Source organism: Ranitomeya variabilis, chromosome 6, assembly GCF_051348905.1.
Source record: "Ranitomeya variabilis isolate aRanVar5 chromosome 6, aRanVar5.hap1, whole genome shotgun sequence".
Classification (NCBI taxonomy): domain Eukaryota; kingdom Metazoa; phylum Chordata; class Amphibia; order Anura; family Dendrobatidae; genus Ranitomeya; species Ranitomeya variabilis.
In genome coordinates, this window is record NC_135237.1 from 559167647 (window position 1) to 559434873 (window position 267227).

Consider the following 267227-nt stretch of genomic DNA (forward strand, 5'->3'; position numbering starts at 1 on the left):
TGTATTTTTGATAACTAGCCAGGCAAAACTCAAAGCTGTGGGCTGCAACCCTCAGCTGTCAGCTTCAACAAGGCTTGTTATCAAGAATAGAGGGGTCCCCACATCTTATTTTTTAATTATTTCAAGTAAATAATTTAAAAAGGCGTGAGGTCTCTGCCCCCCCCCATTTTTGACAACCAGCCTCGCTAAAGCAGACAGCTGGGGGCTGGTATTCTCAGGCTGGCAAGGGGCCATGGATATTGCCCCCCCAGCCTAAAAATAGCAGCCCGCAGCCTCCCAGAAAAGGCACATCTATTAGATGCTCCAATTCTGGCACTTTGCCTGGCTCTTCCCACTTGCCCTGTAGTGGTGACAAGTGGGGTTGATATCACCTTTGTATTGTCAGGTGACATCAAGCCCATGGTTTAGTAATGGAGAGGCGTCTATAAGAAACCTATCCATTACTAATCCTATAGTTACATGGTAAATAAAGACACAGCCAGAATAAAGTCCTTTATTAGAAATGACTAAAAACAGTTTTACTTTTTTATTTAAAAATAACAAACACTCTCCTAAATAAAAAATAAACAGCAATATCCTTCACCACTCTGTCGTTCTGTCCCACGCCGTAATCCGTGTCTGGGGGATAAAGTGTTCTCAACCTGGACGGTGCCAAGATGCATTCCCAGCCGGACTGAACTGTGGTGGTCTTGGTGAGATCCCCTCTTTCACCGTGAGAGTGACACTGCGGTCACAGCAGTTCAGCCCGGCTGGGAATGCAGCCTCAGTTACCGGAGGGAATCCTCGATGACATCACCGCCAGTCACTGAGTCTGCGCTTGCAGCAGTTCAGTCACCAGTGGTTCTCAGCCTGGATGGTTGCATCTTGGCACTGTCCAGGTTGAAAACTGTTTATCCCCCAGACATAGATTTTTCACGTGGGACAGAACGACGGAGAAGTGAGGGATAGGGATATTGTTGTTTATTTTTATTTAGGTGACTATAACGGTGTTTGTTATTTTTACATAAAAAAAGTAAAACTGTGTTTTGTTTCATTTCTAATAAAGGACTTTATTCTGGCTGTGTCTTCATTACTAATCCTATAGTTATATGGTAAATAGATAGGTGTCTTATGGACACCTCTCCATTAAAAAGCCGTGGGCTTGATGTCACCTGACAATACAAAGATGACATCAACCCCACAAATATTAATCCCACTTGCCACCACTACAGGGCAAGTGGGAAGAGCTGGGCAAAGCTCCAGAATTGGCGCATCTAATAGATGTGCGTTTTCTGGGTAGCTGCGGGTGCTATTTTTAGGTTGGGGGGGGGCAATTTACATGGCCCCTTACCAGCCTGAGAGTACCAGCCCTCTGCTGTCAGATTTAGCAAGGCTGGTTGTCAAAAATGGGGAGGGACCTCTTTATTCTCTTGATAACTAGCCTTCTTGAAGCTGACAGCTGAGGGTTGCAAGTTTTACTGGGTTCGTTATCAAAAATACAGGGGAACTATTATTTATTTATTCACAGCGCAGGAGTCAGCTAATAAATATTTCCTGTTATTAACGGCAACAGGCGTCGGATGGGAGCTCTAGTCCCATCCGCTGACACCAGCGACCGGAGGTGAACTTTATACCTCAGCTGAATGCTCATGCTGTCTTTTGACATTGTGGGAACCGTGGCTCTCTGACTGGCGGGGATGATTTCACCGCCGATCAGAAGCGGTGTTGGCCGCACTGTCATGCATATGACAGCCTGACAAACAGTAACACAGACTTCCTGGTGTAGTCCGTGTTCGGTGTCCGTGTTCGAACAGCAGGTGTTTGGTATGGACTCCAAACTTTACTGTTCGAGTTCGCCCATCTCTACTTACAGTGTTATTTACACACTACTTGCAATCTCATTTTACTATCTTTGCTCTTCTCCCTTGTGACTTGACATATGTTTATTTGCACCTATAATGAGTCCCTTATTTACCTATACAGTGTGTATTTTAGCAATGATCCCGTATAGTAATTACTCCTGTGTGTATTTACATTCCCACCTGGGCTGACCCCTCCATGCATAATGTCCCTGGACTGTTACCATTCATACTTGATTGAGTCTTCACCTTCGACATTGTTTTAATTGTATTCTTTGCTATGCATATTGCTAATTAATACATTTAATAGTTTGTTTTAACTGGTGGATCTCCGATTTTGTTTTTTTTTGTTTTTTTAGACAATGTTCGCAGTTTTCCCCTAAGTAATTTGTACATATATTTTTTACCTTATGTTTGAATGATATTGATAGCATACCTCAAAATGACATCTGCTGGTAAAACTCTGCAAAAAAATGTTTTTCAAATGTGGAAAGTAAAAAAGAAATCGAGATTATGCAAGGACTTTAAAGAGTTAATGACATCTTGTCATGCACAAAGATTTTCGTATTTTCTTTTAGGGAACAGTAATGGGGGCAGTTTCAAGGCCAATGTATTGCCACAAAATAACAGCAAAAAATACTCATAAATTTGGATTTCTTTATTCATTTTGAAGCTCTGTTTCCCGATTAGTGAGCTCTAAGAAAAATAAAATTCTTCCTGTCTGTGGACACCACTGAAGAGAGCGTAATCAAAACTTAAACTTTGAATTTACATTAGATATGCTTTAGTTACATCAAGAGCTGCAATCACAGTTCTGCTGATTATCAATCGATTTATTTATTTTTTCCCCGTACATCGCAGTAATAACTTGGCTCAAATTGTTTAATTAAGGGTTCATTTTCGCTGGTCGACAACAAGCATTAACTGACCGCCTATATGCAAGCCGACCCTCAGTCGATTAATACCTTGTTTAGTCCGGACGATAATCGTGAATCGGGTGTTGCTAGAAAGTCATTCCCAATGCTCCAGTATAAACTCTTAAACTTAACCTCTGTTTTTAAACCCCACACGTTGCACCAGTAAATGCAGCTTTGAATGTGACTAGAGTATAACGGAGTAAAGCAAAAGTAAAAAAAAAAAAAAAGCAAATTTGCTAAGTGTTTTATGCAAAGTAGCTTTTCCTTTAAAGGGTGGAGTTTATCTCATGTTGAAGTGCAGCCCTCATCAGTATGGCAGTGGAGATGACTTCAGGTCACAGCCAGGCAGGAGTATGAGCTGATGTCACCGGAGCCACCTTACACCGTTGTACACGTTTGTGATCCCATACATCGCTCTTGGCTGTTATGTTGCTCTGTGACTCAGAGAACCGGTTTTACAGCTGCACAGCTGACAACATGTAGTAACTCCTAATTATTTTTTTTTCCTGGCTGTCACCGGCAATAAAATGGCTAACGGCACATGGTGATCCATTCTCATCTGCAGTTGGTGGTGGCACACGTGAGCAGAGAGTATATTCATATACCATTCAGCGTGACTGGCAACTGCCTGATTCACCTTCTCTGCGACGAGCCATCGCTGACTGATGGGCCACGAGCACAGCGCAGCCATAATGTGTATCTGAGCCGCTGTGAGTCATCTGATCCAGGAGTCTGACAGCCGCCGGGTATTATGTCCTAATGTGTAGGTGTATAACAATTACAAAGTGGAATAAAAGTTTCAGCATCTGCTAAATACTTTCTCATTTACCAGATAAATTATGATCTGAACTGAAATGATCGCTATCATTTGTGCGAATCAATAGTACAAGAGAATAGAAGACCCTTTTTAACATATCTTTAAACGGAAATATGCTTCTTCACCTACAGGTCCTTCTCAAAAAATTAGCATATAGTGTTAAATTTCATTATTTACCATAATGTAATGATTACAATTAAACTTTCATATATTATAGATTCATTATCCACCAACTGAAATTTGTCAGGTCTTTTATTGTTTTAATACTGATGATTTTGGCATACAACTCCTGATAACCCAAAAAACCTATCTCAAAAAATTAGCATATCAAGAAAAGGTTCTCTAAACGACCTATTACCCTAATCTTTTGAATCAACTAATTAACTCTAAACACATGCAAAAGATACCTGAGGCTTTTAAAAACTCCCTGCCTGGTTCATTACTCAAAACCCATCATGGGTAAGACTAGCGACCTGACAGATGTCAAGAAGGCCATCATTGACACCCTCAAGCAAGAGGGTAAGACCCAGAAAGAAATTTCTCAACAAATAGGCTGTTCCCAGAGTGCTGTATCAAGGCACCTCAATGGTAAGTCTGTTGGAAGGAAACAATGTGGCAGAAAACGCTGTACAACGAGAAGAGGTGACCGGACCCTGAGGAAGATTGTGGAGAAGGACCGATTCCAGACCTTGGGGAACCTGAGGAAGCAGTGGACTGAGTCTGGTGTGGAAACATCCAGAGCCACCGTGCACAGGCGTGTGCAGGAAATGGGCTACAGGTGCCGCATTCCCCAGGTAAAGCCACTTTTGAACCATAAACAGCGGCAGAAGCGCCTGACCTGGGCTACAGAGAAGCAGCACTGGACTGTTGCCAAGTGGTCCCAAGTACTTTTTTCTGATGAAAGCAAATTTTGCATGTCATTCGGAAATCAAGGTGCCAGAGTCTGGAGGAAGACTGGGGAGAAGGAAATGCCAAAATGCCTGAAGTCCAGTGTCAAGTACCCAGTCAGTGATGGTGTGGGGTGCCATGTCAGCTGCTGGTGTTGGTCCACTGTGTTTCATCAAGGGCAGGGTCAATGCAGCTAGCTATCAGGAGATTTTGGAGCACTTCATGCTTCCATCGGCTGAAATGCTTTATGGAGATGAAGATTTCATTTTTCAGCACGACCTGGCACCTGCTCACAGTGCCAAAACCACTGGTAAATGGTTTACTGACCATGGTATTACTGTGCTCAATTGGCCTGCCAACTCTCCTGACCTGAACCCCATAGAGAATCTGTGGGATATTGTGAAGAGAAAGTTGAGAGACGCAAGACCCAACACTCTGGATGAGCTTAAGGCCGCTATTGAAGCATCCTGGGCCTCCATAACATCTCAGCAGTGTCACAGGCTGATTGCCTCCATGCCACGCCGCATTGAAGCAGTCATTTCTGCCAAAGGATTCCCGACCAAGTATTGAGTGCATAACTGAACATTATTATTTGATGGTTTTTTTGTTTGGTATTAAAAAACACTTATTTGATTGGACGGGTGAAATATGCTAATTTATTGAGACAGGTTTTTTGGGTTATCAGGAGTTGTAGGCCAAAATCATCAGTATTAAAACAATAAAAGACCTGACAAATTTCAGTTGGTGGATAATGAATCTATAATATATGAAAGTTTAATTGTAATCATTACATTATGGTAAATAATGAAATTTAACACTATATGCTAATTTTTTGAGAAGGACCTGTATGAGCCACTTCTTCAACTTTTCCTGAATGCTGCATTTACCCAGAAATAAAGATAATATTCTTGCTGGTCTAAATAAGACAGGCTACCAAGATAATGAGGAATCAGATTACTGTTGTTTGTCAAAAACATTACAAAGGCAAAGAGGAAGGAAGAGAGAAATGATGTTGCTGTGTTTTTATCAATATCCAGTGCTGGATTCACAACTACACTGCTCAGTGCTGTTGTATAATACCTGCCATGATGTTGTTGCTTTTGACAATGTGCTAAATACATGCTGTAGATCAGGAATCTCTCATGTTTGTGTGTCCTCTGTATTTAAAACCTCTCTACACACTAGCTCAGAGACAACTGAAAATCAGAGATAGAACCTGCAGAGAGAAAAACTGGTGAAAATGTGGAATACAAGTCATATAATGTCTAAAAATAATGTTATTTAAAATTAGAAAAAAAAATATATTAGTTTTTAGATTACTGCAGGATCGGTCTACACATATGGAGACAGGTAGGTTTGTATATTATTTGTGTCATCATGGTCGTGCTGCTGCCCTGAACTATGTACTCTCTGAACTTTGCCTCCGAAGGGACACAGATGCTGGCGGATCCAGCCTGGATTTAGAACAGGACTTACAAGCTCTATAGCAAAGAGTGCTGCACTCCTTTCATAGAGGATTGGCCAACTTTGATAAACTGCAGAAGTGGCCGGTAGCCTAGATTAAATATTCCATTCAATAATGGTGAGAGTTTTTAAAAAGAAGAAAATTACAAAGTTGCTTGTTTTTAGACGCACTTTGCACATTAACCCATTAACGATAATGAGAAAACGATTAGAGGCAACCACTTTGAAAATGCAGCGGCATATATAATGGAGCTGGGTGTCACAGCACATCATCCACTCAAGCCGAGGACCATCATATTAACGAGGATTTTCAGCACAGTGGAAGAGCAGCAAATGTTGTGAAATATATATCGATCATGTACAGCGGACGGGTAAGTTATCTGGACTTTCTGTCTGAGGGTCCCTGGACACGTGGGGCCCTAAAGAGCCTCAATGAGATAAAGCACAGAGATAAATGCTGACCGAATACAAAATGTCTCATGACTTATTCCATACTTCTTCCTCTGTGTCCTTGAGATGTCGTTACCTGCTGTTGCGTTTCACAGATTTTGGAAGAATTCCGTCACCTTTCTTTTAATAAGAGCTTGTGGGACAGAACCAGAGTCTTTTATCGTGGCAGGATTTTCTCTAATGAAAGGTCCCTACTGGCCGCCTGCCTCCCGGGGCCCTTCGGGGACCTGCTCTCATTTTTTTTTTTTTTCTTTTTAGATACAGTAAAATGATGTTTTCTGGAACATTTTATAGAAACCTGATTTGATGAATCTGATTTCCGCTCCTTTGTCAGTTTTCTGGCTGCTAGTAATTGGGACATGGTCATATATAGGACATGAGACGGTCCCTATAGTCCACATTAGCCTCTCTAGCATCCATGGTGGAAGATGTCTGATGAAATGTTGGAACACGGCGGGAGCATTAGTCAAACCAAAAGGCATGACAAGATTTTCATAATGCCCTTCTGGAGTGTTAAAATCCATCTTCCACTCATCCCCATCCTTAATTCTAATCAGATTATAGGCTTCTTTAAGATCCAACTTGAAGAACCAATAATCTGATTGAACAAATCAGGAATGAGTGGGAGGAGATATGGGTCCCGGATAGTATTCTGATTTAACTCCCGAAAGTCTAAACAGTGTCGCTGTGACGAATGAGAACCCCGCCACTACAGGCGAAGATGAGGGTCTAATAATAATGTCTAATAATCTGGTATTGGGCAACTTGGCACCCGGAAGCAAGTTCACAGGACAATCATACACAGCATGGGGAGGCAGTTCTTCACACCCCTTTTCAGAGAACACTCCCTCAAAATCATAGAAAGGATGGAATGTATTTAGTGTAGACACTAGAGATACCTAGGGAAAAAAATCCTCCACTGAATTATCTCCCTGGCCCTCCAGTCTATGATCGGATTTTGCTTAGTCAACCAGGAAAGACCCAACACAATAGGAGTAGGGAGGCCTTCCAGAAGGTAACAAGAAAGGAGCTCCGTGTGATGAGCACCTACCCAAAGATTCACCTTATGTGCTATTTGCAAAAAGCTTCCCCGACCTAGAGGTGCAGAGTCTATCGCAAATATGGGAATGGACTTCACCAGCTTACTACAGGAGAGTCCATGGGTCTGAGTGAACCAAGCATCCACCATTTTGTCTCCTGCACCACTATCCAGTAGGACAGATATTGTCATAGTTTCCATACCTATAACCACTTCTGCTGGTAGGATAAACTGAGAAACACATCTGGATGAGATATATACGCCCAGGCTGCAATCCTCCTCACAACCTGGGGTCAGAAGTTTTACAACGGTTTCTGGTGTTTAGGTATAGACGGACAAACCCCCTTTTTGGTACAGTAAAGCACACCCTCCATTTTGCGGCGAACCACAAGAGATCCAAAATGACGGGAGCCCCCCTAACTGCATAGGTTCTTCAGAGCACACTGGGAGAGCTTCAGTCCTAGTAAGTACCACAGGGGTGGGGTCGCTACAGGTCTATCCCTGAGGCATCTATCAGTACATATGGCAAGAGCCATGGCGGCCTCCAATGACACTGGAGTTTCGTACTGCGCCAATACATCTTTTAACTGTTCAGACAGGCCATAATAAAACTGACTCTTGAGGGAAGGGTCATTCCACTGGGTGGCAGTGGCCCATCTACGGAAATCGGAACAATTCCTCTACCTATTGGTCTCCCTGCTGGATCTTACGTAGTTTAGGTTCCGCAAGAGATATCCGGTCCAGATCATTGTAAACGAGGCCAAGAGCCGTGAAAAATCCATCCACTGACTGGAGTGACAATGAGCCAGATGGGACTGAGAAGGCCCGGGATTGAGGGTCTCCTTGAAGGAGGGAGACAACAATCCCCACCCTCTGTACCTCACTCCCAGATCACCGACGATGAAACCTGAAATAGAGCTTGTGTGGCCATTGAAAATGTAACTGACTGTACATAAATAGGGAAAGGGGCCCTGCACTGTCCCTAGGGTTGGGACTGTAACTATCCCTGCTCCCAAAGGTACCTCTAAAGGTGAGGAGGTTTGTGCCACCAGCCTTACTGTTCTGTTATAATTTATGTTTTCCCCTTCCCATCCCCGGGAGGCCTGGGACAGATATGTTAGTGTATAAGCACATAAGACAAACAGAGATAACAAAAAGCAACTAACATACAAAGCACTCACCAAAGGTAGAGAGGAATATAAGAGAGTACAAATGAAACCAAGGAAGAGAAGGTCTGACCAGATTTTATAGGGAGAGGAAATGACCAGGTCAGGAACAGCTGTGAGATGGATCTGCAAGTTTCCAACCAGCATAGAAAGGGTCGTTAACCTTTTCTGCACTAAAGTAAACAAAATCCATCTAATATTAATTACAAACACCCAGGACAAATGGAAGATCTGCGATTCACAATACTTAGAGATTTTCTAACCCCAGATCTCCCAGGAGAATGTGACCCACATATGACAATATTCTTATCCAGGTACTTGCATACAAGTTTGGTTACAAAAGTATGCACATCCTTTTAAATTAAGGAGAAGATGCAATTTATAGATGACATTCTCTCTCTTACGTCCTTTTAAGTAGACCTTATTTAGAGGCCGATACCTTGATCTGCGCTGAAGTCTCCCTGTAATAAAAGGTGAACGGCTGGCTGTAAATCCCTCTCTACATCCAGGGTCTTGCATAATCGTGGATTAATGAGCAGCAGAATGTGGAAAATGTGCCCCTTGAAGCAGCGGCCGGTGTAACTGTTGCTATAGGAGCACGTTGTTAGCTTCTGATTAGGATTAAGGTCTCTGCAAATAGCAGAAGATAATCTTTTGTATTTTGGCTTTCACTATCCTGTTTAAGGAGGTAGAACAAAGGTCAATGCAGCCAAAGTTCCCTACCGCTGTGTTCTTGGGCTGCAAACTGGACATGTGGTCATGTGGGTTTATTGTCATTTTGGGTTCAGGGAACATCCATCCAATGTTCAGCCATAGAGCACGGAGTTTGAAGTAAACTGGAAATGTACCTTTTAGTTTGGGTCACTTGTCCCTGGTGTCATGTGGTTTAGTGCCCTGGTTTCTGGTGCTCAGTGGGTTTATGCCTCTGTTCCTGGTATCATGTGACTTTATTCCTCTGTCCTATGTATCTGATACAAATACATAGTTACATAGTTATTAAGGTTGAAGGAAGACTTTAAGTCCATCTAGTTCAACCCATAGCCTAACCTAACATGCCCTAACATGTTGATCCAGAGGAAGGCAAAAAAAACCCATGTGGCAAAGAGTAAGCTCCACATTGGGGAAAAAAATTCCTTCCCAACTCCACCTACGGCAGTCAGACTAGTTCCCTGGATCAACGCCCTATCAAGGAATCTAATATATATACCCTGTAATATTATACTTTTCCAGAAAGGTATCCAGTCCCCTCTTAAATTTAATTAATGACTCACTCATTACAACATCATACGGCAGAGAGTTCCATAGTCTCACTGCTCTTACAGTAAAGAATCCGCATCTGTTATTATGCTTAAACCTTTTTTCCTCCAGACGTAGAGGATGCCCCCTTGTCCCTGTCACCGGTCTATGATTAAAAAGATCAGCAGAAAGGTCTTTGTACTGTCCCCTCATATATTTATACATTAACATAAGATCACCCCTTAGTCTTCGTTTTTCCAAACTAAACAGCCCCATTGCAGACCCCCCAGTCCTCTAATAACCTTGGTCGCTCTTCTCTGCACCCGCTCCAGTTCAGCTATGTCTTTCTTATACACCGGAGACCAGAACTGTGCACAGTATTCTAAGTGTGGTCGCACTAGTGACTTGTATAGAGGTAAAATTATGTTCTCCTCATGAGCATCTATGCCTCTTTTAATGCATCCCATTATTTTATTTGCCTTTGTAGCAGCTGCCTGACACTGGCCACTGAATATGAGTTTGTCATCCACCCATACACCCAGGTCTTTTTCATTGACGGTTTTGCCCAGAGTTTTAGAATTAAGCACATAGTTATACATCTTATTACTTCTACCCAAGTGCATGACCTTACATTTATCCCCATTAAAGCTCATTTGCCATTTATCAGCCCAAGCTTCTAGTTTACATAAATCATCCTGTAATATAAAATTGTCCTCCTCTGTATTGATTACCCTGCAGAGTTTAGTGTCATCTGCAAATATTGAAATTCTACTCTGAATGCCCCCTACAAGGTCATTAATAAATATGTTAAAAAGAAGAGGGCCCAATACTGACCCCTGTTGTACCCCCACTGCAAACCGCGACCCAGTCCGAGTGTGCTCCATTAATAACCACCCTTTGTTTCCTATCCCTGAGCCAGCTCTCAATCCACTTACACATATTTTCCCCTATCCCCATTACTCTCATTTTATGTAACAACCTTTTGTGTGGCACCGTATCAAAAGCTTTTGAAAAGTCCATATACACTACATCCACTGGGTTCCCATGGTCCAGTCCGGAACTTACCTCTTCATAGAAGCTGATCAGATCAGTCTGACCGGTCCCTAGTAAACCCGTGCTGATACTGGGTCATGAGGTTATTCCTCTTCAGATACTCCAGTATAGCATCCCTTAGAATGCCCTCCAGGATTTTACCCACAGTAGAGGTTAAGCTTACTGGCCTATAATTTCCGAGTTCAGTTTTTGTCCCCTTTTTGAATATTGGCACCACATTTGCTATACGCCAGTCCTGTGGTACAGACCCTGTTATTATGGACTCTTTAAAGATTAAAAATAATGGTCTATCAATGACTGTACTTAATTCCTGCAGTACTCGGGGGTGTATCCCATCCGGGCCCGGAGATTTGTCAATTTTTGTGATTTTTAGACGCCGCCGTACTTCCTGCTGGGTTAAGCAGGTGACACTTAATGGGGAATTTTTGTTATCACTGATCATATTGTCTGCCATAGGATTTTCTTGTGTAAATACTGATGAAAAAAAGTCATTTAGCATATTGGCTTTTTCCTCATCCTCCATTTCACCCAGACTATTTTTAAGGGGGCCAACACTGTCATTTTTTAGTTTCTTACTATTTATGTAGTTAAAGAATATTTTGGGATTATTTTTACTCTCTCTGGCAATGGGTCTCTCTGTCTCAATTTTTGCTGCCTTGATTTGCTTTTTACAGAATTTATTTAATTTTCTGTATTTATTTAATGCCTCCTCACTACCTACTTCCTTTAATTCTCTAAATGCTTTCTTTTTGTCCCTTATTGCGCCCCTTACAGCTCTATTTAGCCATATAGGTTTCCTCCTATTTCTAGTATGTTTATTCCCATACGGTATATACTGTGCACAGGTCCTATCCAGGAGGCTAATAAACGTCTCCCATTTTCTTTGTGTATTTTTATGTCTCAGGATATCGTCCCTGTTAATTGCACCAATATCCTCTCTCATCCGTTGGAAATTTGCCCTCCTGAAGTTTAGTGTCCTTGTCACCCCTCTGCTACACATCTTATTAAAGGATACACGAAAACTTATTATTTTGTGATCACTATTCCCCAAGTGACCCCCAACCCTTATATTTGATATGCGGTCTGGCCTGTTTGTTAATATTAGGTCTAGCAGTGCCCCCCTTCTTCTTGGGTCCTGAACCAGTTGTGAAAGGTAATTGTCTCTCATAGTTGTCAAAAACCGATTACCTTTGCTGGAACTGCAGGTTTCCGTTCCCCAATCTATTTCAGGGTAGTTGAAGTCCCCCATAATAATGACTTCTCCTTGAGTCGCAGCTTCATCTATTTGCTTTACGAGGATATTCTCCATTGCTTCCATTATTTTTGGAGATTTATAACAAACCCCTATCAGTAATTTATTATTTTTTCCCCCTCCCCTTATCTCCACCCAAAGGGACTCTACATTTTCATTAAATTCACCTATATTATCACACCGGATGGGTTTTAAGGAAGATTTTACATACAGACACACCCCTCCCCCTCGCTTATCTGTACGGTCATTTCTGAAAAGGCTATAGCCCTGCAAGTTAACAGCCCAGTCATGACTCTCATCCAGCCATGTCTCAGATATCCCCACCACATCATAATTATGCTCCAACAACATTAATTCTAATTCGTCCATTTTGTTGGCGAGGCTTCTGGCATTAGTATACATGCACTTGATGTTCCTCTCTGTACCTCTATTCTTTCTTAAATTATTAACTGTTCTAACCCCACCCCCCATGCCACCGCCACCCCCAACTTCCTTATTTGTGCCCAGGTCTCTATCTGCCCTATCTTCCCCTCCTATAAATTGAATACCCTCCCCCCCAATCCCTAGTTTAAACACTCCTCCAACCTTCTAGCCATTTTCTCCCCCAGCACAGCTGCACCTTCCCCATTGAGGTGCAGCCCGTCCCTAGCGTAGAGCCGGTAGCCCACTGAGAAGTCGGCCCAGTTCTGCAGGAACCCAAACCCCTCCTTCCTACACCAATTCTTGAGCCACTTATTAACCTCCCTAATCTCCCGTTGCCTCTCTGGCGTGGCACGTGGTACAGGCAGTATTTCAGAAAATACCACGTTGGAGGTCCTTGCTTTCAGCTTGCAGCCTAATTCCCTAATACAGAAAAAGACCAGCACATCCAAACTAGTGTGAACAGGTGGCAACCAAAAAAGGCATATAACTTGAAACACGATAAAGGTTGCACCAACCTATATCCTATGTAGCCTGTAATTTGATGATATTGTCCTGGTGACCTGTGGTTTGGACCTTTTATCCCAACATTTTCCCATAACTCCCCCAATTGCAAACCTGACCTGAACATATCTATCATATCGGCACCTTGTTCCCCACATCGGGGCAACGATCGTCAGCTCTGAGACTCATCCGATACAATGCTTTTGGGTTCTATAGACTCTATGAATCAAGAATAATTATGACCTCCTCTGTCCTGTGTTAATCGAGATCTGCTGTGTTGAGTACAAAAGGTCCTCCCATTCCCCCCATGGATATATGTCCAACATCTCTCTCCCAGCTATTTTTGACTGCAGTCATAAGGTAACCCAGAATTCTTGGTAGCAGAGAATTATGCATCAAACAGCTAATAATTTACCCCTCACTACATAATCCAATATCCTGTTGACTGAGACGGAGAGATCAGAAACCGTTTCCTGAGCTCTTACTGCAAGCCTTAATTGTAGATATCTGAAAAACTCAGAGTTACTCAAGTTGAATTCTTGCTTTAGTTTGTTCGAAGGAGCAAAAGTTTCCATTCCCGAATACCTCCAAATGCCGCTTATTACCCTATAGTTTAGTGACCTGCTGCTCTGTAGCCTTGTGCCCCATTCCCTGGTATACTGTGGTTATGTGTCAACATAAAACTAGGAGGGATAGCTAATACTAGAGAAGAGAGAGATGATTCAAAAAGATCTAAGCAAACTGGAGCAGTTGGCAGCAACTAACAGAATGGTTTTTAACAGGGAGAAATGCAAAGTCCCACATCTGGGTAAGAAAAATTACAAAAAACATACAGAATGGGAGGAATAGGGCCAAGCAACAGCACATGTGAAAAAGACTTGGGTATACTAACAGATCACAGACTAAACATGAGTCAACAGTGTGATGCAGCAGCAAAAAGGCAAATACAATTCTGGGATGTATTAACAGAAGCATACAGTCTAGATCACGTGAAGTCATTATTGCCCTCTACACCTCCTTAGTCAGTCCTCATCTGAAATACTGTGTCCTATGAGGAACGGTTAAAGGATCTAGGAATGTTTAACTTGCAAAAGAGAAGGCTAAGAGGAGACTTAATAGCTGTCTACAAATATCTGAAGGGATGTCACATTGTAGAAGGATCATCTTTATTCTCATTTGCACATGGAAACACGAGAAGCAATGGAATGAAACTGAAAGGGAGAAGATACAGATTAGATATTTGAAAGTGAGAGTGATCAATGAGTGAAACAGGCTGCCATGAGAGATAGTGACTGGTGAGTTCTCCTTCGATGGAAGTCTTCAAACAGAGGCAGGACAGACATGTCTCTGAGAGGATTTAGTGACTCCAGCATTGAGCGGGGGGTTGGACACGATGATCCTGGTGGTCCCCTCCAGCTGTAACAATCTATGATTCTATGTGCCCCAACCCTTGTGGTCTAGAGCCCCTGCTCCTCATATTTTGATTTAGTGCTCTGTTCTCTGGTGTCCTGTGGCTTTGTGATACTCTCTATAAAAGTGTACTGTGTTTTTATTTTATTGTCCTAGGTGTCTTGCAGCTTTGTGCTCCTGTCCCTGGTGTACTGTGGTTCGGAATCTCTGTCCCTTGTTGTTCTGTGTTTGGATGCCATTGGCTGTGGTGTCCTGTGACTTTTCTTTCCTTGTCACTGGTGTTTTGTGGCTTTCTGCATGTGTCCCTGGTATGACAGAGGCTTCAGATCTACCATAGTATTTCAGACTCATTTGTGTATCAATTAAAATGCTGATTTCATTGTAACGGTGGAACAGAACGGCCATGTAAAGGTATTTCTGGACTTGTTTTTGAAAGCGCGACATACACATATACAGTACAGAGCAAACGTTTGGACACACCTTCTCATTTAACCCCTTCACCCCAAAGGGTGGTTTGCACGTTAATGACCAGGCCAATTTTTACAATTCTGACCACTGTCCCTTTATGAGGTTATAACTCTGGAACGCTTCAACGGATCTTGGCGATTCTGACATTGTTTTCTCGTGACATATTGTACTTCATGATAGTGGTAAAATTTCTTCGATATTACTTGCGTTTATTTGTGAAAAAAATGGATATTTGGTGAAAATTTTGAAAATTTCGCAATTTTCCAACTTTGAATCTTTATGCCCTTAAATCACAGAGAAATGTCACGCAAAATACTTATTAAGTAACATTTCCCACATGTCTACTTTACATCAGCACAATTTTGGAACCAAATTTTTTTTTTGTTAGGGAGTTATAAGGGTTAAAAGTTGACCAGAAATTTATCATTTTTACAACACCATTTTTTTTTAGGGACCACATCTCATTTGAAGTCATTTTGAGGGGTCTATATGACAGAAAATACCCAAGTGTGACACCATTCTAAAAACTGCACCCCTCAAGGTGCTCAAAACCACATTCAAGAAATTTATTAACCCTTCAGGTGTTTCACAGGAATTTTTGGAATGTTTAAATAAAAATGAACATTTAACTTTTTTTCACACAAAATTTATTTCAGCTCCAATTTGTTTTATTTTACCAAGGGTAACAGGAGAAAATGGACCCCAAAAGTTGTTGTACAATTTGTCCTGAGTACGCTGATACCCCATATGTGGGGGTAAACCACTGTTTGGGCGCATGGCAGAGCTCGGAAGGAAAGGAGCGCCATTTGACTTTTCAATGCAAAATTGACTGGAATTGACATGGGACGCCATGTTGCGTTTGGAGAGCCCCTGATGTGCCTAAACATTGAAACCCCCCACAAGTGACACCATTTTGGAAAGTAGACCCCCTAAGGAACTTATCTAGATGTGTGTTGAGCACTTTGACCCAACAAGTGCTTCACAGAAGTTTATAATGCAGAGCCGTAAAAATAAAAATTCTTATTTTTTTCACAAAAATGATCTTTTCGCCCCCATTTTTTTATTTTCCCAAGGGTTAGAAAAGAAATTAGACCACAAAAGTTGTTGTGCAATTTGTCCTGAGTACGAAGATACCCCATATGTGGGTGTAAACCATTGTTTGGGCGCATAGCAGAGCTCGGAAGGGAAGGAGCGCTATTTTACTTTTCAATGCAAAATTGACTGGAATTAAGATGGGACGCCATGTTGCATTTGGAGAGCCCCTGATGTGCCTAAACATTAAAACCCCCCACAAGTGACACCATTTTGGAAAGTAGACCCCCTAAGGAACTTATCTAGATGTGTTTTGAGAGCTTTGAACCCCCAAGTGTTTCACTACAGTTTATAACGCAGAGCCGTGAAAATAAAAATTCCTCTTTTTTTTCACAGAAATTATTTTTTAGCCCCCAGCTTTGTATTTTTACAAGGGTAACATAATAAATTGGACCCCAAAAGTTGTTGTCCAGTTTGTCCTGAGTACGCTGATACTCCATATGTGGGGGGGAACCACTGTTTGGGCGCACGGCAGAGCTCGGAAGGGAAGGAGCGCCGTTTGGAATGCAGACTTAGATGGATTGGTCTGCAGGCGTCACGTTGCATTTGCAGAGCCCCTGATGTACCTAAACAGTAGAAACCCCCCACAAGTGACCCCATATTGGAAATTAGACCCCCCAAGGAACTTATCTAGATGTGTTGTGAAAACTTTGAACCCCCAAGTGTTTCACTACAGTTTACAACGCAGAGCCGTGAAAATAAAAAATATTTTTTTTCCCACAAAACTTATTTTTTAGCCCCCAGTTTTGTATTTTCCCAAGGGTAACAGGAGAAATTGGACCCCAAAAGATGTTGTCCAATTTGTCCTGAGTACGCCAATACCCCATATGTTGGGGTAAACCCCTGTTTGGGTACACGGGAGAGCTCTGAAGGGAAGGAGCACTGTTTTACTTTTTCAACGCAGAATTGTCTGGAATTGAGATCGGATGCCATGTCCCGTTTGGAGAGCCCCTGATGTGCCTAAACAGTGGAAACCCCCCAATTATAACTGAAACCCTAATCCAAACACACCCCTTACCCTAATCCCAACGGTAACCCTAACCACACCCCTAACCATGACACACCCCTAACCCTAATCCCAACCCTATTCCCAACCATAAATGTAATCCAAACCCTAACCCTAACTTTAGCCCCAACCCTAACTGTAGCCTTAACCCTAGCCCTAACCCTAGCCCTAACCCTAGCCCTAACCCTAGCAATAACCCTAGCCCTAACCCTAGCCCTAACCCTAGCCCTAACCCTATCCCTAACCCTAGCAATAACCCTAGCCCTAACCCTAGCAATAACCCTAACCCTAGCCCTAACCCTAACCCTAGCCCTAACCCTAACCCTAATGGGAAAATGGAAATAAATACATTTTTTTAATTTTTTTATTTTTCCCTAACTAAGGGGGTGATGAAGGGGGGTTTGATTTACTTTTATAGCGGGTTATTTAGCGGATTTTTATGATTGGCAGCCGTCACACACTGAAAGACGCTTTTTATTGCAAAAAATATTTTTTGCGTTACCACATTTTGAGAGCTATAATTTTTCCATATTTAAGTCCACAGAGTCATGTGAGATCTTGTTTTTTGCGGGACGAGTGGACGTTTTTATTGGTAACATTTTCGGGCACATGACATTTTTTGATCGCTTTTTATTCCGATTTTTGTGAAGCAGAATGATCAAAAACCAGCTATTCATGAATTTCTTTTGGGGGAGGCGTTTATACCGTTCCGCGTTTGGTAAAATTTATAAAGCAGTTTTATTCTTCAGGTCAGTACGATTACAGCGATACCTCATTTATATCATTTTTTTATGTTTTGGCGCTTTTATACGATAAAAGCTATTTTATAGAAAAAATAATTATTTTGGTATCGCTTTATTCTCAGGACTATAACTTTTTATTTTTTTGCTGATGATGCTGTATGGCGGCTCTTTTTTTGCGGGACAAGATGACGTTTTCAGCAATACCATGGTTATTTATATTCGTCTTTTTGATCGCATGTTATTCCACTTTTTGTTCGGCGGTATGGTAATAAAGCGTTGTTTTTTGCCTCGTTTTTTTTTTTTTTCTCACGGTGTTTACTGAAGGGGTTAACTAGTGGGGCAGTTTTATAGGTTGGGTCGTTACGGACGCGGCGATACTAAATATGTGTACTTTTATTGGTTTTTTTTTTTTATTTAGATAAAGAAATGTATTTATGGGAATAATATTTTTTTTTTTTCTTTATTTAGGAATTTATTTTTTATTTATTTTTTTACACATGTGGAACATTTTTTTTTTTACTTTGTCCCTGCAGGACCCGGATGCCGCGGCCATCTTAGATCCGGGACCTGCGGCGAGGAGGGAGGTAGGAGACCCTCGGAGCAACGCGATCACATCGCGTTGCTCCGGGGGTCTCAGGGAAGCCCGCAGGGAGCCCCCTCCCTGCGCGATGCTTTCCTATACCGCCGGCACACCGCGATCATGTTTGATCGCGGTGTGCTGGGGGTTAATGTGCCGGGGGCGGTCCGTGACCGCTCCTGGCACATAGTGCCGGATGTCAGCTGCGATATGCAGCTGACACCGGCCGCGATCGGCCGCGCTCCCCCCGTGAGCGCGGCCGATCGCGTATGACGTACTATCCCGTCGGTGGTCATACGGGCCCACCCCACCTCGAGGGGATAGTACGTCAGATGTCAGAAAGGGGTTAAAGATTTTTCTGTATTTTCATTACTATGAAAATTGTACATTCACACTGAAGGCATCAAAACTATGAATTAACACATGTGGAATTATATACTTAACAAAAAAGTGTGAAACAACTGAAAATATGTCTTATATTCTAGGTTCTTCAAAGTGGCCACCTTTTGCTTTGATGACTGCTTTGCACACTCTTGGCATTCTCTTGATGAGCTTCAAGAGGTAGTCACCGGCAATGGTCTTCCAACAATCTTGAAGGAGTTCCCAGAGATGCTTAGCACTTGTTGGCCCTTTTGTCTTCACTCTGCGGTCCAGCTCACCCCAAACCATCTCGATTGGGTTCAGGTCTGGTGACTGTGGAGGCCAGGTCATCTGGCGTAGCACCCCATCACTCTCCTTCTTGGTCAAACAGCCCTTACACAGCCTGGAGGTGTGTTTGGGGTCATTGTCCTGTTGAAAAATAAATGATGGTCCAACTAAAAGCAAACGGGATGGAATAGCATGCCGCTGCAAGATGCTGTGGTAGCTATGCTGGTTCAGTATGCCTTCAATTTTGAATAAATCCCCAACAGTGTCACTAGCAAAGCACCCCCACACCATCACACCTCCTCCTCCATGCTTCACGGAGGGAACCAGGCATGTAGAGTCCATCCGTTCATCTTTTCTGCATCGCACAAAGACACGGTGGTTGGAACCAAAGATCTCAAATTTGGACTCATCAAACCAAAGCACAGATTTCCACTGGTCTGATGTCCAATCCTTGTGTTCTTTAGCCCAAACAAGTCTCTTCTGCTTGTTGCCTGTCCTTAGCAGTGGTTTCCTAGCAGCTATTTTACCATGAAGGCCTGCTGCGCAAAGTCTCCTCTTAACAGTTGTTGTAGAGATGTGTCTGCTGCTAGAACTGGTTGACCTGGTCTCTAATCTGAGCTGCTGTTAACCTGCGATTTCTGAGGCTGGTGACTCGGATAAACTTATCCTCAGAAGCAGAGGTGACTCTTGGTCTTCCTTTCCTGGGGCGGTCCTCATGTGAGCCAGTTTCTTTGTAGTGCTTGATGGTTTTTGCAACTGCACTTGGGGACACTTTCAAAGTTTTCCCAATTTTTCGGACTGACTGACCTTCATTTCTTAAAGTAATGATGGCCACTCATTTTTCTTTACTTAGAATTTGTATTATGGCAAGAAAAAAGCAGCTAACAGTCTATTCAGTAGGACTATCAGCTGTGTATCCACCAGACATCTGCACAACACAACTGATGGTCCTAACCCCTTTTATAAGGCAAGAAATCCCACTTATTAAACCTGACAGGGCACACCTGTGAAGTGAAAACCATTCCCGGTGACTACCTCTGGAAGCTCATCAAGAGAATGCCAAGAGTGTGCAAAGCAGTCATCAAAGCAAAAGGTGGCTACTCCAAAAGGATTGAATAACTGGACATCCCCATATCATATGTATAAAGTCTGCTTCCCCTGTATGGCATCTCAGACATTCTGAAGAGTTAGTCCAACCCATTTTAAATAGTCGTGACGGGGTTAAATATGATTGATGTATTATATATAGTTGGATCATTTTATTGTTGACCGAAGGGGACACCCTAGATGGGGATTCAAGAATTGTCTCCCAGTCCTCATCTTGAAGATCAGGAACTAGGAGTTTCCATTTTTCCTTAACCGGCAATGCCGCCGAATCCGCACTTACGGACAGCATATGAGTGTACAATGTGGATATAAGACCTCGGGGCCCCTGTGATTTAAGGATCCCTATTAATGGGAAGGATGATATTGCTAGCACGGTATTTACTCTGCGCATGTACGATTGTATTGCTGATCTGAGCTGCAGATAATGGAAGAATTGGGGCCTTGGGATATCATACTTAGTCTGTAACTGTTAATCGACCTGTAATTCTTGATCGATGGGTTTGCCGACCAGTGATCTAGCCAATCCTCTGTGACAAGACACATCAACATCTGGACCATTTGCTGCAATGTGTAAGTGTTGGAAATAGATACACAATTAATGCCGCCATTCACAGGCAGTAAGCCGCCTTGGAGACTAGTGGGCAGGTGAATCCTGGCAGCCTTACTCTGGTTTGGTATTTCCCCTTGCTCCAGCATTGGTAGTGCTACTCTGAATTGATACAGGTTTTATATTATAAAATTAATACACTTTATATGGTTGTTTAAAATATTCTTTGACCTTTTCTGTGTTTCTACACTCAGTGGGGTAATTTGTGCTATTTGAACTTTTTGATTTTTTTCTACTTTTGATGTGACACCAAGCTTGGGAATTCTTTGTCTAATTGTCTATACTCTGATTTATAACAGTTCTTTTCCCAATATGGACCTCAAGGCCAGAGAGAAAGCTTGGCTGGATAAAGCTACAGATTTGTTTAAACAGAGTACTACTACCAATTTGAATTCTGCCCATAGTGATAACAGAGAGATTATGTTAAAATATAAAAACCTCCTAAATAAAAAAACGAGAATCTGGTTGACTAAAGCATCTCTTGACAACTATATACAACAAAGTATTATACCATGGGGCTTGAGGATACAATTACACCCGACATTTTGGTTGGATGACTTGGATCTGACTACTAAATGGGTCGACGCTGCCTCCTCTTGCTCATTATCCTTCATGGAAATTATTAATGCTAAAAATACGGTACATCCATATTAGGGGAAATTGATATTGAACTTAATCAGATACAGAAGGATTTTGCCCTTAAACTAACCTCTGATGAACTGAAAAAAATTACCATGGAGTGAATTTGGAACTTGAGAAAAGGGAACCACAAATTAGCTCTACTAAGATGAAAAAATATCAATGGGACAAACAGGACTATGAGCAAAAGATTTATCGATGGCAAAACAGGTCTCAGGAAGGCGGCAAACCCAAAACTTACACCCGTAGTCCATCAGCCTCTTCTATTTCCTCCTTGTCCAGCAATGCTCCCTCCACCCATGAGCAAGAATATCATAATTTATTCAGGACTCGGTTTGGGGGTAAAAATGGACATCAAGGGAGACAAGGATGAAACCTTGAAAATAGGAGAAATGATCACCGAAAGGTAATAAACTTATCTTCCCATATACCGTCTGCTGATCATATATCTCTATTAGAAAAAGGCCTAACCTTCTCTCCTCCCCAACCACTAGATGTCTTCACGACAATAAAAGACATTCACCTGTTTGCAAGAAAACTCATTCTTAAGAGGTTCCATGAGAAGTCTGACATGGGGATTTCATCAAGTTCCACAGAGGAAACGGAGGCTCTTGCTATCCTTGAATCACTTGCTGAAGAAAGCAACCCCCCAGATATGGTGAGCACTTTTCCTACCTTTCTGTTTAATAAGTAAAAAAAAGTCCTAATATCAATACATGTCCTGCGGTTGAAGTATTTGTTAAGCTTGTCACCAAAGACATAGAAAATATTCATCATAAATATTTTCCTGGGCCCTTCTGACTTGAAAGACAGAAAAGCTATTCAACATTTACAAGGATGGAGAGATGTTACATTCAAAATGGCTGACAAAAGGGGTATTTGGTCATTTGGCCAAATGACCTATATGAAAAACAAGCTTTCAAGTTACTGTCAGATGGCAACTGCTACAAGAAATTAACTTATATCCCCCTTCAGGAATTTCAGAAAGAACTTGTCAGTATTTTCACGGAGGCCTATGAGGAGGGGATTATTCCAAAAAAAATGTTGGAAAGTGGAAACCTTGAAACCGAAATTACCAACATTTTATCTCCTCCCTAAATTACACAAAAACCCTATGTACCCACCTGGCCACCCAAATTGTGTCTGGTAATGAGGGACTTACAGAATGAATCTGTAAAATAATTGATTATTATTTCAAACCAATTGTTACTACTTTGCCATCTCATATTCTGGACACAACGGCGGCACTAAAAAGGTTAAACCAACGTCATCTTGATGATAATATGATTCTCGTTACAGCTGACGTTGAGGCACTTTATACATCTATCAGACATACTCAAGGCCTAGCAGCCGTTTCCTGGTTTCTACATAACAGCAATTTAGAGGACACTATGGCCACATTTCTTATGGCCCTCCAAGAATTTGTTCTAACCCATAACTGCTTCACTTTTAAAGATCAGGTGTTCCTTCAGTTACAGGGTACAGCTAACCTGTTTTTAGGTTTCTGGGAACGTGATGTCTTCCAATGTTCATCTAATCCAGGTATTGATAAAATCCAAAATTGGATAAGATATATAGATGACATCATATTTGTCTGGGAGGGTACTGTTGAAGAACTCAAAAACCTGATGTCCACATTAAATGATAATGATATGAATATCCATCTAACTTATTCCTATGGATGCAGGGTTACGTTCCTAGACATAGACATTTCAATCAATAATGATGGCTATATTTTAACAACTATTTTCAGGAAACCTACTGCTACTAATTCCATCTTGCATGTAAATTCGTCCCATTTGCCTTCTACAATCAGATCAATCGTGGTTGGACAATATCTTAGGGCTAAAAGGGTCTGCTCCACAGAACAAGCATATCAGGAACAAGCAACTGATCTTTATTCTAGATTCCGGGAAAGAGGGTATGGGCATAGGCAAATCAGATATGCTTACAGGAGGGTACAAAATATGACGAGAAATCAGCTGCTGTATCACAACAAAAAACAAAAAGAAAACGTCTGATATGTCCAAGGTAAGACTAATCACACCCTTTAATAGTCAATGGGGAGAACTAACTGAGATCATTCACAATCGGTGGAATGTCTTACTGGTCGATCCTATTCTGAAGAGAAGTTTAACTCCAAAACCACTCACAACAGCTAAGAGGTCCAAAAACCTATCTGATCTACTTGTCAGGAGCCATAATTCACCGGCTAAACCATCTCAAACTAATCTCCTTGGACCAATACAGGGCTTTTTCCTATGTAAAAGATGTAAAGCCTGTGCCAACACAGTCAAGGGCAAAGAATTTCAAAACTCAGAACAGACCCAAGTATTTGAAATCAAAAACTACCTCACGTGTACATCACAAGGGGTAATATATCTGGCACGCTGCCCTTACAACAAGATTTACATTGGCATGACAACCAGGGAACTCCGTATAAGAATACGGGAACATGTATGGGACATAGTAAAATCTGAAGAGGCTAAGGAAGGCGAACAACTTATAACTATCCCTCGGCACTTCAAAGCAGCTCACAATTCCGATGCAAGGGGTCTACAAATTATGGCTATAGACCAGGTAATTTCACCGTGTAAAAAACTGTACTTAAAAAATGATCTTTAATTACGTCTTAACGCATTAAAGTGACAATCAGAGACCACTACCACCATTTAAAAAGGATACCAGGAGGTGCCTGTACCTGACACTAAACGGAACTGTTCCTACCTATCAGCGGAATCAACATGCATCGTATCATGTAGCGCATCATGAAGGGTGATCATTCCTTATGTGTTGAACTCTAAACCCCGCTATTATGTTGGTCATGGCAATTTCTTCATCAGCTAAGTAGTCTCTATAAACTATTTATATTTTATTCACTCCTGATGAACCTTGGAAGGGGAAACGCGTTGAGTGTGTTTCAGAGCTCTTAGTTTTTATTACTTTTTGATCTGATGACATGTATTTGTATTTATTCGGTATTGAATATTTTTGAGCTTCTTGTCTATTGTTTGGGGATCGTGCAGTATTGAATACAGGTTCTGTGACATCTGTATATGACATTGGGTATCTGTTTAATTTCCTCTGAGATAGTATATATTCTTGCCCCATAAGAGGAAGTAGAACTGTATTGGGCATTTATTATGATGAGCTTATTTGTATGTTAATTTTAGATGGTGCAACATGAACTGTGCAGTTCAATATATCATTACTATCATTGCTAGACTATACCCCTCCATTGCCCATCACATGCTACCCTTCGTTTGGTATTAGGGTAAGGAGGGACAGCCGTCTGGAGTGGGGGCGCCAAGAATTCGTATATATATCACCTAGGGTGCCAACCTCCGCTGATAGGCAGGAGATAGATCAGGGGTAGGCCCTTTTATTTCATTTCTTGGCCCCTACCAATTCTATATTGACTTTTACAACCCCATCACTTTGGGTAGCTATAAACCTAACAATCTCTTTCACATTACGTGAAGTGTTACCCTAATTTGATTATATTTTGGCAGTAATAAAAAAGTAATACACTAATTCCCCACAACAATTGTCGTTTACTGTCCAAACAAACTGATATTTTACTGTGTCTCCTTCTCGTATCTATTTCCTCCCCATCCCTATAGGGTTGGATAGGGATAGGAGGGACAGCCGGCGGGGGCGCAACTGCGCAGGTATAGGGTGCCAACCTCCGCTGATAGGTTCCGTTTAGTGTCAGGTACAAGCACCTCCTGGTATCCTTTATAAATGGTGGTAGTGGTCTCTGATTATCACTTTACTGCGTTAAGACCTAATTAAAGATAATTTTTTAAGTACAGTTTTTTACACGGTGAAATTTTTGTTTATATTGTTCTGTACAGAGAAAATCCATTTTCTAGCTGTGATTTCTAACGACCAGGTAACCTTGGGAATGAGGGGTGGGAGCCTATTCCAAGCCCTGTCCCAGGTAGAGAGCCGATGGACCTTTAGGCTCAACACCTTCTTACCCGATGGACTAAATGAAAATCATGGATTGGGGTCTTTTCTCTATCTCTATACACTATGGGCGCTTTGATTTTAATTTGGGTCCTGTATGTGTTTTTATTTTATGTTTTTATTTCTGTGATTTTCATTTTCTTATCTTTTCACATTTGCGTACTTACTTACCTATTTTGATGGTCACCGTATGCATCAGTTGCTGGAGTTGGAGTTCGCCATTTCTCCTGAAAGTGAAAACTAAGAAAAATATGAATTCAAGATCTCTAAGTGTATGGACGTATTATTTTGATTTTTTCCAATTCTGGGCAAATTATGCTTACAGATAGAATTCTATATGTTGGTTCCTATATGATTTTCTCAGCACATTGGGGACGTCAGTGATTGAATAATTCCTAGGGAACCGCTTAAACGCTCTCTGTACAAGGCCTTCGGTCCATATGAATAATTCACCTTGGAAAAAATTATTTATCTTAATTTTTGTAATTTTTATGTATGTGTACCCCATGGATGTTAATGTACTTATATATATTTAGGCCAGAATATTTTGTTCAATAAGGATATTGGATCTGTATGACTAAGTGAAAGTAGGAGATCATCTGGAATTTATTTAATTCATTTTCACTGAATGACAGAACTGGCCTGTATCCAACAATATGAGGATGGATTTTTTATGTGATCCCTTTATACACAGTATTATAATTTTAATATATATATATATATATATATATATATATATATATATATATATATAGTGTGTGTGTATATATATATATATATATATATATATATATATATATATATATATAATATAATTGTCACCTCACTTTATTGTTTTCTTCAGTATATTTCCTCACACTCGTCGTCAGTTCACCTTATATATTTGTTTCCCCATTTATTCTAATGAGGTTTAAAATTTCACTACATTTCATTATTTATTCATTATTAATCTTTTTTAGTTATTTCAAGATTAATTATATGAACACTTTTAACCCCTTCATGACCTTGGGATTTTCCGTTTTTCCGTGTTCGTTTTTCACTCCCCTCCTTCCCAGTGCCATAACTTTTTTATTTTTCCGTCAATATAGCCATGTGAGGGCTTATTTTTTGCGGGACGAGTTGTACTTTTGAACGACATCATTGGTTTTACCATGTCGTGTACTAGAAAACGGGAAAAAAAATCCAAGTGCGGTGAAATTGCAAAAAAAGTGCAATCTCACACTTGTTTTTTGTTTGGCTTTTTTGCTAGGTTCACCAAATGCTAAAACTGACCTGCCATTATTATTTTCCAGGTCTTTACGAGTTCATAGACACCAAACATGTCTAGGTTATTTTTTATCTAAGTGGTGAAAAAAAATTCCAAACTTTGCTAAAAAAATAAATAAATAAAAAAGCGCCATTTTCCGATACTTGTAGCGTCTCCATTTTTCATGATCTGGGGTCGGTTGAGGGCTTATTTTTTGCGTGCTGAGCTGGCGTTTTTAATGATACCATTTCGGTGCAGATACGTTCTTTTGATCGCCCGTTATTGTATTTTAATGCAATGTCGCGGTGACCAAAAAAAGTAATTCTGGCGTTTTGAATTTTTTTCTCGCTACGCCGTTTAGCGATCAGGTTAATGCTTTTTTTTATTGATAGATCGGGTGATTCTGAATGCGGCGATACCAAATATGTGTAGGTTTGATTTTTTTTTTAATTGATTTATTTTGATTGGGGCGAAAGGGGAGTGATTCAAACTTTTATTTATTTTTTTTTTTTTCACATTTTTTTTAACTTTTTTTTTTTACTTTTGCCATGCTTCAATAGCCTCCATGGGAGGCTAGAAGCAGGCACAGCATGATCGCCTCTGCTACATAGCAGCGATCTGCTGTTCGCTGCTATGTAGCAGAAATGCAGGTGTGCTGTGAGTGCCGACCACAGGGTGGCGCTCACAGCTACCGTGCATCAGTAACCATAGAGGTCTCAAGGACCTCTATGGTTACTATGCAGAAGCATCGCCGACCTCCGATCATGTGACGGGGGTCGGCGATGCGCTCATTTCCGGCCGCCCGGCCGGAAGCGCCGATTAAATGCCGCTGTCTGCGTTTGACAGCGGCATTTAACTAGTTAATAGGTGCGGGTGGATCGCGATTCTGCCCGCGCCTATTGCGGGCACATGTCAGCTGTTCAAAACAGCTGACATGTCCCGGCTTTGATGCGGGCTCACTGCCGGAGCCCGCATCAAAGCGGGGCTTCTGACCTCGGACGTACTATCCCGTCCGAGGTCAGAAAGGAGTTAATTACACGTTTTTCCACGCTACATTTGGTCACTTTTACACATACATAATCACAAAATCCATGTTATCATTACTGTATATACATATAGTGCACACATTGATCATTATAGTCTCATTTAACCCCTTAGTGCCAGAGACAATTTGGTACTTAATGACGGGCCAATTTTTACAATTCTGACCACTGTCACTTTATGAGGTTATAACTCTGAAATGCTTTAACAGATCCTGCTGATTCAGAGTTTTTTCGTGACATATTGTACTTCATGTTAGTGGTAACATTTTTTCGATATTGCGATTATGAAAAAACGGAAATATGGCAAAAAAATTTAAAATTTTGCAATTTTCAAACTTTGAATTTTTATGCCCTTAAATCAGAGAGATATGTCACACAAAAAAGTTAATAAATAACATTTTCCACATGTCAACTTTACGTCAGCAAAATTTTGGAAACAATTTTTTTTTGTTAGGGAGTTATAAGGGTTAAAATTTGACCAGCGATTTCTCATTTTTACAACAAAATTTACAAAACCATTTTTTTAGGGACCACATCACATTTGAAGTCACTTTGAGGGGTTTTCATGACAGAAAATACCCAAAGGTGACACCATTCTAAAAACTACACCCCTCAGGGTATGTTCACACGTTGCGGATTTTGCTGCAGATCCGCAGCGTTTCCGCATCTGCGGTGTTGTGAATTCTGCTCTTGGGCTCTCTCCGGTGGTTGTTAGTGGTAGTGCAGTGGTCTCTGGATTATAAGCTGGGCAGGTGTTTCTGCTTATTGCAGCTCTATTAGGTATTTAGGTTTGTAGGATCCATCAATCCCTGCCAGTTGTCCATTGTATCTTGGAGGGATTGCATCTCTGTCTGGCTCCACTTGCCCTGCTGTCATTTCAGCTAAGATAAGTGCCCTGTTTTGGTTCTCTGTAGCACGCATGCAGTGTGCTTTTATGTGCAGTGCAATCTATTGTGTTTTTGTCCAGCTTGACTTGTTTGGATTTTTCTGTCATGCTGGTTTCTCTGGAGATGCAGATATACATCCTATGTCTTTAGTTAGATGTAGTGTATAGTATATTCTGCTGTGGATTTTTCTAGTGTTTTAATACTGACCGCTTAGAACTCTGTCCTATCCTTTCTATCTAGCTAGAAGGGCCTCTTTTGCTAAGCTCTGTCTTTTCTGCCTGTGTACGTATTTCCTCTCAAATTCACAGTCAATATTTGTGGGGGCTGCCTATCCTTTGGGGCTCTGCTCTGAGGCAAGATAGGATTTCCCATTTCCATCTTTAGGAGTATTTAGTCCTCCGGCTGTGTCAAGGTGTCTAGGCCTGGTTAGGTACATCCCACGGCTACTTCTAGTTGCTGTGTCAGAATTAGGATTGCTGTCAGTACAGGTTCCACCTACTCCATAGATAGTCTTATGTGGCTCCAGTGTCACCGGATCATAACAGTACAACTGGCCAACAATGAGTTAAATGCATCTCAGAAGAAGGGAAGAAAAGTCCTGAGCCATTTTTTTTTCTGTAGTCTGTTTTGTCTTTCCTTCCCTCTTTTCTTCTGGGTGACTGAGGAGCTGTGTGCTGGCATGGATGTTCGGGGATTAGCTTCTCGTGTAGACCAACTAGCTGCTAGGGTACAGGGTATTTCCGATTATATTATTCAGACTCCGGTTTTAGAGCCTAGGATTCCTACTCCTGAGTTATTTTTTGGGGACAGGTCTAAATTTTTGAGTTTTAAAAATAACTGTAAACTGTTTTTTGCTCTGAAACCTCAATCTGGTGATCCCATTCAGCAGGTTAAAATTGTCATCTCCCTGCTGCGTGGCGATCCTCAGGATTGGGCATTCTTCCTGGAATCTGGGAATCCTGCCTTGCTTAATGTAGAAGCCTTCTTTCAGGCTCTAGGGTTATTATATGATGAACCAAATTCTGTGGATCATGCTGAGAAGACCTTGTTGACCCTGTTTCAGGGTCAAGAAGCGGCAGAATTATATTGTCAGAAATTTAGAAAATGGTCTGTGCTGACCAAATGGAATGAGGATGCTTTGGCGGCCATTTTCAGAAAGGGTCTTTCTGAATCTGTTAAAGATGTTATGGTGGGGTTTCCCACGCCTATTGGTCTGAGCGATTCTATGTCTCTGGCCATTCAGATTGATCGGCGCCTGCATGAGCGCAGAGCTGTGCGTGCTGTGGCGTTGTCCTCAGAGCAGATACCTGAGCCTATGCAGTGCGATAGGATTCTGTCTGGAGCTGAACAACGGGGATTCATACGTCAGAATGGGTTGTGTTTTTACTGTGGTGATGCTTCTCATGTCATTTCGGTCTGCCCTAAGCGTACTAAGAGAATCGCTAGTTCAGTTACCATTGGTACCGTACAACCTAAATTTCTGTTATCTGTGACATTGATCTGCTCATTGTCATCATTTTCTGTCATGGCGTTTGTAGATTCTGGCGCCGCTTTGAATTTAATGGACTTTGAATTCGCTAGACGTTGTGGTTTCCCCTTGCAGTCTTTGGAGAACCCTATTCCTTTAAGGGGCATTGATGCTACACCTTTGGCTAAAAATAAACCCCAGTTTTGGACACAGGTGAACATGTGCATGGCGCCAGCCCATCGGGAGGATTGTCGCTTTTTGGTGTTGCATAATTTGCATGATGCTATTGTGCTGGGTTTTCCATGGTTGCAGGTACATAATCCGGTGTTGGATTGGAAATCTATGTCTGTGACTAGTTGGGGTTGTCAGGGAGTCCATGGTGACGTTCCTTTGATGTCAATCTCCTCTTCCTCCCCTTCTGAAATTCCAGAGTTCTTGTCTGATTTTCAGGATGTGTTTGATGAGCCCAAGTCCAGTTCCTTTCCACCGCATAGGGACTGTGATTGTGCTATTGACTTGATTCCAGGTTGTAAGTTTCCTAAGGGCCGACTTTTCAACCTGTCTGTGCCTGAACATACCGCCATGCGGAGTTATATTAAGGAGTCTTTGGAGAAAGGGCATATTCGGCCATCTTCTTCACCATTAGGAGCGGGGTTTTTTTTTGTTGCCAAGAAGGATGGCTCCTTGAGACCTTGTATTGATTATCGCCTCTTGAATAAGATCGCGGTCAAATTTCAATACCCTTTGCCGTTGCTTTCCGATTTGTTTGCTAGGATTAAGGGGGCTAGTTGGTTTACTAAGATTGACCTTCGAGCGGCATATAATCTTATTCGTATTAAGCAGGGTGACGAATGGAAAACTGCGTTTAATACGCCCGAGGGCCGTTTTGAATACCTTGTGATGCCCTTCGGGCTCTCTAATGCTCCATCTGTTTTTCAGTCCTTTATGCATGATATCTTCCGGAATTATCTTGATAAATTCATCCATAGAATGTAAGTCTGCAAGGACAGGGTCCTCTCCCCTCTGTACCAGTGTGTGTGTTTACTGTAAATGATATCTATAACTCTGTATGTAACCCCTTTCTCATGTACAGCACCATGGAATTAATGGTGCTATATAAATAAATAATAAAATAATAATAATAATAATTCATGATTGTATATTTGGATGACATTTTGATTTTTTTCCGATGATTGGGAGTCTCATGTGAAACAGGTCAGGATGGTTTTTCAGATCCTTCGTGACAATGCTTTATTTGTGAAGGGGTCAAAGTGTCTTTTTGGAGTGCAGAAGGTTTCTTTTTTGGGCTTTATTTTTTCTCCCTCATCTATAGAGATGGATCCGGTTAAGGTTCAGGCCATTCATGATTGGATTCAGCCCACATCTGTAAAGTCTTCAGAAATTTTTGGGCTTTGCTAACTTTTATCGCCGTTTCATTGCTAACTTCTCCAGTGTGGTTAAACCCCTGACCGATTTGACGAAAAAGGGCGCTGATGTGACGAATTGGTCCTCTGCGGCTGTCTCTGCCTTTCAGGAGCTTAAACGCCGATTTACTTCTGCCCCGGTGTTGCGTCAGCCAGATGTTTCTCTTCCATTTCAGGTTGAGGTTGACGCTTCTGAGATTGGGGCAGGGTCCGTTTTATCTCAGAGGAATTCTGATGGTTCCTTGATGAAACCATGTGCCTTCTTTTCCCGAAAGTTTTCGCCTGCTGAACGTAATTATGATGTCGGCAATTGGGAATTGTTGGCTATGAAGTGGGCTTTCGAGGAATGGCGACATTGGCTTGAGGGAGCCAAGCATCGTATTGTGGTCTTGACCGATCATAAAAATCTGATTTACCTCGAGTCTGCCAAGCGGCTGAATCCTAGACAGGCTCGATGGTCTTTTATTTTTCTCCCGTTTTGATTTCGTGGTCTCGTATCTTCCGGGTTCTAAGAACATTAAGGCTGATGCCCTCTCTAGGAGCTTTTTGCCTGATTCTCCGGAGGTCCTGGAACCAGTCGGCATTCTAAAGGAAGGGGTGGTCCTTTCTGCCATCTCCCCTGATCTGCGACGAGTTCTTCAGGAATTTCAGGCTGATAAACCTGACCGCTGTCCAGTGGGGAAACTGTTTGTTCCTGATAAATGGACTAGTAGAGTGATTTCGGAGGTTCATTGTTCGGTGTTGGCTGGTCATCCTGGTATTTTTGGTACCAGAGATTTGGTTGGTAGGTCTTTTTGGTGGCCTTCTTTGTCGCGGGATGTGCGTTCTTTTGTGTAGTCCTGTGGGACTTGTGCGCGGGCTAAGCCTTGTTGTTCCCGCGCTAATGGGTTGCTTTTGCCTTTGCCGGTCCCTGAGAGGCCTTGGACACATATTTCTATGGATTTTATTTCGGACCTTCCTGTTTCCCAGAGGATGTCAGTTATCTGGGTGGTTTGTGACCGGTTTTCTAAGATGGTTAATTTGGTGCCTTTGCCTAAGTTGCCTTCCTCTTCTGATTTGGTTCCATTGTTTTTTCAGCATGTGGTTCGTTTGCATGGTATTCTGGAGAATATTGTGTCCGACAAAGGTTCCCAGTTTGTTTCTAGGTTTTGGCGAGCCTTTTGTGCTAGGCTGGGCATTGATTTGTCTTTTTCTTCTGCATTTCATCCTCAGACAAATGGCCAAACCGAGTGAACCAATCAGACTTTGGAAACTTATTTGAGATGCTTTGTGTCTGCAGATCAGGATGATTGGGTGGCTTTTTTGCCATTGGCCGAGTTTGCCCTTAATAATCGGGCTAGTTCGGCTACCTTGGTTTCGCCTTTTTTTTGTAATTTTGGTTTTCATCCTCGTTTTTCTTCAGGGCAGGTTGAGCCTTCTGATTGTCCTGGTGTGGATTCTGTGGTTGACAGGTTGCAGCAGATTTGGGCTCATGTGGTGGACAATTTGGTGTTGTCTCAGGAGGAGGCGCAACGTTTTGCTAATCGTCGTCGGTGTGTTGGTTCCCGGCTTCGGGTCGGGGATTTGGTCTGGTTGTCTTCCCGTCATGTTCCTATGAAGGTTTCTTCCCCTAAGTTTAAGCCTCGGTTTATTGGTCCTTATAGGATTTCTGAGATTATCAATCCGGTGTCTTTTCGTTTGGCCCTTCCGGCATCTTTTGCTATCCATAATGTTTTCCATAGATCTTTATTGCGGAAATATGTGGTGCCTGTTCTTCCCTCTGTTGATCCTCCGGCTCCTGTGTTGGTTGATGGGGAGTTGGAGTATGTGGTTGAGAAGATTTTGGATTCTCGTTTTTCGAGACGGAAGCTTCAGTACCTTGTCAAATGGAAGGGTTATGGCCAGGAGGATAATTCTTGGGTTTTTGCCTCTGATGTCCATGCTGCTGATTTGGTTCGGGCCTTTCATCTGGCTCGTCCTGATCGGCCTGGGGGCTCTGGTGAGGGTTCGGTGACCCCTCTTCAAGGGGGGGGGGTACTGTTGTGAATTCTGCTCTTGGGCTCTCTCCGTTGGTTGTTAGTGGTAGTGCAGTGGTCTCTGGATTATAAGCTGGGCAGGTGTTTCTGCTTATTGCAGCTCTATTAGGTATTTAGGTTTGTAGGATCCATCAATCCCTGCCAGTTGTCCATTGTATCTTGGAGGGATTGCATCTCTGTCTGGCTCCACTTGCCCTGCTGTCATTTCAGCTAAGATAAGTGCCATGTTTTGGTTCTCTGTAGCACGCATGCAGTGTGCTTTTATGTGCAGTGCAATCTATTGTGTTTTTGTCCAGCTTGACTTGTTTGGATTTTTCTGTCATGCTGGTTTCTCTGGAGATGCAGATATACATCCTATGTCTTTAGTTAGATGTAGTGTATAGTATATTCTGCTGTGGATTTTTCTAGTGTTTTAATACTGACCGCTTAGAACTCTGTCCTATCCTTTCTATCTAGCTAGAAGGGCCTCTTTTGCTAAACTCTGTCTTTTCTGCCTGTGTACGCATTTCCTCTTAAATTCACAGTCAATATTTGTGGGGGCTGCCTATCCTTTGGGGCTCTGCTCTGAGGCAAGATAGGATTTCCCATTTCCATCTTTAGGGGTATTTAGTCCTCCGGCTGTGTCAAGGTGTCTAGGCCTGGTTAGGTACATCCCATGGCTACTTCTAGTTGCTGTGTCAGCATTAGGATTGCGGTCAGTACAGGTTCCACCTACTCCAGAGATAGTCTCATGCGGCTCCAGGGTCACCGGATCATAACACTGCGGGTCCGCAGCAGTTTCCCATGAGTTTACAGTTCAATGTAAACCTATGGGAAACCGAAAACACTGTGCACATGCTGCGGAAAAAAATGCGCGGGAACGCAGTGGTTTACAATCCGCAGCATGTCACTTCTTTGTGCAGAATCGCGGCGATTCTGCACACATAGGAATGCATTGATCCACTTACTTCCCGCATGGGGCTATGCCCACCATGCGGGAAGTAAGCGGATCATGTGCGGATGGTACCCGGGGTGGAGGAGAGGAGACTCTCCTCCAGGCCCTGGGAACCATATTTGTGTAAAAAAAAAAAGAATTAAAATAAAAAATAATGATATAATCATCTTCTGATGGCCCCTAAAGTCCTCCCGCCTCTCAGCGCTGCACGCGACCGTCCGGTCGCAGGGTTGCTATGCGAGCAGGACCTGCGATGACGTCGTGGTCACATGACCATGACGTCACGAAGGTCCTTCTCGCATAGCATCTTTGTAACCAGACCGCCGCGTGCAGCGCCGAGGAGATCGGGACGTCAGAGGGTGAGTATAACCATTTTTTTTGTTATTTTTAACATTAGAGCTTTTTACTATTGATGCTGCATATGCAGCATCAATAGTAAAACAAATGCAGGAGTAAACCCGCAGCGGAAACCGCAAGGCAAACCGCGATAAATCTGCAGGGATAACCGCAGCGGTTTTGCCCTGCAGATTTATCAAATCCGCTGCAGGAGAACCCGCAGAGGACCCTTCCTACATGTGCACATAGCCTCAAGGTGCTCAAAACCACATTCAAGAATTTTATTAACCCTTTACGTGCTTCATAGGAAATGTGGAAGGAAAAAATTAACATTTAACTTTTTTTTTACAAACATTTTAAATCAGAACCAATTTTTTTTATTTTCACAAGTGTAAAAAGAGAAAATGAACCACAAAATTAATTGTGCAATTTCTCCTGAATACACCGATACCCCATATGTGGGGGTAAATCACTGTTTGGGCGTACGGCAGGGCTTGGAAGGGAAGGAGCACCGTTTGACTTTTTTCAATGCAGAATTGGCTAGAATTGAGATCGGATGCCATGTTGTGTTTGGAGAGCCCCTAATGTGCCTAACCAGTGGAAACCCCCCACAAGTGACACCATTTTGGAAACTAGACCCCTTAAGGAACTTACCTAGATGTGTGGTGTGCACTTTGAACCCCCAAGTGCTTCACAGAAGTTTATAACGTAGAGCCTTGAAAATAAAAATTATTATTTTTTTCCTCAAAAATGATTTGTTAGCCCGCAATTTTTTTACTGTCACAAGGGTAACAGGAGAAATTTGACCCCAAAAGATGTCCAGGTTGTCCTGAGTACGCCAATACCCCAAATGTGGGTGAGGGATGACTGTTTTGGCACACAGCGGAGCTCGGAAGGGAAGTAGTGATGTGTTAAAATGCACCCCCAAGGAGGTTATCTGGATGTGTGGTGAGCACTATGAACCACAAAGTGCTTCACAGAAGTTTATAACATAGAGCTGTAAAAATAAAAAATCATTTTTTCCACAAAAATGATCTTTTCACCCCAAAATTTTTACTTTCACAAGGGTAATAGGAGAAATTGGACCATGAAGGTTGTTGTGCAATTTGTCCTGTGTACGTTGATACCCCATATGTGGGATAGACCACTGTTTGGGCGCATGGCAGAGCTTGGAAGGGAAGGAGCGCCGTTTTGGAATGCAAACTTTGACAGAATGGTCTGCGGGCATCATGTTGCGTTTGCAGAGCCCCTGATGTGCCTAAACAGTAGAAACCCCCCAAAAGTGACGCTATTTTGGAAACTAGACCCCCCCCAAGGAACTTATCTAGATGTGTGGTGAGCACTATGAACCCCCAAGTGCTTCACAGAATTTTATAATGTAGAGCCGTGAAAATAAAAAATCACATTTTTTCCACAAAAATGATCTTTTCACCCCCAAACTTTTACTTTCACAAGGGTAACAGGAGAAATTGGACCATGGAAGTTGATGTCCAATTTGTCCTGAGTACGCTGAAGCCCCATATGTGGGGGTAAACCACTGTTTGAGTGCACGGCAGAGCTCAGAAGGGAGGGGCAGCATTTGACTTTTTCAATGCAAAATTGGCTGGAATCAATGGTGGAGCCATGTCGCGTTTGGAGACCCCCTGATGTACCTAAACAGTGGAAACCCCCAATTCTAACTCCAACCCCAACACACCCCTAACCCTAATCCCAGCCCTAACCATAATCCTAATCACAACCCTAACCCCAACACACCCCTAACTCTAATCCCAACTCTAACAATAATCCTAATCACAACCCTAACCCCAACATACCCCTAACCCTAATCCCAACCCTAACCCTAATCACAACTCAAACCCCAACACACCCCTAATCCCAACCCTAACCATAACCTTACCCTAATCGCAACACACCCATAACCCTAATCCTAACCCTAATCCCAAACCTAACCCTAATCCCATCCCTAACCATAACCCTAATCCCAAACCTAACCCTAATCCCAAACCTAAGGCTTCTTTTACACTTACCATTTTTTTTGCGGCCCATTATTGTGGGCCTTTTTTGCTGGTTGTATTGCTGCAATTTTCACTGTCTGCCCCAATAACTGACCGCAAAAAAACTTGAGGATCGCCGTTTTTCAGGTTTGGAATACTGTGGCAAAAGTATTGAAAAAAAAAATGGCAGTCCGCAAAACCGGAAGTCACGTGCACAGCAAAAACCTTCCAATGTTTTTGCGCCCCATTGAATTACAATGGGGGCTGTGTCCGTTAGCCATAAAAAATATCGAGCAGGCTCGATATTTTTTCACAGCCGTAAATACGGCCCTCACGACCATACGGTGTACAGCGTTTTGTGGAATTATTGTGGCCCCTTTTTGCGGCCCAATAGAAATCTATTGGGACCGCAAAAACAGGACGCAAAACCACGGTAAGTGTAAATGAAGCCTTACCCTAACCCTAATTTTAGCCTCAACCCTAACCCTAATTTTAGCTCCAACCCTAGCCCTAACCCTAATTTTAGCCCCAACCCTAACCCTAATTTTAGCCCCAACCCTAACCGTAATGGGAAAATGAAAATAAATAAATTTTCTTCATTTTATTATTTTTCCCAACTAAGAGGGTGATAAAGGGAGGGGGGTTATTTACTATTTTTTTTATTTTATTTTTTTTACTTTGATCACTGTGATACGGTTTATCACAGTGACCAAAATTAACTAATAGGGAAAATCTTCCTATTGTTGCCGGGTGACGTCCGGCAGATCTCGGCGGGCGCACTACGCCGCCATTTTTTTCCCTGATAAAGATGGTGGCGCCCACCGGAGGAAGGAGGCCGAGGAGGACCGGGGGGAGATCAGAGACCCTATTTTTCTCTCCTCTGATGTGCGATCACATCAGAGGAGAGAGAAATTACATGGCACATTGGTATTTTTTTTATTTTTTGCGGCCGCCGCTACACTGTTAGTGGCGGCGATCGTAAAACCGGGTTGGTAAAAACCAACCAGAATTATGTTCTTTGAGGTCTCGTCTACCCCCATCAGCCGAGACCCCGAGATCTGCCAAGTACCGGCCGGCAGATCTCTGCCATTTTTTTCCAGGAAAAGATGGCAGCACCCATGGGGGGAGGAAGCGGGAGGACCCACGGACATCGGGAAACACCGGGAGGTACCGGGGTGATCGGGGACCCTATTTCTCTTTCCTCTGATGTGCGATCAGATCAGAGGAGAGAAAAATTAAATGGCAAATCGGCCTTTTTTTTCTTTTTTTGCGGCTGCCGGTCAACAGTTAATTACCGGCAATCTCAACCCGGGGGACGGTAAAAACCGAACTGAATCATGTTCTCTGGGGTCTCGGCTACCCTCAGCAGCTGAGACCCCGGAGAAAATCCGACTCTGGGGCGCTATACACTTTTTCCACAGGGCCCTTAATTAATGGCGCTGTGGTTTAAGTACGCTTAACTACCGCCGTTAAAAGGCGTATCGGCGGTTGTTAAAGGGTTAATAATTCTATACTTGTCCTCCTAGTTCACTTCCATTTACATTCCAGGCTCTATTTACATTGGTTCAGCATTCTAGATATTTACTTGCACATCCATTGGACAGATATTCCGGTTTCGGTCAGTGTGCATGCCCGGACTCCACAGCACATGGGTCTTACCGATGTGCTCATTTGGTATGCACCTAATCCCCGTTGCTTAGCAGCGGTGGATTGCTTGAGTTCCACGGGCGCAGGGGTAAGTATCCCCATGTGGTGCGGTGACGTTCGTGCATGTGCCGCCCATTGACCGATGTCACTGTGCGGTGGACTTCTATTGGTGCACCCTACTACAATTATATGAAAAAGTTTGGGCACCCCTATTAATCTTAAGCTTAATGTTTTATATAAAAAAAAATTTTTGCAACAGCTATTTCAGTTTCATATATCTAATAACTGTTGGACACAGTAATGTTTCTGCCTTGAAATGAGGTTTATTGTACTAACAGAAAATGTGCAATCTGCATTCAAACAAAATATGACAGGTGCATAAGTATGGGCACCCTTATCATTTTCTTGTTTTAAATACTCCTACCTACTTTTTACTGACTTACTAAAGCACTTTTTTGGGTTTTTGTAACCTCATTGAGCTATGAACTTCATAGCCAGGTGTATGCAATCATGAGAAAAGCTACTTAAAGTGGCCACTTGCAAGTTGTTCTCCTGTTTGAATCTCCTCTGAAGAGTGGCATCATGGGCTCCTCAAAACAACTGTCAAATGATCTGAAAACAAAGATTATTCAACATAGCTGTTCAGGGGAGGATACAAAAAGCTGTCTCAGAGATTTAACCTGTCAATTTCCACTGTGAGGAACATAGTAAGGAAATGGAAGAACACAGGTACAGTTCTTGTTAAGGCCAGAAGTGGCAGGCCAAGAAAAACATCAGAAAGGCAGAGAAGAAGAATGGTGAGATCAGTCAAGGACAATCCTCAGACCACCTCCAGAGAGCTGCAGCATCAACTTGCTGCAGATGGTGTCACTGTGCATCGGTCAACTATACAACGCACTGTTTTTTTTTGCTGCCATGCATAACGCCTTTTTGTATGACCAAACAACTCAATCTTGGTTTCATCAGTCCACAGGACCTTCTTCCAAAAAGAAATTGGCTTCTCCAAATGTGCTTTCGCATACATCAGCCGACTCTGTTTGTGGCGTGCTTGCAGAAACGGCTTCTTTCGCATCACTCTCCCATACAGCTTCTCCTTGTGCAAAGTGCGTTGTGTAGTTGACCGATGCACAGTGACACCATCTGCAGCAAGTTGATGCTGCAGCTCTCTGGAGGTGGTCTGAGGATTGTCCTTGACTGATCTCACCATTCTTCTTCTTTGCCTTTCTGATGTTTTTCTTGGCCTGCCACTTCTGGCCTTAACAAGAACTGTACCTGTGTTCTTCCATTTCCTTACTATGTTCCTCACAGTGGAAATTGACAGGTTAAATCTCTGAGACAGCTTTTTGTATCCTTCCTCTGAACAACTATGTTGAATAATCTTTGTTTTCAGATCATTTGACAGTTGTTTTGAGGAGCCCATGATGCCACTCTTCAGAGGAGATTCAAACAGGAGAACACCTTGCAAGTGGCCACTTTAAGTAGCTTTTCTCATGATTGCATACACCTAGCTATGAAGTTCAAAGCTCAATGAGGTTACAAAACCAAAAAAAGTGCTTTAGTAAGTCAGTAAAAAGTGGGTAGGAGTATTTAAAACAAGAAAATGATAAGGGTGCCCATACTTATGCACCTGTCAAATTTTGTTTGAATGCAGATTGCACATTTTCTGTTAGTACAATAAACCTCATTTCAAGGCAGAAACATTACTGTGTCCAACAGTTATTAGATATATGAAACTGAAATAGCTGTTGCAAAAAAAAAATTTTTTATAAAACATTAAGCTTAAGATTAATAGGGGTGCCCAAACTTTTTCATATAACTGTATATATGCTAGCACATGCAGAACCTTAGGCCACGCCTCCTGACGAAGACACGGCGAAACGCCCGTAGGGGCGGCAGGCTGGGACCTACTCCTCCATTAATATGTGAGTTACTGCTGGGCATTGGCACTTTTTGTTCAATGCATATTTTGCACATTATGCACTCTAGCACTTTGTCAAATAGCATCACTGCATGAAGCCTCCAACTCATTTGAGCATGATACCTATATATAGGGCCATTGGATGACCTATGCATATGTGATTGCTATACTTACTATAATAATAATAATTTTATTTATATAGCCCCAACATATTCCGCAGCGCTTTACAAATTATAGAGGAGACTGGTACAGACAATAGACATTACAGCATAACAGAAATCACAGTTCAAAATAGATACCAAGAGGAGTGAGGGCCCTGCTCGCAAGCTTACAATCTATGAGGAAAAGGGGGAGACACGAGAGGTGGATGGTGCTATTTATAAGTCCTAATATTGCTATATTATATATATTCCTTATGTCATGATAAACTGTATTATTAGCTTTTTAGGTGTATAATAGCTATTTGGATTTAATATTATACCCCAGCCTTACTCTGCTTTGGTATTTCCCTTTGCTCCTGCATTGGTAGTGCTACTGTGAATTGATACAGGTTTTATGTTCTAAAATTAATAAACTTTATATGGTTGTTTAAAATACTCTTTGACCTCTTCTGTGTTTTTACATTCTGTGGGGTAATTTGTGCTATTTGCTTTTTATCAAAGTCATGCTGAAGGATACCAATTTAAATGTACTTCTCTGTTACATTGCTGCTAATAACCATTGCCATGCTGGAATATACTAGACGGCGTTTACTTCTCTGTTACGTCGCTGCTATTAAACAGTGACCTGCTGGAAGATACTAGACTGCGTTTACTTCTCATCTACTCCTGTGATTACCTATAGCCCTGCTGGAAGATACCAGACTGTATTTCTGTGATTCACTGCTTGTCTGCCAGAAAATACCAATTTACAATACAGTGACTTTTCCCATGTGATTTATACACCTGGTAAGGGTACGTTCCCACGGTCATTAAACGCTACGGATTGGACGCTGCTTACATCGGCAGAGTCTAACCCACAGTGGCCAGATGTTACAACATAGTGGATGGGATTTAAATAAATCCCTTGCCCACTATGCGTGCTCCTACACCCGCGGCTTCCCTGCAGAAACGGACATGCGGCACGACTTTCCAAACCGCAGCATGTGTGTTTATCTTGCAGAGATGCAAGTCTTCGCAAGATAAATTTCACCCATACAATGTATTGGACGCGGTGATTACGGAAGGTTCCATGAACACATGCGGAATCACCTGAGTTCAAAAGCCGCCAGCGCTTTGTACGCAGTGGACATGTGCTGTGCCCAAAGCGCTGCCTAATACAGGACGTCTGCACATACCCTTAGGTTTCATCTATGCCAGTGATGGGCAACCTTTTGAACTTGATGTGTCAAAATTCGCCAAAACTGCAGATCTCGGGTGGTGTGTCACTTTGAGAAAAAAAACATAATTTGGCGATATTTATAGTTTAAATAACAAAAATATATAATTGTAATATATAACTGCATTTAATAAACCAGAAACTAATCATTTAACTTACCTGCTTAGTGACTTCTTTGTTCATCCGTCAGTTGGTTTCTTTTGTTGGTCTTGATATTATTTTGGGGTGCCGTGAACTAAGATAAATGAGGGGGAAGGGGAATTCTTTAACTAACCTGCCCATTAGTGACTTTTTTGTTGCTGAATTTCATTGGCTAAATCTTCAGTTGAAGGTTGGTATTTTGTACACTTCAAGCTCAAGCAAGCGCTACTAACTTCATCTGTCAATCTGTTTCTTTTGTTGGTTTTGATGTTATTTAACGCTGAGAATAAGGTCTCACAAAAGTAGGGGGAAAAATTGTGAGTAAAGCCATCGCTATATTTTTCAGGGTGCTAATAGTGTCTGGTAATCGCTTCCAGGCACTCCAAATTTCCTGTTTGTAGTGGCACTCCTCTTGATTCTCCAAGCGGCACCTTTCCAGATTCTCAAGCAACAATTTGACAAATCTGACTTTTTTCCCCACCATGTTTGGTGCCCCATCTGTCGTCACTGCAACAACTTTAGAGATATCAACACTTAGGTCACCTTACATATTTCGCTTCCTGATGTACTTGTTGGCACTGATACTGACTTTATTAACTCTTCTCTCACTGTGAGACCATCAGAATATCGACCAATAATGGCCAACTGAGCATGTGATGTGACATCAGTAAGATCCCTGGTGTCTAGTGGGTAATAATAATAAGATCCCTGGATGCTATTGGGTAGTAATATAAGAACTCTGGTGATCAGCTGGTAATAATAATCAGATCCCTGGTGGCTACTGGGCAATAATATCTGTTATAATTAGTAAGTAATAATATCCCTGGAATTATATAAGTATCCGTATAAGGCTGCCAATCATGGTGTGTAATAGAAACACTCCCACAGAAATAACACAGGTCCCACACACAAGGTGTGCAGGTATAAACATATAGTTACCTTTACCCATGTATATATAAGAGGACAATGGCGTATACTCCGGAAAATTGAAACTAAACAAAAAAAGGAGTTCTATACGAAAATAAAATTGATACTTTTATTAACATTACTTGTAAAAAGACATAATAGTCCAAAATTTATACACAGAATTTTATAATCAAAGAAGAAAAGGAGACCCTAGTACAAAAAACATCCGAGTTACAGGCAATAAAAGTGAAAGATACCATGGTAGTAAAGACATAAACAAGCACCCATACTGGCGAAAAAAGATATAGTCTAGGTAATCAATTTAGTTATACCCGTGTCCAAGTGGACATGTACGCCATGTATATAAAGAGCGCTAGTTAGGGTGCAGTTATAACACAAGTGCCTTGCAGAGTTCCTTACCCATGGTGAAAATAGTTGTTGCCTGGGACTCCGAGTACCCCCTAACGCGCGTTTCGCGTTGCTTTCTCAAAGAGGGAGCGCGAAACGCGCGTTAGGGGGTACTCGGAGTCCCAGGCAACAACTATTTTCACCATGGGTAAGGAACTCTGCAAGGCACTTGTGTTATAACTGCACCCTAACTAGCGCTCTTTATATACATGGCGTACATGTCCACTTGGACACGGGTATAACTAAATTGATTACCTAGACTATATCTTTTTTCGCCAGTATGGGTGCTTGTTTATGTCTTTACTACCATGGTATCTTTCACTTTTATTGCCTGTAACTCGGATGTTTTTTGTACTAGGGTCTCCTTTTCTTCTTTGATTGTAAAATTCTGTGTATAAATTTTGGACTATTATGTCTTTTTACAAGTAATGTTAATAAAAGTATCAATTTTATTTTCGTATAGAACTCCTTTTTTTGTTTAGTTTCAATCATGGTGTGTAGTTACATAAGGGTGACAGCCACAATACCAAAAAGTGAACAAGTCACCTTATAACGTTGCCAGTCTACAAAAATGCCTCCCATGGCAGTGTCAGCCAAGCACGAACCCAACAACAGTGCCGATGACTTTCCAATATATCGCCCCACAGTCATCCTTACAATGCCTCCCAGAAATATGTCAGCATAACTGGGACACCACAATGCCCCATAGTAGTCCCCCGTAATTCTTCCAGCCGGTCACAGCTCCCCCATCACATTGTCAGCCAGATCGCAGTCACCAGGCATATATGGCATATTCTATGGATTTGTCCTAAATAGTTAAGATGTGCATTCCCCTTTAAGGAAATGAGTTGTCTGAATTCCTGATTCCCTCCTACGGTATCAGAACAGACCTCGCTCCCTATATATAATGATCCCCCCCTTGCACGCCGCACATCTCTCCAGCCTTCATTAGTGACATCTTCCTACATAATTCTGCAGCGGTGACATCAGCAGGTGAACCGCTGCCGCCAATTGCTGACAACAAATCCCTAATGAGGCATAAACGACATCTTCATTTTCCTCATCCTGACCTTGTGATTTCTGTGCAGTTATTAAGCGGCTGAGCCGGAGACAGGAACGTCCTCTCTCTGAGCAGTCGGATAATTTATCAATACAAAGAATAAAGGGTTAACTCCTTGTCCTCCTCGTTTTGCGGTACAGCTGCAGTAATTATTATTTATTTATATAGCACCATTAATTCCATGGTGCTGTACATGAGAAGGGGTTACATACAGGGTTATAGATATCGTTTACAGGAAACAGGTTTACAGTGACAGACTGGTACAGAGGGGAGAGGACCCTGTCCTTGTGGACTTACATTCTATGGGATAGTGGGGAAGAGACAGAAGGTCGGGGTGAGGCGGCGGCTCTTGCGGTTGTGAGGCAGCGGCAGCTCTGGCGGTTGGTAAGGCGGCAGCTCTGGAGGTGGTGAGGCGGCGGCTCTGGCGGTGGTGAGGCGGCAGCAGCTCCGGCGGTTGGTAAGGCGGCAGCTCTGGCGGTGGTGAGGCGGCGGCATGGTTATTGTAGGCTGTAGGCTTTCCTGAAGAGATGGGTTTTCAGGTTCCGTCTGAAGGATCCGAGGGTGGTGGATAATCGGACGTGTTGAGGCATGGAATTCCAGAGGATGGGGGATATTCGGGAGAAATCTTGGAGACGGTTGTGTGAGGAACGAATAAGTGGGGAGGAGAGTAGAAGGTCTTGGGAGGATCGAAGATTACGTGACGACGGAAGATATTGGGAGATTAGTTCAGAGATATAGGGAGGGGATAGGTTGTGGATGGCTTTGTAGATCAGTGTTAGTAGTTTGAACTGGATTCGTTGGGGAATTGGGAGCCAGTGGAGGGATTTGCAGAGGGGAGAGGCAGGGGAGTAGCGAGGAGAGAGGTGGATTAGCCGAGCAGCAGAGTTGAGGACAGACTGGAGTGGTGCAAGAGAGTTAGCGGGGAGGCCACCGAGGAGGGTGTTGCATTAATCGAGGTGGGAGATGATAAGGGCATGCACAAGAGTTTTAGTAGATTGTGGGGTCAGGAAGGGATGGATTCTGGCAATATTTTTGAGTTGGAGGCGACAGGAGGTGGCAAGAGCTTGGACGTGCGGTTTGAAGGACAGGGCAGAGTCGAGAGTTACCCCGGATTTCAGGTGCGGGAGAGAGCGTGATGCCGTTTACTATAATAGATAGATCAGGTAGGGGGGATACGTGAGATGGGGGAAAGATGATGAGTTTGGTTTTGTCTACATTGAGTTTTAGGAAGCGAGAGGTGAAGGAGGATATGGCTGACAGACACTTCGGGATTCTGGACAGCAGGGAGGTGACGTCTGGGCCAGAGAGGTAGATCTTAGTGTCGTCCGCATACAGGTGGTACTGGAAGCCATAGGACTTTATGAGTTGTCCTAGGCCAAGGGTATAGATGGAAAAAAGTAGGGGCCCTAGGACAGAGCCTTGAGTGACTCCAACAGAGAGAGGGCGGGATGAGGAGGTAGTGTGGGAGTGGGAAACGCTAAATGTGCGGTTGGACAATAATCAAAATTACTCATCCCTCTCATTGCTGTTTGTAAAAAAACAATAAAACAAGAACAATATAAATCGCTCAGCCCATATCATGAGTGGCTTTTCCAAACTCACCAGAAAATGCCGCTTTTACTGACATCTGCAGCCTGGGAATGATTCGCCCCTTCACAGCTTTAGCATCTCTTAGTAGAGCCCCTCTAGCGGTTATAACCTGCTACATAAGTGATGCATAGCCCCCTCTAGCTGTTATAACCTGCTACAAACATTATGCATAGCCCCCTCTAGCTGTTATAAACTGCTACAAACGTGATGCATAGCCCCCTCTAGCTGTTATAACCTGCTACAAACGTGATGCAGATGTGTTTTACAGTACCAGTAAAGCCTATGAGATTTCAGAAACCTCGTGCACACACATTGTTTGTTTTTTTGTCATCAGTATTTTGTTCATGGCATGTTTTTTCGACATAGAGCATGTCACTTCTTTCAGCGTTTTTTTCACCCATTGACTTGAACAAATGGTGAAAAAAACAGATAAAAAACGCAGGTATCAGGTTTGGTTGAGTTTTTTTGTGCCAAAACCTGATTCTATGGAATAGGACCTTTTTTTCAACACTAAACTTTGTCAGCATGCATAAGAGAAAAATCTAGCATGTCAAAACCGCCGCAAAAAAGCCACGAAAAACGCAAAAAAACATGCTTTTTTTCTGCAGCTTATTTCCTGCCAAGTGATCAGGTTTTTCTGCAGAAAAAAAAAAAAATGATGAAGAAACGTGTAGTGTGAACTTACCCTAAGGCTTGTTTTACACTTACGGTTTTTTTTGCAGTCCGTTATTGCGGGTCTTTTTTGCGGGCCGTATCGCCGCAATTTTCAAGGTCTGCCGCAATATTGGACCGCAGAAAACTTGCGGATCGCTGTTTTTCAGGTTCCCAATCTTATAGCAAAAGTATTGGGAAAAAAAAAATGGCTGTCGGCAAAACCGGAAGTCACGGCGCACCGCAAAAACAACCTTCTGTTGTTTTTGCGGCCCAATTGATTTACAATGGGGGCCGTGTCCGTAAATCATGAAAAATATCGAGCAAGCTCGATATTTTTTCACAGCCGTAAATACGGCCATACGGCATACGGCGCTCCTATGATTTTTCGCAGCCCGTTTTTGCTGCCCCATATAAATCTTTTGGGGCTGCAAAACCACAGCAACTGTAAAAGCAGCCTAAGTGTCAGAGTGCCCCCATACTCAGTTCTTCTAGCTGGCAGAGGTGGATTCTCAGGATAGTAGGGGATCCGAACAGCTTTGGGAAGTTAGAGATATGGGTGCTAAGGATGACAACAGTCCGCTCACATACTGTATGTTTGGAGAATGTACACTCCCATGCTCCACTTTGTGGTCCGTGCAATCATGGTGCAACTCCCCACGATATTGCCAAATCACTAAAAATTCAAAAAGAGGAGAATGATTGGTGCCTTGGATTTTTAGATTTTTTAATTTTTAGTCCAGTGACATATCAGGAATGAGAAGTAATGCACTCACAAAGGCAGGGATCAGAAACCATCATGGAGCAGGATTAGGAACGTGGTACAATCACGGTAGTCAGGAGTGTAGGCAGGGAAACCATGAGTTGGTATGCAATACAGTGTATAATTCCTCCAAAAATTTAGGTCACGAAAAAAAAGGTTCACGTAGAGGGAAAGAGCTCAAACAGATTAAGAGAAAAACAACTTTTATCACTGAGGCCAGAGTGAAAAGCTTCAAGGTGTTGACAATCTGTTTAGTTGGGTGCTCTACGTATGCACAAACTGGCATCCATGCCTGCCCGCCGAGATGGTGTGGGTGGCAGAGACAGCGTTGGATTGTGGTAGGGAAAGTATGTGGCATGATCCTGTGTCACTCAGTAAGGCTACGTTCACATTTGCGGTCAGCGCCGCAGCGTCGGGCGCCGCAGCGGCGCCGCATGCGTCATGCGCCCCTATATTTAACATGGGGGCGCATGGACATGCGTTGTGCTGCGTTTTGCGCCGCATGGCCGCAAGCGTTGGACGCAAGAAACGCTTCAAGTTGCATTTTTTTTGCGTCCAACTTGCGGCCAAAAACGACGCATGCGGCGCAAAACGCAGCGTTTTAGCGTGCGTTTTGCCGCGTTTTCGTTTGCGTTGTGCGCTGCGGCGCCGACGCTGCGGCGCACAACGCAAATGTGAACGTAGCCTAACAGACATGCAGTGGGGCTGCGGTGCCAATAACACCCCACACGTGCCAAGGCGTATGGACAATCGGCAGGTATTGTGCATGATAACCCCCCACACGTGCCAAGGCGTATGGACAATCGGCAGGTATTGTGCATGTGTGCTATTATAGTGCAGGTGCGTGGGGTCATAATATCATCGGCACCAGGCACTTACGATGCGGAAGTGAGCAGCGCCAGATAACCCCATTAAAAAAACATCCAACGTGGCTTTGTGTTTTTCCTTAAATAACCACAACAGGAACTGGCTATGGATTGTACAGGACTAAAAATACATGGCCGCGTCACGCCTGTCCCACCGATTGCCGCTCAGCATTGTTTAAGTGAGTGAGCTGCAATACCAGACATAACCTGAGGACAGGTGTGGCGCTCCTTCTGGAAGAAATTGCCTCCCCAGTGGAGATGATAAATGAACGTGAATCATATCCTCGCTGTGAGAACTGCATCGCATGTCTCACCGGCCGTTTCCACCATTACATCTAATACAATGAAAATTCCAGCCCATACTCGCCGGTGTGCGACTCTGCAAAGGAAACTGTCTGACGGGGAGTTAATAGAAATATATCCTGCCCTTTTCATACGTGAGGGATAAAACAGCTAAAACGTCGCCTTGTGATATGGACGTGACAGCCAACAACAACACATAGGAGAGAATACCGGATCGATGAGCGGTGACTGCGCCCAGAAAGCGTGGAAAAGCCATTTACTATCCGTGGGGCTGCTGCACAAGATGCCCCAAAATAACACATCCTGACGGATCGGATGGCTGTTACTTAATATATCCGCTAATCGTCAACCAATCTACAGATTAATAACTCATTCTGCCAAGTCATTCTCATAAATATGGAGCAAAATGGGCCAAGAAAAATATTCCCTATGAACTGATGACTCCAAACCTTCTGCAGGGAGCCATGAATCCATCACCAGGTTACATCAGCCAAAAACGCCTCAAATAGTGTCCGGTGTCGAGTGTAATTCATGGCTGTGAGTGGAGAATAATGAGGATCGCTCATCGCAGATCGTACACGTACAGGGGGCGTTATTCCTCCGGGATGACATTGTAATATTGCCATTATACACCACTAATCAGGATGATGATGGAGAAGTAATGCTGCTGATATGAATGATGGAAGTTATCCTGCAAGAGGTACTTTGAATCTCAACTTTCAGGTCATAACATATCTAATAGTCTTCTGCTCTTTGTCTAATATTTCGTTTTCTCTCAACTAATGGCTCGAGATTAGCTGCCATAATGTTTCCCACACACAAAACACCCATCAATGAGAGATTCTTACTCTCCTGTCTCTATGTGCCATGTGTTCAAAAACATCCAATAACGCGCTCCTCTAGTCACTTGACCACTGCTGCCAATAACTGGTTGCAGCGGTGCTGGGACTTCCGAACAGGGCAGACACCTCTTCGCGAGCCACTGGAGACGTTCAGAGTGGCCTGCGATGAATCTTGGAGGGGAGCTGGAAGCTGAGTGTGCCTCTATTTTTAATCAATCCATGACCACAAAATTTATGTTATTGTTGGAACAAACCCCTTTAAAATGCCTTGGGTAATAAAATCACGGACTGGTATAAAGAGCCAGCCATAGGACAAGGAAGTAAGACTAGGCCCTGGAGCCGGGACAGGTAAGTAAAGCCTCAAGAAATTTCTTGAGTAAAGTTGGGACATTAATGTCCTTTCTAGGAATCCAACATCTCTATTCAGGAACGTATGTCTTCCAGTTAATCCAGTATAATAAATTCTCACGAACAGTCCAGAAATTAGCTAATTTCTTACTCCAAGTCAAGATCAGTAGCAGAAGCAGGAACAGACTTGTCAGGAGGAGAGAGTTTGTTGAGGATCAGATGATGTAACAAGGAGACATGAAGAGCATTGGGAGTATTTAACATTGGAGGTAATTACAGACGGAAAGTAACTGGATTGATTTGCTCAATAATCTAGAAAGGAACAATTAACTTAGGAGCCAGCTTTTTGCATAGAGATATATTTGATGGAAAGCCATACCTTGTCATCAGGAAAGATGTTGGGAACAGGTTGACAATGTCTATCAATAATCTACTTTGATTTAGATGTGGCTGCAGCCGAATTGCATTGCCCATCAGTCCAGATGTCAGGAACATCGTAGGAGATGCTGCTAACAGCAGGAAGGTGACTTTTTCATGCAATTGGCAGAGGAAGATACAAGGTTTGATGATGCAGCACGGTGCCTCAGTGGTTACCACTGTTGCTTTGCAGTGATGGGGTCTTGGGTTCTGTTCTTCCTATGTTTTTGTGTTGGTTTCTTCTGATTTCTGTCCAAAACACATATGGATAGGGAATATGGATAGGGAATTTAGATTGTCAGACCCAATGGTGATAGTGATGGTTAGTTCTGTACAGCGGTGCGGAATATACTGACGCTATATAAAGAAAACATAATTAATAAATAATAATATACTGTCACAAGTTGAGATTTCCCAGAAGACTCAGAAACTGAATTATTGCAGATGAATTCGGCCCAAGGAAGTAAATCTGGACAGTTATCCTGATGGGAATTAGAGAAAATATGTAGGTATTTCTCCATATACCAATTGTGGATCTAAGTTTACCCAGAGATTTTTAGACGCTTGAAAAACCCTCTTCAGAATATGGGAAAAAAAACCCTGCTGGTATACAGACTGGCACTGGCAGGAGCAGACAGTTACGGCAGATATACAGGTGGGCACAGGCAGGTATGGCTGGTATACAGGTGGGCACAGACAGGTATACTGGAAGGCTCAATCAAGAACAGGCAGGAATGGGGAAGAACAAGCAGAAACGGGCAGACACTAGAGAGAACTAGCAGGTACTGGAAGGAAATAACAAACTGGGGACCTAAGAACTAGCAAGAGTGCAGAGAAACTGACTAACCACATTGCTCAGGCACCTCCCATCATGTGGAGGTGCCTTAAATATTAAGTCACTGTTCCTTCAAGGAAAGGAGGGGATCGTGCAGTGAGGCGCGCGCGACATATGTGCTGCAAGACCAAGAAACCAGAAAATTTCTTTGAAGAATATTTGGACCAGCTCCGAAGCAGATGGAATCCAGGTAATGGGACAAAGCGAGACATCTTGGAGAAATGGTCCACCACAATTCATATTATAGAGACTCCTTCTGCTTCAACTAGATTTCTAACAAAGTCCATAGAAATCTCAGTCTACGTCTTTTGTGATATAGGAAGAGTCTGAAAAAGTCCGAAAGGTGCTTGACATTAGAATTCGAACTGTGCACACGGAGGTCAAGTTGCCACAAATTATTTGATGGCTAGTTTCCATTTAGGCCACCAGTGGAAACGGGAAAAGATTTCTGCAGTTCGTTTAACCAGAGAGTTAAGAACAGGCCAGGTCAAAATGCTCCAAGGAAGTGCTTTTGAGATGAGAGTATGTCCTTTAAAGGAAGAATTAGAATAAGAAAAAGAAGCAAGAATACATTCCAACTCTATTACATGTGAGAGTAAGTTTTTAGAGGCATCATTTAGATCAAAGATCCTGTAGTGGACATCAACCCTATATCTGTTTTCAGCTGGATGGTTGGTGAGGATGAAATTAAATTGTGAGAAGAATGACCATCAACCTTGACGGGAATTTAGACTACATGTTGACAGAAGATGCTCCAGATTGTTATGATCTGTATAGATGTCACCTGGAAACTAAGCTTCTTCTAGTAGATGATCTTCCAGACCTAATTTTAAGTTGTAGAAAATTTCTAGATTCAGAAGATGTTTGTGATTGATAGAACTGCTTGTGCCCCAATAGCAGAGGCATCCACTTAATGGAAGCACAGCTTGTCAACATCAGCAAAGTGTAGAACCTGAGCATTGGAAAAAACAAGATTTTAGTTGCTTTAATGTTTGACTAGTAAAATTCTAAGAATTAATACTCTTTCACGTAAGGGCCAGAAGAGGAGCTACTTCAGAGTAGTTTTTAATGAACTGGCTGTAATAATTTGCAAAGCCTAAGAATATTTGGAGGGCTTTAAAGACCAACGGGTTGAGATTAATCTAGAGTGGATGAAAGTTTCTTTGCATTCATATGCAGACCTCATGAAGAGACGATGTAACCAATAACCAGCAGTTCATGATTCTCAAAGAGACATTTTTCCAGCATCGCATAAAAATGATTTTATCATAGCCTTTCAGAACAGATCAGACATGAAGACGGTGTGAGTCCAAGTCTCTGGAGAAGATTAGTATGTCATCTGGATAGACTAAGGCTGGTTTCACATTTGCGGTTGTTGCCGCAGCGTTTGTACCGCATATAACCGCATGCGTTGTGTATTCCTATATTTAACATTATCGAAGCATGCGTTTTTGTTTGTTCGCGTTTTGCCGCGTTTGACGACGCATGCGTCGTCTCGTCGTTTGCGGCTTGGCGCGGAAATGCAACATGTAGTAATTTTTAGAGGTGTCTATTTGCCGCCTGGAAACGCATGCGGTCGATTGCGCAAGGTTTGCGACAAAAAAAAACGCATTGCTGTCTATATGAACGCATGCGTTTACAAGCACATGCGTTTGGTTGCGTTCTTGAACGCATGCGTTTCAATTGAGTAAAACATGTCTAGACACTGATAAGCCACCCCCCAGGTGATAAAGGGAGGGTGTGGACAGTTGCAGGTCACTTCTCAGCAGACAGCCAAGCAGAGCAGACGGACCACAGTGGACAGCCAAGCAGAGCAGACGGACCACAGTGGACAGCCAAGCAGAGCAGATGGACCACAGCACCTTGGAGCAAACAAGCCTCAGAACAATGTGAGTATATCCTAGCCAATGCCTTTATTTTCTATTTTCTGTCTCTACATGTCCTAATTTCTTGCATTTCTTTCTTTCCACATGCATCAGAATGTCTTCTTCTGGTGAGGAGTTTCGTCCACGACAGTCGGAAGTGGAGCATGTCAGTGAGGTGAGTACTTGCCTCGTCAGATTGGTAAGTATTCACTGTCACATCGACACATGTGACAATTTGATTTTTTCTTTTTTTTAGAGCTCTTCTACTGCGGCTGAAACAGGGCAGGAGCAGCGGAGTCAAGATCCGGTGGAAAGACGGCAGCGGGTACGTATACAAGGCTGACTGTCCTCAGTGTAATATTCTTGAATCTTCCTTTCTTTCCACTTTACTTTTTTCTTCTGGAATCCTTTTGTATGTTAACTTTACTATTCATGCCATTTCTCAGCATCTTTTTTCTTTCTTTTCCTTATGTTAATTGAGCAAACTGTAATGACTTTCTTTAATTTTTAGGTTTCACAATGGGAGGATGATCTTATCGAGAATTACCTCCTCATCTCCCTGGTCCAGGAGCGAGTCCCATTGTGGGACACCCGGGATCCACTGCACTCAAACAACGTCACGATCCGGCGCTTATGGAATGAGGTGGCCCAAGCGATGTGGGATGGCTGGGACAACGCCCCGACACGGGTCCGAAATGCATTTGGTAAGTATTGCACTGCAGTGTGAAGCAGCAGAGACCTTGGCCGTGCTCACTTGACTGTGTGTGATGAAAGAAACTCTCAGGAGTTTCTGTCATCACACACAGTTGTGTGAGCACGGCCAAAAGTCCTTTTTCTGACCACAATTTTTTTTAACAGTGTCCAAAGTCAAAACACATTGGCGTTCGATGAAGGACCGCTTCAACAAGGACCGGCGTCAAGAGAGCCGTGTTCCCAGTGGTTGAGGAGAAAGGATCTGAAAATACAAATACCATCGCATTCTGGCATTTTTAAGACCGGTCCTTGCCCAGAGAACGTAAGTATTTTCCCCTTGCATTTGGTTGTATTGTATTGCCATAATCTGTATTTTTATATTCCACAGGATTTTGCGTCTGGTTAATTTTTGGTATTAATTGTCTTTTTCCTTTTTTCACAGCACATACAGCACTACTGTTGGCCCAGGTTCTGGAGCGGTCCTTCATCCGACAGCCACAGACCCGTCCCAGCCATCGACCCGTCCCAGCCATCCAGCAGCGCTGCAGCAAGTGGGCCTGCCACTCTAACTGGAGACCAGGGAGCTGGTCCATCAGGTCTTCCCCTTTCGCAGTCCTCTTCCACTGCCCCTTTTTTTGGGGGCTCCTCCCGGCAGCGGCAGAGGGCTTCGGACAGGTCACTCATGCCCGAGTTTTTGCACTTGAGCTCGATTTTACACAAAGCAATCAAGGCTTTGGGTGACTGAATGGATGTTTCACATAACCTCTTGAATGCACGTATCCAGGAGGTCAGCAAAAGCCTTGATCAAGTGAAAGCCGACCTCCAGAGGCCAGCACATCATTTTTTTAACCAAATTGAGCAGGGCATGTCGGAACACCTTACTCCTGATCTCCAGCTGAGTGTCATGCAGGCCTGCAATGCTGCTTACGTGCAGGCTATGCAGCAGAGTTGGTATTTCCAGCAGACAGTGGCGGCATATCCACCTGTGCCGTCACTGTCACGATTGACCTCAATGCCGACCTCTGCTGCATCCCACTGCACGGCCACCTCAATTCCTTCCACAGCCGGACACCACTACAGCACCACCACCATGCCGAGTGCAGTTGGACATCCCACCGCCACCACCATGACATCCGCTGCTCCTGCTTGGACCTCCTCCACTGACACCACGATGCAGCAAGACCCTGGCATGGCCTTCCGTACCGCCACCACCACGATGCAGCAGGACCCTGGCATGGCCTTCCGTACCGCCACCACCACGATGCAGCAGGACCCTGGCATGGCCTTCCGTACCGCCACCACCACGATGCAGCAGGACCCTGGCATGGCCTTCCGTACCGCCACCACCACGATGCAGCAGGACTCTGGCATGGCCTTCCGTACCGCCACCACCACGATGCAGCAGGACCCTGGCATGGCCTTCCGCTCTACAAGCGCTATGGACTCTGGCATGGCCTTCCGCTCTACGAGCACTATGGACTCTGGCATGGCTGCACGCTCTACGAGCACTATGGACTCTGGCATGGCTGCACGCTCTACGAGCACTATGGACTCTGGTATGGCTGCACGCTCTACGAGCACTATGGACTGGCACAGTGCAGCCGGACCCTGACAGGTCACCCACCACCACGCCACGCCATATGAGCCCACCAAGACATCCCACAACCAGGCAAACCAAAAAACACACAAAAAAAAAAACCAGAGGACTCTTAGCATTCCTTCACCTTCACCTCCCAATGTGTCTGTAATGTCAGGTTTGTCTCACCCTTCCAGGGCGTCTCAAGCCTCTCATGTGTCAAGCCCCATCCCCGAACTTCCAGACCCTTCTAGTTTCATTGCCCCTTCTCCTGCCACCTCTGCGTCATCCACGGTTAGCCAGGCCTCAGTGCTTCACACCCCCCGTTTACATCACTCTACCCCAAGCCGGCGCAGTAAATAAATTTTTTGGTTGTTACAAAATAAAAAAAGTTTGATTTGCCACAACTATGTTTGGTTTATTGTGTCTTCCGCCGCCGGCAACACACACCGTGCGCCAAGAAACTTCGCCACACACTTACTTTTTGGGCCACATCATATCTCCAGTAGTTAAAAAAAAAATGCAGCTTTGTGTGTCTTTAGTATACAGATATGAGGTGGGCCAAAAAATATTACATGTATCTCCATAATCTCTTTTTGTCTGTGCCTAGTGTGGCAGTCTGAAGAGAAAGTGGTGGAAATACAATGCAGACCTCTACTGAACAGGTCAGGTGTCAAAAAACTCATTAGTTATGACACCTGACCTGTTGAGTAGAGAACTGCCTTGTATAACCACCATTTTCTCTTCTTTATACATAATCTATTACACACAAATTGAGGGGACAATGGTGGTCACACACTGCATATCTATGCTCACCTGCACAGGTGTCAGAAATAGTGAATTCATGAGGCTGTAATATGTGCATCATGAATTCATTATTTCTGACACCTGACTTGATGAGTATAGCTCTCTTTAGTGTGACAGTCATTGTCTCTTCAGTCTGTGTCCAATGGATACAGCAGAACAGAATCAGGACGCAATGACGTCAACAAACTTACCAATAAAGCAACATGGCTGCCATAACACTAGCAGTATGTGGCCAGTGTTGTATATCAGTATTTGTAAGCCAAAACAAGGAGTGGAACAATTAGAGGTAAATTATGATATTAACATAATAACTAACACCTCTGCCTTTATCACCCACTCCTGGTTTTGGATTACAAAAACTGATATTACATACAGATCAAATACTGTCAGTTTTAGGACAGCCTTGGTTTGGAGAGAAAAAAGATAGGAGACACGGTCAACACAACCAAAAGTAAACTTTATTAGTGAGAAATATTATTATCATTGTAGAAAATTACTGGTACAGATCGAATTACAACAGGACATTTACACAACATTGTCCTGCCATGACACACGTCCAATATCTGAATAAAAAAAGGCAGCAAATTGGTCCCGCATGTGACCAACTGCTGCAGTTGACCGCAGCGGGTGATGCTGGAAATCGGGCAGTGGGTGTGCAACTGGTTCATCCAGTTCAATGTTGGGTTGAATTATGCAGAACCACACAGGCTTTGACCACCTCGTTGACTGTTTCCACTTTTAGATTAATGGCTGATGCAAGAATGCTCCATTTAGCGACCAGAATGCCAAAGGTACACTCTACTGTTCTTCGGGCCCTGGTCAGTCTGTAGTTAAAGATCCTTCTAGTGTGGTTCAAGTCCCGACTGGAATAGGGCTTCAGTAGGTTTTCACACATCTGAAAGGTCTCATTCCCAACCATAACAAATGGCATCGGTGGACCTTGAGTGTTGGGGAGAGGTTGTGGCGGTGGAAAATTGAAATTGTTGCCATAAACACGGCGGCCCATATCCGAGTTCTTGAAAGTCTGTGAATCGTTGCCACGGCCAAAAGCTCCAATGTCCACGGCGATGAAGCGACAGTTCGCATCAGCTATTGCCATGAGCACAACAGAAAAATATTTTTTGTAATTGAAGTACTCCGATCCTGTTCTGGCTGGTTTGATAATGCGAATGTGCTTTCCATCCACCGCTCCTAAACAGTTGGGGAAATCACACACACTCCAGAATTTTTCCGCAATTTCAAGCCACATGTCGACGGTGGGTAGGGGTATAAACTCATCCCGGAGTACATTCCACAAAGCCCGGCAGGTGTCCGCAACTATTCCGGACAGGGTGGATATTCCAAGCTGGTATTGGAAGTGGAGGGATGATAAACTCTCTCCAGTTGCCAGAAATCTGTAATAAAAACAAACACAAAAAACATTACAATCTATTCTTTTTATGGTGTAGTTACGCTAAAGAAAGAAAGGAAAATACCCCAAAAATACATGTAAGAAAACACAAAATTTGGACTGTCGTTGGTTTATATTTGGAACGTACCTTAATGTAACCAGCAGACGTTCCTCCGGTGGAATCACTCTACGGAGCTGGGTGTCCTGTCTCCGTATGGCTCCTTGGACACGAGAAAGCAAATCCCGGAACGAGTCTTGCGACATCCTTGTGTATTCCTGGAATTTCTCCGGGTTGGCATTAAGCTCGGCATAGAGCGTGTGATAGGCTCCACGGCTCTCATGTAGTTCGATAATGGGGTGTCTCCAAAAACGCCTACGTTGTCTCCTTCTCCATCTTTCACGATTTCTGTCTTGCTCCCAAGCAAAAGCACAGGCAAGAAACAGCTTGATGCTTAAATCCAGGTTGAAATAAAAGCTCTCCATGCGAAGATCCATCATGACACAACATACAGGAGCAAAATCTGAAGATTCCAGCTGTTCAGGAGTCTATATATAGAGATCCCATAATACACGCCCTCTGTAGTCCCATTGGCGGTGTCTGGTTATCTTGATTTTTCTCTTGTGAAATTTCTCATCATGCGCACCAAAAACGCAAACGCAGGAAAAAACGCATATAAACGCGGCGTTTTTTTAACTGCATGCGACACCGTATGCGTCTAAAAATCTACGCGTTTGTACGCGTTTATATGCGTTTTTTCCACCACTTGCGGATGCGGTTTAAACGCTGCGGATTTAAACGCTAATGTGAAACTAGCCTAAGGCTATGTGCACACGTTCAGGATTTCTTGCAAAAAATTCCTGAGTAAAACCTGAAATTTTCTGCAAGAAATCTGCATGCGTTTTTTGCGCGTTTTTGGTGCGTTTAGATGCGTTTTTTTCCGGACATTTCCCAATGCATTTTATAGTGGGAAATCCGCAAAAAAACAGCAAAATTAATGAACATGCTGCGTTTTTTACCGAGATGCGTTTTTTTCAAAACATGCGGAATTCATTTTAAATGATGGGATGCATATTGTATGCTTTTTTTGCGGTTTTATAGCGTTTTTATCGCGAAAAAAACACGAAAAATCAGCAACGTGTGCACACAGCCTAAGAACTACTGGCACAGGAGAATAAAGAAATATGTCTTCACCAAAGTGCTGGAACACAATCGGTGCAGTATTGCAGAATCTGAAAGACATGACTAGATTTTCATAATGTCCATCACGAGTGTTGAATGTGGTCTTCCATTCGCCATCCTCTTTGATGCAGATTAAGATATATGTTCCATGCAGGTTTAGTTTGGTGAAGATGGCATCACTCTTAAACCAATCACACATTTCAGGGATGAAGGGTAACTGATAAGTCTTTCTGAGTGGTTATATTTCAACCCCAAGAGGGGGGGGTTGCGTGTGGATCGAGGAGGGACATCTAGATTAAGATGGGTAAGCCGCTATTGATGATATTAGTTAAATAGCGTAGTCATTATGGCACTTTATCCGCTTTATTTGCTGATGTAGTTCGCACTATTGCACTTTAATAATTGATCTTGTTATGCGGATTTAAGTCACTGCCATAGGTGCTATGTCTCTATGAACTCTATAGTATGAGCTGTATATTATGGACTGTATAGTGGCAGCCTCTGTGATGTGATAAGTTCTCTGCCCGCTCCGCCACCATTATTTGTTTCCTCCTCCACTTATCCTGTGTTACATGTAGTGTACTATATTACTGTTGTTTATTTACTCTGAGATATAATATTGGATTAATAAAAATTACATACATTTTTAAAGAAAAAATGTGTTATGGGATTTATGTACTCCGTTTTCTGGTTGTATGTATATTGGGGAGTACCCTAGAGTGTCCCAAAGGTGTGGACATAAAATTTGGGAGAGATCTTATAATTCCTTTCTCTTGGCCACAAGTTTATGATAATTTTTGTGAGTTTTGTGTTGAACTTAATTCCTGCAGTACTCGGGGGTGTATCCCATCCGGGCCCGGAGATTTGTCAATTTTTGTGATTTTTAGACGCCGCCGTACTTCCTGCTGGGTTAAGCAGGTAACATTAAATTGGGAATTATTATCACTAGTCATATTGGCTGCCATGGGATTTTCTTTTGTAAATACTGATGAAAAAAAGTCATTTAGCATATTGGCTTTTTCCTCATCCTCATTCACCATTTCACCCAGACTATTTTTAAGGGGGCCAACACTATCATTTTTTAGTTTCTTACTATTTATGTAGTTAAAGAATATTTTGGGGTTATTTTTGCTCTCTCTAGCAATGAGTCTCTCTGTCTCAATCTTTGCTGCCTTGATTTGCTTTTTACATAATTTATTTAATTTTCTGTATTTATTTAATGCCTCCTCACTCCCTACATCCTTTCATTCTCTAAATGCTTTCTTTTTGTCACTTATTGCGCCCCTTACAGCTTTATTTAGCCATATTGGTTTCCTCCTATTTCTAGTATGTTTATTCCCATACGGTATATACTGTGCACAGGTCCTATCCAGGATGCTAATAAATGTCTCCCATTTTCTTTGTGTACTTTTATGTCTCAGGATATCGTCCCAGTTAATTGCACCAAGATCCTCTCTCATCCGTTGGAAATTTGCCCTCCTGAAGTTTAGTGTCCTTGTCACCCCTCTACTACACATCTTATTAAAGGAGACATGAAAACGTATTATTTTGTGATCACTAGTGTTGAGCGATACCTTCCGATATCGGAAAGTATCGGTATCGGAAAGTATCGGCCGATACCGTCAAAGTATCGGATCTAATCCGATACCGATCCCCGATCCCAATGCAAGTCAATGGGACGAAAATATCGGAATTAAAATAAACCCTTTCTTTCCTTGTAGGTTAATTCTACATGAAGGAAAACAACTAAGAATAATGTAGGATGTATTGGGGGAGGTGGCGGAGACATTAAAGGCACAGAGGTTTAGCCCAAACAAATAGAATAGCATTTTTTTTTGTTTTTTTTTTATGACGTTCGGCGTTAGAAAGATTTTGACTGTTTTTTTTTTTTTTCAGATATTGATGTTTCACTACTTCCACGTCCTTCACCTTCTTTTTTACTTCTCCCACTTTCTTCTTCATTATCCTCATCATCAGCTTCTTTGACATCAACTATCTTCACCTTATTCATCTTCTTCTTCTTCTATCTTTTTTTTTTTTATTTTACATTGTTCATATTCTTTTTATTTAACTATTATCTTTTTCATATTCAACTTCTTCATCATATTCTTATTTGTGACAGGCATTCCCGTAGTTGTTATCTATAAAAGTTTGAAGATTACACCTTCCGTTCTGCCTGTCACAAAAGAGTTACATTTGTCCGCGTTCAGTTTGGCCTGCAGCATCAGGCTTTATCCAGGGGCACCACGAGGAGGAACGGACTCACCCCCATACACTGCTTAGTCTTCTTCTGCTTATAATTTAGATAATATCTTTTGCTCTGATATTTAGTCTTATGCTTAATGTTCTTCTGCTCTTTGTTCTGCAGCCTCTTGTTCTTCTGCTTCTCGGTCTCCCATGTCGTTGTCGTCTCCAGGGTCGTCGTCTCCAGGGTCGTTGTCTCTGGGGTCGTCGTCATCGGGGTGGTCTTCAGGGTCATCGTCTCCAGGGTCGTCGTCATCTCAGTGGTCGTCGTCTCTGGTGTCGTCGTCATCTTAGGGGTGGTCTTCCGGGTCGTCGTCTTTAGGGTCTTGAACTTGGAAATGTAGCAGAAGGTACAAGAAGGCTGAGAAAATGCCGAGAAACAGCTGATGGAACTGGAACTCGGATGGCTACCCGAAGGTCCAAGAGCCAATGGAACTACCGAGGACCAGCTGACGTTACTGGAACCCGGTTACTAAGCAGGAGGTACCCGTGCCTGAAAGCACTACCAAGGACCACCTGACGCTGGTGGAACTCGGATACCCAGAGGGAGGCACCTAAGCCAAAGGCTCTGCCTGGAACCAGCTGATGGTACTGGAACCCGGATGGGTAGCCGAAGGTCCAAGAGCCAATGGAACTACCGAGGACCAGCTGACGTTACTGGAACCCGGTTACTAAGCAGGAGGTACCCGTGCCTGAAAGCACTACCAAGGACCACCTGACGTTGGTGGAACTCGGATACCCAGAGGGAGGCACCTAAGCCAAAGGCTCTGCCCGGAACCAGCTGACGGTACTGGAACCAGGATGGGGAGCAGAAGGTACAAGAGCAAAAGACACTGCCGAGAACCAGCTGACGGTACTGGAACCCGGATGGGTAGCCGAAGGTCCAAGACCAAGAGCCAATGGAACTACCGAGGACCAGCTGACGTTACTGGAACCCGGTTACTAAGCAGGAGGTACCCGTGCTGAAAGCACTACCAAGGACCACCTGACGTTGGTGGAACTCGGATACCCAGAAGGAGGCACCTAAGCCAAAGGCTCTGCCCGGAACCAGCTGACGGTGCTGGAACCAGGATGGGGACCTATTCAAGCTTGTCTTCCTAGAGCCCCAACTAGCAGTGTTGGAGCAAAGGGTCAGCAGGAGGAGGAGAGGGAGCAGAGTGTAGGCCGAAGCCTGCACTGGCGGCAGCTTTGGGTCTGTTGTGCCTGCGTGGCAGTTGCAGGACACGTTGCCGGCTGCACAGCAGGGGAACAGCTGGCGGTGCTGAACCCCACTGACACATTGGCTGGTGTTTTTCTCTGTGCAGCTAGCAGTACCGGGCCCCAACTGGCGGTGTTGGAGCCCGGGCTCTGCGGGGGGAGCAGAGTGTAGGCCGAAGCCTAATTGAACCAATTTCAAAGGTAACCTTTAACCCCCCCTCAGGTGTTACAAAGTAGAAGAGCCACAGCTTATGCAGCAGTAGTGCTGCACAAGTCAAAGGTTGCTCTTTTAATTTTTCTCCTTGCACACGCTGAATGAAACACGTATAACATTTAGCCCTTTATACAGTCAAACTGTGTTGGAGGCGCGAGTTCCCTTCGTAATGAGACGCAGCACAGATGTCAAGAATCCCACCTTGGTGCTGGGTGCAGCCTCCTGAGCGTTGTTATTTGCTGTACAGGAGTCTGCGCTGTTGTGTTATCCCCTGGCCTAGCGCTGTTAGCGCTGCCCATCTTCTGACATCATTTAATGTCGGCCGGTGCGGTTCGCGATGACCATGAATCCCAGCCCCGCAGTGTCTTAACATTGTTAAAACACTGTGGGGCTGGGATTCATGGCCTGGCGCAGCACATATGTTCGCCTCTCACACTCGGGTCCTTACACCCGCTTCAGACTGTGCGGCGTCAGCTGATCCCTTATCGCATGCCACGGCCATGAAGCCGCACAGTCTGAAGAAGGCGGAAGGAGATGAGGGACAGGCGAACTGATGCACTGCTCATGCCCATCAATCACACCCTCGCAGTCCCAATAAATAAGACACCGAGGGGCGTTGTGTGGGGCAAGGCGGCCGCAGAGGCGCAGGCAGCCAAACAATGATGCCAGAAGACGGGCAGCGCTACCAAGGAGCTTGTTGCGTGTCAATACAAAGGAAAATCACACCTGAGGGACGTTTTAATGGTCGCAGAGGACTCATTTTAGACGTGTTCAGTTCAACCTGGGCAAGGAGAATAAGTTTCTGAGCCACCTTGCACACATGCAGCATTACTGTCGTACAAGGTGGCTGTAAAACGTAGAAAAGCCTGGGGGAGGGGGGACAGGTTTCCTTCAATTTAAGTTCTTGTGCCTGCGAGGCTGTTGCAGGACACGTTGCCGGCTACACAGCAGGGGAACAGCTGGCGGTGCTGAACCCCACTGACACATTGGCTGGTGTTTGGCTCTGTGCAGCCAGCACATCTGGGCCCCAACTGGCGGTGTTAGAGCCCAGGGTCAGCAGGAGGAGGAGAGGGATTAGAGTGTAGGCCGAAGCCTGCACTGGAGCAAGTTGAAAGGAAAACTTTAACCCCCCCCCCCAAGCGTTTGTAGCTGAAAGAGCCATCGTGTACAGCACTAATGCTGGAAAAGGTAAACTTAGCTCTTTTAATTATGGTCCTTGCACATGCTGAACCTAACACTTATGAAAGGTGTCCCCTCCTACCGTGATACCGTCCGGTTGGTGGAACTTTCCTTTGTGATGTGACGCAGCACAGCCGTCATTCTTACCCCCTTGGCGCCGTGCGCCGCCTCCTCAGCGTTGTTTGAATCAGTCCCGGAGCCTGCGCTGTTAGGTTAGCCCTTGGCCATGCACACATTTTGCGCTGCCCGTCTTCTGACATCATTTGGTGTCAGACTGGCTGCGCCTGTGCGGCTGCGCTGGCCGAGAGCCCGCCTCGCAGTGTCGTCTAATGTAATCCCACCGCGGGCCTGGGATCCGTGGCCATGCGCAGTGCATATCCTCACCTCTCACTCCCCTCCCTACGGCTTCTTCAGACTGTGCGGTGTCACGGCCGTGGCATGCTATTAGGGACCAGCTGACACCGCACAGTCTGAAAAAGCCGTAGGGAGATGAGTGAGAGATGGAGGTTCAGATATGCACTGCGCATGTCCATGGATCTCAGGCCCCCAGTGGGATTAAATCAGAAGACACTGCGAGGCGGGCTCTCGGCCAGCGCGGCCGCACAGGCACAGCCAGCCTGACACCAAATGATGTCAGAAGACGGGCAGCGCAAAATGTGTGCGTGGCCAAGGGCTAACCTAACAGCGCAGGCTCCGGGACTGATTCAAACAACGCTGAGGAGGCGGCGCACGGCGCCAAGGGGGTAAGAATGACGGCTGTGCTGCGTCACATCACAAAGGAAAGTTCCACCAACCGGACGGTATCACGGTAGGAGGGGACACTTTTCATAAGTGTTAGGTTCAGCATGTGCAAGGAGCACCACGAAAAGAGGCACTTTTTCCCTTTGCATCATTACTGCTGCACAAGGTGGCTCCTTCAGTAACAAACACCTTACAGGTTCCCTTAAATTTAACTTGTTGTGCCTGCGTGGCGGTCGCAGTACACGTTGCCGTATACACAGCAGGGGAACAGCTGGCGGTGCTGAACCCCACTAACACATTGGCGAGGTGTTTGGCTCTGTGCGGACAGCACTTCTGGACAACAACTAGCGGTGTTGGAGCCCAGGGACAGGTGGAGGAGGAGGAGGTGGAGGAGGTAGGAGGGATTGCCACACACACAGCAGGGGAACAGCTGACGTTACTGAACCCCAATAACAGAGGAGCGACTGTTGGGACTGTGCGGACAGCACTTCTGGACGGCAACTAGCGGTGTTGGAGCCCAGGGACAGGTGGAGGAGGAGGAGGTAGGAGGAGGTAGGAGGGATTGCCACACACACAGCAGGGGAACAGCTGACGTTACTGAACCCCAATAACAGAGGAGCGACTGTTGGGACTGTGCGGACAGCACTTCTGGACGGCAACTAGCGGTGTTGGAGCCCAGGGACAGGTGGAGGAGGAGGAGGTGGAGGAGGTAGGAGGGATTGCCACACACACAGCAGGGGAACAGCTGACGTTACTGAACCCCAATAACAGAGGAGGGACTGTTGGGACTGTGCGGACAGCACTTCTGGACGGCAACTAGCGGTGTTGGAGCCCAGGGACAGATGGAGGAGGAGGAGGTGGAGGAGGTAGGAGGGATTGCCACACACACAGCAGGGGAACAGCTGACGTTACTGAACCCCAATAACAGAGGAGCGACTGTTGGGACTGTGCGGACAGCACTTCTGGACGGCAACTAGCGGTGTTGGAGCCCAGGGACAGGTGGAGGAGGAGGAGGTGGAGGAGGTAGGAGGGATTGCCACACACACAGCAGGGGAACAGCTGACATTACTGAACCCCAATAACAGAGGAGCGACTGTTGGGACTGTGCGGACAGCACTTCTGGACGGCAACTAGCGGTGTTGGAGCCCAGGGACAGGTGGAGGAGGAGGAGGTGGAGGAGGTAGGAGGGATTGCCACACACACAGCAGGGGAACAGCTGACGTTACTGAACCCCAATAACAGAGGAGCGACTGTTGGGACTGTGCGGACAGCACTTCTGGACGGCAACTAGCGGTGTTGGAGCCCAGGGACAGGTGGAGGAGGAGGAGGTGGAGGAGGTAGGAGGGATTGCCACACACACAGCAGGGGAACAGCTGACGTTACTGAACCCCAATAACAGAGGAGCGACTGTTGGGACTGTGCGGACAGCACTTCTGGACGGCAACTAGCGGTGTTGGAGCCCAGGGACAGGTGGAAAAGCAGAGGAACACAATGTAGGCCGAAGCCTGATTGGAGAAAGTCGAAAGGGAACCTTTAACCCCCCCCCCCCAAGGCGTTTGTAGCTGAAAGAGCCAGCTTGTGCAGCACAAAAGATGCAAAAGGAAAAGGTGGCTCTTTTCATTATGCTCCTTGCAAACGCAGAACTAAACACTTATAAAATGTGTCCCCTGAAACCGTGAGACCGTCCCGGAGGTGGGACTTTCCTTCGTAATATGATGCAGCACAGCTGTCATTCTTACCCCCCGGCGCCGTGCCACGGCTCCTCAGCGTTGTTTGATTCCGTCCCGGAGCCTGCGCTGTTATGTTATCCCTTGGCCAGGCACACTTAGCGCTGCCCATCTTCTGACATCATTTGGTGTCAGGCTGGCTGCGCCTGTGCGGACGCGCTGGCCGAGAGCCCGCCTCGCAGTGTCGTCTAGTGTAATCCCACCGCGGGCCTGGGATCCATGGCCATGCGCAGTGCATATCCTTGCCTCTCACTCCCCTCCCTACGGCTTCTTAAGACTGTGCGGTGTCACGGCCGTGGCATGCTATTAGGGACCAGCTGACACCGCACAGTCTGAAGAAGCCGTAGGGAGATGAGTGAGAGGTGGAGGTTCAGATATGCACTGCGCATGTCCATGGATCTCAGGCCCCCAGTGGGATTAAATCAGAAGACACTGCGAGGCGGGCTCTCGGCCAGCGCGGCCGCACAGGCGCAGCCATCCTGACACCAAATTATGTCAGAAGACGGGCAGCGCTAAGTGTGCCTGGCCACGGGATAACATAACAGCGCAGGCTCCGGGACGGAATCAAACAACGCTGAGGAGCCGTGGCACGGCGCCGGGGGGGTAGGAATGACGGCTGTGCTGCGTCATATTACGAAGGAAAGTCCCACCTCCGGGACGGTTTTACGGTATCAGTGGACACATTTTATAAGTGTTAAGTTCTGCGTGTGCAAGGAGCTAAACAAAAATAGCTACCTTTTCCTTGTGCAGCATTACTGCTGCACAAGGTGGCTCTTTCAGTAACAAACGCCTTGGGGGGGGGGGACAGGTTCCCTTACATTTCAGTTGTTGTGTCAGCGTGGCGGTCGCAGGACACATTGCCGGCTACACAGCTGGGGATCAGCTGACGTTACTGAAACCCAATAACACTGGGTCGTATGTTTTGACTGTGCAGACGGCACTTCTGAGCCTCAACTGGCGGTGTTGGAGCCCAGGAATTAAAGTTCAGGTGGTAGAAAGATGAACACAACAGGAGACCTGGATACTGTAGACAGTCACCTAATTATTTAATCAGGAAGAGGAGTGGCAAATTCCTGCGAGATCCAGGCCTTGTTCATTTTCAGGAAAGTAAGCCGGTCAACGTTATCGGAGGATAGTCGCATGCGACGGTCAGTTAGTACACCACCTGCAGCACTAAAGACACGTTCCGATAATACACTGGCCGCAGGGCAAGACAGCACCTCTAATGCATACTGGCTTAGCTCTGGCCATGTATCCAGCTTTGAGACCCAAAACTTGAAAGGTGAAGAGCCGTCTGGGAGTACAGCAAGAGGGCAAGACATGTAGTCTGTCACCATCTGACGGAATCGTTGCCTCCTGCTGACTGGAGCCGTCTGTGATGGTGTAGACTTTTGTGGCGGGCACAGAAAACTGTGCCACAGTTGGGCCATACTGGTCTTGCCTTGGGCAGAGGCACTGCTTCTGCTCCCTCTTTGTGCAGAGCCTCCACCACTGCCTGGACGCACTGAGCTGCTTTGGAATGCACTAGCAGCACTTCTCTCAGTTGGAATGGAGAAGATGATGGAATTCACCAGTGTGTCTTGGTACTCCCGCATTTTTCGCTCCCGGTTCAACGGTGTGATGAGGCTTTCTACGTTGTCCCGGTAGCGAGGATCGAGGAGGGTGAACACCCAATAATCAGACATGTTGAGAATGTGGGCGATGCGGCGGTCGTTTCTCAGGCACTGCAGCATGTAATCCACCATGTGCTGCAGACTGCCAACTGCCCAAGAAACGCTGTCCCCTGCTGGAGGCGTGATCTCTGCCCGCTCGTCATCACCCCACCCTCGCTGTACACACTGAGTACTGGACAATTGTGTAACTCCCTCCTCTGGACGGATGTCTTCCTCCTCCTCATCCTCCTCACAAACTGTCCCCTGCCTACGCGTTTGTGAGGAACCACGTGGCGCTGACTGTCCAGAAGATGATGGAAATGGTGAATCCTCATCCTCCACCTCTTCCACAACATCATCCCTTAGCGCTTGCAGTGATTTTTCAAGCAGGCAGATAAGGGGGACAGTCATGCTGACTAGTGCATCATCTGCACTCGCCATCCGCGTGGAATAATCAAAGGGACGCAAAACCTGGCAGACGTCATTCATAGTGGCCCACTCTGTGGTTGTGAAGTCTGTACGGCGCTGAGTGCGACTTCTTTGCGCCTGAAGCAGCTGGTACTCCATTACAGCTTGCTGCTGCTCACACAACCGCTCCAACATATGTAACGTGGAATTCCACCTGGTAGGTAGGTCACATATGATGCGATGTTCCGGCAGGCGGTGTCGGCGCTGCAGAGCCGCAATGCGCGCTTTTACCATGCTGGAACGCCGCAAGTGAGCACACTCTAGGCGGACCTTGTGCAGCAGTGCATCAAGATCCGGATAGTCCCTCAAAAAACTCTGCACGACCAAATTGAGCACATGTGCCAGACATGGGATGTGAGTGAGGTTGCCGAGGCCCAGAGCTGCCACCAGATTTCGGCCATTATGACACACTACCATGCCTGGCTGGAGATTCGCTGGCACAAACCACACATCGCTCTCCTGCTTGATGGCATTCCAGAGCTCCTGCGCTGTGTGGCTTCGATTCCCCAAATAAATTAATTTCAAGACAGCCTGTTGACGTTTGGCCACGGCTGTGCTCATGTCAGTCGTAACAGGTAAACGTTCATCACGGGTCCATGTGGAGGTGGACTGTGACGGCTCCTGCAGCGATGATTCTGAGGAACTGGTGTAAGAGGAGGAGTCAATGCGTACAGAATGGATTCCTGCAATCCTTGGAGTGGGCAGGACACGTCCTGCGCCACTCGCACGATCTGTACCCGGCTCAACGAAATTAACCCAATGGGCAGTGAGGGAAAGGTATCGCCCCTGTCCATGTTGACTGGTCCACGCATCGGTGGTGAGGTGGACCTTGCTACTGACGGCGTTCAGTAGCGCGTGTTTTATGTGTCCCTCCACATGCTTGTGCAGGGCAGGGACGGCTTGCCTGCTGAAGTAAAAGCGGCTGGGCACATTGTACTGTGGGACTGCCAATGACATCAAGTCATGGAAGCTGTCAGTCTCCACCAGCCTGAATGACAGCATTTCCAGTGACAGAAGTTTGGCAATGCCTGCAGTCAGAGCCTGTGCTCGTGGGTGGTTTGACGAGAAAGGCCGCCTTTTCTCCCATGCCTGTACTACCGATGGCTGTAGACTGGGCTGGGAGTGTGTGGATGACTGGGAAAGTGGTGCTGCGGGTGGAATTACAGCGGGTCTCTGGACAACAGGGCCAGAGGTTCTTCCACGGCGATCCTGGGAGGAAGCCGAACCAGCTGCGTGTGAGCTGGAGGAAGAGGCAACACGAGCTGAAGAGGTGGTAGCTGCCGCTGTTGGTTGGCCTAGCTCTTCAGTGTGTTTTTCTAATTCCGCCGGGTGCCTGGTGCGCACATGTTTCCACATGTTGGAGGTATTGAGGTTGCTGACATTTTTCCCTCTTTTGACTTTGTGATGACACACCTTGCATTTGACATAGCAAATGTCATCTGCAACTGTGTCAAAAAAGGACCAGGCACTGCAAGTCTTGGGAGCGCCCTTTTTGGCTTTTGGAAGAGACATGCTCCTAACGGGTGCCAAAGCGGAGGCTGCAGGATCCGCAGTCTTCCCCCTCCCTCTCCCTCTTTGGGCCGTACGGGGAATCTCTTCCTCAGAGCTGCACCCACCACCTTCCTGTCCCTCACGCCAAGATGGGTCAAGGACCTCATCATCTACACTACCCTCTGCCCCCAACTGCTCCTCCTGGGTAGTCTCAGCAGCAGAGCACGCACCAGTAAGTGGCACCTGAGTGTCATCATCAGCTGATGCGGCCTGCGATGTGGTGACCGGAGCCACTGGCCCACCCGCCTCTTCAGAGGAAGAGAGAAAAAGCTGTTGGGCATCACTGCACCCTGCCTCTTCTTCCATTTCTCCAATGCTGCTTGGCTGGCCCCGTTTCCAAGCCAAGAGATTCAGAGAACAGAAGTAGAGACGGCTCCTGTCCTGGGCTCTCTGTCTGCCTGGGCAATTTGGCAGGTGGTGAAGAGACAGATGGCTGCTCTCCAGTGCTCTGTGTCTGAGAGGATGTGGCACTAATTGAAGTTGATGCATTAGCTGCCATCCATCCGACAACGGCTTCAATTTGTTCTTCACGCAGCAGCGGTGTACGGCGCTCTGCGACAAAGCTGCGCATGAATGACTGTTCCCTGGTGAAAGTGGGTGCTGATGAGTCACCGGTGCCCGCAGCAGGCACAGAATCCCCACGTCCCCTCCCTGCTCCGCGTCCACGCCCACGCCCACGTGCCTTACTCACTGCCTTCTTCATCTTGGTTGACTGATAAAGATAAGCAGAAAAGTACTAACGGCTTTGTGTGCTTATTCCTGAACAACTCCTCCTAACAGGTATAAGAAACACTAATTTTCTAAAGTGTGGACTAGACTTTAATATGAGCTAATGTGGCCTACACAAATGTAAAGTGGTGTCACTGGTGTGTTTGGTGAACTTTATTATTTATTTATTTTTTGGGGGCTGAACTGACAACAGATAGAGCTGCAGTCACACGGAGACCGTGCAGACAGCCGTAAACGGCGCTGCAAGGCCCAAAAACCCTCCTCTACGTTATCCTATGTAGTGTTTTTCCACAAATTAGCTGGAGACGGGTGGAAAGACACTAATAGGAATTTTTTTAAAAAATGTGCAGCAGCCTGCACTACTTAAAATAAAAGGAAAATTGATTTTGCGGTATGACGCAGTGGAGAACCCTGAGCTGGAGACAACCAGGCTATGGCTGCTCACAGACTACAGGGCGAGCTGCAGTCACACGGAGACCGTGCAGACAGCCGTAAACGGCGCTGCAAGGCCCAAAAACCCTCCTCTACGTTATCCTATGTAGTGTTTTTCCACAAATTAGCTGGAGACGGGTGGAAAGACACTAATAGGAATTTTTTGAAAAAATGTGCAGCAGCCTGCACTACTTAAAAGAAAAGGAAAATTGATTTTGCGGTATGACGCAGTGAAGAACCCTGAGCTGGAGACAACCAGGCTATGGCTGCTCACAGACTACAGGGCGAGCTGCAGTCACAAGGAGACCGTGCAGACAGCCGTAAACGGCGCTGCAAGGCCCAAAAACCCTCCTCTACGTTATCCTATGTAGTGTTTTTCCACAAATTAGCTGGAGACGGGTGGAAAGACACTAATAGGATTTTTTTGAAAAAATTAGCAGCAGACTACACTACTTGGAAAAAAAAAAAAAAAAAGAACAGTATGAGGCAATGAACCACCCTCCCTGAACTGAATACAACCAGCTATGGATGGCCTATGTGGCTGCACTCAGACTAGAGAGTGGGCTGCACTCACACACACACACACACACACACACAGACCTTGCAGATCGCTGTGAAAACAGCGCTACAAGGCAAAAGCAAGGTGAATAGTAGGTGAACACAGCGGTTGCTAAATTAGCCTTTGGAAAGCACAAAGAAGCAAATCGCTATCTCTAAACTGGCCCTCAGTCAGCAAACAGCGTCCTGTCACTAACTGAATTCACAGCAGAGTGAGCGCAAAATGGCGCCAGCGACTTTTAAACTGCATCATGACATCATTTCAGCAGCCAATCACAGCCATGCCAGTAGTTTCATGCCCTCCATGCTGAACAGGATGTGCCCACACTTGAAATCATTCTCATTGGATGAATTTGTGCAGTTTGAATCTGTGAACTTCCGATTCCGGTATCCGATACGCGGCAAGTATCGGAATCCCGGTATCGGAATTCCGATACCGCAAGTATCGTCCGATACCCGATACTTGCGGTATCGGAATGCTCAACACTAGTGATCACTATTCCCCAAGTGACCCCCAACCCTTATATTTGATATGCGGTCTGGCCTGTTGGTTAATATTAGGTCTAGCAGCGCCCCCCTTCTTGTTGGGTCCTGAACCAGTTGTGAAAGGTAATTGTCTCTCATAGTTGTCAAAAACCGATTACCTTTACTGGAACTGCAGGTTTCTGTTCCCCAATCTATTTCAGGGTAGTTGAAGTCCCCCATAATAATGACTTCTCCTTGAGTCGCAGCTTCATCTGTTTGCTTTACAAGGATATTCTCCATTGCTTCCATTATTTTTGGAGATTTATAACAAACCCCTATCAGTAATTTATTATTTTTTCCCCCTCCCCTTATCTCCACCCACAGGGACTCTACATTTTCATTAAATTCACCTATATTATCACGCAGGATGGGTTTTAAGGTCGATTTTACAAACAGACACACCCCACCCCCTCGCTTATCTGTACGGTAATTTCTGAAAAGACTATAGCCCTGCAAGTTAACAGCCCAGTCATGGCTCTCATCCAGCCATGTTTCAGATATCCCCACCATGTCATAATTATGTTCCAACAACATTAGTTCTAATTCGTCCATTTTGTTGGCGAGGCTTCTGGCATTAGTATACATGCACTTGATGTTACTCTCTGTACCTCTATTCTTTCTTAAATTACTAACTGTTCTATCCCCACCCCCCATGCCACCGCCACCCCCAACTTCCTTATTTGTGCCCAGGTCTCTATCTGCACTATTTCCCCACCTATAAAATGAATACCCTCCCCCCCCATTCCCTAGTTTAAACACTCCTCCAACCTTCTAACCATTTTCTCCCCCAGCACAGCTGCACCTTCCCCATTGAGGTGCAGGCCATCCCTAGTGTAGAGCCTGTAGCGAACTGAGAAGTCGGCCCAGTTCTGCAGGAACCCAAACCCCTCCTTCCTACACCAATTCTTGAGCCACTTATTAACCTCCCTAATCTCCCGTTGCCTCTCTGGCATGGCACGTGGTACAGGCAGTATTTCAGAAAACACCACGTTGGAGGTCCTTGCTTTCAGCTTGCAGCCTAATTCCCTGAAATCATCTTTAAGGACCTTCCACCTACCTCTAACTTTGTCATTTGTGCCAATGTGCACCATGACCGCTGGGTCCTCACCAGCCCCTCCCAGTAATCTGTCCACCCGATCAGCGATGTGTCGGACTCGAGCGCCAGGTAGGCAGCACACCGTCCGACGATCCCTGTCTTTGTGACAGATTGCCCTATCTGTTCCCCTAATAATTGAGTCCCCCACTACCAGCACCTGTCTGGCCTGCCCAGCTCTCCTATTTCCCTCCTTACTGGAGCAGTCACTCCTACGGCTTTCAGAGGACATGCCTGGCTGCAGCAGTGCTACCCCTGTACTGGCACCCCCCTCATCTGCTAACTTAGCAAACTTATTGGGGTGTGAAAGATCAGGACTAGCCTCCCTGGCACTCTTCCCTCTACCCCGCTTCCTAACTGTCACCCAGCTAACTGCCTCACTGTCCTGCAGCTCCATCCTACCATCCCCCTCCTCATCTATCCCATTGAGCGTCTGCTCTGTGAGCAGAAGACTCCTTTCCATATTGTCTATGGATCTCAGTGTTGCCAGCTGCACATTTAGATCCAGTATCTGGGTTTCCAAATGCACAACGTGCTCACATCTCGCACAGCAGTATGCACCCTCGACCGGCTGATCAAGGACTGCATACATGTGGCAAGATGTGCACTGGATGGCATTAACAATTGTGGAGCACATTTCCTAATGGGGATTGCACCAGACAGAAACGTTAAATAAAAATAAATACAAAGTATTAATTAACACTAGGAACAGCAATTCCTCCCTTGGAAACTCCATGATTCCAAAGTCACTGAGTCACAAGTCACACACTTACCGCCGTTCACACTTACGCTCAGGTCACACTCAGCTCGTTCACACTCGCTATGCTGAAGATTTAAAGATTTTTTTTTTTTCCTCTATTTCCCTTCAACAACAAGCCACCTTGCTGTTCACATGCACTTCCAAAAAGGACTTGAGCCCCAAACAGCTGCCCCTTATAAACCCTTGATTATGACCGCCCACCCTAAGTTAACCCCTTGTGAATATAGCTACTCCCAATTCAACAACTCACAAATTCACACAGGTATTTGTTAAAGGCCTTCCAAATACCTCCTCACTGAGTCACAAGTCACACTTACCGCCGTCCACACTTATGCTCAGGTCACACTCAGCTCGCTCACACTCGCTATGCTGAAGATTTAAAGATTTTTTTTTTTTCCTCTATTTCCCTTCAACAACAAGCCACCTTGCTGTTCACATGCACTTCCAAAAAGGAAGTGGCTAACGACAATTTCTTCTGCCTAATTTGCACTGGATCCAGTACGGCCTCAATTTGAGATTTTGAAGAAACACTGGTATGTTGGACACGGGAATCTCGAGCTTCTTACCCCTGTTTAAAATGTCCACAAGGGTAGCAAGAGAAATAAAGTCATCAATAAAAAATGGCAAATCTCTGACAACAAGTTCGTACTCAATGTGGCTAGAGAGACTGACTTAGAAAATTGCAAGGAGAAAGTCCCTGTTCCAAGCCAATTTAGATAACAAGGTTCACAACTGGATAACAGCATCCCACAGAGTCAGTCCATGTCTGACCTGGATTATAGGCTCTGTGTCTGAATGGATACAAATGCTTTGTCAAACATTTAACAGAGACGATGTAGAAATACTTGGCATTCAGATAGGTATTCAAGAACTTATTTATTGAGTGAAGAAATTCCAGAAAATTAAGACGTTTTGGTCAATACCTGACCTTCATCAGTCATTTGATGAAGTGCAGGGGTTAATCTGCTCAATTGAGAGCTCCTGGAGGGTAAAAGTTCTCAGCTGTGTACTGTTATCCACTCCCATCTCCTATACAATCTGGGCCCTGGCTAGCACTCATTGTCAGAGTTAGCTTATGCAACATGGCTGGAGGTTGTAGTTGGTTATTATTGGAGAAGGCGTTTGGTGGATTTATCTGAGTCTGTTGCTAGGTTTTGAGTGTGTGATAATTCCCTTTCTTCTCCTACTTTGATTTATCCCATCCTCCACTCTGCGGTGCATTTCTCTGTTATATGTGTGAGTCAGGGCCATAACTACAACCGGGGGAGTCGGGGCACCCACCCAAGGGACCCCAAACTGATGGTAAAAAATTTTTTTTTTACATTTTCCAAACATATTCACTGAATATTTCACTTCTAAAACTTGCATCATAAACAAAATCTATTAAAGGTCTGTGTGTTGTATACAACAATGCATAGCAGGCTTCACCACGTTCCGCACAACTTCTAGTGATTGAAATGTTGAGGGGCCCCACTATGAAGTTTTGTATTTTTTATTACCCCGGTTCCTGTTACCTTGTAAGTCTGGTTGGTGTACTACGGTACACTACTACTCCCCTCTTATCTGTGAGGGGGAAGGGTACAGACTGAGAGCAGATTCAGGACTCGGAGCTAAGGCAAGGTATGTGGCCCCAACGTCTTCACCATCAGAAGTAATCTGGCGAGCAGGGCTAGTTAGGGCACCCCAAGCGTTAGGGACAGGGAAGGAGTACTTGGTCCCGGGACAGCCGACAACAGAGTCATAACACATATGCAACTTTCAATGCATCAGATCTCCATGAAAACAGGCAAAAGTAAGAGTGTGGAGATGTTTCCCAAGCAGAATGCCCTAGTGACTGTGGCAGGTGTTGAGGAGCCATATGTGAAACAGCAGTTGTTTTAGTTAGCTGGAAGAATGTTTCTTATTTTGTTTTAGTTAGTGCCTCAATATGACCCAAGAGTTCACGAACAGCATGGACATCCACCCACGTTGCCTCATACCAAGTTGCATAACCAGTCTGGATAAGTCCTCCGTGTCAAACCGCAAGAGTATTAATGCCGCTGCACCTTTGAAGTCCATGGTCTGACTATTCTGTTAAAGGCTCAACTGGTGAGGTGGATTTTCTGATGTAAGCCAAAGTGAACAGCACGGATCATATGCAATAGTGGAGTGGAGCTGGTCTTGATAGAGGGTAACCCATGACCAGTAAAGGAGGATATGAAGAATAGAAGACAAATGGGGCAAGGAGCACAAGAAGATGCAGAGCCAGGTATGTGAATACACACAAAGACTATAGATATAAATGAAAATATATGAAATCCATAACTTACAGCACACTTAATAGTATAAATGTATGCATTCAGGAATGTATAGCGAGGAAATGGTCAACCAGTGAATAGCCGTGAAGTACTGGCAAACTGGCTTGCAGAGATATAGTTTCCCATAAATAGCAGAAATGTATTGGCAAACTGGTAACTGTTATGTGTTACCTTGATAGCACAGACTAAAGTCTGAACAGCGCCCAGAACACTTGAAAGAAGTTGGTAATCTGGAATCTTCATTGCACAATGATAGGTGTGATTTACGCGTAGATAAATTGGATTGACTGTGAAAATAGCACTGGTAGTAGAAGTCAGGAGTAAAGGCCCCGTCTCACTAAGCGATTTACCAACGATCACGACCAGCGATATGACCTGGCCGTGATCGTTGGTAAGTCGCTGTGTGGTCGCTGGGGAGCTGTCACACAGACAGCTCTCTCCAGCGACCAACGATCAGGGGAACGACTTCGGCATCGTTGAAACTGTCTTCAACGATGCCGAAGTCCCCCTGCAGCACCCGGGTAACCAGGGTAAACATCGGGTTACTAAGCGCAGGGCCGCGCTTAGTAACCCGATGTTTACCCTGGTTACCAAAAAAAACAAACAGTACATACTCGCCTTTCGGTGTCCAGGTCCCTTGCCGTCTGCTTCCTGCTCTGACTGAGCCGCCGTACAGTGAGAGCAGAGCGCAGCAGTGACGTCACCGCTGCGCTCTCGCTGTAAAACGGTCTGTTTTACCCTGGTTACCAGTGAAGACATCGCTGGATCGGTGTCACACACACCGATTCAGCGATGTCAGCGGGGCCTCAACGACCAAAAAAAGGTCCAGGCCATTCCGACACGACCAGCGATCTCGCAGCAGGGGCCTGATCGCTGGTACGTGTCACACATAGCGAGATCGCTATGGAGGTCGCTGTTGCGTCACAAAACTAGTGACTCAGCAGCGATCTCGCTAGCGATCTCGCTATGTGAGACGGGGCCTTAACAGAGGCGATAATTAGAAACCTGGCTGGAGCTGAGCTAAGTCAAAGGCAAAGCAAATTCCTCTCAAACAAATAAAAGCTAAGAACAATGCTTTCTAATTATTCAGACACACATGGGTGACTGAGCTTGCCCTAAAAATCCTTAGGTGATGACACAAATGATGGTTACTGGGATACTACAGTATTATGGCACAGACTAGAACAGAGAAAGCCAACCATAGGGGAAGGAAGCAAAACCCGGTGCCGGAGTCAGGACGGGTAAGGCTACTTTTACACTAGCGTCGGGCACTGCACGTCGCAATGCGTCGTTGTGGAGAAAAAACGCATCCTGCAAAGTTGCCCGCAGGATGCGTTTTTCTCCATAGACTTTTATTAGCGATGCATTGCGACGCAGTGCCACACGTCGCAACCATCGTGCGACGGTTGCGTCGTGTTTTGGCGCACCGCCGGCACAAAAAAAGTTACATGTAACTTTTTTTGTGCGTCTAGTCTGCCATTTTCGACCGCGCATGCGCGGCCGAAACTCCGCCCCCTCCTCCCCGGACCTTGCAATGGGGCAGCGGAAGCGTCGTAAGACTGCTTCCGCTGCCCACGTCGGGCATTTTTTTCACAGTAGGGCGCAGGGCGACGGCCCCGTACCGACGCTAGTGTGAAAGCAGCCTTAGTAACACTAGAAAGCAGCAGCATGGAGAACATTATAGAGCAGTACAGCCTTGTAGCTACGAATCCAGCTCTGGGGTAAGATCACACTTCAAGACAACAGCAGCTGTCTACATTGGGTATGGAAAGTATTTAGACCCCTTTAAATTTTTTATTCTTTGTTTCATTGCAGCCGTTTGGTAAATTCAAAAAAGTTCATTTTTTCTCATTAATGTACACTCTGCACCCCATCTTGACTGAAAAAAAAACAGAAATGTAGACATTTTTGCAAATTTATTAAAAAAGAAAAACTGAAATATCCCATGGTCATAAGTATTCAGCCCCTTTGCTCAGTATTGAGTAAAAGCACCTTTTGAGCTAGTACAGCCATGAGTCTTCTTGGGAATGATGCAACAAGTTTTTCACACCTGGATTTGGGGATCGTCGGCCATTCTTCCTTGCAGATCCTCTCCAGTTGAGCCAGGTTGGATGGTGAACGTTGTTGGACAGTCATTTTCAGGTCTCTCCAGAGATGCTCCATTGGGATTAGGTCAGGGCTCTGGCTGGGCCAGTCAAGAATGGTCACAGAGTTGTTCTGAAGCCAGTCCTTTGTTATTTCAGCTGTGTGATTAGGGTCATTGTCTTGTTCGAAGGTGAACCTTTGGCCAAGTCTGAGGTCCAGAGCACTCTGGAAGAGGTTTTCATCCAGGATATCTCTGTATTTAGCCGCATTCCTGTTTCCTTCAATTGCAACCAGTCGTCCTGTCTCTGCAGCTGAAACAGTGCCTGGTTTTCTCCACACATACCGCTTAGCATTATCACCAAAAGGGTCTACCATCGTCCCATTAGACCAGAGAATCTTATTTCTCATAGTCTGGGAGTCCTTCATGTTGTTTTTAGCAAACTCTATGTGGGCTTTCAAATGCCTTGCACTGAGGAGAGGCTTCCATCGGGCCACTCTGCCATAAATGCCCGACTAGTGGAGGGCTGCAGTGATAGTTGACTTTGTGGAACTTTCCCCCATCTTCCTACTGCATCTCTGGAGCTCAGTCACGGTGGTCTTGGGGTTCTTCTTTACCTCTCTCACCAAAGCTCTTCTCCCACGATTGCTCAGTTTGGCTGGACGGCCGGGTCTAGGAAGACTTCTGGTGGTCCCAAACTTCTTCCATTTAAGGATTATGGAGGCCACTGTGCTCTTAGGAACCTTAAGTACTGCAGAAATGCTGTTGTAACCTTGGCCAGATCTGTGCCTTGCCACAATTCTGTCTCTGAGCTCCTTGGCCAGTTCCTTTGACATCACGATTCTCATTTGGTCTGACATGCACTGTGAGCTGTGAGGTCTTATATAGACAGGTGTGCGCCTTTCCAAATCAAGTCCTATCAGTTTAATAAAACACAGCTGGACTCCAATGAAGGAGTAGCCCCATCTCAAGGAGGATCACAAGGAAATGGACAGCATGTGACTTAAAAATGAGTGTCTGAGCAAAGGGTCTGAATACTTATGACCATGTGATATTTCAGTTTTTCTTTTTTACTAAATTTGCAAAAATTTCTACAATTCTTTTTTTTCAGTCAAGATGGAGTGCAGAGTGTACATTAACGAGAAAAAAATGATCTTTTTTGAATTTACCAAATGGCTGCAATGAAACAAAGAGTGAAAAATTTAAAGGGGTCTGAATACTTTCCGCACCCACTGTATGTGTATCTTAGCCTTTCTCTTTCACAGTTTCTTTTACTGACTTGTAAATATTGTATTTTTATACAAAGTTTGTTGAAACAACAGTGATCATATATGATATTAATTATGTAAGTGAGCATGCTGCTATTTACTATACAGTGTGCACAATTATTAGGCAGTGAATATTTTGACCATATCATCATTTTCATGCAGATTTTCCAACTCCAGATGTATAAACATGAATGCTTATGTGATGAAGCACATTGGGTGATGTGTATTTGTAAAATAAAGGAGGGTATTGCCTAAGAATACAACACTAATTATCAAGGTGTTATCAAGAATCAGTATGAGCTTGTTTTCCTCAAGCAAAATGTCATGGGTTTACCGAGACAGAGAGGGGTCAGAATACCACAGGGTCTGATTTCACGTACTCCTGCACTGATCAGAAGCACTTCTCTTTCATATTAAAGGGTGCAGATTTCTGTTGGCAGTCTAGGGGTTAATCCGTTCAGCTTAAAGTTTCTGAAGCCTCCTAGCTTGGATGATCTCAGCTGTTCAGTATTGACCACTCCTCTTTCCTTTATATACTGGCCTCTGGAAATCTGGATTGCCAGTGTTAGTCTTGTACTGCCTGGTGAGGAGTGGAGGAGTCAGTTGTTGTTAGAGGCGTTTTGGAGTGTTTATCTTTGATGATTGCTAGGTGTTTCAGCTGTGTGCAATTAATCATCCTCTCCTATTTAGTTTCCCTACCTTTTCTTCCAGCTTTTTCCCTCTGTTGTCTGTAAGTACATATTTGTAAGTTTGGTATATTCATTTATCCCTGTACGTCCTTCCTTGTTTGTCTGGTTTGTGTATATACATACACTATTACTCCCTATTTCTCTGGGAAGGCGAGAGGTACAGATGTAGGGTTGACTCAGGAGTTCAGCAAGGTACATGGCCCCAGCATCTTCTCCATCAGAATTAATCTGGGGAGCAGTGTTAGCTAGGGAACCCCTAGCGTTAGGGACAGGGAAGGAGCCTCTGACGCCAGCTAAACTGACAACAGAAACATGACACAAAATGGACCAAAAAAGAGATTTAGCTGAATCTGAAAACTCAAAAATTGTTACAACTCTTACAGAGGATACAGCTCCTAAAATTGTTAAGGTATTGGGAAAATCATAAGAAACGTTGACTCAAGTTCGCAAAAAAGTACGAAAAGTGGACAGTAGGAGATTGGAAATGGGTGATTTGAAGCGATGAGACGAAAGTCATTAGACTAGGCTCCGATGGGTGCAAATGGGTCTGGAAGAAATAAGGGAAAAAGGGGCTAATGGATCGAGAAATTTCTCGAACTGTCAAGTTTGGGGGAGTAAATCTGATGATATGGGGTTAGTTCACAGCCAAAGGACACAATATACAGCAAGGATCACACAATATACAGCATTCATGGCAAAGGCCCAAAGATCCAGGACTCTAGAGATGCCATTATTTGTAGTTAAACTTATCTAAACAAACACATTAAACTTTTTGTGTGACTTTATGTAAAGAAAAGCAAACATGAACTGGTTGAACTGTAATTGAAAAGTAGAACCACTCAAACCTTCCCTCACACACACATACACACACACACACACATACGCACACACACATATTACACTTTTATTTACACGATAGAAGACCAATCTGTAGTAGACGTCTCCAACTGAAGTGCCAGATGGATGCGTATGGGTTGTTCTTGGACTGTCACATGCACTCAGCTTGCCATGGTGAGCCTGGAAATGAAGACCATCAAGCGGTGGTAACTTACATCTTTTTATTTTAAAAATGGGCGTATTTTGGTAATAAAGTAAAAAACGCATACTCATCCCCTCGACCCTCGCTGTTCATCCGTCTATCTGTCTGAGTCTCCTGCCAGTCTCATGGTTTCCTCTTCCAGCAAGATACATCAGGTGACCACCGCAGTGAATCAGCGCCCACTCACTTACTGTAGAGGTCACGTACCATCTGAGCCAGAAGTCTCCTAACTCATTCCTCCAGTGGCCAGTGATTGGCTGCAGCGGTCATCTGGTGCCCTATCTGAAAGAGGAAGACCAGCAGTGGAAACAGACAGAAGTATGGAATATTAGCAGAGTCTTGTAGTTTTCTTGTATTATTGTTTTAGTACTACTATGGGTTTATTTCTAAAATGTTTGCAAGTAGTGGACAATTCCTTTAAGTTAAAGGTGTAGTCTCACCCAAAAACTCTTTGCAGTGAGTCTGGCTTCTAACAACATCGGCAGACAGCTCATTTTGCCAATTCTATCTCAAACATTTAGCATTATTGGTAATCATTCAGATGTATGGCTGTGAAAGTGATACATAAGTCTGCAAGAGCGGCTGTCTGTCCGGTAAAGAAGGGTCGCTCCATGATGTCAGCTATACCTAATAGGAAGAACCCCCTTTATTGGGAGCTGCCTGCACCCCAGTCCTCTGCTCCTCGAGGACTAATTTCCCAGTACATTGATTGAATGACACAAACTGTGCACGCTGACCCTTTGATAATACTGTACTACAAATGTCAGCACATTCCCATGGAGCTATTGTCATTTTATTTCCCCTTACGTACTGAGTCCAAAAAAACAAAAAAAAAATCACCTTCCTTACCGGCTGCCACCTTATGACTTCACATCTCCGATCTCCAGAAGACAATACCTGCTCCCACGAGCGCACACTAACAATGGAAACAAGTCAGGCCCGGCAGGTTTATGCTGCTGAAGCAGTTTTTCTTTCTGCTGTTTGACAATCTTTTGCTTGGCAGGAGAAGTGTATTGATGCAGAGTTAAAGAAAATAAAATAGAGGATTTAATTCTACAACTACGCTGATGGGAAAAGAAAAAGGTCAGACATCTGTCAGAGCGTCGGGGGCCGCCCAAGAGGAGTGCAGCGAAAACGTAAGAGACGGCGCAAAACACAATGGCTGGAAGTGATGAAGACTTCAACTATTCTCATCTCCGCTATGTCCGGGCTGTGTGACCAAAGAGATCAACTATGTCTTATTATGTAAAGAGGAAATATTATCTATGACATCCTTCTATCTAGAGAGAAAGTGAATGTGACCGCTCCGTAATAACAGAATGAAGCAAGTGTGAACAGGCTGAATATTTAGTCTACAAACTGTGTGTGTCAAGAGCTATATATTACAAATAGGAATGATAGGGGAAAAAACAGATTCACATGAAAAGTGAACACAGGGCAAAAAATACATGTAACAAATACAGATGTGTCATGTCCCAGTGCTTTACACTGCAGCTCTGCTTGTTTAGACTGGCTGCTCTGTATCAGCTCAGCAGAAAGTCAGCGCACAAAGCTCAACTCCCTTATACGCAGGGGAGAGAGTCTACAGATTAGATGACCAAGGCAATGGACGATGTGGGCTACTATGCTAGGGAAAACATAAGATTCAGCATGGATAGCTCGGAATAACTTCTGTTTATAAGCCTAAATGGTCAATGGTCCCTGTGCAAGAACAGTATATGGGCCCTTTGCAGTCCAATAACTCACCATAATGCACAGTTACACATGTTTTGGAGGAAGAAATGGGCCCCCTTACTTGTTGGGCCCCTGTTGACTGCACAGGTTGCACCAAAGACGTGCCCACCCCTGGGTAAATCATCACTGCGAGGAGAAAGTAAAGCTACAAAGCCTGTTTAGTTATTCTGCGTTTGTTCCATTAGTGTCCATATTAATTGTTCCCACTAAATGTGTATCTGTAGTTCTCCAGTTTTATGGGCGTAGTTGCCAATTTTACTTCTACAATTTCATAATATACTTTTTATTTTAAGCTCAAGATCTCTGCTTGCAGTTTGTGAATAGACACATATTGTCCACATTCAGGCTATGTGCACACGCTGCGGATTTTGCTGGGGATCCGCAGCGGATTTGACTCTGCGGACCTGCAGCTGTTTTCCATGCGTTGTACAGTACCATGTAAATATACGGAAAACAAAATCCGCAGTGTACATGCTGTGGAAAAAAACGAGCGGAAACGCAGCTGTGTTTTTTCCGCAGCATGTCAATTCTTTGTGCGGATTTACACCTGCTCCTCAATAGGAATCCGCAGGTGTAAAACGGCAGGTAAATCCGCGGGTAATCCGCAGTGGCTTCTGAGTGCAATTTTTTTACATGGACCCATCGATTTAAATGGGCGAGTTAGATCCAGAACTCAGAACAAAAATGGTAATTTTGTTCTTTGGCATACTTAATCGTCAAAAAAAAAAAAATACGTGAAAAACATGTCTGAAATCTCCCCTACAGAGCTGCATATGAGCATTGGATTCAGTAGCAGATACAGATGAAAGAGCTCCCAGCACATGAACGGATTCAGGACATAGACCACCTCATTAATGGCTCTCCGGTGCTGACGACTGGCAAGAACGTAAAAATAGCTGTTCGCAGATGAAGGTCTTTTCCATTTGGAGAAGACTCTGGTTTGGCTAAATATCCTACGTTGCCTCGTTGGAGGGTCAGACATTGACTTATAGTATAGGTACCTCCGGTTGGTGGCACTGAAGACTCAGCTTTTTTCCTTCTTCAGACTGGAAGCAGAAACCTTGAAAAAAAAAAAAAAAAAAGATCAAAATGAAATGGTGCTGAGTCAGAGCTGTAGAATTTTTTTTTTTAATTTCAGTCCAAAGAGTTTTAATGTCCATATGTAGCCGGGCACTGTCATTCAAAAACAGCAAATCTTTGGACAGCCTTACATGTTTGCCCACGTAGAAGACAAACAAAAGACATCCCCGTTGTCACAGGTTCCTTCTCCAGTATCACACAATCAACAGAGCAAGAGAATAGTGAACAATCCCAAGAACTTTATTTAGGCAAAAGTACGAAAGGTCCATATAATCCACCACACAAAGGATAAAATATTCCAGAACACAAATGCAGTTCAGTTACAGGATAAAAATCCAACAATCCAGCACAGAGGATAACAGTCCGTATTCCCTTCTTTCTCTCTCTGACGTGCTGTGTTCCCTTCATAGTTCCAAACAAGACTGGTCTGTGTCTCACCTCCCCATTCACAGGTTAGGGGGGTGGGTCCCAGGGGCTCATTGTTTCAACAAGCTAGGTCAACATGTCATTAGAATATTAGCAAACAACATTATTCACTGACCCTGTGGAGAGATAACAATACAGAACTGTGGGGAGAATATCAGATGGCAAATAACAACTCAACACCATGAAAATAAGTAAAATAGAAATATACACAAATGATACCCACATAGCATATCACACCATCACAACCTCGCCCCCCTCATAATAAGTGAGCATGCCATTAGGTCTACACAGACCTCTGGCCTGCTCACTTTAGTCCACTTTGTTCCACTGTTTATAGTTCCTTGTACAGTGGCAGGGATTGCAATAATCGTGAGCACTTGTACATAAATTCCCAGGTCCTGGCTTTATGGTCATACCAGGCTTTTTGACTGGACTGGGCCGTTCGCTGATGTTCATTAGCCAAGGTAGCTAGCTGGGCGAGACAGTCTCTGAACTCTAGAACGTAGGGAATGATGGGTGTTACGGTATCTGCGATATCTCCCTCCGATTGTTCTTTCATGAGGAGAGGCCCACGGACCTTCTGCTCCCACAAAATGACTTTGCAACTCCCCAATGTCATTTCCAAGGAGGATATCTGCAGGAAGTCCCCCCATAACTCCAATCCAACACAGTTTTTCTCCAAAACCAAAATCCAAACGTACCAAAGCTCTCTGTATATATTTGCGGACACCCCCCCGCCAGGACAATGGGAATTCCCGGGCCCTGGTGAATTGCCTCAGGTCGAACCACACGGGGGTCAGCGATAGTCAGGAATGCCCCCGTGTCTCTAAATCCTGACACTTTGTATCCATCAATTAAGACATCCTGCAGGTGGCAATGCCGTTGCTGCGTATTTCTGATGGACAAAGGCCAGAGTCCGTATACTCCAGGAGGGGTATCTATGGTGCTGTGGTCAGTGGTCCACTCTGGTGGGGGTGGTGGTAGCTCTTCCTCAGGCAGGATGGGGTGCACAAGATGCACTGGACGAGGTGGGGCTGCGTGGGGCTCCCTCCGAATCCTTGAGGGACAGCCAGACTGCAAATGTCCAGGTTGCCCACACCCGTAACATCTCCTCTCTGTGATACCCCCAGGTCGTGGTCGGAACTGTTGGGGCCCAGGATTGTGAGCTGTGATTGTCATCGGCCTGCGGCTGGGTGGAGGGGCAGATATAATCGTGGGGGACGGGATGCGGGAGAAGGCCGTGGTTCATTGTCCAGAAGCCTCCTCCATTGCGGTCGGATAGTAAGGGCTTCATCGGCCAGGGCTGCAGCTCTATCCACGGTGCATCGCGTGCGCTCCAGGACCCATTCCCGTACCTCTGCGGGTCACTTGGCAAGAAATTGTTCTATAAGGAACACCTGTATAGCATCTTCCACAGTAAAGTCGTTTTCTGCTTCCAGCCATCTCCGACATGCCTGGGACACCTTATGTGCATACATCCTAAACGATCCCCCCGAAGTGCATGGGAGGTCTCGGAACTTGGCCCTATATGAGTCTGGGGTGATAGCATGGTAATCCAGGATAGTCTGCTTTACAATGTTATAATCATGGTTCCGCTGGGAGTCAATGGTTCGGTAAGCCTCCGCCAGGCTACCGCTCAGGAGTCCCACTAATAAACGCATCCAGCCAGAGTGGGGCACCTCCATCACAGCACACTGCTGCTCAAAGTCCTGGAAGAACCCCTCCACATCTCCGGAAGCCTCATCAAGTGGCTTAAAGTCTGTCCGGGTGATCCGTACAGGCTCCCGGATCGTTGGGTTTACATTCCACATTGCGTTACTCCCTCTTTCAAGCTCCATTGCTTCTTGTCTTTGGTGTGCCCGGCGGGCAGCCTCCTCCTTGTACTCCTGAGAGACGCCTGGGCCCAGAACCTTCATCTCTTCTTCGTACCATACCACCCACTGGCTTTTTTGGGGTGGGGGTCCTCGTCTCCAGTGCTCGTCCTTCAGACATATGGGAGTAGGTGGTCTGGCTAGCACCCATCAGTAGATCACTTAAGGCCTCTTTAGTCAGTCCCTGGTAGTTCAGGGCCAGGTCTCTGGCTCTCTCCTGTAAACTGGAAACAGTCCAATTTCTGTACTCGCTCTGTGGGTGGTTCTCCATTAGGTTACGCTCTGTTGATCCCGCTGCTTGCCACCAGTTGTCACAGGTTCCTTCTCAGGTATCACACAATCAACAGAGCAAGAGAATAGTGAACAATCCCAAGAACTTTATTTAGGTAAAAGTAAGAAAGGTCCATATAATCCACCACACAAAGGATAAAATATTCCAGAACACAAATGCAGTTCAGTTACAGGATAAAAATCCAACAATCCAGCACAGAGGATAACAGTCCATATTCCCTTCTTTCTCTCTCTGACGTGCTGTGTTCCCGTCATAGTTCCAACAAGACTGGTCTGTGTCTCACCTCCCCATTCACAGGTTAGGGGGGTGGGTCGCAGGGGCTCATTGTTTCAACAAGCTAGGTCAACATGTCATTAGCATATTAGCAAACAACATTATTCACTGACCCTGTGGAGAGATAACAATACAGAACTGTGGGGAGAATATCAGATGGCAAATAACAACTCAACACCATGAAAATAAGTAAAATAGAAATATACACAAATGATACCCACATAGCATATCACACCATCACACCCTATGCATTAACGGTTTAAAAATCTGATCTCACGACTGGTTTTTCAGAAAATCATCATCCCAATGTTTTCCACATCCAATCTTGAAGGCTTTCTTGGGTTTGGAGGAGTCAGGTGTCTGACTGGTAGAGAGCGCAGATCAGGAAAACATATGGGCACATAAGATTCCGCGCTTCGGAGGATTGAGGAAGTGAAGCGTGTGTTTACTTTAGAATCCCTTGTGTTTGTGTTTCAAGTTAAGTGAAAGGAAACTTTTAGTGTTTCCTTATCATCCTACTGGGGATCTTAAAAAGAAGAACTAGGCCAAGATCGGAAGGAAAGGAAGCTGTGAACAAGCAAACATCTTTCTTACAGACATATAAAAATGAGATTAAAAGGCAATAAATGGGTGACAGAAATTCCAAGAAGACACTTGGGATTTTTAGGTCTGGCTTGTTTTTACTGATTCTGGCTCCACAGTACAAGTCTTTAATCAGTTCTCTCCTTTAACGGACCATAATTAACAAATCAAAAATCAATGTGCACTCGCAAGATTACTGCCATCGGAGAATTAGCCAGATGAGCAGCAGGTCATAACAGCCAGAAGAGCAGCAGGTCATAATAGCCAGAGGGGCAGCAGGTCATAACAGCAAGAGGAGCAGCAGGTCATAACAGCCAGATGAGCAGCAGGTCATAACAGCCAGAGGAGCAGCAGGTCATAACGGCCAGAGGAGCAGCAGGTCATAACAGCCAGAGGAGCAGCAGGTCATAACGGCCAGAGGAGCAGCAGGTCATAACAGCCAGAGGGGCAGCAGGTCATAACAGCCAGAGGGGCAGCAGGTCATAACAGCAAGAGGAGCAGCAGGTCATAACAGCCAGCGAAGCAGCATATTATTAAAACCGGAGGGGCAGCAGGTTATAACAGCCAGAGGGGCAGCAGGCCATAATGCAGTGCCCCAGGGTCCTGGTCGTTGCAGTAATGTCATTCTTCCACCAGGGGGAGTGACGTTACGTCTTTAGGCAATAAAGGAGAGTTCTTTACCAGGTATCACAAACCATACAACACACTTCACACTCCAGTCCACCAGGGGGAGTTATGCTCCTATTTATTAGGGCACTCTTCACAATTAGGTAAAACTGGTGGTCTGGATAGGAAGTGAGGCAGAAGCTGGCTGGGCTTTACCCAGTGAGCTGCTATCTGTGCTCGGCTGAGGTAGTTGGTCCCTGACAGGGGTGGGATCCTGTCAGAGGCTTAGACAGAAGGCCACGGAGCTGCGCCTGCCCCACGTGCGGCAGCATCCTAAGAAAGAGACAAGAACAGCAAATTGTATTGTAGAGGGTGAGAAACAAAGTCATAGCAAAAGGAGAGGAAACCAGAAGGAGTTCTGCCCTACACTGGCTGCCTCCTTTTGAAGCGCAGGATCCGGTAGCCGGAACACCGAGGGAGCAATCATCTCCATGCCTTGCTCCAGAGACTGGCAGGACAGCTAATTCCATATTACCTGCCCGACCTATACCCAGGAGGCACAGTGGCAACTTGTGGGGGCTGGGGCATGCTAGAGTCCCTGTAAAAAGCCTCAGGCCATCAGTCATACGGGTTTGTCCTATCCTTACCATCAAGGGGACAGAGAGAGAGAGACATAACATCTAGAACATCTATAACAGTTTTGAGGACCTTACCGAGAAGCTCAGCAGAGAGGCACTACAACACCCAGGCGCTAGAGGAAGGCTACTGATTTCCACCTGGATAAGGGGACTCTGGATTTGACTTCAGACCGTCTGGACTCTGCCTGCCCTGTGATCTGGTCCTCTGGACTGTGGATGCTGAAGCCTTCAGTAAAGGTAAAGAGACTGCAACCTTGTGTCCTCGCTATTCACTGCGCCTCTCACCATCTTCCATCTACATACTGGGAAGCCCTGGGGATACACTTCACCTGTGGGAAGGTATATCATCTAGCGGCCATAACATCACCCCAGCACACCCCTTAAAGCAGCGTCGGTCACCCTGACTGAATACCACAGGTGGCGTCACGAACATTTCCCCTTTAAAGACCTTTCCCCCATTTTCAACGGACGTCCCTAGGGCCACGGACCGGGTCAGCCACCGTGACATCCCCCTTGAGAACCAAAGGGCCCGGTACCGAGTACCCCATAGCCCTAACGGGGGCGATCCAATAACAGCTAGAGGGGCAGCAGATCATAACAGCCAGAGGGGCTTTACTAAGCACTAAAGATGCTTATCAAGACAGGGGTTAATAATTTGGAGACTACAGTAGTCAGGAAACATGACATTCTCTGTTGAATTTTGAGAAACCTTGTCATGTTACTTGTGTTGAGCTATTTACATTGTTCTTGTTTTATTAGTTCAATGCAAACAGAAGAAATTTTGCACATTTTGCAAATAAACAGAATTAGCAATGACAGTTGAATACATTTGATTACAATTTTATTTTTGGTGCCAGGAGTGGCACGTGTACAATCTCTATCTGCCCCTATTGAAGGTTCATGCCTCCTTACTATTCATTCCTATTCCTTGTTGATCCTTCATTTTGAAAAAATTGATTAGCAGAGGGTTGACTTAGGGTACCGTCTCACAGTGGCACTTTGGTCGCTACGATGGCACGATCCGTGACGTTCCAGCGATATACTTACGATCTCGCTGTGTCTGACACGCTACTGCGATCAGGGACCCCGCTGAGAATCGTACGTCGTAGCAGATCATTTGAAACTTTCTTTCGTCGTCAAGTGTCCCGCTGTGGCGGCATGATCGCATCGTGTAACAAAGGTGTGCACGATATGACATGCCCGTACGACTGTCCTGTACGACTTCTACATCGCAAATACGTCATGAAATTATCGCTCCAGCGCCGTGCATTGAGAAGTGTGACCCCAGTCTACGACGCTGGAGCGATAATGGAGCGACGCTGGAGCGTCACAGATCGTGCCGTCGTAGCGACCAAAGTGCCACTGTGAGACGGTACCTTAACTAACAGCCCATCTACCAATGTTTCCCTGAATAATAACATGTAAGAATTATTTTCATTTTGATATTTAAAGAGGGCTTTTCACAAAATTGTTCACGAGGAGTTGGACACAGGGTGTAATACTGGCTGCAGAGCAGAATAAAACTTTTTTTTTTTTGTTTTGTTTCACCTTATCTGTTGCTGACACATTTAGCATCCAAAGTATTTTACACAAAATGAGTTAACTTTAGTTAAGTCCAAGTTGGTATCAGAGACAAGCCCCCCCCCCCCCGGCCGGTCCCCAAGCAGCTGTTCAGGGCCACCGGGGGGACCGGCACTGTACCTTTGATTGTGGCTGATGGCGGCCTGGCCACATGACAGAGCTGAGGACACAATCACTGCATGCTGTGTGGGCTGCGTCTGGGGAAGAAATGTCACACAGCACAGTGCGAGGCCACCATGAGGCACTGATGGTGTCGGGGCAGGACGCTGCTCGCAGCTTGATAACTCCAGACAGGACTCTGTAGAGGATGGGGCCACTCTGCTGGGGCTCAGTGTGACTTTTTGCAGGAGACTGTCTGAACTTTAATGCAAATCAGGTCACACTGACAGTGCCAGGTGTTATGGTTCTCAATGGCAAGAGAACATAGCCCAGCAAACATGAGTACTAGCTCTTGGAAGGATGGAAACTAAACTGACCATGAACTAAACCTGCCGCACAACTAACAGTAGCCGGGTAGCGTTGCCTACGTTTTTATCCCTAGACGCCCAGCGCCGGCCGGAGGACTAACTAATCCTGGCAGAGGAAAATATAGTCCTGGCTCACCTCTAGAGAAATTTCCCCGATAGGCAGACAGAGGCCCCCACATATATTGGCGGTGATTTTAGAAGAAATGACAAACGTAGTATGAAAATAGGTTTAGCAAAATTGAGGTCCGCTTACTAGATAGCAGGAAGACAGAAAGGGCACTTTCATGGTCAGCTGAAAACCCTATCAAAATACCATCCTGAAATTACTTTAAGACTCTAGTATTAACTCATAACATCAGAGTGGCAATTTCAGATCACAAGAGCTTTCCAGACACAGAAACGAAACTACAGCTGTGAACTGGAACAAAATGCAAAAACAAACGAGGACTAAAGTCCAACTTAGCTGGGAGTTGTCTAGCAGCAGGAACAAGCACAGAAAGGCTTCTGATTACAATGTTGACCGGCATGGAAGTGACAGAGGAGCAAGGTTAAATAGCGACTCCCACATCCTGATGGAAACAGGTGAACAGAGGGGATGATGCACACCAGTTCAATTCCACCAGTGGCCACCGGGGGAGCCCAAAATCCAATTTCACAACAGTACCCCCCCCCCCCTCAAGGAGGGGGCACCGAACCCTCACCAGAACCACCAGGGCGATCAGGATGAGCCCTATGAAAGGCACGGACCAGATCGGAGGCATGAACATCAGAGGCAGTCACCCAAGAATTATCCTCCTGACCGTATCCCTTCCATTTGACCAGATACTGGAGTTTCCGTCTGGAAACACGGGAGTCCAAGATTTTTTCCACAACGTACTCCAACTCGCCCTCAACCAACACCGGAGCAGGAGGCTCAACGGAAGGCACAACCGGTACCTCATACCTGCGCAACAATGACCGATGAAAAACATTATGAATAGAAAAAGATGCAGGGAGGTCCAAACGGAAGGACACAGGGTTAAGAATCTCCAATATCTTGTACGGGCCGATGAACCGAGGCTTAAACTTAGGAGAAGAAACCCTCATAGGGACAAAACGAGAAGACAACCACACCAAGTCCCCAACACAAAGCCGAGGACCAACCAGACGCCGGAGGTTGGCAAAAAGCTGAGTCTTCTCCTGGGACAACTTCAAATTGTCCACTACCTGCCCCCAAATCTGATGCAACCTCTCCACCACAGCATCCACTCCAGGACAATCCGAAGATTCCACCTGACCAGAAGAAAATCGAGGATGAAACCCCAAATTACAGAAAAACGGGGACACCAAGGTGGCAGAGCTGGCCCGATTATTGAGGGCAAACTCCGCTAAAGGCAAAAAAGCAACCCAATCATCCTGATCTGCAGACACAAAACACCTCAAATATGTCTCCAAGGTCTGATTCGTCCGCTCGGTCTGGCCATTTGTCTGAGGATGGAAAGCAGACGAGAAAGACAAATCTATGCCCATCCTAGCACAGAATGCTCGCCAAAATCTAGACACGAATTGGGTTCCTCTGTCAGAAACGATATTCTCCGGAATACCATGCAAACGGACCACATTTTGAAAAAACAGAGGAACCAACTCGGAAGAAGAAGGCAACTTAGGCAGGGGAACCAAATGGACCATCTTAGAGAAACGGTCACACACCACCCAGATGACAGACATCTTCTGAGAAACAGGAAGATCCGAAATAAAATCCATCGAGATGTGCGTCCAGGGCCTCTTCGGGATAGGCAAGGGCAACAACAATCCACTAGCCCGAGAACAACAAGGCTTGGCCCGAGCACAAACGTCACAAGACTGCACAAAGCCTCGCACATCTCGAGACAGGGAAGGCCACCAGAAGGACCTTGCCACCAAATCCCTGGTACCAAAGATTCCAGGATGACCTGTCAACGCAGAAGAATGAACCTCAGAAATGACTTTACTGGTCCAATCATCAGGAACAAACAGTCTACCAGGTGGGCAACGATCAGGTCTATCCGCCTGAAACTCCTGCAAGGCCCGCCGCAGGTCTGGAGAAACGGCAGACAATATCACTCCATCTTTAAGGATACCTGTAGGTTCAGAGTTACCAGGGGAGTCAGGCTCAAAACTCCTAGAAAGGGCATCCGCCTTAACATTCTTAGAACCCGGCAGGTAGGACACCACAAAATTAAACCGAGAGAAAAACAACGACCAGCGCGCCTGTCTAGGATTCAGGCGTCTGGCGGACTCAAGATAAATTAGATTTTTGTGGTCAGTCAATACCACCACCTGATGTCTAGCCCCCTCAAGCCAATGACGCCACTCCTCAAAAGCCCACTTCATGGCCAAAAGCTCCCGATTCCCAACATCATAATTTCGCTCGGCGGGCGAAAATTTACGCGAGAAAAAGGCACAAGGTCTCATCACGGAACAATCGGAACTTCTCTGCGACAAAACTGCCCCAGCTCCGATTTCAGAAGCGTCGACCTCAACCTGAAAAGGAAGAGCAACATCAGGCTGACGCAACACAGGGGCGGAAGAAAAGCGGCGCTTAAGCTCCCGAAAGGCCTCCACAGCAGCAGGGGACCAATCAGCAACATCAGCACCCTTCTTAGTCAAATCAGTCAATGGTTTAACAACATCAGAAAAACCAGCAATAAATCGACGATAAAAGTTAGCAAAGCCCAAAAATTTCTGAAGACTCTTAAGAGAAGAGGGTTGCGTCCAATCACAAATAGCCTGAACCTTGACAGGATCCATCTCGATGGAAGAGGGGGAAAAAATATATCCCAAAAAGGAAATCTTTTGAACCCCAAAAACGCACTTAGAACCCTTCACACACAAGGAATTAGACCGCAAAACCTGAAAAACCCTCCTGACCTGCTGGACATGAGAGTCCCAGTCATCCGAAAAAATCAAAATATCATCCAGATACACAATCATAAATTTATCCAAATAATCACGGAAAATGTCATGCATAAAGGACTGAAAGACTGAAGGGGCATTTGAAAGACCAAAAGGCATCACCAAATACTCAAAGTGGCCCTCGGGCGTATTAAATGCGGTCTTCCACTCATCCCCCTGCTTAATTCGCACCAAATTATACGCCCCACGGAGATCTATCTTAGAGAACCACTTGGCCCCCTTTATGCGAGCAAACAAATCAGTCAGCAGTGGCAACGGATATTGATATTTAACCGTGATTTTATTCAAAAGCCGATAATCAATACACGGTCTCAAAGAGCCATCTTTCTTAGCCACAAAGAAAAAACCGGCTCCTAAGGGAGATGACGAAGGACGAATTTGTCCCTTTTCCAAGGACTCCTTTATATATTCTCGCATAGCAGCATGTTCAGGCACAGACAGATTAAATAAACGACCCTTAGGGTATTTACTACCCGGAATCAAATCTATGGCACAATCGCACTCCCGGTGCGGAGGTAATGAACCAAGCTTAGGTTCTTCAAAAACGTCACGATATTCAGTCAAGAATTCAGGAATCTCAGAGGGAATAGATGATAAAATGGAAACCACAGGTACGTCCCCATGCGTCCCCTTACATCCCCAGCTTAACACAGACATAGCTTTCCAGTCAAGGACTGGGTTATGAGATTGCAGCCATGGCAATCCAAGCACCAACACATCATGTAGGTTATACAGCACAAGAAAGCGAATAATCTCCTGATGATCCGGATTAATCCGCATAGTTACTTGTGTCCAGTATTGTGGTTTATTACTAGCCAATGGGGTGGAGTCAATCCCCTTCAGGGGTATAGGAGTTTCAAGAGGCTCCAAATCATACCCACAGCGTTTGGCAAAGGACCAATCCATAAGACTCAAAGCGGCGCCAGAGTCGACATAGGCATCCGCGGTAATAGATGATAAAGAACAAATCAGGGTCACAGATAGAATAAACTTAGACTGTAAAGTGCCAATTGAAACAGACTTATCAAGCTTCTTAGTACGCTTAGAGCATGCTGATATAACATGAGTTGAATCACCGCAATAGAAGCACAACCCATTTTTTCGTCTTAAATTCTGCCGTTCACTTCTGGACAGAATTCTATCACATTGCATATTCTCTGGCGTCTTCTCAGTAGACACCGCCAAATGGTGCACAGGTTTGCGCTCCCGCAGACGCCTATCGATCTGGATAGCCATTGTCATGGACTCATTCAGACCCGCAGGCACAGGGAACCCCACCATAACATCCTTAATGGCATCAGAGAGACCCTCTCTGAAATTCGCCGCCAGGGCGCACTCATTCCACTGAGTAAGCACAGCCCATTTACGGAATTTCTGGCAGTATATTTCAGCTTCGTCTTGCCCCTGAGATAGGGACATCAAGGCCTTTTCCGCCTGAAGCTCTAACTGAGGTTCCTCATAAAGCAACCCCAAGGCCAGAAAAAACGCATCCACATTGAGCAACGCAGGATCCCCTGGAGCCAATGCAAAAGCCCAATCCTGAGGGTCGCCCCGAAGCAAGGAAATCACAATCCTGACCTGCTGAGCAGGATCTCCAGCAGAGCGAGATTTCAGGGACAAAAACAACTTGCAATTATTTTTGAAATTTTGAAAGCAAGATCTATTCCCCGAGAAAAATTCAGGCAAAGGAATTCTAGGTTCAGATATAGGAACATGAACAACAAAATCTTGTAAATTTTGAACTTTCGTGGTGAGATTATTCAAACCTGCAGCTAAACTCTGAATATCCATTTTAAACAGGTGAACACAGAGCCATTCCAGGATTAGAAGGAGAGAGAGAGAGAGAGAAAGGCTGCAATATAGGCAGACTTGCAAGAGATTCAATTACAAGCACACTCAGAACTGAAGAGAAGGGAAAAAAAAAAAAAAAAAAAAAATCTTCAGCAGACTTCTCTTATCTCTCCTTTCTCTGTCAATGAATTTAACCCTTTTTGGGCCGGTCAAACTGTTATGGTTCTCAGTGGCAAGAGAACATAGCCCAGCAAACATGAGTACTAGCTCTTGGAAGGATGGAAACTAAACTGACCATGAACTAAACCTGCCGCACAACTAACAGTAGCCGGGTAGCGTTGCCTACGTTTTTATCCCTAGACGCCCAGCGCCGGCCGGAGGACTAACTAATCCTGGCAGAGGAAAATATAGTCCTGGCTCACCTCTAGAGAAATTTCCCCGATAGGCAGACAGAGGCCCCCACATATATTGGCGGTGATTTTAGAAGAAATGACAAACGTAGTATGAAAATAGGTTTAGCAAAATTGAGGTCCGCTTACTAGATAGCAGGAAGACAGAAAGGGCACTTTCATGGTCAGCTGAAAACCCTATCAAAATACCATCCTGAAATTACTTTAAGACTCTAGTATTAACTCATAACATCAGAGTGGCAATTTCAGATCACAAGAGCTTTCCAGACACAGAAACGAAACTACAGCTGTGAACTGGAACAAAATGCAAAAACAAACGAGGACTAAAGTCCAACTTAGCTGGGAGTTGTCTAGCAGCAGGAACAAGCACAGAAAGGCTTCTGATTACAATGTTGACCGGCATGGAAGTGACAGAGGAGCAAGGTTAAATAGCGACTCCCACATCCTGATGGAAACAGGTGAACAGAGGGGATGATGCACACCAGTTCAATTCCACCAGTGGCCACCGGGGGAGCCCAAAATCCAATTTCACAACAGCCAGGTCATCGGCTCCAGTGTCACCCGATCTGTATGGAAGTACAGACTCTTGCAACGTTTCAACATATGAAGAGCGACATACCGGCTCTGGTGTGCCAAGGTAAGGAGGCTTATTCACCGTGGAATGCTCGTCTTGGAAATTTAATATGCAAATTGCCTCATCAGAGAGGAAAAGGACTTGAACTCTATAGCGCCACCTATTGGAAGCAGCAATACTACAAGTCACTATCAACCCATTAAAACGAGCCTTGCCACATGACTTAGGATAAAAGCCAAATCAGATTCTCAATTTGCAGACATGGCGTTTCGGGCTATTGCCCCTCATCAGTGCAAAGTATGAGAACTGATTTGGCTAGGTAAGAGGTCTAAGGGCTAACATTTCTCCTTGTGGAGAGTTATATACCGGCTCTGACATGTGTGGTGCAGTGACCTATGTTACAGCCAGGGGGCGCTGTCTGTGCACTTCAAGATGCACTTGGAAGCATAATTGTGATGAAACAGTGACTGGCAGTGTTGTGAATGGCCGGTATGTATCGCAGAGGTGGGTGGCCCTGTGATGGAAGCCTGGGTATGTTTTGCTCAAGCAGATCTACTGCTGAGGGTTTTGTTTACATTGGGAAGGCTTCCAGGTGATTGGAGAGATGGGTGGGTCCAGTCACCTACAAACCCACCCAAAGAGAAGTGTCGGAACACCTAAGATGGTTTTGTGTTTTAAGGACCTGTGGTGATGTCACGCTCACCTGACTGGCCATGTGACAGGTACCTGGGTGTGGTTACACCTATGTAAAGGAGGTGTGTAGCACATGGTGTGAGTGTTTGGTAGTCTGCAAGTGTGGACAGACTTCCATGTGTCCTGGCTGGACACTGCAGAGTGGCCTGTGTGCTGTAGGTCCTGGATGGTCAGTGTTGGAGGCTCCTGGGAGTGGAGTTGTCCTGGAAGCACCTAGAGACCGTAGACCTGGACGGTCAGTGTTGGAGGCTCCTGGGAGTGGAGTCGTCCTGAAAGCACCTAGAGACCGTAGACCTGGACGGTCAGTGTTGGAGGCTCCTGGGAGTGGAGTCGTCCTGGAAGCACCTAGAGACCGTAGACCTGGTCGGACTGTGTTGAGGACCTGGGATTGACGTGAAGTCAGCATGAGGAGTGGAACTCCTGAAAGGTAACCCCGGACAAGGGGATTGTAATATATGGCAGAGAAGTTTATCTGCTACATGAACAGACTGGTGGTCGTGATAAGTTCATTGACATAATGAAATAGACTGTATGTCATGTGGTTTATGAAGTTTAATAAACCAGATTTGACCAGATTTGTGTGAGGTACCGTGCCTGAGTGCTTGAATCCTATGCCAAGCAAGTGTCCCCCAACACACTCAGGTAGCGTATCACCACACATGCCAAGGTAAGGAGGCTTATTCGCTGTGCAATGCTCACTGGGAAATATAATATGCCAATTGCCTCTTCAGAGCAACATGTGGTGCTATAAAGTTCAAGTCCTCTTCCTCTCTGAAGAGGCAATTTGCAGACTCCTGCAATAAATCACACTGAGCCCCAGCAGAGACCACAGACATCACTACACAGAATCCTGCACTGACTGCTCATCGCTGGACCTACAGGATAGGACAGATTTTACTATATTGTTCCATATATAAAAAGTGAGGTCCTGTAGGCAGGTCCAGGTGTGGTCATTACACTGCATTGTATATGTGTGTATATAATACACTACATCCAGTATACAAATTAGTGTATGATAGAGCTGGGAAAACTGCGGAATGAGACAGCCAAAGGGCTGAAACATTGGCTAACAGGCTGCACCATGCCCTCGCCAGCTGTCCGTCCGATGCCTGCTGCCACCGCTATTCACATCCTCGGGACGCAGACAGTGGTGAATACATTGGTGGAACACAGGTCCACCAGCTCCAGCTTCCACCAGACAGCAGATGCAATATTGTCACTTCAGTGCAGAATCTGTGTGGAGAGTCATTGCAGCAGAGACAGAACCAGAGCACCTGGGGAACAGGAGCGAGGTGAGTATGTGTTATTTTTTTAGTGTATATATATATATATATATATATATATATATATATATATATATATATACAGTTAGGTCCATATATATTTGGACAGAGACAACATTTTTCTAGTTTTGGTTATAGACAATACCACAATGAATTTTAAACAAAACAATTCAGATGCAGTTGAAGTTCAGACTTTCAGCTTTCATTTGAGGGTATCCACATTAAAATCGGATGAAGGGTTTAAGAGTTTCAGCTCCTTAACATGTGCCACCCTGTTTTTAAAAGGACCAAAAGTAATTGGACAGATTCAATAATTTTAAATAAAATGTTCATTTTTAGTACTTGGTTGAAAACCCTTGGCTGGCAATGACTGCCTGAAGTCTTGAACTCATGGACATCACCAGACGCTGTGTTTCCTCCTTTTTGATGCTCTGTCAGGCCTTCACTGCGGTGGTTTTCAGTTGCTGGTTGTTTGTGGCCTTTCTGTCTGAAGTTTAGTCTTTAACAAGTGAAATGCATGCTCAATTTGGTTGAGATCAGGTGACTGACTTGGCCATTCAAGAATATTCCACTTCTTTGATTTAATTAACTCCTGGGTTGCTTTGGCTTCATGTTTTGGGTCATTGTCTATCTGTAGGATGAAACGACGACCGATCAGTTTGGCTGCATTTGGCTGGATCTGAGCACACAGTATGGCTCTGAATACCTCAGAATTCATTTGGCTGCTTCTGTCACATCATCAATAAACACTAGTGACCCAGTGCAACTGGCAGCCATGCATGCCCAAGCCATCACACTGCCTCCGCCGTGTTTTACAGATGATGTGGTATGCTTTGGATCATGAGCTGTACCACGCCTTCGCCATACATTTCTCTTTCCATCATTCTGGTAGAGGTTGATCATGGTTTCATCTGTCCAAAGAATGTTCTTCCAGAACTGTGCTGGCTTTTTTAGATGTTTTATAGCAAAGTCCAGTCTAGCCTTTTTATTCTTGATTCTTATGAGTGGCTGCACCGTGCAGTGAACCCTCTGTATTTACTTTCATGCAGTCTTCTCTTTATGGTAGATTTGGATATTGATACGCCGACCTCCTGGAGAGTGTTGGTCACTTGGTTGGCTGTTGTGAAGGGGTTTCTCTTCACCATGGAGATTATTCTTCTATCCTCCACCACTGTTGTCTTCCGTGGACGCCCAGGTCTTTTTGCATTGATGAGTTCACCAGTGCTTTCTTTCTTTCTCAGGATGTACCAAACTGTAGATTTTGCCACTCCTAATATTGTAGCAATTTCTCGGCTTGTTTTTTTCTGTTTTTGCAGCTTAAGGATGGCTTGTTTCACCTGCATGGAGAGCTCCTTTGACCGCATGTTTACTTCACAGCAAAACCTTCCAAATGCAAGCACCACATCTCAAATCAACTCCAGGCCTTTTATCTGCTTAATTGAGAATGACATAACGAAGGGATTGCCCACACCTGTTCATGAAATAGCCTTGGAGTCAATTGTCCAATTACTTTTGGTCCCTTTAAAAACAGGGTCGCACATGTTAAGGAGCTGAAACTCCTAAACCCTTCATCCAATTTTATTGTGGATACCCTCAAATGAAAGCTGAAAGTCTGAACTTCAACTGCATCTGAATTGTTTTGTTTAAAATTCATTGTGGTAATGTCTATAACCAAAATTAGAAAAATGTTGTCTCTGTCCAAATATATATGGACCTAACTGTATATATATATATATACAGTTAGGTCCATATATATATATATATATTGTGGTGCAGCGGTATCCACGCTGTGCAGTGAGGAGCCAGTGACGCAGGAAATGTTCAAAGTAAAGTCTCTTTTAATATTCAGCATACTCTCAAACGGAACATAACTCGGATCCTCCGGATCGCAGCTGGGAAAACAAAGATTGTCTGTGACCGGTTACCGTGGGTGACTGCACCGCCGTGTATGCCGAGGGTGCCAGGCTTTTTGGTTCCCCTTGGCCCTGTGTTGCTTCACACAGGTAGTGCTCTGCAGAGCTGACTGTTCTGCCTGCTTGCAAGACCAAAATTGACATACCCAACCCTTTGCTGCAGGGGTTTTTACAAATAAACCTGTGGCCGTAGGTCACATGGAAAACCTGGGTCCGGGAAAGGAAATGGAATATAAAAGCCCATGGCGGGTTTTCTTAAATCTGCCTTGGACAAATAGCTGGCCCAAGACTGGCACTTACTTCTATTCTGCCTTGCAATCACAGCTATGCCTGTGACTGCAATGCACTCCCCCGTCTCCATATGCTTCTTTGCACATCCTGGGGGACACATAGCGAACCTCGCATATAACACTGGTCACTGCCTCACAATATGTATGTGTGTATGTGTATGGGATGTTTTCATGTATATGGAGGCTCCTACTGTATATAGGGGGCTATGTGGGGGCTCATACTGTACATGGAGATGCTACGTGGGGGCTTGTACTGTATACAGAGGGACATATGGGCTATATGGGGGCTCATAGTGTATATGTGGGGACTCATACTGTATACAGGGGATTTTTGTGTGGGCTCATATTGTATACAGGGGGCTATGTGGGGGCTCATACTGTATACAAGGTGCTGTGTGGGGACTCATACTGTATACAGTGGGTTATATGGAGATTCATACTGTATAAAAGAGGGTATGCGGAGTCTTATATTGTAAATAGAGCAGTAGCTATGTGTGGGGTTTAGACTATATACAGAGGGCTATGTGTGGGCTCATATTGTATATAGAGGGGTTATGAGGGGCTCATATTGTATATAGGAGGCTATGTGAGGGCTCAAACTATATATATAGAAACTATGTGAGGGATTATATTGTATATAGAGAGGACGTGTGGGGATTCATAGTTTATATAGGGGCTATGTGGGGCTCATACTGTATATAGGGGCTATATGGGGGCTCATACTGTATATGTGGGTGCTCATACTATATACAGGGGGCCTATGTGCAGGCTCATATTGTATACAGGGGCTATGTGGGGGCTCTTTCTGTATACAGGGTGCTGTGTGGATACTCATACTGTATACAGGGGGCTATGTTTAGGCTTATATTGTGTACAAGGGGCTATGTGAAGGCTTATATTGTATATATAGTTACATAGTTAGTAAGGCCAAAAAAAGACATTTGTCCATCCAGTTCAGCCTATATTCCATCATAATAAATCCCCAGATCTACGTCCTTCTACAGAACCTAATAATTGTATGATACAATATTGTTCTGCTCCAGGAAGACATCCAGGCCTCTCTTGAACCCCTCGACTGAGTTCGCCATCACCACCTCCTCAGGCAAGCAATTCCAGATTCTCACTGCCCTAACAGTAAAGAATCCTCTTCTATTTTGGTGGAAAAACCTTCTCTTCTCCAGACGCAAAGAATGCCCCCTTGTGCCCGTCACTTTCCTTGGTATAAACAGATCCTCAGCGAGATATTTGTATTGTCCCCTTATATACTTATACATGGTTATTAGATCGCCTCTCAGTCGTCTTTTTTCTAGACTAAATAATCCTAATTTCGCTAATCTATCTGGGTATTGTAGTTCTCCCATAGAGCAGCTATGTGGAGGCTATACATATATAACTGTATACATGGCGCTATGTGGGGGCTCATACTGTATGTTGAGGCTATGTGTGGGATCTTATGGTATATAGGGGGCTGTGTGTGGGCTCTTACAGTATATAGGTGGATGGTAGCAGTCTTAAACGGGTTTTTCCACGAACAAAGTCCATTTTAATCAATAGATCTTTGAATAATGATAAGGTCCACAATTAGATATGTTTAAATAAAATGTTCCTGTGCTGAGATAATCCTATAAATGTGCCCCTGCTGTGTACTGTGTAATGGCCGTGTCTGACCGTACAGGGACATGATCTGATCATACCACATCTCCTGGACAGGGAAAGAAGCAAAAGAGAGCATACAGCGGCACACGACGGGATCACAGCTGATGCTTTCTGTGAGGTAAAACATTTTACTTCCTGTTTTTAAGCAATGTAAAATTTTACCTCAAAGAAAGAATCAGCTGTGATCCAGTGCTGTAATGTCTGCATATTCTTTTGCTTCCTCCCCTGCCCAGGAGATGTGGTATGATCAGACCATGCTCCTGTATGGTCAGACACAGCCATTACACAGTATACGGCATGGGCACATTTATAAGATTATCTCAGCACAGGACATTTGATTTAAATCACATCCAATTGTGATTGTGGAATGTGTGGAATGTTGATTGGAAATTAACTTTGCTCATGGGAACACCACTTTAATTCTGCTCAATACTAAGTGAAACAAATATTAATGTAAAATAATTATAATTAATAGTAATATTGAGCAGAATGAATTGGTTCAGCCCTCCACAACAGTTACGGGCTCTCATGTGGCACCTCGGGAAATTAATTGCCCACCTTTGGTCTATGATATACTGTGACAGACACATCAGATATTTTATAAAATACACATTATTATACAGTATACTATCAGATGTCTGTAGTCACAGTATGCCAGACACATGTTCCTCTGTATACTGTATTTGTAATACTGTGTGCACAGACATCAGATGTGTTCTTCAGCATAATGTGTGACTAGCATAATATCTGATGTATGTAGTCATAGTATAAAGAATTGTCAACGGATCTACGGGAAAAGATAGTTGAACTGTATAACACAGGAAAGGGATACAAAAAGATATCCCAGGAATTGATAATGCCAGTCAGCAGTGTTCACACTGTGATTAACAAATGGAAAATCAGGGGCTCTGTAAAAAACAAAACCACAGTCAGGTAGACCAACAAAAATGTCGTCCATAACTGCCAGGAAAATTGTTCGGGATGCAAAGAAAAATCCACAAATAACATCAGCTGAAATACTGGCCTTTCTGAAAAATAGTGGTGTGTTTTTTTCAAGATGCACAATAAGGAGACACTTGAAGAAAAATGGGCTGCATGGTTGAGTCGCTAGAAGAAAGCCATTACTGCGTAAACACCTACAGTACCCAAAACAGCACAGAGACAAGCCTAAAAACTTCTGGAACAAGGTAATTTGGAATGATTGGAATGATGAGACCAAAATTTAACTTTTTTGACCACAACCATAAACGTTACATTTGTAGAGAGGTCATCAAGGCCTATGATGAAAGGAACACCATTCCTACTGTAAAGCACAGAGGTGGATCACTGATGTTTTGGCGATGTGTGAGCTACAAAGACACAGGAAACTTGGTCAAAATTGAAGGAAAGATAAATGCAGCATGTTATCAGCTACTGGAGGCAAATTTGCAATCATCAGCCCGGAAGCTGTGCATGGGATGTACTTGGACGTTCCAACATGACAACAATGCAAAACACAAGGCTAAGTCGACCTGTCATTAGCTAAAGCTGAAAAAAGTGAAGGTTCTGGAGTGGCCATCTCAGTCTCATGACCTCTATATCATTGAGCCACTCTGGGGAGATCTCAAGCTCACAGTTCATGATAGACAGCCCAGGAATTTGCAGGAACTGGATGCTTTATGTCAAGAAGAGTGGGCAGATTTACCAAATGAGAAAATAAAGAACCTCATCCACAACTTCCACAAAACAGACCTGTAAATTCTTCTTTCAGAGGCTCCTCTGTCCTTCACTCATTACCTGTAGTAATGGCACCTGTTTGAACTTGTTATCAGTATAAGACACCTGTCCACAACCTCAAACAGTCACACTTCAAACTCCACTATGGTGAAGACCAAAGAGCTGTCAAAGGACACCAGAAATAAGGTTGTAGCCCTGCACCAGGCTGGGAAGGCTGAATCTGCAATAGGCAAGCAGCTTGGTGTGATGAAATCAACTGTGGGTGCAATAATAAGAATATGGAATACATACACGACCACTGATAATCTCCCTCGATCTGGAGTTCCACCCAAGATATCACCCCGTGGGGTCAAAATGATCACAAGAACAGTGAGCAAAAATCCCAGAACCACACGGGGGGACCTAGTGAATGACCTGCATAGAGCTGGAAGCACCGTAACAAAGGCTACCATCAGTAACACACTACGCCACCAGGGACTCATCCTTCAGTGCCAGACGTGTCCCCCTGCTTAATCCAGTACATGTCCGGGCCTGTGTGAAGTTTGCTAGAGAGCATTTGGATTATCCAGAAGAATATTGGAAGAGTGTCATATGGTCTGATGAAACCAAATTAGAACTGTTTGGTAAAAACAAAACTCGTCGTGTTTGGAGGAGACAGAATGCTGAGTTGCATCCAAAGAAAACCATACCTACTGTGAAGCATGGGGGGTGGCAACATCATGCTTTGGGGCTGTTTCTCTGCAAAGGGACCAGGACAACTGATCCGTGTACATGAAAGAATGAATGGGGCCATGTATCGTGTGATTTTGAGTGCAAACCTCCTTCCATCAGAAAGGGCATTGAAGATGAAACGTGGATGGGTTTTTCAGCATGATAATGATCCCAAGCACACTGCCAGGACAACAAAGGAGTGGCTTTGCAAGAAGCATATGAAGATCCTGGAGTGGCCTTGCCAGTCTCCAGATCTCATCTCCATAGAAAACCGTTGGAGGGAGTTGAAAGTCCGTGTTGCCCAGCGACAGGCCCAAAACATCACTGCTCTAGAGGAGATCTGCATGGAGGAATGGGCCAACATACCACCAACAGTGTGTGCCAACATTGTGAAGACTTACAGAAAACGTTTGACGTCTGTCATTGCCAACAAAGGATACATAACAAAATATTGAGATGAACTTTTGTTAATGACCAAATACTTATTTTCCACCATGATTTACAAAAAAAATCTTGCCAAATCAGACAAGGTAATTTTCTGGATTTGTTTTCTCATTTTGACTCTCATAGTTGTGGTCTACCTATGATGTCAATTACAAGCCTCTCTCATCTTTTTAAGTGGGAGAACTTGCACAATTGGTGGCTGACTAAATACTTTTTTTCCCCACTGTTTTATACTATGTGTACAGGCATCAGATGTAATATTAAGGTAGTATGTGACTGGTACATATTATACTATGTGTGCAAACATCAGATATTATACACAGGATAGTATGTGACTGGTACATATTATACCACTGGTAGAGCCTTTTTTTGTGTAATTGCGGCCACCAAAACCCGTAATTTTGGCGTTTTGGAATTTTTTCCATTTACGATGTTTACCGATCGAGGTAATTGTTTTTATACTTTGATAGAGCAGACTTTTCTGAATGCAGCAATACCACATATGTGTATTTTTTAAAATATTTTGATTTTCAGTGGGGGAAAATGGGGGTGATTTTAACTTATATTTTTTTTCATATTTTTTTTAACTTGTCACTGTTATTGCTAGCCCCCTTAGAAGACTTGGAGATGCGATTGTCCAGTTGCCTCTGCTATATACAGCGATGCCTCAGAGCATACTCTGTAGAAATTGCATAACATTTTGTGGTCCATTTTCTCCTATTATCCCTTTTGCAAATGGAAAACTTGAGGCCAAAGTAACATTTTAGTAGAAATAATAGTAATTTTCCATTGACTTAGCCCAATGTTATACAATTCTGTGAATCGTTTAAGGGTTAAAAATGGTCAATACATCACTACATGAATTCCTCAAGAGGGGTAGTTTCCAAAATGAGGTCACTTGATGGGGTTTCTGCTGTTTTGGCATGCCAGGGGCTCATCAAATGTGACATGGCATTTGCAATGAAAAATTTGATTGTGGGAAAAAATGAATTTTTTTTTTATTTTCACATATCAACATTAAAAAAAATCTGTGAAGCACCTGTGGGTTCAAGGTGCTCACTACACCTCTAGATAAGTTTGTTGAGGGATGCAGTTTCCAAAATGGGGTCACTTGTGGAGGGTTTCCACTGTTTAGATACATCGCAGTCTCTGCAAACCCGACATGGCATCTGCTATCTATTCCAGCCTATTTTGCGCTCCAAAAGTCAAATGGCGCTACTTCTATTCTTGTGCTCTTGTTTTTCCATATCTATTCTATTTCTCCATCATCATATCTGTATGAGGGTTTGTATTTTATGGGACAAGTTGGTTTTTAATTACTGCATTTCTTTCACCATAAAAGATGCTGAAAGTGTAGTGAAAAATATGCTGTCGCATTTTGTTTTCATGCCATTCATTGTGGAGTAAAATTGACCTGACAACATAATTATCCAGCCCAGTACGACTAAAGTGTTAAATATATAACATACATGTTTGAGCACACCTGGTCAAAATTACTGTTAAGCAAGTTGAAGATGAAATGATGTCCAAAGGGCCTAAATTTAAAGATAACACATTTCATTTGTATTCTAGGCAAAAAAAAAAAATGAAGTACCGGTAATTTTTTAAATGTTAAAATTACAAAAAGGAAAATGCGCCGATGCAACAGTTTGGGCACCCTTGGAGATTAACTTTGACCAAGGTTTCAGACCTTAATAGCTGGTTAGGGTTATCACTTGTCCACCATAATCGTTAGGAATGCCAAGGTGATGCAAATTTCCCAGCTTTATAAAAACCCAGCCTCCTCTAACCTTGTGCCAAAAAACAGCAGCCATGGGTTCTTCTAAGCAGGTGACTATCACTCTGAAAATGGTGGAGGCCCAAAAAGCAGGAGCGACTATAAAAATATATAAGTTGCCATTTCCTCAGTTTGAAATTAAATTAAGACATTACAGTTACCAAGAACAGTGGAGGTCAAGATACGGTCTGGTAGACCAAGCAAAATTTCAACAAGTTTATATGGGGCGGGCTCAGCTACTGAGGCTGCTCTATACACCTGTACCCGACATCACACATTAGGAAGAGGTTACACAGCTAATCTGTGGGAATGCCAAGAGTGTGTCTCCTAATATTCTAGTATTGATGGGCTATCCTAAAGATGGGACATCAATTTGCAAAAAAACAATGTATAACGGTTTTACGCTTTTGAAGAGAACTTAAACGTATCCCAATTGGACTTTGGCTACACGTTCCAGCACATCATGGAACCATAAATACAACTCTGCTGGAGAAATGACATTCGTGTTTTTGGATCTACAAAAAATCTTATCTAAGAATTAATATCCATTTTACACAAGCCAATGATCAGCCAGACAAACATTGCTATGTGTGCACATTTCCGATTATTGCCTGTTAACATGCCAGCGACCAGTTGACAAACAGGCAAAAGATCACTTGATAGCTGATCACTTGTTCTACACAGACAACTGCAGTGGAAATTTGCAGCAATTTAGGTTTCAATACAAGGGAACGAGATTTTTAATATCTAAACCACATGTAAAGTAAAGAAAAAAATTGTGCGCTCATTTTTGTGTGGAAAAGCTACACATTTTTACTGCACATTTCATTCCGTGCAATACTTTGCAATATTAAAACAAGGGAAAGTGCAGTTTCTCTTGCTTGTATTCATTGCGGATTGATGGGTATATTTTTCACCATGTGTGAGCATAGCTCTAATCTGCAGCATGTCAATTTATACTGCAGATTTTGACAACTGATCGATATTGCGATGGGTGAAATCTGCAACAAATCGATAAAGAAATCCGCAATATTAAAAAAGGACCATTTACAGCTTATTTTGCTATTGCAATTTTTTTTTAAATAATTCTTCATTTATAGAACACATAAGATAGTAACATCGAGATAACAACATACAATAACAATAAGAAACAAAAACATACTGTGAAGGTACAAAATCCATTCAAAGGAATGTAGTGTAAGTCTCCTTAGTGCCTGGATCCCCTGCCTTGCCGCACCTCAAGCTCACTAGACATCTTTGAGCCTGTTTCAGAAAAAGTTTCCAAGCTCCTCGCTTCTGCTCGGCCTACAACCTGCAACAGTGACCCCATTTCTTCACATCTCCTGCAGTCTCTCTCACCAGTGGTCACCACTCACCTGACTAAAATATTTAACCTCTCTCTTCAGGTATCTTTCCCTCCTCATTTAAACATGCCATCATAACCCCTTTACTTAAAAAGCCATCCCTGGACCAGAACTGCACTGCTAACTACAGACCTGTCTCTAACCTTTCCTTCATCTCTAAACTCCTGGAACGCTTGGTCCACTCCCGTCTAATCCGCTATCTCTCGGATAACTCTCTTCTTGACCCCTTAGGCTAGGTTCACATTGCGCTAGGGGAGTCCGTCTAATGGACACATTTTTAAGTAGTGAAAACGCAATGTAACGGACATTGTAACGCACCCATAGACTTGTATTTTATGACGCATCGTGACGCATGTCAAAATTGGCATGCGTTTGCCACATTCCGTTTTTTTATGACGGACCTTTGAACGCGGCTTGCAGCGTTTTCGGGTCCGGTCAAGCTAACGCAAGAGTAACGGAAGCGTCAATTCTGCCATTGAAGGCTATTGCAAACGCAGCCAGACGCAATTTAATTTCCAAATAAATCATACGTTTGAATTGCGTTAATGAGGGTGGTCCATGTGGTCATGTGACAGGAAATATGATTTCAGCCATTTTTAGGAGAGACTTTGCAACACATTGTGAACACGCCTGCAGCACAGTGTGTGTGTCTTGCAAGCGATTAGAGGCAATGTAAGTACAATTCTATGTATTATATAAAAAAAAAAATTCTATGTATTATATATAAAAAAAAACCTTTATTCAGTGCCTGAAGGCAGACAAACGGATGCTTCACGAACGGACATCAGAATGACATAGACGCAGTCACGTGCGCTAATGCAAGCGTTAAAGTGAAGGCAAATTTTCAAAAAATTTGGCTCATTTCTGTACATGCGTTTAACGGATCCGTTAAACGGTATGTACTTAACGCAATGTGAACCTAGCCTTACAATCTGGTTTCCGCTCTGTACACTCCACTGAAACTGCCCTCAGTAAAGTCTCTAATGATCTAATAACAGCTAAATCCAAAGGTCATTGCTCTCTGCTGATTCTCCTGGATCTCTCTGCCGCATTTGACACTGTGAATCACCAGCTCCTTCTCACTATGCTCCGCTCCATAGGCCTCAAGGACACAGCCCTCTCCTGGTTCTCCTCCCTCTGTACCTCTCTGACCGCTCCTTCACTGTATCCTTTGCCGGCTCCTCTTCCTCTCCTCGTCCCCTTACTATCGAGGTCCCGCAGGGCTCAGTCCTAGGCCCCCTCCTCTTCTCTCTATACATGGCCCCTATTGGACAAACAATCAACAGATTTGGGTTCCAGTATCATCTCTATGCTGACGACACCCAATTATACACTTCTTCCCCTGATATCACCCCTACCCTAATTAAAAATACCAAGGATTGTCTGTCTGCTGTCTCTAACATCATGTCCTCCCTCTATCTGAAACTAAATCTCTCCAAAAACGGAACTACTTGTGTTTCTCCCTTCTATTAACCTCACTCTACCCAACATCAAAATTACCCTGGAGGGTTCAACCATAACTCCCAAGCAGCATGCCCGCTGTCTTGGGGTCATATTTGACACCGAACTTTCCTTTACTCCCTATATCCGATCACTCACTCGCTCTTGTCACCTGCATCTTAAAAACATCTCCAGAATCCGACCTTTTCTCACCTTTGAAACTGCTAAGACTGTCGCTCTTATTCATTCTCGTCTGGACTACTGCAACTCTTTTCTGATCGGTCTCCCTCTTACCAAACTTTCTCCTCTTCAATCCATCATGAATGCGGCAGCCAGGGTCATATTTCTGTCCAGCCGCTTCATCGATGCCTCCATCTTGTGCCAGTCATTACACTGGCTACCCATTCGCTACAGGGTCCAGTATAAACTCATCTCTCTCACCCACAAAGCCCTCCACAGTTCTGCACCACCTTATATCTCCTCTCTCATCTCTGTCTATCGCCCTACATGTGCCCTCCATTCTACAAACGACCTAAGACTAACATCCCCCGTAATCCGAACCTCGCACCTCCGTCTCCAAGACTTCTCTCGTGCTACGCCAGCTCTCTGGAATGCACTTCCCAAATCAGACTGATACCTAGCCCCGACCTATTCAAGCGCGCTTTGAAAACCCATCTCTTCAAACAAGCCTACCACTTCAACTACTCAGTAAACTAACTTTGCCCTGTTCCCTCCTTCCAAATATTCTGAATCTGCACCCTACTATTCATCTGTCTCCACACCCTCCATACACGATAACTGCACTTGATACTTGACTATTGCACTTAACACGGGCTGATGACCGGATCATGCAGCTTTATATGAAAATCCCTATTTATTATAATTGCCAGACCTGAAATAACAAGCACTTTTCACCTATTGTGTCCCCCCATTTCCTTGTAGATTGTAAGCTTGCGAGCAGGGACCTCACTCTTAATGTCACTGTTCAAATTGTCTTAACTTGTATTGAATTTGTCTGTACATGTCCCCTCTTAATTGTAAAGTGCTGTGGAATATGTTGGTGCTATATACATAAAAATTATTATTATTATTATTATTATTATTAAAAACATGAAGTAGAATAGTAACAAAAGTAAAAGCATAGAGTATATTAGGTGGGTCCATCAAACAATAAGAGAAAGAAGTTACAACTGAGATCAGAACATTTCAAAGATATGTGTAAATAAATAAATGTGAATAAGAGAAGTACGGTGGTCAGAGTTAGAGGATATTGCAAGGACAGATATGGATTGGGGATCATATTGTTATTTTGGCCTGTGCCAAATTTTCAAAGCCTAAGTTTTCAGAAAAAATGTGTGTGTGCATTTCCCAGCTGGAGCTGCTGCAAATTTTTATTATCAGTTCCATAAGGATATGCTATGATGGCAAGAAAATGGTGAAACTGACCTATAGCTATCCTGAGAGAAGCATCATGGAGAGAAATGATGGTGCACATACAGTAGACGAGCGCAGCTGGTCAGAAAACTGGAGCTTTATATCCACAAGATGTATAATAATAGAATATTGAGTCTGAACATTATAAACACCCATGGGACAAATCTGCAAGTCTGAACATGTACCCACGTGATTAAAGAGGGACAACGCAATAATGCATTGCTTGGCTGGAATGTATTACAAAATGTTTATAACGTAAGAACATAATTGTAATCTGGAGAACAAACACGAGCAGCCCGATTCCAATCATAAGACTGTGACGAGAGCATTTCCCTCTATAGTGTGAAGCAGATACTTCGCTCATTCCTTACCTGTATCCTACAGGTAGAAGTTATGATTCTTCCTAAGAACCTAAGGGATTGTCATCCAGTTTCCATAGACCGTGAATGGTAGGTAAACCTTCATTATGCTCCATTCCATAATTATCAGAGATGTCATCTACATTGCTTTCTGTAATTTCTCTTTAATTTCATGGTTTTAATTGGTGTCAACCATTATGCAGAAGACACGTGAAATCAATTCTTCTTGTATTTAAAGAATGTTTTTCAGTGGTTACTCCAATATTTTCTAAAGCTGTCTCTACATTAGATAAGAATCGACAGAATCTATTGATTTTAGGATTGATTGACCTAAAAGCATGTGTTTGGGGGGTCTCCTGACAATCCTCCATGTGTTTTGAGGGTAAGTGCAAACAATTGTTTTTTGGTGCATAAAAATCTGTTGCATATACTCGTGTTGGGAAGAAAATGCTGGATACAATCAATACGCTACCGTATATCACAGCTTACTGGGGTATCTCCCGGGATTAGCAAGGAAAATTTATTGTACTTTTTGCAAAAATATAATGTATACAAATTTTCAATATATTTTCTATACCAAATTCCAATGACTTTCAAGTAGAACCTACATGATTTCCAGGGGATAAAAACCTGTTCATCAACTAAATACGACAGATTATCTTTTACATAAAAACCCAGCTTCTTAACAAGACGGTCCACCTTGTCCAGTGACCAGTCAAGGTGTAGTCTCCACAAGATCTCTAATGATGTCCTATGGTATCTGTCAACAAGCCATTAGTAGATCCTCGAAGTCCTGTAAGTTGCTAAAGGAGGCCACTGCCATTAAACATTATCATGAAAGGGGGTACTTTATCTATAAAGTAATAAAATGTGATGCCCCAGAGGCCTCATTTTCCCATTGCTCCATGGTTTAATTCTGACATTCTCACATGTCCATTGTAGATGCCTCTGATGGTGGGGTCAGCATGGAGACAGCCTGCAGCTACACCCCCTTATAGGTTCACCAGTTGTCCTTCCTTGGGCCATTTTTGGTAGATACTATCCAGAACATACTGAGAAAACGCCATAAGAATTTACATTTTGGAGATGTTCTAACCTTGCTCTTATCAAAATTTAGCCCTTGTCACAATTGCTCAGGTAATAAGTGTGCCCATTTTTCCTGTTCCCAACTCATCAACTTCAATCACGCTGTGCAGTTCCCGGCCACATGATCTCGCCTTTCAGCTTTGCCCTGACGTGCTGAGACAATCCATCTGATGGTTTCTCCTTTCAGCTTCCAATTGAATGTATCTTGATGTCATTCAGAGGCTGTGGAAGCCCCATTCATGCATGCCGCAGACGGTTGAGGCTTGAGGCCAGAAGGAAAAACCCTGTTCATGCTGTGCAGTTACTGGTCACATGATCCAACCTGTCAGCTTTGCCTTGGCTTACTGTAATGGTCCATCCAATGTTTCTCCTTCTGGCTTCCAGCTACTTCCACAGCCCTATTGATGATGTTTGACTGTATTCAGTAGTCCGTGGATGCAGCTTGATCTGTACAATGACTTCTTCTCTTAAAATCTTCTCATCCAAGTCTTGGCGAACTTTCTCACGCGGTTTTCCTTACACCAACTTTTCTAATTGTGCATCATACTATTTCTGCTCTGCCAATCTCATCAAGTAGTATAAATATATTTCCCTATTTTTCTTTCCACACCTATTATCTTGTCGCACCCTTATTTCCTCTCACATTAGAGCCCTGTGCTAACAATTTCTCCCTACACCCACGGCCTTATTTTTCTTCCTACAATATAGTCTTTCCCCGCTATCTTCACATTATTCTCCATTCACACTAATTTCCTGTTTTGCTGTATCCTGTTACATTAATTCCACCTCATTCAAGTCTGGTACTATTAATACTAACACAATGATACTCGCTTCTCTTCTCACAGAGCACTACTGCTGCTTATACCAAGTCCTACACAACTTTCTCCAGACACATTTCTCACGATACTATCACAACTGTTCCAAAATGGGAGTCCCATTATTTGTACTCAGACCCTTATTATTGAAAACTTATTTTTACATATTGTCTTCCTACCAAGTACTAACTACTAGTTAAAGATGTTCCTCTGTGTCATTTGATAAAAAGAAAAAATAAATAAAAAACACAACATTTGAAGGAAAAACATGACTTCCAAAGGAAATTTCCTATTCAAAATTGATTATATGGCTCATGCATCCTGCCACACTCCACAAATTGTTTAGGAATAAGGTGCAAAGTTATAACTTTTCTCTAAGATCTGTCTGATCGAGCATCCGTGGCACGTGCTGAAAAATAAAGTCTGACTAAAGGAGATCGCACCTCACAACTTACAGATGATAAAGGAAACTCACAGTATTGACATGAAAAATATACATTTTTACATTTATTGGCACTTATCAGAAGTTAATAAAATTGCATTAAGCTTCTGTCTGCAATCTTCATTCCCTGACTTGCTTTCGAACTCATTTTGCAGCATGATCATAGTGTAAGATTTTCCTCTTGTGGAAGTATCTTTGTCAGTAATATAGGCTGGATGTCGGTTCTGTGTGTATCCCATGTGCTGCTGTCTTCACAGCTCATATTTGTACAGCATATATTCTGCACTTATTTCTTCAAGTATTTTCCTCCTTTTCAAAAGCCATTTTTCCTTGCAGAGATACTTTCTCCCATATCCACTGCAGACCTGTGTACAACCCCCTCAACTGCTGCTATCTCTAACTTTGAAAGGAGGGGAGCAGCAAGTGCCCATGCGGTCACCTGTGTGACAGCACAAGAAGTACCGGCTCTCATTGGCGATAAGTTAATTACCGCCAGAGAGCTGCAGCTCCCATGATGACATACAGATTGACGTGTGAGTCAGCAGCTGTGACAGGCAATAAAAAGGTTGCTGCTGGTCACAGGCATCGGCTGATGAGAGTGCCCCTTTATTTTTTACTAACCAGTGCAGGTAAAGCAGACAGTTGCGAGTTTCAGCCCTCAGCTGTCAGCTTTAAATATGAATATAAATAATAGGGGTCTGAATATAAAAAATAGGGGTCCCATGCCGATTCTTTTTTTATAATTTAAATAATTAATAAACCCGGTGTGGCGTCCCCCCCTTTTTTGACAACCAGCCAAGCTAAAGCAGATAGCTGGTATTCTCAGGCTGGGAAAGGGACCATGGATATTGGTCTTCCCCAGCTTAAAAGTAGCAGTCCGCAGCCACCTCAGAAAATGCACATCTATTAGATGTGACAATTCTGGCCCTTTGCTCAGCTCTTCCCACTTGCCCTGGTGCGGTGGCAAGAGGGGTAATATTCAAGCCCACTACTAACCCAGTAGTGAAAAGTAGATAAAGACACACACAGAAAAAAAGTCCTTAAACTGAAATAAACACACAGAAAAACTCCTTTATTTGAAATAAACATTCCCCACCCTTATTTACCCATTTATTAATGTAAAATAAAAAATAATAAAACACCATATTCCTCACCTGTCCGACGACAATCCATTTGTCCCAAGAAGAGACCAACTCTGCTTCATCTGAATTGCATGGCTGAGTGGTGGCATAATGTGACTGCTCAGCTGTGAATCCAGGAGACATGAACTGAGCCTGAGAACTGCTGTCTGTGATCGGCAGTAACCTCAATGACTTCACCGCAGGTCACTGAAGCTGCGCTCTCAGGCTCAGTTTAGTGTTTCCTGGTTTCATAGCTAAGCGGTCATTAATACTCCAGCCACCTTTCCACTAAATGGGCAATATGTAGACACAAATGGAATCCTCCCCGTTTTATCTGGACGACTCTTAACTTTCAAAAGATCCTCATGTTTCAAATTTAATGGTTTAGTTTTAAACCTAGTTATTTCCAGGATTGGATACTCCCTCAACACAAATTTATTGCACATTCCCTCCAACCTTTCATCAACTCTACATTCATCAGTCACTATCCTCCTCACTCTGATAAGCTCACTCCAAGGTAACAACTCAGTCATTCGCTTTGGATGATTGCTATAAAAGTGAAGGCTGTTATTCTTATCAGTTGATTTTACGAACAAATCAGTACTCAGGTAGTCACATTCCTTGTAAACAAGAGTGTTTAAGAATTGCAAACTCAAATCAGTTAACGTGAATTGCAATTCAGTATGGACCACATTGATCTCCTATTAAAAAGCAAGGAGTTCTTCCATTTTCCCTTCCCATAAAAAGAAAACATTATCAATATAGTGCCACCAGCTAATGGACATGGCACCACCTTGGAGAACTGTACACGAACCTATCCTCGAAGACAGCCATATAGATATTTGCATACGTGTGGGTCACATTGGACCCCATGGCTGTCCCCCTTCGCTGCAGGAAATACCTATCACCAAAGAGAAAATAGTTCCTCCATAGTATGTACGATGCTTTGTCAATATAGCGTCACCAGCTATCGACATGGCACCACCTTGGAACTGTAAACGAACCTGTCCTTGAAGACAGCCATGTAAATATTTGCATACGTGTATGTCACACTGGACCCCATGGCTGTCCCCCTTCGCTGCAGGAAATACCCATCACCAAATAGAAAACAGTTCCTCCATAGTATGAACCCCAGCAGCGAGAGGACAAGCCGTGCTTACTCTGGTGCGATATCCAAGTCAGTGAGCAATTTAAGGGATAGATTGGTTTTGTCGGATATTGGGTCTAGTAAAAGATCAATACAAACAACATTAAGTACCCCCTAGCTTGGGTAATTTTCCATATCTAGGGTGCACTTGCTGTAGCAATATGTTGAAGGGAGACTTTTTGTTTGCATCCCCGAAGTGGAAGGAAATACAAAATAAAGGATAGATATACATGCTCCTTTAATTTTGTAATTTATTTAATATCCTGTACATGTGGGCTGTTCTATGTGAGTGAGACCATTATGGAAATACGAGCAAAGTATTAGTAAACACAAAAGTACTATTAAGACGAGCCTTGTTGATTTACCAATACCAAAACACTTCCATGAATATTATTATACAATTTTATAGCGACATTTATTCCATGGCGCTTTACATGTGAACGGGGCAAAGGCACACACAAGTACAGGAGGAGAGAGGACCCTGCCCGCGAGGGCTCATAGTCTACAGGGGATGGTTGAGGATACACTAGGAGAGGGTAGAGCTGGTCATGCGGCGGTTCAGTAGACTGGGGATCACTGCAGGTTGTAGGCTTGTCGGAAGAGGTGGGTCTTCAGGTTCCTTTTGAAGGTTTCCGTGGTAGGCGAGAGCCTGATGTGTTGGGGTAGAGAGTTCCAAAGTATAGGGAAAGCACGGGAGAAGTCTTGGATGCGGTTGCGGGAGGAAGAGATGAGAGAGGAGTAGAGGAAATCATGAGACGATCGAAGGTTGCGTGTAGGTAGGTACCGGGAGACCATGTCACAGATGTATGGAGGAGTCAGATTGTGAATGGCTTTGTATGTCATTGTTAGTGTTTTGAACTGTAGCCTCTGGGCAATAGGAAGCCAGTGAAGGGCCTGGCAGAGAGGAGAGACTGGGGAGTAATGGGGAGAATTGGAGTGGTGCCAGAGTGCTAGAGGGGAGGCCAGAGAGTAGGAGGTTGCAGTAGTCGAGGTGGGAGATGATAAGGGCATGTACTAGTGTTTTTGTGGTTTCATGGTCAAGGAATGCACGGATCCGGGAAATGTTTTTGAGTTGGAATCGGCAAGAGGAGGCAAGGGCTTGGATATGTGGCTTGAAAGAGAGGGTAGAGTCAAGGATCACCCCGAGGCACCGAGCGTGTGGGACCGGGGAAAGTGAGCAGCCATTGGCATTGATGGATAGGTCAGGTGAAGGGGTAGAGTGAGGTGGGGGAAAGATGATGAATTCTGTTTTGTCCATGTTCAGTTTTAGAAAAGGAGCAGAAAAGGATGTAATAGCAGACAGACATTGTTGGATTTTGGTCAGTAAGGAAGCGAGGTCGGGTCCAGATAGGTAGATCTGCGTGTCATCAACGTAGAGATGATATAGTAAACCGTGGGATTCTATGAGCTGTCCCAGGCCAAAGGTATAGATGGAGTTGACAAGGCACAGAGGGGCTCTGTGTGAAAGACACAAGGAAAAGGCACTGAAAAGTCACAGGCTGGGCAAGCTAACAGAGATCACAAGATCTCCACCTCAACAAATTTCAATGCGAAAGCAGAAAAGTGCATAGTGCAAGGTGCAGTCAATATACACATTCCCCGGGTAGTAGGAAGCTTTATGGAAAAGTATAAATCAATTCAAGTAAATCCCATTAACCAGATATCACTACCTTGGGGACAAAAACAGTATTCAAGCAAAATCCTGCTTATCCATATTGTCCGTCAGTATGTGTCCGGAGCAGCCCCAACGCGTGTTTCGTGTGGGCTTCCTCGGGGGGCTGTAGCCATTGTCGAAACGTTGAACTGTATTAGGCAGAATAAAAGATGTTTTACTTCACTCAAGTCTGGATGCTGTCCTTCTATTTTATTGGAGAGTAGTACTCTCATCAGTCGATGCCTGTGACTGGCGGTAACCTTTGTACCGCTGGTCACTGCTGCTGGCTCATATGCTGTCATCTGTATGACAGTGTGGGAACCGCAGTGCTGTGACTGACGGTAACAAACTTAAGGCCGATCAGAGCCGGTGTTTCTTGGGCTGTCACACAGATGACAGCGTGGGAACCACCAGATGTTCGGGCCCCCCATTCGTTTCAATGGGGTCTGGGTTCGAGTACTGTTCTGGTACCTGAACCAAACTTTTTAAAATGTTCAGCTGAACCCAAACATCCACAGATCTGCCCATCACTAGTAGAAATTTATAACATTTAATTTATGCAACAAATATACAATAAAAAAAATTCTGTGAGTAAAGGTGCACATAGGCCCTGAACCCGCTGCTGAGTACTGCACATCAGCTCCTATTCACAAGAATAGGAGCTATTCTGCAGTCCCCCGCAGCGGCCGCCACACATCAAATAGAGCGCTGCAGTGCAGCTCCATTCAGGGGTTACATCTTTTAATTGACAGAGCTGATAGGTGGGGCTACCGACCCCATGAGTAGACTCATCTACTTGCAGCACTCACCTGGATCCAGCTCAGGTTGCTGTGTCGCCTGCTTTGGCACAGGAAGTAGTCACAAAATCGCGACCTGTGGTTGGCTGCAGTGGTCACGTGACTTGCATATGTCACCTAAAATATGAACTGTATATACATAAAAAAAAAATTGTACTCCGACTGTGTTAAACAGAAAGTGCCTGCCTCTAACAGCAGCGACCAGAGATGTTTAACCATTTAAATAACGATTTGTGGCAGGGGCGTTTAAGTGGAGCAATACAGGTGGCGTGCAGATTCAATCTCCCCCCACGCCACAATCGCTCATTTTATCCCATGATTCGTCCCTTCCCCCTCATTTTATCCCATGATTCGTCCCTTCCCCCTCATTTTACCCATGATTCGTCCCTTCCCCCTCATTTTATCCCATGATTCGTCCCTTCCCCCTCATTTTATCCCATGATTCGTCCCTTCCCCCTCATTTTATCCCATGATTCGTCCCTTCCCCCTCATTTTATCCCATGATTCGTCCCTTCCTCCTCATTTTATCCCATGAATCGTCCCTTCCTCATTTTATCCCATGATTCGCCCCCTTTCCCCTCATTTTATCCCATGATTCGTCCCTTCCTCATTTTATCTCATGATTCGCCCCTTCCCCCTCATTTTATCTCATGATTCGCCCCTTCCCCCTCATTTTATCTCATGATTCGTCCCTTTCCCCTCATTTTATCCCATGATTCGTCCCTTCCCCCTCATTTTATCCCATGATTCGTCCCTTCCTCATTTTATCTCATGATTCGCCCCTTCCCCCTCATTTTATCTCATGATTCGCCCCTTCCCCCTCATTTTATCTCATGATTCGCCCCTTCCCCCTCATTTTATCTCATGATTCGTCCCTTTCCCCTCATTTTATCCCATGATTCGTCCCTTCCCCCTCATTTTATCCCATGATTCGCCCCTTCCCCTTCATTTTATCTCATGATTCGCCCCTTCCCCCTCATTTTATCTCATGATTCGCCCCTTCCCCCTCATTTTATCTCATGATTCGCCCCTTCCCCCTCATTTTATCTCATGATTCGTCCCTTTCCCCTCATTTTATCCCATGATTCGTCCCTTCCCCCTCATTTTATCCCATGATTCGTCCCTTCCCCCTCATTTTATCTCATGATTCGCCCCTTCCCCCTCATTTTATCTCATGATTCGCCCCTTCCCCCTCATTTTATCTCATGATTCGTCCCTTTCCCCTCATTTTATCCCATGAATCGTCCCTTCCTCATTTTATCCCATGATTCGCCCCTTCCCCCTCATTTTATCCCATGATTCGTCCCTTCCTCCTCATTTTATCCCATGAATCGTCCCTTCCTCATTTTATCCCACGATTCGCCCCCTTTCCCCTCATTTTATCCCATGATTCGTCCCTTCCCCCTCATTTTATCCCATGATTCGTCCCTTCCTCATTTTATCTCATGATTCGCCCCTTCCCCCTCATTTTATCCCATGATTTGCCCCCTTCCCTCATTTTATCCCATGATTCGTCCCTTCCTCATTTTATCCCATGATTCGCCCCTTCCCCCTCATTTTACTTAATGATTCACCCACTTACTACATTGTTGTGAATTTGGATTCTGGGCTCCCCCGGTGGCCGCTTGTGGAATTGGACTTGTCATCCTCTTTCCTGTTTCACCTGGTTCCATCAGTAGTGGGTGTCGCTATTTAAGCTCATTTCTCTGGTGGTTTCTTGCCGGTCAACAATGTTATCTGATGCCTCTCAGTGCTTGTTCCTGCTTCTGGACTACTACTAGATAAGTTGGACTTTTGTCCATGTTTTGTTTTGCCTATTTGTTCCAGTTCACAGCTGAAGTTTTGTTACTGTGTCTGGAAAGCTCTCGTTGATCAGGGATTGCTACTCTGGCGTTATGAGTTAATGCCAGAGTTTAAGGTAATCTCTGGATGGTGTTTTGTTAGTGTTTTTCTGCTGACCATGAAAGTATACTATCTGTCTTCTGCTATCTAGTAAGCGGACCTCAAATTTGCTAAGACTATTTTCCTGCTGCGTTTGTTGTTTCATCTGAACTCACCGTCATTATATGTGGGGGGCTACTGTCTTCTTTGGAATATTTCTCTAGAGGTGAGCCAGGTCTTATATTTCCCTCTGCTAGCTATTTAGGTCTTAGGCCAGAGCTGGGCATCTAGCGTTAAATAGGAAATGCTACCTGGCTATTTCTAGTTGCGCGGCAGGCTTAGTTCATGGTCAGTATAGTTCCATCTTCCGAGAGCTTGTCCTTCTATAGGCTTGCTATGATCTCTGCCTGCAGAGATCATGACAGTTTGACCGGCCCATAAAGTGTTAAAGACCCAGGTTGAGAAAGGAGAGTTATAAGAAGTCTGCTGGAATTTTTTTTTTTTTTTTTTTTTTTTCCTCCAGTCTGCCTTGCTGCAGTCTTTTTTCTCTCTCTCCTCCTAATCTTTGTATGGCTCTGTGTGCACCTGACAATAATGGATCTCCAGAGTGTAACTGCGGGTTTGAATAATCTCATCACGAAAGTACAAAATTTACAAGATTTTGTGGTACATGCTCCGGTATCTGAGCCGAGAATTCCTTTGCCGGAGTTCTTCACAGGGAATAGAGCTAGCTTCCAGAATTTCCGAAATAATTGTAAGCTTTATTTGTCCCTGAAGTCTCGTTCAGCTGGAGACCCTGCTCAGCAGGTTAGGATTGTGATTTCCTTGCTCAGGGGTGACCCTCAAGATTGGGCCTTCTCATTGCCAGCAGGGGATCCTGCGTTACGCGATGTGGATGCGTTTTTTCTGGCCTTGGGCTTGCTTTATGAGGAACCTCATTTGGAACTTCAGGCAGAAAAAACTTTGATGGCACTATCTCAGGGGCAAGACGAAGCTGAGGTTTTCTGCCAAAAATTCCGTAAATGGTCTGTGCTTACTCAGTGGAATGAGTGCGCCTTGGCGGCAACTTTCAGAGAAGGTCTCTCTGATGCCGTTAAGGATGTTATGGTGGGGTTCCCTGTGCCTGCAGGTCTGAATGAGTCCATGACAATGGCTATTCAGATTGATAGGCGTCTGCGGGAGCGCAAACCGGTGCACCATCTGGCGGTGTCTATGGAAAAGACGCCAGAAAGTATACAGTGTGATAGAATTCTGTCCAGGAGCGAGCGACAGAATTTTAGACGGAAGAATGGATTGTGTTTCTATTGTGGGGATTCTACTCATGTTATATCAGCATGCTCTAGGCGTACAAAGAAGCTTGATAAGTCTGTTTCCATTGGCACCATTCAGTCTAAGTTTATTTTGTCTGTAACCCTGATTTGCTCTTTGTCATCCATTGCCACGGACGCCTATGTTGACTCTGGCGCCGCTCTGAGTCTTATGGATTGGTCCTTTGCCAATCGTTGTGGTTTTGATTTAGAGCCTTTGGAGACTCTTATTCCTCTGAAGGGGATTGACTCCACCCCATTGGCTAATAATAAACCACAATACTGGACACAAGTAACCATGTGTATCAATCCGGATCACCAGGAGATTATTCGTTTCCTGGTGCTGTATAATTTACATGACGATTTGGTACTGGGATTGCCATGGTTGCAGTCTCACAACCCAGTCTTGGACTGGAGAGCAATGTCTGTGTTGAGCTGGGGATGTAAGGGTATTCATGGGGACTTACCTTTGGTTTCTATTTCGTCGTCCATTCCCTCTGAAGTCCCTGAGTTCCTCTCTGATTATCAAGATGTCTTTGACGAACCCAAACTTGGGTCGTTGCCTCCGCACCGTGAGTGCGATTGTGCCATAGATTTGATACCGGGTTGTAAATATCCCAAGGGTCGTTTGTTTAATCTGTCTGTGCCGGAACATGCTGCTATGCGGGAATATATAAAGGAGTCTTTGGAAAAGGGACATATTCGTCCATCTTCTTCTCCCTTGGGAGCTGGGTTTTTCTTTGTCTCAAAAAAAAGACGGCTCTTTGAGACCATGTATTGATTATCGGCTTCTGAATAAGATCACTGTTAAGTATCAATACCCATTGCCATTGCCTACTGATTTGTTTGCTCGTATAGAGGGTGCTAAGTGGTTCTCTAAAATTGATCTTCGTGGGGCGTATAATTTGGTGCGGATCAGGCAGGGGGATGAGTGGAAGACCGCATTTAATACGCCCGAGGGCCACTTTGAGTATTTGGTCATGCCTTTTGGTCTTTCTAATGCCCCTTCAGTTTTCCAGTCTTTTATGCATGATATTTTCCGCGATTTTCTGGATAAATTTATGATAATATATCTGGATGATATTCTGATTTTTTCTGATGACTGGGACTCTCATGTCCAGCAGGTCAGGAGAGTTTTTCAGGTTCTGCGGTCTAATTCTTTATGTGTGAAGGGGTCTAAGTGCGTTTTTGGGGTCCAGAAAATTTCCTTTTTGGGGTATATTTTTTCTCCCTCTTCCATTGAGATGGATCCCGTCAAGGTGCAAGCTATTTGTGACTGGACTCAGCCCTCCTCTCTTAAGGGTCTTCAGAGATTTTTGGGCTTTGCCAACTTTTACCGCCGATTTATTGCTGGTTTTTCGGATGTCGTTAAACCACTGACTGATTTGACCAGACAAGGCGCTGATGTTGCTAATTGGTCCCCTCATGCTGTAGAGGCCTTTCAGGAGCTTAAGCGCCGTTTTGCCTCTGCCCCTGTGTTGCGTCAGCCTGATGTGAATCTGCCTTTTCAGGTTGAGGTTGACGCTTCGGAGATCGGAGCTGGGGCAGTGTTGTCGCAGAAAGGTTCCGACTGCTCCGTCATTAGGCCTTGTGCCTTCTTTTCTCGCAAATTTTCGCCCGCAGAGCGGAATTATGATGTTGGGAATCGGGAGCTTTTGGCCATGAAGTGGGCGTTTGAGGAGTGGCGCCATTGGCTCGAGGGGGCTAGGCATCAGGTGGTGGTATTGACTGACCACAAAAATTTGATTTATCTTGAGACTGCCAGACGCCTGAATCCTAGACAGGCGCGCTGGTCTTTATTTTTTTCTCGCTTTAATTTTGTGGTGTCATACCTACCGGGTTCTAAGAATGTTAAGGCAGATGCCCTTTCTAGGAGTTTTGACCCGGACTCTCCTGGTAATTCTGAACCCACAGGTATCCTTAGGGAGGGAGTAATTTTGTCGGCCGTTTCTCCTGATCTGCGGCGGTCCTTGCAAGAGTTTCAGGCGGATAGACCGGATCGTTGTCCGCCTGATAGACTGTTTGTTCCGGATGATTGGACCAGCAGAGTCATCTCTGAGGTACATTCTTCTGCATTGGCAGGTCATCCCGGAATTTTTGGTACCAGGGATTTGGTGGCAAGATCCTTCTGGTGGCCTTCCCTGTCACGAGATGTGCGAGTCTTTGTGCAGTCATGTGACGTTTGTGCTCGGGCCAAGTCTTGTAGTTCTCGGGCTAGCGGACTGCTGTTGCCCTTGCCTATTCCTAAGAGGCCTTGGACACACATCTCGATGGATTTTATTTCAGATCTGCCTGTTTCCCAGAAGATGTCTGTCATCTGGGTGGTCTGTGACCGTTTCTCTAAAATGGTCCATTTGGTTCCTCTGCCCAAGTTGCCTTCTTCTTCTGAGTTGGTTCCTCTGTTTTTTCAGAATGTTGTCCGATTGCACGGTATTCCTGAGAATATTGTTTCTGACAGAGGTACCCAATTTGTGTCTAGATTTTGGCGGGCATTCTGTGCTAGGATGGGCATAGATTTGTCTTTTTCATCTGCTTTTCACCCTCAGACTAATGGCCAGACCGAGCGGACTAATCAGACCCTGGAGACATATCTGAGGTGTTTTGTCTCTGCTGACCAGGATGATTGGGTTGCTTTTTTGCCATTGGCAGAGTTCGCCCTCAATAATCGGGCCAGCTCTTCCACCTTGGTGTCCCCGTTTTTCTGTAATTCGGGGTTTCACCCTCGATTTTCCTCCGGTCAGGTGGAATCCTCGGATTGTCCTGGAGTGGATGCGGTGGTGGAGAGATTGCATCACATCTGGGGGCAGGTTATGGACAATTTGAAGTTGTCCCAGGAGAAGACTCAGCGTTTTGCCAACCGTCATCGTCGTGTTGGTTCTCGGCTTTGTGTTGGAGATTTGGTGTGGTTGTCTTCTCGTTTTGTCCCTATGAGGGTCTCTTCTCCTAAGTTTAAACCTCGGTTCATCGGCCCTTATAGAATATTGGAGATTCTTAATCCTGTTTCTTTCCGTTTGGACCTCCCTGCGTCCTTTTCCATTCATAACGTTTTTCATCGGTCGTTATTGCGCAGGTATGAGGTACCTGTGGTACCTTCAGTTGAGCCTCCTGCTCCGGTGTTGGTTGAGGGTGAGTTGGAGTACGTTGTGGAGAAAATTTTGGACTCTCGTGTTTCCAGACGGAGACTCCAGTATCTGGTCAACTGGAAGGGTTACGGCCAGGAGGATAATTCTTGGGTCAATGCATCTGATGTTCATGCTTCTGATCTTGTTCGTGCCTTCCATAGGGCTCATCCTGGTCGCCCTGGTGGATCTGGTGAGGGTTCGGTGCCCCCTCCTTGAGGGGGGGGTACTGTTGTGAATTTGGATTCTGGGCTCCCCCGGTGGCCGCTTGTGGAATTGGACTTGTCATCCTCTTTCCTGTTTCACCTGGTTCCATCAGTAGTGGGTGTCGCTATTTAAGCTCATTTCTCTGGTGGTTTCTTGCCGGTCAACAATGTTATCTGATGCCTCTCAGTGCTTGTTCCTGCTTCTGGACTACTACTAGATAAGTTGGACTTTTGTCCATGTTTTGTTTTGCCTATTTGTTCCAGTTCACAGCTGAAGTTTTGTTACTGTGTCTGGAAAGCTCTCGTTGATCAGGGATTGCTACTCTGGCGTTATGAGTTAATGCCAGAGTTTAAGGTAATCTCTGGATGGTGTTTTGTTAGTGTTTTTCTGCTGACCATGAAAGTATACTATCTGTCTTCTGCTATCTAGTAAGCGGACCTCAAATTTGCTAAGACTATTTTCCTGCTGCGTTTGTTGTTTCATCTGAACTCACCGTCATTATATGTGGGGGGCTACTGTCTTCTTTGGAATATTTCTCTAGAGGTGAGCCAGGTCTTATATTTCCCTCTGCTAGCTATTTAGGTCTTAGGCCAGAGCTGGGCATCTAGCGTTAAATAGGAAATGCTACCTGGCTATTTCTAGTTGCGCGGCAGGCTTAGTTCATGGTCAGTATAGTTCCATCTTCCGAGAGCTTGTCCTTCTATAGGCTTGCTATGATCTCTGCCTGCAGAGATCATGACACTACATGATCCCATTTGTCCCTCATGATTCACTGCTTGTCCTAATTTTATTTATTTGCCCTTTATTTTATGTCAATTTACCCCTTCACCCTTATTTTACCGCATGATTCACCCCTTCCCCCTTATTGTACCGTATGATTTGCCCCCTTCCCCTTAATTTTACCTCATGATTCACTCCTTCCCCCTAATTTTACCTCACGATTCACCCCTTCCCCAATTTTACCTCATGATTCACCTCTTCTCCCTTATTTTACCGCATGATTCACCTCTTCTCCCTTATTTTACCGCATGATTCACCTCTTCCCTCTCATTTTACCTGATTTACCCCTTCCCCCTAATTTTACCTCATGATTTACCCCTTCCCGCTTATTTTACCGCATGACTTGCACCCTTCCCCCTAATTTTACCTCATGATTCACCTCTTCCCCCTCATTTTAACTGATTCACCCCTTCCCCCTAATTTTACCTCATGATTCACCTCTTCCCCCTCATTTTACCTGATTCACCCCTTCCCCCTAATTTTACCTCAGGATTTACCCCTTCCCCCTAATTTTACATCATACTTCACCTCTTCTCCCCATTTTACCTCATGATTTACCCCTTCTCCCTAATTTTACCTCATGATTCCCCCCTTTCTCCCTCATGATAAGCACCATTCCCTCTCAGATTCACATGGCTGCCAGTATTTCACTGCCTTGATCACAGTCCTGACTGAAAACGTTTTCTCTCACAGGATCCCATCAGGACGGACGCGACCTCCCTTCCCGCCCTTCATCCTCAGCGCCATTATACCGGGATCCCCTCTGCCCAGCTCCTGGCAACAAGCATTACTACGTCATCTAGTGCACCGGCTGTAACCCCGCCCAGAGAGCTCACCCGTGACCAATCAGCGTTTAGTACCTGACTTTGCCTCGCCCCCCTCAGTATAGACGGTAACATATTATCAACATTGTGCACCGGCTGTAACCCCGCCCACAGAGCACGCCGGGCAACCTATCCGAGGTCAGCTTTACATCCGCCCCGCCCATCCCGTACACTGCTGCATATTAATGAACTGCGTCAACGGAAGGCCGAGGTGTCGGGAGAGGAGGTGTCGGGAGAGGAGGCCGGTGTCCAGCTCCTCCTTCACGGGATCTACACTTGTCAGCCGGCCGAGCCCTGCCTCTCGCTATATATACCGGGGACACCGCGCCTGAGCGGCCTGATTACTGGGGACCCCGGTGTGAGTGACCTGCCCTCCCCACAGAAGGCGGAGGACAACCCCTTTAATCCAACCATTTCTTGGCAGCGGAGCCCCCAGGTAGGAGCCTCCATGACTTCCACCTTCCGTTCTCTCCCGGAGCCCAGTGCGGCGGCTGCTCCTGTCCGCGGAGCTCACACTCGTCTTCTGCTCACAATCCGCGAGTTCTCTATTTACCTCGGCCATAGCTGGAGAGCTAATGTGCAGCCATTGTCTGCGGAGCTGGCGCTCTCCTGGCTGTGGTGGGCGCGGAGCTGGCGCTCTCCTGGCTGTGGTGGGTGCGGAGCTGGCGCTCTCCTGGCTGTGGTGGGTGCGGAGCTGGCGCTCTCCTGGCTGTGGTGGGTGCGGAGCTGGCGCTCTCCTGGCTGTGGTGGGTGCGGAGCTGGCGCTCTCCTGGCTGTGGTGGGTGCGGAGCTGGCGCTCTCCTGGCTGTGGTGGGTGCGGAGCTGGCGCTCTCCTGGCTGTGGTGGGTGCGGAGCCGGCGCTCTCCTGGCTGTGGCGGGTGCGGAGCCTGTCCGCCAGTCTGTGATGCATCTCGTCATTGGTGCTTTCCAACTGTCTGCAGAGCTTGCAATCTAATCACTGCCCTTAGATTTGTCTGCAGTGCTTCCAGGGTGGTCTGACGTTCTTCTTGTCTGCGGAGCTGGCGCTCTACTCCCTGCCTCCCCCGGGGACGCTTGTCTGCGGAGCTGGCGCTCTACTCCCTGCCTCCCCCGGGGGCGCTTGTCTGCGGAGCTGGCGCTCTACTCCCTGCCTCCCCCGGGGGCGCTTGTCTGCGGAGCTGGCGCTCTACTCCCCGCCTTCCCTCAGGGCGCTTGTCTGTGGAGCTTGCAATCTAACCCTTGGGTTTTTCTACAGCTTTTGGCCTATCCTTTTGTTTCCTGTCATCTGCAGAGCTCGCCCTATTTCTGGCCAGTGCACCTGTCTGCAGATCTTGCTGTTCATTGTAAAACCGTGCACTTGTTTGTCGTGCTTGCAGTCTATTTCCTCTGCATCACCTCTAGTGATGAGTGAGCATGCTCAGGTGCTGACAGCGTCTTCGGCGTACTCCAATAATATGTAGAGTTCCTTCAGCTGTCGCACAGCTGTGAGAAGTGCAGTGACGGTGACTCAAATCTATATTTTTCGAGCACACCGAAGACACTGTTAGCACCTGAGCATGCTCAGATAACACCTTATCCAAGCACGTTCACTCATTAATCGCTTCCCATATCCGATGCCATTGTGCTTGTCTGCGGAGCGTGCACTCTGTCGCGCTCAGCCTAACCTTTGCCCTTGAGTTCCTCTGCAGTGCTTTCAGCCTCATCACTTTCCACTGATCTGCAGAGCTTGCTCACTAATCCCTGCCCGTTCACTTGTCTCCACACTTTGCAGTTTGCCATCTAAGATGCCATTGCTCTTGTCTGCAGAGCTAGCACTCTAGTCTAATATTCCCTTAGGTGCGAGCCTTCTTGGTATGCCCTGCTTAAAGCTTCCGCTCCATTGTTGGTGTTGCTGCGCTTGTCTGCAGGGCTCGCAGTCTAACCTGTAGGCGACCTTGTGTGTGGTGCCCCTTACCAGCTGCTGCTACCCCCACTGAGCTGAATTGCTCCAGCATTGCCCTTGTATTAGGATACTGTGTATGGTGCTCTCCAGCTGTGGAGAACTGACTGTCCTAGCATGCTGGGACTTGTAGTGTTAGAACCCCTCCAGAGCCGCAGGCTGCAGATCTTTCAATGGTTTCCAGTTCGGGTCCGATCTTGCTATCTTTTATTGGGAGGGAAGGTGTAGATGCCGGAGTCTGCCAGTGGAGCTTGCAATCAAGGTGTTCTAGGGTTCTGATGACTGCAGAGGATTCTCGCCGGTTGTGAAATATGTTGCATCACACATGCCGTTCCTGTGATAAACCGTGTCCATCATTATGGTCCCAGGGCTATGACTCTGCCATTCTCCCGTGTATGCACTTCTGTTACAGCAGGCAGGATACTGCGGACCGGGTGAATCCAAGAAGCCCGGTGCAACTGGTGGTCCACTCTCTGGATTATTTTGGTACTTCATTGGTTTTGTTGCTCTTCTATAAAGAACATGGTTTGAAGCTGATCCAACAAGTATCCAGATCTCCTCACCTCTTCCTCTTTAGCGTCTGATTTACCATTGTGCTGACATTCCTTGAGCCCAGGACCCGTTATGGGATTAATTTCATTAGATGCTATTTTTTTTGGTAAGTGATGGGGAGGGCTCCTTGAGATCCTGACCTGGTTGGCACCTCTGATATCATTGAGAAGACCACCCCTCCATTTCACTCCTTGTAGGTGTTTTGTATTTTAGCCTGCTTGAAAAGACCACCCCAATGAACTGTGATCACACAATGCAAGTTTATGCCATGAGTTTCCCCCCCAAAAAATGTAATAAAACTGATGCATTTTTGCAGAACTGGCCAAAAAAAATCCTCTTGTGGACACAGGTTTAAACTTCATACTGAATGGCCAGTATCTGTACCTTCTGGAGTGTGGGTCCACTGCTAGGTCCTGAATTATGTGCCCCTTAAAGGGTTCCTTCACCTCCTGCTTTCCCTTGTGGCTCCTGACATAATGTATATTTTCCCTTTTAACCAAATCTGAAAACCTCCCGGAGCCGCTTCTTCTACATCTGGCCCTGATTTGCCTCTGACCACCGGCTAACTAGACCCTGCGGTCAGAGGTTTTGCTTAGAATTCACCCACTGATCCCACTCTTGTTCCTGGACAGTCAGGTGGAAAAACCCCACATTGTCCCAGTGTCCCACTCCTTCATTACATCTCCCCTCAATCACCTGCCGGACAGTTTGGACCCTCCTGAGGCTCCCAGGGTTAGTATTTGTACCTGCCCCATAGATCGGGGGCCTGGTATACGGCCGGTATACAGTGGTGCGGCGGTCCATGGTCTCTTCTCACTGCTGTGCCAATATTCTATCTATTCACTATATAGTATCTGATGCGGCAGAGTTGAGTTTGTCATTGAGCACGGCGCATGCTAATCCCGTTGGTACCCATATTTATCCCCCGAGAGATAAGAATGTAATTCGGCTCTGCAGCATCCGCACGTGGCTGTGCAATGCTCTGCGTGCCGTATTGTTTGCCTATGCTCTCGGCGGCCCCACTGCTTACACGGTGGGTATGTGACGGCGTACCTTCTCTTTGCAGCAGCGGCTGCGCTAACATCGATGGTGTAAGTGCTGATTCAAGGTTACGACGTACACGGCTCCAGCTGCGATTTCTGCATTAACCCCGTAAATGACGCGCCCATCACTACCGCCGGTCGTAGTCGCCGTGCCGTTTGTGTAACGTGGGTTTCTGTGTGAATCCCTCCGGTGTCCACAATGACCTTGACGGTGAGATCCTCGCACTGCGCACTTGTCATCTGCACCGTCCCGCGGCTTCAGTCCTACATCAATGGGTTTATTACAACTGATCTTAATTTGCGGCATTTAAAGGGCTGAGATGACGAGGACGGCGGCTCTGCAGTGCGCCGGACGATAAGGAGAGCTGTACTAATGACTCCGGCCCGCTGCTTAATGTGTACCTGCACTACGGACGGGGACGTCAGCAGCGAGGCACGAGGCTCAGGCGCCTCTTCTACTTTATTACAGTGACTTCATGGTTTGCATCAGTTCTGCCTGTCAATTAATGTGTCGGTGAGGCATCGAGTGTATCCCGGTTATCCACTGGGAACCAGTCGTGCCTCATTCCTCTGTGACTCAACCACCAGTAAGCGTGATAACTAAATGATGCATCGCTATGTACAGTCCTAGATCGGGCTGCCGATGTGCGGACACTCACCCTAGGGAGCGGAGATCATTGGCCACACTTTACAAAAAACAATGCACCCTTACAGCGCCCTACATCTCAGCTGTAGGGGGAGGACATCACTGCACACCTACAGCGCCCTACATCTCAGCTGTAGGGGGAGGACATCACTGCACACCTACAGCGTCCTACAGCTCTGCTATAGCGGGAGGACATCACTGCACACCGCGCCCTACATCTCTGCTACAGGGGAGGACATCACTGCACACCTACAGCGCCCTACATCTCAGCTATAGGGGAGGACATCACTGCACACCTACAGCGCCCTACATCTCCGCTATAGGGGGAGGACATCACTGCACACCTACATCTCAGCTATAAGGGGAGGACATCACTGCAAACCTAGAGCGCCCTACATCTCAGCTATAGGGGAGGACATCACTGCACACTTACAGCGCCCTACATCTCAGCTATAGGGGAGGACATCACTGCACAGCTACAGCGCCCTACATCTCAGCTATAGGGGGAGGACATCACTGCACACCTACAGCGCTCTACAGCGCTTTACATCTCTGCTATAGGGGGGACATCACTGCACACTTACAGCGCCCTACATCTCAGCTATAGGGGAGGACATCACTGCACACTTACAGCGCCCTACATCTCAGCTATAGGGGAGGACATCACTGCACACTTACAGCGCCCTACATCTCAGCTATAGGGGAGGATATCACTGCACACCTACAGCGTCCTACATCTCTGCTATAGGTTGAGGACATCACTGCACACTTACAGCGCCCTACATCTCAGCTATAGGGGAGGACATCACTGCACACTTACAGCGCCCTACATCTCTGCTCTAGGGGAGGACATCACTGCACACTTACAGCGCCCTACATCTCTGCTCTAGGGGAGGACATCACTGCACACTTACAGCGCCCTACATCTCAGCTATAGGGGAGGACATCACTGCACACTTACAGCGCCCTACATCTCAGCTATAGGGGAGGATATCACTGCACACCTACAGCGTCCTACATCTCTGCTATAGGGGGAGGACATCACTGCACACTTACAGCGCCCTACATCTCTGCTATAGGGGAGGACATCACTGCACACTTACAGCGCCCTACATCTCAGCTATAGGGGAGGACATCACTGCACACCTACAGCGTCCTACATCTCTGCTATAGGTTGAGGACATCACTGCACACTTACAGCGCCCTACATCTCAGCTATAGGGGAGGACATCACTGCACACTTACAGCGCCCTACATCTCTGCTCTAGGGGAGGACATCACTGCACACTTACAGCGCCCTACATCTCTGCTCTAGGGGAGGACATCACTGCACACTTACAGCGCCCTACATCTCAGCTATAGGGGAGGACATCACTGCACACCTACAGCGTCCTACATCTCTGCTATAGGGGGAGGACATCACTGCACACTTACAGCGCCCTACATCTCAGCTTCCTGGATCTGCAGTAGCTGCTCACACGTCCTTGTGTGCAGCAAATTTGCACAAGGATTTGCTCCATTTTTCAGAAATGAGTGATGCGACCCTTATTTATTGCAGAGTTTTCTAATGCATGCGAATGGGGCTGCACGGGATGGGGATGTAGGAGGAAAATGTGCACCATGAAGAGTAGGGACCTGCTTGTAAGAGAAGCTGAGGTCCCAGGCATTGCTTCCTCCGCTGCGTCCTCAGGATGCTGCTCTTCAGGCCATGTGCAGCAATGTACGGTTGGGGGATGGGCTGGATGTCGGTGACATTACTGGACGTGTGAAGGGCGACTTCTCATCCTCCATCAGATATGATGCGCTGTGCGCTAGCTCATGCCATGGGTCTGTTTGTACCTGGGTGGGGGGTGCACTAGCGACAGTGAGGGTCTTTATAGAACAGATCTGATGACTAATACTCACTCTGACTTTTATAATATAGTCTGTTGCGTTCAGTATGTTGCTTTGATAAGAATGATCTTCCTTCAATAATGGCCGGAGGGTTTTGCTGGCGCTTAAGCCCACATTGGGGCATGCTGGGAGTTGTAGTCTCACATCAGCTGGCTGATAACCCCTGGCCCTGTGACAGTGCACTTTCAGACTTGCTCCGGCCGTCCATGCTCTTGCTTAATCATTTCTTGTCTGACGACACGTCCCTGTATATTAAATGGATGCTGCTTCTGGTAACATTTCGGCACGTCTGCGCCCGGCGGGCACCTTGTCCTTGTGCCGGCAGTAGCCGCCGTCCGTGTGCCCCGCGCACACCGTATACATCACATTGCGATCATAACTTCCAAGAATACTGCAAGGTTCCAGTTGTGGTGTAATCCAATCTGTGCAGAAGTAGGTCACTAGACGAGCGGCCCGTGGAGAGGTTGCGGCTTTTTCTTTCTTTTTGGCTTGTTTGTTCTGGCAGTCGTATGCAGCAGTATTCCTGATCAGCTGCTGATAGCCGGCATCTTGCCAGAACCAATACATGGCCACTTAAAGGGCATCGGTACCTTGCGTGAAAATCTTACTAGTAGGATAGTGCTTTCTGAAATGTTGCTCTCATCTCGTGATGTGATAAATAGAAATTTGGCAAATTAGTAAATTTTTTTTTTTTTATTTCTGAAAAATCCCTCTAACGCCAGCCACTAGGGGGTCTCCCTTCTGTGTAACATGGCGCCCACTGCCTGTTGTTGAGTGCAATCCACGCTATCAGCAGCAATGCCTAGAAGGATAACAAGATGGAACTGTTCTGCTCCTGTCTGTCTAACCAGATACCTAACAGAGGCCACTGGAGACTCGAGGCATGTTTGTGGAAAGCTCCAGCACCTATTGTGCAGGGAGCATGTGGGTAGAAAGCTAGCGTTTTAAGCCGGCAATGTCATTTCAGTAAAGTTTGGCTCCTCTTATGCTCAGCGCAGAGTACTTTAGGACAAATAAAGGCTTTGAACACAAGAAATCGCCCCAAAGTGTCAATCACTTCCTGTCTCCTTACTGTTCCAGTACGATCTGTCTCCAGCAGCCAAGATGCCGAGATGGAATCTGTAAAGTGGTAGCAGGTTTGTATCGCTCTTGCCCTCCTGTCGGGCAGACTGCATGCAGGCATAACAGCGAAGCTGGCGTTCAGTCTAACCAATTGACAGTGCCTATTGGGATCTGCGGGAAAGGTTGTTTCGGCACCTGTAGTACTGGCAAAATGTTGATTAAAAAAAAAAGGAACTGCCCACTAATAGTGGATGGCAAATTAGAGTGAGTATCGGCACATTCCTTGGACATATTAGACTGACATGTGCACCAAAAGCAGTTTTAACTATTTAGTAATGTGGACAAGGCCGTACTTTTCAGTATCTTAGCTTAGTAACACTGGGAGAAGCTACAAACTCCAGATGTTTGGCTGGTGTTGAACCAAGGAAGAGGGCATTGTCAGGTAACAGTTCTACCCACTGAGTCATTGTGCTGCCCACAGAACTCAGGACGAGGGCATTGTTGGGTAAACATTTTACCCACTGAGCCACCGTGCTGCTCACAGAACTCGGGACTAGCATTGTCAGGTAACAGTTGTACCCACTGAGCCACCGTGCTGCCCACAGAGCCAAGATGAGAGCACTGTCAGGTAAGTGTTACCCACTGAGCCACCGTGCTGCCCACAGAACCCCACAGCCCTTTGAACGACCCCAAATGGTCCAGATGCCTCAGTAGGACTGGTGATCCATTGTTCTTACGCCTTAGGGTGGTTGGATTGTAAGTTTCTGGGGTCGAGGCCAATGTCGGTCACGACTTTCCCTGTATTTCCCATAAATATATAAAAGGATCTTTATTTACTTTCGTGCTCCTTCCAATAAACTACAGTAGCCCTCCGTCTGCAGACAGCGCCTTAGTCAGCGCGGGGCCGTCCTCTTATTCCTGTTCTTACCAGTAGCCCCACTTCTTCTGTCTGCTTCGGCACAGCGGTGGTTAATACTTATTGCTTTTGTAATGCTGCTTTTTAGCAAAAAAAAGTGGAGGAGTCATCGGTTTGTGGTCTCGCCGGCCGGCACATGACTGCACACAGCACAGTTCCCCTTCTCGAGCCAGCACCGCAGATGGAGATTGTGACGGAAGGGTCTCAGGAAGAGCAACCGTCGCACCCTCTCCCCCCAAAATCGGCAGAATCGGGTCTTGGTACTGGTCACGTAGCCCTTCATCTGCACTGAGCAAAGAGGAACCGGGATGTGGTGACACGCAGTGTACATGCCCCGTTCACGCGGTTCGGGTCAGACACCTTCTTGTTTTCTAGTGATTGAGAAGGTCCAGACAGCAGCCGGGTGTGCGTGATGGACTCGTCCTTCATGTCCGGAGCCTGCAGGGGACCTGGGATGTGATGTGCAGCCTGAAACGCGTCAGTGGCTCATAATGGTGGCTTTATGAAATGTTGGGCCTGTAAATTGGTTACGCAAGTGCAGATCGATCCACACTATGGTGCATTTTACATTCCCGGCGGTTCTGCTGATAATTGGGTCGCCGTAGATGTGCTGATGACACCGTGGGGTCCTGTGTTACAGCTGCAGGAAGGTGCCACAGTTCAGTCCTATAATCTGTAAATCGGGGTTTTGAGCTGGTGAGGCCTGAAACGCGTCAGGTGGGGATCGGGAGGCCCCGTCTTGAGCTCTGTGAGGATCTGTAGTGCAGCCATCTTTCAGTTTTTCTCATCCGCTTTTGTATCTGGACTTTTAATATTGCAGCTGCAGAGTCCCAGGGCTGATAACAGCGAGGGAGCAGATTACGCCTCTTGTTTTCCTATCTATATATCGCAGCCCTGAGCCTCTGCAGCTACAAGTCCTGGCGTGGCCTGCACCAGACGCAGTGCCATCGCCTGCACCAGATGCAGTGCCATCGCCTGCAGAGCTGAGACGTGTAGTGCAGCATCCTGAGATGACGGGTTCAGTGGTCGTCGTGCGCTCCGCATCCATGACATGTGCCAGTTCCATCTTTCACACTACTTTATAACATCCAGGATCTCTATCTGCCGTGTCTTCAGCTCAGGTTACACGGAGGCCCCGGTGGCCCCGCACCGTCTTCTGCTCACATGTCACCATTCTGACGTGGATTTTTTCATCACCAATCTGAGGCTGGATCTGCGCTGCCGGTGTGCGGCTCGTGGATTCGCCCGATTACCGTTCGGTGAGGCTATTCGTTGCTCTTTTAGTAAGCTCTGCTCAATTCTGTGCCGCAGAAAATCACACTGGTGAGATCTGACTCCAAACTTGCATTTATAGCATGGTGCGGCCCTACTAATGTATGGAGACCCTCACCGATCGCCCAGATTACGGAGCAGGAGCGCTGGGCCTGAGCTCGGGGGTGCTGAGCTGTGTCCGGACCCCTGGACCTTCTCCTGACAATGTCCCATCTCAAGACTCACATCCATATCAGTTTAGGGCCACAAATGTGTTATTTTCTTACCTGGTGACAATGCTGTTATTCTCATGTGGTGGCTTTTTTTTTTTTTTGTAGGGTTTTTTTTTTTTTCCCTCTTGTTCCTGCTCCTCTCCATTCCCGAGATGTGGTCCAATATACACTCACCGGCCACTTTATTAGGTACACCATGCTAGTAACGGGTTGGACCCCCTTTTGCCTTCAGAACTGCCTCAATTCTTCGTGGCATAGATTCAACAAGGTGCTGGAAGCATTCCTCAGAGATTTTGGTCCATATTGACATGATGGCATCACACAGTTGCCGCAGATTTGTCGGCTGCACATCCCAAAGATGCTCCATACAAGGCAGGATGGATCCATGCTTTCATGTTGTTTACGCCAAATTCTGACCCTACCATCCGAATGTCGCAGCAGAAATCGAGACTCATCAGACCAAGCAACGTTTTTCCAATCTTCTACTGTCCAATTTTGATGAGCTTGTACAAATTGTAGCCTCAGTTTCCTGTTCTTAGCTGAAAGGAGTGGTACCCGGTGTGGTCTTCTGCTGCTGTAGCCCATCTGCCTCAAAGTTCGACGCACTGTGCGTTCAGAGATGCTCTTAGGCCTACCTTGGTTGTAACGGGTGGCGATTTGAGTCACTGTTGCCTTTCTATCAGCTCGAACCAGTCTGCCCATTCTCCTCTGACCTCTGGCATCAACAAGGCATTTCCGCCCACAGAACTGCCGCTCACTGGATTTTTTTTCTTTTTCGGACCATTCTCTGTAAACCCTAGAGATGGTTGTGCGTGAAAATCCCAGTAGATCAGCAGTTTCTGAAATACTCAGACCAGCCCTTCTGGCACCAACAACCATGCCACGTTCAAAGGCACTCAAATCACCTTTCTTCCCCATACTGATGCTCGGTTTGAACTGCAGGAGATTGTCTTGACCATGTCTACATGCCTAAATGCACTGAGTTGCCGCCATGTGATTGGCTGATTAGAAATTAAGTGTTAACAAGAAGTTGGACAGGTGTACCTAATAAAGTGGCCAGTGAGTGTATATCCCTACATAGAAACCTACTCTCCATCAAAATAGGTGTGATCCTCTTGGAGACTCCCATAGGTAACGTTCACATTGGCGTTCTGCGCCGCAGCGTCGGGCACCGCATGCGTCATGCACCCCTATATTTAACATGGGGGCGCATGGACATGCATTGCACTTGCGTTTTGCGACGCATGCGTCACTGCGGCGCACGCGTCATGGTGCAGTGGACGCAGCAAGTTGCATTTTTGGTGCGTCCAAAATCAAGCAAAAAAAAGGACGCATGCGTCGCAAAACGCAGCGTTGTGCATGCGTTGTTCCTGCGTTGTGCGTTGCGTCGCCGACGCTGCGGCGCACAACGCAAATGTGAACGTAGCGATAGATGAATTGATCATGACGCCCATTTGGCTAAAAGGACTCCATTTTTGTATAGCAAAGTAAGGGCCAGAACTCAAACTGTAGAAAAGGGAAAAACAGGAGAACAGTGGCATTTACAGCAAGTAAAAAAAAGTTTGTATCATTAAAAATTATATTAACGTGTGTTAGTGATAGGTCCTACTAAAAATAAAGGGCAGACAGGAGCAGAAGGTGCGGCGCTTCTCCTGGAAGATAGTTTCTGGGATCGATGAAACCTGGACTAATACATAGTAGCAAACTCCAGCCACTTGGATATTGAAGTTGTTGTTTTTTTTTTTTTTTTTCTTTAATGGATTTCTCATGAATACCACCCCTTATTTTTATATAAGGAGTCAGTGGCTGATAGAAATCTGGCGATCAGCTGGTGTTGTAAGAGTGGCTCCTCCTAGCTGTACGTTTATCCAGCAGTGGCCACTACAGGTGAAATGTGGTATTACGGCCTGCCCATTGCAGGTCTATTGAAGCGACTGCTCTGTCTGGTACATGGGCTGTTCTCAGGACTCCCCTGTAGCAGGTAATAAGGACTGAGAAGCCTGTACTAGTTCCCTTCCAGTTACTGGGTATATTCCCATTTGGGGGTCCTTGGGTCCCTATAAGTCTTAAGAGAGTACCCCCCCAATATCTACACTATGGGCACCATTATCTTGTGGTGGCGTCTGTGATCCTCATGTCGCCCTGACAAGGGGCTGTTTACGTGCTCATGTTCGGGCTCGCTGGCCGGTTTGTCAGTGCATTCTTGGAAGCGCACGACTGTCCTGTGTCACTGCAGAAGAATGCAGCTGCCGGCCCGGACACCGGTGACTGTGCCACTTTAGACGCCCCAGGGCGGCCGACCTCATATGTAGTCAGCGGTTACCTGCGATGTGTCGGGATGACCCAACGCTGTTGGCCGGGCCTCGCGTTCACCTTGTGGTCATAGTACAGCTGGGTGGCAAACCATATGGTGTCCTTAGTGGGCTTTAAAGGTGGAGACCCAGCCTCCCTGTGCTACCTGAGAGTAGGTAATGCAGCAATTAATCGGTAACTGCAGGTTTTTGTTTTTTTTCTGCAGCACCATGTGCTACCGATTTTCTGTGCACAGAGAATCTGCAGCTTCTTCCTGGTGTGAAGATGCTGTAAAGGCTTTGTACCTACATGACTTTTCGGCTCTGATTCTTGCGTGCAAAATCCACGGCAGTAAAGCCCACAGCAGATCTGTCACACAATTATCCAGGTGAAATTTGCCCGTCCCGTTTACGTTGTGGAATTTCTCGGCCGCACAAATGAAATTGTTGAGCCTCAAATCCACAATGGAAAACCTTGCTGCCTGTCTCTCCCGTTGGGTACAGTTTTCTGGAGGGCAGAGCTAGCTCTGCAGGAAGCAATACCGCCGGCTGCTCCAGCTTATCCCCCCCCCCTCCAGCTGCTGCTCCTGCTTATCCCCCCCCCCCCAGCTGCTGCTCCTGCTTATCGCCCCCCCCAGCTGCTGCTCCTGCTTATCGCCCCCCCCAGCTGCTGCTCCTGCTTATCGCCCCCCCCAGCTGCTGCTCCTGCTTATCGCCCCCCCCAGCTGCTGCTCCTGCTTATCGCCCCCCCCAGCTGCTGCTCCTGCTTATCGCCCCCCCCTGCTGCTGCTCCTGCTTATCGCCCCCCCCTGCTGCTGCTCCTGCTTATCGCCCCCCCCTGCTGCTGCTCCTGCTTATCGCCCCCCCTGCTGCTGCTCCTGCTTATCGCCCCCCCCTGCTGCTGCTCCTGCTTATCGCCCCCCCCTGCTGCTCCTGCTTATCGCCGCCCCCCCCTGCTGCTCCTGCTTATCGCCCCCCCCCCCGCTGCTCCTGCTTATCGCCCCCCCCCCCCGCTGCTCCTGCTTATCGCCCCCCCCCCCCCCGCTGCTCCTTATCGCCTCCTGTGTGGCGTCTGCAGCTCTTGTGCTGTGTGTGTAGCTCTTGTGCTGTGTGCGCAGCTCATGGTGCTGCAGTGCAGATGTGCTCGCTGCGCTGTGTACAGGCGACGCTCTGCAGACTAAATATTATGACTCCGGCTCTCTGCAGCCTCAGATACAGTCATCGCTGCGCCAACTGATCGCAGTTTAACTTGTAAAATAAAATCCTCTTGCACACGGATGTTTAATGATCTGTACCGCATTTAAATTTTTTTTTTTCCTCGCATTATTGCGCTGTTTAATGAAGCCATTAGTGCACTTATTTCTGCTTTGCAGAGTGGCAAGTGCACGTGTTTCTTCCCTGCACCATTCTTGCCCCCCTCCTGTAACTGGCTGTCAGTCTTCACTGTCTCTGGCTGTTCTGTTCCTGAACCAGGGAGCTCTGGATGAACACCGCTATGGCTGCTACAACCTTTTCTACCTGTGTTGCCTATAGTATTGTGACTGAGCTGCGGATTATACAGTGTAAGATAAAACGACCTTACTACCTATACCGGGCACTGTAGTCACATTCAAAGCTGCATCAAAGTTCGATTTGATGTCCCTTTTCTATACTCCACCTCAGCTCTTGTCTGAGCCATTTATTAGAAATGATCCTACAGTGTCTGGTGTAAAATCTCTGATTACCTATGATGCACTATTCCGGCACTGCAGTGTGCAGGCACCATAGAAGTGTGCGGCTCCTGGGCTGACGGCGCGGCCCGGTGTTCTGTTTACGGGAGATAATTATACTCTAGAATATAATAACCACGTGTCACGTGTCGGGTTAATAGACTTCAGGCCACATACGACATGTTGTACAAGTCTGCAGCAATTATACTAGACACAGCCTGCAATGCTGAGGTGTTATGTGGTTGGTTTGTGTGGTTGTTGTTTTTTTTTTTTTTTTTTTTTTTTCCGTCCTCTCCTGGCATGAAGGGCAAGTATCTGGTAATTATGGCGCAGTGAGGTCAGTCTGTGATTGGATGATGTCATAGTCCATGTAGCCGGTCAGTCTGTGGGGTCACACTGTAGATGACCTCTGTCGTTCTTATCTAGATGATCCTCACCCATATGGTAAATGTCGGTAGAGAAGATCGTGAGCCACGTTTGTATCTGGGGTGTTTTGGGCTCTTCGGAGGGATTTCTCCTCTCGCGTGAAGCTCTTCCTTTTTTTTTTTTTCTAAGAAACCTTCCAATGTGCAGCGAGCCAGAAGAGATCTGGAATAATTGCAGAAACCTGACTCTGTCCTGGATTTGTAAGACATTTGTAAAGCACGAGCCCTGGCAGACGTTTCTTTATTTGCTCTGGTCGATTCTTGGGACTCGTCACAGATTGTGTTGCGAGCCTCTGGCCGTCTCCCATGTTCAGGCATCTGGTCTTGGCTCACCTACACGTCGGGCCCGATTAGTAATGCTGCGGGTTAGTGAAGCTTCATCTTTTAATGTGAGCGTGACATCCGATTGTAGAATAGGGCAGTGGTATTTTGTTACTTTTTGATGTGGTTCTTTTAAATTTTTTTAGCACTTTGCAACTTTTGTTGTAGCCATAGAAGTAGAGAGGTACATGTGCGTCCACCTCGATATCTGACTGTGCCGTAAGGGCCCCATTCTCGAGATGGATGCAGAGCCTATAGATGAGTGTTTAATGTTCCATGTCGGTGAATGCCGCCAGTCCCTTTGCCGCAGCCCCCCTGGCACCCTGACTGGCATCTGCCCTGCACATGATGAATTGCCAGAGTGAGCCGGTTATTGGGGATCTAATCAGGAGGGATAACACTGACTGTTCCCATCATCAGATTATCTGATTGTGTAATGGTCTGAAAAGCTCCACACAAGGCGTCATGACCCGACAAGAAGATCCTGGCATTTTGGCCACAAGTGAACTCCACGTGCCCTCTACGAAATGGAACCATCTGATTATAATCGCCTTCTTGTATCCGCACCCGAGTGGCTTTTTTTTTTCTTCGGAAGCTTTTAGCAGACGCTCCCAACAGAGCGGCCGAGAGCTCCTATCTGCCGAAGACGAATATTCAATTACTTCAGATGGGAACCGATGACCTCATACAATGCCAGAAATGATTTCCAGTGCGCGGCCGCCGCACTGACACTGCAGCATTCAACTAATTGCAACCGCACACCTACACGTGGATTGTCAGCAGATTTCACCTTCTGAAACCAGTAACCATACCGGTGATGGACTTTTTTTTATCCATATAAAAACATACGGTACTTGTTTTGTTTTTGTTTTTTTCTGCAAAAAAATAAATACATTTTCTTAATACAAATTAGATTGGACCAGTTCCAAATTGGGCAATGCAACACTGAATACCCACTGCTGCAGTCTGGAGTGGCGCATGCGTGACAACTGAGGATAGTGGCCTCGCTACTTACTGCACATGTGCCACCCATGTGTCCCGGGGGATTTCACTGTGGATTTCCACTTCCATACCTACACAATGCAATCTGACAATGCATTGCCAAAATTACGGCGCATGCGCCACCCCTCCCCGCAGTCAGTGCAAGTGATGGCTCCTGGTGCCGCAGACTGCCCCTGGTGGGAAACGGGAAGGGTTTAGTAACCGGAGACAGAATATTCCCTTACTTGGTAACACTTGTGAGCAAAGTATGTGAAGGGAGAAGTTATTTTCTTGTCAGTGTATCCACTCCAAGAAAAGATTTAAAGGAAATGGACAATATATTTTTTTTTTTTCTTCTTTTAATTGTTTGTATTTAGGGCTAAAATATTTTTTGCAATTGAGTTCCATTAGAATCTTTGCACCGTTTGCCTTCTGTAGTGTATTTGCTGCATCGCCTACTGCTGGCTGCAGAATGAGCTGTTTGAGAGTCTGTCAGTGAGTTTTGTTCTGACGGTAGTTTGTCTATCAGAATTGGCTCTCTGATGGATTCTTTGTTTCTTCTTTCTGCAGCCAAAATTTCTACCCTAAGATACAGACATATAAAGTGGGAACAGTGTGATTTCAACAAACTTTGCAAAAGTCAATATGACAAATAGTACAGTTTTATTTTAAAAAATTGCTTATTGGAGAAATTTTTACTTTTCCACTTATGAGCCCCTTCCCCCTCCCTCCTGAACTTGTTATCCACTTAGAAAAAAAACAGCTGAACTCCATCTTGCTCAAAACAAGACAGTGCTAGCTCAATGAAGTGCCATGGTACACCTCAAGTTTTCTATGTAGAGGGATTAGCAAAAAAGGGCACAAAGATCGTGTAGAGCTTTCTCTCCTCCCAGAGCTGGATTCACATCTACACTGCTCAGTACTGCTGTAGATTTCCTCCCTCGCTGCTGCTTCTTTCTGTGCTAAGGAATGAAGGGCAGGAATTGCAGCTAATTTCCTCCCCCACTAGCTCCGTGTGAGTTGCAAATTGGGGATGAATTTTGCAGTTGGGGAAAACTGGTGAAAATTCATGAAAGGAGTCTTGTAATGGATAAAGGACCGCTTGTTCTGAAAAGTTATGCTTTAAGGAAAGTGTCCATATTCGAAGTCCTCCACCTGGTGCAGGTATTGGTTCAGTTTCGAGATCTACTGACAGAATCCCTTTAAACTGCAGCCATTTTTTTTTATCTGTCTCCATTCATTAATCCGTGTCCTGTAGGTAAAACTGGTTTTGGGCTTCTCGGGTGTTTAGTCTGATTTCCAGTTAGTGAAATGTGCCTCCATGGTGGCCTTGCTTTGGTTGGACTTTTTAGATACCACAGTTTTGTACCCACCGAACCTCTCCTGATGGCAAATCTAAGGAGTCTGGAGGAAGGGGTGTATAAGCTGATGGAGCCGCTCTTGGTTTTACGTTATGGTTCTCGCACAACCCTTCTGAGGTCATTGAATTTTGGACTAATGTGGATGGAGATCTTCAGAGCTTTCATTCAGCGCTGCCTGCTGTCACCACCATGACTGCGCACCCTCCTCTTATACCTTGTGTCCTTCTTCTTCGTCTTGCACGCTGTCCACTTAATCTGCATGCTCTCCTACGATCATTTTACGATTATCTATTTTTTAATACCTATATTGCAATGTGCCATTCCTTGACTCCTCGCGCTTTTGATCGGCCGTGTGCAGTAGCGGAGCCTTAGGGATGAGCACTTTTCCAATTCCCACAATACAAAAGTGCAGTTCTAGCAAACTCTGCTTCCTGACCTCCCTACAAACTAATATTTATCTGAAGAAATATCTTAAAAATGCCAGAGCTGGGCTTTCCCGCTGCGCACTCCATTCCTGTGTGAAAGCCCTCTATTGTCCGCCGGTAAGCGGAGGCTTTATCCCTGGTAATGGCCGCATTGTGCTCTCGGCTTCGGAACTTTTCATTCAAGAGTTGTTTTTGTCAACAGATTAATTGTTTGGATTATTCTTGTAAAGGCCTCTTTTCACACATGTTGGTTTTGGATCCGGGTGTTGGTATTTGACTACTAAGAGGAGTGGGAAGATTAAAAGAACTTTCCAAATGATCTCCGGAGAGGTCGCTGTCCTCATGTCAGTAGTCCTTCGCTTCATTAACATTAGAACTTCAGATAGGAATGGTTATACACCATCAAAATAGAAATGGAGCAGAAGCCTCAAATTGCCAATAAAGAGCTGTAATGACCACTCCACAGTCTGCGGTTGACTTCTTAACTCCAACCTTTTGGTCTCCACCTTTTGACTTTTCCATCATGGTATTGTACTTGTCCTTGGGAATGTGACTCTTGCCATCATTGGTGCTTGGCAAAAGCTTTCAAATGTCTTATATTGCGAAGGCAGCCTCCATCCATCTGCCCTCTTGGGTCCTTTAGATATCTTTTTTTTGTAAGGTATCCCATGCTCTGCAACCTTCCCTCTACAAATCGGAGGTCCGCATGGCTCCTGTTCTGGAGGACTTCAGTTGCTCTTTTAATACATTGACAGCCATACTTCATGGCTTGTCATGACGTTCTCGGCAAGACTAGTCTAACAGGATTGATGCTAACTAATAGAAATCCATAGGTGTTGACCCATTATCTGAGGAGCTGCAAAAGTCTACAGACGTCTATTGGCTTAAAATGACCGTACCCTCGCACAGTATAGGGGGTCTAACTTGTCGGTTGTCATCTGTGTATGGGGCTGTTGGACTCGAACATGCTAAGTTATACCGCTTTCTCCATTGAGCACATCTGCCCGCTTTCTCCATTGAGCACGTCTGCCCTATCGTGCACATTTACGGGGCTGTGATATCAGAAGGTCTAGCTGTTGGCCCTTCTTTAGCCTAGCAATCATCTCAAAGCTGAAACAAATTCCATACCTTCTGGTTTAAACTCTATTCTAGCTTTGTTTTTACTTTTTTATTTTCTTGTGTTACCAAATATTTAATATCATTCGCTGTAACTGTTCCGTTCCGTCTTGTTAGGACACCTCACCTGGTCGGAGGTGTTCAGCAAGAACCAGTAGTGGAATGTTTGTTGGTAATGAGCCCTGACACAGCAAATGGGCTGGAAATAAAATATTGTGATTAGCACAACCCTCCAGGACAGGACACGCGCTCCCACTATAAGGCTTGTCGCGGCCTGGAGCCTGATCCCAGATACTCCGTGTAGGGCCAATGCTGCTGATCCTTGGAGAGACAGTGGATCACAGGATGGACTTTTGGAGCCTGACGCCAATTTCTAACCACATGGCCCACTAGCAGGTGGAAATGCCACCTGTCCTGTATCACATGTCGTGTGGACAGTTAATGATCATATTTTGTACCCAAGTCTGGACCCTCCGTGTCCTCGGATATTGAAGAATATTGAACCGTTTGACGGAACAGCCGTAAATTCTTTACATCTTTGGCCAACGTTACACTAACTTTTCCCCTCTGTTCCTGTGGGTGTAAAATGGTGTTTTGTTTTTTTTTTAATCTACTTTTGGAACTTGTGTATTTTGAGTCCACAAGTCTCATCGCAGAACACAAACTGTGACCACATTATTTTTTTATTTTTTGCTCCATTCCTTAGCAGCACGGTGACAAACAAAAGCTCTTGAGTCCTGGACTTCGTTACATGAATCTGTTTTATGCACGACCTCCTGTGTCTCGTTTCTGCCTTATTAGACAAAACTTTAATTACTGTGCTGTCATATTGTCTGCTCGAAGCCGAGGACCCGGCACAGAATGTTCTCTCTTCCATTGTGAAGGCACATATCTCATGCAGCTCATGTTTTGCGGCTTTTTTCTTTTTTCCTGGGAGTGGTCATTTATCATCAGTTGTTGCAAACACTTGACGTTTAACTTGTACCTTTTTATTTTCTACAGCAGTGACCTCCAAACGGAGAGGCTACCAACCACAGGTGACCCTTAGAATGGAGACCACCACTTTAGAGAGTGTGGTTTAGTTTGTCTGCACCATATGCTCCTTGACTCTTCAGACCAGTACAAGTATTGGGAGAATTTGGAGATTTGCTTCCCTACCCATTTTACACCCATTTGTTTGTATTCATAATTCAGCCACAGTTAATTCAGCCGTAGTCTGAGACACTGGTCCCTTGTGGATCACCCCCGACAAAGCTTCTTCATGCACAAGACCTGCTATATTGCATGCAGATGTTAAGAAATGGCAGTTACCAGGAACAGTGGATGTCAAGATGAGGTCTGGAAGATCAAGTAATATTTCAGTGAGAGCTGTTTGTAGGATTGCTAGAGGAACCTGCACAAATATGGCCTTCATGGAAAGTCATCAAAAGGAAACCTCCTGCGTCCTCACCATAAAACTCAACATCAGAAGTATGCAAAAGCAGATCTAAACAAGCCTGATGCAATTTGGAAACATGTCCTGTGGACCAATGCGGTTATAATTGAACTCTTTGGCCACTATTATTATTATTTATTTATATAGCACCATTAATTCCATGGTGCTGTACATGAGAAAGGGGTTACATACAGGGTTATAAATATCGTTTACAGTGACACACTGGTACAGAGGGGAGAGAGGACCCTGTCCTTGCGGACTTACATTCTATGGGATAGTGGGGAAGAGACAGAAGGTCGGAGTTGCAGCAGCTCTGGCGGTGGTGAGGTGGCTGCTCTGGCGAGGCTGCAGAATGGTTATTGCAGGCTGTAGGCTTTCTTGAAGAGATGGGTTTTCAGGTTCCGTCTGAAGGATCCGAGGGTGGTGGATAATCGGACGTGTTGAGGCATGGAATTCCAGAGGATGGGGGATATTCGGGAGAAATCTTGGAGGTGGTTGTGTGAGGACCGAATAAGTGTGGAGCAGAGAAGGAGGTCTTGGGAGGATCGGAGATTACGTGAGGGAAGATATTGGGAGATTAGTTCAGAGATATAGGGAGGGGACAGGTTGTGGATGGCTTTGTAGATCAGTGTTAGTAGTTTGAACTGGATTCGTTGGGGAATTGGGAGCCAGTGGAGGGATTTGCAAAGGGGAGAAGCAGGGGAGTAGCGAGGAGAGAGGTGGATTAGCCGGGCAGCATTTTAGACTTTAGAGGGCGTAATAGCCATTAGAGCAGGTTGAGCATACATTGTTAGGGGTGGTTTACGGTCAGACCAGGCCTTTTTTACCAGGACACCTTGGTGAATTATCATCTGGCATCGATTTGTTGAATATTTTTGGGCCCTGAGGTGTGGGCGATTTTGTGATATTCATAGATTATAGCATCTACAAATTAATTTAGGGACCCATAGGGCCTATAGGGCTAGCCGTCGAGGAGCGGGGGTGCCACATTGCGTCCAAGAGGGTGCCAACCTCCGCAGACAGGCAGGGAGCATTTTAGGGACACGTAGAGGTTATACTCTAATATTGTGCTTCCCACCCATTACCCCTGTATTTTCTGGCCAGTTTTTATTAACCCACTCTTATCAAGAGGGGCTTTTGTGATGTCAGTTTTGTTATTCTTATTCTTTTGATTCAAATAAAGATATTGTTTAGATTAGTTTTTGTTTATTCTTTTGGTAATACTAATTTTGGGTTATCAGACATTATACTTCCCTGGAGGACCCCAAGGCAAAAAGCTTAGTGATTCAGAATGTGGGATGACCTCTAGTTGGTCTAGAGAGATGTATAGATAGATAGGCCATCTGAAGGAAACTTTCAAATCTGAAGCCACAAGGATCTGACTAAAAATCCATCCAAGAAGCCGTCATCGCCCCAATCCTCCTCTACCACAATGAAGTCTGGGGCCCTCATACATATCCAGACTGGTCAAGGTGGGATTCCAGCCCAACAGAAATATTCCACCTGGAACTCTGTAGGCCCCTTCTCCAGGTCCATCGTAGCACCTTCAACAGTGCCTGTCGGGCTGAGGTGGGCAAATTCCCTCGTCACCTAGCAGTCCTGAAGGAGGTGCTGTCATTCCAGGCTCACTTGTATAGTAGAGTTGAGGACAGACTGGAGTGGTGCAAGAGAGTTAGCAGGGAGGCCACAGAGGAGGGTGTTGCAGTAGTCGAAGCGGGAGATAAGGGCATGCACAAGAGTCTTAGTAGATTGTGGGGTGAGGAAGGGACAGTTTCTGGCAATATTTTTGAGTTGGAGGCGACAAGAGGTGGCAAGAGTTTGAACGTGCAGTTTGAAGGACAAGGCAGAGTCGAGAGTTACCCCGAGGCAGTGGATTTCAGGTGCGGGAGAGAACGTGATGCCATTTACCATAATAGATAGATCAGGTAGGGGGGATACGTGAGATGGGGGAAAGATGATGAGTTCGGTTTTGTCTACATTGAGTTTTAGGAAGCGAGAGGTGAAGGAGGATATGGCTGACAGAAACTCCTGGATTCTGGACAGAAGAGAGGCGACATCTGAGCCAGAGAGGTAGATCTGAGTGTCGTCCGCATACAGATGGTACTGGAAGCCATGGGACTTTGAGTTGCCCTAGGCCAAGGGTATAGATGGAAAAAAGTAGAGGCCCTAGGACAGAGCCTTGAGGGACTCCAACAGAGAGAGGGTGGGATGAGGAGGTAGTGTGGGAGTGGGAGACACTAAATGTGCGGTCGGAAAGGTATGAGGCAATCCAGGACAGGGCAAGGTGCAAGGTCTTTGATGCTAAGGGAAGAAAGAATCTGTAGCAGTAGGCAGTGATCGACTGTGTCAAAAGCAGAGGACAGGTCAAGAAGGAGGAGGATGGAGAACTGTCTGTTAGCTTTGGCTGTGAGTAAGTCATTAGTAATTTTGGTCAGCGTAGTTTCGGTGGAGTGGTGGGGGCGGAAGCCAGATTGGAGGTTGTCAAGGAGAGAGTTAGATGAGAGGTGGGAGGAAAGTTGACCATGGACATGCTGCTCAAGGAGTTTTGAAGCAAACGGCAGCAGTGATATGGGGCGGTAGCTGGGCATAGCAGTTGGGTCAAGGTTAGTTTTTTTGAGGATGGGTGTGATGGTGGCATGTTTGAAGGCAGAGGGGAAGGTACCAGAAGATAGTGATAGGTTGAAGAGATGGGTTAGGGCTGGAATGAGCGTGTTAGTGAGGTTGGGGAGCAAGTGGGAGGAGATGGGGTCAAGTGCACAGGTGGTGAGGTTTGATTTGGAGAAGAGGCGAGTAAGCTCTCCTTCAGTGATGTTGGAGAGGGAGGTTATTGGGGAAGAGCAGAGGTCTGGTATATGGAGTGGTTGGGGACATGGAGCAGTTAGGGTTTGCCTTGTTTGGTCGATCTTGTTTTTGAAGTAGGTGGCGAAGTCCTCGGAGGGGAGTTGGGGGTGGCAGTGGTGGGCGGAGGAGGGAGTTAAATGTGCTGAACAGTTGTTTTGGTTTGTAGGATAGTGAAGATACAAGGTTAGTGAAATAGGTCTGTTTAGCGGAGGTGAGGGCTAATTTGAAGTCAAATGTAGCTTGTTTGAAAGCAGTGAAGTCGTCTGGCAGGCGTGTTTTCTTCCAACATCGCTCTGCAACCCTGGATGCTTGTCTAAGTTTTTTTGTGAGATTGTTATGCCAAGGTTGCTTATTGGTTCGTCGCACTTTGCCATGCATGAGAGGGGCGACTGAGTCTATGGCTGATGTGAGGGTGGAGTTATAAAAAGCGGTGGCGCTGTCCGTGTTGTGGAGTGAAGATATGGAGGACAGGGGTAGGAGAGAGTCTGTGAATGTCTAGATGTGCGAGGTTTCTGCGTGGATGTGGTAATGGCTGGACATGGGGGGGCGTTTGAGGAGGACAAGGATGAGAAGGTGAGTAGATGGTGGTCAGATAGAAGGAAGGGAGAGGTTATCAAATTATCAAAGGTATGCATTGGGGGGGGGGGGGGGGGGGAGAATGAATTCCAGGAAAAGAACATCTCACCAACTATTAAGCATGGGGGTGGATCAATCATGATTTGGGGTTGTGTTGCAATGGCACGAGGAACATTTTGCGGATAGAGGGAAGAATAGATTCAATGAAATTTCAACAAATTCTTGATGCAAACGTAACACCATCTGTAAAAAGCTGAAGGTGAGAAGCAAATGAATTCTACAAATGGATAATGAGCCTAAACGCTTGTCAAAGGCCACAATAGACAACCTCAAAAGGAGCAAGCTGAAGGTTTTACGATAGCCCTCAGTCCTGTGATCTGAAACTCATTGAAAATCTCTGGCTAGACCTTTAAAATAGCAAAGGATGCAAGACGACCCAGGAATCTCACAAAACTGGAAGAAGTTTCCAAGGAAAAATGGACGAAAATCCCTCAGACAAGAATTGAAAGACTCTTGTCTGGCTATGGCTACGAAAAGCTTAATAAGCTGTGATATTTGCAAAAGAGGGCGCTACAAAATACCAAGCATGCAGGGTGCCCAAACTTTTGCATAGGCCCATTTTCCTTTTTGTAAGTTTTAAAATGTAAAACATGAATATATAACAATATAGGGAACACTAAAATGCCACATCTTGGATATCGATGAGTGAAATATATTCCATTTGCAAATCTTTACTCATTACATAGTATAATACGTTGAGAACAATGAAACCTAAAAATGATCAAGTGTAAATCAAAATTAATATCCCATGGAGGTCTGGCTTTGGAATGATACTCAAAAACAAATTACAGGCTGATCCAACTTCAGTGGAAATGCCTCAAGACAAGAAAATGATGCTCAGTAGTGTGTGTGGGCTCTACGTGCCTGTATGATCTCCCTACAATGTCTGGGCATGCTCCTGATGAGGTGACTGTTCTCCTGATGGATCTCCTCCCAGACTTGGATTAAAGCATCAGTCAACTCCTGGACAGCCTGTGGTGCAATGTGGCATTGGTGGATGGAATGAGACATGATGTCCTGGATGTGCTCGATTGGATTCAGGTCTGGGGAACCGGCCAGTCCATAGCTTCAATGCCGTCATCATGCAGGAACTGCTGACACACTTCAACCACAGCAGGTCTAGCATTGTCATGCATCAGAAGGAACCCAGGGCCCTCTGGACCTGTATATGGTCTCACAATGGGTCTGAGGATCTCATCTCGGTACCTAATGGCGGTCAGAGTAGCTCTGGCTAGCACGTGGAGGGTTGTGTGGCCCTCCAAAGAAATGACGCAGTATTACTGACCCATGCCAGACCAGTCATGCTGGAGGATGTTTGAGGCAGCAGAACATTCTCCATGGGATCTTGAGACTCGCATGTTCTCACAGATGAGACCAGATTCACGCTGAAGAGCACAGGGCGCCAATCGCCCTGCACGGTGTTGGACTGTTTACACAACACCCACATGTGGATGTCTGGCTCTCCTATCACCCTCATTGAGTCTTTCTGACATTTTGAGCAGACACTTGGATGTTAGTGGCCTGCTGGAGGTCATTTTGCAGAGCTCTGTGCAATGAAGAACAGGAGGAGCAGTGCCAAAGGAGGAGGTAGCGGTCTTGCTCCTGGGTGATTGTCCTCCCACAGCCCCCACATTGTCTCCTGGTATCTGCTCCATGCTCTGAACTGTGCTGACAGACACGGCTACCCTTCTTGCCACAGCTCGCATTGATGTGCCATCCTGGATGAGCTGCACTACCTGAGCATCTTTTGTGGGTTGTAGACAACTCCTCATGCTACTGTACTGTACCTCTAGTGGTGAAAGCAATGACAAAATGCAAAAGTGACCAAAAAGGATTAACAGAGATGTTCTGTGGCCACCCCCTGCAGAACCACTCCTTTAGGCCAGTCTCACACGTCCAGATAATTCCGGTACCGGAGGTGTCCGTGAGCTCACGTGGCACATCAGTGTGGCACATGTGCGGCAGCCGTGTGCCGACTGAGTACCACACGGACCGTGCAGGAGACAGCGCTACAGTAAGCGCTGTCCCCAGTATGATGCTGAAGCTGCCATTCATCCCTTCTCTCCAGCAGCGTTCGCTGGAGAGAAGGAATGAAAAATCCAATGTGTTTTTTTATTTTTGTCTTTAAAATCAAGTTCCTTGTCACCTCCCCCCTCCCACCCTCTGTGCACCCGCCCGCTGGCATTAAAATACTCCCCTATGGGAGGTGGAGCCGCTTATTCATCCCTGTAATGAGCGGCACCACGTGACCGCTCATACAGGACAAGCTGCGACGCTGAGAGGAAGCATCGAGGGAGCTGGGTGAGTATTTTAATGCCAGCGGGCGGGCGCACAGGGGGTGGGAGGCGGCAGATGACAAGGATCTTTATTTTAAAGACAAAAATAATAATAAAAAAAAAACATTGATTTTTCATTCCTTCTCTCCAGCGAACACTGATGGAGAGAAGGGATGAATGGCGGCTTCAGCACCACAAGCTGGGGGGACAGCGCTTACTGTAGCGCTGTCTCCTGCACGGCACACGGACAGCATCCGTGTGCGGTGCGTGTTTTACACGGACCCATTAACTTTAATGGGTCCGTGTGATCCGTGCGCTCCCACGAACACTGACATGTCTCCGTGTTTTGCACACGGACACACGGTCCGTGAAAACACGCTGACATGTGCAGAGACATTGATTTTAATGTGTCTGTGAGTCAGTGTCTCCGGTACGTGAGAAAACTGTCGCCACACGTACCGGAGCCACTGACGTGTGAAACCGGCCTTATAGGAGTTGTCTTTCTAATTGCTCATTATTTCTACCTGTTGTTCCATTTGCACAACCACAGTAGAAATTGATATATATATTATATTATATTATATTATATTATATTATATTATATTATATTATATTATATTATATTATATTATATTATATTATATTATATTATATTTTTTGAGCTGTGTGTAATTGCTGTGTATATACAGTTAGGTCCATATATATTTGGACAGAGACAACATTTTTCTCATTTTGGTTATAGACATTACCACAATTTAATTTTAAACAAAACAATTCAGATGCAGTTGAAGTTCAGACTTTCAGCTTTCATTTGAGGGTATCCATATTAAAATTGGATGAAGTTTAGGAGTTTCAGCTCCTTAACCTGTGCCACCCTGTTTTTTAAAGGAACCAAAAGTAATTGGACAATTGATTCCAAGGCTATTTCATGGACAGGTGTGGGCAATCCCTTCGTTATGTCATTCTCAATTAAGCAGATAAAAGGCCTGGAGCTGATTTGAGGTGTGGTGCTTGCATTTGGAAGGTTTTCCTATGAAGTAAACATGCGGTCAAAAGTGCTCTCCATGAAGGTGAAACAAGCCATCCTTAAGCTGCGAAAACAGAAAAAACCCATCCGAGAAATTGCTACAATATTAGGAGTGGCAAAATCTACAGTTTGGTGCATCCTGAGAAGGAAAGAAAGCACTGGTGAACTCATCAATGCAAAAAGACCTGGGCGCCCACGGAAGACAACAGTGGTGGATGATCGCAGAATAATCTCCATGGTGAAGAGAAACCCCTTCACAACAGCCAACCAAGTGACCAACACTCTCCAGGAGGTCGGCGCATCAATATCCAAATCTACCATAAAGAGAAGACTGCATGAGAGTAAATACAGAGGGTTCACTGCACGGTGCAGCCACTCATAAGCATCAAGGATAAAAAGGCTAAAAACATCTAAAAAAGCCGGCACAGTTCTGGAAGAACATTCTGTGGACAGATGAAACCAAGATCAACCTCTACCAGAATGATGGAAAGAGAAAAGTATGGCGAAGGCGTGGTACAGCTCACGGTCCAAAGCATACCACATCATCTGTAAAACACGGCGGAGGAAGTGTGATGGCTTGGGCATGCATGGCTGCCAGTGGCACTGGGTCACTAGTGGTTATGGATGATGTGACACAGGAATGAATTCTGAGGTATTCAGAGCCGCCATACTGTGTGCTCAGATCCAGCCAAATGCAGCCAAACTGATTGGTCGTCGTTTCATACTACAGATGGACAATGACCCAAAACATAAAGCCAAAGCAACCCAGGAGTTTATTACAGCAAAGAAGTGGAATATTCTTGAATGGCCAAGTCAGTCACCTGATCTCAACCCAACTGAGCAGCATTTCACTTGTTATAGACTAAACTTCAGACAGGCCACAAACAAACAGCAACTGAAAACCACCGCAGTGAAGGCCTGGCAGAGCATCAAAAAGGAGGAAACACAGCGTCTGGTGATGTCCATGAGTTCAAGACTTCAGGCAGTCATTGCCAACAAAGGATTTTCAACCAAGTACTAGAAATGAACATTTTATTTAAAATTATTGAATCTGTCCAATTACTTTTGGTCCCTTTAAAAACAGGGTGGCACATGTTAAGGAGCTGAAACTCCTAAACTCTTCATCCAATTTTAATGTGGATACCCTCAAATGAAAGCTGAAAGTCTGAACTTCAACTGCATCTGAATTGTTTTGTTTAAAATTCATTGTGGTAATGTCTGTAACCAAAATTAGAAAAATGTTGTCTCTGTCCAAATATATATGGGCCTAACTGTAGTTGTACACATGCACTTTATCATGAGCTCTATTAATCTGTGGAGTAGTTGACCTCAGGAGCTACTTACATTGGAGACCGTTGATGGTATCAAAAAAAGACTTGGATGGTGTGGTGTTGTGTTTTTTTTTTTTTTTTTTTTTTTCTTCCTCTAAATGTTTAGTCCAGTGGATCGAATACTGGGATCAGGAGGCAAAGATGATCTCCTCTGGGACGTACCACACACTGTATTTGTGCATAAACCCATTCTTTTTATCCTTTCACGTGCTCTGCTGAACTTTATGGAAATTTGTCTTTTTCCACCATATTGTCTATGTAAGGCTACGTTCACATTAGCGTTGTGCGGCGCAGCGTCGGGCGCAGCCGCGGCGATGCATGCGTCATGCGCCCCTATATTTAACATGGGGGGCGCATGGACATGCGTTGTCTTGCGTTTTGTGACGCATGCGTCATTTTTGGCGCAACTGTCGGCGCAGAGGACGCTGCATGATGCAGTTTTTTCTGCGCCAAAAATCATGCAAAAAATGAACGCATGAGTCACAACGCTGCGTTGTGCATGCGTTTTGCGTTGCGTCGCAGACGCTGCGCCGCACAACGCAAATGTGAACGTAGCCTAAGTCATCTGTGCAGTATTGTAGATGTGAACGGCTCGTTCGGGGTGTGCAGGGTGATCTCCTTGTGTACAGGACATTACTGGATGGCTTTCTGGCTAGTTCTGCCTATTATGATGGCTGTGATAAGCTGCTGGCGTCTCCTGAGGGGTTAAACCTGCTGATCAGCCATCACGTCTTGTTGTTGCGCCTTGCTCATATTCATGAGCATCCTCCCCTCGGTGAGAATGTCCCGCAGGCTCCCGGCAATGATCGGCTGCGGCCCTCTGTTCATTGTATAATTGTTGATCTCGTTCATCGTCATTGTGCAGCATGTTTTTTCACATGGCGTGTCCTGTGCGGCAGAGGTAGGAGGGCAGTGCGGACCTCCTGGCCACTCCAGACCCTCCCTTTAACCAGCAGTCACAGCCAGTGATACTGTGCGTGCTCCACAAACAGGGGTCCGGACAGTGGGACCACTAGGACCCTTTTCCTGCTGGGATCGGATGCTGCTGAGGTGTTGGATTTGGTATTCGCGCGGCCGGATTCCTGACGGTGGATCGGTAAGATCTGCTCGTGTCTCGCTCTTTCATAGGGTTTATGAGACAGATGTTCTTTGTAATTGGACCCTCCATTCCCATAAGTGACTTTTTTTTTTTTTTTTTTTTTTTTTTTAATCCATGCAGATGGAGCACAGCTGAATTTGTCATTTAACTCTTTGTTCGTGTAAGGTGGGAACTGTTTAGGTAATAAAGCTGGTCTGCCTGCAGTCCTATGTAACCCACAGATATTGTATGGTTAGTAGTATTGCCTATCCTGCAGTCCTATGTAAGGCCAGATACACACACGACATGCAATGCTCCGCCACATCTGCAAGTTCTGTATTTGTGGGCATGTGTAGTTCAGGTTCTCATTTTAAACAGTTTGCAAGTGGTTAACGTCCATAGGAAGTAAATGCCATGGCGTTTCCTCTCCTCTGAGTGATCTATTAACCCCGCGCTGCAGTTTTATCTACCTGCTTAATGAGTCCACAGAAACGAGTTGTGACTAATGGTATATGGACTGAGTGCAAGGTTTCACCATTTTTATTTTTCTTTTGCACCGTTTCATCAGTTTGGTATAAAATCTTGCTCCAAGTGGATTCTTGGTGTTAACAGGAACAGACAGTAATTCACGAGAGTTGTGATTAAATGTGTTGCATCCCCTTATCTAAATCGATATGTAGCTGATCCACTAATTCGTAGGGGTGCAACGGCCAAATTATTCCCCCTCCCCTTCTTAGTAGATTATTTATGGAGGCTATAGGCAGTCAAACATGTAGTTTTGCATATGGTCCTTTAATTTGATCGGGCTGTTGGAACACTTTTCATTGGCTTTCCTCTGGCTTATGGAGATAAGATCCTGAGCAGGAGAGTTCCCTTAACAACATAGACATGCCATATAAGGATATGTGGGCAGGAGTTGTCTCCCTAGGACAGCCCCTGAGGAGTTGTGTTTTGTTTTTGGTTTTTTTCTTCCCCTTTTAAGAACTACTTAGTTTTTCTTTACTGCCTCTAATAGCTGGCTGAATCATTACAATTATTGGCCTAGAGCATTTGCATCTTATATAAAACACAGGACAGGACTCTGTTATTCTCTAACTCCAGAGGACCGCAGTGGGCTATCTTCACTCACAGAAGACCACTTCATTCATTTCAGCAATCTGGAGAGCAGTTATGACCCACTGTAAATGGCCTAAAAAAAAATAAATAATAAAATCAGGCAGGAGATGTTGGTATTATATTGTGCATATCCCCATGCATAACTGCAATGTACCTGATGTAGGCAATTCTGGATGCTTCTTTTTTGGCTGGGGAAGGAATTCCTAACCAGCTTGTGACCTTGTAGACCATTGGTATTTGTGCATTGTCTTAATTTTCCATTGTCTGCAGTTAGCCTTGTTTTATACTCTATTTGCCCTACACCATCTGTGCAAATGGATCACTGAGGGGTCTCTACGTTAGCCCCTTCCTTTGGTTGGCGGACCGGCAGGCAAACCAGATAGTCCACCGACTCCAGGGCACTGACCCTGTCCATCACCTTCCTCTGTAGTAGCTGACATCTTATGTCTCGCTCTCCTTTTATTAGTCCCTACAAAGTCCAAGCAAATGTCTTGACCTAAACCAATGACCCCAGAGTAGCGAGACCCTGAAGTTCTGGATTTCATGTAGCACATATACTCTGATGTTGTTGGCGACTCTTGAAGCGCTCGTCACTCTAGTGTATTCTCCATGAATATTGTATGACCAGTGCATTAGAAGACGTGGACTACTAAAGTGCTTCTTATATACAGCCTTCAAAAGTGAGGCTTTTCCATGGACCGATGGAAATCTAAGTCCTCAAACCGTGCTCTGAATGTTGTCTGCGATTTTCCAGTGACGAATCCTTCCAAACATTGTCCAAGTGGGAAAATGGGTTTGATTTAGGAGCAGTTTCCACCTACAAATATCACCGAATGGAAACTGACCAGAAGAAAAATTAGTAGGAGGGTAAAAACATTGACGTCTTAGCAAAGTTATAAACTTTTAGGCCGAAAGCCTGAGGCTACATTACGGAGATGCAGACTTGTCGCTCCGATCTAGGGATTTTTTTTTTTTTTTTTTTTGGCTCAAAATCTCCATCTATCTGTTTTCATACAACACTGCCCCTGGCTCTTTGGGAGATATTTTTTTTGGGGGGGTCTTGCTGGAAGACTACCCATGGAGGATGCACTACTAACACTTTATCTCCCCAAGCAACAAAATAGTTTTCAGTTTGAGTCTACTTTGTATGTGGTTAAAAGATCAAAATTTTACATTTTTTGCAATTTTTGGCATCCCTAGTCACACTCTCTATCCGTTTCCCACTAAACAAAGACTAGCAAATTTGTTCTCCTTTGAGAGTTCTGTTTTACAGTATTAAAGAAAAATGGCCACCACAGTACCATCAGGATTCATTGCCTCCCAGGGATGTTGGGAAGGATGTTCTGGGGCTGGGAGATGCTCCAAAGGGGAAATATTTGGCCATGCCTGCCACCTCATTGCTGGTGCTTCTGGGCAGTAAGAAGCCCTGGAGGTCATGGGTCCTCACCACTGGGTGATGTCTCCAACCCTTCGCCCATATCAGTTGCCTTGTTATAGTGATCTTGATGTAAGTTTGGATTGCAGACTGGTCCCTGATCCCGGGTGTTGGGTTTACTACTCTCCAGACTTGCACCCCCTGGATTGTGTGCCACTGAGGGTATCCGTACATTTCAGAACTTACCATGGACTTATTGAATTTGTGACTCCTTACCACCGTTCAACAGCTATGTCTTAAGTTTCTGTGTGTGTATGTGTATATGTGTGTATATATACACATGGCCTCCCCTCGAACACTCTCGCACCCCTCCAATCTATTCTAAACTCTGCTGCCCGACTAATCCACCTGTCCCCCCGCTATTCCCCGGCCTCTCCCCTCTGTCAATCCCTCCACTGGCTCCCCATTGCCCAGAGACTCCAGTACAAAACCCTAACCGTGACATACAAAGCCATCCACAACCTGTCTCCTCCATACATCTGTGACCTCGTCTCCCTGTACTTACCTGCACGCAACCTCCGATCCTCACAAGATCTCCTTCTCTGCTCCCCTCTTATCTCCTCTTCCCACAATCGTATACAAGATTTCTCTCACGTATCACCCCTACTCTGGAACCCTCTACCACAACACATCAGACTCTCGCCTACCATCGAAACCTTCAAAAAGAGCCTGAAGACCCACCTCTTCCGACAAGCCTACAACCTGCAGTAATCACCGATCGACCAAACCGCTGCACGACCAGCTGTATCCTCACCTACTGTATCCTCACCCGTCCTTTGTAGATTGTGAGCCCTCGCGGGCAGGGTCCTCTCTCCTGCTGTACCAGTTAAGACTTGTATTGTTTAAGATTATTGTACTTGTTTTATGTATACCGCTCCTCACATGTAAAGCGCCATGGAATAAGTGGCGCTATAACAATCAATAATAAAAAATAAATATATATATATATAATTTTTATTTATTTATTTCTGGAAGACCTTTTTGAAATATTTTCCTTTTTTCTTTTTTTTTTTTTTTTAAAGCTTTGTATTGTAGACAAAAACAGAATCAAACTCTCTCTTCCATGTCGTCCTGCTCTGACAATTTACTCTGATTTGGCAAGTACACTTCTGAGCGCCCTTTCTATGATGATTACCCATACTAGTTCTCTACAGTTGGTGACCATTCCCACTGCTGGCTCTACGTTCCCTGGAGCCGAAGATTGGTAGAACCAAAGGATAAAGGGGGCGCATTGTCCATCTCAAAGGAGGAACAATTCCAAAGAGGATTCCATATTGCTCTGTCCTAATTTTTGCTTCCTGTAGTATTTGGAGATTCACTTAGGTCCTGCTACCTACAGTAATTTTTTTTTTTTTTATTTGACAAGCAACGAGGGGGCTTGTATATCTAACCTTACAAGTATGCAACCCTTAATTGACTATGACAATAATATTTTGGAGTGTACTAAATATGCTCCAAGGCCAGCAGGTCATTGGCAGATATCCAATGGTAAGCTTAAATGCACATAACACACGTGGTCAAAATTGTTGGTCCCCCTCGTTTAATGACAGAAAACCCACAATGGTCACAGAAATGACTTGAATCTGACAAAAGTAATAATAAAAGATCCATGAAAATGAACAGATGAAAGTCGGACATTGCTTTTCCACCATGCTTCCACAGAATTTAAAAAAAACTAATGAAATAGGCCTGGACAGAAATGATGGAACCCCTGAAAATATGACAAAAGGGACATGTTAAATCGCGGTGTGTCCACTAACTATCATCACAGGTATCTACAATCCTGGAATCCGTGAGTGGCCGGTATATACGGCTACAGATACTCACTATGGTGTGTATCACACTCAGCATGGACCAGAGGAAGCGAAGGAAAGAGTTGTCTCAGGAGATTAGAAGGAACATTTTAGACAAACATGTTAAAGGTAAAAGTTATAAGACCATCTCCAAGCAGCTTGATGTTCCTGTGACTATAGTCGCACATACTATTCAGAAATGTAAGATCTATGGGACTGTAGCCGACCTCCCTGGACGTGGCCGCAGGAGGAACATTGGTGACAAATCAAAGAGACGGATAATACGAATGGTAACGAGCCCAAAAAGACTTCTAAACAGATTAAAGGTGAACTTCAAGCTCAAGGAACATCAGTGTCAGATCGCACCATCTGTCATTGTATGAGCCAAAGTGGACTTCATGGGAGACGACCAAGGAGGACACCATTGTTGAAAACAAAATCATACGCCAGACTGGAATTTGCCAAATTACATGTTGACAAGCCACAAGGCTTCTGGGAGAATGTCCTATGGACAGATGAGACAAAAATTTAACTCTTTGGCAAGGCACATCAGCCTCTGTTCAGATGGAAAAATGAAGCATATCAAGAAAAGAACACTGTCCCTACTGTGAAACATGGAGGAGGCTCTGTTATGTTCTGGGGCTGCTTTGTTGCATCTGGCACAGGGTGTCTAGAATCTGTGCTGGGTACAATGAAATCTCAAGACTATCAAGGGATTCTAGAGAGAATTGTGCGGCCCAGTGTGAAAACTTGGTCTCAGTCACAGGTCATGGGTCTTACAACAGGATAATGACCCAAAACACAGCTAAAAACACCCAAGAATGGCCACTTCAGAATAGTCCAATGGTTTCCTGTTAGCCAATCAGCCCTGACCTAAATACTATTGAGCATCTTTGGAAAGAGCTGAAACATGTCGTCTGGAAAAGGCGACCTTCAAACATGAGACAACTGGAGCAGTTTGCTCTTGAGGAGCGGCCAAAATACCTGTCGAGAGGAGGAGAAGTGTCATTGACAGTTACAGGAATCATGTGATTGCCTCAAAAGGTTGTGCAACAAAATATTAAGTTCTGTCCAGGCCTATTTCATGAGGTGTTTTTTTTTTTTTGTTTTTTTTTTTTTAAATTCCGTGGAAGCATGGTTGAAAAGCAATGTCTGACTTTTATTTGTTCATTTTCATAGATCTTTAATATCTATCTTTTCTCAGATTTCAGGTTTTCTGTAACCATTGTGGGTTTTTCTGTCATTAAACGAGGGGCACCAACAATTTTGACCACGTGTGTATGTAATAAGCGGAATGAGCTTCATAGGCCAGTGCCACGTGCAGGAGTGACATAATGTAAGATTAGACTTTTTGGGTCATAGCACCCATCAGTTCTTGTAAAGAAAAAGAAAACCCTAGTCAACAACCTACTTTCCCCTCTCCGATATCCCGTCTTAATTTGGTGGTCAATGATCCAATGGGTAATATACGGAAAATGAGAATTTCACTGGGAGTGCCAAATCCAGAGATTAGTAACCAAACTATTCATAACAAGGCTTCTTTATATGATAGGTGAAAATTATTCAACGCGTTTCAGGAACCGTCCCCTATGTTACAAACGCCGACCAGTTGGTGTTTGTAAAAGACGAAGAGGGCGTGCGTCCATGAAATGCATTGTAAAATGTTCATCTACAGTAATGAAGCCTCTTTCATGTCGGTTACCACTCTGGATCTGGCACTGCCCGTTAAATCACTAGTGTCTGAATTTCTGATTGCATCAATGGTGAACATTTGGCTTAAGCCCCCTCCATACTTGCTGGCCTAATGTCAGCGACTCCCGCCGATATCGAAGGGTTCAGCTGACACTCTGTGCATGGGGGCATCGGCCAAGTGTTAGTCGGGTGAGACGTTTGTCGATGGCTTTACTCTAAGATAAGCCGTCAGCAGAGGGTTCTGTCGGCAGGATGCTCGGAGCATATGGGAGCGTTCAGCAGAATAACTGTCTCGGAGAGACGGCTGTTGGCTTAATGATGGAAAACCATCTAGTGTATATGGGGGACTTTTTTGACTCTCTTCACATTTGCATTCAGGGGTCCAGTCTGGGAGGAATGGCAGACCCAATCACTCAATTCTACCCCTGTGGTAGGCCTATACAATCTAATGGCCACATGCGACCTGTCCGTACAATAGATCCAGCCCTGCATCGTGGCTCCTGGAGCGATCCCAAGCCGAAATAACAACCAAGTGCAAGTTCTGCTTAAGTTTGGCATTTTTTTCCAAGAGTTTTCCGATTTTTCTCCCATGGGTAACTTATTACCCATAGGTCACAAGTAAGTAGACAGATTTTTCAGGAATATATAGGACAGTTTGAGTCCTCCAGGCGCTGGTTAGTTTTTTGGATGGAGGCACCATCCGACGTGCCACCGCTGTGGGCATGACCGTGACCATGCGCGCTTGCTTTCTTGCTTGTAGGAACTTATTTACGCGGTTTCTATCCTCATTTGCCATGTCTAAGCGGCTTGTTGTGGTCATCCCCTCCGACACTCCCTGTCATTCCAGTAAAATACTCGCTCTGAGGTCTCTAGTGAATGGAATAAAGGTTTCACACATGACGCTCATTGCCTGGGGTGTCCGGCCTTCCTCTGACCACCGCAACTGAAGGCTTCTGCATTCCCATGTGCTTCTTTGTTAGGTTTTATTTCTTCTTCCTCTTAAAGGCTCTTTTATCAGGATTCCCGATGATGGCTCTGATTCAGCTGATGTAAATCGACTGTATCGTAAACCATAAATAAATTTATTTATTTTTTAAACTAAAAAAATTTGGCATAAAACCTTCAACCATTTTGCTTTAACAGCACGTATACCATTACAGTGTACACGAATTGCAATTCCCCAGCGTTTCCCTATTAAATTTACTCTGTACAAAGGCTTGGGATAAGCTGTCGATACCACAGAGAATTGATACTACTGTGGGGGGGGGAACTTTTATAGTTAATTTGTTTAAAAAAAAAAAAATAAATTTCCTGAAAGTTGCTTTTTGTTTTTTTTCAAGACTTAAACTTTTCCTGTTTTCTGTGAAATCCACTTTGCTCTTCATGAGGGTTTTTTCCTTAAATTTTATTATTTTATTTTATTTTTTTTTCTTGTAGACATTTTGTAGTGTCTATATTAAAGCGGATTGTGGTGGAGAAACTCTACAAATGAGCACTGTCCAATGAAAAGGCTATTGGTTTGTCCTCTGTGCTTTACACTGCAGCCCTGCTAGTTTAGCGCACGCAGTGCTGCCTCCATCCTGGCACCTTGTCCTAGTCCTGCTCACACAGGCTTCTTGCGTCACTTCATACAGCAGTAGCACATATGCTTGACCACCGCTCCATTCCAACTCCTCCTTGCCCGCTGTCAGACCCCCGCAGTCTTATAGTAACCCCTAAACAATGGCTACAGGGATTAATGTTTGTGCCCAACTTTTTTGTGCCTTGGTGCTGTGCGGGCAGGACTAAGTCTGAATTAAATGAGAATGCTGTCCTTCATTGTCAGCAAACAGGGATTATTCTTTATTATAGTGCCATTTATTCCATGGCGCCTTACATGTGAGGAGGGGTATACATAATAAAATAAGTACAATAATCTTACAAGTCACAACTGGTACAGGAGGAGAGAGGACAGAGTAATGTAGAAGGCAGAGGGCAGGTAAAGGAGGAGGAGGACAGTAGTGTAGAAGGCAGAGGACAGGTCCAGGAGGAGGACAGAGTAGTGTAGAAGGCAGAGGACAGGTCCAGGAGGAGGACAGAGTAGTGTAGAAGGCAGAGGACAGGTCCAGGAGGAGGACAGAGTAGTGTAGAAGGCAGAGGACAGGTCCAGGAGGAGGACAGAGTAGTGTAGAAGGCAGAGGACAGGTCCAGGAGGAGGACAGAGTAGTGTAGAAGGCAGAGGACAGGTCCAGGAGGAGGACAGAGTAGTGTAGAAGGCAGAGGACAGGTCCAGGAGGAGGACAGAGTAGTGTAGAAGGCAGAGGACAGGTAAAGGAGGAGGAGGAGGACAGTAGTGTAGAAGGCAGAGGACAAGTCCAGGAGGAGGACAGAGTAGTGTAGAAGGCAGAGGACAGGTAAAGAAGGCAGAGGGCAGGTAAAGGAGGAGGAGGACAGTAGTGTAGAAGGCAGAGGACAAGTCCAGGAGGAGGACAGAGTAATGTAGAAGGCAGAGGACCGGTAAAGGAGGAGGACAGAGTAATGTAGAAGGCAGAGGACAGGTAAAGAAGGCAGAGGGCAGGTAAAGGAGGAGGAGGACAGTAGTGTAGAAGGCAGAGGACAGGTCCAGGAGGAGGACAGAGTAGTGTAGAAGGCAGAGGACAGGTCCAGGAGGAGGACAGAGTAGTGTAGAAGGCAGAGGACAGGTCCAGGAGGAGGACAGAGTAGTGTAGAAGGCAGAGGACAGGTCCAGGAGGAGGACAGAGTAGTGTAGAAGGCAGAGGACAGGTAAAGGAGGAGGAGGAGGACAGTAGTGTAGAAGGCAGAGGACAAGTCCAGGAGGAGGACAGAGTAATGTAGAAGGCAGAGGACCGGTAAAGGAGGAGGACAGAGTAATGTAGAAGGCAGAGGACAGGTAAAGGAGGAGGAGGACAGTAGTGTAGAAGGCAGAGGACAAGTCCAGGAGGAGGACAGAGTAGTGTAGAAGGCAGAGGACCGGTAAAGGAGGACAGAGTAATGTAGAAGGCAGAGGGCAGGTCCAGGAGGAGGACAGAGTAGTGTAGAAGGCAGAGGACAGGTCCAGGAGGAGGAGGACAGAGTAGTGTAGAAGGCAGAGGACAAGTCCAGGAGGAGGAGGACAGGTCCAGGAGGAGGAGGACAGAGTAGTGTAGAAGGCAGAGGACAGGTCCAGGAGGAGGACAGAGTAGTGTAGAAGGCAAAGGACAGGTAAAGGAGGAGGAGGAGGACAGTAGTGTAGAAGGCAGAGGACAAGTCCAGGAGGAGGACAGAGTAATGTAGAAGGCAGAGGACCGGTAAAGGAGGAGGACAGAGTAATGTAGAAGGCAGAGGACAGGTAAAGGAGGAGGAGGACAGTAGTGTAGAAGGCAGAGGACAAGTCCAGGAGGAGGACAGAGTAGTGTAGAAGGCAGAGGACCGGTAAAGGAGGACAGAGTAATGTAGAAGGCAGAGGGCAGGTCCAGGAGGAGGACAGAGTAGTGTAGAAGGCAGAGGACAGGTCCAGGAGGAGGAGGACAGAGTAGTGTAGAAGGCAGAGGACAAGTCCAGGAGGAGGAGGACAGGTCCAGGAGGAGGAGGACAGAGTAGTGTAGAAGGCAGAGGACAGGTAAAGGAGGAGGAGGACAGAGTAGTGTAGAAGGCAGAGGACAGGTAAAGGAGGAGGAGGACAGAGTAGTGTAGAAGGCAGAGGACAGGTAAAGGAGGAGGAGGACAGAGTAGTGTAGAAGGCAGAGGACAGGTAAAGGAGGAGGAGGAGGACAGAGTAGTGTAGAAGGCAGAGGACAGGTCCAGGAGGAGGAGGAGGACAGAGTAGTGTAGAAGGCAGAGGACAGGTCCAGGAGGAGGACGACAGAGTAGTGTGTCTTGGCTTTGGCCGTTAGTAGGTTGCTGGTGACTTTTGTTAGTTTCAGTGGAGTGATGCGGTGGGAAGCCAGATTGTAAGCGGTTGAAGAGGGAGCAGGAGGACCGTTGGAAATGGACGTGGTGTTCCAGTAGATTTGAGGCATAGGGGAGATGTGATATGGGTTCATGGCTAGATACAGAGGATGGGTGTGATTGAGGCATGTTTGAAGCATGAGGGGAAAACACCAGTTGTTAGTAGTGGGTTGAAGAGATGGGTTGGGGATCTTGACAAAGGTGAAAAATTAAAACCCACCAGGGCTCCCTTATCTGAAGGCTGCCTATAGCATCCAATCAGAGCTCTTCTTTCATTATTTTTAAATGGCACTGGTAAATTGAAATCTGCTCTGTGATTGGTTGCTAGAGGCAACAAAGACAGATGAGAAAGATGGAGTCCTGTGACCGGGCCTCATAAATGGTCAGTAATTTTACTACGTACTGCTGGACTACAGTGTATAGTACAATCAATAAGTCTACTGGAGGAAAGGCGTGGGCGAAAGGAAGGGTTTAAATCGCCCTCTTTTCCCAATTAAAAGAAAACCCCAAACCTTTTTGGTGGTCTTGTCTCTAATTTCACATTTTCACTCTTTAGATATTTATTTAAAATGTAGAATACACACCATAAAGCGCCTAACAAATGGAATAAAAAGCAATCGAAAAATGGTGTCAATGAAAACTGCAGCTTGCATGCAAAAAACCTCAGGCTCTCACTAAACGCCATCAGCGGAAAACTTCAAAAAGTCTCTAAAGAAAAGAAAAAAAGAATTGCCATTTTTCAAAGTTTCATAAACTAAACCAAAAAACTGTTGCACAATTTTTGTTTTTATTTTCAGTATATGATACATGCGTTAGCATACAACTATTACAAATGGGAATAAAGCGAGTTAATAAAAAAATAAATGGGCTTTATTATTATTAACGACCGGGACGTATCTGCCGCCTCTGTCGTAACATGTTGCTCCCAGCACGTTCCAGGGGACAGATTTCGTTACCCCCTCGCTCGCCACATGCTGGCCATTTATTAGATGTTGAGCCGTGTCCCCATAACATGAGGCCTGGTTCCCGCCGTCTTCCCGTGTTCAGATTTCCATGTGCTTACAGCTTGTAATTAAATCGGAGAGCTAAGCGGCTTTTAGGAGAAAATTTTGCTCGGTTAATGAGCTGAGCAGATTAAGAAATGTACTGTGTGTGTGCCCCGCTAATAAGTGGAATATTCTGCAGAAAGTGTATCTAAGCTCCGAGTGTACCACCAGCCACGTGCCAGCGCTGACCTCCAGGGCCACTTACATCCAAAGAACCCAGGAGCCCAACCGACCGGCGGACCGTGAGGCCGTGCCCCGTCACTGTACACAAGGACTTCCATCCGGGCGGGTACAGCAGATTGGCCCCTTGGGTTCTGCTTAGTTTGGGTCCCGGTGTTACAAAGAACCCTACATGAACTTATCAGATCTCAGACAGTTGTCAACTGATCCTGGGAAGTCTGCGAATCTGCCACTACAGAAGTCAGCATCCCGTCCAGAAAACCTTGGATTCGAGTTGGAATTCGTCCGTGTCTCGCAGATCTGTTGCCTAATGATGATTTCGAATATGAATTGAATTTGGGAGGATGAGTGGGGTCCCACGGGTCTTTCTATTGGCTTGGGAACAAACACATCACGTCACTAGAAAAAAAGACCGTTTCTCTAAGTGATGGCAAAATTCATACAAATGTGTAAATTTTGCCTAAGGGGCTAGGAGTTAAAATGGAAAATGTCTAAACTGGCAAGAAAAATAGTAATATTTTAGCCTCCTCGGTACCCCATTTCTGAGCCTCGTCTCTGTACACTGAGGCCACAAACGCTAGCTTGGCCAATCAAGGGCCGAAACAGTGGCCCACATCAGCCAGTAATAGGAAATGCCCGTTCAGCCCATGTGCTGAGATGGGAGAAGTAGAGGCCGGCATGAAATTGGGGAAAACCATGGAACAGTAGCTGCAAGGAAAAAAGTAATGTGTGTGTGTTTTTTTTTTTTTTTTTTTTTTTTCTTGTGACTGCCTTAGAGGATCCAAGAATGATAGATTTATTGGTCCATGTCCAACTACATGCCAGTAGGGATCTTTTAGGGTAAGATAACCAAGTTTTTAAGGAATCAGCACAGCCTTGTAGTAATCGGATGATTTGGACGTTTTTCGCCTTTCTTTGGCCACACAGTCAATAGTAAAACCCAATTGCAGGATTCTGCAACAATGACTATGAAAATTGGGTCAAATGGGTTCTCCTCGATCACCCTTCCTGGTGCCTGTCCAGTCCCCGTTGATTGTCACTTTCCTTGTCCGGCTCATTACCCATTTTCTCAGTGCTCCATTTGTCACTCATTCCTGGTCAAGTTTCAACACCTGGGAAATGTCCATTTGTGATGGGCTGAGCCAGGATCCAGGTAGTGAAAATCAGGCTACAGGTTCAGCTTAATAAAAGGTATTTGGGGAGGGTATTACCCTTGTTTACAAAAGTGTCTTGGCCCTTTAAATGAGTTCTCGAGCCAATAGAAACCAATATTTTAAACTTTCGTCAAGGGTCTCGGAATGCTTGGTTCTAGTTCTGCTGGGAACTTTGGAGATCCAGTATTTGAATGTAGCTACCGCTTTTTTTTTTTTTTTTTAATTTTCTTCGGTTTGGCACTAAGGTCACCAGAATTTACCTATTCCATGAAGAACCTCTTCGGGCCACCTAGATTTTGTCGTCTGGGTCCATTCATGATGATTTGGTGACTATGAATATTCAGGAATGCTCAGTGGTTTCCTTTAAGGAAGCTTGTATGACACCTGGAGTGCATACAATATATCCCGACACCCCCATACTTGGCCTTTTGGAGGATACGTAATATACCCTTCGGCCACCCACGCCTCACCGTTACAAAGGTGGCTCATCCTATGTTCAGTGGAGATCCTGGCCATGACCTTTCTCCAGTCTTGGTACTGAATAGTTTCTTAATGTGCTGAAATGTCAAGTAACCTGAAGAGCGCTCGCTGATAACTGCCCTCCATTCTAATGAAATGCCAATGTCATTCAAGGGCGAGCACTTAACCTTTAGCGGCATTGTCTCGGGAAGACAGTAGGAGCATAGACCTGGTATAACAATGCGTGGCCGACACCGTCACCTGGATTGGTAAAATCGCCACTATAAAAGGTGGCACTAATAAGTAGCCGGTATTTTGGCTTCCGATCGGCCCCACTCCTGTCTCTCGGCATATGGAGGTACAGTATAGCCGTGTCATGGGTAAGCCGAATGTCTCGTCCCTCAGTGTAAATGCCAGTGTTCAGGAATGGCATAGGTGAATCCTCTATCTTCTTTAGAACTGCATGTTTTCATGGTCACATAATTGACCATAAATGGTGGCCTTGGTCCTGCAGAATAGAAGATGTGTTGTAATACTCCTGACAATCCATCAGGCAGAGGAGAGAGAACATGGAAAAATCGCTAGAAAAGTAAAAATGGCCCTAAAATTATACGAGATTACACTCCAGATCTGCAGTTATTAGTCTGCAGACATCAGAGCTTAAATGTATCCATGACCCAACTTGTTCAGTGCCTCAAGTATAGAGGATGGGGTTATAAGATTACCAATGGCGAGGTGAGTGCAGCTCTGGAGTATAATACAGGATGTAACTCAGGATCAGTAATGTATGTACACAGTGACTGCACCAGCAGAATAGTGAGTGCAGCTCTGGGGTATAATACAGGATGTAACTCAGGATCAGTAATGTAATGTATGTACACAGTGACTGCACCAGCAGAATAGTGAGTGCAGCTCTGGGGTATAACACAGGAGGTAACTCAGGATCAGTAGAAGGGAAGTTTTCAGTTAGCCTGTGGACCATGTACTGGACACTGGAAACCTACTTACCCCCCGATATTTCACATTTTTCTTGAGCAGACCTGACTTTCAGCACGTTACCCTCGTTTTTCCGTTATGTATACCTAAGCACAGTAGGGGTTATACAGAGTTTGTGTCCGTGCTGTATTACACTGACTTTAAATCTACTTTCCAGGACGTTAAATATCTACATCGTCATTAAACTGTGGAAATCCTGCCGTGTAACCGGAGCCCCAGGTCTGCGCTCAGTGCACGGATTGTGGTGTAGTCGCACGGTTTTGGCAGAAGCTGCAGTGTAATTTCATATAATCCATCCACAGAGGCGCTCCGGCGTATGCAGTCTGCGCGTGGTGGGGGAGGGGAGCGCCTCTTACCTTGGGTGTAACGGTGGGTAATAAAGCAGGGGGATAGCGGTATTGGGCAGAAGCTCTGAACTGCAGGAATTCATCCTGGTATGTTGGTGCCAATCTACAGAGCTGGCAAATTTACACAAAAAATACATGTAGAGGTAAAGATCCAAATAAATGCAGATTTTAAAAACTTCTGCGTGCTCCATATGTTTTTATTTGTTCTGCAGCTTGCGCGGCAAAGGGTGAAATCTGCTGCAAATGCCCAATATTCCTGCTGTGCGTGTAGCAGAACACGGCACATGGCTCGTTATTCCCAAGCTGCAATTACGTGGGAGATCTCTGCCTGACTCGGGAACGCGTTGTGCCCGACAGCTCAGTCCTCCAACCAACGCCTCGATTAGCTTTCTGCCGCAGTGACATTTAAACAATCCTTTAACGCCGCTCTCGAATCTGCTGCAGTCACAACCGGAGCAGCTTTATAGTGTTACTCCTGATATTTGAAGGCAACAGTTAAAGTCACTTATCACCTGTCCATAATTCAGTGAGTGACAGCCTTAATTGTGTGGGATTGCAGACATGGCTGTCAGTCACTGATTAGCACCGCCCACTGGACTCCTACAGACAGAGTTCGAGAACCGAGCTAAGAGAAGCGTTATTTACATCACGTTGGTCCCAAATGCAAAATTTGTAATGGGTCTCTTCATATGGAAACCAGGCTACTTTGGACCCCACTCCAGTGCCAGAGTAAAGACACCGCCTTTGCACCCCTTAGCACCTAGCCCATGTCACATGTCACAGTATCCCTATAAAAAAAAGAAAAAGAAAAAAAGAACCCAGAACCTTGTTTTGTGTGCATCTGAAAAAAAACTTACTGCTAAGAGGCCGGATGATGCCCAGAGTGACACAATCAGCCTCATAATGGTGGTTGGCTCTGTAGGGGTTTCCGTTGGACACCTTTTGTTTTTCAAGGGTTCCATCAGACATCAGAACCCCTCTATCTTCTATTCTGGTAGATTGTTACAATGTCTCGGCACAAAGAAAATGTAAATCTGTAGTCAAGACTCCTAACCCCAGAGTCTGATACAGAACTGAACTCTGCTGTACCTCCACACAGTATCTGCCGAGATCAGTGAGGAAAGGAGGGCGTGTTCTTGGCTTCCTGTGTGTTTCTGCCTGCTTATGATTGGTCAACCTCATGCAGAGAGAAAAAGTACACTCCCCCCAATGACAAATCTCTGGTAACACCCAAATAATTCATAAAAAATTATAATCTGAATTTTACAAGCTGATATCTTCGCAACGGAGAAGAGAAATTAAGAAATAAAACCTATATCTTACTCATCTGACGGCATCATTGAATAGTGGCTGCAGAGGTGAAAGGTCATCTTCAGGGTCAATATCCCTACGTCCTAATCCCATTTTTCAAGGCTTCAGATGTAACCACTGAGGAGTGAATGTAAACATAGCCTTAGTTATGAGTCTGATGCTTCTCACAGCTGTGGCACATGAGGGGTCCCATTTTTCTGTAATCCCCTCCAGGTTGCACACCGCCATCCACCATATTGTGGTCTTGTGCAGAGACGCGGAGGGAAGTCACGCTGGTTGGCAGCTATGATACTCGTATTAATAAACCGGACAATGGAGGAAGTTGTTGAGTTCAGTGCTCTGGTTATGTGTGATAATGGTAACATCCTAATTTTCCTCTGACCTCCCATAATCAAGACTCCTGGGGAAGCGGAAGACATTATTCCTTTTTTATAGATGACCCTGGTGTCTTTAGCGCTGCTTCTTCTTATCGATGTCTTACAATACGTACAATGCACACAAGCATCAGGTTTCAGCATTTATAGGTATCTCTGTGTAGTTCATGAAGCTGAGAACCAATGTGCTAGTTACTCTTAGGGCTCATACCCGTCACCATTAAAAAAAAAAAAAAAGTCCTATATTGTTCCTAAAAAGTCGGAGGAGTCTTGCAAGTCCCATGTGATGTTGTGGGGTTTCTTTTTTTTTTTTTTTTTTTTTTTTTTTTAATCGGATTGCACTCGCAGATGATTAAGAACCCTTAAAGGGAAACTCCTAAAGGAGGCGACCACATAAAAATGTTATCTGTGTTTTAAAGGAACAACTACCTTCACTCGTGAAATTGGGGTCAAATGCATTTTATGTTGACAAGTGGTGCACTAAGGAGAGTTGGTATAGTACTGCTCCTATGTACAAGAATATAACTACTATAATACTGCTCCCTATGTACAAGAATATAACTACTATAATACTGCCCCTATATACAAGAATAAAACTACTATAATACTGCTCCTATGTACAAGAGTATAACTACTATAATACTGCTTCTATGTACAAGAATATAGCTACTATAATACTGCTCTTATGTACAAGAATATAACTACTATAATACTGCTCCTATGTACAAGAATATTACTACTATAATACTGCTCCTATGTACAAGAGTATAACTACTATAATACTGCTCCTATGTACAAGAATATAACTACTATAATACTGCTCCTATATACAAGAATATAACTACTATAATACTGCTCCTATGTACAAGAATATAACTACTATAATACTGCCCCTATGTACAAGAATACAACTACTATAATACTGCTCCTATGTACAAGAATATAACTACTATAATACTGCCCCTATATACAAGAATATAACTACTATAATACTGCTCCTATGTACAAGAGTATAACTACTATAATACAGCTCCTATGTACAAGAATATAACTACTATAATACTGCTCCTATGTACAAGAATATCTACTATAATACTGCTCCTATGTACAAGAATATAACTACTATAATACTGCTCCTATGTACAAGAATATAACTACTATAATACTGCTCCTATGTACAAGAATATAACTACTATAATACTGCCCCCTATGTACAAGAATATAACTACTATAATACTGCTCCTATGTACAAGAATATAACTACTATAATACTGCTCCTATGTACAAGAATATAACTACTATAATACTGCCCCTATGTACAAGACTATAACTACTATAATACTGCTCCCTATATGCAAGAATACAACTACTACTAGATGGTAGCTCGATTCTAACGCATCGGGTATTCTAGAATATGTATGTAGTTTATCAAGATTTTAGAATACATTGAATACACAGGATTCGGCTGGCCGCGACCAATTAGCGAAGCGTGGTTCAAATCCTGCGCCAATTCGCGGCCGGACTTCGCCGGTCGCTGATTGTTCGCAGCCGGCCATGTAGTATATAGCACAGCCACGTAGTATATAGCACAGCCACGTAGTATATAGCACAGCCACGTAGTATATAACAGCCACAACCCACGTAGTATATTGCACAGCCCACGCAGTATATAGCAATGTGGGCATCATATCCGAGAGAGAGAGAGATACTCACCTTCCGTTGGCCCCGGATCCAGGCGAAGCGGTTACCGACGCTCCTCGCGCGCTCCGGTCCCAAGAGTGCATTGCGGTCTCGCGAGATGATGACGCGGTCACCGGAGCGTCGTGAGGAGCGGGAAAGGCCTGTTCCTGATCCGGGGGGCCGACGGACGGTGAGTATATAACTATTTTTTATTTTTTTTATTATTTTTAACATTAGATCTTTTAACTATTGATGCCGCATAGGTAATATCAATAGTAAAAAAAATTGGTCACACAGGGTTAATAGCATCGTTAACTGGAGGAGATTATGGAGCGGGCACTGACTGCGGGGACTAAGGAGCGGCCATTTGCTGCCGGACTGTGCCCGTCGCTGATTGGTTGTGGCAACAACCAGCGACTTGGATTTCAATGATAGACAGAGGCCGCGACCAATGAATATCCGTGACAGACAGACAGAAAGACGGAAGTGACCCTTAGACAATTATATAGTAGATAATACTGCCCCCTATGTACAAGAATATAACTACTATAATACTGCTCCTATGTACAGGAATATAACTACTATAATACTGCTCCTATGTACAAGAATATAACTACTATAATACTGCCCCTATGTACAAGAATATAACTACTATAATAATGCTCCTATGTACAAGAATATAACTACTATAATACTGCCCCAATGTACAAGAATATAACTACTATAATACTGCTCCCTATGTACAGGAATATAACTACTATTATACTGCCCCTATGTACAAGAATATAACTACTATAATACTGCTCCTATGTACAAGAATATAACTACTATAATACTGTCCTTATGTACAAGAATATAACTACTATAATACTGCTCCTATGTACAAGAATATAACTACTATAATACTGCCTCCTATGTACAAGAATATAACTACTATAATAATGCCCATATGTACAAGAATATAACTACTATAATACTGCTCCTATGTACAAGAATATAACTACTATAATACTGCCCTCTATGTACAAGACTATAACTACTATAATAATGCCCCCTATGTACAGGAATATAACTACTATAATACTGCCCCTATGTACAAGAATATAACTACTATAATACTGCCCCTATGTACAAGAATATAACTACTATAATACTGCCCCTATGTACAAGAATATAACTACTATAATACTGCCCCTATGTACAAGACTATAACTACTATAATAATGCCCATATGTACAAGAATATAACTACTATAATACTGCCCCTATGTACAAGAATATAACTACTATAATACTGCTCCTATGTACAAGAATATAACTACTATAATAATGCCCCTATATACAAGAATATAACTACTATAATACTGCCCCCTATGTACAGGAATATAGCTACTATAATGCTGCCTCCTATACACAAGTATTTGCTCAGGCTTTTCCAGAATCTGGCTGTTTTTTCTGTAATGAATCTGTCTGTCAGCTCTTGGTCTCCCCTGAACACCAGATTTGACTTTCTCGCCCTTCCTACAATAACAGATACAATAATTCTCGGCTTCCTGAACACAGCAACTTGGGAAACAACAAGGCGGGTAGAATTTTTAGACTGCAATGAGTCCCAGTGGAAAATAGTGTATGGCTTCTATTTTGAGATTTTTGCTCCATACGTCAGAGCTTTGCGCTCAGGAAACTGAAGTAATGCTGCCACTCCAAGCTCCTCCATGCCGTTCTGTAGACAATGGTGACATCACCAGGATTGCGGTATATGGTGGTGGCACATTCAGGCGCCGCTCCCTCTGGAGGACCTGTCCTGTTCTGCATTATACAGATACCTCATTGATATGAATGGACGCTGCAATTCTTCATTTGTCCCGTAGAGGTTCTGCAGGGAAATGTAGTCTAACAAGCGATTGCTGGTGATCTCCTTACTGTCTGTGACCCTTCTAACAAGTAGGGATTGTCTAAAGAGGAAAATCCTTTTAATATTTTTCTGTTTTTGGACTTCTATGTTCAGCTTAATGGTTGTGAAAAACTGAGCCACCAGATGGGGTATATGTATAGAAACACAGCAAGGATACTCTTATAAAGGTGTTATCCAACCTCGCAAAAAAAAACCCCAAAAAACAAAATGCATACATAAATCCTCTTTAAAGAGAGCGTTACCATATTAAACTTGCAAACATTAGTGCATGGACTGGGAAGGGGGCTGGCTAAGGCTACTTTCACACTAGCGTTAACTGCAATCCGTCACAATGCGTCGTTTTGCAGAAAAAACACATCCTGCAAAAGTGCTTGCAGGATGCGTTTTTTCTCCATTGACTAACATTAGCGACGCATTGCCACACGTCGCAACCGTCGTGAGACGGTTGCGCCGTGTTGTGGCGGTCCGCCGGGAGCAAAAAACGTTACATGTAATGTTTTTTGCTCCCGACGGTCCGCTTTTTCCGACCGCGCATGCGCGGCCGGAACTCCGCCCCCACCTCCCCGCACTTCCCCGCACCTCACAATGGGGCAGCGGATGCGCTGGAAAAATGCATCCGCTGCCCCCGTTGTGCGGTGGAGACAACGCTAGCGTCGGTGACCTCGGCCCGACGCTAGTGTGAAAGTAGCCTAAGCGAGATAGATGATCAGTCTCAGCCAGCCCCCTTCACTCACTTTGCTGCTCCTAGTTCCCAGAGTTTCCTATTTCTGCATCTGACAAATGAATCCTGGCTGATCTATCAAAGTTGTTCATGAATGAGCATTATAAACAAAGATTTATAAATTTACTGATATCGTCCCTTTACTCTGGTGCCTTGATGGTCCTGATGCCACACCTGCCCATAGGTCCATAGTGTCACTTTTGGTCCTGTGCCTTACATGTGTGAAGGAAGCTGGAGGACTGCTTATTTTAACAGCTAAGCCACCCCCCTTCTCTGATGTTGACTTTGTCTTAAATGAAGCTCTTATTCTCTTTTCCCAATGTATAGAGGCAGCAGATACTCCTTCCCTCATATCTTAAGTGTATGGCTTCAGATATTAGAAGGTAACAGCTTGGCTATAGGAATGATCAGGTGACCAGTGCCCTGCACTCACTGCGCATGTGCTAATCTGGGAAATTTCAGAGGGCGGTATTATAGTAGTTTTATCAGGTTGCCGCCTTGCTTCAAATGAGGGTATATGACTGCTATAATACTGCCCCTTTATACAAGGATATATAACTACTATAATACTGCCCCCTATGTAGAAGAAGAGAACTACTATAATACTGCTCCTATGTACAAGAATATAACTACTATAATACTGCCCCTATGTACAAGAATATAACTACTATAATACTGCTCCTATGTGCAAGAATATAACTACTATAATACTGCTCATATATACAAGAATATAACTACTATAATACTGCTCATATATACAAGAATATAACTACTATAATACTGCTCCTATGTACAGGAATATAACTACTATAATACTGCCCCTATGTACAAGAATATAACTACTATAATACTGCTCCTATGTACAAGAATATAACTACTATAATACTGCCCCCTATGTACAAGAATATAACTACTATAATACTGCTCCTATGTACAAGAATATAACTACTATAATACTGCTCCTATGTACAAGAATATAACTACTATAATACTGCTCCTATGTACAGGAATATAACTACTATAATACTGCTCCTATGTACAAGAATATAACTACTATAATACTGCCCCTATGTACAAGAATATAACTACTATAATACTGCTCCTATGTACAAGAATATAACTACTATAATACTGCCCCTATGTACAAGAATATAACTACTATAATACTGCTCCTATGTACAAGAATATAACTACTCTAATACTGCTCCTATGTACAAGAATATAACTACTATAATACTGCTCCTATGTACAAGAATATAACTACTATAATACTGCTCCTATGTACAAGAATATAACTACTATAATACTGCTCCTATGTACAGGAATATAACTACTATAATACTGCTCCTATGTACAAGAATATAACTACTATAATACTGCCCCTATGTACAAGAATATAACTACTATAATACTGCTCCTATGTACAAGAATATAACTACTATAATACTGCTCCTATGTACAGGAATATAACTACTATAATACTGCCCCTATGTACAAGAATATAACTACTATAATACTGTGCACATACCAAAAAAAGCACAGATTCTGACCTGCGTTTTCTGCCAAGAAATTCCGCATCTGCAAAGAAAATTCCACAGTCAAATATGCAACGTGTGCACATAGCCTTAGGCCTCTTTCACACATCAGTTTTTTGCCATCAGTCGCAGATTGTAGAAAAACTGATGCGACTGTTCTGTTTTTTCGCTGGATCCGGCTAATTGGATCCTTAAAAAAAAATTGGAGCATGCTCAGTTTGAGAAATCTGAATCTGTCATTTGGATCTGGCGCCATAGGCTTCCATTCTAGCAAACGACTGACGGCGACGTATCTGTCCCTGTCCGCTTTTTCGACGGAAACAAACGTTACTTTGTCCGTTGTCTCTGGCTGACGGACGGACAATTTTCGACGGATCGGCGAACGACGGATGAAACGTGAGGCCATCCACTGCAATCTGTTGCTAATACAAGTCTATGAGCATAAAACGGATCTGGCGGCATCAGTCTCTGGATTCTTTTTTTTTTTTTTTTTTTCAAAATTCGACGAATTGAGCCTGACTGCAGAAAACTGATGTGTGAAAGCGGCCTTAATAGCGGTCTACAAATATCTGAGGGTCTCTCGGGGTAGAGGGGTAAGCTTCACTCTCATTTGGAAGCAATGGGATGAAACGGAAAGGGAGAAGACATGGATTAGATATTAGAAAACATTTTGTCAATGAGTGGAACAGGCATCGACGAGAGGTGGTGAGTTCTCCTTCAATGGAAGTTTTCAAACAGAAGGCTGGACGGACATCTGTCTGAGATGGTTTAGTGACTCCGGCTTTGATTGGGGGATGGACACAATGGCCAGGGTGGTCCCTTCCAGCTGTAACCCTCTAGGATCCTATGATCTGATTGTTTTCACCATTTCGCAAGCTAAACCTGTGTGTGGAATGAACTAATTACATCCCACAAAGGCCCATCTCCTTTATCTGCCAGCTTCCCATCAAATAATTTTTTTTAATTTTTTTTTTTAATCTGCTTGTTATTATTATTATTATTATTATTATTATTATTTTTTTTTTATTTTTTTTGGGGGGGGGTGTATTTTCTTCGCTACTAGCTTTTTCTTTTTTTTTCCCTTTTGTTTTTCCCTTTTTTTTTTTTTCTTTCTGTCTTTTTCTTTTCTTTTTTTTTTCTGAAATGCTTTAGTTCCGCGTCTCTCCCGCCGGCACAACGCCCTCTCGCCACTTTCCCCTCTGACACGTTGTTGTGTTTTTTGTTTTTCAGATTAATCAGCCGCTCGATGGGGATTAACGGTGCATCACCTATGTGTGTCGCCTTCCCAGCCTGCAAGCACCAGACCAAGAGTTTTACCACTACTTCTATAGAAATGATGAAACTGGTATTAACTGAATGGCAACTATGGATTTTTCACTCTAATTCCCAGTAGAGCCATTAAGCCATATGATTGAATTAGCACCAAATAGCGTTCTCTCCTGCGCACCCTGCCGAAGCTGCGGAGACTCCTGCACAGCGGAGACTGAAGTGTTAGCGCGTGGAGAGCCCAGCGCACAGGAAGGCTTTATTTATCTTTGCAGATCTATAGTATTAATATTTATATAGAAGCTCTAAGAATATAGGTATATTATTATTATATATATATTTTTGTGGTGATGATGATGGCACCCCAAAATGCCGACTCGGATACTATGCAAGTCCAGGACCTTCCCTTGGCCAAGCTGAAGAAGGACGAGCCCAAGGAGAGCGAGAGCCGGGATGAGACAATCAGCGAAGGTTCCATCGACCGCATCCCGGTGCGCCTCTGGGTGATGCACGGCGCCGTGATGTTTGGGCGCGAGTTCTGCTACGCCATGGAGACGGCCCTGGTGACCCCGGTTCTGCTGCAGATTGGTAAGTGCGTGTGTTTTACTTTCGATAGAAAAGTCCACAAGGAATGTAAAGTTAAAAAAAAAAAAAAATGTGTTGGCTATTTGATTTGAGTAATCCTGATTTTTATTTTTAATATATATATATATATATATATATATATATATATATATATATATATATATATATTTTTTTTTTAACATGTTTTTGAATGGTTTGTGGGTATTAAAGATGACCTGTTCCTTGCTGTAAATCTAGTTTCTTTACCCAGTATAAATGCCGCTGTTCTCCTGAATCCGGCGTCCGTTTTCGTTTGTTTCTACGCATCTCCATTCCAGAGATATGGATGGGATGGTCCATAAACATTTTGTGGGCGTATCTTTTAATGACCACGCCCTCTTGGCTAAAAAGACCAGATTTGTGTAGCAGGAAGATGAGGCCATATCTCAGGAATGGAAAAGAGCAGGAACGAAAGGAAAATGTCTCCAGGTTCAGGAGAATGGCATTTGTATCAGGGGGGAAGAGACTTATTTATGTCAGATGACAGGTCCTCTTTTAAGGGAATGTCCAGTATAGAGAACATGTTTCTATACTCTGAGGAATCTGATGGAGTCTCTGTTCAGGATAATCATCTATTTGGCCAGAATGTAATGGTTATAACAAATGTCTCTTCCCCACCAGTACCGAGTTTTTACCTATCCCATAGATGGATAACTTTAAAGGGAATGTCCAATCGCAAAATAGCCTGTTTCAGTCAGCGTTTTATGTTTAAAGTTGTATTTTTGCACTGTATATAGAGATATCGGTCATTGTACAGACGGAGGAGGAGGCGAGCTGTGCCATCTCCTGTGAATGGTGGATCCTGGGTTATCAGTCATTGTACAGGATGAGGAGGAGGAGGTGAGCTGTGCCATCTCCTGTAAATGGTGGATCTTGTGTTCTCAGTCATTGTGCAGGAGGGGAGGAGGTGAGCTGTGCCATCTTCTGTGAATGGTGGATCCTGGGTTATCAGTCATTGTACAGGATGAGGAGGAGGAGGTGAGCTGTGCCATCTCCTGTAAATGGTGGATCTTGTGTTCTCAGTCATTGTGCAGGAGGGGAGGAGGTGAGCTGTGCCATCTTCTGTGAATGGTGGATCCTGGGTTATCAGTCATTGTACAGGATGAGGAGGAGGAGGTGAGCTGTGCCATCTCCTGTGAATGGTGGATCCTGTGTTCTCAGTCATTGTACAGGAGGGGAGGAGGTGTGTTGTGATATCACCAGAGGCGTAGCTAGGGTTTTGGTTCAGGGGTGGGGACGAAACTTATGCGTGGGCCCCTAACCAGGTAATCCTGATTACAACTATGGTGGCGCATCCTAATAGTAGATGTAGGAGAACCTCAGCAGATGAGCACTCTGTTACTGAAAATAATCTCTACAAAGACCAGCACTGATGTTACCGCCATATAGTGGGAGATACCAGCCCTACAGGACATATAAGTGATTACAGCACAGTTACGGATGGTGAGTTACAGAGGACGGTCTTTCTGATGGATTCGTTCACTTTTCCATCTGGCCCAGACTGACATGACAACTTCTCCAGCCAGGACTCCTCTGCAGAGATTACAACAAAATACATCTGACTTCTCACTTTTCCTGCAATGTCCACATCGATTCCCAACCTGCACAACCTCCTGATTCTGCTGATGCCCCAATACTGAGCCTCTGCCATGTGTCCCTATTACTGCACCTACTATGTGTACACCGTATACTCACCACTTTGTAGCCCCCAAACTATTTGGCTCTAACACTGATTGCCCCCACACTATATAAATACCCCACATTATATCCCATACTGTATGATGGCCCCCTAACTACGATCACTGTATGACGGCCCCCTAAATAGCCTCCATATAGTATAATGCACTCACTACAGGCAGACTCTGTATAGCATAATGAACTCCCCATAGGCAGACTCTGTATAGGATAATGAACTCCCCATAGGCAGACTCTGTATAGCGTAACGCACTCCCCATAGGCAGACTCTGTATAGCGTAACGCACTCCCCATAGGCAGACTCTGTATAGCGTAACGCACTCCCCATAGGCAGACTCTGTATAGCTTAACGCACTCCCCATAGGCAGACTCTGTATAGCGCAACGCACTCGCCATAGGCAGACTCTATAGTTTAATGCACTCCTTATATAAAAATTGCTTTCAATTGTATTGGCACTCCAGCAGATACAGTTGCGCTGGCGGTGACTGGCTAATGTGTGGGGAAAAAATGTATATTATATTTTTTTTTCCTCCCCCCCCATGTAGAGGGAAAATTTTATTGGGGAGGGGAATCCTTCTCCATAAAGGCCATTAAACCATAAAAAATTTTCTGCCGACATATTCCCTTCAAATGTTGAATACCTCCTGTATCGTTTCCCTTTTATGTACTCCTTGGGGAAGGAGTGTTACTCTGCCTAGAGCTCCTCCCTAGCACCTCTTGCCCCTATTCCCAGGGCGCCTCTCCTGCCCCTATTCCCGGGGCGCTTCTCCTGCCCCCTTTTTTATCCCAGGGCACTTCTCCTGTCCCCTATTCCCAGGGCGCTTCTCTTGCCCCCTTTTTATCCCGGGGCGCTTCTCCTGCCTCCTTTTTATCCCAGGGCGCTTCTCCTGCCCTTTTTTTTTTTTTTTCCCCCCAGGGCGCTTCTCTTGCCCCCTTTTTTTTTTTTTATCCCCCAAGGGTGCTTCTCCTGCCCCCTTTTTTATCCCAGGGCGCTTCTCCTGCCCCCTATTCCCAGGGTGCTTCTCCTGCCCCCTATTTATCCCCCCCGGGCGCTTCTCCTGCCTCTTCCCTTTGAACTGTGATAGTCAGTGCTGGCACCACATTATTTCATATCACCGTCAATAGCCCGGGTTATCTGCCCAGTCAAGGCCAAAAGGCCTCTCCTGCTGAATAGGTGATCCGTTATTACCACCTCTCCCTCCTGGCAGCTCTCACACTTTCTAAGTTAATAAGTTGCTTTCATTATCCGGTGTGGAAAAATTCTGGAAGGAAATTCGTCAGGTTAGAATAGCAGAGAATGAGACCTGATACCCTGTGTTCTGGCATCTGAGACCTGAATGTGATACCTGCTGGTGGGGGCGGGAGCAGGGTGCGGGGGGGTGCGCTATTCACTGCGGCCTCACTCCATGTAATCCGACTGCTGGGGTGTCCTCTCCGCAACCACTACAGGGTAGCAAATTGTCTTAGTGGATGAAAAGGAAAAAGTGGAGAAAATTGGGTAACACAGGAGGATGAGCAATGTATGTACACAGTGACTGCACCAGCAGAATAGTGAGTGCAGCTCTGGGGTATAATACTGGATGTAACTCAGGATCAGTAATGTAATGAATGTACACAGTGACTGCACCAGCAGAATAGTGAGTGCAGCTCTGGGGTATAATACAGGATGTAACTCAGGATCAGTAATGTAATGTATGTACACAGTGACTGCACCAGCAGAATAGTGAGTGCAGCTCTGGGGTATAATACTGGATGTAACTCAGGATCAGTAATGTATGTACACAGTGACTGCACCAGCAGAATAGTGAGTGCAGCTCTGGAGTATAATGCAGGATGTAACTCAGGATCAGTAATGTAATGTATGTACACTGACTGTACCAGCAGAATAGTGAGTGCAGCTCTGGGGTATAATACTGGATGTAACTCAGGATCAGTAATGTAATGTATGTACACAGTGACTGCACCAGCAGAATAGTGAGTGCAGCTCTGGGGTATAATACTGGATGTAACTCAGGATCAGTAATGTATGTACACAGTGACTGCACCAGCAGAATAGTGAGTGCAGCTCTGGAGTATAATACTGGATGTAACTCAGGATCAGTAATGTAATGTATGTACACAGTGACTGTACCAGCAGAATAGTGAGTGCAGCTCTGGGGTATAATACTGGATGTAACTCAGGATCAGTAATGTAATGAATGTACACAGTGACTGCACCAGCAGAATAGTGAGTGCAGCTCTGGGGTATAATACAGGATGTAACTCAGGATCAGTAATGTAATGTATGTACACAGTGACTGCACCAGCAGAATAGTGAGTGCAGCTCTGGGGTATAATACTGGATGTAACTCAGGATCAGTAATGTATGTACACAGTGACTGCACCAGCAGAATAGTGAGTGCAGCTCTGGAGTATAATGCAGGATGTAACTCAGGATCAGTAATGTAATGTATGTACACTGACTGTACCAGCAGAATAGTGAGTGCAGCTCTGGGGTATAATACTGGATGTAACTCAGGATCAGTAATGTAATGTATGTACACAGTGACTGCACCAGCAGAATAGTGAGTGCAGCTCTGGGGTATAATACTGGATGTAACTCAGGATCAGTAATGTATGTACACAGTGACTGCACCAGCAGAATAGTGAGTGCAGCTCTGGAGTATAATACTGGATGTAACTCAGGATCAGTAATGTAATGTATGTACACAGTGACTGTACCAGCAGAATAGTGAGTGCAGCTCTGGGGTATAATACTGGATGTAACTCAGGATCAGTAATGTATGTACACAGTGACTGTACCAGCAGAATAGTGAGTGCAGCTCTGGAGTATAATACAAGATGTAACTCAGGATCAGTAATGTAATGTATGTACACCGTGACTGCACCAGCAGAATAGTGAGTGCAGCTCTGGGGTATAATACAGGATGTAACTCAGGATCAGTAATGTAATGTAATGTATGTACACAGTGACTGCACCAGCAGAATAGTGAGTGCAGCTCTGGAGAATAATACAGGATGTAACTCAGGATCAGTAATATAATGGATGTACACAGTGACTGCACCAGCAGAATAGTGAGTGCAGCTCTGGAGAATAATACAGGATGTAACTCAGGATCAGTAATATAATGGATGTACACAGTGACTGCACCAGCAGAATAGTGAGTGCAGCTCTGGGGTATAATACACAGGGTGTGACTCTGGATCTATGGACTTAATGTACATGTTATCGGGGCTGTGGATATGTTATGACTGTCTGACATGTCTGCACATAGATGATTGCAGGTGGAGTTCCCTTTTGCGATCATGTGAGGTTGCACAATGGGGGACATCTTTGTTACCCCTTCTCTGTGACTTGTGCCCGCTGATGCCCCACGTTCAGTGTTGCAATGTCAGATTTGTGTAATCCAGAAGACAATGAGTCACGATCGCGTTCCCCGAGCCGTGGAATTTTCCGCTGTCTCACATTATCAGGTGCCTGGAGCTCCTTCCAACATGAGCACACTGAACCAGCAGGGGGTGCATGGACAGGTGCTAATGATCCCGAAGAAGCTGCACCCAGCAGTGCGCCCTCATTTGGCCGAGGCTGCCATGACACCTGCCTAATTGTGATCTGCTCTGAACTTTTATCAGAACCGTGTTGTTGTTTGGTTTTGTTTTTTACAGTCACTTATGGAGTTTCGCTACAATTCTAATGATTTGGGGATTGGAACAAAAGTCCTCTTAATCCGGCAATGATTTTTTTTTTTCCCCCCAGAGAATCCTGCTAATCTAGCATGACTCCTGTCGCCTCATACTGGAGAACAGGCAGGTCCTGCGGGGATCGGGCAATGACTGCAAAGGACTTTGACCCTAGAATGACTTCTCCGTACCGAAAAGCCTTCTTAAAGGGACGGTTCCATCAGACTTGTGGTATATCGGTAGGATGCGCCATAATTGTCCGATAGGTGCCTGCATCTAATGATCATTTATGGCGCATCCTACCGATCAGACCCTTTAGACTCTGTTCACATGTTGCAGTTTTGCAGCATTTTTTTTAATGCAAATTAAAACTTTGCTTTTGCTTGTACTATAAAAAGTGTAAGATTTCAGAAATGTCGTGCACAGGCTTTTTTTTTTTTTCTACTGATTGCAATTTTCCAATTCAGTCTTCCATCACATCTTTGAAATATGAAGCGTTAATTCATTCAGCATTTTGGTGCATAAAACCATCTTTCTTAAACCTGTACTGTAGACAAATGACACAAAAAAGCAGCAAAACGTCCAACTTTGGGCACCGTGTGAACATGGCCTTAATGACGAGCTGTCAGCAGGATATCCAGGGTGTTGGATTGTTGCAGTCCCTCTGGCATATCTGTAGGCAGCGCCCCTTGTGGCTGCTAGATGTAGCTGCAGGTGGTGGCACCAGCGTCGGCCTTGAGGTCGCAGCCATCGTCACTTTATGGCATTCTGATAGGACGCCTCCATGATCTCTTCTCCAGCTGTGGGATATGCCATAAAAGCTTGGTGTATGCAGAACACCCCTTTAAGGAGCCGTACAGCGCATGAACAGCCAGCAGGTTCAGCCCACATTAAAGGGAACCTGTCCGCACATTTTCACTCCTGGTGTTAGTAGTAGGTGCTTGCTCGCCGCTTATACACATTTTTGCCTTGGAAGTGCACTGGGGGCGTGTCGATGCACTTTGCTTATTCCAGGTACTTTGGCATGCCCCCTGTGCACTTCCTGCCTTATTTGCATATGGTTTGTAGCCAGGATTTCTCAACAGTGGCACATCATCAAATCTATCGGAGAAGAAAAAAAAAAAGTATGTCCTTGAGCCCGCTGGAGTCTGGTGCGAGCCTCTGGCAGAAACCTTTGGCAGCTGCTTCTTTCTAGTGATCCCCACCAGGATCGGCCGTATGACCTGCCCACAGATGACGGCAGGAGGCTGCTATGGTCACTAGATGGGTGGCCAGCCCCAACCACGTAGCCTGGCCTGCTTGCCCTGCAGGAGTCCAGGAAAGCTGGGTGAGGAGCCTGTTGGGAGCGGAGGGCCCCTATTGGTTGTCGCCCATCTTTTCCATCTCCTTGCAGGGTGACTCGGGACTCTCGGGTTATTTTTGCAGCGACCTCTTTCCTCGTTCCCTTATTATCTCTGGTATGCTGTTTTTTTCCACCGCCGCCTCTTTCCCAGTTCCACCATTGGCTCCCGTCACTGGGGCGATTTTTCTGCCCAGATCTAAATCTGTAGCAGATATGCCCGTTATGTGAAGTGTGCAGGTCACGGTTGGCGTTAATGCCGAGGGCGCCAAGACGTGTGGATGCCGGGGTGTTTTTATTTTGTTTATTTTTTTTTCTTAGTCTGCTTTCTGTCAGTGAATGTGAACATATTTTTGTTTTTAGATTTTTTTTTTTTTTTGTTGCGAAACCGTAAAGACCTACTACTACTTCTCACTGCTGAGGGTTTGTTACAGTCGGATGCAGAGATGCATGGTAGAAAGCCATTGTTCCTGGCTGTGCAGCTTGGATACAATTGTAACGAACCCTCCTCTCTGACAGGTATGAGGTCTGTACGGGTTCTCAGGCTCTGGGTGTAAACCATTCACTGGCAGCAAGCGGAGGACATGAAAACCGCTGCTTGCTTAGTGTGTGATGCAAGATGTGGATAGAAATATTTCTCGTTCACTGACAGGCAACAGAGGAACCAAATCGTTAAAGGGGTAGTCCCATCTCCAAGATCTTATCCCAATATATAATGACCTAAAATACTTCCAATTAGAAATGTGGTATAGTTCTTCTGATTAGTTATGTCGCTTACCCCATGTGCAGGGCGTTGCAGTAGCTTACGTATCCATGGTTACAACCACTAGCAATAAACGGTCACTATAGCAGTAATCGTAACCAAGGATATCTCGGCTATGTTGATAACCCCATGTGCAGTGCCTTGCAGTAGCTTATCAGAAGAACTATACTACATTTCTAATTGGAGCTATTTGTTTATTATTCTTTTGGAATAGGATCTTTGGAAGTGGGAATACCCTTCTAAGTTTATTAATTTACACAAGACGGCCAACTGGTCATTCTGCCACCTTGTATGTTCTTGTAATGAATCTGTCGCTGACTGGGGCCCCCGGCTGGCAGGAGGCTGGCATACCCCACACGCCTGCTGCCGGCCTCTGCTATGTTTACTATGGTTCTGTCTTACATGTTCGTGCCTTTCTGTGGACGGCTAGAGCGGGGCTTATGACTTTATTGACGTGTGGTTTTTTTTTTTTTTTGTGTAGCCTTTATAGATGCAGGTGCTCGGGGGTCCTCAGCTGGGGAGCCCCTGTAATTCCAGGTCTCATGGCCACTTTCACAGTCGCCTATTTTGGGGAAAGCTCCAGGGAGAGCTGTTTATAAAACTCAAATATTTTCTTGGTTTCATTACCAGAGGTCATTTCTCTAGTTTCCAAGATCACTGCTTGCTGTCAGTGATTGGCCAAGTTCTCTTTTTTTTTTTCTTTTTTCTCTCAACTGGCCATTCCCTGACTAAGCTCATACCTCTCACAGCTGAAGGTTTGCTACAGTTGCATCCTGATGCACATTTATTATGGCAGAACAGCTTGATAAATGAATACAATGCTACAGCAGTGAGGACTGACAGCCGGTCCAACCCCATTGTAGGAGGGCGAGGTACCTGAGCAATGAATGTCACATATTTCATACATCCTGATGGGTCCCTGGCAGCAGAGAAGCGGTTAATATTATTCCAGGTGCCATGTTGGGGCGTCCAGACGGTCGACCTCTAGTGACTGGCAGCAGCCGCCTCTATAAATGTGCAAAACACGGATCGCCTTTCGCTAACGATCGCTCACAACAAATGGATCAGATCTCCAAACTGTGGGACGGAGCCGAGGCCTGCGGCACACGGCGGGGGCTGGGACCAGCTGCTGCGGGGCGGAGGGCTCGTCTCCCATCGCTTCACCTGGATTCACCTCCTGCAAGTTCAGTTTTATGGAAATAAAGTTTTATCAAATGATAACTTTTGTTGACCTGCTAATATCCTGCTTTTGTGTTTTGTTTTTTTTTGGCTATGTGCACGTCATGATTTCTTGCAGAAATTTCCTAACAAAAACCGGACCTTGCTGCCTGAAATCCGCATGCGTTTTTTTCGCGGAAAAAAACACATCATGTGCACAAAAATTGCGGAATGCATTCTAAATGATAGGATGCATATGTATGCATTTTTTATCACGAACAAAATGCAAAAAAACCTGAACGTGTGCACATACCCTTATGCCACATTCCCCCCCCCCCCCCTTTGTGTTTTTTTTTTTTAGTTTGTTTAGTTTGTTTTAGGATTTTCTTCATTAGCTACTTATTGGAAAGTTGTAAATGAATTGTATGTACTTCCAACATTTTGCTTCATTTATTGCCATTTCGTAGAACGTTTAACTTTGTTGCAACTTTTTAGTGCAAACATTTGAAATAAAAAAACATCTGAAATAAAGAGCTTAAAAAACAAACAAAAGGGGCCTGAAAATGAGGAAAAAGCTGAGGGTTTGTTACAGCTTCACCCTGTCTCGACAATCATCTGGGAATGCAGCAGCCGCCATCTTTGTCTGTCTTGTTTCAGTGTCAGTTCACACTTCCTCATTTTATTTCACCTATGTTAAAAAAAAAAAAAAAAAAAAAAAAAAAGTTGTATATAGAAAACAATGCACTGATATATACTTTTTTTTTTTTTTTTTTTAAACCTAGAGTCATTTTTCACTTTTGTTTCTGTTGATGCGGCATGAAAAAAAAAATACGGTACTTAAGAGAATATTTTAGTAGAAAAAAAATGTTTGCGCATTTTAGCACACAAATGTTTAGGCAAAAAAAATTGTGGTTTTTTTTAACCATACTATCTACAATGGGGAAAATACAGTAAGTATTTGATAACTTGCCAATTTTGCAAGTTTTCTCACCTACAGAGAATAGATGTCTGTAATTTTTATCGTAGGTACACGTTACCTGTGAGAGACAGAATCTAAAAATAAAATCCAGAAAATCACATTGTAGAATTTATACATAATTAAAAAACTTGTCCCCTACTTGGACCCCTCCTGCTTATAGCGCACGCCTGTCCCCCCATAATATAATAAAGCCTCTCCTCCCCTCCCGTGCTGGCTCCGTTCCCATGGTGTCTGCGTTCTTTCTCCCAGGGCTCCCGCACTGTTGTGACACGTGACTCCAGCGCCCAATCAGCACCAGTGTCCACCGCCTCCTGTCAAAGCAGGAAGAGGAAGTCCGCGATCAGCTGCCGCCCAGAACTTCCTCTTGTCTGAAGGCGGGGACAGTGATGGTAGCGTTGATTGGCTGCCGGTTCCACAACAACCGCATGCGAGACCCGGGGAGAGCGAGTGCTGACACTGTGGGGCCGGCGCTGGCACGGGAGGTGAATGTCGGCTTTATATTATGGAGACCAAACATTTAGTTCAAAAGGGGGGTGGTTCTAGTATTGGGCAACCCCTTTAATTTTCATTTTCTTGCATGAAATAAGCATTTGATCACCGACCAACCAGCAAGAATTCTGACTCACAGACCTGTTGGTTTTCTGTGCGGGTGTGTGTCCACGGTCAGGTTTGCTTCAGGCTTTATGCAGGTAAAATCCTGACCAAAAATGCACCTGAGGTCACTGGCAGGTCCCCTGCGGTGTTCCTGCGTGTTTTGTAGCAACATGCTGCGTTCTTAAAAAACGCAACGCATGTGTGTTTTTGCGGGAAAAACGCATGCGTTTTTTAATGCACAGTGGAGACGGGATTTCATTAAATTCCCTCCACTATGCTGTAACATCTGGACGCTGCGGCTCAGTGCTGTGTCAAAAACGCAGCGTTTCCTGAACGTGGACACATACCCTAAGAAGCCTCCTACTCTGCGCTCATTACCTGTATGAACTCATTACCTGTCCACACAATCAATCACAGTCCAACCTCTCCACCATGGCCAAGACCAAAGAGCTGTCTAAGGATACCAAGGACAAAATTGTAGACTTGCACAAGGCTGGGATGGGCTACAGGACAATAGGCAAGCAGCTTGGGGAGAAGGGAACAACTGTTGGCACAATTATTAGAAAATGGAAGAAACACAAGATGACTGTCAATCTTCCCCAGTCGGGCTCCATGCAAGATCTCGCCTCGTGGGGTAAGGATGATTCTGAGAGAGAGATCAGGAATCAGGCCAGAACTACATGGGAGGACGTGGTCAATGACCTGAAGAGAGCTGGGAACACAGTCTCAAACATTACCGTTAAGAACATACTATACCGTCATGCATTACAATCCTGCAGGCTACGCACGGTCCCCCAGGTCACACCAGCACATGTCCAGGCTGGATTGCAGCTCGCCAATGAGCCTCTGGATGATCCAGAGGAGGCATGGGGAAGCTCATGTGGTCAAATGAGACCAAAATAGAACTTTTGGTATCAACTCCACTCACCATGTTTGGAGGATGAAGAAGGATGAGCACAACCCAAAGAACACCGTCCCTACCGTGAAGCATGGTGGGGGAAACATCATACTTTGGGGTGCTTTTCTGCAAGGGGGACAAGATGATTTCACTGTATTGAAGGAAGGATGGATGGGGTCATGTATTGTGAAATTTTGGCCAACAACGTCCATCCCTCAATAAGAGCAATGAAGATGTTGTGGCTGGGTCTTCTAGCATGACAATGACCTGAAACATACAGCCAGGGGAGCTAAGGAGAGGCTCCGTAAGAAGCATTTCAAGGTCCTAGAGTGGCCACCCAGGCTCCAGACCTGACCCCAATAGAAAATCTTTGGAGGGAGCTGAAACTCCCCAGCGACAGCCCCGAAACCTGAAAGATCTGGAGAAGATCTGTATGGAGGAGGGGGCCAAAATCCCTGCTGCAGTGTGCACAAACCTGGTCAAGAACCACAGGAAAAGTCTGACCTCTGCAACTGCAAACAAAGGTTTCTGTACCAATATTAAGTTTTGTTTTTCTATCGTATCAAATAATTAATTTGCATTTTATTGCAGGAAATATGTAAAAATCATACAATTGTGAGACCGAATCTAAAATAAAATCCAGAAAATCACAAAGTTGAAGTGGATAAAAATGACAGACCTCTCTTTGTAGGTGGGCTTGTACCATTGGGGTCTATGGGCAATGAATGCAAGTGTGGCATAAGCCTGGCAGTGGAAATGTAGTGTGCGGTAAGCCAGTAGGCGAGCACATCGCACCCAGACATTGCACCCAGACATTGCACCCAGACATCGCAGCGGCCTCTTGCTTTTAGTTAATTTAGTTGGAAAATGCAATGAATGTTGCTGAGATTCGGAGAGCACGCAGGGTTGTCGCTCTGCAATCCCACAACTCAATTACAGTAAAATTACTGTGACAAATGCGGTTTTCCGCCAACCGCTCCGCAGACACTTCGTTATTGCCTTATACAATGGATCTGCTGGGCCGGGCCTGTCTCAGTGTAAAGTGTGTGTGTGTGTGTGGGGGGGGGGTGTAACTGGCAACGAAAAAAATCATGGTCCCGGACCACCCACACAGAGGGCTGGGACCCCGACAAACATGGCCGGCCCCAGGTCCCGGACTATACAGCTCTGTAGCCCATGCATATTAAAGGGGCTATCTGTTCATTTGTCCCCAAAAATATAAAACCCCATATTCCACCAGTGACCCTTATTCTACAAAGACATGTTCAGCGGCTGTACCCCAGAAAAAGTGTAAACCGACTCTTGCAGCAGAGAGACCGATTACAAGAAGCGGGGGCGGGACTTTGTCTTTACAGGAAATAGGGGCGGGACTTTGTCTATACGAGAAGTGTGGGCGGGACTTTGTCTACGCGGGAGGTGGATCTTTGTCTATATAGGAAGTGGAAATGGGTCTTTGCCTATATCAGAAGTGTGGGCGGGTCTTTGTCTATGGGAAGTGTGGGCGGGTCTTTGTCTATGGGAAGTGTGGGCGGGTCTTTGTCTATACGGGAAGTGTGGGCGAGTCTTTGTCTATACGGGAAGTGTGGGCGGGTCTTTGTCTATGGGAAGTGTGGGCGGGTCTTTGTCTATACGGGAAGTGTGGGCGGGTCTTTGACTACGTGGGAACAGAGGCGGGTCTTTGTCTATAAAGAAAGTGGGTTTGTCTATATGGGGAGCGGGTCTTTGACTATATGGTAAGCTGGGGTGAGTCTCTGTCTATATGGGAAGTGGGGGTGGATCTCTATTAGAAATTGAGATGGGTCTTTGTCTATAAAGGTAGGGGGGCTGGTCTTTGTATTGGAGGTGGGTCTTTGTATTGGAAGCGGGGGCTGGTCTTTGTCTATATGTGAAGCTGGGGCAGGTCTGTGTCTATATTGGAAGAGGGGGTGGATCTCTATATTGGATGTGGAGATGGGTCTTTGCTATACAGGAAGGGGGCTGGTCTTTGCCTATATTGGAGGTGGGTCTTTGTCTATATTGGAAGCGGGGGTGGATCTCTATATTAGAAGTTAAGATGGGTCTTTGCTATACAGGAAGGGGGCTGGTCTTTGCCTATATTGGAGGTGGGTCTTTGTCTATATTGGAAGCGGGGGTGGATCTCTATATTGGATGTGGAGATGGGTCTTTGCTATACAGGAAGGGGGCTGGTCTTTGCCTCTGTTGGAGGTGGGTCTTTGTCTTTATGGCAAGCAGGGGCGGGTCTTTGTCCATATAGGAAGTGGTGACCGACCTTTGTCTCTGTACCAAGTGCAGGGCGGACCTTTCTCTGTGCAGTAAGCGGGGACGTGTCTTCATCTACAGGAAGTGGGGCGAGCCAGAGGGGTTCTGCTCTCTTCTCTGTCACACTACATACAATTAGAACGTTGGGGCAGGAATTCAGTTCAGGAAAAGAAAATGTGAGCGAAAGGAAGTTCCAGCACTTACAGTGCTGTCAGAATGCTGATAGACAGGAACCAACCACTGATAAAAAAAAGAGTAGATAAGTCACAGAACAGGAGAATTAGGATAGTTCCTGGACATATTGTACTGGCATCTGCACAAAAATCAGTTTTACCTTTTTGGCAAAAAGGACATCAAGACCGATAGTTTATTCCAGTGTGTTATTATAAAGCAGCTCTTAGCCTAGAAGAAAGCCAAGACCTGCAGTGTCCACCACCGGCTCCACCTTGGGTGACTCTCTGATCAGGACACATCACCGATTCCCCTGGAGAATTTGATTTTTGTAGGATGTGTTGTCAGATTTAGCAATTGTATTAACTCTTCATCTACTCTGGTCGGCTTCCCCTTTAAGGCTTAAAGGCGTTGTCTAGTTTTATGTGAATAAAGTTTAATCATTGATGAGAAGTTCTATAAATCACGTTATACTGTAATTTTCCATTACTCATCCTGTGCAGGGCCTCTGCTGTCAGTACCTGCCTTGTGCTGATACTGCTCACAGCTGGGAGTTTGCTACAATTGCATCCAGTCTGTGGGATAATGTCTCGCCTGTGCTGATGGTTTGTATCAAGTTTGCACGGTCAGTGAGCTGATACATTGTAGCAAACTGTCAGAAGTAATGAACCTGAGCAGTTTTTGACCCTTTGGAGATGAATAAGAATTGTTGCGTTTGCAGACAGCAAGCAGAGGTCTTGAAAAAGGAAGGAAAGAGTCGCAGAACTTTGTTTTAGTGAATCTCACCGGTGTGGTGCCTATTTTCGAGGGATCCCGGTAGGTGACGCGGTGTTCTAGGCTGTCACACTGTCACGGTTCCCCTCTGATTTTGCTTCTGTAGAGTCGCTGCTGGGATTGGCCCCCTGTGCTGACTTCATTAGAGAGGCGTGGATCGTTTCGCCCCCGGTCACGAGGATCTCTGTGGAAACTGACCAGCTGCATTTCTGACTCATTTCCAGGAGATTTAAGGGGGACAATGTCACCATGACGGACCTCCTTACATTACATCCATCCGATACCCTAATGGAGACCGACCTGAATTTGGCCTTTTTTATAGTGGTGAATGTAATCAGAATCCTGACAGTCCCCCAAAAAGGAGGAGGAGCATAAAAAAATCACTTCCTGGTTTTGTGCAGTCACATGGTGTGTCACATGACCTCTCTCAACCAATCAGTAGCCCTGAAAAAGATCACATGTCACATGTGTCACATGATCCTTTTCAGAACTGCGCACTGGCTGAGAGAAGTCATGTGGTACAGACCGAATTGTACAGAGCCACAAAGCGCTCTCTTTTCTGCCCGGTGTGGTATTCTGGGGGGGTCATTTTAGCCACGAGTATAACTTTCTGAAACCCTAATTAATAGATCTGTAGGAATCTATAGAAAGAATAGAAACTATATAAGAACAGCCACATTATGCAGGCAGGTGAGGAATTCAGGAAAGCGCATAACTGACCATTCCTAATACACCGGGATATGAGCCGCCACCGAAGAAAACGTCTCTGCTCACCTGGATTTACCGGGATTCGCCCTACTGTTCGCCCCTCTCCCTGTCCCCAAGTAATGGAGTGTTCAGCTGGAGGCTAAAAGTCGTATACACTCAGGTGTGGGGACTGAATACGTTCAGGGAGGATTATGGGGTGGGGTCAGGGGTGTTCAAAGAGGTCACAGTATACAATTATGGGGTGGGGTCTGGGGTCTGATATTTATTTAGGGGGTATAAATAAATATATTTAGGCATATAGTCAGGAGTCTGAAGGTGTTTGGGGAGTCTGTATTGGGTCAGGGGTGTTATATTATTATAGGGAGTCTGGTCTGGGGTATAAAGTTAATATAGGGGGCTGGTCTGGGGCTGGATGTTAACATAGGGGGCCGGTCTTGGGGGCCGGTATTAACATAGGGGGCTGGTCTGAGGTATGAAATTAATATAGGGGGCTGGTCTGGGGTTGGATGTTAACATAGGGGGCCAGTCTGAGGTATGAAATTATTATAGGGGGCTGGTCTGGGGTCGGATATTAACATAGGGGGCTGATCTGAGGTATGAAATTAATATAGGGGGCTGGTCTGGGGTCACGTATTAACATAGGGGGTCGGATATTAACATAGGGGGCTGTTCTGAGGTATGAAATTAATATAGGGGGCTGGTGTGGGGTCACATTAACATGGGCTGGTCTGGGGTCAGATATTGATTTGGAGAATCTGAGTATATTTAGGTAGTGTGGAGTTTGATATTGATTTTAGGGGTCTGATATTGATTTAGGGGGTCGAAATATATTTAGGTGTCTAGTCAGGAGACTACATATGTTTTGGGGTCATGGGTATATGGCTAGAGGTGTGATATTAATATAGATGTTATGATCTGGGGTCGAATATTTAATATAGGGGTCTGATATTGATTTAGGGGGTTTGAATATATTTGTGGTAATCTGATATTGAGTTAGGGATGAGATATTAATATTAGGGTCTGGTCTGGGGTCTGATAGTAATATAGGGGTCTGGTGTCTGCTATTGATTTAAGGGGTCTGAATATATTTAGGTGGTTCAGGGTTTGGTATTGATTTAGAGGTCTGGTCACGGGGTTGATATTAATTATTATTAGGGATCTGAATCTATTTAGGACAGCTGGTCCAGGGTTGGAAATTAATATAGAGGTCTAGTTTGTGGTTCTGATATTATTGGGGGTCTGATTATATTAAGGGGCTTTGATCTGGAAAATTAAATTAATATAGGGGTTCAGTCTGGGGTCGGCAATTATAGAGATCTGAAAATAATATAGAGGGTGTAAATATATGTTTTGGGGCATGTAGAAGCTGGTATTTAGGGGTCTGGTCTGAAGTTTAATTTAGGGGTACGGTCTGGGGTCTGACAGATTGTGGTCCCTAGTTCGTTATTAATTTACAGTTCTGACCTGAGGTCTGAAATATTGAATTCAAATTATGTTTTTTGGGATCTGATATTAAGCTAGGGTTCCGGTCTATTAATCTACCTGTAGACCCTCTCCCCGAGAGAAGGACTATCTCTCAGGGTCCCACCATCGCTCTCATCGGTAAAGGCAATTGCGGAATTGCCCTCCATGCGATTGTCCGCCTCTGACTGTCCAGCAATTCTCCTGTCTTCCAGGAATAGTGCGATGGCGATGCCCCCCGTGACCTCGCGTGCCCTCACACACAGTCAGCACTTCCTGTGAAACACGACCGGAGCGGCTCTCACTATTGTTAAACAATGTTTCATTGAAGGGGAAAAAAAAATAAAAATAAATAAATAAAAAAGGGAATTATTTACTATGAGCGGTGTCCTGTTTGTTTGGAAGTGGCTGGGAATTGCGAGTGCGGCCGAGTCTCAGTGGTCGCGGCGCAGACTTCTAGCAGTGGCCGTAGGAGGGGGTGAGACTTCAGACCAGGTAAACAGGATCAGAGGTGCCAGGGAACGGGTCACCAGATTTGTTTCCAGAGGAGTCTGATAAGTCCCGGAATAATAGCCGCTTCCTTGGGAATGTTGTCAACAAGATCTGCCATGGCGGCCGCTCACTTTGTTTGTTCCTGTTCCGGACTCGCGGTGGAAGGTGGCGGGCTACGAGCGCAGACCAGACTTGGCTTACAAGGTGAAAACAAGAAGTAGCTAAATCTTCACACACGGCCTCCATCCAGACGTCTCCGGGAGTGGAAACCACTCGTCCAGGAATCCTCAATGTCCGACGACGTGATACAATGTTACAATGTTGTTTGTTTTGATGCAGGATTCCAACTCCTCCTCCTTCCCCTCCGGTCCGAATTAATTTCTAGGAAAGCAGATTGATCGCCATCATGGCTGCCGTTACAGATTACACATGCCATACAAGTAACCTATAAAGCCATGAGAAAAACTAAGTACACCCTCCTTTGGATTCGATGGCTTTATGTATCAAGACATAATAAACATCAGAGCTTTACAAATTCTTAAAATTATTGAAATACAACAAATTGCACCGTGCCATTATTTTTTACCAAAAACTAGGACCAAGGCAGAAGCCAGGTGTAAAAAAATAAGTACACCCCTTAATCATAAGCAGCAATAAAGTGAAGTAATAGTTGGAGGAATTTCCATCTACTATTTTAACAGCGTTGATTCAGTTGATTTGTGTACAACAGGATCTCTTGAAGGCGGTCACCCAATCTTCATAAATGGGTATTGTCGGATAGTGCTTGTAAATACAAGCAATTTTGTAATTTACCGCTTATTCAAATTTTCCTCGGTTCTTGAGATATTAACGCTTTTGTTTTTAGAGCTCTCGTTGCCCTGGAGACCGACCACCGCTGTTACACAGCATAATGTGCTCAGTGACTACAAGGTCTTTCCTGTTGAGCTTGTAAGCACTGCTCTGAAGCTGAGAAGGAAGGGAAAGCGCAGTTGGCTACTAATCCCCACTAGCTTCAGATCAGTGCTTACAAGCCAAAAAAAAGCCGTATAATTTCTGCATCCAAAATGTATCAAGTGTGGATTGGTGTCAAGAGTGCGTATAATGAATGATGCAACTTCTGCCTGTAGTCACATACGGTTCCAGAGATTTGGGAATTTTTATTTATTGCTTATTTTTATAGCCTTTACAAAGAGGTCGTGTTCCACAGGATCCTCGGGGGCGTGTCTTTAGATTGCCACATAGTTATAAGGACCATAAAAAGTATCACTAAATAAAATGGCTCTTATGTCTGGATCAGAATGGCGGATTTGCAAAAAAAACTAAAACTGAGTATTGAGGAGAGCAGAGGGAATAAACCAAGAGCTGAAACTGCCCCTTTTGTTGCCGTTGATGCAGCTCAATCACGCCTCGGCAGCATTTGAATGTGGCTGAAGAGCGCGATAAGATGCTGTCGAGCGGTGATTGAGCAGCATCATAGAGAAGGAGGCCATATCCCTGCAACAGAGGGCAGAAATGACAAAAAAAAGCAGATTTTGGGGAGCATGGGGATTTTGACAAGGGAACTTGACAAGTCTTTAAGTAAACGAATCAAAGACTTCTCTGAAACGAGTAGGATGGCGATACGGACTCTGGAATTTTAATGTAAATTACATAAAACTGGACGTTTCTTAAGGATTTTTCTTTGCTGCTGGGATTTAATTTTACCTAGGGAAGTTTAATCCACCTGAGTCTCGGATGTCTGTGCCCAGGAGTCTCGGTGGTAAGCTGACTGATTCTTTTGTTTTCAGAAGTCTTGTGGTTTGTTTCAGACTTTAGCCATGCTGCCATGTTCTTTTTAGAAATAAGAAGCTTTCTCCTGGCAAAATCCTATAAAAAAATAAAAAAAAGCCAGACTTATTGAGTCTTTTTCTAATTGTACTGTCACAAACTTCAACATTTAACGTACTGAGGCCTTTAGAGTCTGAGCATTAGCTCTTGTTTTTGTTTTGAGCAATTTTTCCAAACATTGCCTGATCTGTAGGTGGGGTGAATTTGCTCAGATGTCCACTCCTGAAGAGATTAACAGCAGTGAAATCTGCAAGGTGAAATGCTGCAGGTTGAAGTGACATCTCTTTTTGTAGTGACATAAGTTTTTGCATGGTGACCTCTTTATATTGAGAGAGTTCTCATCTGTGTTGCCGGAATATTTACCCCTGATCCCTAGAACATCAGTCAGGAATATTTGGAGTAATCGTTCTGGCATTATGCGCTTATTGGGCGTCCATCTAGCTGCTAAAGGCCAACTGGGAACTATCGGAGAACCCCTTTAACATTATAGGGGCGCATTACTCATGAATTATCCTTCAAGAGTCCGTCTAGGTAACAGTTCCACTAAAATCAGTCTCGTCTCTATCATTGTGATATGCAGACCAAAACTTGCGCTGATCCTTAACCCCTCCGCCCATCATGTGACCGCGTCTTATGACAGAGCACCGAGATTTGCAGATCCTGAATATCTCACTTCTGCTATCCGCCCCACATTGTCAGCAGAGTTCATTGTCTTCTTGCCTCCAGGCTGCGAGTCTTACAGATGTCAGAGACAAAAACACATTCAGCTTTTTCCAACTTGTTTAACTATAAACATTAGAGATCAGAATCCATGGTCTTAGCTTTGTTAAAGGATGTGTTTCATTTTAGTTTTAACTAGATACTAAAGTTTGTAGCTTTAAAGGGGACCCATCACTTGCCATAAATATATAATTGTGTTCCTTGGTGTAAATGCCATTTTAGTTTTAACTAGATACTAAAGTTTGTAGCTTTAAAGGGGACCCATCACTTGCCATAAATATATAATTGTGTTCCTTGGTGTAAATGCCGCCTTTCTCCTGAATCCGGCGCTGTTTTTCTTTTTCTCCTGGGACTCACCGTTCCTGAGATATAGCCTCCTGTTTCTTGTGTATAATTTTAGACAATTGGGTGTGGTCCTCTGACCACGCCCACAGAGAAGAGCCGAGGACCACGCCCACTAGGATACAAAACTAGATTTCTATGCTGATAAAAGAGGCCATATCTCAGGAACAGAGAGGCGCAGGAACAAAAGAAAAACGACGCCAGATTCAGGAGAACATTGGGAATTCAACCAGGTAAGAAATAAAATATTTATGGCTAGTGTCAGGTCCGTCAAGTTTATTTTTACTATTTGTAAGTACTTTGTTTCAGTCTAAGCAAAAGTTATGCAACTTGTGGTTATAGAGTAATAACAATATAATTCTGATAAATTGCAAGATGCAGACAAATTTGTGATATGAGCGGGTCCGGAGGTGGAATGTTGTACCCGGACACATGGGAAAGTGATAGATACCACACGCGTTTTACAATCTATAGATAAAGCAAATATTTAGTTTATGGCTTCACTGTTTTTCCCAGGCCGGGATAATCCGCACAGTCCTTACCTTGAAATACCTCCTAGGACAGGTCATCGGGATTTACACAATGTGATGACATCCTACATAGCAAAGAGGTGACAGCAGCGGCAGCAATGGAGCAGTGAGCGAGTGCCGAGCTGCAGCTGATCAGTACATTCTCCGGGCTCATTCATCTATCGCTGCCCGCGTTCATTCACCCCAGTAACAATGGACCGGGCTTTTTATATTCATCCTTTCTACGGCTAAATAAATCAAAGATGATCCAGCCGCTGTTTATGTAGAATTTCCTGGAAGCCGCACACAATCGGGGGCCTCATTCCAGCGTAGGATGTGGAGCTCTGCTTATTGACAACAGGTTTAGTGCATTGTCCATGTGAATGAGCGGCCGGCTTATCCAGAGAATGGCCTCCCGCAGGGAGATCGCTGTCACTGGCCTCTACACCATCGCCTGCCACGTGCCGATGTCACCGTGTGACACCGCCGAGAAACGGACTCAAAACACAAAGCGGCATTCCATTCACTGAATGCGAAAAATCTGCACGGAGAGGGTTATTTACTGTACCCCGCGTATATGCGGAGGGGAAATATGGCACAAAATTCTGTATTTTTAAAGGGATGTTCCAGTCTATTACTGCATTAATATTAACTCTGTATACTAGTATTGAATTACCATAATACTGCCCCCTATGTACAAGAATATAACTACTGTAATACTGCCTCTATGTACTAAAATATAACTACTATAATACTGCCCCTATGTACAAGAATATAACTACTATAATACTGCCTCTATGTACAAGAATATAACTACTATAATACTGCTCCTATGTACAAGAATATAACTACTATAATACTGCTCCTATGTACAAGAATATAACTACTATAATACTGCCCCTATGTACAAGAATATAACTACTATAATACTGCCCTCTATGTACAAGAATATAACTACTATAATACTGCCTCTATGTACAGGAATATAACTACTATAATACTGCTCCTATGTACAAGAATATAACTACTATAATACTGCTCCAATGTACAAGAATATAACTACTATAATACTGCTCCAATGTACAAGAATATAACTACTATAATACTGCCTCTATGTACAGGAATATAACTACTATAATACTGCCCTCTATGTACAAGAATATAACTACTATAATACTGCCTCTATGTACAAGAATATAACTACTATAATACTGCCTCTATGTACAGGAATATAACTACTATAATACTGCCTCTATGTACAAGAATATAACTACTATAATACTGCCCCCTATGTACACGAATATAACTGCTATAATACTGCTCCTATGTACAAGAATATAACTACTCTAATACTGCTCCTATGTACAAGAATATAACTACTATAATACTGCCCCTATGTACAAGAATATAACTACTTTAATACTGCCCCCTATGTACAAGAATATACAGTTAGGTCCATATATATTTGGACACAGACAACATTTTTCTTATTTTGGTTATAGAGATTACCACAATGAATTTTAAACAAAACAATTCAGATGCAGTTGAAGTTCAGACTTTCAGCTTTCATTTGAGGGTATCCACATTAAAATTGGATGAAGGGTTTAGGAGTTTCAGCTCCTTAACATGTGCCACCCTGTTTTTAAAGGGACCAAAAGTAATTGGACAGATTCAATAATTTTTAAATAAAATGTTCATTTCTAGTACTTGGTTGAAAACCCTTTGTTGGCAATGACTGCCTGAAGTCTTGAACTCATGGACATCACCAGACGCTGTGTTTCCTCCTTTTTGATGCTCTGCCAGGCCTTCACTGCGGTGGTTTTCAGTTGCTGTTTGTTTGTGGCCTTTCTGTCTGAAGTTTAGTCTTTAACAAGTGAAATGCTGCTCAATTGGGTTGAGATCAGGTGACTGACTTGGCCATTCAGGAATATTCCACTTCTTTGCTGTAATAAACTCCTGGGTTGCTTTGGCTTTATGTTTTGGGTCATTGTCCATCTGTAGGATGAAACGACGACCAATCAGTTTGGCTGCATTTGGCTGGATCTGAGCACACAGTATGGCGGCTCTGAAGACCTCAGAATTCATTTGGCTGCTTCTGTCCTGTGTCACATCATCAATAAACACTAGTGACCCAGTGCCACTGGCAGCCATGCATGCCCAAGCCCTCACACTGCCTCCGCCGTGTTTTACAGATGATGTGGTATGCTTTGGATCATGAGCTGTACCGCGCCTTCTCCATACTTTTCTCTTTCCATCATTCTGGTAGAGGTTGATCTTGTTTTCATCTGTCCAAAGAATGTTCTTCCAGAACTGTGCTGGCTTTTTTAGATGTTTTTAGCCTTTTTCTTCTTGATGCTTATGAGTGGCTGCACCGTGCAGTGAACCCTCTGTAGTTACTTTCATGCAGTCTTCTCTTTATGGTAGATTTGGATATTGATACGCCGACCTCCTGGAGAGTGTTGGTCACTTGGTTGGCTGTTGTGAAGGGGTTTCTCTTCACCATGGAGATTATTCTGCGATCATCCACCACTGTTGTCTTCCGTGGGCACCCAGGTCTGTTTGCATTGATGAGTTCACCAGCGCTTTCTTTCTTTCTCAGGCTGTACCAAACTCTAGATTTTGCCACTCCTAATATTGTAGCAATTTCTCGGATGTTTTTTTTTCTGTTTTCGCAGCTTAAGGATGGCTTGTTTCACCTGCACGGAGAGCTCCTTTACCGCATGTTTACTTCATAGGAAAACCTTCCAAATGCAAGCACCACACCTCAAATCAACTCCAGGCCTTTTATCTGCTTAATTGAGAATGACCTAACGAAGGGATTGCCCACACCTGTCCATGACATAGCCTTGGAGTCAATTGTCCAATTACTTTTGGTCCCTTTAAAAACAGGGTGGCACATGTTAAGGAGCTGAAACTCCTAAACCCTTCATCCAATTTTAATGTGGATACCCTCAAATGAAAGCTGAAAGTCTGAACTTCAACTGCATCTGAATTGTTTTGTTTAAAATTCATTGTGGTAATGTCTATAACCAAAATTAGAAAAATGTTGTCTCTGTCCAAATATATATGGACCTAACTGTAACTACTTTAATACGGCTCCTATGTACAAGAATGTAACTACTATAATACTGCCCCCTATGTACAAGAATATAACTACTATAATACTGCCCCTATGTACAAGAATATAACTACTATAATACTGCCCCTATGTACAAGAATATAACTACTATAATACTGCCCCTATGTACAAGAATATAACTACTATAATACTGCCCCTATGTACAAGAATATAACTACTATAATACTGCTCCTATGTACAAGAATATAACTACTATAATACTGCTCCTATGTACAAGAATATAACTACTATAATACTGCCCCCTATGTACAAGAATATAACTACTATAATACTGCCCCCTATGTACAAGAATATAACTACTATAATACTGCCCCCTATGTACAAGAATATAACTACTATAATACTGCCCATATGTACAAGAATATAACTACTATAATACGGCTCCTATGTACAAGAATATAACTACTATAATACTGCTCCTATGTACAAGAATATAACTACTATAATACTGCCCCCTATGTACAAGAATATAACTACTGTAATACTGCCCCTATATACAAGAATATAACTACTATAATACTGCCCCTATATACAAGAATATAACTACTATAATACTGCTCCTATATACAAGAATATATCTACTATAATACTGCTCCTATGTACAAGAATATATCTACTATAATACTGCTCCTATGTACAAGAATATAACTACTTTAATACGGCTCCTATGTACAAGAATATAACTACTATAATACTGCCCCCTATGTACAAGAATATAACTACTATAATACGGATCCTATGTACAAGAATATAACTACTATAATACTGCCTCTATGTACAAGAATATAACTACTATACTACTGCCTCCTATGTACAAGAATTTAATTACTATAATACTGCCCCTATGTACAAGAATATAACTACTATAATACTGCTGCTATGTACAAGAATATAACTACTATAATACTGCCCCCTATGTACAAGAATATAACTACTATAATACTGCTCCTATGTACAAGAATATAACTACTATAATACTGCCCCTATATACAAGAATATAACTACTATAATACTGCTCCTATGTACAGGAATATAACTACTATAATACTGCTCCCTATGTACAAGAATATAACTACTATAATACTGCCCCCTATGTACAAGAATATAACTACTTTAATACGGCTCCTATGTACAAGAATATAACTACTATAATACTGCCCCTATATACAAGAATATAACTACTATAATACTGCTCCTATGTACAGGAATATACCTACTATAATACTGCTCCTATGTACAAGAATATAACTACTATAATACTGCTCCTATGTACAGGAATATAACTACTATAATACTGCCCCCTATGTACAAGAATATAACTACTATAATACTGCCCCTATGTACAAGAATATAACTACTATAATACTGCCCCCTATGTGCAAGAATATAACTACTATAATACTGCCCCTATGTACAAGAATATAACTACTATAATACTGCTCCTATGTACAAGAATATAACTACTATAATACTGCTCCTATGTACAAGAATATAACTACTATAATACTGCCCCCTATGTACAAGAATATAACTACTAAAATACTGCTCCTATGTACAAGAATATAACTACTTTAATACGGCTCCAATGTACAAGAATATAACTACTATAATACTGCCCCTATATACAAGAATATAACTACTAAAATACTGCCCCCTATGTACAAGAATATAACTACTAAAATACTGCCCCCTATGTACAAGAATATAACTACTATAATACTGCTCCTATGTACAAGAATATAACTACTATAATACTGCCCCTATATACAAGAATATAACTACTATAATACTGCTCCTATGTACAGGAATATACCTACTATAATACTGCTCCTATGTACAAGAATATAACTACTATAATACTGCTCCTATGTACAGGAATATAACTACTATAATACTGCCCCCTATGTACAAGAATATAACTACTATAATACTGCCCCTATGTACAAGAATATAACTACTATAATACTGCTCCTATGTACAAGAATATAACTACTATAATACTGCTCCTATGTACAAGAATATAACTACTATAATACTGCCCCCTATGTACAAGAATATAACTACTAAAATACTGCTCCTATGTACAAGAATATAACTACTTTAATACGGCTCCTATGTACAAGAATATAACTACTATAATACTGCCCCCTATGTACAAGAATATAACTACTTTAATACGGCTCCTATGTACAAGAATATAACTACTATAATACTGCCCCCTATGTACAAGAATATAACTACTATAATACTGCTCCTATGTACAAGAATATAACTACTATAATACTGCCCCTATATACAAGAATATAACTACTATAATACTGCTCCTATGTACAGGAATATACCTACTATAATACTGCTCCTATGTACAAGAATATAACTACTATAATACTGCTCCTATGTACAAGAATATAACTACTATAATACTGCCCCCTATGTACAAGAATATAACTACTATAATACTGCTCCTATGTACAGGAATATAACTACTATAATACTGCCGCTATGTACAAGAATATAACTACTATAATACTGCCCCTATGTACAAGAATATAACTACTATAATACTGCCCCCTATGTGCAAGAATATAACTACTATAATACTGCCCCTATGTACAAGAATATAACTACTATAATACTGCTCCTATGTACAAGAATATAACTACTATAATACTGCCCCTATGTACAAGAATATAACTACTATAATACTGCTCCTATGTACAAGAATATAACTACTAAAATACTGCTCCTATGTACAAGAATATAACTACTTTAATACGGCTCCTATGTACAAGAATATAACTACTATAATACTGCCCCTATGTACAAGAATATAACTACTATAATACTGCTCCTATGTACAAGAATATAACTACTAAAATACTGCTCCTATGTACAAGAATATAACTACTTTAATACGGCTCCTATGTACAAGAATATAACTACTATAATACTGCCCCTATGTACAAGAATATAACTACTATAATACTGCCCCTATGTACAAGAATATAACTACTATAATACTGCTCCTATGTACAAGAATATAACTACTAAAATACTGCTCCTATGTACAAGAATATAACTACTTTAATACGGCTCCTATGTACAAGAATATAACTACTATAATACTGCCCCTATGTACAAGAATATAACTACTATAATACTGCCCCCTATGTGCAAGAATATAACTACTATAATACTGCTCCTATGTACAGGAATATAACTACTATAATACTGCCCCTATGTACAAGAATATAACTACTATAATACTGCCCCTATATACAAGAATATAACTAATAATAAAGACTCTAATTGTTCGGTAATATTACCCCAGTAACCTGTCTGTCAGATATCAGTTTGGCAGTAATAATATTTTTTTCTAATTTTCGAGGAACAACTTCTTTAAGCTGTGACTATATATGTTGGGGGCTAACTCCCCCTTTATACTACATGAAATGTTAGATCTGACCATCTTCGCTGTTGAATTTATCTTCACTGTAGGTGCACAGCGGCTCCTTTATTTAAGAATTATGATTGATACATGTGTAAATTACTTGAAATAAATGAATGAACTAAAACCCGTCTCCCAGCCTCTCGCCCTCTGACTGGTTGTGTCCTTGTTTTTCCCAGGTCTTCCTGAACAGTACTACAGCCTGACGTGGTTCCTGAGCCCCATCCTCGGTTTAATATTTACTCCTCTCATTGGTTCAGCCAGTGACCGCTGTACACTTCGATGGGGCCGCCGGCGGCCCTTCATCCTCGGCCTCTGTGTCGGGGTTCTGCTGGGTGTTGCACTTTTCCTCAATGGCTCTGTGATTGGTAAGAAACAAGCCCTCAATGTTTTGCAAATTATTGTTTATGTTGAGTATATTCCTTTAAATGATAAAGTTCTGATTATTTTCAGCCCCAACTAGAGGGATCATAAAAGATGGATTTATTATTAAATGGGAGTATGTATAAAATCTGTGATATTCCCCTAGTGGTGGCTGCAGACAGGATCTTATCATGTATCCGTATATACAGGGAGCTCCCCCTATTGGTGGCTGCAGACAGGATCTTATCATGTATCTCTGTATACAGGGAGCTCCCCCTAGTGGTGACTGCAGACAGGATCTTATCATGTATCTCTGTATACAGGGAGCTCCCCCTAGTGGTGACTGCAGAGAGAATCTTATTCTGTACCTCTGTTTACAGGGAGCTCCCCCTAGTGGTGGCTGCAGACAGGATCTTATCATGTATCTCTGTATACAGGGAGCTCCCCCTAGTGGTGACTGCAGACAGGATCTTATCATGTATCTCTGTATACAGGGAGCTCCCCCTAGTGGTGGCTGCAGACAGGATCTTATCATGTATCTCTGTATACAGGGAGCTCCCCCTAGTGGTGGCTGCAGACAGGTCCTTATCATGTAGCTCTGTATACAGGGAGCTCCCCCTAGAGGTGGCTGCAGACAGAATCTTATCATGTATCTCTGTATACAGGGACCTCTCCCTAGTGGTGGCTGCAGACAGGATCTTATCATGTATCTCTGTATACAGGGAGCTCCCCCTAGTGGTGGCTGCAGACAGGATCTTATCATGTATCTGTATACAGGGAGCTCCCCCTAGTGGTGACTGCAGACAGGATCTTATCATGTATCTCTGTATACAGGGATCTCTCCCTAGTGGTGACTGCAGACAGGATCTTATCATGTATCTCTGTATACAGGGAGCTCCCCCTAGTGGTGGCTGCAGACAGGATCTTATCATGTATCTCTGTATACAGGGAGCTCCTCCTAGTGGTGGCTGCAGACAGGATCTTATCATGTATCTCTGTATACAGGGAGCTCCCCCTAGTGGTGACTGCAGACAGGATCTTATCATGTATCTCTGTATACAGGGATCTCTCCCTAGTGGTGACTGCAGACAGGATCTTATCATGTATCTCTGTATACAGGGAGCTCCCCCTAGTGGTGGCTGCAGACAGGATCTTATCATGTATCTCTGTATACAGGGAGCTCCCCCTAGTGGTGGCTGCAGACAGGATCTTATCATGTATCTCTGTATACAGGGAGCTCCCCCTAGTGGTGGCTGCAGGCAGAATCTTATCCTGTATCTCTGTATACAGGGAGCTCCCCCTAGTTGTGGCTGCAGACAGGATCTTACCATGTATCTCTGTATACAGGGAGCTCCCCCTAGTGGTGACTGGAGACAGGATCTTATCATGTATCTCTGTATACAGGGAGCTCCCCCTAGTGGTGGCTGCAGACAGGATCTTATCATGTATCTCTGCATACAGGGAGCTCCCCCTAGTGGTGGCTGCAGACAGGATTTTATCATGTATCTCTGTATACAGGGAGCTCCCCCTAGTGGTGGCTGCAGACAGGATCTTATCATGTATCTCTGTATAGAGAGAGCTCCCCCTAGTGGTGACTGCAGAAAGGATCTTATCATGTATCTCTGTATACAGGGAGCTCCCCCAAGTGGTGGCTGCAGACAGGATCTTATCATGTATCTCTGTATACAGGGAGCTCCCCCTAGTGGTGGCTGCAGACAGGATCTTATCATGTATCTCTGTATACAGGAAGCTCCCCCTAGTGGTGACTGCAGACAGGATCTTATCATGTATCTCTGTATACAGGGAGCTCCCCCTAGTGGTGGCTGCAGACAGGATCTTATCATGTATCTCTGTATACAGGAAGCTCCCCCTAGTGGTGACTGCAGACAGGATCTTATCATGTATCTCTGTATACAGGGAGCTCCCCCTAGTGGTGACTGCAGACAGGATCTTATCATGTATCTCTTTTTACAGGGAGCTCCCCCTAGTGGTGGCTGCAGACAGGTCCTTATCATGTAGCTCTGTATACAGGGAGCTCCCCCTAGAGGTGGCTGCAGACAGAATCTTATCATGTATCTCTGTATACAGGGAGCTCCCCCTAGTGGTGGCTGCAGACAGGATCTTATCATGTATCTCTGTATACAGGGACCTCTCCCTAGTGGTGGCTGCAGACAGGATCTTATCATGTATCTCTGTATACAGGGAGCTCCCCCTAGTGGTGACTGCAGAAAGGATCTTATCATGTATCTCTGTATAGAGAGAGCTCCCCCTAGTGGTGACTGCAGAAAGGATCTTATCATGTATCTCTGTATACAGGGAGCTCCCCCAAGTGGTGGCTGCAGACAGGATCTTATCATGTATCTCTGTATACAGGAAGCTCCCCCTAGTGGTGACTGCAGACAGGATCTTATCATGTATCTCTGTATACAGGGAGCTCCCCCTAGTGGTGACTGCAGACAGGATCTTATCATGTATCTCTGTATACAGGGAGCTCCCCCTAGTGGTGACTGCACACAGGATCTTATCATGTATCTCTGTATACAGGGAGCTCCCCCTAGTGGTGACTGCAGACAGGATCTTATCATGTAGCTCTGTATACAGGGAGCTCCCCCTAGTGGAGGCAGCAGAATCTTATCATGTATCTCTTTTTACAGGGAGCTCCCCCTAGTGGTGGCTGCAGACAGGTCCTTATCATGTAGCTCTGTATACAGGGAGCTCCCCCTAGAGGTGGCTGCAGACAGAATCTTATCATGTATCTCTGTATACAGGGAGCTCCCCCTAGTGGTGACTGCAGACAGGATCTTATCATGTATCTCTGTATACAGGGAGCTCCCCCTAGTGGTGACTGCAGACAGGATCTTATCATGTATCTCTGTATACAGGGAGCTCCCCCTAGTGGTGGCCGCGGACAGGATCTTATCATGTATCTCTGTATACAGGGTGCTCCCCCTAGTGGTGACTGCAGACAGGATCCTATCATATATCTGTATACAGGGAGCTCCCCCTAGTGGTGGCTGCAGACAGAATCTTATCATGTATCTCTGTATACAGGGAGCTCCCTCTAGTGATGGCTGCAGACAGAATCTTATGATGTATCTCTGTATACAGGGAGCTCCCCCTAGTGGTGACTGCAGATAGGATCTTATCATGTATCTCTGTATACAGGGAGCTCCCCCTAGTGGTGGCTGCAGACAGGATCTTATCATGTATCTCTGTATACAGGGAGCTCCCCCTAGTGGTGGCTGCAGACAGAATCTTATCATGTAGCTCTGTATACAGGGAGCTCCCCCTAGTGGTGACTGCAGACAGGATCTTATCATGTAGCTCTGTATACAGGGAGCTCCCCCCTAGTGGTGGCTGCAGACAGGATCTTACCATGTATCTCTGTATACAGGGAGCTCCCCCTAGTGGTGGCTGCAGACAGGATCTTATCATGTATCTCTGTATACAGGGAGCTCCCCCCTAGTGGTGGCTGCAGACAGGATCTTATCATGTATCTCTGTATACAGGGAGCTCCCCCTAGTGGTGGCTGCAGACAGGATCTTACCATGTATCTCTGTATACAGGGAGCTCCCCCCTAGTGGTGGCTGCAGACAGGATCTTATCATGTATCTCTGTATACAGGGAGCTCCCCCTAGTGGTGGCTGCAGACAGGATCTTACCATGTATCTCTGTATACAGGGAGCTCCCCCCTAGTGGTGGCTGCAGACAGGATCTTATCATGTATCTCTGTATACAGGGAGCTCCCCCTAGTGGTGACTGCAGACAGGATCGTATCATGTATCTCTGTATACAGGGAGCTCCCCCAGTGGTGGCTGCAGACAGGATCTTATCATGTATCTCTGTATACAGGGAGCTCCCCCTAGTGGTGGCTGCAGACAGGATCTTATGTATCTCTGTATACAGGGAGCTCCCCCTAGTGGTGACTGCAGATAGGATCTTATCATGTATCTCTGTATACAGGGAGCTCCCCCTAGTGGTGGCTGCAGACAGAATCTTATGTAGCTCTGTATACAGGGAGCTCCCCCTAGTGGTGACTGCAGACAGGATCTTATCATGTATCTCTGTATACAGGGAGCTCCCCCTAGTGGTGACTGCAGACAGGATCTTATCATGTATCTCTGTATACAGGGAGCTCCCCCTAGTGGTGACTGCACACAGGATCTTATCATGTATCTCTGTATACAGGGAGCTCCCCCTAGTGGTGGCTACAGACAGGATCTTATCATGTATCTCTGTATACAGGGAGCTCCCCCTAGTGGTGGCTGCAGACAGAATCTTATCATGTAGCTCTGTATACAGGGAGCTCCCCCTAGTGGTGACTGCACACAGGATCTTATCATGTATCTGTATACAGGGAGCTCCCCCTAGTGGTGGCTGCAGACAGAATCTTATCATGTATCTCTGTATACAGGGAGCTCCCCCTAGTGGTGACTGCACACAGGATCTTATCATGTATCTCTGTATACAGGGAGCTCCCCCTAGTGGTGGCTACAGACAGGATCTTATCATGTATCTCTGTATACAGGGAGCTCCCCCTAGTGGTGGCTACAGACAGGATCTTATCATGTATCTCTTTATACAGGGAGCTCCCCCTAGTGGTGGCTGCAGACAGGATCTTATCATGTATCTCTGTATACAGGGAACTCCCCCTAGTGGTGACTGCAGACAGGATCTTATCATGTATCTCTGTATACAGGGAGCTCCCCCTAGTGGTGGCTACAGACAGGATCTTATCATGTATCTCTGTATACAGGGAGCTCCCCCTAGTGGTGGCTGCAGACAGAATCTTATCATGTAGCTCTGTATACAGGGAGCTCCCCCTAGTGGTGACTGCAGACAGGATCTTATCATGTATCTCTGTATACAGGGAGCTCCCCCTAGTGGTGACTGCACACAGGATCTTATCATGTATCTCTGTATACAGGGAGCTCCCCCTAGTGGTGGCTACAGACAGGATCTTATCATGTATCTCTGTATACAGGGAGCTCCCCCTAGTGGTGGCTGCAGACAGAATCTTATCATGTATCTCTGTATACAGGGAACTCCCCCTAGTGGTGACTGCAGACAGGATCTTATCATGTATCTCTGTATACAGGGAGCTCCCCCTAGTGGAGGCAGCCGAATCTTATCATTGCACAATTGCCTTTGATGGTAGGGAATGTGTAGAACTGTCCTACAGCTTTGGATGTGACTGGAGTATAAGACGTGATGTGTGTACATACAGTAGTTGTTCGTGTTTGTTCTCGCAGAGTATTGTGTGACTCAGTACTAGGAGCGCAGGGAGGGAAACGCTGCCAGCACTTGGCATGAGAAACCTCTAGGAACCTGTTCACAGGGGGATGTTTCCTGTTGTGAGCCATTTTCCCTTTATTGCATATCTCACAATGCATCCTGTTTCCAGTATTATTTCATATATTATCTCCTTTCACGCTCTCTGTTCTTTTCTGAGCCCACTGTGGGAAGAAATGACTCCTTATCAGGCAATAAATAACCACATGCAGCAGACCCGTATCTCCCACCAACACAAAACACCCCCATTCTGCAAGAAAAGATTATAAATAAGTTCTGTTCAGCCTGGGCCTCCTGGTTCATGAATAGAATACTAAAACGGCAGTGAAGACTGACACAGGCAGTGACGAGACTTAGTAGTAGGTTGGATGCAATGCTGAATTATGCGCTTTCCTTTTCAGCTGGCTCCTAAAGCAGTGTCCAGTAATAGCCTCCTGTTTCCTACTTAGGAAGCTGATGATTGGCAGTGTAGTGGATCTATCCCTGATGATTGGCAGAGTAGTGGATCTATCCCTGATGATTGGCAGAGTAGTGGATCTATCACTGATGATTGGCAGAGTAGTGGATCTATCCCTGATGATTGGCAGAGTAGTGGATCTATCCCTGATGATTGGCAGAGTAGTGGATCTATCCCTGATGATTGGCAGAGTAGTGGATCTATGGCTGATGATTGGCAGAGTAGTGGATCTATGGCTGATGATTGGCAGAGTAGTGGATCTATGGCTGATGATTGGCAGAGTAGTGGATCTATCCCTGATGATTGACAGAGTAGTGGATGTATATCCGATTGGCAGAGTAGTGGATCTATGGCTGATGGTGGACACAGTAGTGGATCTTTGTCGACTCTGCAGATATTTGTGTCATGTCTGTTCATCCTGAGCCGCCTGTTTCATGTCTGGGTCACTAGTCTGTTGCATTGTGGGTATTCTGTGTGATCTGTATGACCATGTGTCGCTGTCCCCAGGTCTTGCTATCGGAGATGTCCCGGAGAATCAGACTATTGGGATTGTCCTCACAGTGCTGGGCGTCGTGGTCTTGGACTTCTGCGCCGACGCCACAGAGGGGCCGATCCGCGCTTATCTGCTGGACGTGGCGGATAACGAAGAGCAGGACATGGCGCTTAACATCCACGCCTTCTCCGCCGGTACGTGCACCACCTAATCACCCTGCTGAACCTTGAAGTTTTGCAACTTTCTGGTACACTTTTTGGATCAGTTACTCATCATTTTCAAGATCTCTGCTTGCTGTCTGTAGACGAGCCTGTGCTGATACACGACAACCAATCAGTGCTGCAGTGTAAAGCACTGGCGAAGACACTGCAATACATTGCTCAGGCTCCATTAGAGGAGGCTATGGTCATACACGGCAACCAATGTAAGCAGTGCTGCAGTGAAAAGACAGCAACAAAGTACGTAGGCTCCTGTGCTAATACACAGCGACCAATGTGAGCAAGCAGTGCTGCAGTGTAAAGCATTGGGCAAGAACACAGCAATCAGTTACTCAGACTCCAGTACATTAGCTTGAACTAATACACAGCTACCAATCCGAAAAAGCAGTGCTGCAGTGTAAAGCATTGGGCAAGAAGACAGCAATATATTGCTCAGTAGATGAGGTATTGAAAATGCACAGCAATCAATTCACACGCTGCACATCCAAGTTACCGCTGCAGCCAATCGCCGGCCTTGCATGTTGCTTGCATTTACGGCATCCACCTTTTCTAAAGGGATAATTTCCTGTTCTCCGAGGGTCCGACCACTGGGACCACCAGCAAGGAGCCCCTGCAGCCGCTCTGTGAACGGTGCAGAGGAGCACAAGCTCGGCCTCCGCTCAGTTAATTGTTTATGGGACTGACGGACGCAGCAGAGCGCCATTCTCTATGGCAGTCCCAGTAATAATGATGGGAGCGGAGGCTGTCCGTGTGCCCATCCGATCCATTCAGCCCCATTCTCGGCATTCCAAGCCCTGTTTTTGGGGATCCCTGTGACCGGCAAGTTATCCCTTCTGCTGTGGATACCGTGACTTTTTTCGGACTAACCCTCTAATTGTTGAATTGTTCCCCCTCTTTCCGTCCGCAGGCCTCGGTGGAGCGATCGGTTACATGCTCGGCGGTCTGGACTGGACTCAGACTTTCCTCGGATCTATTTTCAAGTCTCAGCAGCAAGTCCTCTTCTTCTTCGCGGCCATCATTTTTAGCGTGTCGGTCGGCCTCCACCTCTTCAGCATCGAAGAAGAACAGTACAGCCCTCAGCACGACCGGCTGGACGACGAGGCCGACACCCTGTCGAGCGTGAAGCTGAACAGCACCCTGGCGCCCATGTCCCGGCTGAACGTCATCAACGAGGACGAACCCTACTCGATGTTTCCGGACGAGGTCCAGTCCGAGAACGATCTCAATCTGGACTTCCTGGAAGTGGACATCGTGAGGAGCAAGAGCGATTCTGTCCTGCACATGCCGGACGCCACGCTGGACTACGAGTCCGAGTTCCTACACTATATCGAACCCTCCATCTTCCAGGACTGTTCCTATCCCAACACGCCACGCAGCACCAGCCAGGAACTCCTCAAATCCAAATTCAACCGCCTGTCTGCGTTCCTCAGAGAGAACGAGAGGGAAGAGGAGATGTTGCTCGATAATCACATTAACGAAGCTAAAGTTCCCAATGGCGGAGATGTCCTACAGAAGGAGAACCTGAACGGACACGCCAGGATAGGTATGAAGCAGTCCTGCACCGCCAGCTCCATGCGCCGCCGCAGGCACATGTTCTACCGCCAGCCCTCCTACACCTTCTCCTATTACGGCAAGGTAGGCTCCCACCGATACCGTTTCAGGAGGGCCAACGCCATCCTGCTGATCAAGTCGTCCCGCAGCATGAATGACATCTACGACATGCAGAAGAGACAGCGGCAAAGGCAAAGGCACCGCAACCAGAGCGGCACCACCAACTCCAGCGGCGACACCGAGAGCGAGGAAGGGGAGACCGAGACCACCGTCAGGCTGCTGTGGCTTTCCATGTTGAAGATGCCCAAGGAGTTGTTACGCCTTTGTTTGTGTCACTTACTGACCTGGTTTTCCATTATTGCGGAAGCGGTGTTCTACACGGACTTCATGGGTCAGGTCATCTTCGAAGGTGATCCTAAGGTACGTCTTCTTAAGGCCGGCAGGGTGGGCTGCATTACTAGAAAAGTAGGTGGTCTTCTGTGACTAGTGGGGTGGTAGGGGCCGCTATAACTTCTGAGGATGTGGGGAGACTGCTGTGACTACTGGAGCAAGTAGTGCGAATACTGGGACTATTGGGGAGGTAGGGGCTGCGGTGACGGTGGTGTTTGTAGGGGGCTACTGTGACTACTGGTAGGGCTAGTGGGGCTACTGTGACTAGTGAGGATGTGAGGCTGCTGTGACTACTATATACAATAGTGGGGATGTAGGGGCGCTGTTGTGGCTAGTGTAAACTTAGCGATTTGTGTAATTATGGGGCTACTGGACCACTGACTTCTGGGGATGCACTGAGGCGGTGGTGAAGGCTGGAGAAAGTATTGGGGATATAGTGGTCTTGCTGTAGCTATTAGAGAAGTATTGGAGTTGCTGTGACTGCTGAGGTAAGAGGGTGAAAAGTGAATGAGGTGGTGACTATTGGGGTAGTAAGAGACCTGCTGTTACTATTGGGGAAGTAATAATAAGAGAACTGCTGTGACTACTGGGATGGCATGAGACCTGCTGTGACTACTGGGGTAGTATGAGACCTGCTGTGACTACTGGGGTAATATCAGACCTGCTGTGACTACTGGGGGTAGTATTGGACCTGCTGTGACTACTGGGGTAATATCAGATCTGCTGTGACTACTGGGGTAATATCAGACCTGCTGTGACTACTGGGGGTAGTATGAGACCTGCTGTGACTACTGGGGTAGTATGAGACCTGCTGTGACTACTGGGGGTAGTATGAGACCTGCTGTGACTACTGGGGGTAGTATTGGGCCTGCTGTGACTACTGGGGGTAGTATGAGACCTGCTGTGACTACTGGGGGTAGTATGAGACCTGCTGTGACTACTGGGGGTAGTATGAGACCTGCTGTGACTACTGGGGGTAGTATGAGACCTGCTGTGACTACTGGGGGTAGTATGAGACCTGCTGTGACTACTGGGGTAATATCAGACCTGCTGTGACTACTGGGGTAGTATGAGACCTGCTGTGACTACTAGGGTAGTATGAGACCTGCTGTGACTACTGGGGTAGTATGAGACCTGCTGTGACTACTGGGGTAGTATGAGACCTGCTGTGACTACTGGGGTAGTATGAGACCTGCTGTGACTACTGGGGTAGTATGAGACCTGCTGTGACTACTGGGGGTAGTATGAGACCTGCTGTGACTACTGGGGGTAGTATGAGACCTGCTGTGACTACTGGGGGTAGTATGAGACCTGCTGTGACTACTGGGGGTAGTATGAGACCTGCTGTGACTACTGGGGGTAGTATGAGACCTGCTGTGACTACTGGGGGTAGTATGAGACCTGCTGTGACTACTGGGGTAGTATGAGACCTGCTGTGACTACTGGGGTAGTATGAGACCTGCTGTGACTACTGGGGGTAGTAAGAGACCTACTGTGACTACTGGGGTAATATCAGACCTGCTGTGACTACTGGGGGTAGTATGAGACCTGCTGTGACTACTGGGTGTAGTATGAGACCTGCTGTGACTACTGGGGGTAGTATGAGACCTGCTGTGACTACTGGGGGTAGTATGAGACCTGCTGTGACTACGGGGGGTAGTATGAGACCTGCTGTGACTACTGGGGGTAGTATGAGACCTGCTGTGACTACTGGGGGTAGTAAGAGACCTGCTGTGACTACTGGGGGTAATATCACACCTGCTGTGACTACTGGGGGTAGTATGAGACCTGCTGTGACTACTGGGGGTAGTAAGAGACCTGCTGTGACTACTGGGGTAATATCAGACCTGCTGTGACTACTGGGGGTAGTATGAGACCTGCTGTGACTACTGGGGGTAGTATGAGACCTGCTGTGACTACTGGGGGTAGTAAGAGACCTGCTGTGACTACTGGGGGTAATATCACACCTGCTGTGACTACTGGGGGTAGTATGAGACCTGCTGTGACTACTGGGTACTGCCACAGCTATGTTCAGCCTTTGCCCCCGCTGCTAGTAGAGAAGTCCTGTAACCTCTTGCTCTCTTTCAGGGACTCGCGAATTCTACAGAACTCCATCAGTACAACGCCGGGGTGCAGATGGGCTGCTGGGGCCTGGTCATCTACGCTGCCACTGCCGCCGTCTGCTCAGGTGAGGCTTTCTCTGGTATATGGGGGTCTTCTGTCTGGATGTACCCATGGTGTAGCGGCCCCTGACTGCGGGGTCAGTAATTAAGCCTTGTATCATGCCGGCGAGGGATAAGCTGCAGCAGATGTTGCTGCTTTCGTCCTCCGCTCGTTGGCAGATGAATAGGGTTTATGAGGAGCCGCCGGTGACTGCACGTGGACGTCCATGTGTTACCGGGGCCGAGCTGGAAGGACGACCCTCATCATCACCGATGTGTCACTGATTTGTAACCTTTTCTATAAATTGTCCCCTCCAAGCCTCCATACCTGCACACAGGGGACACACGTTCTTCTTCTCGACCTTTTATCCTAAAGATGCAGGATTTCTTCTGCTGTCCTCTCATGCTTCTTACTATAGGAGAGACCAAGAACAAGTCTGTGCAGCACAAAGAGGCAGGATATTGTACAGCAGGCAGGACTTCTTGTGGCTCCCCAGGGCCTGAAGCTGCATGGCCTCATATGGTGGTCACCCATATAAGAAAACAGGTGACCTCCGCCAGGGTCCAGGTGGGGGACGGGCCTCTGTCTCATCAGTCCACTTCATATAGAATAGTCTTTGGCTACGGTCGTATGCCATGGTCAGGCTGTTTCAAGGGGCACAAATGACGGAGGAACCTGTGCACAGACCCCCTTTCACCAGCATATCTGATAACAAAATAATTGATAGCACCTTCCTTCATGAATTTGGGAAATGAAGAGGTAAAGTATTACTACCAGAGCAATGACCGCTTAAAGGGAACATTCCTGGTGGCTCAGAGCAGTGCAAGGGTTAATCGTAACATTCCTGATAGTCTAGGGCAGTCAGTTGGCTAAGAGTTAATAATTTCTGGTGGAATTGAAAGAGAACATTCCTGGTGGTCTAGGGCAGTGAAAAGTTAAAGGGAGCATCCCTGGTGGTCTAGAGCAGTGAAAAGTTAAAGGGAACATTCCTGGTGGTCTAGGGCAGCGAAAAGTTAAAGGGAGCATCCCTGGTGGTCTAGGGCAGCGAAAAGTTAAAGGGAACATTCCTGGTGGTCTAGAGCAGTGAAAAGTTAAAGAGAGCATTCCTGGTGGTCTAGAGCAGTGAAAAGGTAAAGGGAACATTCCTGGTGGTCTAGAGCAGTGAAAAGGTAAAGAGAACATTCCTGGTGGTCGAGGGCAGTGAAAAGTTAAAGGGAACATTCCTGGTGGTCTAGAGCAGTGAAAAGGTAAAGAGAACATTCCTGGTGGTCGAGGGCAGTGAAAAGTTAAAGGGAACATTCCTGGTGGTCTAGGGCAGTGAAAAGTTAAAGGGAGCATCCCTGGTGGTCTAGAGCAGTGAAAAGTTAAAGGGAACATTCCTGGTGGTCTAGAGCAGTGAAAAGTTAAAGGGAACATTCCTGGTGGTCTAGGGCAGTGAAAAGTTAAAGGGAGCATCCCTGGTGGTCTAGAGCAGTGAAAAGTTAAAGGGAGCATTCCTGGTGGTCTAGAGCAGTGAAAAGTTAAAGGGAACATTCCTGGTGGTCTAGGGCAGTGAAAAGTTAAAGGTAACATTCCTGGTGGTCTAGAGCAGTGAAAAGTTAAAGGGAACATTCCTGGTGGTCTAGGGCAGTGAAAAGTTAAAGGGAACGTTCCTGGTGGTCTAGGGCAGTGAAAAGTTAAAGGGAGCATTCCTGGTGGTCTAGGGCAGTGAAAAGTTAAAGGGAACATTCCTGGTGGTCTAGAGCAGTGAAAAGTTAAAGGGAACATTCCTGATGGTCTAGAGCAGTGAAAAGTTAAAGGGAGCATCCCTGGTGGTCTAGAGCAGTGAAAAGTTAAAGGGAGCATCCCTGGTGGTCTAGAGCAGTGAAAAGTTAAAGGGAGCATCCCTGGTGGTCTAGGGCAGCGAAAAGTTAAAGGGAACGTTCCTGGTGGTCTAGAGCAGTGAAAAGTTAAAGGGAACATTCCTGGTGGTCTAGGGCAGCGAAAAGTTAAAGGGAGCATCCCTGGTGGTCTAGGGCAGCGAAAAGTTAAAGGGAACATTCCTGGTGGTCTAGAGCAGTGAAAAGTTAAAGAGAGCATTCCTGGTGGTCTAGAGCAGTGAAAAGGTAAAGGGAACATTCCTGGTGGTCTAGAGCAGTGAAAAGGTAAAGAGAACATTCCTGGTGGTCGAGGGCAGTGAAAAGTTAAAGGGAACATTCCTGGTGGTCTAGGGCAGTGAAAAGTTAAAGGGAGCATCCCTGGTGGTCTAGAGCAGTGAAAAGTTAAAGAGAGCATTCCTGGTGGTCTAGGGCAGTGAAAAGTTAAAGGTAACATTCCTGGTGGTCTAGAACAGTGAAAAGTTAAAGAGAGCATTCCTGGTGGTCTAGAGCAGTGAAAAGTTAAAGGGAACATTCCTGGTGGTCTAGGGCAGTGAAAAGTTAAAGGTAACATTCCTGGTGGTCTAGAGCAGTGAAAAGTTAAAGGGAACATTCCTGGTGGTCTAGGGCAGTGAAAAGTTAAAGGGAACGTTCCTGGTGGTCTAGGGCAGTGAAAAGTTAAAGGGAGCATTCCTGGTGGTCTAGGGCAGTGAAAAGTTAAAGGGAACATTCCTGGTGGTCTAGAGCAGTGAAAAGTTAAAGGGAACATTCCTGATGGTCTAGAGCAGTGAAAAGTTAAAGGGAGCATTCCTGGTAAACTAGGGCAGTGAAAAGTTAAAGGTAACATTCCTGGTGGTCTAGAGCAGTGAAAAGTTAAAGGGAGCATTCCTGGTGGTCTAGAGCAGTGAAAAGTTAAAGGGAACGTTCCTGGTGGTCTAGGGCAGTGAAAAGTTAAAGGGAGCATTCCTGGTGGTCTAGGGCAGTGAAAAGTTAAAGGGAACATTCCTGGTGGTCTAGAGCAGTGAAAAGTTAAAGGGAACATTCCTGGTGGTCTAGAGCAGTGAAAAGTTAAAGGGAGCATTCCTGGTGGTCTAGAGCAGTGAAAAGTTAAAGGGGACGTTCCTGGTGGTCTAGGGCAGTGAAAAGTTAAAGGGAGCATTCCTGGTGGTCTAGAGCAGTGAAAAGGTAAAGGGAGCATTCCTGGTGGTCTAGAGCAGTGAAAAGGTAAAGGGAACATTCCTGGTGGTCTAGGGCAGTGAAAAGTTAAAGGGAACATTCCTGGTGGTCTAGAGCAGTTAAAAGGAACATTCCTGGTGATCTAGAGCAGTGCAAGGATTAATGGTAACATTCCTGATAGTCTAGGGCAGTCAGTTGGCTAATAGTTAATAATTTCTGGTGGAATTGAAAGGGAACATTCCTGGTGGTCTAGAGCAGTGAAAAGTTAAAGGGAACATTCCTGGTGGTCTAGAGCAGTGAAAAGTTAAAGGGAACATTCCTGGTGAACTAGAGCAGTGAAAAGTTAAAGGGAACATTCCTGGTGGTCTAGAGCAGTGAAAAGTTAAAGGGAACATTCCTGGTGGTCTAAGGCATTGGTTGGGCTAAAAGTGACATTTTTGGTTACCTACATCAGTGAAAGGATTAATGGTGACATTCCTGGTGGTCTAGAGCAGTGAAAAGTTAAAGGTAACATTCCTGGTGGTCTAGAGCAGTGAAAAGTTAAAGGGAGCATTCCTGGTGGTCTAGAGCAGTGAAAAGTTAAAGGGAATGTTCCTGGTGGTCTAGGGCAGTGAAAAGTTAAAGGGAACATTCCTGGTGGTCTAGAGCAGTGAAAAGTTAAAGGGAACATTCCTGGTGGTCTAGAGCAGTGAAAAGTTAAAGGGAGCATTCCTGGTGGTCTAGAGCAGTGAAAAGTTAAAGGGGACGTTCCTGGTGGTCTAGGGCAGTGAAAAGTTAAAGGGAGCATTCCTGGTGGTCTAGAGCAGTGAAAAGGTAAAGGGAACATTCCTGGCGGTCTAGGGCAGTGAAAAGTTAAAGGGAACATTCCTGGCGGTCTAGGGCAGTGAAAAGTTAAAGGGAACATTCCTGGTGATCTAGAGCAGTGCAAGGATTAATGGTAACATTCCTGATAGTCTAGGGCAGTCAGTTGGCTAATAGTTAATAATTTCTGGTGGAATTGAAAGGGAACATTCCTGGTGGTCTAGAGCAGTGAAAAGTTAAAGGGAACATTCCTGGTGGTCTAGGGCAGTGAAAAGTTAAAGGGAACATTCCTGATGGTCTAGGGCAGTAAAAGGTTAAAGGGAACAATCCTGGTGAACTAGAGCAGTGAAAAGTTAAAGGGAACATCCCTGGTGGTCTAGAGCAGTGAAAAGTTAAAGGGAACATCCCTGGTGGTCTAGAGCAGTGAAAAGTTAAAGGGAACATCCCTGGTGGTCTAGAGCAGTGAAAAGTTAAAGGGAACATTCCTGATGGTCTAAGGCATTGGTTGGGCTAAAAGTGACATTTTTGGTTACCTACATCAGTGAAAGGATTAATGGTGACATTCCTGGCGGTCTAGAGCTGGGCTAACAGTTACATTCCTTGTGGCTTACAGCAGCGAAAGGGTTAATTGTAGCATTCCTGGTGGTTTAGAACAGTTAAGGGTAGCATTACTGGTGGTCTGGAGCAGTCAAAAGTAACATTCCCGATTGTCTAGGGCAGTTGACAGTGATATTTATGGTGGTCTAGAGCAGTTAAAGGTAACATTCCTGGTGGTCTAGAGCAGATCAAGGTTACTTTCCTGGTGGTCTAAGTCATGGGTTGGGCTAATGGTTACATGCCAGGTGGCTTACAACAATGAAAGGGTTAATTGTAACATTCCTGGTGGTCTAGAGCAGTTAAAGGTGACATTCCTGGTGGTCTATAGCAGAGAGGAAGAGAAAGGGAACAGTCCTGGTGAAGTAGGTCAGTAAAAGGTAAAATCCCTGTTGTTGTATAAAGTACACTCCTGGTGGTCTAGGGCAGTATATTGGTTAATGGTAAATTCCTCGATGGTTTAGGACAGTGAACTGGTGAAAGGGGTTTTCCACTCTTGCGCTTGCTCTACTTACTCCCGGCCACTCCAGTACCACCTCCCTGAAGCTGCCCCCAGTCTTTCTTGATATGGCTGCAGCGATGTTATGACCACAGCAAGTGACCGCTGCAGCCAATCACTGGGTCCATCAGTGTTGTGTCCTCTGACTTTACACCGAGTCCGGTGATTAGTTGCAATAGTCGCGTGACGTAGTCGGGACATCACCTCTGGAGCATCGTCACCGGAGATGCAGGCGGTGAGTAAGGTTCCTGCCCACTGAGGCCATACCGGGCCCCACCGCTTCCATGCCGCGTCCGGGCCCCGTCCCCCTTAGGGCCACAGTGCAGCTGGACTGGCTCTGCGTCCGTCCCTGGGACAATGGATCATCTCTCGGTTTTTCCTTGCAGCTTTGCTTCAGAAGTATCTGGACAATTACGACCTGAGCATCAAAATCATCTACATCCTGGGGACGCTGGGCTTCTCCATCGGCACCGCCGTCATGTTCATCTTCCCCAACGTCTACGTGTCCATGGTAATGATCAGCACCATGGGGATCGTCTCCATGAGCATCTCCTACTGTCCCTACGCCCTGCTCGGACAATACCACGAGATGAAAGAGGTGAGAGAAGGCCGCGTTAGTAAAACATGGCAGCCTTTTCCCCAAAACAGCGCCACACCTGCCGTCAGGCCGTGCCTAGTATTGCAGCTCGACCCCATTCATTTTGCTGTGTCTGATGGAACTTTTTCTAATTCTTTTTCTTCCTTTTCCCCATACAGTACATACACCACAGTCCCGGGAACTCCAAGAGAGGCTTTGGGATAGACTGCGCCATCTTATCGTGCCAGGTTTACATCTCGCAGATCTTGGTGGCCTCCGCCCTCGGCGCCGTGGTGGATTTTGTGAGCACTGTCCGAGTCATACCTCTGGTGGCGTCCATAGGCTCCTTCCTGGGATTTCTCACCGCTGCGTTCTTAGTCATATACCCCGAAGTCCCAGACGAGAATAAGGAGGAAGCGAAACGTCAGGTCGCGCCAGACGCCGCCATCACTAACGGAGGGAGTACCGAGAAGCCTCTGGTGTTGAAACTCTCCCCTAAAGGGCAGGCAGCGATTCCTCCGGAAGTAGAAATTGAATCTGCCGTTTAGAGGAAAAAAAAAAATCACGACACATTCCAGACTGTACAGACCCGACGTAGCGGCAAACTCGCGGGCAGACGTTTAGGCTGCGCTCAACCCACGACCCGTAGCTTCGCGGAGGGACGTCTAGGCTGCGCTCAACCCACGACCCGAAGCTTCGCGGGCGGATGTCTAGGCTGCGCTCAACCCACGACCCGAAGCTACGCGGGCAGGCGTCTAGGCTGCGCTCAACCCACGACCCGAAGCTTAGCGGGCGGACATCTAGGCTGAGCTCAACCCACGACCCGAAGCTTCGCGGGCAGGCGTCTAGGCTGCGCTCAACCCACTACCCGAAGCTTAGCGGGCGGACGTCTAGGCTGAGCTCAACCCACGACCCGAAGCTTCGCAGGCGGATGTCTAGGCTGCGCTGAACCCACGACCCGAAGCTTCGCTGACGGTCGTCTAGGCTGCGCTCAACCCACGACCCGAAAGCTTCGCGGGCAGACGTCTAGGCTGTGCTCAAGCCACGACCCGAAGTTTTGCGGGCTGACGTCTAGGTTACGCTCAACCCACGACCCGAAGCTTCGCGGGCGGACGTCTAGGCTGCGCTCAACCCACAACCCGAAGCTTCGCGGACGGTCGTCTAGGCTGCGCTCAACCCACGACCCGAAGCTTCGCGGGCGGTCTAGGCTGCGCTCAACCCACGACCCGAAGCTTCGCGGGCGGACGTCTAGGCTGCGCTCAACCCACGACCCGAAGCTTCGCGGGCGGTCTAGGCTGCGCTCAACCCACGACCCGAAGCTTCGTGGGCGGACGTCTAGGCTGCGCTCAACCCATGATCCGAAGCTTTGCGGGCGGACGTCTAGGCTGCGCTCAACCCACGACCCGAAGCTTCGCGGGCGGACGTCTAGGCTGCGCTCAACCGACGACCCGAAGCTTCGCGGGCGGATGTCTAGTCTGCGCTCAACCCACGACCCCAAGCTTCACGTGTGCTGCAAGTGTGCTTATGTGAAAAAGAAGCGAAGTCCAACGTCACTTCCAAATCGAAACGGCAAAATTTAGATATAAATTTTTGATGAAAAAGTCAGATTTTTACGGATTTACTTTTTTTTTTTTTTTCCTGCATGTTCTGCGAAACACTTAGGTTTGCGGTTGTTACTGGCACTTAAATAATTACGTCTTTTACTATAGATTTTCTCTCTATGAAACCGCGCTGATACTCGAACTCACCCATTGAAGTGCATCTGTCGTCCGCACGCAAGGGCTGTCGGCAGAAGCTCGCGCCAACAATGGCCAAATATTTACACTATAAGATTAATATATATTAATATATATATATATTGCAGGAGGAATCTAGGTTGCACTTTTGTCCTTTTGTATTTATGAATCAGTAGTCCCAGGATGAACAAGTCACGGCCAGATTTAGGAAGCTTTATAGAGAAGACATGTAAATCCGTGGCTGTTGCGTACCGGCGGCAGATGCACTTTCATCTCAGAGACTCCCTTAAGAGTTACAGCCTGTACTCCGCGTTTGAACACCTGATAAGTGAAAAAAAAAAGCGTAGACTTTTTTTTTTTTTTTTGCTTTCTGAATTCTATACATTTGCGTTGGAATGTACCAGTAGTGACAATTCCGTCCGTTTGCTGGACGCGTTGAGAATGCGTTTGCGATTCAAGGTTTTTTTCCAGGCGTTCAAGATTTAAAGCAATATTACCCCTAATTCCTCGGTCCATTCATCCGTCAGGTTGGGAAATTATCGGGTATATTACGTTATATCGCTATATTGCACCAGAAAAGAAATCTGCTTTATATCCATAGCGGTTACTGTAAAGAAGGCCTTTTAAAAAAAAAAAAAAAAAAATACATAAAATTTGCACCATTTATTTTTTTTAAACTTTTTTTTTAGGTTGATTGTTTTTTTGTTTTTTTTCTTTTTTGCATCTTAAAAGTTAGTTAAGGAACTCATTCACGCTCCCATCACCACTGATGCGTTTCAGGCATCTGGGTTCCGCATAGGCCGGATTCGGACAGGGGATGAGAAAACACTGGAAGCATTTTATTAAGATTTTAATGTTTTCTTAAAGAAACAGAAAAATATAAAAAATGTGGTCAAGAAATATTCACGAAAAAATAATAATAATAAAAAAAACACGAAAATGTAAGAAACGCCCTGTGTGAACCCGGTCTTGGTGCATATTCACACTGCCGTATCGATGGTCTTTGTGCTACATTTGGGATCTTAACAAAGTCATGGCAGATCCATAAAGCTTTAGCCCCATATCTTTGTATTTGGAGCTAGAGAGAAATTCCACCCAATGCCAGTGTGCTGCACAAAAGCCAAAATGAATGCAGAGTTTTTATGTGTTTTGTATAGCACATAATTTTTGGCGTTCAGTTTTTTTGGCACATGCGTGGGAGATTTTTCGCTCCAAGCACCAATTTTTTTTATTTTTTTCCTCTTCTTCTTTGCACTTTGTGATAATCGATCATCAGTTTGAATCCTCAATAGTTGTACTGAAATGCATGGTTTATATAATATGTATATAGTAGATTACTAGCATGTGAAAAATCTTTACTTTTATTCTTCTTTTTGCCTTAACGACATTTTTTTTTTATAAAGAACGTAAACGCTGTACCGCCGCTGGTCTATCGCTGCCGGGGTGAGAACTTACCGAAACTTGAAGGAACAATAGATTGGATAGAAAAAATAATAATAATAATGAAATATATATATATATATACATATATATATATATGTATGTATATATATATATATATGTATGTATATATATATATATATATGTATATATATATATATATATATATATATATATATATATATATATATATATATATATATATATATATATATATATATTAGATCTCCATAGCTGCACAGTACACTACCGTTAATCCACGTCCGGATTTGTAATCATTCCCGGATTATTGAGTGACAGTAAATCCATAATTCTAAAATATGATATTGTCAATTTTTTTTTTACTATACCTATTAGGTTATTGCTTCTCAGTCTTCCATTTAGGTTTTTGTGAGATTCCGAATCAGGTGGTTCTGGGGATTGAATAAAAAATGTTCTGAATGCTGAGAAATGCTGGATTAAAGGAATTTTACTGTACTTAAAGAGTACCTGTCAAACGCTCTTTTTTTTTTTTTTTTTTTGTACCAGATGTAAATCGCACTGTTCTCCTGAATCCGACGATGTTTTTCTTTTCTTCCTACGTCTTTCCTTTCCTTAGATACGACCTCCTCTTCCCTGTAGGTAAATTTAGTCTTTTTTTTATCAAGTGGGTGTGTTCTTCTAAGAGACATCCCCAGAAGAGCTTATGACCACGCCCTCTTGGCTAAGCAGACTAGAGTTACATGAACCGAAGAAGAGCTTGTATCTCAGGAATGGAGAGGCTCAGGAACAAAAGAAAAACGGCGCCGGATTCAGGAGAACAGCGATATTTACACCAGATAGAAAAAAAAAATACAAACTTGTGAGTGGTCCTGATTAAGGTATATTGCTTACCAATTTGCAACTAATATAAAAACGTGTGTGACTTTACAAATATTTTGGGTAGACTCTAGTCACATCCAGAGCTGCATCCAACAATTCCTAAGCTGAGTGTATGTTGCAGTGCAAAGGATGAAAATGGAGATGGGGTCATTGTACAAGGCTAATAAGTAAAAAAAAAAAAAAATAAATATGTAAATGCAGCTCTGGTTGTGACTGGAGTATAACCCTGCGAGATAGAATGTATCTAAGCTGGTAAATGGTGTAGAAGGGAGAACCTAGGTCTTAAGGAGATGTTCCGAGCCCGCTCCCTGGCAATGCAATAAGAATCTATATGCCGAGTGTCATAATGTATTACCGTTCTATGCTGACAATCGTGTGATGCCTGAACTGAAACCCATCCCGGCAGGTTGTTGTTGTTTTTTGGCAATACTGAAATGTTTCAGAAACATTATTTCACATTACTTGAAGTTGCATAAGCCATCAGGAATGTGATCGTCCCCCGCAATGAGGGTCGATGGCCATGCATCATCCAGGAGGCGCGGGGTCACGGGAGTCTTAGCTGCGGATGACCGTGATCATAGCCCGTGGTGGAGGCCTCTTCCTACAGGGTCACCGTGAGCTCCGTTCACGTTCTCTGTCTCTCACTAGGATTTTGGTGCAGATTCGGCATCCAGTGCATGCGAATGGGGTGTCCGAACCGGCTCCCATGTTATGGGATATGTGTGCTCAGAGTTATGTCGGCATGCTGGAGATCAATACTATGCTATTTATCTTCATGGATGCCATAGAAAAAAAACCCTGACGATTATGCTGCACAAGAGACTGCCTCCCTGTGTTATGCTGCTGCCCAAGAGATGTCGCCTCCGTGCTGCTGCCCAAGAGATGTCGCCTCCGTGCTGCTGCCCAAGAGATGTCGCCTCCGTGCTGCTGCCCAAGAGATGGCGCCTCCGTACTGCTGCCCAAGAGATGGCACCTCCGTGCTGCTCTCCAAGAGATGGCGCCTCCGTACTGCTGCCCAAGAGATGGTGCCTCTGCGCTGATGCACAAGAGATGGCACCTCCGTGCTTCTGCACAAGAGATGGCACCTCCGCTCTGCTGCCCAAGAGACGGCACCTCCGTGCTGCTGCCCAAGAGATGGCGCCTCCGCAGTGCTGCCCAAGAGATGGCGCTTCCGTGCTGCTGCCCAAGAGATGGCCTCCGTGCTGCTGCCCAAGAGATGGCGCCTCCGCAGTGCTGCCCAAGAGATGGTGCCTCCGCGGTGCTGCCCAAGAGATGGCGCCTCCGTGCTGCTGCCCAAGAGATGGCGCCTCCGCAGTGCTGCCCAAGAGATGGCGCCTCCGCGGTGCTGCACAAGAGATGGGGCCTCCGTGCTGCTGCCCAAGAGATGGCGCCTCCGCAGTGCTGCCCAAAAGATGGCACCTCCGTGCTGCTGCACAAGAGATGGCGCCTCCGCGCTGCTTCCCAAGAGATGGCGCCTCCGTGCTGCTTCCCAAGAGATGGCGCCATTTCTTGTAGACAATCCTGTTTTCAGGCTGCTCCTAATATTGTACAGTGGAGGTGACATTGTGCTCATATACAGACCAGTATGTGACCGCTCATGGTCTGCTATAGAGGAGACTCCTGGTGGTGAGATATGTGGCGATCAGCAGAGGCTTTATGTTTCTAAACACTTGATTTAGAGATATTAGCTTAAATAGATTTAAAGGGGTTGTCCCGGATTAGACAAACATGGCTGCTTACTTTGGAATAGCAGCACCCCGCCCGTCTACAGGCCATGTGTGGTATTGCAGGTCAGCCCTATTTACTTCAATGAATGCAGTTTCACCTTTACTCCTTTCCAAGTGCAGAACTAGAGAAGAAGGGTTTTTGGAAATTTTGGTAGAGCATGCTGTAGATTTTAGTGCACGCCGACCACCATGGAGTCCGTATATTGTAGATTTCTAAATACCAAGTGTCTCTATGTACGGTCAGATATTGTCGCTCTCCTCCTGCAATGATACATGGTCCCCCTGATTACGGTGTGGTGTCCACATTGTAGCAGCATGTGGCTACCTTGCATTATCTTCTGACCCCCATTGGGTGCTGCACATCCCCGTAAACTCCTGCCAGTTCCAAACTACAGCGTTATCCACATTTTTTGACGACTGGAGTTGTCCTTTAAGCTTTCGCCAGTGCCTACAGTTTGGTGATGAAGTATTAATGGTTGATGCAAGGTGAAGTTGCAGTGTTATTTTTTTTATGCTGATTGTGACGTTTGACCTTTTTTTAGCCGGGTGTACCCCCGGGGGGCTTGCTTTATGCATCCCTATTATGACGTGCTTCCGTGCACACTGGCACCTTTCTGATGCTTTAATTATCCATCCACTAGTCTGACATCAATGAATACTGTAATTACCAGGCCGGTGATGATGAGAGATGGATGTTCCCCTGGTGCCGATTTGGAGACCATTTTGCCACCAGATTTGCCTCTTGGCACAAGACTCATAGGACTCTTTTTTTATATGGCAGTCTGATGCCCACAGATTTAGGGGCATCTGTTTCCGTTGGCTGTATTGGTGCTGATTATTTTGGTGCCGATATTTTTTTGGCATCTGATATGACAAGTCCTAACCACTTGTGTCAGGAGAAACCCTACATTGAAGTTTGTCCTTTGGTGATGCCGAAACTTTGTGATTCTGGTGCTAATCAATAGGTTTGATCCTTTCGATTTCTTGGTGGCCAGATATTGAAAGTCAACCATTAAACAAGCTTCTCCCTGTAGAGGTCTGTCCTCCTTCCACCAGCAGTACCGGTGCTAAGGTGCATCTCAAGGGCTTTGGCACCAGGTATGCCCCACTCCTCTAAAGTCTTGTGGTTCCCCCGAGAAGCTGTAGATCTTCATCACATTTCATTCTTCCTCCAATCTCCTGTAAGGGTCCAGTTCACCGTATGGTGCCGCGCGGCTTCTGACAGATTATAGTGTTTGGCGTCAGACATAACTCAATATATTGGCAGTATGGATTCTCGTTGGTTGACCTGTCGTTGGCCACACTACTGGTTTTGGCTTGCCAAAAGGGATGATGGAAGCGGTAGTAATAGTTGACCATTCAGCTACCCGGATTGCAGTATTTTTTAGTTTTTTTGTTTTTTTTGTTTTGCATATAACATAATATAAGAGCAATATAATATCCCTGACAGTATGACTCTCAGGGAAGAAATGGATGCTTTACGTAAGATACGTAGATGACCACTGCATGGCGCCTGGTCCCAAAGAACGGTCTCAATAGTGCCCTTATTCACTGCAATATAAAGATGGGAACATTTACTTGCCCGTTATACCTGGGTATTTGGTACACGAGGGGCCCCTGCAGTGGTGACAGCTGGTATTTGCTTTTAAACGATGGTCCCCATGAGAAAATAAAGCAGACACACATCACCTTGCAAATATTTTTTGTATCAGAAAATTGAAAATGTCGTAGATTCGTCTCGTGACATATCGGTTGCGGTGGACAGACGTTGCACAAAGTCTGCGGCTGACGATGGAAGTTTCAATTGCACCAATGTAAATTCATAAACCAAGGGATTGTGTCGTCAGAAAATGACCTAATCTTTACATCAGGTTTTTTTTTTAGTTCAATTTATTTTTAAAAAATGTTTGGGTAGTTTTACATTTTTTTTTTAACTTTTTCTGTATCATAATTCTTTAAAAAAATTCAAATTAGAAATCTTGCAATTCTCACACCAGCCACCGGGGCATTTTTTTTTTTTAGACTTTAACTTTCTGTTGTTTGAGGAAATACACATGTAAATTAGTTGCAATGAGCATCTAATGAGCATGTGCAAATGTAATTGTGAAAGGAAAGGGATTGTGATTGGTGGATCCTGTGTTATCAGCTTTGTATAGAGTTATCAGTCATTGTACAGGAGGAGGGGGTGAGCTGTGACATCACCTATTGTGAATGGTGGATCCTGTGTTATCTACTGTATATAGAGGTGTTATCAGTCATTGTAATTCTGCCTCTGATGATAAGGAAACTGCTGAAAATGCTTCCTGAAATGATCTGAAAATTGCAGGATTACTAAATTGTTTTTTTTAATAAAGAAAAATTTAAAAAAAAAAATATTTAAACAGTAGTTCACTTTTCTGATGACACATCCCCTTTAAAGTCATGGGGATCGTTACACTGGTAGAGCAAAATCCGGAGACTATATCAGCTGCTTGGCACCAGTTGCAGCAGACCCCTAAACCTCATTTGCAGTGATGTCTGTACACTTTGTCTATAGTGGGGTCTTGTATTCTATATTTTACATATTATGTAAATGTCTTTATAAAAAAAATATAAAATTTCTAATGTTGATTTTAGGGTCTAGACCCCAAGACCCTGACTCTCTAGCCCCGAAACCTGGGACTCCTCGAGTCACTTTTTTATTTTAATGGAAGTAATGGAACTTTTTTTTCTTTGGTTTCCTAAACTTATTCTTATTTGTATCTTCTGGGGAGGGGACGAGGACATGTCCAGTGCTCATTGGCTGCTCCACTTGGCACCAGGTTAAACTTAAAGCCTCCCCAATTTATGTACATATTGGAAGCATAATATTAATGAGCTCAAAGGATAACATTTTTCTCTAAGTAGCAGAAATATAAAATGTATTTACCCTCTTTTCTCCCCAATTTTCCTGCTTGGGGGTCCAATGATGCCTCGATCCATGATGTGCTGGGGTTCACTAAGCATGGGGCAAGGTATTTTTGGAAAATAAATGTATTTTTTTCTTCTGCACCCTATTCCATCCACAAAGGAGAGTACACTATAAGTGGAGGATGCTGGGCATGTCATGCAGACTAGAAGAACCCTGCCCCCGAGGGCTTCGCTTTGTTTCATTTTGGTATCAGTCTGAGGCAAACAGCTAGTTTGATCCCCTTTAAGAAGTGACTTGAGGGTAGTCCGATATATGACAACTAATGGCATATTTACAGGGGGGTAGACGTGACTCCTTACCGAAGAGGCCTCAGAGTCAGGGTCCTGTATGACTGATACTTCTGCACCGCCCCTGAGGAGCTCAATCTGCAGTACATTGGCACTTTTTGGTAAATCTTTAATACTTTCACTCCTAAATGGTAGCCACTTATGAGGACGTCAATATTTGTTTTGTTCACAACGTTACGACATAGGCCTTAATAGGTGTAGTGTTACCTTATAACACTAAAAATGACATTACTTTGTACGGCAGAGACATTGGTGGTCCCCCTCGCTGGCCCCTGTAGAGCTCTATCTGTAAAAGTCTATATATACAGTATATATTTATACCTTCCCAAATTGTATGAAGCTTTTATTTCACGTTCATTATGTGCCTCCTTTATGCTGTTATGTATTCGCGAGCTGCCTATATGTCCATAAGACCCTAATCCCGCCCCCGAGGTTCAAATGAACCCTGCCAAGATCACCATAAGATTCCATAGTGATCTAAGTTTGGTTCACTGTAACGGTGGGGTGTCCTGATCTTAATACGGGCTTCTGAATGACACCTAAGGTTTCAATGGGCACCTGCTTTACTTTCCCCTTGCACTAACTTTAATAACTCTCCCATTTAACATGTATCAACCTGCTTTTTGGATACGGCCGCCATTCTGGAGACAGGCAATACGAGGCCCTCTGGTGGCTCCGAAAAGTGTATTTTTGAGATTTGATTTTTCAATTTTTTTTTTCCCCCCCTATCCCCACCCCCCACCTACTTTCCTTATATAGAAAAATTCAGTTTTATGAAGAGTTGACTATTTTGGTATGTGGCATTTAATACAGAGAAATGTGTAGGAACTCTATCAACGTACACAAAGAAATATATATGCGAAACGATTTACACATTGGTTACAAAGCGCGACCGCCGATGTAACGAAACACTGAAACGACACGCAACTTTTTTTTTTTTTTTTTTTTTTTTTAATGCCTGGAAAGCTGCACTTTAGGCATCTCATAATGTAGAAGGAAAAAAAAAGATTCTGGTTCTATAGTGAACTGCCCGTATAAGCAACTACTTTTTTATCAACTTATTAAGTTGAGCACTATCGTAGCTCTTGCTGAGTTTAGCAGATCTTTATAAGCGTGTGTTAAACACATGAAGTCGTTTGTTTTTAAAAGAGGGTGAAAAGGGATTAAGCGCGAGTGACGTCACGAGCGACCGATCGCCGAGTGATTTGGTTTTGTCGTTTTATTATTGTTTTTGATTTGTTATTACACTGTGGAGCTTGTATTATTATATTATTTGGTTGTTTTTTTTTTCCTGTTTTGATCATTTGCATGATTTTATTTTTTTTTGCTGTAATATGATTGAAGCCATGTTCTTTATTTTCTGTTCGATTTATATGATCTGGTTTAATTTAAAAAAATATTGATAATAATATTAAAAATAAAAAAAAATTTGGGGGATTTTTCCCGTTCTGTATTACAGTGTATTTCGATACGTTGTTCAACAATTCGATCTTAATAAACATTTCAGTAACTGATTGCACTCGCTGGTCGCTCTCGTTTTTTACACCTTCAGCAATGTTTCTTTCCTTCTCTTGCATTCAGTGTTCTTTCCATAAATAGCTGCGAGGTAACGCTATAGCCTGAAGAATCTCGCTGCCATCTTGACCATATTAATGACCTTCAGGGGCTTCACATTCATCCAGTCTGAACACTGATGTAAAAGATTTTGTAGTCAGTCAAAATTATTCACAAACTTTCTGCTGTTCTCGTTTCATTGGTTTATTGCAATGTAAATAGCATAGTGGTTTATCCACATTCAGTGCAACATGCCACTTTTACTGACTACTGTAGCCTTAGACATATTCACCCCTTCATGACAAGCGTCTTTAGTAATTGGTAGAGCCCCATCTGGCTGTTATAACCTGCTGCCCCTCTGGCTGTGATGACCTGCTGCCACTCTGGCTGTGATGACCTGCTGCCCCTCTGGCTGTGATGACCTGCTGTCCCTCTGGCTGGTATGACCTGCTGCCCCTCTGGCTGTTATGACCTCCTCCTCTGGCTATTATAACCTGCTGCCCCTCTGGCTGTTATGACCTGCTGCCCCTCTGGCTGTTATGATATGTTGCAGATATAATGCATAGCCAGACACCAGCTTCTTGCAACGTTACTAATGAATCTATGCCCATATCTCATGAGCAATGGCCTACAGTTACTAATATTCTTAGGTTGTCAAGAGTGGTCCAAAAAGGTAGGAGTAGAAATAATTGCCTTGTACAAACTAGGAAAAAAGACAAGACTGTTCCTAAACATACAGCTGGAGGCACAATTTGCATGGGAACACCGGCTATATCAGTAGGATGTGAAAGAAAATGGAAGCTGTCACCGGCTGCCACTAAATTCCTGAGGAGGCAGGTGGGCAAAAAACTCTGGAGTGACTTATTTTAAGCTCCGAAGGTCCCTATGCCCTTACTCTTAAGACGTCACCTCTAACGACCCAAAGAAAAGTCAGATCCAATATGCTCAAAACCATAGAAATAACCAATGGAAGTTCTGGGATTCTATTATGTAGATTGGAGTAACAAAACTGGGACTTTTTGGGCCTATAGATAAGCAGTATGTCTAGAAGAGACGGAATGAAATGGGCACTAAAAAGAACACCCTGCAGACAGTGGAGCATGGTGGTCAATTGGTGACTTATACAGTGAAGCATAGCAGTGGCTCAGGGATGCCTACAGTGGTGAAGCATAGCAAGCACTGGCAGACTCAGACAGAAAAGGGCCCCTGTGCAAGGGCAATATATGGGCCCTTTGCAGCCCAAGAGCTCCTAGAAATGCAAAACTGCACTTGTTTTGGAGATAGAAATGGACTCCCTTGGTTCTTGGGCCTCTATGCGGCTGCACCAATGATATTTTCGCCCCTGATAGCAGGTGCTTGGTGATGCCTATATTAAAGCAAGGTATGGGGTTTGGTGATGCCTACAGGGAAGCATGGCAATGACTCAGTGATGTCTACAAGGAAGCATCGCAGTGGCTCGGATATTTCTACAGAGAAACGTGGCTCTTTGACGCCTACAGTGAAGTATGATGGTAGCTCAATTATATCAGTAAGTTTAACCTGTACTGTGGGTAAAATCCTTGAGAGTCTCCTAAAAGATGCTATCCTGGAGTATCTTAATAAGAATAACCTCATGGCCCAGCATCAACATGGTTTTATGAGTGATTGGTCCTGTCAAACTAATCTGACCAGCCTCTGTGAGGAGGTAAGTTTCAGAATGGATCAGAGAAATGAAGTGGGCGTTGTTTATATGGACTTTTCAATGGCATTTGATATGGTGCCACACAAAAGATTGGTATATAAACAACTGTCTTGGGTAACAAAGGGTGGTTATTAATGGAACACACTCAGATTGGGTCATAGTTAACAGTGGGTAAAACAGGGGTCAGTATTGGGCCCTCTTCTTTTTAACATTTATTACTGACCCTTTAGAGGGCATACAGAATAGAATCACAATATTTGCAGATGATGCTAAGCTCTGCAGGGTAATCAAAACAGGAGGATAATTTAATATTACAGAAGGATTTACTGTATATAAATGTAAGGTTATGCACTTGGGCAGAGGAAATAAAATGTATTATTATATACTAAATTGTGAAAGAGTTGGGTGGACAGCATACACCATATTAGTGACCAGTGCTAGGCAGCTGCTGCTAAGGCAAATAGAATAATATTATGTGTTAAAAGAGGCATAGAGACTTGTGACCAGAATATAGTTTTGCCTTTATAAAACTCACTAATGCGGACATACATAGAATACTGGGCACAATTTTGGTGTTCAGTCTATAAGAAGGACATAGCTAAATCTCAGCTATGGGAATGGGTGGACTGCAATACCAAGACCGGTTATTAAACTTGGAGTTTTTCAATTTGGAAAGACGAAGGCTTAGGTGCGATTTTATTATAATGTACAAACATGTGAGGGGACAGTACAGAGATCTGTATGTGATGTGATGTGATTGACCTAGTGGTGGGTGCCAGCCCGGCCACTTCCTCCCATATGTCTGAAGGACGAGCACTGGAGACGAGGACCCGCACCCCAAAAAGCCAGTGGGTGGTGTGGTACAAAGAAGAGAAGGCGGTTCTGAGCCCAGTCGTCTCTCAGGAGTGCAAGGAGGAGGTTGCCCGCCGGGCACAGCGTAGACAAGAAGAAATGGAGCTTGAAAGAGGGAGTAACGCAATGTGGAGTGTAAACCCAATGATCCGGGAGCCTGTACGGATCACCCGGACAGAGTTTAAGCCATTTGATGAGGCTTCTGGAGATGTGGGAGGGGTTCTTCAAGGACTTTGAGCAGCAGTGTGCTGTGATGGAGGTGCCCCACTCTGGCTGGATGCATTTGTTAGTGGGACTCCTGAAAGGAAGTGTAATAATTATAGGGGATAATTCAGGAGACTCTTTGCGTGGAACAAGACAACAGGACACAGTTTTATAAGTGGTAAAGTTTATATTATCACGCGGTGATTCAAGCAGGTGCAGAGAGAAACTCAAATCCACAACACTTGGTGCAAATAATAAACACAGCTTAGCAGTCAATAGGAAACTTCAGAGGTAGATGCAAACAAACAGAAAGTCTATGAAGCACAGTTATTCTTGAGGATACTTGACACGAATAGATCCTTGACTTAGTCCAGACACAGATAGATATGCTATTAGGCAGTTCAAATCATATCTTAGCTCAACCAGGGAGGCCTGGTTAATAGTCTCAGGTTTTGCAGAGCAGAAACAGCTTACATGTCCAGCAAATGCAGATGGAAGTAACACGAGCAGCAGATGAAGGAGGATTACTGGAACTGGTGTATGCAGCAGGAACTCAGAGCAGAGTGGCAGGATCTCCAACACCGGTTCACAGGTGCAGGTGCAAGGCCAGGGAGTAATCAGAGGTCAGGAGCTGAATGCAAAGCAGAATAATCTAGCACAGACTGAAGGCTGGGGTGGAGTTTTATAGCAGGAAGACAAGTGCACATGAGACCAAAGACGCCATGTTGGAAAAGGGCAGTAATGCACAAAAGGTAAAAAAAAGTTCAGAGTCCTGACATTACTCCCTCCTTAGAAGCGGCCTCAGGACGATCCTGGACCTGGTTTCTCAGGGAATCTCTGATGAAAACGAGAAATCTTCTGTTGGGCATTGATGTTTTCCACAGGTTCCCAAGAGTCTTCCTCAGGGGGATATCCCTGCCATCTTATCAGATATTGGAGCCGATTCCTGCGAATCCTGGAATCAATAATTTCCTCCACCATGAATTGTTCTTGCCCATCACCACAGGCTGCGGAGGTGGCACAACACGTCCCTGGAAGGTATTAGGAGATACAGGCTTTAGTAAAGATACATGAAAAACTGGGTGTACCTTCATAGTCCTAGGCAGCTTCAGCCGGCAGGCCACAGAGCTCACAATACCGTTGATCTAGAAAGGGCCAATGAATTTCTGTCCAAGTTTTTGTGAAGGAACATTTAACTTCAGATTCTTAGTTGCTAACCACACGGAATCTCCTACCTTGAACATGGGTGCAGGTTTACGGAATCTATCAGCCGATCTCTTATAACGTTCTTGAGCTGTGGTCAGGGATTCCTTCAGAACCTCCAGATTTTGTCTCATCGCAGTCAGCCTTTCCTCCACTGCTGGAACCGGAGAATTAATTGGAGACCTTGGTAAAATACACGGATGATAACCCAGATTGGCAAAGAAAGGTGTAAATTTAGTGGAGGCGCTCTGAGAATTATTATATGAAAATTCGGCTAACGGCAACAACTCCAACCAATCATCCTGGAGATGGCTGACATAGCATCTTAGATATTGTTCCAGCGTCTGGTTGGTATGCTCAGTCTGACCATTTGTCTGGGGATGGTAAGCAGAAGAGAGACAGACATTAATATTGAGTGCAGAGCAAAACCCCTTCCAGAATCTTGAAGTGAACTGTACTCCACAGTCAGAGATGATCTCATCCGGCACCCCATGCAACCGAAAGACATTCTGTATAACCAAGTTCACTGTATCTTTAGCAGAGGGGAGGCCGGTGCATGGAACAAAATTAGCAGCTTTAGTCAGGCGATCAACTACCACAATGATTCATGCCCCCCGATGTAGGCAGCTCCACAATACAGTCCATTGATATAGACCCCCAAGGGCGGAACGGAACAGGTAATGGTTGTAGAAGACCCGTAGGTGCCACATGAGGAGTCTTGTAACGGGCACATACCTCGCAAGAGAGAACATAGTCCTTGGTATCCTTCAGGCAAGTTGGCCACCAGAAGAATCGGCTCAGGAACTCTTGTGTCTTCCGTACCCCCCTGTGACCAGCCAACTTGGAGTCATGTACCAACTTGAGGATCTGCAGACGGACGACCTCCGGGACGTAGATACGTCGATCTCTGAACCACATGCCACCCTTAAAGACCAGATTAATATCCACAGGTGGGTTGGCCAGAAATACATCACCTTCATAGGCCTCCCTGCACTCCTTCCACAAGTCCTGATCGTGGATAACTCCGATGAAATTGGCATCAGATAGAATGGTCTTGGACGGGGCTCCAGGTACGGAATCCGCAGCATGGATTCGGGATAAAGCATCAGCCTTCCCATTACGAGAACCTGGACGGTACGAGATATCAAAGTTAAATTGATTTAAGAATAAGTTCCAACGAGCCTGACGAGAAAGACATCTAGCGGATCTAAGGAACTCTAGAATGCGATGGTCAGTTAGCACTATGATCTGTTGTGCAGCTCCTTGCAGATGATGCCTCCATTCTTTGAAAGCCGCAATAATAGCCAGCAATTCCTTGTCTCCCACGTCGTAATTCTTCTCTGCTGAGGTTAGTCTACGGGAAAAGAAAGCACAAGGATGTAGCAGACCCTTCTCTCCAGTTCTTTGGGAGAGAATAGCCCCCAAAGCATTATCAGAAGCGTCCACCTCCACAATGAAAGGAAGTGTTGGATCTGGGTGTATCAACAGCGGTGCTGATGTGAAACAGATCTTCAGCTGATCAAAAGCTTCTTGAGCCTGTGATGGCCACTTAAAGGGCTTTTCCTTCTTTGTCAAGGAAGTAATGGGACGGACAATATCAGAAAAATTTCGAATGAAGCGTCTGTAGAAATTTGCAAAACCAATAAAACGTTGGACCTCCTTAACGTTCTTGGGTGCCGGCCAGTCAAGGATAGCCTGAATCTTAAAAAACACCATAAGAGGAAAGACCTCCACTATTCTAAACAAAAAACACCAGTATACAGGCAGAGATGCTTACCTGTTCAAGGCCTCCAACAATTGCACTAACCAAGGTACAGCGGACCCAAGTTAAGATGGCAAATACACAGGTGCAATAATACCGATAATGCAGCCACCCTACAATCAGGAATTGGCCGCTTGGTGCACCTGTGCAAACAAATAGTCTGTATGTGGCGTGTTCACACAGGAATGCAAAGTATATGGCTCAGAGCCTATTAATGACGCCATATAGCGGGCTCACCATAATGCATCCTGTGTGAACAGAGGCCACAGTGTACAGAGCCATCTAGGGCCCAGCCGCACCATGGAAAAAATATACAGTGCCCCAAAAACATAATGTATGCAAGGTATTGGTCGATATTATGGCCACAATATTTAAGCTGCCAACCCGCGTCAAGGGTCCTTACATATTGGCAGTCCTAATCTAAAAAAACACCATAAGAGGAAAGACCTCCACTATTCTAAACAAAAAAACACCAGTATACAGGCAGATATGCTTACCTGTTCAAGGCCTCCAACAATTGCACTAACCGAGGTACAGCGGACCCAAGTTAAGACAACAAATACACAGCTGCAATAATACCGATAATGCAGCCACCCTACAATCAGGAATTGGCCGCTTGGTGCACCTGTGCAAACAAATAATCTGTATGTGGCGTGTTCACACAGGAATGCATACTGGTGTTTTTTTGTTTAGAATAGTGGAGGTCTTTCCTCTTGTGTTTTTTTAGATTAGGACTGCCAATATGTAAGGACCCTTGACGCGGGTTGGCAGCTTAAATATTGTGGCCATAATATCGACCAATACCTTGCATACATTGTTATGTTTTTGGGGCACTGTATATTTTTTCCAGGGTGCGGCTGGGCCCTAGATGGCTCTGTACACTGTGGCCTCTGTTCACACAGGATGCATTATAGTGAGCCCGCTATATGGCGTCATTAATAGGCTCTGAGCCATATACTTTGCATTCCTGTGTGAACACGCCACATACAGACTATTTGTTTGCACAGGTGCACCAAGCGGCCAATTCCTGATTGTAGGGTGGCTGCATTATCGGTATTATTGCACCTGTGTATTTGCCATCTTAACTTGGGTCCGCTGTACCTTGGTTAGAGCAATTGTTGGAGGCCTTGAACAGGTAAGCATCTCTGCCTGTATACTGGTGTTTTTTAGCCTGAATCTTACCAGATTCCATGTTCAGCCCCTGAGCAGAGATGATATAACCCAAGAACTGTATCTCAGAACGATGGAACTCGCATTTCTCTGGCTTGATATACAGTTGGTTCTCTTTCAGACATCTTAAAACAGTTTTGACATGTTCTTCATGTTCCTGTAGAGAGTCAGAAAAGATTAGCATATCGTCCAAATAGATCACCACAAACTGGTCCAACAAATCTCTGAAGATGTCATTAACAAGGTGTTGAAATGCTGCAGGGGCGTTACAAAGCCCGAAGGGCATCACAAGAGATTCAAAGTGTCCATACCGGCATCTGAATGCTGTCTTCCACTCATCCCCTGGACGAATATGCACCAAATTATAAGCCCCACGAAGATCCAGCTTAGAGAACACCTTAGCATGGCGGACTCTTTCCAGTAATTCGGGAATCAGAGGCAAAGGGTAACGGTTTCGTACGGTTACCTTTTTGAGTTCCTGATAGTCAACACAGGGTCTCAGGGTCCCATCCTTCTTCTTTACAAAAAAAATGGTTGCCCCTGCTGGTGAGGAAGAAGGACGTATGAAGCCTTTGGCCAGATTTTCATCAATATACTCCTTTAAGGCTTGAAGCTCAGGTGCCGCCAAAGGGTATACGTGACCAAAAGGAATATCTGCCCCAGGAAGCAACTCAATGGAACAGTCATAATGCCTATGTGGAGGGAGTTGATCTGCATTCTTCTCGTCACAGAGGTCAGAGAACTCTTTATATGCTGGAGGTAAAGAAGATACCTGTACATGTGGTTCCGTAGCCGTGGACTCAGGGACAGCTTCTGTTAACGCTGAGTTGCTCCTTGTTGGAAAGATAATCTCCTTTGTCTCCCAGTTGATAATTGGGTTCTGAGAACACAACCAAGGAATGCCTAAAATCACAGGAAAATTAGGAGAAGAAATTAGCAAGAAGGAAAGTTGCTCCTTATGATTAGGCTCCAACAAAATTTCAAGGGGTATGGTCTCCTGATCCACAGGCCCAGAGATTAAAGGTGACCCATCCACTGTTTCCATGGTAATTGGAGAGGCTCTTTGCTGAATTTTAATACCATGTTCCTTGGCAAATGGGATATCCATGAAATTGCCACCTGCACCAGAGTCAATCATAGCTGAACTGGAAATCCACTTTCCTGAACACAGGATCTTAATAGGGAGAGAACAGTGAGAGTTGTTTTCCTTCAGCTCCTTGGGGGGTGAAGTCATAGAAAGTGAATGGAATACAGCGTTTAAAGGCAGGCTACATTCAGAGATGTCAGATTCATCATCACAGTTGTCATATTCTCCTACCACTGCTAGCACCTTGTTAGGCCATCTAGGACACTTAGGACAATTGATCAAGAAGTGGTCAGACTGGCCGCAGTGTGAAACATAGACTTTCACGAAGGCGATGCTCCCGGCGCTCATTGATCTCGCGTCTCTGAATGGAATCAATTTGCATGGGCACCTCCTCCACTTCCCGAGATGTTTTACCTGCAGGCTCTTTGGAAGGAAGGGAAAAGTTAGAAATACGGTTATATGCAGCAAATTTCTCCTGCCTACGCTCAGTAAGGCGAATGTCTATGCGCACACAATGCTGTATAAATGTCTCTAGTTCTTGTGGTGACTCCGAGCGAGCTAGTTCATCTTTTATAATACTAGACAGACCCCTTTTAAAAATAGGCAATTGTGCATAACTGTCCCAATTGGTATCTACCGCCAATCTCCTGAATTCAGTGGCATACTCAATAACAGAACGTTTAGCCTGGCGTAAAGACAACAAAGCAGATTCAGCGGTTGCACGGTGATTAGGGTCATCAAACATTAATGCCATAGCGGCCAAGAAATCATCCAAGTCATTTAACCGTGGGTCACGAGACTCAATCATTGGATTCGCCCAGGCGAGTGCTCGTGAGGTCAGTAGCATTATTACACACAATACTTTGGATCTATCAGTAGGAAAACGGTCAGCATGCACATCAAAATATAGCATACATTGATTCACAAAGCCACGAAATTTGTCGCAATCACCATTAAATCTGAATGGGGGCAACTTAGGTGGGCTAGCTGGTGGCGGTTTCCCAGAGGGTAAAGTCACTTGTGCAGCTATTTGCGTGCTTATGTCCTGAAAAGCCCATCCATACTGGGACTCTATGCCAGCAAGTTTGTTTTCCTGGGCTGCCATGCGATTGCTTAAGTCCTGCAAAGTCTGTCCAAACACTTGTTGATTGTGTTCAAAGCTTCCAAACTTCTTTTGCAGACCTTCCACATCTTTCTGCAGTGATCTAATTATGGAAAACACCTGCTCTAATCTGCTCTCTGCAGTCATTGTTCCAGCAGTCTCCTTTTTTATGGCTAGATTATCCTGTAATAATTATAGGGGATAATTCAGGAGACTCTTTGCGTGGAACAAGACAACAGGACACAGTTTTTTAAGTGGTAATGTTTATATTATCACGCGGTGATTCAAGCAGGTGCAGAGAGAAACTCAAGTTCATAACACTTGGTGCAAATAATAAACGCAGCTTAGAGTCAATAGGAAACTTCAGAGGTAGATACAAACAAAGAGAAAGTCTATGAAGCACAGTTATTCTTGAGAAAACTTGACACGAATAGATCCTTGACTTAGTCCAGACACAGATAGATATGCTATTAGGCAGTTCAAATCATATCTTAGCTCAACCAGGGAGGCCTGGTTAATAGTCTCAGGTTTTGCAGAGCAGAAACAGCTTACATGTCCAGCAAATGCAGATGGAAGTAAACACGAGCAGCAGATGAAGGAGGATTACTGAACACTGGTGTATGCAGCAGGAACTCAGAGCAGAGTGGCAGGATCTCCAACACAGGTTCACAGGAGCAGGTGCAGGTGCAAGGCCAGGGAGTAATCAGGAGCTAGATGCAGAGCAGAATAATCTAGCACAGACTGAAGGCTGGGGTGGAGTTTTATAGCAGGAAGACAAGTGCACATGAGACCAAAGACGCCATGTTGGAAAAGGGCAGTAATGCACAAAAGGTAAAAAATGTTCAGAGTCCTGACAGGAAGCATGGCGGAGGCTTACCGAACCATTGACTCACAGCGGAATCGGGATTATAACATTGTAAACCGGACTATCCTGGATTACCATGCTATCACCCCAGACTCATATAGGGCCAAGTTCCGAGACCTCCCATGCACTACGAGGGGATCGTTTAGGATGTATGCACATAAGATGTCCCAGACATGTCGGAGATGGCTGGAAGCAGAAAATGCCTTTACTGTGGAAGATGTTATGCAGGCGTTCCTTATAGAACAATTTCTTGCCAAGTGCCCCGCAGAGGTACAGGAATGGGTCCGGGAGCGCACGCCATGCACCGCGGATAGAGCTGCAGCCCTGGCCAATGAAGCCCTTACTATCACCGCAATGGAGGAGGCTTCTGGACAATGAACCACGGCCTGATCCCGCACACCGTCCCCCTCCGATTATATCTGCCCTTCCACCTAGTCGCAAGCCGATGACAATCACGCCTCACAATCCTGGGCCCCAACAGTTCCGATCACGACCTGGGGGTATCACAGAGAGGAGATGTTATGGGTGTGGGCAACCTGGACATTTGCAGTCTGGCTGTCTCTCAAGGATTCGGAGGGAGCCCCACTCAGCCCCACCTCGTCCAGTACATCTTGTGCACTCCATCCCGCCTGAGGAAGGGCTACCACCACCCCCACCAGAGTGGACCACTGACCCCAACACCATAGATACCCCTCCTGGAATGTACGGACTCCGGCCTTTGTCCATCAGAAATACAGAGCAATGGCATTGCCAATTGCAGGATGTCTTAATTGATTGGTACAAAGTGTCGGGATTTAGAGACATGGGGGCATTCCTGACTATCGCTGACCCCCGTCTGGTTCGAATCGAGGCAATTCACCAGGGCCCGGGATTTCCCATTGTCCTGGTGGGAGGTGTCCGCAAATATATACAGCGGGCTTTGGTATGTTTGGATTATCGTTTTGGAGAAAAACTGTTGGATTGGAGTTATGGGAGGACTTCCAGCAGATATCCTCCTTGGAAATGACATTGGGGAGTTACAAATTCATTTTGTGGGAGAAGAAGGTCCGTGGGCCTCTCCTTCTTCTGAAAGAACAATTGGAGGGAGATATCGCAGATACCGGAACACCCATCATTCCCTACGTTCTAGAGTTCAGAGACTGTCTCGCCCAGCTAGCTACCTTGGCTAATGAACATCAGCGAATGGCCCAGTCCAGTCAAAAAGCCTGGTATGACCATAAAGCCAGGACCCGGGAATTTATGGACAAGTGCTCATGATTATTGCAACCCCTGCCACTGTACAAGGAACTATAAACTATTGAGCAATGGAGACTAAAGTGAGCAGGCCAGAGGCCTGTGTAGACCTCATAGCGTGCTCACTTATTATGAGGGGGGAGAGGTTGTGATGGTGTGATATGCTATGTGGGTATCATTTTTGTGTATATTCCTATTTTACTGATTTTCATGGTGTTCTCTTGTAGAAGGAGTTATTTGCTAATTGATGAATGGCTGTTGCTGCCATCTGATATCAGCCCCCACAGTATTGTTTGCTAATATGCTAATGACATGTAGACCTAGCTTGTTGAAACAATGAGTCCCTGCGACCCACCCCCCTAACCTGTGAATGAGGAGAGCGACTTGTAAATATCAGGGAGGTGAGATACAGATGAGTCCTGTGTGGAATGATGATGTGTTCACAGCATCTTAGAGAGAAAGAAGAGTATATGGACTATGCTATCCTCTCTCTGCTGGATTGTTGGACTTTTATCCTGTTACTGAACTGCATTCGTGTTCTGGACTATTGTGTCCTTTGTGTGGTGGATTGTATATGGACCTTTCGTATTTTTGCCTAAATAAAGGTCTTGGGATTGTTCACTCATCGCTGGCTCTGTTGATTGTGTGGTACTGGAAAAGGACCCCGTGACACTGTATATTGATCTTTTTACACTTAGGCCTGGGATAGGGACAAGGGGCATCTACATCTGTGGCAGGGATGTCAAACTCAAATACACAGAGAGACAACATTAAAAGCTTGGACAAAGTCGCAGGCCAACCTTGATATTTATTTAAAAAACTAGATGGTGGCCCGATTCTAACGTATCGGGTATTCTAGAATATGTAGGCAGTATGTAGCACAGGCTACGTACTATATTGCACAGTGACATAGTATATAACACAACCGACATAGTATATAACATAACTATGCACAGTTGTGGCCAAAAGTATTGGCACCCCTGCAATTCTGTCAGATAATACTCAGTTTCTTCCTGAAAATGATTGCAAACACAAATTATTTGGTATTATCTTCATTTCATTTGTCTTAAAAGAAAAAAACACAAAAGAGAATGAAGCAAAAAGCAAAACATTGATCATTTCACACAAAACTCCAAAAATGGGCCAGACAAAAGTATTGGCACCCTCAGCCTAATACTTGGTTGCACAACCTTTAGCCAAAATAACTTCAACCAACTGCTTCCCGTAACCATCAATGAGTTTCTTACAATGCTCTGCTGGAATTTTAGACCATTCTTCTTTGGCAAACTGCTCCAGGTCCCTGATATTTGAAGGGTGCCTTCTCCAAACTGCCATTTTTAGATCTCTCCACAGGTGTTCTATGGGATTCAGGTCTGGACTTATTGCTGGCCACCTTAGAAGTCTCCAGTGCTTTCTCTTAAACCATTTTCTAGTGCTTTTTGAAGTGTGTTTTGGGTCATTGTCCTGCTAGAAGACCCATGACCTCTGAGGGAGACCCAGCTTTCTCACACTGGACCCTACATTATGCTGCAAAATTTGTTGGTAGTCTTCAGACTTCATAATGCCATGCACACGGTCAAGCAGTCCAGTGCCAGAGGCAGCAAAGCAACCCCAAAACATCAGGGAACCTCCGCCATGTTTGACTGTAGGGACCGTGTTCTTTTCTTTGAATGCCTCTTTTTTTCTCCTGTAAACTCTATGTTGATGCCTTTGCCCAAAAAGCTCTACTTTTGTCTCATCTGACCAGAGAACATTCTTCCAAAACGTTTTAGGCTTTTTCAGGTAAGTTTTGGCAAACTCCAGCCTGGCTTTTTTATGTCTCGGGGTAAGAAGTGGGGTCTTCTTGGGTCTCCTACCATACAGTCCCTTTTCATTCAGATGCCGACGGATAGTACGGGTTGACACTGTTGTACCCTCGGACTGCAGGGCAGCTTGAACTTGTTTGGATGTTAGTCGAGGTTCTTTATCCAACATCCACACAATCTTGCGTTGAAATCTCTTGTTAATTTTTCTTTTCCGTCCACATCTAGGGAGGTTAGCCACAGTGCCATGGGCTTTACACTTCTTGATGACACTGCGCACGGTAGACACAGGAACATTCAGGTCTTTGGAGATGGACTTGTAGCCTTGAGATTGCTCATGCTTCCTCACAATTTGGTTTCTCAAGTCCTCAGACAGTTCTTTGGTCTTTCTTTTCTCCATGCTCAATGTGGTACACACAAGGACACAGGACAGAGATTGAGTCAACTTTAATCCATGTCAACTGGCTGCAAGTGTGATTTAGTTATTGCCAACACCTGTTAGGTGCCACAGGTAAGTTACAGGTGCTGTTAATTACACTAATTAGAGAAGCATCACAGGATTTTTTGAACAGTGCCAATAGTTTTGTCCACCCCCTTTTTCATGTTTGGTGTGGAATTATATCCAATTTGGCTTTAGGACAATTCTTTTTGTGTTTTTTCATTGAAGACAAATTAAATGAAGACAATAATAATGAAGAATTTGTGTTTGCAATAATTTTCAAGAAGAAACTGAGTATTATCTGACAGAATTGCAGGGGTGTCAATACTTTTGGCCACAACTGTAGTATATAACAGAGCTACGTAGTATATAACAGCTACGTAGTATGTAACACAACGTACGTAGTATATAGCAGAGCCACGTAGTATATAACATAGCCACGTAGTATATTGTAGAGGCATGTAGTATATTGCATAGCTAAGTAGTATATTGCACAGCCACATAGTATATAACAGAGCCACGTAGTATATTGCACAGTCGACGTAGTATATAACAGAACTGACACAGCCATATAGTATATTGCACAGCTACGTAGTATATAAGACAGAGCACGTAGTATATTGCACAGTCACGTTGTATATTGCATAGTCACGTTGTATATTGCCCAGCTACATAGTATATAGCACAGAGATGTAGTATATAACAGAGCCCACTATGTGAGACTTAAAATAAAAAATAAACATACTCACCTTCCGAAGGCCCCTTGAAGTCTCCTGGCGCCTGTGTGCGGTGCACGCGGCAGCTTCCCGTCCCAGGGTTGGTATGAGCGCAGGACCTGTGATGACGTCGCGGTCACATGACCGTGATGTCATGGCAGGTCCTTCTCGCATAGCATCCTTGGCACCAGAACCTGCCGCTTGCACTGCCGAGGACAGCGCGCGACGTCGGAAGGTGAGAATAACCTTTTTTTATTATTATTATTTGTAACATTAGATCTTTTTACTATTGATGCTACATACGCAGCATCAATAGTAAAAAGTTGGTCACACAGGGTTAATAGCTGCGTTAACGGAGTGCGTTACACCGCGGTCCATTAACGCTGGCATTAACCCTGTGTGAGCGCTCAGCGCTGACTGCAGGGCAGTAAAGCAGCGGCCATTTCTCTGCCAGACTATGGCCGTCGCTGATTGGTCGAGGCAATGGTCGTGGCCGTTTTGCCATGACCAATCAGCGACTTGGATTTCCATGACAGACAGAGGCTGCGACCAATGGATATCCGTGACAGACAGAAAGAAAGACAGAAAGACGGAAGTGACCCTTAGACTATTATATAGTATATGTTTACAATTGAGGAAGTTTTTCCTTATCATCAAATATAACTATGAACTTTTTCATATGGAAACAAACTTAAAGGGGTTGTCCCACGAACCAGGTACATTTTAATTAATAGATCTTATAATAAAACATTGGAATAATATAATAACTTATTTATGAGCAGTAAAAAGCATATGGCCTAATTTAAATATGTAATAGCAAAGGATAAAAAACCTTGAATAATGCAGATTAAGTATGTTGTAAGCAAAAGTGACCCCATACACAGTAAGGTACCCCCACAGTAAATTCCTCAACAGTACATCTCACACAACCCTCCATACTGTACAATAGCCACAAAAAGTACTCCATATAGTATAACGGGGACCAGCATTGTCTTGTGTACAGTATAATGAACCCACATAGTCCTACATACAGTATAATTGGGCCCAGCATTGCTTTCCGTACAGTATAATTGCCCCACAAAGTCCTCCATGCACTATAATGGCCCATATATTACTCAATGCAGTATAATGGTCCCACATAGTGCTCCATACAGTATAATGGCCACAAAACGTGCTCCACACAATATAATGGCCCCACATAGTTCTCCATACAGTATAATAGGCCCATATAATGCTTCATACAGTATAATGTTCCCCACATAGTGCTCCCTACAGTACAATAGCCACAAAATGTGCTCCATACAGTTTAATGGCCCCACATAGTGCTCCATACAATATGATAGGCTCACATAGTGCTCCTTGCAGTATAATGGTCTCACATACTGCTTAATACAGTATAATGGCCCCACATATTACTAAATACAGTATAATGGCCCCATATAGTGTCCCATACAGTATAAAGGTCCCATATAGTGCTCCATACAATATAATGGGCACCACTCAGTGTTCCATATAGTATAATTGCACCACATAGTGCACCATACAGGATAATGGGCCCCATATAGTGCTCCATATAGTATAATGGCCTCACATAGTGCTCCATTCATTATAAAGGTCCGTACACAGTGCTCCATACAGTATAATGGCCCACATAGTGCTCCTTACAGTATAATGGCCCCACATAGTGCTCCATACAGTATAATGGTGCCACATAGTGCACCATACAGAATAATGGGCCCCATATAGTGCTCCATAGAGTATAATATCCCCACATAGTGCTCCATACATTATAAAGGGCTGCACACAGTAATCCATGCAGTATAATGGCATCACATAGTGCTCAAAATTTACTGTGCTAAGGCAAGGAAATGTGCAATATATGAAATGTGAATAGCATAATGGCTAGGGAAATTTATGAAAAAACACATGAGATTCTTAGCACAATATTTGGCCAAACGTTGTGAGCCCATCCACCAAACGTCAAGGTAATCTCAGATCGGATGGGTAACTGAGCTGACTGCCTAGTGTGAACACTTACCTATGGCTAATAACATGGTAAAGCCTGCTTATATAGGAAGCTCAAAACCAACTGTGTATGGATGTAATTCAAATCACAGCATGGTGAAGCCATTATGCTATTCACATTTCATATATTGCACATTTCCTTGCCTTAGCACAGTAAATTTTGAGTGCAGCCATTGATCTATTTGCTATATGACTTTTTTTGGTTATGCACCAGTTCAGATTATATTGTTGTTCAGTCAGTTTTCTTATATTTATCACATAGTGCTCAACATAGCATAAAGGCCCCAGATAGTGCTCAATTCAGTATAAGGGCCCCAGATAGTGCTCAATTCAGTATAATGGCCCCACATAGTGCTCAATACAGTATAATGGCCTCCATATAGTGCTCCATTCAGTAGAATGGCTGCACATAGTGCTCCCTATAGTATAATAGTCTCACATAGTGTTCCATAGAGTATAATAGGCCACACATAGTGCTCCATACAGTATAATGGCCACCACAGTGCTCAATACCATATAATGGCCTCCATATAGTGCTTCATACAGTAGAATGGCTGCACATAGTGCTCCCTATAGTATAATGGGCCCACATAGTGCTCCATACAGTATAATGGCCCCACATAGTGCTCCATACAGTATAAAGGGCAGCACATACTTCTCTATAAAGTATAATGCACTCTATACAGCTCTCCATACACTTTATTGGGCTCCACATTAAAAAAAAAAAGTCTGCCCTTTCCCCCCACTGATGTGGTCGGTGTCTTCAGTCTTCACATCCTCTGCACATCTCAGTACAGCAGGCACGTTGTAATGACATTAACGGGGCCAGCATTGCCTGTTACAGTTTAGTACAGTATAATGGCCCCACATAGTCCTCAATACAGTATAATGGCCCCATATAGTGCTCCACACAGTATAATGGGTCCCACATAGTGCTCCATACAGTATAATAGCCACAAAATGTGCTTCATACAGTTTAATGGCCCCAGATAGTGTCCGATACGATATAATGGCCTCACATAGTACTTCATACAGCATAATAGTCTCACTTAGTGCTCCATACAGTATAATGGCCCCAAATATTGCTCCACACAGGGTAATGGCCCCACATAGTGCTTAATACAGTATAATGTCACCACATAGTGCTAAATAAAGTATAGTGGGTCCCATATAGTGCTCCATTCAGTAGAATGGCTGCACATAGTGCTCCCTATAGTATAATAGTCTCACATAGTGTTCCAGAGTATAATAGGCCACATATAGTGCTCCATACAGTATAATGGCCACCACAGTGCTCAATACCGTATAATGGCCTCCATATAGTGCTCCATACAGTATAATGGCCTCACATAGTGCTCTATACAGTATAATGGGCCCCATATAGTGCTCCCTACAGTATAATGGCTGCACATATTCTTCCATACAGTATAACAACCTCACATAGTGCTCCATACAGTATAATGGGCACCACACAGTGTAATGGCTGCACATAGTGCTCCCTACAGTATAATGGCTGTACATAGGGCTCCATACAGTCAGTATAATGGGTCCCACATAGTGCTCCATACTGTATAATGGCCCCACATGATGCTTCATTCAGTATAATGGCCCCACATAGTGCTTCATGCAGTATAATGGCCCCACATAGTGCTCCATACAGTATAATGGCCCCACATAGTGCTCTATAGAGTATAAAGGGCAGCACATACTTCTCCATGAAGTATAATGCACCCTATATAACGCTCCATACACTTTAATTTACCCCACATAAATAATAAAATACTCACCTCTGCTCATTCCTCCGCTGATCTGGTTGGTTTCTTCAGATCCTCTGCACATCTCAGTACACCGGGCGCGTTGTAATGACATCATCATGCCCACTGCCCTGAGACGCAGAGGGAGAATGATGGGAGAGGGAACCCCAACTGATGCTCCTTACTCCATCATTGCTTTGAACTGTATTGGACATGTAGGATGCCAATATAGTTGAAAAGGTGATACAGGGTGAAAGTGTGATGTCAGGCAGGGGACCCGCTCGGCATTGCAGGCCAAATATACTCGAGGGACCCACCCGGCATTGTGGGCCAAATATGCTCATCCTGCCAGTCAGATTTGGCCCGCCGGCCAGAGTTTGACATATATGGTCTAGAGGAAAGACGGTTTAAACATAATTAGAGATGCAGATTCTTTACTGTACGAGCACTGAGATTATGGAACTCTCTGCCACTTGATGTTTTAATGGTTGATTCACTAATAAAATTCAAGAAGGGTCTGGATGTCTTTCTTGAAAAACATAATATTACAGGTTATATTCTCTAGATTCTGTGATGAGGCCTTGATCCAGGGAGCTAGTCTTATTGGTGTATGTAGATGGGAAGCCATTAATGTCTGCTCCATAGGGTTTTTGCCTTCCTCTGGATCAACATGTTAGGCTATAGGTTGAACTTGATGGACTTAAGACTACCTTCTACCTTAAAACTATGAAACTATGCCTGAAGTGAAGCATGGCGGTAGCTCCTTGATGCTTACAGTGAAGAATAATCAGGGATCGGTAATGATGATAATCATGGGGGTGGGTCCGTGTTGCTTACAGTGAAGTATGGTGGTGGTTCGGTGATGCTTGAGATGAATTATGGTGGTGGCTTGATGATTTCTATAGTGAAACATGGTGGTGACTCGGTGATGTCTACAATGAAGTATGACAGAGGCTACAGTGAAGCATGGTGGCTCGATGTTGCTTACAATGAAGTATGTTGTTGTCTTGGTGATGCCTACAGTAAAGCATGACAGTGGCTCCTGAAGCCTAAGGTGAAGTATGGTGATGGCTTGGTGATGCTTACAGTGAAACAGGGTGGTGACATGGTGATGCTTACAGTGAAGTATGGTGAGGACTTGGTGATGTCTACAGTGAAGCAAGGTAGTGACATGTTCCTCATAGCACATACTTTGCAGTGCACTCACCATCCTGGTAGCTCTTCTCTGAACTTGCTCCAGTTTTTCAATGTCATACATACTTCACTGTAAGCATCACCGAGCCACTACCATGGTTCACTGTAGGCATAACTGAGTCCTTACCATGCTTCATTGTAGGTATCACTAAGCCTCTGTCACACTTACAATGAAGCATAGCGGTGGCTCAGTGATGCCTACAGTGAAGCATCGGATGGCTCCGTGATCTCTACAAGGAAGCAAGGCGGTGGCTCGGTGATGCCTACAGTGAAGCATGGCTATGGCTCAGTGATGTCTGCAGTGTGGCATGGTGGTGGCACTGTGATGCTCACAGTGATGCATGATTGCCTCAGTGATGCCTACAATGAAGCATGGTTGTGGCTCGGTGATACCTACAGTGAAGCATGGTGGTTGCTCATTGATGTGATTTTTGGAGTAAAGCATGGGAGTGACTCGGTGATTCTTACAGTGAAGTATGGTGGTGGCTTGGTGATGCTTATAGTGAATTATAGTGGGGACTTGGTGATGTCTACTGTGAAGCAAGGTAGTAAACTGTTATGGGGATCTGTGGGTGACAAACTGTTATGGGGATCTATGGATAGCGCACTGTTATAGGGATCTGTGGATGATGTACTGTGATGGGGAAATTGTGGATGACGCACTGTTATGGGGAATCTGTGGATGACGCACTGTTATGCGGGATCTGTGGATGGTACAGTGTTATCGGGATCTGTGGATGATGCATTGTGATGGGGGAATTGTGTTTGATGCACTGTTATGGGGGATTTGAGGATGACTAGGCTTTCCTGGTACACAAGGCTGCGGCCAACTGTCTTGGACGCTGGAGCTGCAGCTAGAGCACCTGTCACTCCCCTTGGAGCCAAATATTTTCTTCTTTGGGCACGCTGGCCTTTTGTATCCAAGACTGGTTTCGTCACGGTCACCTGACCCAGAGCACTGGCTAATTCTTTCCCTCCTGTAACTTTTCTCCTTCTGATTAGTTCTGCAGGGTTTTGTTCAGGCCTGGAAGCTGCACGGCATTGCAGCATTTTATCCCCTGTGCTCCGTTCTCCTACAGATGCACTGTTATGGGGGATCTGTGGATGATGCACTGTTATGGGGGATCTGTGGATGACGCACTGTTATGGGGGATCTGTGGATGACGCACTGTTATGGGGGATCTGTGGATGATGTACTGTTATGGGGGATCTGTGGATGACGCACTGTTATGGGGGATCTGTGGATGACGCACTGTTATGGGGGATCTGTGGATGACGCACTGTTATGGGGGATCTGTGGATGACGCACTGTTATGGGGGATCTGTGGATGACGCACTGTTATTGGGGATCTGTGGATGATGCACTGTTATGGGGGATCTGTGGATGATGTACTGTTATTGGGATCTGTGGATGATGTACTGTTATGGGGATCTGTGGATGATGTACTGTTATGGGGATCTGTGGATGATGCATTGTTATGGGGGGATATGTGGATGATGCTCTGTTATGGGGGATCTGTGGATGACGCGCTGTTATGGGGGATCTGTGGATGATGTACTGTTATGGGGATCTGTGGATGATGTACTGTTATGGGGATCTGTGGATGATGTACTGTTATGGGGATCTGTGGATGATGTACTGTTATGGGGATCTGTGGATGATGTACTGTTATGTGGGATCTGTGGATGATGTACTGTTATGGGGGATCTGTGGATGATGCACTGTTATGGGGAGCTGTGGATGATGTACTGTTATGGGGGATCTGTGGATGATGTACTGTTATGGGGGATCTGTGGATGATGCACTGTTATGGGGGATCTGTGGATGATGTACTGTTATGGGGATCTGTGGATGATGTACTGTTATGGGGGATCTGTGAATGATGTACTGTTATGGGGGATCTGTGGATGACGCGCTGTTATGGGGGATCTGTGGATGACGCACTGTTATGGGGGATCTGTGGATGACGCACTGTTATGGGGGATCTGTGGATGATGCACTGTTATGGGGGGATCTCTGGATTAGCAGTTGGCTGTAGTATTAGGGTGTTCAGGAATTACATCCATCCACAGAACAGACACATCTGGGCAGACAGCAGAAGTTGTAGGATTCCAGTCTATATGAAGGCGGTGATAATCTTCCATGTTCATCCTGATGATGGTCTGACCTTCCCTCATGATGATTACTTACAAGAGGGAACTAAGTGAATGAGCGCTGGAGAGTTCATGCTACAGCATATTGCGATATCACCCTACTGTGAGAATAAACAGCGCAAGAATACATCAGAAAAAGAGTTAAAAAACATTAAAAAAATGAAAACGTAATTTTGTATATAAAAAAATAAGAGAAAAGAGAATACAGGAAAAAAGTAAAATAAATCATCTTTTAAAAATGTTCTAGAAATGGTATTCATGCAATTATCTATCTTTTTTTTATATAAAATTTCAATAATATAAAAATTCTACAAGTCCTGCATGGCTCCATAGTAGCCCACAAGTCCTGCATGACCCCATAGTTTTCTATAGGTCCTGCATGGCTCCATAGTAGTCCACAGGTCCTTCACGGCTCCAGAGTAGTCCACAGGTCCTACATAGCCCCATAGTAGTCCACAGGTCCTGCATGGCTCCACAGTAATTTACTAGTCCTTCACGGCTCCATAGTAGTCCACAGGTCCTGCATGGCTCCACAGTAATCTACTGGTCCTTCACGGCTCCATAGTAGTCTACAGGTCCTACATAGCCCCATAGTAGTCCACAGGTCCTGCATGGCTCCACAGTAACCTACTAGTCCTTCATGGCTCCATAGTAGTCCACAGGTCCTGCATGGCCCCATAGTAGTCCACAGGTCCTGGATGGCCCCATAGAATTCCACAGGTCCTGCATGGCCCCATAGTAGAAGACAGGTCCTGCATGGCCCCATAGTAGTACACAGGTCCTGCATGGCCCCATGTTTGTTCACAGGTCCTGCATGGCCCTATAGTAGTCCACAGGTCCTGCATGGCCCCATAGTATTCCACAGGTCCTTCATGGCCCCATAGAAGTACACAGGTCCTACATGGCCCCATAGTAGTACACAGGTCCTGCATGGCCCCATAGTAGTACACAGGTCCTGCATGGCCCCATGTTTGTTCACAGGTCCTGCATGGCCCCATAGTAGCCCACAAGTCCTGCTTGACCCCATAGTTTTCTATAGGTCCTGCATGGCTCTATAGTGGTCCACAGGTCCTTCTCGGCTCCATAGTAGTCCACAGGTCCTGCATGGCTCCACAGTAATCTACTGGTCTTTCACGGCTCCATACTAGTCCACAGGTCTTGCATGGCTCCATAGTAGTCCACAGGTCTTGCATGGCTCCATAGTAGTCCACAGGTCCTACATAGCCCCATAGTAGTCCACAGGTCCTGGATGGCCCCATAGAATTCCACAGGTCCTGCATGGCCCCATAGTAGTCCACAGGCCCTACGCAGCCCCATAGTAGCCCACAGGTCCTACATAGCCCCGTACTAGTCCACAAGTTCTGCATGGCATGGCCCAATGTTAGTCCACAGGTCCTGCATTGCCCCATAGTAGTACACAGGTCCTGCATTGCCCCATAGTAATTCACAGATCCTGCATGGTTCCATAGTAGTCCACCGGTCCTACATGGCTCCATAGTAGTCCACAGGTCCTGCATGACCCCATAGGAGTCTATAGGTCCTGCATGGCCTCATAGTAGTCCACAGGTCCTTTACGGCTCCATAGTAGTCCACAGGTCCTGCATGGCTCTATAGTGGTCCACAGGTCCTTCACGGCTCCATAGTAGTCCACAGGTCCTGCATGGCTCCACAGTAATCTACTGGTCTTTCACGGCTCCATAGTAGTCCACAGGTCTTGCATGGCTCCATAGTAGTCCACAGGTCTTGCATGGCTCCATAGTAGTCCACAGGTCCTACATAGCCCCATAGTAGTCCACAGGTCCTACATGGCCCCATAGAAGTCCACAGGTCCTGCATGGCCCCATAGTAGTCCACAGGTCCTGCATGGCCCCATAGTAGTAGACAGGTCCTGCATGGCCCCATAGTAGTACACAGGCCCTGCATGGCCCCATGTTTCACAGGTCCTGCATGGCCCCATAGTAGTCCACAGGTCCTGCATGGCCCCATAGTATTCCACAGGTCCTGCATGGCCCCATAGTAGTACACAGGTCCTACATGGCCCCAGGGTTGTCCACAGGTCTTGCATGGCCCCATAGTAGTCCACAGGTCCTACACAGCCCCATAGTAGCCCACAAGTCCTGCTTGACCCCATGGTTTTCTATAGGTCCTTCATGGCTCTATAGTGGTCCACAGGTCCTTCACGGCTCCATAGTAGTCCACAGGTCCTGCATGGCCCCATAGTAGTCCACAGGTCCTACACAGCCCCATAGTAGCCCACAGGTCCTACATAGCCCCGTACTAGTCCACAAGTTCTGCATGGCATGGCCCCATGGTAGTACACAGGTCCTGCATTGCCACATAGTAATTCACAGATCCTGCATGGTTCCATAGTAGTCCACAGGTCCTACATGGCCCCGTAGTAGTCCACAGGTCCTACATGGCTCCAAAGTAGTCCACCGGTCCTACATGGCTCCATAGTAGTCCACAGGTCCTGCATGACCCCATAGGAGTCTATAGGTCCTGCATGGCCTCATAGTAGTCCACAGGTCCTTTATGGCTCCATAGTAGTCCACAGGTCTTGCATAGCTCTATAGTAGTCCACAGGTCCTACATAGCCCCATAGTAGTCCACAGGTCCTGCATGGCCCCATAGCAGTCCACAGGTCCTGCATGGCCCCATAGTAGTCCACAGGTCCTACATAGCCCCGTACTAGTCCACAAGTTCTGCATGGCATGGCCCCATGGTAGTCTACAGGTCCTGCATGTCCCCATAGTAATCCACAGGTCCTGCATGGCCCCATAGTAGTCCACAGGTCCTACATGGCCCCGTAGTAGTCCACGGGTCCTACATGGCTCCATAGTAGTCCCTAGGTCCTACATGACCCCATAGGAATCTACAGTTCCTGCATGGCCTCATAGTAGTCCACAGGTCCTTCACGGCTCCATAGTAGTCCACAGGTCTTGCATAGCTCCATAGTAGTCCACAAGTCTTGCATGTCTCCATAGTAGTCCACAGGTCCTACATAGCCCTATAGTAGTCCACAGGTCCTGCATGGCTCCATAGTAATCCACAGGACCTACATAGCCCCATAGTAGTCCACAGGTACTGCATGGCGCCAAAGTAGTCCACAGGTCCTACACAGCCCCATAGTAGCCCACAGGTCCTACATAACCCCGTACTAGTCCACAAGTTCTGCATGGCATGGCCCCATGGTAGTCCACAGGTCCTGCATGTCCCCATAGTAATCCACAGGTCCTGCATGGCCCCGTAGTAGTCCACAGGTCCTGCATGTCCCCGTAGTAGTCCACAGTTCCTGCATGTTCCCATAGTAGTCCACAGGTCCTACATGACCCCGTAGTATTCCACAGGTCCTGCATGGTCCCATAGTAGTCCATAGGTCCTACATGGCCCCGTAGTAGTCCACAGGTCCTGCATGTCCCCATAGTAGTCCACAGGTCCTACATAGCCCCGTAATATTCCACAGGTCCTGCATGGCCCCATAGTAGTACACAGGTCCTGCATGGCCCCATAGTAGTCCACAGGTCATGCACAGTCCTATAGTAGCCCACAGCTCCTACATAACCCCGTACTAGTCCACAAGTTCTACATGGCATGGCCCCATGGTAGTCCACAGGTCCTGCATGTCCCCATAGTAATCCACAGGTCCTGCATGGCCCCATAGTAGTCCACAGGTCCTACATGGCTCCGTAGTAGTCCGCAGGTCCTGCATGTCCCCATAGTAGTCCACAGGTCCTACATGGCCCCGTAGTATTCCACAGGTCCTATATGGCCCCGTAGTATTCCACAGGTCCTGCATGGCCCCATAGTAGTGCACAGGTCCTACATGGCCCCATAGTATTCCACAGGTCCTGCATGGCCCCATATTAGTACACAGGTCCTATATGGCCCCGTAGTATTCCACAGGTCCTGCATGGCCCCATAGTAGTCCACAGGTCCTACATTGCCCCGTAGTATTCCACAGGTCCTGCATGGCCCCATAGTAGTCCACAGGTCCTATATGGCCCCATAGTATTCCACAGGTCCTGCATGGTCCCATAGTAGTCCACAGGTCCTACATGGCCCCGTAGTATTCCACAGGTCCTGCATGGCCCCATATTAGTACACAGGTCCTATATGGCCCCGTAGTATTCCACAGGTCCTGCATGGTCCCATAGTAGTCCACAGGTCCTATATGGCCCCGTAGTATTCCACAGGTCCTGCATGGTCCCATAGTAGTCCACAGGTCCTATATGGCCCCGTAGTATTCCACAGGTCCTGCATGGTCCCATAGTAGTCCACAGGTCCTACATGGCCCGTAGTATTCCACAGGTCCTGCATGGCCCCATATTAGTACACAGGTCCGGCATGGCCCCATAGTAGTCCACAGGTCCTACACAGCCCCATAATAGCCCACAGGTCCTACATAACCCCGTACTAGTCCACATGTTCTGCATGGCATGGCCCCATGGTAGTCCACAGGTCCTGCATGTCCCCATAGTAATCCACAGGTCCTGCATGGCATGGCCCCATGGTAGTCCACAGGTCCTGCATGTCCCCATAGTAATCCACAGGTCCTGCATGGCCCCATAGTAGTCCACAGGTCCTACATGGCCCCGTAGTAGTCCACAGGTCCTACATGGCTCCATAGTAGTCCACTGGTCCTACATAGCTCCATAGTAGTCCACAGGTCCTGCATGACCTCATAGGAATCTACAGGTCCTGTATGGCCTCATAGTAGTCTACAGGACCTTCACGGCTCCATAGTAGTCCACAGGTCTTGCATAGCTCCATAGTAGTCCACAAGTCTTGCATGTCTCCATAGTAGTCCACAGGTCCTACATAGCCCCATAGTAGTCCACAGGTCCTGCATGGCTCCACAGTAATCTACTGGTCCTTTACGGCTCCATAGTAGTCCACAGGTCTTGCATGGCTCCATAGTAATCCACAGGTCCTACATAGCCCCATAGTAGTCCACAGGTACTGCATGGCCCCATAGTAATCCACAGGTCCTGCATGGCCCCATAGTAGTACACAGGTCCTGCATGGCCCCATAGTAGTCCACAGGTCCTGCATGGCCCCATAGTAGTACACAGGACCTGCATGGCCCCATAGTAGTCCACAGGTCCTACACAGCCCCATAGTAGCCCACTGGTCCTACATAACCCCGTACTAGTCCACAAGTTCCGCATGGCAATGCCCCATGGTAGTCCACAGGTCCTGCATGGCCCCATAGTAGTCCACAGGTCCTACATGGCCCCGTAGTAGTCCACAGGTCCTGCATGTCCCCATAGTAGTCCACAGGTCCTACATGGCCCTGTAGTATTCCACAGGTCCTGCATGGTCCCATAGTAGTCCACAGGTCCTACATAGCTCCATAGTAGTCCACAGGTCCTACATGGCCCCGTAGTATTCCACAGGTCCTGCATGGCCCCATAGTAGTACACAGGTCCTGCATGGCCCTATAGTAGTCCACAGGTCCTACACAGCCCCATAGTAGCCCACAGGTCCTGCATAACCCCATACTAGTCCACAAGTTCTACATGGCATGGCCCCATGGTAGTCCACAGGTCCTGCATGGCCCCATAGTAGTCCACAGGTCCTGCATGGTGCCATAGTAGTCCACAGGTCCTGCTTGTCCCCATAGTAGTCCACAGGTCCTGCATGGTGCCATGGTAGTCCACAGGTCCTGCATGTCCCCATAGTATTCCACAGGTCCTGCATGGTCCCATAGTAGTCCACAGGTCCTACATAGCTCCATAGTAGTCCACAGGTCCTGCATGTCCCCATAGTAGTCCACTGGTCCTGCATGGTGCCATGGTAGTCCACAGGTCCTGCATGTCCCCATAGTAGTCCACAGGTCCTGCACGGTGCCATGGTAGTCCACAGGTCCTGCATGTCCCCATAGTAGTCCACAGATGAAAATAAGAAGGTCAGTTCTTGAAACACACATGGTTATGAAGGGTGTTTTAATACTAGACCACATGGTCTTTTTACTTGAGAATGTTAAGTTTGGAGCGATTTCCACGCAAATTCTGCCTCAATGAAGCAAAATCCCATTTTTTTTCCGCAGCAAAGTTTTCAAAACTTCATCAAAACTCGCAGTGTGAAAGTGTGAACTGCAAAGGGAGTTTTTCCATGGAAATAAGTAGGACGAATATTCTCATTTTTTTTATGTTGATTTTCACGCTGATCCGTTTCAAAATATTTGTCAAATACCGAACATAGAGTAAACGCATTAGGCCTGTCCCACACGTCCAGATAATATCGGTACCGGAGTTATCCGTGTCCGTGAGCTCACGTGGCACATCAGTGTGGCACACGTGCGACAGCTGTGTGCCGCCCGTGTGCCGACTGGGTACCACACGGACCGTGCAGGAGACAGCGCTAAAGTAAGCGCTGTCCCCTGCTTTGGGTGCTGAAGCCGCCATTCATTTCTTCTCTCCAGCAGCGTTCGCTGGAGAGAAGAAATGAAAAATCATTGTATTTTGTGTTTTTTTCCAGCGGTGGGGCACACAGGGGGTGGGAGGGGGGTGGAGACAAAGATCTTTATTTCTACCGCAAAAAAACACAAAATACAATGATTTTTCATTTCTTCTCTCCAGCGAACGCTGCTGGAGAGAAGAAATGAATGGGGGCTTCAGCACCACGCTGGGGGGACAGCGCTTACTGTAGCGCTGTCTCCTGCATGGCACACGGATGGCACACGGACAGCATCCGTGTGCGGTACGTGTTTTACACGGACCCATTGACTTTAATGGGTCCGTGTGATCCGTGCGCTCCCACGAACACTGACATGTCTCCGTGTTTTGCACGCGGACACACGGTCCGTGAAAAACACGCTGACATGTGCAGAGACACATTGATTTTAATGTGTCTACGTGTGTCAGTGTCTCCGGTACGTGAAGCAGAAAAGCAGAAAAATGCCAAGACACAAAAATGATTTTTGGGTTCAAAATCCACATGGAAAAATGAATAAAAAAGCAAATACGCTTTGATTATTCGTACTTTTTATTTCGAAGAGCAATAATGTGTATATTCCACGTGGAAAAAAGAAAAGCAACATGTCGATTCTTTAACGCTTTTCTTCTTGGAAAAAAAAAAATTGAGTACAGAGTCAATTGAAGAAAAAAAACTAAACACCCCATGCAAAAAAAAACCACAAAACTTTATTAAAGCATTTATTTTTTAGTCTGAAAAAAAAAATCTACATATAAAAAAAACTCCATGTGAGTGTACAGGGTTTGGTAATGTCACTGCACGCAGTGTTGTGGCGATAGTTGTAATAAGGCGCCATCTCATGGACAGATCTTGAATTGCAATTTAAAAAAAAAAAAGTTTTTTTTTCATTTCAGGAAACTGATAAAGATTGACAAGGAATTTTATTTTTATTTTTTCCCTGGAGGTGGACTATAATTACTTGAGATCTTGGAAAATGTGCTGGAACGAAAAGGAAAAAAGGTCACTGTTATTCTTTCATTTTCAAACACTACTAGTGTACTTTATTATAACAGATGCATGGTAAGGTTAGCAGCATTTGTGCATGAAATACGCCATATCACACATTCAGTCCTGCTACATCTGACAAACTTTTGAAAGAGAACTAAAAAATATAGAGAATGAGAGAAAGAAAGAAAGGGCTGAAGTTCCAGAGATAAATTTAAGTCTGGACCTGCTCATTTTCTGATTCGCCACAAGATGGCGCCACACAAGACACAATATTTTCCAGAATCCGGATGCAGGTTTAGCTTTCCGTGGATAGGGCCGACTTCACCGAAATATTAAATAATCATCCCTAAGCAACTAAAGGCCTCTCTCTCATTAGTTAATGTTCATGCGTCCAGGAGGACACAGAACAACAATGGTGTGCATGTCAGGACTGCTAGAAGAAAGAAAAAAAAAAAATGCAGTAAAGGATACTAGCTGAAGAGCCCGGCGTTGCCCGGGCATAGTGACCAACTGTGGTTAGTTATAACAAATTATAATGATTATATAGCACATAAAAACATTTCACATCATATACTCACCACTACAGATTTGCAACACAAATTAACTAAATGATTACCCAAGTATTGATAGTATTTTATTTTCATCTCATTCAAGGACCTTTTGATAAACATTCGGCTTTTCTCCCTTACAGTCGCCTCCTCCGGCAGCTCCTCACACTCCTCTTCCACATACAATTGGAAACAGTTGATCCCAAGAGAAATTGCACTAATTGCAGTAAAGCGTATCGTATACACAGCCGACTTCTTCTGCAGCACCGCACTGTTCTCTTTTAGACCTCGTTCACACGGTATGTGGTCAGTATTTTTACCTCAGTATTTGTAAGCTAAAACTTGGAGTAAAACAATCAGAGGAAAAGCTTATTAGAAACACGTCACCTCTTCTGTATTTTTCTCCCACTCGTGGTTTTGGCTTATAAATACTGAGGTAAAATACTGACCAAATACTGTACGTGTGAATGTGGCCTTATACACAGCCTCCACCTGCAGCGCCTCACTTCTCTACACAGCCTCATACTGCAGCAGCTCCTGACTTCTCTCATTTTCCCATCACGTCTCTCATTTTCCCCCTCACGCCTCTCATTTTCTCAGTCACATCTCTCATTTTCCCCTCAATCCTCTCATTTTCCCCCTCACACTTCTCATTTTGACCTCACACCTGTCATTTTCCGATCACTCCACTATTTTCCCCTCATGCCTCTCATTTTCCACTCACTCCTCTCATTTTCACCTTACACCTTTCATTTTCCCCTCACGCCACTATTTTCCCCTCACTCCTCTCATTTTCCCCTCACTCCTTTCATTTTCTCTCCTCACATTTTCCTCTCACTCCACTATTTTCCCCTCACTCCTCTCATTTTCCCTCCTCTCATTTTCACCTCACTCCTCTCATTTTCCCCTCACTCCACTGTTTTTCCCTCACTCTAATTTTCCGCTCACGCCTCTCATTTCCCCTCACTCCTCTCATTTTCCCCTCACTCCTCTCATTTTCCCCTCACACCTCTCATTTTCACATCACATTTGTCGTTTTCCCCTCACTCCACTATTTTCCCCTCACTCCTCTCATTTTCCCACCTCTCATTTTCCCCTCACTCCACTATTTTTCCCTCACTCTAATTTTCCGCTCACGCCTCTCATTTTCCCCTCACTCCTCTCATTTTCCCATCACACTTGTCGTTTTCCCCTCACTCCACTATTTTCCCCTCACTCCTCTCATTTTCCCACCTCTCATTTTCCCCTCACTCCACTATTTTTCCCTCTCTTTAATTTTCCGCTCACTCCTCTCATTTTCCCCTCACACCTCTCATTTTCACATCACACTTCTCGTTTTCCCCTCACTCCACAATTTTCCCCTCACTCCTCTCATTTTCACATCACTCCTCTCTTCCCCTCATATGTGCACAGCAACTTCCTGTTATGAGCACAGTGGTGTACTCCATGAGGCTCCTCCCTTTCCCTGGACATCATGCCTAGACACGAAGGAGCTAGATGTGGCCTGTACCTGCCGCGCACTGATACTCTGAAGGCGGCGGCCCTGATTGTAGCTCGCAGCGGCTGGGACGTTGCAATCGGGGAGTTTTGCAGGGTGGCTTTCGAGGTGAATGTGTCTCCGCCCGTGTGCGCTAACAACGTGGGCCGTGTGGACGGAGCTTTGCGTGTGGAGTGATTGTTGCTATGCGGAGTGGGCGGGGCTATGTGGAGTGGGCGTGGCTTGATACATACACACACATATACATGCATACACTCAGCTTTATATATAAATAAAGCTTGAACATCTGTGGCACACGCTGGTGGTAGCTCCATGGTTTGGACCTGTCATGCTGTATCTGTATGACTTATCATCATTGATGGAAATTTGAAATCTGAATTTTACCTGTAAATTCTAAAGGAAAGTGTCAGGACGTCTGTCCATGATCTAAGTCTCAAGAGAACGTGGGTCACAGTTCTGACCTCAATGCTATGGAAATGTTGCGGAAGGACCTGAAGTGAGGAGTTCATGGGAAAACCACTAACATAGCAGAGGTGAAGCCGCTTTTTAGGAGGAATGGGCTTAAATTCCTCCAAGCCGACATGCAGGAATAACCAGCAATTACCAGCAACATTTAGATGCAGTTATTGCTGCACAAGGCGATTACACCACATACTGAGAGCAAAGGTTCACATACTTCTGCCACACACAGACATGTGATATTAGATTATTTTCCTATAGAATAAATTAGAACGTCTATTATTTTTTACTCTTTTATTTGATTTGGTTCACTTTTATCTACTTTTACAACTTGCAAGAAAATTTGATGCAGTTTTAGGTCAAATTGATGCAGAAATATGAAAAATTCTGAACAGTTTGCAAACTTTCATGATAAGCACTTATCTGCTAAAATACTCTGTGCTGCTGGAGGCAATGCACTTTGTACTATGTAACTCAACGCTGGTGTCCTTCCACAAGATCAGCAAACACCTCTCCTGAAAAACTCTGTGCTGCTGGGCAGTATATTCCAATCAAACACAGTTTGATGCCCCACACAGTGCATCCCCCACACACACAGCATGATGCCCCACAGTCAGGGCTGCCACTAAGAATTTCAGGGCCCCGTACTGGCAACATTTTCGGGGCCCCTTGAGACTCCGCCCAGGCTCCTCCCCAGCTCCTCCTCCACACCTTGAACCTTCCACAGTCTCACCATTCTCTCTTGGAAAAACTCCAGACAAAACACTAGATCACATACATAGCCAGCAGCTTTTGTTTTGGCCAAAGGAATTTTTAAGCCGCCACCACGACAAGGTAGACTCTTTTGACCAGGCTCTACTCTACTCTATCCTATCAAACATGAGTCACATATATTTTTTTAGAATCACCATTAATACCACATACAAGGGACAAATACCCTCACACCATGACCAGACTGCATATTACTATGGGATAGTGACTGAATACTACCACATACAAGGAAGAAATACCTCCACATCATGACCAGACCACATATTACCATGACATAGTGACCAAATAATACCACATACAGGGAAAAAATACCGCCACACCATGACCAGACCACATATTACCACCACACAGTGACCAAATACTACTGATCATTAATAAAAAAATACAATTTTAATGCCATTATACACAGGAGCTCTGTATATACAGTGTTCCAAATTATTATGCAAATTGGATTTAAGTGTCTTAAAGATTTAATTGTCTTGTTTTTCAAATAAACTCGTGGATGGTATTGTGTCTCAGGGCTCAATGAATCACTGAAATCAATCTTAAACACGTGATAATTAGTTTTCCAGGTGATTCTAATTAAAGGAAAACTACTCAAAAATGATGTTCCACATTATTATGCAGGTCACAGGTTTCAAGCAATATGGGAAATAAAAAGGATCTCTCTGCTGCTGAAAAGCGTTAAATAGTGCAATGCCTTGGACAAGGTATGAAAAAATTAGATATTTCACGAAAACTTAAGAGTGATCATCATACTCTGATGAGATTTGTGACCGAAACAGAGCACAGACAGAGTTCATGCAAATAAAAGCATAATGAGGAAGTTTTCTGGCAGACAAATTCATTGGATTAAGAGAGCAGCTGCCAAAATACCATTACAAAGCAGCAAACAGTTATTTGAAGCTGCTGGTGCATCTGGAGTCCCTCGAACCTCAAGGTGTAGGATCCGTCAAAGGCTTGCTGTGGTGCATAAACCTACTATTCGGCCACTCCTAAACAGTGTTCACAAGCAGAAACGGTTGCAGTGGGCCCAGACATACATGAAGACTAATTTTCAAACAGTCTTGTTTACTGATGAGTGTCGAGCAACTCTGGACGGTCCAGATGGATGGAGTAGTGGATGGTTGGTGGATGGCCACCATGTCCCAACAAGGCTGCGACGTCAGCAAGGAGGTGGAGGAGTCATGTTTTGGGCTGGAATCATGGGGAACCAGCTGGTAGGGCCCTTTAAGGTTTCTGAAGGTGTGAAAATGACCTCAGCAAAGTAAATAGAGTTTCTGACTGACAACTTTCTTCTATGGTATAAAAAGCAGAAACGTGCCTTCAGGAACAAAATCATCTTCATGCTGACAATGCACCATCTCATGCTGCAAAGAATACCTCTGAGTAATTGGCTGCTATGGGCATAAAAGGAGATAAACTCATGGTGTGGCCACCATCTACCCCTGACCTCAACCCTATAGAGAACCTTTGGAGTATCATCAAACAAAAGATCTATGAGGGTGGGAGGCAGTTCACATCAAAACAGCAGCTCTGGGAGGCTATTCTGACTTCATGCAAAGAAATACAAGCAGAAACTCTCCATAAACTCACAAGTTCAATGGATGCAAGAATTGTGAAGGTGATATCAATGAAGGGCTCCTATGTTAACATGTATCTTGGCCTGTTAGAATGTTTTGGAGTTAAATAGCTTTTTTGTTCAGTGAATGTGACCTCCTAATGCTGCAAATTCCACAATTGAGCATTTTCAGTTCTTTAAAACATATCAAATGTTTAGAAATACTACTGTGCCTAATAATTTGGAACAGTGCATTGTGAGTTTTTATTCATTTTGGAGATTATACTGTTATCATTGGGAGGTTTCTTCAATAAAATTCGATGTATACTCTAACGCAGAGGTCCCCAACCGCCGGTCCGCGGACCAGGACTGAGCCGTTGGGGTTTTTCAGCCGGTCCGCGGCGCCGCTGACAGCTACCGTATATACTCGAGTATAAGCCGAGATTTTCAGCCCAAATTTTTGGGCTGAAAGTGCCCCCTCGGCTTATACTCGAGTCACGGTCGGCGGTGGGGTCGGCGGGTGAGGGGGAGAGGGCGCTGAGGCATACTTACCTAGTCCCGGCGTTCCTGTCTCTCCCCCTGCCCGTCCCACGGTCTCCGGGTGCAGCAGCTCTTCCCCTGTTCAGCGGTCACGTGGGACCGCTCATTAGAGAAATGAATAGGCTGCTCCACCTCCCATAGGGGCGGAGCCGCATAATTCATTTCTCTAATCAGCGGTGCCGGTGACCGCTGATAGAGGAAGAGGCTGCGGCACCGAAGACCAGCTGTCCGGGGGAAGGAGCGGGACGCCGGGAGCAGGTAAGTATTACATAGTCACCTGTCCTCGTTCCACACGCCGGGCGCTGTCTCCATCTTCCCGGCGTCTCTCCTCACTGACTGTTCAGGTCAGAGGGCGCGATGACGCATATAGTGTGCGCGCCGCCCTCTGCCTGATCAGTCAGTGCAGAGAGACGCCGGGAAGATGGAGACAGCGCCCGGCGTGTGGAACGAGGACAGGTGACTATGTAATACTTACCTGCTCCCGGCGTCCAGCTCCTTCCCTCGGACAGCTGGTCCGGGACAGGACGCTGAGGAGCTGCAAGCAAGAGAGGTGAGTATGTCATTTATTATTTTTATTGCAGCAGCAGCACAGCTATGGGGCAATAATGGACGGTGCAGAGCACTATATGGCACAGCTATGGGGCAATAATAAACGGTGCAGAGCACTATATGGCACAGCTATGGGGCAATAATG

At 45.1% G+C, this 267227-nt stretch overlaps 1 protein-coding gene and 1 long non-coding RNA gene across 4 annotated transcripts; one reads left to right on the forward strand and one right to left on the reverse strand.

The window, feature by feature from the left end:
• Positions 1–110997: 110997 nt before the first annotated feature.
• Positions 110998–225175, forward strand: SLC45A4 (solute carrier family 45 member 4). Of its 3 annotated transcripts, none has more exons than XM_077271316.1 (8): positions 110998–111118; positions 177886–178509; positions 205683–205871; positions 212123–212302; positions 213234–214297; positions 216356–216455; positions 221743–221954; positions 222113–225175. In XM_077271316.1, the coding sequence occupies exons 2-8, from the start codon at positions 178272–178274 to the stop codon at positions 222479–222481; spliced, it is 2352 nt and encodes a 783-aa protein (XP_077127431.1). In that variant the 5' UTR covers positions 110998–111118; positions 177886–178271; the 3' UTR covers positions 222482–225175. The 3 variants fall into 3 exon arrangements, with proteins under 3 accessions (XP_077127431.1, XP_077127429.1, XP_077127430.1); XM_077271314.1 differs by lacking the exon at positions 110998–111118 and adding an exon at positions 126291–126644; XM_077271315.1 differs by lacking the exon at positions 110998–111118 and adding an exon at positions 154873–154993.
• LOC143783080 (uncharacterized) lies at positions 116094–118366 on the reverse strand. The gene is made up of 3 exons (XR_013217093.1): positions 118103–118366; positions 117310–117442; positions 116094–117096 (listed from the first exon to the last, which is right to left on the reverse strand). It is a non-coding gene; the product is annotated as an uncharacterized LOC143783080 (long non-coding RNA).
• Positions 225176–267227: the final 42052 nt, after the last annotated feature.

Excerpts from the sequence above, each read along its gene's own strand:
- SLC45A4 (XM_077271316.1), top strand. The coding sequence starts at position 178,272 with ATGATGATGGCACCCCAAAATGCCGACTCGGATACTATGCAAGTCCAG. Across the intron at positions 205,872-212,122 it reads CCTCAATGGCTCTGTGATTG|GTCTTGCTATCGGAGATGTC; the intron begins GTAAGAAACAAG and ends CGCTGTCCCCAG. Across the intron at positions 221,955-222,112 it reads AATACCACGAGATGAAAGAG|TACATACACCACAGTCCCGG; the intron begins GTGAGAGAAGGC and ends TTCCCCATACAG.